At 36.2% G+C, this 288,358-nt stretch overlaps 3 protein-coding genes across 5 annotated transcripts; 1 reads left to right on the top strand and 2 right to left on the bottom strand.

The window, feature by feature from the left end:
* Positions 1-69,957: 69,957 nt before the first annotated feature.
* Positions 69,958-263,570, top strand: LOC149578640 (NOL1/NOP2/sun family protein). 3 transcript variants are annotated; one of them, XM_089830592.1, is made up of 13 exons: positions 69,958-70,156; positions 70,242-70,366; positions 80,719-81,190; positions 105,205-105,352; positions 117,215-117,352; positions 118,167-118,229; positions 125,946-126,067; positions 151,592-151,844; positions 167,809-168,017; positions 168,221-168,321; positions 176,708-176,789; positions 229,931-229,995; positions 263,184-263,570. In XM_089830592.1, the coding sequence occupies exons 2-13, from the start codon at positions 70,242-70,244 to the stop codon at positions 263,299-263,301; spliced, it is 1,896 nt and encodes a 631-aa protein (XP_089686718.1). In that variant the 5' UTR covers positions 69,958-70,156; the 3' UTR covers positions 263,302-263,570. The 3 variants fall into 3 exon arrangements, with proteins under 3 accessions (XP_089686718.1, XP_089686725.1, XP_089686728.1); XM_089830602.1 differs by lacking the exon at positions 263,184-263,570 and adding an exon at positions 231,955-232,406 and having other exon boundaries at positions 70,013-70,156; XM_089830599.1 differs by lacking the exon at positions 118,167-118,229 and having other exon boundaries at positions 69,962-70,156.
* LOC149578642 (uncharacterized) lies at positions 199,188-201,668 on the bottom strand. The gene is made up of 5 exons (XM_089830589.1): positions 201,454-201,668; positions 201,186-201,338; positions 200,637-201,037; positions 200,094-200,499; positions 199,188-199,959 (listed from the first exon to the last, which is right to left on the bottom strand). Exons 1-5 carry the CDS (start codon positions 201,665-201,667, stop codon positions 199,379-199,381), a joined length of 1,755 nt encoding a protein of 584 aa, XP_089686715.1. The 5' UTR covers position 201,668; the 3' UTR covers positions 199,188-199,378.
* LOC149578641 (uncharacterized) lies at positions 213,121-214,817 on the bottom strand. The gene is made up of 4 exons (XM_089802765.1): positions 214,741-214,817; positions 214,473-214,625; positions 213,931-214,331; positions 213,121-213,788 (listed from the first exon to the last, which is right to left on the bottom strand). The coding sequence occupies exons 1-4, from the start codon at positions 214,802-214,804 to the stop codon at positions 213,615-213,617; spliced, it is 792 nt and encodes a 263-aa protein (XP_089658891.1). The 5' UTR covers positions 214,805-214,817; the 3' UTR covers positions 213,121-213,614.
* Positions 263,571-288,358: the final 24,788 nt, after the last annotated feature.

Raw genomic sequence — 288,358 nt, 5'->3', positions numbered from 1 at the left:
GGATAAGACTATTTTCAGCCCTAATAGCAATATCATAAGCTTGAGGCAGCGAAACACCTCTCATAGACTAAATCATTACTGAAATATCGCTATTTAAGCTTCCTAAATAATAAAGAAAAGCATGCTCTGCTGAAGGTCTTACCGCATTGGGTATTCTAGTCCAAGTTCTTTGAAATTGGTTATTAAAATCCATCATTTGTTCTTGTGGTGCACGCTTTATGGTTGTGAGCTGCACCACAATTGACAAAAAGTCTTACTTATCCTCAAAATGTCTTGTTAAAGTGTCACCCAAAGCATCCAATGAGCCTATAGAACCAACAGCTAGGCTTTTGAACCATTGAAGTGTTTTTCCTTTTAATGATGCTGCCAGTAACTTAGTAGCCACATCCTCCTCTATAACATGATGTACATTGCATAAAGTTGCAACATCTCTTATGTACTCATATGCTATAGTTTGATTTTCTCCTATGAAATCAAGCAGACTCTTCAATGCAGCCAGTGGTCTATCATGATGTTGCGCAAAATTCAAGGGACTCCCTTCATTAAAAGGCACAAAATCATATGCCCTCACCATTGGTGAAGGTTGTTGTACAAGCTGTTGTACTGGTTGCTACTATATAGGCTACTATTGAAAACTTGTATTGACTGTACTTGCTAGTATAAAACTAGTACTTGTCAAATTTTTAGTTGAATCAGCAGAAATGTCAAAAGAATCAGCTCTTACTGATGGGCTTGCTGAATGTCTAACTTTTCTTTGACATGTTCTATTGTATACACGAAGACCAGGGACTGAAAGCTGCATCCTTGATGTTGGCTTTGTCCTAGATAAGCTCCTTCCACATCTTTTTGGAGTTTCCAACTATAGATATTCAAAAGAAGTGGAACTTCGTGTTTGAATCTTTCTCATAAATTCATCACCCTTTACTGGCTGGTTGAAAATGACCTTCAGCTATACAAGCACAGTTTAAAAATGCGCTCAGGTCCCACCGGGCGTGCCAAAACTATTAAGTTTCAAGATTTGCACCCTACTAAACTGGCAATGTTTAGTAACCCTTACTTAACATGGGAGTCATTTCATTACGTGAGACTGGATAATGAAATGAAACCTTCGAATTCTAGGCTGGCTCCTATTATATCTTTTTGTGAAACACTCTAAAACTTAATGAAAACTTAGAAGGAAAAGGTAAGAAAGTGCAGAAAATAAACCTAAAACCTAAAGCTTAAACTAAGAAAAGAGGTGATACACCAGAAGTTACTATGAAGACGTAACACACATGTAACGAAGAGGATTATATAGTTCTATGAAATACAGATAAAGCACATTTTCCTGTAAAGGCTTGCACAAGTGATTTATGATAAGGTTTTAATACTGAAACTACAAAAAGAGGATAAATTACTATCTCACTTTGACTAATTTCACCTATAAACACATATCATAACCTGCAAGTAGACTTACTTTTCCACAAAAAGGTGATGGAATGAGACAAAAAACAAGGAATAATGTAAACATTCACAGGTTAACTTATCAAAATCATTCAAAACACACACAGAATTTGTAGAAAAGAAAAGAACTTAACAATTTACTTCATAAGGCATAATCACACTACTGTCACTGGCATTATTTCTTCAAAATGTTGAATTACAGACCCTGTAAGAAAGCTTAGGACTCAAAAGATGTCTCAAAACTTAGTCATAAAATCAGAACTGCCTCCAAATGAGTTAGATAACTCATTAAGTACAATGACCAACTGTTTGGGTTGTATGCAGAAAGATAGCCTAGAAAAGAGGTGCTAGAAACTTCTAAAATAATGGTCTTTTGCTCAAAAAGCTCCACTCAGTCATAAAGAACCCTATGACTCACCTTCCACTGTCCACAAAATGCTCAAATTGGTCATAAAGACCCCCAAACTGACTTAGCAAAGTCAAAATCCGACCTCCTATATTCCATCCATATGTTTCCTAACTATTTTTAGTCTTAAAGACCATGATATGAAGGACTTAAAGACTCATCTTTTGCATTAATAATAGAAAAACTTTTAATGATTATGATATATCATTAAAATATTTTTCTTTAAAATTAGAAGTTTAATGCAAAAGAAAAAGAAACTAAAACTTCCCTTTAATTTTTTTTTGCATTTTTAAATATAAGAAATAATATTTAAATATTACATTAATATTGCTTCTTATATTTAAAATGAACCATGCAAAAAAAATAGTCTTTGCAAAAAAAAAGAAAGGGATAAAATATCCCATTGTGCTGCCCATGGATTCCAAAGATTATGCAAAACTAAAAAGGGCATACATAATGAAAAGCCCTAATCTTCTTTCATTTCTCTCATTTTCAACTTCTAAAGGATTTTGCAAGAAGAGAAACACGGGTTTCATCAATCATTTTGGAGATTTTGATGATTTTTTCCCGCATGGTGTTTGGCTTTGGACTGAATTTTCTTCACAGTGGTCGGCTTTGAAGGTATGGCCGCTGCTATTATATGGTCTTTCTCCTTCTGAATCCATCATGTTGAAGAGTTTTGAACTTTGTTTTTTAACTCCACCTTTGATGTAAAATCTAAATCTCTGTATTTTCTAGCCAATATGTTCTCATCTTGATGAAGCCCTTCCATCATGGATCTCTTATTGCGTGATCTTTCCCCAGTTGCACTGTTTTGGATTTGATGATTTATTCTAAAAGATCTAAGCTCATATTTTCTTTTGACTACTTTGGGAAAACAAATTCTCTATGTGCATAATGATTTGAGAATAAGGTCTTGATCCAAGATTTGCGAGTGCTAATAGCCCCTGCCCTATATCACATCCTCATAGACTCTATTTTGTTTTTGTTTTTTTTTTTAATGTGACTGAATGAGAGGATACCTATTTTGCAACATTCTCCCAGTTATTTCCCTTGAGCTTTGATCGATTCCTAAGTGACTTATAAGCATCTAGAAGAGTACCAACAACTCCTTCACTCCATTCATCTCATTTAATCCTATCAAGCGTCTTTGAGACACCATTTCTCCTACCCTTATATTTTGTTATAACTGTTGATGTTGGGCCTGTTGTAGTGGGATTTGAGCATGAATCTGTTGTTGCTACTAAAGTAGATGGTTTCCATTCTGCTGTTTGAATTACTCTCATACCGAAGCATGCATGTTTCAGTTTGATAAGATTTTTGGAATTACATCATTTATAGTTCCAATATATCTTAAGGAACACAAATAAACCCAAAAGCCAACAAAAAAGATAACGCTGATTCCAGCCCGCAGACAAGGAAAATGTAGCCAAATTGTTTGACACCCAACAATGCTTCCAATACTCTTTTAGTTGTCACCATAATATCTTGGATCAACAACTCTAGTAACAGTATCTATTGCTTAGAATTGTTTGACTCGACCCTTGATCTGTTTGAGTGTCGATGGAGGTTATATCTCATGGCATGAAAATGCATTTACAATATGCTCTGGCACCTTGCCAGAATAGTCTTGCATGTTTCTCGAGATTCAAAAGTTATTTGCTTTGGCTCTCCACTTCTGATAGATAAAACATAGATCTCATCATCTTGTACATAGGCTATCATGCTTCCATCTGGTGACAATTGAGGATCAAGAAGTGGAGAAGATGATGTGCTCTCTAATCTCAAAAGTAGCTCCATACCAGGAAGATCTTGAACATAAACCCACACTATCTCATAAGCATATAGTCTGAATTCATTTAAATGTGTGTCAATAACCCCAGGTTTTGCTGATTTGCTGAACTCTTATATTTTCTGCAATGTTGATGAGGTCCAGTTGATTAGATCTGCACTTCAGGAACCCTGTGCTGTCAAGTGAGCCCAATACTCTATAAATGACACTATTTTCCTAAATTTAGTGAATGATTTTAAATTTAAAGAAAAACCATAACAATAATCTATTTGCTTCATGAAATTTATTTGCATATGATCTTTCAGTTGTTACTTCTTCCTTTTGCTTATACAGTACATCACTTCAATAATATGATGAACACACAGTTTGTTTGCATTATAGCACAATCTTAAAATTTGAATGTGCATTCTTCTTTCAGCTTTTATTTCATGTGTCATAGATCCAAATTTTGTAATCAACATTGTGATGGCAATCATTATTTAGCTAATGTAATCCTGTAGCATCTTGTTCTATGACATTCGAGCACAGGCTCGTGACACTCACAATGACTTTTATTTCTTTCTGCTTTCTTATCTTTTGTAATGAGATGCATCAATAGAGAACATGTGTAGTTGTAGAGATAGGTAGTCATTGCTTAGATCCTTCGGGATCTAACATCAGTTGCTTTCATGTTTTTTGCAGACTAGAGATCATGTGAAGCTTGGAGCTGGGTTCTGCTACGCCGAGGAAAGAGTGCATAACTAGTCAAAGCAACAGGCAATGACTGGTTATCTCTAATCTTTATTTCTTTCATTCATATGTATCTATTCATGTATTTCCTTATGAAAGAAATTTACAGTGAACTATACTCACGGCTTGTGTGAGATCATTTCTTTTCAACATATCATTTCATTTCATTATTTGAAAATGTCAATATATATTTGAAAATAAATAAATACAAGGACATTTCTATTTGTTTAAATAAAATGAAAAAAGCAATTCTACTTTCATTGCATGCATGCTTAAATTTTTACACATGTGCAAAAATTAAGTAACAAACTAGGGGTCTGGGAGACTAAAAATTTACTAGGAGGTTCCCATTTCATGGAGAACTAGGGTGTGCATTGTGAAATGACAACAAATAGACCCAACAAAAGGGAAGAAATGACAAAGAAATTTCTTCATCAAAAAGCATTCTTCTAACATGTTTCAAATGACAATTGAATTATGAACACAACAAGAAACGTTTAAGTTCCTTGATAGTCAAATTTTTAGAATCTCAAATCTTCAAGCTTAGTGTGTGCATAGTGTATTCATTTCCTTTGATGCTTCAAGGTGTAGTCTAACATGATCTTCTAGAAACTTGGAAACAAACTTCCCCTCCATCGATTCTTTCATCAAGAATTATTGCAAATCTTGTGTATCAATCACTATCTGACCAGATAAGAGAATTTGTTCTGAGGGCTCTTAATGGGTTATCATTTTTGTAATTGGGATCTTGAGTAATTTTTTCAATTCTACTTCACAGTTCTTCAATGAAAGTGATTTTTAGATACTGGATAGCCATTTTGGAGGGTATATCCCTATTGGTAGATTACCCTTTTCAAACCTTTTGGAATCTTTCATTCTTAACACCACCTTTGTTTTTTGTGTTTTCTTTTTGTATCCTAACCACGCTTAGATTGTGTGGCCAAGGAATTGGTGCCATTTCTTACATTCTTTCTTTAGTTTGATAACCTCTACATTCCTCTTTATGAACTTTAGGAAACTCTCATGCCAAACAATTATCTTAGCAGTTTTTTGAAAAGATCCTTTAGTCTGAACCGATAGGTTTGAACTGTATACACTAATCTAATATGCTAGAAATACTAATTCAATGAAAGCATTTACACATTAAACTAACATAACATATAAGAGAGACAAAGAGAAGACAAACTCAAATGAGAATGTGAGCCATGGATAGGCTCTCTCAATGAGATTGTTCCCTTGTTTTTGGGATGTGTCTATTTATGGATTGGGGATGTATGCTCAAGTGCTCAAAGTGGCTTCAATGGAGATGGGTAATGGAAAATTGGTAGCTTTGTGAGCTCTCAATTTGGCATTATAAGGGTATGGATATGGATTTTGGCTCTCAAAAACGCATGATAACTTTACTCAAATGGTTTTTGTTGAATGGCTTGGGATGGAATTCAATTTATAGGCTAAGGGCTTGAGGGATGGAGGGCTAAGATGCAAGGAGAGATGAAGGCTTAAGGAGGGCTAGGATGTACTCAAAGGAGAGCACATGGATTGTGCTTGTTTAGCACCAATGGGAAGGTGACACTTGTCACAAGGAGGATGAGTGTGAGAGGGTAGGGTAAAGGGTTGGTTAAAGGAATGATGAGTGGGGTTGAGTATGTAAGAGAGATGTAAGAGGAATGAGTGTGGAAGAGGGAAGAGTGTGGAAGATGGATGTAAGAGTCATGAGTGAGCTTGTAAGAGTCTTTTATGGTTTGTAAGAGCACTCATGACTTGGTGATTGGGATTTTTGAGGGGAGACTTTGGTTTGGTTTAGGAAAGTCTTAAACTTGCTTAGGGAATGTGACAACATTAGGGGGTGGATTAGGCTTGGGTTTTAGGATTAGATTAGGGATGTTAGAGATGTGCAAGTGGATGGCTTTAATGAGGGTGGGTGAGTTAGTGGCTAAGCTTGGTTAGTATAGGTGGATGGGGTGGATTAGGCTAAATGGAGGATTAGGGATAAGTTAAGGGTTTTTGGATTTGAGGATTTTATTTATCAAATAGATTTATTTAATAAATGGGTATTTTTGGAATTAGATAGGAGAAAAGGATTTAATTGATAAATGATAGGTTATTTGATTTATCAATTAGGACTATAGATGATTAATTAAATTAATCAGCTAGGGGATGACAAAGGATTAATTAAATAAGAATTTAATTAATGATGTCTTTAGAGATAACTAAATAGGATTACTAAAGCGGTGTAATCAAATTTAGGTGTCTACATTTTGCCCCTCTTTGACATAGTGTTGAGACAACACTATTTTAAAGAAGTTCGAGTGAAGACGACATGAGGAAGATGTTTTAGCAACAAGGTTGCCCCAGTCTCAGATAAGAAGAGGAGAGACTAGACTTAGATGATGCCCCCTCAAGAAGGCGGCAAAGAGAGAAATGAGGCTTGATGGCTTCTTGAAAAGTACAAGAATTCGAGATGAGCAAGGAGACTCAGATTGGCTTAAGAGAAGAGGTTTAGTTAAATCAAACTCTCACTATGGGAGAATGATAAAGGGAGAATCAGAGGCACAAGAGGAAGCAAGCTTATGACTTTCTAGGATTGGGGGGAGGATGGAGGAGCAGAGCGCTATAAAAGGAATCCATGGTAGGGAGATGGATGATGGAATGATAAAGCTGATGCAACAGGATTTCCAAGAGTCGGATTGGCGAAAGATGGGTTTCGAGATCCCTAGGACTAGGATTGTGGATCTCGAAAGATGAGGCTTGGTGGATTGATTTTATTGGTGGATCCCTAAGACTAGGATTGTGGATCCCTAAAGCTAAGTGTGAGAAGTGATTCAAAGAGATATTGATGCATAAGCTGGGGTAGGAACAATAGATGCAGGATATGGATGGGGGATAATGGAGATGAAGGAAATCCATTGAAGCCTTTTGAGTAGGCGGATACTTCAAAGAGAAGTACCACCATTTAGTTGATTACTAGATTTGCTATAGGACTGTTGGTTAATTTCCAAGGTTACCAAGAACATCAAGGCCTTTTCACCAACCATCTAGAGGACTGAAAAACTGACTCGAAACAAACACGCAAGGGTTGCCCCAGCATCACACATGAATCCCAGAGGAAGTAGTGTGGAAACGACATTGGGTAACCCACAGGCAAAAAAGAAAACAAACAGAAGACCTGATCAAGACCTTACACTCTAATTGCCCCATTCACAGCATACCATGATATGGAAGATCGTGCCAACCTTGAGGAGGGAACAAGGAGATTTCTTGGAAAAGATATTTTCAAGACCCAAGAGGGAAGATCCCAAATCAAAAGAAAGCAAAAATCCAAAATAGAACTGTTTGCCAACGAGATGGGTAGGACGATGTACTAACGAACCAAGATTAGACATGAGGAAAGCTATATCCTGCAAGGACCTATCGGAGAGTACCTAAGCTGGTGGATTTGGATGAGTGATGCATTTGGCAAGCTGAACTAAGAAGGATAACACTTAGATGATAGGAAATCTAGCTAAAGGATGCATTGGAATAGCTAACCAAGATGTGCAAGATGTTGACCAAGGAGGAACTGACACGAAAGCTGGATAGATACAATGGTACTAAGCTAAAGAGGATGTACAAGCTGATAGACCAAGATATGTTACAAATGTACAAGTTTGTTCATGTTTTGGTTTTTGTGAGATGGAAATGTTTGTGAAGGATGGGATGTCTATAATAGTTGATAGGTGGATAGGTAGATGGTTTGCGAAAAGCTTAAGTGAAAATGGGGTTCTTTGTGTGCATGTGATAGGATACAAGATTTGGCACATAATACAAGCTAGAATATGGTACAAGCTTTGGACAAGATTTCGGATATACAGGCTATGATACAAGGGCTGATACAAGATTTACAAGCTGAGGTACAAGATTTACAAGCTGTATAGGAGGTATTTACAGCCTTCATCAGATTTTGCATATTTGGTTGGAACACCAGGGGAACAAGCAGGTGTGTTATGGGACGGTGGGTGGATGGATGAGGGATAGGATAGTGATAGATAATGGATTAGTCTTAGTACACAAGGTGCCTGAATTACCAGGTTTTCACCAAGGTACCTATCCAAGGCACTTGAATTGCCAAGTTTTCACCATTGGACGCTTATTTTTCTTTACTATTTTTTTTTATTTTTTATTTTTTATTTTTTTTATTTTTTGTATTTTTCAAAAGCTGGGTATACCAAGGATCTTCAAGCATAGAACTTCTTGAGATGAATGATGTTAGTAGGATCATTCAAGAGTTCTCCTTTTGGTGTAGATAACTGATAGGCTCCAGAGCCAAAGGAGGCGGTAACCACATAGGGGCCAAGCCATGTGGGTTCAAACTTGCCTTTCTTTTCTCGATCTGCTTGGACTTTCATGTTTTCTTTGAGGACCATGTCACCTGGCTGAAAGTGTCGTAGAAGCACCTTTTTGTTGAAATTTCTTTTGAGATGAGTTTGGTATACTGTGAGATGGTCATAGGCTTTTTGTCACTTCTTGTCTAAGAGATCCAGCTGGGTGAGTCGAGCTACTCTATATTCTTCATCTGATATTTGCCCTCGCAAAGATATGTGCAATGAGGGAAGTTCAACCTCTATGGGTAGTACCACTTCGGCACCATAGACTAGGGAGTATGGAGTTGTGCTAGTGGATGTATGAAAGGAGGTTTGATAGGCCCATAGAGCTGAATTTATTTGTAGGTGCCAATCGTGACAAGAATCATTGACAACTTTCTTTAGGATTTTGAGGAGGGTTTTGTTAGTTGCCTCTGCCTGGCCGTTACCTTGTGGAAAATATGGGCTAGAAAAGTGGTGATGGATGCGGAGGGAGGTGCATAATTCTTCCATGTTGAGATTTTCAAAGTTACCTCAGTGATCAGTGAAGATGGTGGATGGGATGCCGAAGCGACAAACAATGTGGTACAAGATGAACTTGGAGACCTAAACTCCTATAGCTGAGACTAGGGGGACTGCTTCCACCCATTTAGTGAAATAGTCTGTAGCTGTTATTATCCATTTATGTACATCAGATGAGAGAGGTGTGATAGTTCCAACTAGATCAAGGCCCCAACAAGCGAAAGGCCAAGGTGGTGCAATAGGCTGTAGATCTTGTGCTGGAGCATGCACAAGATTTACGTGCTACTGACATGGGAGACACTTTTTGACAAAGTCACAGGAGTCTTCTTCAATGGTAGGCCAATAGTAGCTTGCTCTAAGGATCTGTCACGCTAGGACAATACCACTCGTGTGGGCACCCCAAAGTCCAGAATGTACTTCTTTTAATGCCATCGCGGCCTCATTTTCATCTAAACATCGAGAGAGAGTATCGTGATAACCCCGACGATATAGGGTATTGGCTATGATAACATAGCGAGATGATTTTTGGATGAGGTTTTGGCGTTGGGTACGTGTGAGGTGAGGGGATATGATACCATCGTTAAGGTAAGTGTGAATCTCATGGTACCAAGGGGATTGGGGACCAACCAAGATACAAACACGATTTGAATCCTCATTCGCATAGGCGGGTGTGAGGAGCTGCTCAACTAAAAACTCATACTGTGTAGCTACTTGGGGAATTTCCAAGAGTGAGCCGATAGTAGCCATAGCATCTGCCGCTTTGTTCTGCATTCAAGGCACTTGTGTAAACTAAAGCTTTGTAAAATGCTGAGTTAGCTGATCAACTAGCTCTTTGTAGGGTAATAGCTTTTCATCTTTGGTTTGATATTCATTTAGGACTTGCTTGATGATGAGCTGAGAATCGCCAAAGATTTGTAACTCAGTGATGTTCCATTCTATAGCTATTTTTAATTCTGCTATGAGAGCTTTATATTCTGCTATATTGTTGGTGCTAGGGAATTGTAGCTTGAAGGCTTTTGGAATATAATCTCCTTGAGGTGTGACCAGCAATATTCCTACCCCTAATCCATGAGATGTGTATGAGCCATCAAAATAAAGCTTCCATGGGGGCTATTCTTCAATTAGGCAGATATGTTTGTCTGGAAATTCGATGAGCAAAGGATATGCATCTACTAGAGGTGCATCAGCTAGGTGATCTGCTATAGCTTGCCTTTTGATTGCCTTTTTATCCACATACTAGATGTCAAATTCCCTAAGGAGCATAACCCATTTTGCTAGCTAACCTGTGAGTGTTGTTCTAGAGAGCATATACTTGAGAGGATCAATTTTGGATACTATTTGGATGGTATGATTTAGCATGTAGTCGTGAAGCTTTTGAGTTGAGAAAACAACTGCCAAACAAGCTTTTTCCATAGGAGTGTAATTGAGTTCATAACCAACTAGGGTTCTACTGATATAGTAGATGGCTCTTGCTCTGCCATAGCCATCAAGCTATGCTAGAAGTGCCCCTAGAGCAGTAGGCATTTCTGATATATACAAAATCAGGGGACGACCAGGAACTGGTGGAACCAAGATAGGGGGATTGGTGAGATACTGCTTGAGCTGGTCGAAGCTGTGCTGACATAAAGGATCCCACTTGAAGTTTTCATCTTTCTTCAGTAAATGTGAAAATGGCGTGCACTTATCTGCAAGCTGGGAGATGAAGTGTCGAACGGATTGAAGCTTTCCCTGAAGAGAGCGAAGTTGTCGCAGTGTCTGGGGAGGAGGCATGTCTAAGATAGCCTTGACCTTCTTGGGGTCAATCTCTATACCTTGTTTAGAAACTATAAAGCCTAGAAGCTTGCCAAATGTGACCCCAAAGACACACTTCTTGAAATTTAGCATGAGATGATATTGGGCTAACCTATCAAATACTTTCTCTAGATCAGTGAGATGATCCATGAAGGTGTGAGATTTGACTAGGATATCATCCACATAATCCTCCAAAATGCTATGGATAAGATCATGGAAAATGGCTATCATAGCTCTTTGATAGGTAGCCCCAGCATTCTTTAGGCCAAAAGGCATCATGGTGTAGCAAAAGGTTCCCCAAGGGGTAGTGAATGTTGTCTTATGTTGATCCTCTTCTGCAATCTTGATCTGATTATACCCAAAAAAATCCATCCATAAGGGACAAAATTTCATGTCCAGCTGTAAGATCTACAATCATATCTATGTTGGGCAAGGGAAAATCATCCTTTGGACAAGCTTTGTTTAGATCTCTAAAATCAGTGCAGATTCTGATGTCACTGAAAGGCTTAGTGACAGGGACCATGACGAAGATCCACTCTAAGTAGTCAATAGGTCAGATAACCTTAGCAACTAACATTCTTTCTAATTTAGCTTTGACCAGTAATGCCACCTTGGGGTGCATTTTTCTAAGCTTTTGTCTGACGGGCTTGATCTTTGGATCGACTACAAGATGGTGAACTAAAAGCTTTGGATCCAACCCTGGCATGTCCTAATATGGCCATGCAAATCGGTCAATGTTCTCTCTTAAGACCTCAAAGAGGAGGTCAGCTTGGTCTTGTGATAGGGATGCAGCAATGTGAACAAGTCTAGGGATCTCTAAAGAACCGATGTTGACTTCTCGAGTATCCTCAATTAAAATAGAAGACACCTCTGGTCAATTATCTTGAGGAGGCAATACTAAATCCTCATGTTCTTCTTGTGGCTCTGGATTTTCTTGTTGAGGGGCTCTCTTCATTGCCTTAGCTAGTTCTGGTTTCACCTTAGTTCCAATTTTGGGTGCATCGGAACTAGGTTAGGGATTTTCTCCAAAATACCCCTTGGGATCTAGCTTATAGATATAGGCAGAATCTAGCTTTGTCTGCTTGTGAGGTGTTTCAACTCCCATGAATCTTAGAAGCACTTCCTCTAATGCAAACTCATCAATGTGTATGATGCTTGGTTGGTCCCAATCTATGAGTTGTGGATGAGCGAGTGGTAGGTCAATGAGATGGATGGATAGTTCTTAGAGAACAGAGTCTCCTAGGAAGATTTGGTTTGGGATATCGTCGTAGGCTCTCTTTTCAACTTTCTCAGGAATGTCTTTGATTTTGACAAGGTCACGGTGGATGTTCGAAAAAGCGTGACCGTTCTCGTTGGTGCCCCCAATTGTGGGTATGCTAAAGCCAAGACCTGACTTCATTTCCACCTTATGCACTTCGATGGGACATTGCATGCCCCTTTCTTCTGGTCCTAGACCACCTCCTTGATAGTTCCATTTTTTAGTGATGAGCTTATGTTCTTGGGGATACTTCTGGCTGAAGTGATCAAGGCGTGCTTGATTTCTTTGAGGTGCATCCTTATGTAACCAATTGTTGATATCTGGAGTGAGATCCTCATGAAGAGGGATTTTTGAGGATACAAAGGTTGTGGGGCCAAACTATTTGTATCGAGGAGGTGGAATCTCCTTAGCTTTGTGATATGTTGGTCGTCCATGGGCATGTGGATCAAGTGGGAGTGCCCCGACAGCAAATGCATCTGACAAACTATACTCTCCATAGCCTTTGTTATTGATCTTCACGGTAGATAGGGTGGAGGCGAGGATGGTTTCTGGGTCATTACAAGTGTGGGATGAGTTGGCAATGGATGTGTCGATATCAATTCCAGGGCAATGGTTTGTATATGAAGCTTCAACCACATTACAGTAAGCAAAGGGTTCTGGATCGGCATGGATGGTTACCTCAGTGCCCTGATGCAAAAATTTGATACACTGATGGTAAGTGGATAGAATGGCTTTCATGGAATGAATCCATGGGCGATCAAGGAGGATGCTAAATGGTAGGTTTAGATCAATAACATGGCAAAATGTCTCTTGGATGACTGGCCAAACCTTGATTGGTAGCAAAATAGTTCCTTCTGTGGTTCTTTCCAAGTTGTCATAAGCTTTGATGGTGATAACCTCACTGATCATATTTGCCTCAGTATACCCAGCTTGTTTTATGAATTTTAGGGTGCAAATAATCAAGGCTGATCCATTATCTATCATTACTCTTTTCACGAAAAAATTCGATACCATGATGGCTATGCGAAGCAAAAGGGTATGATCTGGCTTGACCACGGGTATGTCGATGGGTTTGAATGATAGGGCACATGAGGAGGATAGGTGTCTGACAAGATTATGAAAGTCAGTAGCATTGATATCTGAAGGGACATGAGATTCTATGAGAGCACTATCAAGGATGCTTTTGTACATAGGACTGGTGCGGAGAAGGTCTAAAGTGGAGATTTGGGCTGGCATGTTCCCAAGATGTTCCAAGATATTGTACTGGCTTTTTGACGAAGCTGACGGGGCTGGTGAAACTAGTGGGCCTATGATGTTAAATCACGCTCTTCGAGTGGTGACAGCACACTCATTGTCCGGTCCTCAGATATTGATGACATTGACAGAAGGCTCTTTCTTGAATATACAACCTATAAGGCTACCATAGTCTATATAGGATGAAGTGTGGTCATTTTTCTTCCCATGCTGTTGGTTTGGCTGGCGGTTGTTGGTGTTGTTGTTGTTTTGGATAGGTGCTTTTCCAGGATTTTGGTTGTTGTGTGGAGGAAAAGCATTTTGATAAATCTGTAGGCCTGCATTGGGAGAGGTTTGGGCACCAACAGTGATTTCTTTACGATCAATGAGGTCCTACACATAATCTTTCAATTTCATGCATCTGAGGGTGGTGTGACCGTTTACCCTATGGAACTTGCAATACTCATTGTCTTTGTACCATGCAGCTTTGGATTGGCTTGGATCAATTTTCTAGGTAGGAGGAAATTTGATGAGGTTTTCTTTAGCTAATCTCTCAAAAATGACATCCAATGGCTCACCAAGGGGCGTGTAATTTCTGGGTGCGGGTTGGAATCTGGGTTTTTGTCCTATAGCTACATTGATGGCATTAGCTTGATTGTTAGACCCTTGAAAGTTGGGTCTTGTATTGTGGTTTTGATAGCTTTGGTTATTTTGTTGTTGGTAGTTGATAGCTTGTTGATTGTTTGGTTGATATGGTGGGTTGGATTGATTTTGAGAAGGACCAACAATATTCACATGTCTGGTGTCAGTGACGCCATCTGTTGCAACGTGCTTGTTTTTGTTCCAATACCTAGACTTGTCATTGGAATGTGATTGATTTTTGTTGGTTTCCTTGTAAATCTTGATCGCACCATCTTTAAAGAGTCCTTGCTCAAGGATCATTCATTTCTCTTTGATATCTTATAGGTCTGCAAACAGTTCATGGTCATGTGGTGAGCCAAGCTGGGATGGGCATTATCAATAAACATTTTCACCACATGGTGCTCTGGCAAGGTGTAGGATATGCGGGTGGTAAGGGTTTGCCATCTTTGCAGGTATTCAGCAAGGCTTTCTCCACCTTTTTTCTTAGTGTGGACAAGGTCAACTATTGATAACTCTGTTTCAACAAGATGGGCATATTGGGCTACAAATGCCTCAGACAATTTAGTGAAGTTTTTAATTGTTCCATAGGGGATTCTGTAAAACCATTCGAGAGCTGGTCTAGCCAAGCTTTTGGGAAAAAGGCGTAAGAGAAAGATGTCACTGTATGCCACTTCTTGGCAGTGCATGTAAAATTCTTTGATGTGGGTGACTGTGTCCCCTTTTCCTCTGAATTTGTCAAATTTGGGTACCTCAAAGTGTTTGGGAAATGGTATCATGGTAATGGCTCTGTCAAATGGGTAAGGACACACAATCTCAAACTTGAATGTCTTCGGATCATTCCCTTCTTGGATGGCTTTCAGAGTTGTCTTCATTTGTTCCCATTATGAATTGATAGGTGATGGCTGGGGTGCCCCCAATGTAGGAGTGCCTTGAGGTAGGTATGTGCTAGATGGGGCCACTGAATATGGATGGCTATGTGGGATTTGCTGATAGGGATTGTACATTGTTTGGGCAGCTGCATGGTGGATGACGGGTCGCTGAGGTGAAGGTGGCACATATTGCTGCATATGCTGCGAGGCTTGCTGTTGATATGGGATTTGAGGTTGGGATTAAGGAACATAAGCTGGCTGTGGGATAAATGGATTTCTTTGTGCAGGTAAGGTATAAGATGGTTGTGAGGCTTGGGGAAAGGATCGGGGGGCTTGTTGGGTTTGACCAAAGTATGTGGGTTGTGCCCCTACTTGGGATGGTATCTACAAATAATTGGTGGTTGGTTGGGGTGGTGGATTGCCTCCTAGAAGTGGCATTGAAAAGTAGTTGGTAATAGGAGGTAATGGATTAGTTGGTGGTGGAGGTGGCGGGAATTGAAAGCTTGGGAATGGAACTGATGGGGTTTGATAGCTTGGTGGCTGGATTTGAAAGCTTGGTAGAGTGTTGGCAGGAGCTTGGGCCACTTGAGAGCTTGGCAGAACATTGGTGGTAGCTTGTGGGGTTTGATAGCTTTGTGGAGTGAGGGTAGTAGCTTGTGGATTTGTGGCTGATGGCACTGAGCTCCAAGGACCTAATGGAAATTATGGGATTGTGCTTTGGGTTGTGGTGAACAAGCTGGGGGTGATGAAAGGTTGATTACTTGGCCCCATGGGTGGCATCCCTGTTGTATATTGCTAAGGTTGGCCAAAGATGCTAGTACTGATTTGGGAGATGGGTGGATTTGGAAGGCTGGGTTGGAGAGCAGCAGCAGCAATATTGAAGGGAGTGAATGGTGAGGTGTTTTGGGTGAAGGGGGTTTGGGATGGAGTGGTATGAACCAAGGATGGAGTGAAGTGGCTGGATTGGCTTGTGGAATGGAGATTTTGACTTGGGTGGAGGATGGTATGTTTGGGTCTGTTGGATCAAAAGGATTGGCTTGAGGCTCTTCTTTGGGCACATATTGAGGATAATTTGGATCATAAGATCCTATGGGTGGTGGCAGCTGCCCAAACAATGGGTGAGATGGATCTGATAATGGAGGGGGTCTTCCAAAGTCAAAAGTTCTTACATTGTCCCTTCAAAAATTAGTCATGATTGTCTCTTTGTTCTTGTCTATAATGGCATTTACCAGTACTGCATTTCCTGGTTGGTTCATGAAAGCTTCAATGTTAGTAGGTGATGGCATAGCTTTCTTTGGGCTGAAGGATGGCTGAGTGCTCAAGGGGGGTGATGCTCTTCGATCCAAATGATAGGGCTCCATTGTTTCTTTCTTCTTGGCTAAGTGAGTGACGGGTGGCATGAAGATGCAGAATGTTCTTAGGGATGAGATGCAACAATGTTGATGGATGCAAAGGGGGAAAGCTTCTCTATGCAAATGATTTCCTAGGTTGAGGCAAAGTTGTATGACAAAAACCTAAGGAGGATTGGGTTGGGGATTCTAACTTCAAAGACATGGATGCCAAAGCACGAAAGGTCTGTTATCCTATGTGCAAGCTTGGTGGTGATTGTGTCAACTTAAGGATAGACTGATGATCTTTTAGGAAGAACACGAGATTGATCACGTGTGGATCCCAACCTTTAGCTCAAGGTGATGAGGGATAGCAAGTGACAAAGCTAGATTACCCTAGACAAAGCTCTGTCAAAGGGATAACCTTGGTGAGATTGGTGGATATGGAAGATTTTAGGAATGGAAAACTTTTGGCAAGGTGACAACAAATCTGAAGGCTTGGGTGCAGGGTTTTGGATTGTCGGCTAGATGGTTTGGTTCTAAATGAGATGGACAAGCTAAAATGCTTAAGGGGATGACTAAAGATGGTTGGCTTTCCTAGAAAGATGACTCTGAAGTGAAGCTTATGCAAGAAGATATGGAGAAACAAAGGGGTCTAATCATAGAAATCATGCCTAGTTGGTAAGGCATAAGCAGGATTAACTCCTGGATGTTGGCTAAATTTGATGGTGCTCTCTAACTAGGCCTCTTGAAGTGCTTTGTCCTCTGCTTTGTGGAGTTTGGCAATTCGTGGGCTTGGTGTTATTTCTTTTCTCTTGGCTGAAAGTTTTTGGTATGCCAGAGATGGCTTGAGTTTGACTTTGTGAAACTTCTATTTGGGTTAGGGTTGTTTCGACATAAATTCCTGAATCTGCTTGGCTTTGGGAGATTCTAGCTGTTTTGCTTCAACTTGTTCAACTTCTAAAATAGGCAGTGACTACGCTAAGTGTGCCTAAGCTAGGATTGACCAAGTTTGGCAAACATTCATTCAACAAGTAAAATAAAATCAAGCAATAGATAGGAACACACAGATAGAAGTTTGTGGTTCTCAGAATGTGATACTTGCGCTGAGGAGTGTGTATGTTATACAAATGTTTCAATCAGTCACTTCAAACACATTAACATCCTAGATGGTTGTTTGCAAGGCTGACAGTTGGTTTAGCTAGGGATTCCTCGATATACACAAGGTATGTGAGGCCCAAATCCGTAGATGAGACCAAGAAGATATCACACAGCCAAGAGGAGCGGTAACCCACTTCTCCTCTTTCACTTCTCAAGGGTATAAAGTTCCTTGAGGCTTAGCCCGAGTGACAAAATCTTGATCCCAAGAGAGGTGTCTTTCGATTCACCTCTCGATTCTTATACTCTGTCAGAACGCTGGAGTTGAGATCATCCCAAGGGGTGATGAAATCCCCAAGCAGGCCTCCTAAAAATTTAAACAAGATTTTGGATCCTAATCTTATGCACCCAAGATGGCCTCGAAAGAACACAAGGGGAGAGAAGACTTGGATGATCTTGGGCTAAAAGACATAATTCTTTTCCAACTAACGCTTATGTTTTCTGATCTAGACTTTGCAAGCACTTGTGTTTAAGATGTGAATGTTCAATTCCAATTTGAAGCACCAACAAAAGTAAATTGATCGAAGAATGCAAACAAGAAGAAGAGTTAGGGTCAACAAAAGCAAACTCGTGCGCCCAGAGGCCCTCCACGTCAAGTATCGATTGATTTTCTTTAAGGCATTCAAGATTAAGTGAGTTTATTTTAAGCCCAAAACAAAGATATGTGAAACTCAATTTCAAGCGCGCGCCCGGAGGCCCTCCACATCAATAGTTGTTTAATTTTAGTGCCCAAACTTGAAGTGTGTATCGATTTAATCTAGATTTTTGGACATTTACAAATTTTGATAAAGTCAAAGCAAACGTTCAAAGACCAAGTGAGTGAGTTAGATTGTGGAACATTTAACACCTTTTTCAAGTAGACCCATCCCCATAAATGGCACTGAGATTGCAACCAATGGTTGAATTGATGGGTGATTAGAAAAGAGGTGAGTCCAAAGAACTACTCAAATTGATTTTTTGCAAATTTGTGTTTAACTTAACAAAGTTTCTTAATTGTCCAAAAATCAAACTTTGCCTAAATTGCATGTGGAAAAGAGATTTATTTTATTCAATTTTAAAAGCTCCAAATGAAGTGTTTGATTTTTTGTTTTCTTTGTTTTGTGTTTTTAAACATACAGGTTCATTTGTTAGAGTTTTGAAAATATGCAAAGACAATGACTTGGACAAGACAGCCAAAAAGTAAGCAAAAAATCCAGGAAAATAATACGATAGGCGGAGATGCCAATCTACACAGATGTTGATTTGTGCAGACGTCAAAATTCGCAGACGATAGTATGATGAAGAGGGCAGCTGGCGTTGTCGAAGATGACAGTTGGCGGATTGCAGCGGCAGAGATGACAGTTTGACTGTCGACAGTGGCAGAGACGAAAGTTTGAGCTTCGAAGGCGGCAGAGACGACAGTTTGAGCTTCAGAGGCGGCGCAAACGACAGAAACCAGGTGGAGACGTTGAAATTCATAGATGTTGGTTTGCGCAGACACCGAAATATGCAGACGACAGTTTGAGTTTGACAGTGCAGGCTGTCGGGAAATGGGCAGAGACGCTAAAATTCACAGAAGATAGTTTGCGTTGACGGAGATGACGGTTGAGCTTTCGCAAATGACGTTCTGCGGAGATAATAGGAGGAGACAACAGGCGGAGACGGCAATCTACAGAGACGACACTACGTGAAGTGAACCGACGAACGCGAGTTTTTTTCAGAATTTTTTGTTTTCTTGGTTATTTTTGGATTTTAAAGGGTATATCTTTCTCTCTAGTGTGTCCTTCAACCTGTAAAAACAAGAAAAAACACCTTGCACCCACTCAAACAACAATAAACCATTAGATTGTTAGTTTGTAAAAAAAAATTGTAGATTGAAATGGATGAAAAAAATGACCCATAGCGGGCTCCCACCAGGCGTGCCAAAATGTATACACTAATCTAATATGCTAGAAATACTAATTCAATGAAAGCATTTATACATTAAACTAACATAACATATAAGAGAGACAAAGAGAAGACAAACTCAAATGAGAATGTGAGCCATGGATAGGCTCTCTCAATGAGATTGTTCCCTTGTTTTTGGGATGTGTCTATTTATGGATTGGGGATGTATGCTCAAGTGCTCAAAGTGGCTTCAATGGAGATGGGTAATGGTAAATTGGTAGCTTTGTGAGCTCTTAATTTGGCATTATAAGGGTATGGATATGGATTTTGGCTCTCAAAAGAGCATGATAACTTTACTCAAATGGTTGTTGTTGAATGGCTTGGGATGGAATTCAATTTATAGGCTAAGGGCTTGAGGGATGGAGGGCTAAGATGCAAGGAGAGATGAAGGCTTAAGGAGGGCTAGGATGTACTCAAAGGAGAGCACATGGATTGTGCTTGTTTAGCACCAATGGGAAGGTGACACTTGTCACAAGGAGGATGAGTGTGAGAGGGTAGGGTAAAGGGTTGGTTAAAGGCATGATGAGTGGGGTTGAGTATGTAAGAGAGATGTAAGAGGAATGAGTGTGGAAGAGGGAAGAGTGTGGAAGATGGATGTAAGAGTCATGAGTGGGCTTGTAAGAGTCTTTTATGGTTTGTAAGAGCACTCATGACTTGGTGGTTGGGATTTTTGAGGGGAGACTTTGGTTTGGTTTAAGAAAGTCTTAAACTTGCTTAGGGAATGTGACAACATTAGGGGGTGGATTAGGCTTGGGTTTTAGGATTAGATTAGGGATGTTAGAGATGTGCAAGTGGATGGCTTTAATGAGGGTGGGTGAGTTAGTGGCTAAGCTTGGTTAGTATGGGTGGATGGGGTGGATTAGGCTAAATGGAGATTAGGGATAAGTTAAGGGTTTTTGGATTTGAGGATTTAGTTATCAAATAGATTTATTTAATAAATGGAGATTTTTGAAATTAGATAGGAGAAAATGATTTAATTGATAAATGATAGGTTATTTTATTTATCAATTAGGACTATAGATGATTAATTAAATTAATCAGCTAGGGGATGACAAAGGATTAATTAAATAAGAATTTAATTAATGATGCCTTTAGAGATAACTAAATAGGATTACTAAAGCGGTGTAATCAAATTTAAGTGTCTACATGAACTATCCCTTATTGTTGTCAACCTTAATTTGGAAACACCAAGATAGTCAATCTTTAAGTCTATCAAGTGTTGAGAACTATTGATCTATGATTCTAAATTCAAGACTATAAGTCTTTTACAATTGAAAGTAATATCCATTCTCCAGTTGATATAAGGAAAAAAAATATTCTAAATGCTTTGACAAAGAAATACCTCTCCCTAAAAGTCAAAACCACAAGGAGTGACTTATGAAATGCATCAAGAGTGAGTCTTGACTACAACTAATCCCCAGATTGACACGACTTAAAAAGAAAAAGAAATGAAACCCAAACAAAAAGACTCGACTCAAAGAAAACTAACACCTAACTAGAAAGACTAAAAAGACTAAAAAAAAACAAAAACAAAAACTTATATATAGAAAACCTTGAATAATAAGAATGTGGGGTGGTTGTCAGTAGATTCCTCATAATGTGCAATAGTAATGAACCACCCCATATAGTCCTAAAAAATGCTAACTTATCTTTGTACTCAAAAAAATAAAATTTGGACAATCTTGGTTCAAATTTTGAGAACAAATCACACAAAATCAGAAGTTGCGGTAACTCTCCATGACCATGATTAATCCACAAACATGTTCTTTTACTTATAACATCATATTCAAATTGAAAATCTTCAAAATAAGAGGGATAATGGGAAGATATCACCTAATCTAGAGAGTCCCCCACCATAGGGGTACACTCATACATTGTAATTTCTCCTTTTGGTGGTCTATTACTAATGGGGTATGTTGGGGCATAGTTTGGTCAACAATAATATTATTGTTTGCTATTCCACCCAACCATGACAAAGCCTTATTCTTATGTTCTTCAATTCTAAAAAGTTCAGACAGGGGCACTTTTACAGTAATTTGAGATAACATGGATATCATATCAACAGGTTCAACCATAGTAGGTTTTACAATAGTACCTGGAGTTGGAGTCTTTTGAGCAGTAGGCACCACATTTTGCTTTACAACATCCGATTCTGATTTTTTCGGTTGCACAACTAGTATTGTTGCTTCACTTATCTGAAATTGAACCTTCTTCTTTGGTTCCCATTTCTTACCCTTGTTCTCCTTGATTTTAGGCACATCTACATGGACTTTCTTGTCTTGATCATTTATCTTATGAGTGATGTCCTTGATAAAGACACTAGATGGCTTTCCTGCATCATTCTTTATTGCTCTATTTCTCAAATTATAATTGCTATGAACTTGTGAAATCATTTCGGCTATAATTCTGTCAATTTCCTCCTTGGAGGGCATTCTTAGACTTGTGAGACCTACATCAGAAAATGTACTGCATACCTTATCTGCATCATACCCTTCATCATCTGAGAGTACTTGTTGATGATGTAGATGGTAAGCAATTCTTTGGCTAGTAACATCATTTTTAGGCTCTTCTGAATCAGAATCTATCAAATCATCATACATGCTCACCATATTGCAGCTTATATCGTCATGGCTTTTATCTTCAGTTTCTTCTTCAGCTTGCACTCCTTGGGCTTGGGAAAATGACTGAGCAACAACACAATAATCAGCAGAATGAGGTGACTAGCATATAATGCACCATGGTACATCATCATTCATATTTACAATGTTCTTTTGCAGGGGGTCTGGAGTACCCTTGTCCTTCACATTTTGGGTCTGGTTAGGAACTGGTTTACCATCTTTCCACTGAGTGGTATAAGGGTAATTCTGCATCCTAGGCTGTCTATTGAAGTTGTTGTTATTCACAGGGGGTCTTTCAGCAACATTTGGCTTATTGAAACTAGTGGGATTCATCTTCTTGAGCATTTCTAAAACCTGGCCTATAGTAGGTTCTTCGGGCTTTTTTCCTATAGGGGTTCTGTCACCCTCCCTTTTATTATTGTTCTTAGAATTAAAAAGTTTAGGATCATCCCTCCTACCTAATTTGCCAGATGCCTTTCTATTATTTTCTATATTTACTGCAACTCTATAGGCATCTCTCAAGGTTTTAGGATCTTTATCCCTCAATTGATAAGCCATTTTGCTATCAAAAGCATTGAAATAGGTTGTGAGACAAACATCTTCATTTAACCTCATGAATTGAAAAAGTTTGTACATACCCTTTTGGAATCTCACATTGAAATCAAATGCGGACTCATTTGGATTCTTCTTGATATTGTTGAACTCGTTCAACATGAATCCCGCATTGGTATTGTCCCCATACTGCTCTTTAAACAACTTTTCCATATCACTCCATGAGGTAATATTGTCATCAGGCAACCTCCTGAACCAATCCCTTGCATCCTCTATTAATGAATGCACAAACAATTTCATTACCATGTCTTTGTGTTCAACTTCATAATCATTCAACATGTCAATGAAAGTCCTCAAATGTTCTTCACCAGTAACAGCATTATTTCCAGAAAACTTAACCACTTTATCCCTTAAATCAAATGATATGGGATGGGGGGCACCAGGAATACCAACAAATGATATCTTTCTGTACTTTTCCAAGTATATAGGTTTCTTCTGGAAACCAGGAAGATTTGAGGTGCTAGCTATATTAGCTTGACTCAGGGGAGCAGCTTGGGAATGTTGTGGTGGGACAAATGGGACTTGGGTGCCAATATTTGGGGATGAGGTAGGGGCAGATTGGGGTATTCCCTGGGTTGAAATTGTGGGAGCACTAACTGAGGCAGGATTTGCAGGTGGGATAGACAAATTGGGCCATGAAGCCAATGCAGAATTAGACTTTATGAATTGGATTTTCCTTCTAGTTTCTGCAGCTTGAGCTTCATTTTCAACCTTCTCAAGTTCTTTTGCAAGATCTTCCCTCTCTTTTTGAGCCTTCTCAAGATCTAGATCTAACTTCGACATGGAGGGTTGTATAGGTTTGCTTGGTATAGCTTGAGGCTCGTTTATTTGGATTCCTATAGCCTTGCCTTTCCCTTTATCTGGAGCTTTTGCATTGGGCTCTATAGGATCAATTTGAACAGGTTTATAGGCTTGAACTTGAGCAATGACTAGTTCTTGCCTTCGATTTAGGTGTTTCTCCTATTCTTGCACTTTAGCTCTCAGATTATCAATATCTCCAAAAACATCCATATAGAGAGTTGTGGTATTCTCTTCTAATTTTTTATTTTGCTCTTTCAAAGCAGCCATCCTTCTTAACAGAGTATCTCTTTCTATTATGGCATCTAAGGTGGCTTGCTCCTTCTCTTTTTCAAGATGAATGCGTTTAGCTTCTTCCTCAGCAATCCATTTTTCAAAAATTCTATCTCAGAGTGCACTTCTTTAGGATCTACAGAAGTTGCCTCGGAATCAGCAGGGTCATCCAGATCTATAAGGTTTGGTTCTACATATGGGGCTACTTTAGGATTAAAAAGATTATCAGATGAACTCCTAAATCCTAGCCTATAATTTATATCGGCTACAGGATCTAGTCTTAATGAAGCAACTCCCATAGTAGACACGTCCTTATCTTGAAAAACTCTCTCATCTGGTAAAGGGGTACTGAAAATGCCTCCTAAGAGTCTTGTAGTTTCGGATTCTGAGCTAAGCGAAGAAGACTCTCTTCCTATTACTGGTTGATAACAAGAATTGACGGATGCATTACCTCTGGGTTTCCAAGTAGGATTTGGATCTGTCTTTTTCTTATTTTGGTTCTTCCTACCACCTTGGGGTAAATCAGTATACATTGATACATTGGGATTGGCTCTCATGTAAGCTCTTGTATTTTTCCTCTTGTTAGCCATATTTACCTTTTATTTCAATAAGCACTAGCTTCAAAACCTTGACTGAGTCGCCACCCTATTTTGGGACAATATATAATGACACTTTTAGCTGACCAAAAGAAATTGACACACAAGTAGGAACAAAAATATATGGCACAGACAGACCAATCACTGATGTCGTAAGACTGCAACTCTTGCTTGTTTAGATAAGACACTTGGATAGGCTGGGTATGTCAGTGTGTCGCAATGGTACTTGGGCTCTATCTTTTTTAAATTCTCAAGGTTTGATACTAAAAGATTCCCTTATAACCACGGGCAAGACATAGATCACATGACACACATGTACACAGCAAGACCAAAGAAACTGCAGTACTTTTCACAGAGGTGTTGGACAACTCCCCAGCAGAGTCGCCATTTTGTTGGTGTTTTAAATGGTACTAAAACTACTAAGTGACAAAAAGCTTAATACCAAAATGACAGTACATACACAATCTAAAGACTAGCCTATTCTTATCAACAATTGCATATGTAAGGTATTTGGACCCAACTTCAACAAAACCACAAATGGTTTTCTACTCTTTTGGCTCTGCACAACCAAGGTGGGTATACCCAGGGATGGTTCAAATATAGAACTACTGTATGAGGATTATTCTTAGTTTCATTCTGATTCTCATTTCAAAATCCTCAAATATATACATAATTCTTACTAACTTGCCAAAACGCATCCCATAAATAGATATGGCCAAGAAATCTTCTATAGATCTGCAGACATTTTCAACAACAATGGCTAACTGAAGCTAAAAAGATTTCATGCAGACAAGTGCTGGCCAACTTTGAAGATCTATAGGAAATAAAAGTAAAATTTGATTTGATGATGTATTTGAACAACCATTTGTAAGATGCTTCTCTTTTAGCTGAAATAACTTGATCAGTGCCTAATCCATTGGAGTTTCAGAGTCTATAGCAAAATCTAAGATCTAATTTGTTGCCTTACAACAAATTGTATCAGCAATTCTTATCAGAATTTATCATTCAAAATCCTTTTCAATACTTAAGGAATCTTATCACATTCATCAAAGCTTTTACTTAATCCATTGAATTAACATCAATGATAGATGGATATACAACCTAACTAGATTGCATTCAATTGCACAGGCTTTTACTCATACAACATCAAGGTAGCTAAGTATTGAGCAGGAGACAAAATTCAGAAAGAACTGATATGGGGACAGTTCATAGTTTGTATTCATTTCCTTTGAAAATGGTACATCTTTTATAATAAACTCAGAATAGCCTTCAGAAATAAACACAATTCACTCTATCTTCATGTATTTTCAGAAAATTTTGACAGAGAAACACATTACAAACTTGCCTTCAAAATTTGGACCAAAAACTAGACTAAGCACAATACTTAGAAGAAAAAGAATTCGGACCCTTCTTTAGCCTTGGGATCTCACTTAAATAGTGTGAGATGCAACAAGCTTCAGGCTAAACAAATGACAGGTGTCCTTCTAAAGAAAGGAACAAAATAATAGAAAGGTTAATTACAACAAACATTTCTTGGTGGGTCCCTTTCTGTTATGCTTCTTATTTGTTGAGATACAAATAAAAATGATCTGATCTTACAATCAATCTTCATCCTCGGAGTAAGTAGCCATGAGGTTTGAAAGTGATGTGTTGTCTTCAGTTACCTGTAAATTTACTTCAGCCGGGGGAGTTTCTGCATCCTCAATGTTAACTTCGGGGGTGATTGTTACTTTTTCACCTTCTTCCTCATCATCTTCTGATATTTGTTCTAGAAACTAATTCTTCCATTTATTAAAAGCATCATCATCTGGCCAATCAAAGTTCAAAACTTCTCTTTGTATCATTATTAAAGAATTTTCTTTTTCTTCTAAAACATCAAATTCTTTCCCCTTATCAGTATAAAATAACTATACTTTTACAAGTTCCTCATTACTCTTAGCCCAGAACCAGTGGCCAGTCTCGCTCATGATGTTTATCATTCTTTCATTTAGTAATTCATCCATCTCCCTTTTCCACTTTGCTTTTTCTTTTAGCATATCCACAGATTCTAAAGCACAAGGAAAAAGTGTGAAATTTTCAGCGATATATTGGGAAAAGCAGAGTGTTAATCTTCTCTGTAAAGAATCCCTTTCATCATCAAAATTCTCTAGCTTATTTAATAAATCAAAAATTTTCTCAACTTGATGATAGGGCATTTGAACTGCAAATATGCATATGATTGTAATATCATTATTTCTCTCCTTCCATTTTTGTGCAAGAAGAGTCAGCTTATCCTTATCCCTGTTCAATTCATCCATGAGGGCTGCAATTCTGGCCAACTAATCAAAGAATTTTGACCATTGTATTTTATCCCTCAAATATATTATACCCTGTTTCAACTTTTCTTCATATTGATTTCTCAATTCTATCTGCAACTCATGCAATTTTGTTTTTTCTGCTTCAAAGTCCTCTGCAGTATAGAATTGGGGCCTTTCAGGGGTGTCAGGTATTTCAATGATAGGGTTTGATCCAACAAATGACTGTGAAGGGTATGCAATTCTAAGTGTACTGGATTCCCCCACCTTTCTTTTCCCAAGTATCTTCTCCAATTGAGATACCCTGTTTTCCAGCTCAATTCTCTTTTTTACTTCTTGATTGTAGGCATCCACCACTATTTCATACTTATTCTGCAAATCAGTCATTTCCTTTTCTTCTCTCTCTGCAGTGGCCAAGGCAAATTTAGAATAGTCCACATTCATGTAGGCCACCTGTACATTTGAAGTATCAGCGACCCTCCTCACAATGATATTCCCCGTTAGTCCTGAATCATCAGGTTGTAATGGAGTAGTCCTGGATCCTCTTCTTAGTGACCACATAACAAGGGCAGCTTGATCATTACTGAATGTTGTTCCTAAGAATTCCTTTTTATCTAGATCCTGTAATCCTAAATTATTTGACACAGAATTAAAAATTAAGGCATCAGCAATATCCCAATTGGGCAATAATAAAATATTTTCATTTTTCACCATCTGTCTACCCTCGTCAGGGGTTGTATTTTGGAATTCTTGTATCATTTGTTCTTTTATTTGATTCTGAATGGAGGCTTCATCCATTTCTGGATGCTCTGCTTTCATATTCCTACACCTTTGTTCAAAAATGTGCATGTTTGCCCTCCATGTAAACTGATGGAAGGCCCTAGATTTTACAAAACGGTTATCAGACAAAAATTGCTGATTGGCCTGCTCTAAAACAGGGTCTAATTCCCTTCCTCTGAAATATGCTACAGTCAATTCAAAACTTGGCACAGGAGGCTCCTGGGGGTTCCCTTCATCAATTTCTGCTTGAGTAACAAAAACTCCTCCTTGCGACCCCATTTGTTCAATTTGCTCATTGGTGAGCTGCTCTTCCTCAATTCTCATTGGATTTTGGGAAGGTGAGTAACCTTCATCATGGGATTCCTCTTCCCTTATTATTTTTCTTCTTTTGGGAGAAGGTTCAGGGGGTCTTTCTTCAAGGATAGTACTAGTAGATTCAATTATCTATTTTTCTTTATTTACAATGGGCATTTGCTCCCGAATAACAGTATATCCTGTCCTCTTTTGGACAACCAGTGGACCTACTCCTATGTTAGGGGTGAAACCCATTTCCTCATAACTTCTCTGGCTTTATCTGGAAAAGAATCAATAAAATGTTGTTTCTTTTCATTCATTACCTCCATTATTTCTGAAAATGTACTCATGAGCTTATTTATCCTATCTGCATTATTTGCAGCATTACTAAGAGGACTGTAATCTTTGTCAAAACAATTAATGAATTCCAAAACTTTTGAATAGACTCTCCATTTTTCTTTCTTTGTTTCTTGCTCCTGGAGAGAGTATTCATTCCTTATTATATCTTCAGGGAAGTAGAATTCATGCTGACTTGGATGAAGCTTGATCCTATATCTAAGAGTAGAATTAAAAAAGTTTTCTGTGTCACAAAAATGAGCATGAGATACTGCCATCTTATACCGATCCAAAAATTTGTAGAGGAAGATCCACCCTTCTTTAGTGATTACAAACTGGTGAGCTATAGTGCAAGTAGCAAAAATTGATCATGTTCCCCTTTTGTGCAAAAAGGTCTCCTCCACTCCTTCCAACTGCCATAAAAATTCAGCTACCCCTACCTTTAAAGGTACCTGATAGGGTAGTACATGGGGTGTCCCTTTGAAACCATAGACCCTAATGACAGTTGAGACTGGATATGGGATGATATCTCCCCAATTATGTGACACTTTTAAACTGTGGGGTCTGTCCATAGGCCTAACAAGATGCATTAGTGCCTTAGGAATTCTGGGATTGTCACTTAATATGAGGCATCTTAGTTTAGAAGAAAAATGCCTATCAAATCTAACAAAACTAGCATTTTCTGCTTCCCAAGTCATGTCTGCACTCCATAATTGAACTGGTAGTGCCTCCCCCTCTTGTTCCCTATTTAGAACCATTTCTTTAGCGAAATATGTAGCCCCTTTAAAAAGAAACATATGCATCAATAGGGAGTACTGACCCCAAACCTTTTCCACCTTGCCCTTTGCAATCCCCACTAATCCATTGTGAATCTCATTAGCCAGGTAGGATGCAAAATCAAAAAATATTTCTACACCGAAAGAAGAGATTTGGGTGATCATATACATGAAGCTTACTGGAATAAAGTCTTCTTCACCCTCTCCGAAGACTCTGCACAGGGTCCTGTATATTTCTACTGCCCTGGCATTAAAGCATGATTTCTTGAAAGGTTCTTTATAAGATGATGTTATTGTTGGTAGGTTTCCAATCTTGCCTATGTGGGCTTTCAATGCACCTTGTCTAACTATATCCCTTTTGGACATATATTCTTTTTCTAACTCTATCAAATTAATGGGCACATGATACATGGTGAGAGGTCCCAGACTGAAAACCTTCCTAATTTCTTCTGGACTGATGGTAATTAAAACCTCACCATCCATTCTTCTCACTACCTTAGTGGCTGGATCATAACTTTTCACTACAGTTTCAAGCAGGTCACAATCTATAAACACACTGGGAACAACAAGCTTCCCAAGATCAAAATTCCATATATTGGCATGAGGGGCATATAATTTCCTTTCTGTGAACCATTTTTTGAACAAACTCAAACCAGTTTGAGAAGTCTGAGCATCCTGAACCCAATTACCCTTATCATACAATCCATCAGCTATTCTTAGCCTAGGGTTCAATGAGGTTAACCTCTTAACTTGTGTTGTCTCTACAGTAGACTCAGGAAGCAACTCAAGCAAATCATCATGCACATTCCTATCCAAATAATTTACTGCACCTGAAAATCCCTTCTTCGGAGGCATCTTGGACTTATTTTTCACAGAACTAAAAAGCCTACGAGGATTATGGTAGTATTACTTACTTGAATTTTGTCTTTGTTTTCCTCTGTATTTCCGAAAACTTTTCGCGAACAGACAACTTCACAATTTCTACCAGGCTTTGGCACACTTTCCTTCAGTAATTGCTTCTGCACAAGAATGGCTTCAAATCTTTGCTCGCGTAAGATGAAACTGATGAAATCTCTCTGTATTATACTCTATTTTTTCTCACGGACGATGCTTTCATGTCTAATTAATCCAAGGAGTGGCACTACATTTTGTGTTTAAAACTGCGTCGTTGATCTTTAAAGATCCTATGATCATGTGATACGAAGAGAACAACTAGGAGTTGCATTTGACATGTCAGCCACTTTACCCAATGAGAACTTACCACATATATCATTCTTTCCTTGATGGCACTTGTATCTAGACCCATTGACATCTGAGGACACGTGTCAGCATGTCGCTACTTTGTTATGCATAAAAAAAAAGCATCTTGCCATAGCAAAGCAGCGACAATCATCGATCTGATTCAGAATCAATCAAATGATATGCTACTGGGTTTGCTCAGAAAGAAGGCAGTGGGCCCTATTCGCTATGTCGCTATAATTATCTCCCTCGCAACTCTTCATAACGAGAAGGTGACAGTCGTTGATCACATACTCAATCAAGGGTGAGGAAACTACGCGGGGTCTTTTGATTCATACTCGCTATGTCGCATGGCTTAAAAAACATGCAATTTTGCATAGCGAGGTAGAGAGGACCATTGATTCCATTCCAAGCTGACATTTAGGATCTCTTTGCACATTCAGTCAGAAAGGCATTAATGAAAACAAAGATCTCTGCACAGTTGGCGCCTATCAAAAATTTACTGTAGTCCTAATTATCATTCCACGTCACCAAAGGTCACCGCCGATCTTTCTTTTTTACAGGGCCTCACTAGTTCGCTAACGGTGAAGTATCTAATTTTTTCAATAGCGAGGTAGCGAGCTCCGATGTTTTAATGAATTCCGTACCAAAAAATGCAAGGGGCAGAAGATAATAATTTCTGTTACTTAAATTGCTTCTAACAACGACATTTATGACTTGTCACGCCACCTGTTGAAGTCGAGGCACCAGCAAAATGCAACGTCATCGCCCCTTCAGACTTTACGGGACCTCGCTACTTCGCTAATGGCGAAGTGTCTAATTTTTTTGATAACGAGGTGGCGAAGCGTCAGAAAAATCATCATTTTGGCTCTTATTTCAGATATCCTGTTGGGTCCCCTTTCCTGTTTGGATGGTAGTTGCAACGTGTACCTGCACAATAAATCATTCAGAAAATAAAGCTCTGACCATTGTATCTTCACTTTGCGGTCCCGCCTCGTAAAATACTCAGCATTCGCTACCTCGCATGGCTTAAAAAGCATGCAATTCTTCATAGCGAGGTAACGACAGCGGTAGATCTACTTGGATCTAATGGTTGGAAAGATTGAGAAAAAAGGGGATCTCGGGGAAACAGAAAATAAAAGGGACAGAATATTCATCTCACTTGAAAATTCAAAAGTTTCGCGCCCGACAATTTATGAACAGATAGAACATAGGATTTTCATGAGTTTTTTCTTATGGATGGATTATCCAGAAACCCTATGTTTCACTTAGAAATAAAAATTCTGACTTTTCTATAATTTAACAAAAACCTCTGTTGCACAAAAAGTCAGACCAACAGATCCCTCTTAATTGAGATGAGTTATGTATGATAGCTAGATCAATATAGATCTTGAATTGTTCCTTAAACTTGCTCTCAAAAGAGTTCCAATCCCTTATTGATGTTGATGGCAGATTGAGATACCAATTGAATTTCGTTTCCTCTAAAGTGTAAGGGAAAAGGCTACATACCATGTCCATATCCTAAATTTTGTTTTGATTACAAATTTCTTTGAAAATTTTAATATAATCTTATGTTTTTTGTGATTCTCCATAGATGAACTATGGGAAAAACTTTTCAGGATTTTTGGGCAACTCATGTAATGGACCAGTTAGATTCAATGGTGAACTTTGGGCATTGAAGAAAGACATGGTGCATAATGATGGGAACGTGTGACATAGAATGTAGAGTAGACAATGATGATGGAATTTATAATGTGAATGGGTGGAGTTCTTGGTATCCCTTTATCACTATGATGCTTGTGAAAGTGACTGAGTTCTAAGAACTTGTGTTTATTATGGAAAATTGCACCTCTGATGAATCACACTTTCTCAAAACAACACACCTACACACCTTGTGCACCTTCTAACAGTTTCAGCCAAAAAAAATTCTAAACTTCTAAAAACATCAAAATTTCAAAATAACAAGTTGTTTTTCTCTTCTGAATGGTATGAAGCCCTCCATCTAGCACCAAATTTTGTTGAGCTATCATTTTGGATGATGCTTTAATGATAGTAATCCTTTCAAACTCCTCACTTGAAAAGCTAATCTGGGATCAACTCCAAGGTTCTAGGTGATCTTGTGACCTATTGGAATCTGCTTAGTAGAAGATAAATGTGAGTGTTCACAAGGAGGCCTTTACTGGTTCTAACCAATTTCAGATAAGATGTTGAATATGCTTGCTATCTCAAAAAACTAATCACAAAAAGAAATATATTTTTGTATTTTTTATGTTTATGATTAATTTTGTTTAAGAATGCAACTATATGAATTCCCAAATCAACCAAGTGTTTGTAAAAGCAAATAAAAAAGATAAGGTAATGAGAGGTTTAAAGAAAATGACTTGAAAAATAAATCCCTAATAAACATAAGCCACAGAAACAACACGTTTGTGAGTTAAGCCTTTGAAAATATCGGTAGGTAACAAATGAAAATAGAAGCAGTGTTTGCTTAATTCCACTGATGCAATTGTAGATGGGAATTTAGAAACCGTAAGATGTTTCACTTCTAATCAAATCACAAGGCCACAAAAAGTGTGCTCATGTGAGACAAAAAGCTATGTATGAACAATAGGTGATCTCTTCTCCAACTAAGTACATCAACAAAATTTGTAAACACGTGGAAAACACCAAAATTAAAAGATTGTTGTATTAAAATAACAAAAAAAAACCATTGGCTCCATTATACTCCATGAACATAAATCCACAAAATCTAACACAATCTGACAAGAATAACTATACTTAGAATGAGAACACTAATAACATATATTATTGCATAAAAATAACAACACACCTACACACCTTGTGCACCTTCTGACAGTTTCAGCCAAAAAAAATTCTAAACTTCTAAAAACATCAAAATTTCAAAATAGCGAGTTGTTTTTCTCTTCTGAATGGTATGAAGCCCTCCATCTAGTACCAACTTCTATTAAGCTATCATTTTGGACGATGCTTTAATGACAATAATCCTTTCAAACTCCTCTCTTGAAAAGCTAATCTAGGATCAACTCCAAGGTTCTAAGTGATCTTGTGACCTATTGGAATATGCTCAATAGAAGATAAACGTGAGTGTTCACAAGGAGACCTTTACTGGTTCTAACCAATCTCAGATAAGATGTTGAATATGCTTGCTATCTCAAAAAACTAATCACAAAAAGAAATATATTTTTGTATTTTTTCTGTTTATGATGAATGTTGTTTAAGAATGCAACTATATGAATTCCTAAATTAACCAATTGTTTGTAAAAGAAAATAAAAAAGATAAGGTAATGAGAGGTTTAAAGAAAATGACTTGAAAAATAAATCCCTAACAAACATAAGCCACAGAAACAACACATTTGTGAGTTAAGCCTTTGAAAACATCGGTAGGTAACAAATGAAAATAGAAGCAGTGCTTGCTTAATTCCACTGATGCAATCATAGATGGGAATTTAGAAACTATAAGATGTTTCACTTCTAATCAAATCACAAGGCCACGAAAAGTGTGCTCATGTGAGACAAAAAGCTATGTATGAACAATAGGTGATCTCTTCTCCAACTAAGTACATCAACAAAATTTGTATACACGTGGAAAACACAAAAATTAAAAGATTGTTGTATTAAAATAGCAAAAAAAAACCATTACTCCATTACACTCCATGAACATTTATCCACAAAATATAACACAATCCGACAAGAATAACTACACTCATAATGAGAGCACTAATAACATACATTATTGCATCAAAATAACAACTTAGAATACATATTTAATTCCTCAATTTATAAGCAATTGTCTCCTCAATTTGTGTTGAGACTAAGAGATTCCTTTATGTAAATATATGCTTAAAACTAATAAAACAAATCTAATTATATACAAACTAACTCTCTAAATGGTGCTAAGTAGGACTTCACCCTTGTTTATATTAATTAATGGGTGCATGAGTCTTTACATGACTTAGAAACAATGAAAGCATGAGAAGATAAGAAGAAGGAAGTTGTTAGAGGATCTAGGAGTCACTAGAAGCTCTAAAAATGGAAGCTTGGACTTCTCTAAATGTTTCTAGCAGTTAAACTATAACCAGAATGCATTTCTGGTGCATGGAAAGCTCTAAATTAGGAACTGGTAGTTAATTGTCGGCACACCTCTAACTTCTTCAAAAAAATTGGTGCACCTTTTGAGTGGCAAACCTTTGGAGTAGTGCACCTTGCGCACTTGTGCACTTGATGAATTTTGTGAAGGTGCTCAATTCACCAAAAAGTCATAAGTTCTCTATTTTGAAAATGGTTTATGGGTTTTTCTCAAATGAGGTCTGGGAGCACTCTTGTGTACTTATTTTTCCCTTTTTGATGATTTATACCCTCTTTATAGCCCAACATTTTCATAGACTAGAACTCCTTATGTTGCTTCTCTCTAAAATCCCAAGGCACCTATATTCAATCTTGTCATTAGTAGTTGCATAAGATGAGGAACTTGTTCTGGTTCATGTGTCCAACCTTTGTATCTTTGATCTTTAGTGAAAATTCATGAATCAAAACTTACATGTGACTTCTTTGAAGGTGAAGATTACTAGCTTAGGTGAGATCTTTATTGCTACTGATAATGGAGATGTTATGATAATCTGTGCATTTGTGCATTATGCACCACACCTTCATGTTGTGCACATCTTCATGCACTGTAAAGTTTATTCCTTGATTTTTTAATCTCTTTGACTACCTAATCCTTCTCGATCAGAGACCGGGTGATCCAAATTATCCAAAATTATCAAATGTTTTTGAAACTTTTTTCAAATCTTTTTTAACAAGATTTTTTGTCTTTTTAACTGGCTTTTTCAGAGGTCTTCTGCTCAAAATTTCAAGTTGAAACTTTTGTCAGTCTCCAAAACTGGGAAGTCAAAGGCTCCATGTTTTAGAGACTGAAATTAGATTTTTAGTTCTTCTTTCAAACAGTGTAAGTGGTTTTAAATTCTAAGCTCCAGGTCAAAAGTTATGACCCTGACAAGTTAAGGATGCCTTTTTATCTGCACAAAGAGGCAAATATATTAGTTTGCAGAGTTGAAAATCTAACCCAAAACAAACCCCAATTGGCAAAAAACCTAGCCCAAATGTTCCAAAATAGTGAAAAAAAATAGTGAATCCCCCTTTTACCCCTGATATGCAAAATAGTGCACCTTGACAGGTGCGCTAAGTGCACTAAATGGTCATTTTAAGGCCATTTTAGCATAGTTGTGCATGTGCGAACCTAAGTGAGGTGCTTACATGCGCATGTGAGCAACTGTGCACATGCATGTGGCAAGTGTAAACGAGGAGGGGACTTAAGTCTATGCTTTGTTTAACAAGGGTGTGCACATGTGCACCTTGATGGGGTGTGCATGTGCACACCCTTAACATTGCCTTAAGGTTTTTCAAAGGTGCACATGTGCACACCTTGGGAGGTGCACACATGCACACCTTTCCTTAGGTATTTTGGTTTGTGTGTGAACAAAGGTGTGCACCTATGCATGTGTGCAAGCTCACATCTCCAAAGGGAGATAAGTGTGCACTTACACATTCAGTCCACTTGCACACCTTGGATAGGTGTGCATGTGCGTAGTGTGTAGGTGTGAATTTATGCACTAAAACACTTAAAATCTTCCAATTTTTCCTCAGTTCTGACACCTCGTACTTATCTAGTTAGAGACTAGGACTTGATCTAGACTCGAGAAGAGTTCCAAAATGACCCAGGCCCTAGACTAGGGGTCTGGGAGACTAAAAATTTACTAGGGGGTCCCCATTTCTAGGAGAAATGAGGTGTGCATTGTGAAATCACAACAAAATCTCACAATGAGAACAAAGAAGAAGAACCTTTTGAAAATCCATTCATTGTTGCTCAAGAATGAATACCCTCATCCTCTGACAAATCCTTGCATTTCAATCATCTCTTTGTTAAAACTGAGTACCAAGATAATCCACTGTCCCTTGTTATATGTCAACCACCTCTACTAGGTCCTCCTCCCAAAATGACTTAGTCTTAGCCTACATTTCCCTTTCCTATCCCTCATTAGCAAGGTGATCAAAACTTGAAGAACATACCTTATGTTGCACTTCCAAAGTTCTATGGCCTAATTAGTGAAGACCCTAAAACCTTCCTCTTTGAGTTTGATATCCTTTACAGAAGTTATGACTATACAACTGATGATCACAAGCTAAAGTTGTTTCCATCCACCTTAAAGGAAGTTGCTTTAAGATGGTTCGTGGGGTTTGGTGCCAACATTGTAGTAGATTGACCTGTAATGAGCAACTTGTTTCTAACCAAGTACAAAGAATACTATAGGGGTTGAGATTTGAAAGGGGATGACATTTTGAAAATGTCCCAAAAGGATGATGAAACCTTGAAAGACTATGTTTCATGATTCGTGTTCAACTTGCAACATAATACACAACATCAACTAAATGAAGAATCAAAGAAACAACTTTTTCTAAGAGGTGTAAATGATGGGAGTATTAAAGCTCTAGATTCAATTGTAGAAGGAGATATCACTCAGAAAAACTAGACTAATATACAAAGTATATATCTAAATTATTCTAGAGCCACTGTGAAGAAAATATGGGGACTTAGAGATCTACCACATAAGTCTAATGATAGTTCAAGAGTATCAAAGATGGAAGTATCTAATTTACAGTAAAATTTCAAACAAGACATCATTAATGATGTAGCCACTAGGTTGCATACCATACAAGCTAGAAGGAAAAAGGACGAAGCTGATGCTATATTAGCTGAATTCTATCCACACTATAGGGAAAACAAAAGACACTAAAGATATGTTGCTCAATGAAGACCATGAGCTCAAAGACAAGGTATGCCACAAGATCCTCTTCAAAGTTATAATAGTAATAATCAATGGAAAAATAAAATTTTTAGTGGAAATAATAATTGGCAAAAATCTCAACAAGGTTGGCAATAACCTCAGTAGGGTTGGAAGCAAAACCAGAATTGGAATACCCAACCCAGTCAGCAAGCTCTAATGCCACCACCTCAGTAGTAGGCTCTAATGCCTCCTCTTGTAGCCACTAATGCTCCTCCTAAGAAGAGTCAACTACAAATTCAACCTAATCCTAATCCCAACAATACCAAACAACAACAAAGCTATGTTATTTCCTTAAATTATATCCACTTAAGGTCAGGCACTACTCTTCCTTTATGCCAAAAGCCTATAATAACTGAAGTTGAGGATTCCCCTACTGAACAGGTAGATGTGTCGAATCCACAGACCTCTCTTATAGCCAAAGAACCCCCATTTCCTCATAGGTTGTTGGAACAAGGTTAACCTGCAAAAAATTATGTAGTAATTGATTTGCTTAATCAGCTCAACCAAATGATAATGCAAATACCATTACTTGATGCTATCAAGGAAGCATGTATAAAAAAACTAGGAACAAAGAAGAAGGATAAAAAAACTATTCATTTCTTAGGAAAATTATCTGATTTGATGTTGGGAAAATTAATTGTACCTAAATATTCTAACCCTAGGAGTCCTATGGTTACTATCACCATTCGTGGGATGCAAGTCCAAAATGCTTTAATTGACTTAGAAACATCTATAAATATCATCACAAAGGAGGTATTATCTCGATTTCATATCATTGGTCTCAGAGAAACACTAACCATACTTCAACTTACTAATAGTTCTACTATCAAACCAAATGGTATGATAGAAGATGTCATAGTTGCCTTGAATTCCTGGGAGTATCCCATAGACTTTGTCATCCTTTCTCTAAAGGCTAACATGGGAGGGCATCCTTTAATTTTGGGACAACCATGTTTGGTCACTACAGATACCTATACAGCGTGTTGGTCTGGTAAAATGACAATATCCAATGGTATCCATACTAAGAACCTAACCCTATACTCCCCTGCTCAGCTATTGTTGTTAGATGACCAAGTACTCTGGCCAGACTTGGGTGATGAAGACCCAAAGGTAAATTCCATCCATTAGCTAATGATGATAGGTCAAGAGTCATTTGAAGCCTCTCGAGAAGAAGATGCAATCATTTCATCTATTATCATGAATGAATATGGATTAGAAGCTCAAATGTGTCCTCAGGCAGAATGTATCCTAGAAACCATACTACCACCCTTGAACACACCTTAGCATTTAGAAGCATCCTAATTCCTTCACTCCTTATTACCTCATGAGATGGACTCTTCTCTTATTGCCTAGTTATTTATGATAGATAAGGTTATTAAGATAATAGTTGGTCCAGAAAAGGAGCTGAATGTAAACAATGCCTTATCACCTTCCCATCAAAAAATTATGTTGTAGGTACTATAGGAAAATTAAAAAAACATTTGCTTGCAACTACATGGACATGAAAGGACTAGACCCTATGCTTTGTATTCACAAGACGTACATCAGTCCTAATTTTAAACATGTTCGGCAGCCTTAGAGGAGAGTTAGCCCTATTTTAAAGGATATAGTTAAAAATGAACTACATAAATTATTGAGTGTTGGTTTTATCTATCCCATCTCTGATAGCCAATGGGTTTCACCCCTAGTTATTGTACCAAACAAGGGAGGAAAATGGAGAGTTTGTGTAGATTATAGGGAGCTTAATTCAACCACTAAGAAATGCCAGTTTCTATTACCATTTATAGACCAATTTCATGACAACCTAGCTGGCAAGAAATATTTCTCTTTTCTGGATGGTTTTAGTGGTTACAATCAGATACAAATAGCTCCAGAGGATCAAGAAAAAATAATTTTCACATGCTCATGTGGTACCTTTTCCTACTCAGTCTTACCCTTTGGCTTGTGTAATGCCCTAGCCACATTCCAATGAGCCATCATAAGTATCTTTTCATATATATCTATTGATTGCATGGAGATCTACATAGATGATTTCACTATGTATGAGACTAATTTTGAGGAAGTAAAAGTCAATTTAGAGACAATGCTCAAGAGATGCCAAGACTATAACCTTTCCCTAAATAGTGAAAAAATATTTTATGATGATGGAAGGAGTAGTACTAGGTCATTTCATTGCATCCAACGACATCCAAGTCAATCTTGCCAAGTTTGAAGTCATTAGTACCTTCCCTATGCCAGAGAAGCAGAAGGACATCTGAAGTTTCCTAGGACATGCTAGATATTATAGAAGATTCATCAAGAATTTTAGTCAACTTGCAACACCCCTATATAACTTGTTAAAAAAGGATTTCAAATTTTCTTAGGACTCTACATGTACTACATCTTTCCTGCAGCTTAAAGAAGTCCTCACCACAACACTTGTTTTAAGAGGACCTAATTGGGGACTATCTTTCTACATCCATATAGGTGCCTTAGACTATGCTATAGGTGTAGTGTTAGGCCAAAAGGTATACTTAGTTGAACATGCCATTTATTTCATTAGTAAAAATTTGCAAGGTGTAGAATTTAACTACACAGTTCCTGAAAAAGAGTTACTTGTAGTTATTTATGCATTAATAAATTCAGACACTACATTACTAGATATGAAATATTTGTTCATACTGATCACTTTGTTATAAAGTATATGATGAATAAGCCTACAATATCAGGAAGATTAGCTCGTTGGTTGTTACTTATGCAGGGATTTGATATTACCATAATAGATAAACCTGACAAGGCCAATGCAGTAGTTGACTTTCTCTCTCAATTACATGTCCCTGATGATCCTGTAGCCATTGACGATAATTTTCCAAATGAACACCTTTTCTTGTTATTAGCACAAAATGCATGGTATGCAAATATTGCAAATTACCTCACCACAGGAAAGATGTCAACTTACTTCTCTACCAAAGAAAGGAAGTTATTCTCTTAAAATAGTTTTAATTATTCTTGGATTGCTGGATTTATGTTTTATATTGGCCCTGATCAAGTAATGTGTCAGTGCATTAGAGAAGATGAAACATATGATATCTTGAGAGCATGCCATGATGAACCCTGTAGAGGTCATTTTGCAGCCAAAAGGACAACCTTTAAAATATTGACAACTAGGTACTATTAGCCAACTTTACACAAGGATGCAACCATATACACCTAGAAATGTGATAAGTGTCAACATATGGGAAGACCTAGTAAATCCAATGAAATGCTCCTACAACCTCAAGTAGTTGTTACACCTTTTGATAAATGGGGGATTGACTATGTAGGCCCTACTGAACTGATGCAGGAGCATCTTGGGTGTAAGAGCAATCTTGCATCACCCAAAAATATTTTATTTTCAGTCTTTTTTATTTTAATAAGGACTACTAGACAGCGTGGTTACTATTTATAGGAACTTGCTATTTTTAGTAAGTTTGTCATATGAGTTTAGAATGTTCTCATTTTCTACAAGAAGGTTCATTTTAGAGTTATAAGCTTATTTTATAAAAATCTCATTGCTCTAGCTTAAGTAATAGAGAAGTTATTGCAAATTTTCAATGGAAAAAATTGCAGAAAAATCTTCAGGCTCACCATTGGAGGCCTTAGAGTGCCTAGATGATGTCCAAAAACTCAATGGAAGGGCACTTGGGCAATTTCAAGCCTGTAGATCAAAAGTTAGCATTTTTGAAAAGTGGTTATAATAGCCAATCAAAGCAACGATTCAAGATTTATGGCCTTCCAAAGTTGGGCTACTGAAATTTCTAAAATAATTTGTCAAAAATGTATTTAGCCGACTCTTTATGTATTGTTAGGGTCTTTTGGCCCTAGGTATTAATTTTGAGCATCTAGAACCTTCCTGGGTAGCATAAAATTAGCTATTTAAGAAAGGCTCGTACATTATCTAAGGGAGCTCTAGGTGATAGTTCATAGCTTGTCTTGCAGATTATTGTAATGAAGGTGCCCATGTGGGTTACCATATTGTACTTGTAAATTTTGTAATTTTTCATTGACGGTGTAAATAAGAAGTCCATATTTTGTTCTCGCAATTGTTGTTGTTTCTTGTTTCTATTATGGTTTATGGTATTAAGGGGAGCACCCTTCATCATGAACCCTCTTCAAAAGGTAAATCCTATATCTTAGTTTGCACTGATTATGTAACTAAGTGGGCAGAGGCCAAACCCATGAAACACCCAAGGGATAACAATGTTGCAAATTTCTTGTATGAATCCATCTTTACATAGTTTGGAGCCCCCAAAGAGTTGACATTCAACCAAGGAGCTTAGTTTACATCCAATTTGATAGCTACTCTCATGGAAGAATATACTGTTTGGCATGGTAAATCATCACCTTACCACCCACGAGCTAATGGCCAACTAGAAGTTACCAACAAAGAGTTGGAAGCCATTCTCACCAAAATAGTAGCACTTTATAGGAAGGATTGGGCCACACACCTTCCTGAAGCTCTTTGGGCTTATAGAGCCACATGGAAATCTACCAAATGTTTTACTCCTTTTGAGCTCATCTATGGTAGGTCAGATGTAATGCCTATAGAAGTTGAATATAAAACATTGTGGACCACTTTGGAACTCCAGATGGAACTATTGCACAACAAGATTGAAACCTAAGATTAAATGGTCTTGATGAATGGCACAAATTTGCATTAAACAACACTAAACTCATACAACATCAATGGAGACAATGGCATGATAAGTTTATCAAAGATAAAGATTTTTCTGAGGGGGATTGGGCATTCTTTATGATTCCATGTATCAACACAATCCAGGAATGTTTCAGACTCATTAGTTAGGACCATATGAAAGTGTTGTTGTATTTTTAAATGGAGAAGTCCAATTGTCCACTATTGATCTTGTTCAATTCAAGTGACTTGTCAATGGGCATCATCTTAAACTCTACAAAAGCCTAGTAAGTCATGAGGAGTTCCTGTAGTAGTTTTAGCATACCAGAGATATCCTCATTCCTACAACCAAACAGTCTAGTTCTTCTACCCTACTTGCTGCCAAATCTTGAATTCTTTCAAGATTTTCATAATAAACACTTTCTTTGTCTTGCATTTCATCTCACCTTCTCTCTTTTCCATCCCTCCACCCCATTCCATCACTCCATTTATGATGATATTTTTAAGAACTCTTTCCTGCAGTGCCTACCAAGTATGTGCCACATACTCTTGCATATATTTTATTTTACTCACTCTTTATTTAGAAATTTGTGTTGTTTAACTCTATTCCTCTTGCATTTCCTAGCATGGTGGGACCCACACTTGAGCTTAGTTGGGGGAAATATTCTTTTTTTTCAAAAATTTTAAATCGCATGTAAACTTTAAAAGCTATTGTCTTATGTAATGTTTGTTGTCATACATTGATGATTTGTCCTTTTATGGTTGCATCATTAAGGAAGTTAAGGACATTAAAGTTGACTTTAACCTTTAATGATAATTGGCAACATGTTTGGGGTGAAAGACCTATACACAAGTGAAATTTATGAGATTAAATGTAAGGAAGGATATCACATGATTGCATGCACTAAAAACCTTAATGAAGCACAAAGTGACAATATGTCATTTTCTTTGTCCAGTGCCATAATATTGCAAATTTTGTTAACTTGCCATTTTTGAACTCTAGAAAATGCCATGATCTTGTCAAAATTATGTTGTGAGTAACAATGGGTGGATGTCTCCAAAGGTATGAACCAATTGATCACATATTTTTGTTGGGTGACATAGCCAATTGCAAAATGTTCTAGACAAGGGGATGGTTAGATTACTACCTCAATCTTAAGGGATTTGATGGGGAGGTTTCCCTTCAATTTTTGAGCACCCTGTAGGATGGCTTTACAATGGTTAAGGACCTCATAATTGAATTTATAGAAGTGGTAGCCGAAGTCATTGGATTACCTCAGGAAGGAGAAAATTGGGCAAAATATTTTGACCTACAAACAACTAGGGCACAGTTTAGTGTGCATTCTAACCCTCCATTGGATATTAACAAGAAGTAGGATACCTCCAAACTATCATTACCGTTAGATTTTATCCATCTAGCAGCATTCATCATTCAATACTTTACTTGTGAAGGTCATTACAAATACCTGCATGCCCTACATTTCAAGATTTTGGCATGATTATTGATAAGTAAATCTTCCCAATTTCATGTTTAACATTGTCCAAAAGCAAGATTCTTTAGTACAATTAGGAAAGGATCAATCTATTTCCCATTATTTCTTGATAAAAATAGTTGTGGAAAGAGAATTGAACAAATAATCAATTGGGACATGGGAAGAGTTTTTACAATTAAAAGAAGTAGAGCCTAGGTTAGTTGGCCCTAGAGGCCAAGGGGTTGGACGAAGGGAAAAGACATCTAATGGTTTTTGTAATGTCATTCCCAAAACTAAAAATGTTCTTGAAGCCTCTCCATCTAGTTCTAGACCAACTAAGAAGAGAATCTATAGAGTTGATGCCTCTATCTCTAGCAAAAGGAAAAGCAAAAATAGGGAAACTGTTAGTGCCCCCAAGACACCATCGTCAATCAAGACTAGGTCTACTATTAAGGAACGAAAACGTAAAGCCATGGAACTTGAGGAACAAAAATTAGAACAACAACCTGATGATAAAAGTAATGATAATGAAACCCTGCACTTGCAAGAAGAGGAAGTTTCAGAAAAACCTTCTAAAGCACCTATTGTCAGAATGTCTGCAAGCAAGAGGAAATGAAAGAATCCTCCATGCCTGTCTACACCTCCTACGAGGTGAAGTGCAAGGCTTTCTAAGGGAAATAAGGTTACTAAAGCTTCTATTCCAGTGGTTAACTTAGAATCTTCCAAGGTTGAGAAGGAGTCATCTTCGTAGGAAAATTTGCAACAAAACATAGCTCCTGATAATGAGTGTAATAACCAGAGTCCACAACTTGAAGTCGACCTTAGTGTTAACTATGTGATTATTGATAGTGATAAGGAGTTTGATGAGCCTAAAGCATTTGAAGAATTTAAAGAAAGCCCTATTATGCAAGATATTGGTGAGAATCCAGAAGACCTTCCTTTTGAGGACTATCCAAAATTGAGGCAAGAAATTGTTGAGGAAGTAATGGAAAAGCTCAATCAGGCTAGATATACTAGCCATAACAACTGAATCCAATAAGGAAGATAATGTGGTGACAACAATTGTCACAAGAGAAGGAGAATGCTCCACACCACAAAATGTCCATGAAAATCCTCATTTGACATCTGAATGGATAGACATTTTAAGCCAGGAACCACTACCACCACCCAACTTATCCACACCTTTATCCACATGAGTCAATTTGTTTCAATAGTTGTTATGGGAAAGAGCTCAATGGAAGTTGGAAAAATAAAAATTGAAACACGTTACTAATGAATAGACCTATTAGTTGAAATATAACTCAGACTAGAATGAAGTTTTAAAAAGGAAGATTGAACAAGTTATAGGATTGATTCCTGAAATGATGGAATGTAGATCACCATCACTAGTGTATGCATTATTTCTTAAAGAGTAGCTTATAAATTTTAAGTTGACTAGAATTGTGGAAGGGTTTAATCCCTCTATTGCAACTCTCCATGAGTTTTATGATTCATTCCAATCTGTTCCAATGCCTTTATGTGAATTGTATCTCCATAATTTAGTAGTGCCTAATGATACAAAGTGGAACTCACTCTTGTATATAGGAGATGTGAAGTTGAGAGCAGTGATGTCTTGGATGCAGAATGAGATAAGTAGGGAACATTAAGCTGTGCCTTACAAGAATAGTGAAATGACAGTACCTCTACTCATGAGACCGGAAGTTCAACACTCTAGACAAACATTTCTAGATTGGATTTCTATTCCAGGAAACCTTGCTAGAGCTGGTAAAGTATGCTTATCAGAGAACAAGCCTTTGTAGATTGGGAACAACACTCCTCTCAAGATGTTGAGACAACTATTGTTGCTTCAAGACAAAGGTGGACATAGATGCCACATGACTTGAACATAAGAGAACCCCACTTTCCTCAAAATTTAACTCTTGCTACTATTAGGATTCCATGTTATATTAATTTGGGAAGGAATCAATGCAAATATTGGCTTCCATTAAAGTATCAACCCCCTATTCTACTGCAACCACTACTAGTAGTAAACAACAATGCAGAGGATGATGGTATGACAATAGAAGTTCAATGATGGAGAAGGCTCAAGGCAATTTATGGGTACTTTGACTATGTTAAGAATGAGCTAGGAGAGAGGACAACTAGTGACTGGAGAATTCAGGCTAAAATCATAAACTTCATGGTTATTGGGGACCATCAATAGCTTAGTTAGGGGGATTGATGGGCCTCTAAAAGGCCATTGTTTTAAGATTTTTTTATCTTGTTTTTAAGAGGTTATCTTGTAGAAACAATCATGACTTTATGGTTTTAAGCAAATAAACTTATATTTTCAAGTATATGTTATATATATAATGAGACATTAAGTAGAAGTATGAATAGTTCAAATATGCTCTAATTGCTTGAATCTATGGAAAAAAATGGTATAATGAAGTGATGTTGAATGTTGATAAATGTTTCCTCATTTATGCTACATCTTGGGTAGTTTTCCTCCTATAGCCATAGGATTTGCAAGAAAGGTAATTTGAACTTACATCTTATCCAATATTGATGATAAAATAAATATATGTATGTGGAAGTGGTGTGCACATTAAATGATTTTCAAGTACTTGTTGTGGATATTCAAGAGTCAACACCTCAACGTTAAAGTCAGAACCAACTGGATTGTTGAATCATCATGAGTGGAGCAAGTAATTATAAGCTTTCTATTGGAACAACACATGAATGTAGCTTCCACAACTTACTATATTCCTAGGATTTATTCATGGTTAATGACAATTTCTTTTCAAATTTTATGGGTTTGTAATTGATCCTCATTAATGGAGTGATCGTAGAGTTAGGAAGTAGTTGTAGTTTCCTTTAAATAATGACTGTTGTATCTTTGAGTGTAGTATTTGGGGAAGAATAAGACAAGTTTTTTTTCATAAGCAGCAAAGTGTGATTCAATTTTTAGTCAAGTATAATTCCTTCACCATGAATGAATAGAATGAGCAGTTCAAGTTTATTATTCTTATCTTGATTGTCTTTTCTGTCCACTCATCCAAGGGGACCCACTTGGTGAGTGAACTGTTCTATTAGAATAGATTTCATTTCCTTGTTTGTTTCCTTGCAAGATATAATTGTGTTTCTCCTGCAACCATTGATAATAGAATCAATGAATTATTCCTATAGCATAGGTGAATAGATAGGTTTACTGTTGCAGCATTACTTTCAAGCTTTAAGTTGTTTCAGTTGCTAGCATAGAATTCCTTCACATTAGTTGTAATGACTTGAAGGAGAATTAGAGCATAGACTTTGCAGTCATCCTCTCAAGTTTGCGCTCCCAGGTTGACAAATTAAATGAAGTCAATGTACTATTTTAAGTAAACACATGATGTTGTCTGACCATGATATCACTATGAAAGGATGTCCAATCCTTTGTTATTAAAATAATAAGCTAACTGAACAATAGGTATGTTTAGAGATGCCTATAAATGGCTAGCCTAATGTGAAAAGATTAGGATGTTTGCTAGTAAACCTTAGTTAGATGCCTTGCCTTTAAGGCTAGTAGTAATAGAAGGCCTCTTTCAACAATGGGGAATTGATTTTATCCCACTGAAGTTGGTTATGGATAATGCTACATGTTTTTCTTCAACAAAAATTGTTGAATTCTGCTATGATAATGGTATCCACCTCAGTCATTCTTCAGATTGTTTCCCTCAGGGAAATGGTCAGGTAGAATCAAGCATTAAAAATTTGGTCAATATCATGAGAAAGCCTATCCTTGATAACCAAAAGAATTGGCACAAGAAGCTATATGAAGCTCTTTGGGCACATAGAGTAACACATAAAAATGCCATTGGTATTTCCCCATTCGAGCTAGTATACAGAGTTGAGGCTAGTCTTCCCCTCCCCTTGAAGCTATCAGTTTGTAAGTTGCAACAAACAATTGAAGATCACATATTTTAGACTACTTTGGAAAAGTGAATAATGTACCTAACCAAGCTGGAAGAAGAGCGTGAAAAGATGGTTGACCATATCACAGAGCATTATAATTGTGTAAAGAGTTTCTTTGACAAAAATAAAAGGCCAAGAAAGTTCATGGAAAATGATATGGTCCTGCTATGGGATAAGAGACGTGAACCCAAAGGTATGCATCACAAGTTTGATTATCTTTGGAAAGGTCTTTTCAAGATTGTGCGAGTAAATCAGAATGATTACTTCATACTGGCCTATCCCACTAGTGAGGTTCTACCATTTTCCTATAGTGACCAAGACTTGAAGTTGTATTAGTTCAACAATTCAAAGTAGGAAATCCCTATAGATAAATTAGGCTTAGGTATTTTTCCTTCTATCGTGTGTTGTAGTTTAGTTTTCTACTTTCCTAGTGAAGTTTCCTTTCTGTTGTCTACTTTGTTTTGTTGTTACCCCCCTCCCCCCACCCCAAGGCTTGTCATTCTAGCTTTGTGAAACCAAATATGCTAAGTCCCTTCTTAGACATTTGCATGTCTAAGTTCCTAGTTAGAGCCAATTGTTGCCAACTTTCAGTCCATCACTTTTTAAGCTTCTCACTTGGTCAATTTTCATTGCACTTATGTTTGAGTCTTTTTCTAGGTAGCCCCTAGGTGGATCTCTTCTCATCAAGCATCCTCGAGGCTTTCCTTATGGGTATTTTTGGGTTTTCCTTGCTCTGCTCCCTCCTACACCTCTATGTGGGATTCTTTCTTTTACTATGCATCAAGGTCTTAAGTGATCTAGCTTTGGGTGGGTTTCTGTCTAAGAATATTCTCGATGAGAAGGAAACTTCTTTCTACTCTACAATTTATTCCTTTCACCAACAAAGTGCTCATTTCATATTGTGGCCTGAGCTATTGAATTTTTGTTGCTGGCACACTTCATTAGCCAAGATCTCAAAGAACGAAGTAGTCTCAACATCTCTAGGTGTATCTAAAGATTGATTCATAGGGAGAAGATCGGAAGAATAATCTCAAGTCCTATCACTTTGAATTTCTACCTATCCTATCACACATTCATGACACTTTTCTTGTTTCTATTTTGAGATAGTATATTCTTAAAGTGGCCCATGTTCTTGATTGGAGTGATCTACAGGTAGACAATGAGTGAATTTTTCCAAAGCCTTCTGAAATCTTCATCATTAGACATTGATCCTCAATGGTCGAGATGTAGAGAAGGTAAGTGTCCAATAAGACTTGAATGATAAGACTTTAATTGCATGGGAGGATCCTACGTAGTTGAGAGATTTCTACCCATATCTTTCTAAGGCTTCTAGGAGTAAGCTTGTACCTAGTGGGGGAGGATATAGTGCCTTGTATATTTACATTTTATTCCAAGGTTATTTGTACTCGAGAGATACTATGTTTGATATTAGTTTTTTATTTGCATGATGGGATGCTTCAATGACCATACATTATTTTGATTACCATGATTATTAGATGTTAGATTATGTGGTTACTTAGATTGATCATATTTGTATAATGATACTAGTGATGTGACATGATGTTTTATGGTGATTCTTGGATTATTTTATATTTGGACTTGGACTGAGGATTATATTTATATCTAATGGATGTGATTGGACTCATTATGATTGTGCCTCTATGCTGTGGATATTTGTCTTTTACTTTTAGCATATATATGCTCACATGACTACAAATGATTATCTAAATAACTTAATTTAAATGCAATGTCATGTGATGATATGTTGTTATGTTGTATGACACTAGTGCTATGATTTTACCATTCATGCTAGTACAAGTAGAAACAAAGCTATAGTCACTTGTAAAATCTGCATGGTGTCTCATTCTCCTTCAACCATGATTATGTATATTTATGTGCTTTGGATAATTTTATATTGAGCATTTGCACTTTATGTTTGTTTTTTTACTAAAAATGTACCAAGTACATTCATTCCAAGTTGCAATAATTGAGTGTGTACCTATATCCCTGACAATGACACCAAGAGATAGTGACTTTGAGCTCTCATGCTAAGCTAATGGCATCCCTATATGGGTGACTTACCCATGTTACTATAATATTATTATCCATTTGGTACATGGTAGTAAATCTAGATTTCATAATGCATCATGTGACTAGACTGACAAGTGTGTCTATGCATCTAGGGTTCTACAATGGTCATAAAGATTATTATAATAAAATGATGATTTCATCATATTTTGGATTTTTTAATGATTTAATTTATTTACTGGCTAATTTATCATAGTTTGATTTCATATGTTTGGAATTGATTTACTTTATTTTGGAAAAAAGGCCAGTTGTCTATTGAGTGGCTTAATAGTCTAATTTATAAGACACTTTAATAAAAGTGCTTATATTAGGCAAAAACTGAGTTCTTTACACTCACTTCTCATTTTATGTTTGATAAATAGAATGATTGTTGTCCAAAACCCTTTTTATGAATTTAGAGATTTTATCATTAGGTGAGATTGGCTAATCTAATCTTTATGAGGAGTGTTTTGTTAGATTCATGGTGCAATTGTGTATCTTCCCCATGATTCTCAACCTAATTGAAGTTCCCTTCTTTTTCTTCTTCCTAGTTTGAAGCAATTTGGAGTGAGGTAGGGCCTTCTAGATTTATTAATTGACTATTTTTATCTAAATTATTTTTCTTTCTTTAGGATTAGGGGTTGAGAACTAGTGTTCTCCCTCAATTTCATGAGATTACATGACCCGGTTGGACGAGTGTGTGATTTTATTTGTTTAGATGTTTGAAAAATGGGGTTTCTACCTAGTTATGTCGTGGGATTTTTCTTGTGTTCTCGAAAGGTAAATTATATTTAATTTTTGGGAGTTTGGATGGATTTAAGAACTGGGTTTTCAATTTTGTTGAATTATGGGACATTTGATTTTTAGGTGTTTTTCCTTTGCCTCATTTTGTGTGCCACACATATTTGAGACAGAATTTTACTATGAATATTTAGCTATTGGAAATTGATTTTTGCCCATGTTTACAATCATCCTATGGTTTTACTTTGTGGCTTTTAGTTTTGTAGGAAAGTTCACACTCTTGACAAAATGACCAATCAAGTGTAATTGTACTTTTGTTACTTTGTTGCATTCCTTGAATCTAGCCCCTTTCATGTTGTATGTTACATTGATAAACATGGAGTTAGTTGTGCCCACCCACAAGTACGTGAGTGTGTCTTAAAAAAATATCACAATACCTAAACTCTTGGATATAGACCAATAGAGCATTTAAGCATTGGGTTGGGCCAAGAAATGCATGCCTTGTAGAACTCCTTATATAATGAGAAGATTATGTACACGTAGGCATGTGGAGTAAATTCTCATAGTTACCCCAACCCAAAAGTGGTTGACAAATTGATAACCGAATGAACACAAGGGATAAAACTTAATGAAAAATAAGAGATCTACCCATCCAAATGGTAGTTGTGCATATGAAGGGAGTTGATGTGAGGGTGGTGTGTCAAGATGGTAGCTAGTCTTCTATGGAAATTTGTGCGAGGACACGATATGAGGCCTCCTAAGGGAGTTAACATCCCATCCTAATATAATATGTGCACTAGTACAAGCCAAGTGATTACAGTCCACTAAAGTTCTTACACAGTATCCTCTTGTGTGTATTTTGTGACTATGGTTAGGTCATTATCTCTATGAGAATGATGAGGTGGGCTTATAAGTTCCATATTGTTGGAAGACATTGTTAACCTATACCACTATTGGGGATTGGAGAACAAGGATGGTCTTCTTCTAGTTATAGTACTTGGTATTGTTCACCCTTCTCTCTCTTATTATCGTTTGTTGTACATGCCCTTATTTGATGTTAGTTACCTTCTTAGTATTGGTTTCACTTTAAATCTATGATGTTGTTTAAATGAGATTCTTTATTTATTGGTGTAAATAAGTATTTACTATTTACACTTACTTAAGTTTACTTAGGTTAATGCATTATTTTATTATATTGCATTATTTTATTATTTATTTAGGTGAGACACTTAGGAGTTTGTGCACTTAGGAGTTTGTGTACTCTCATAGAAGTACACAACTCTACTTCAACACATGGTGTCTACAACATTGGAGTTTGCATCATTCACTGTGTTTTCATGTAGACAACAAAGTTATTCGCACTCTAATTTAGCACATGTTGTCTACACCACTGATTTGCATGCTACACCATTGTAGGCTTATCCTCACATCATCACACTTACTTATGTGCTTAATGGAGGATAACCCATATCTGGTGGACATGTGCCTAGTTGTATGACTTATCATGTTACTGACTTCTATGCATTCTAGAAGCTCTCAAGAGGCCTTTATATATAGGCACTCCTAGTGTACTTGCATATGGTAGATATGGCATATTGAATGAATATATCATCATTCTGATCATACTCTCTTTCTGGTCTATAGTTGTGCTTGTATTTGAGTTCTTAGTTCTTGGGTGAATTTTGGCCTAAGCCAAATTATTACATGGTATCAGAGCTCTCAGGGAGATTCTCTACACAAAGTCGTTCGAGACCGTTCATGCTTCAGCACCTCGACTTAAATTCGAAGTACTACAAAAATTGGGAGTGTCTAGAGCTAAATTTGACCTCACCGTTGCATCCAAAATGCCGATTCGATGAAGATCGACTATAAATTTGCCTATGTTGGGCTAAAGTTGATTGTGAGGCAATTTTTTTTTGCAAATTGGAACCTGGAGGCCCCGATTTGCAATTTTAGTATAGTCATTTAATCGATCTTATTATTGTTTTTTAGATCTGCATTTTAATTTATCTCTGTAATTATTATTTTCAAATTTTATTTTTTGGAAAATTATTTTGCCCTTTTGGGCTAGTTGTAGAGAATTTTTTTTGCAGAACCGGGCTGTAGGATCCTGGCTCTGCAATTTTTAAGATTATTTATTATTTTTCAAGGGATATTATTAATACTGTGGGCATATTATATCATTTTTCAGCCTCTGCAAATTTTGGCCGTACATTGCATTGAAATCAGGCATTGTAACTAGCCGTACTACACATCAAATCTAGCTAACAGTCACTGACCAACTCTTATTCTACTGGTCGAGAGCCCCACGCCTTTCCAAACATATAGCAGGCTTCTCTATTTTGTTTATGTGCAGTAGGAGTTTATTTTTAACAAGCGCTTATTGTGCTCACCCCACACATGTGGGATTATAAACTTCAAAACCCTGCCACCATTCTTCAAACTTTACGGTGACCGTAGTGTGAATTTCAGTGTCGCTAAACAACAAACTGGTGGACAATGCATACCATATGACAAACCTCTACACAGGACATGTGACAGAACCCACAGTGGCCACACATAGCTTGTTAAGTCACCCATAGTGCATAGCCCCGCCACATAGTAGCTCTCATGCTCCAATCCTAAATAGACACATGATCATATTTAATTAGTTCTCACCAAGTCAACAACACACAGGACACATGTCCAGTCCAATCAGCATCCAACCAGGCAAACATGTCTTTTTTTTTTGTGCCACCTGTCTATACAGTCCATACAGTGCGAACGTACAAATTTGTACTATGACATCACCATTTCGTACACTGACATCATCAGAGGCTTGAAGGTGCGCTGATGTCATCAATTTCATGAGCCTAAATTTGACAGTCATCTGACCAGCATTCCTAGCCAAATTAGAACTGTTGTAATGGTCATATGACCATCAAATTTAACCCCATATTTTGCTGATGCAACCCCTCTCCAAATTGATTTTTGATTTTGCAGTCCGACTTCAAGAGGCCATAACTTAGACACTCGGACTCCAAATTAGGTGTGATTTTTTTTGAAATTGGGTAGAATTTTCTAAAAATTTTAGTGGTGCAACTTTTTTTTTCTCATTTTGGTGCATGGATTTGTTATAATTTGCATTTTTTGGCAACTGTACCTACATAATCTTTCATTTTGCAACTTCAAACGCTTCATACAGGCACATCTGTAGTCGAAAACAAGTTTTTTTTTTTGAAAAGTTTGTTATTTTTTGTCTACTTTCCAGATCCATAGTCAAATTGTAGGGTTGTATGGAAAAAAGTGTCACTTTCAGCAATAAGGCCTTTCTTTGCTTTATATTGCTTCAGAATTGTAGCACATTATAAAGTTCCAGATTTGCAATCCATTAAGAGGTTGTAACAAGCAAAATTAGAAGTTCATGAAGGCCAAAATTGGCAAGTGGCCCATTGTAATTGCACTATTGATAAAGTGCCAAAAGCATCTATTTTGGGACAATTTCTTGATTTAGTGAAAAGAGGGGTGTTCTTGGTGTTGTGTTCTTTCTTTTCTACACTTTTCTTTCATTTTTTGCACTATGGGAAATTTTAAGTTTCCAAAATTAACTCCACATAACTATGCTATATGGTCCATCAAAATGTGGTATCATTTAATGCACAATGGAGTTTCACAATATGTAGATGGTACTCTTCCTAAACCAGTAGGTGATAAGGTTTCAACAAGTGATATTTCAGCTTGGGTAGCAATGGATAGGAAAGCCCTAGGTGATATATGTTTGGGGGTTAATGATAAGATCATGTATCAAATTAAGAAGTGTTCTACATCCAAGGAAGCTTGGGATACCCTCGAAACCCTATATGGTAAAGTGTCTAAAGAGGATGTTTTCAAAATTGAAGATGAGCTTGTCTCCTTAGATCCTAAGTTATATGATTCAATATAGGATTTCATCATCAAGGTGAATGAACTAAGGACAAAGCTTACTGATTGTGGGAGTTCTATCAAAGATGACAGATTGATCTATCTCATACATAACAAGCTGCCATCAGAGTATTCCAAATTTGTATCTTATTTTCACACCTCAAAGACTACATTAGGGCTTGCCTATAAGAAAGTCACTTTTGATGAATATGCTAATCTATTGGATACAAAATAAAAGAAGTTGAAATCCATGAGGATTCCCAATTCACCTCAGTCTAAAGCATTGGTGGCCAACAATGAGGGTTCTCAAAATTCAACTGGATAGTCTTCAAATAAAGGAAAGGGTAAGAAGAAGAAATGGAAGAACAAATCAAAGGATGCAAAAAAGACAAAACCATCATCCAATCAACAAGGCAAGTCTTCCTCGAATTCAAACAAGAAGGGGGACAACAATAAGGAGAAGAAAATGTGTGCCTATTGCAAGAAAATGGGTCATGAAGAACATGAGTGTTATCTTAAGAAGATTGATGAGTTGACCAACATCATGAAGAAACATAGTGTTCCACTGCCTAATTCTTACAAGGATAAAGGGTCTTGTTCAGATTCAAAGAGAAAAGGGCAAGCACTCATGGAAAATTCAAATTCTTCAAAGGAACATATATTTGACTCAGGTGCCTTGTATCACATGGGTTCTTCAAAGGAGGATTTTTCTTCAATGAAGCAATCAAAGGTATCGCACATCTTTGAGCGAAATGATAGCAAAATGGAAGTTGAAGGGAAAGGAAACATGGAGATGTAAAATGGAGAGTTTTAAGATGTTCTCTATGTTCCAAACCTAAGTTAAAATCTCCTATCAATCTACCAAATCACTCACCTCGGAGATGGACATAGAGTTGAGTTCCTTCCAGACTTAGTACAAGTGCACAGTCTTAAAGATGATTCCTTGGTTGCAGTAGGGAAAGTGAATCATAAAAAAAGGTTGTACTCTTTCTCCCATTTTGTGACCAAGTCTCCTTCAAAGGCCTTGTTATCTCAATCAAATTCAACAATGCAATTATGGCATCAACGGTTTGGTCATCTTGACTTTTGCTATCTTCAGCAACTTTGCACAAACAGAATGGTCAAAGGTCTACCTCAAATCAACTTTTTCCATAGTGAATGTTCAATAGATTCAGTGGATATGCATCTAGAGGGGAAGTTACAGAGAGGGAAGTTTCAAGAGCACCAGGTGTTCTACAGATGGTTCACATGGTATTAGTAGGTCCTTTTGCAGTCAGCTAGGGTCGCTATATACTGACTTTCATTGATGACTTTTCAAGATACACTTGGGTCTACTTTCTTCATAGTAAGAATGAAGTGTTGGACAAGTTTCTAGCCTTCAAGACTCATGTAGAATAGAAATCCAAGAAAGCCATCAAAATTCTCTGAATGGACAATGGAAGCATCTATGTGAATAGAAGACTTAAAGGCTTTTACAGACTTGAGGGCATTGATCTTCAGACTTCGTCAACATTCAGTTCGCATAAGATAGATGTTGCAGCATTGAGGATCTAAACTCTTAAGTCTATGGTGAGTTGCATGATACAAGCCAAGTCTCTAGATCCATTATTAGAAGTCAAAGTAATTAATAGTGCCACTCACATTCTTAACATGTCTCCTCATCCAGCCTTAGATGGCAAGACTCCTTTTGAGGCATGGTGCGACAAAAAATCTATTGTGACACACTTCAGAGTCTTTGGTTGTCCTGTATGGGCAAAGATATCTTCTAGGGGATGCAAGGCACAATCACCTTAGCCTTGTACTTACATTGGTTATGAAGACATTGTAAAGGCATACAGACTTCTAGATCTAGAGACCCATTAGATTTTTGTGGAGAAGGATGTATACTTTGAGAAAAGTTCACCAAGCTTATCCTCTACTCCTCTCCACACATCATACCATGTGGAAATTGATAGTGACACCAACAATAGTTCTTCAACATATTTAGACATGTGGGGTTCTACCAATAGTTGCAGCAAGAGGTCACTATATTAGTTCAGTCCACATGCATATATAGCCACAATGATAGGTCCAACACAACAGGGTACATCTAGTCTTTCGGGTCCAGCTTCAGTGATAGATTTGGGGGATAGTATTGATGATTTGCCTCTTCTTCTTGATGTAGCAACACCTTCTTCAGTTGTCACGAGGGCTCCATCCAAGTATCTTGTTAATTCTCTACATGATCAATCATCACAGGTTGAAGTGATTGTGGATACTTATGATCAGCAGTTGCAGCAGGGTTCTTCATCAGTTGCAGAGACAAACAGTTCTTTGAGATAGGTTCTTCAACCAGTTGAGCAAGTTTCAGAGACATCACTTATCCATGGGATTCTTTCCACACATAGCATAAGCATCTCATTTGCACCCTTGGTCTTATTTCTTCCTAAGGGGAGGAACACCATTCTACAATCTTGGATTAGCTTCTTCATCGGAGCAGCCACTGGCAGGCATTCTTCTTTGGAGGGGGAGCCTATCCTATCTCTCTTCCTCTTCTCATCATTCTCTTGTGTATATACTGGATGTATTTTGTAATGAGGGGGGTCTTGATTACTCCATCCATCCATACATCGTATGTGTTTTTCATCTCTCTTTTTGGGGGAGGGTTTTTACCACGAGGTTTTCCCTCTTTCTCCGCTTTATGAGAGATTGCATTTCATTATGTACATGGGCACCTAACATGGCCTAGTAGCTAGGACCCATCATGCACTTCATCCTAGATTTTGTAAGCTTAAGGGCATTCCCCTAAGTTGCACTTAAGGGGGGGTGTTGGTGCAAATAAGTATTTACTATTTACACTTACTTAAGTTTACTTAGGTTAATGCCTTATTTTATTATATTGCATTATTTTATTTTTTATTTAGGTGAGACACTTAGGAGTTTGTGTACTCTCACAGAAGTATGCAACTCTAATTTAGCACATGGTGTCTACAACGCTGGAGTTTGCATCATTCACTAAGTTTTCATGTAGACAACACAGTTATTCACACTCTTAATTTAGCACAAGTTGCCTACACCACTTATTTGCATGCTACACCATTGTAGGCTTATCCTCACATCATCGCACTTACTTATGTGCTTAATGGAGGATAACCCATATTTGGTGGACATGTGTCTGGTTGTATGACTTATCATGTTGCTGACTTTTATCCATTCTAGAAGCTCTCCAAAGGCCTTTATATATAGGCACTCCTAGTCTACTTACATATGGCAGATATGGCATATTGAATGAATATATCATCATTCTGATCATACTCTCTTTATGGTCTATAGTTGTGCTTGTGTTTGAGTTCTTAGTTCTTGGGTGAATTCTAGCCTAAGCCAAATTCTTACAGTATGCTTATACTTGTGTTTGATGTATTTGAGTGTCTACCTCCTTGATTCACACATTTTTGGCTTTCCTCAGTGTGAAGTTTACCTTTCTATTTTACTCTTTCTATCATTTTCCCTAAGGCTATAAATGAAAATGATCATATGATGGATAATTTATCATATGACTAGGTAATTTGTCATATGATAAAACATTCCATCGTACGAGATAGAATTTTCTCGTATGACTCATGAATGATTGTTGTATGAGGCATGGTAGTTTTGTTATACTAGGCCCAATTCTGGCTCATACGATAAATTGTTGGAGTTTATTGTATCACAATGGGCACTTTCACCCTTGTTCAAAAATTCTAAATTAGATTTATAGATACCCTTTTAGGAGATGCATCTTCCCAATTCAAAAATAGATTGATGATTAATAATTGTAGTGATAATTAAATATGACTTCATGTTGCCTATGCAAATTAATTGGTAAATGAACTTGTATGATTAACCATGGTAGGTATTGTGCTTTGGGGTTAAAAAGAACATTGCTTTAGAATTTTAGATCATTATAACTTGGATGAACTCTTACATGTCAATCATATAAATAATCATGAATTAGTGGACACATGTAACCACCTTGTGATCTTAGTAGTAAGATTGGAAATATTTAGCGGCATTGTTAACCTTTTTCTTACATTATGTAAAATATGTAAATGCTTAAGGTTTTAATGTTTAAACCTTTTTTTAACACAAAAAGTACTTATTAGTACTTGATTGATCCTCATGTCCAAGGATTCCCAGGTGAGGCATTACAAGTCACATTCCATTTTTGAATGGAAGTGGAATACACCATCTTTTGAAATTATTTTTGGGATACATATGTATTTAATTTACCATGATGCTACTATGGTTATGATATAAACATTGTCCATGGTGTCTCAATCCCTTATGAGGTCCTCAGACACTATTGCATCAATAGTACATTTGTTTATGGAGGACACAATAGTTGCATGAAATACCTCATATAATTATTTTAGACCAAGACCTAGTGTTCACTTCAACCTTGTAGACTTCCTTAGAATATGCATTGGCTACTCAGCTTAATATTAGTTTTGTATACCACCTTGTGACCAATGACCAAATGAAGTTAGTTAATTAGATAACCAAGGATATACTTAAAATGTATGTAATGGATAAATTATCATAACATGAGGACTACTTGTGCCTAGTATAGTTTTCTTTATAATAATGGGTACCGTAGTTCCCTTGGCATGTCTCTTTTTTTAAGGTTTTGTATCGTGAATTGTGTCATACAACCTTAGATTTGGATTATTTAGAGGACTACGATATTTTGGCTCCTAAGTTTCTTTAGGATATGGAACAATAAGTAGTTTTTTCTAGAAAGCATTTGGCTATAACTCAAGACCGACAAAAGAAGTATGTGGATGCCTATAGGTTGTATCATTATTTCTCAATACATGATCATGTATTCTTGAGAGTTTGGTTGTGGAAAATCCCTATCTATTATGAGAAAGGCTCTAAGTTTCCTCTATGTTTTATTGATTTTAAGATCCTTTATTGTACATGTGAATCTTTTTGTTGTCATTAATACCATATTTTTTTTCTTCAAGGCTTTTCTTGGTACATGTACAATTAAAATTGTGGTGATTATAGCAATTGAGCACGCATACTTTGTCCTAGGTGTTTGGGGATTGACACAATAGTTTGCATGAGGTGTTTCTAGTTGTCTTAGATATTATTTGGTGATATGGGGTTAGCTTTTTGATGTCTTATCACTCAAATTTACTCAATGCAATTATTTTGGTGTATAATTTGACAGTGTGTGTTTTAATATTTTGATTCTTTTGGTCCACCAATGGACCATTTCTTGCTATTAATATACAATGTAGATGGACATAAAAAAGTGGTGTATTTTAGGTTCCATGTCATGGCTTGCTCCACAATTAAAGATATATCATTTTGATTCTTGACTTGTGCATGTCAACAAGATCTACCACATTAGTATCACACCTTCATAATCTAGATAACACTACAAATGATGTATTATCCTCCTCTTTGATGGAAAGTATTACATGTCTTCATCAAATCCTCTATATTCAACGAGTATGTATATAAATAGTCTTATTTCCTCTGTATTCTATATGCTTTCATGATGGAATGTCCTCTAGTTGCACCTCACTTTAGAGTAATCATGTATGATCTTATCTCAACATAAGAATGAAGAAGTATGAACATTTTTTTAAAATATATAGATCTACTGTGTTTTCATCCTTCATTCCACCTTTGGAGTCCCAATAAAAAATATACAACATGAGGGTTATTTCATCTTAAGGGAAGCAATGCTACTTGATACAAGTCAAAATTATTTAACACTTACTACTTTCCTAGCTTCATCCAATCATAATACAACATGACAGAGGTTTAGAAGGATATTCTATGAAAATGTTACTTAGCCCTTCAATTCTATTATCTATCTTCTTTGGGAGATATTTCTCTATTTATAAGGGGTATCTACCATTTTATTTGTGGAATCATTTTGTCTTGGACCCATTATTTTCCCTCCCCAAGTTACTCTAAGCAAGGAAGGGATATTGTATAATATTTAATCATGTCTTTTATTAAATTTGATCATGTAAAAATGTTTCATTCTTAGGTTTCTAAAAGCACTTACGTGCTTACTTGATTCAAGGAAATTATGTACCACCTTTAACTCATTATGTTTCATGACCACTTTTAGTTTTTGAGTTAGCTCATTTTGTTAATAAAATTAGCCCTATTCATCTTGTGCACCTAAAATTATTAATTAATAAGTGCATTTTATTTTTAATTAATAAATGAACTCTAATTTATATTCCCTCATGTTGTTTTTGATTAGATAAACAGGTTTTACAGGGAACCTGAAACCCGATAGTTAGTACAAAAGAAGGCTGATAATAAGCGTGATAGCCCAGCCAAAAAAGTATAAGTTAAAAGGCTGATAATAAGCATTAAGCCCAGCCAAAGGAAAGAGTTCTGAGAAAAGACTAGGAAAAGGAAACAAGCAAAGCCACAGCCAAAAGACAACGATAAACAAAAGAACAGGCGAGAGTTATTCCTCATTCTTTCGCTCCAGATCATGCATCACCTAAGCAGCCTCAAAGGCTAGTTGATTCTCCTTTGTTTCCATCTGTTGTGCCCTTTGATTCCCCTGGTCTTGAGCAAGAATGGAGTTGTCCTTTGCAAGGTCGTCCTCCTTTCTACCCTCATCCCTATCATTTCCATCCTCATCATCGTGCATTTCTCTGTCTTTGATCCAGCCCATGAGAGAGATGATGTTGTTGTTGATGGAGCTTAACAAGGAAAACATCTGATTCACAAGGTTGTGATTGTAGTTTTCCAGGTTGTGTATCCTCTATTCTGCCAGACTAAGCTTGTCAGTTGAATCCGTCCTCCTGTTGGCATCCATTCCTTTCCTTGTTCCCTTAATATGTTTCACCTGATCTTTAACCTCCTCAAGCTCATGGAAAAGCCATTTGATTGATCTGAAATTATCAATCATGCTGTTGCGAGCATTATTTAAAAGGTTCATCCCTATCTCCCTAGCTCTGTCCAAAATAGCCACAATTGCTGGATCAATTAATTCTTCTAGCCGTTGCTCTTCTTGATTATCCATGAGGATTTGGGGATTCATGGCCTCCCTAAAGATTCCCATCTTGGCAGTCTTGACATTGAAGTTGATCCATGCTTTCCTCCTGTCAATGGTCTGCACTTCCCCTTCTGCATACCCAGCTTTCTCCTCTTTCTGCTCCTCAGGGTGGAGATGGATAGGAGAAAGGGGTAGCACAGACGCCTCCTCAAATTGAGAGCACACATCCTCCAGACTCTCCCTCTTGTGCTTCTTCCTTCCACTTTCCTCCTTAGTTTCCTCCTACGTCTCCTTTACCACCTCCTCAGACTTTGGATCCTCCTCGTCATCGCTACCTCCCTCCTCAACCTTCTCAGCCTGCTTTTGCCCGAGATCCCTAGGGATTTTTCTGCTTGGGGTTATGGGGGAGGGGGATTTTTTAGCATGGTAAGTCGGTACTTTCCCTGAAGAAGAGATCTCGCCTTTCTCAGAACTGAGGCTCTGAATTTCATCTGAGTCAGAGGAGTAACTGGAACTTCCAAACTCCACAATCTTTGTCTGAGGGGGGGCATTGCTAATAGTCTGAGCTTTGAAGTGCTCATGGATAAGTAGCAACAACCCCTCATGCAGAGCCGGGTTAGCAATGGGCTTCTTTTTGAAGCTATCCATCGCCTTACTCATAGAGGTTAACAGATAAAAAGGAAAAGAAATTATGGCTTTCTTCCGAAAATGATTTAAAATAACAAAGTGGTGGGTTCGAGCTCTATCAAACCTTGGGTCCAAAGTGATGTACTCGATAACAACTTTCAGAACATACCTCCACCACTTCTTCATGGAGTCGGGGACATAGTAGGTGTCAATCTTTTTCAATGCCTTCAATTCCTTCTCACTCTCCACAAAGTCCCTAACCGCATTGGCTGAGAGCTTCTTATCCCTAAAGAATTTGAAACCCTCGATAGGGATCTCGGTGACAGCCGCTATCACCTCCTCTATTATCCGAAAGTTGATGCCATTCACCTTAACCCTGCCATCCTTCCAGGACCCCACCATACTGTTGGTCACCTCCTGATCAAAACCGTGTAGCTTCATGAAATACTTGGTTACCCCACCCTCTTCAAGCTTTTCCCATACTTTCGGCCTACTTCTCCATTTCTCAAAGTCCCCCACCGGCTCCTTTCTGCATCTCTCGTCCACCATCTCCACACACTACACACCCACTTTATTCATGTGCTCTTCACTCTGTGATTGGAATGGACCACCGAGAGTAAGCAAAAAGTAGAGAAAAATAACTCTATTGTTGCCCCTGAAACGATTGCAATAAACAACCCACAAAGCGTGGCAATTGATCAATAAAGGATATCTGCATTTACGAATTCCCAAGCTTCTATTATGAAAAGTACCCTTATATCTTAACCCTTTCATATTCATAATTACAACTTGATATCCTCCGTACTTCCTTGGATTTTATCCAAGTCGATCAGACCCTTGACGTCCGCCGGCAAACAAGTTTCGAGAAGCCACGTCATTTTTTGTTCTGTGCCGACCCCTATATTTGCCAACCTGTCGGCAATCGAGTTTGCTTCTTGGAAAGTATGGGTGACGTGGAATTTATTGAATTTGGCAAAGGTCTCTCTAGTCTCATTAATGAGATTTGCAATCGTCCAAGATGGATACGAATTGCCATTGATGCACTTAATAATGTTATTCGAGTCTCCTTCAAGCCATAAATTGGTGACTCTGATTTCAAAAGCTAGTTTAACAACATTGCACGCTACATTGGCTTCTGCAAAATGATTTGTTTGGAAGTCCAACGGGAGAGCGAAAGCTGCAATACTGTCTCCATTTTCATTTCTAACCACACCTCCACTACCCGAGGATCCAGGGTTGCCCTTGGAGGCTCCGTCGAAGTTGGCTTTGTGCCAGTCTTCAGGGGGGAGGAGCCACTTGGCTTCCTGTCTTTTCCTCATTTTTTCTTTTACCTTCTCCTTTTTCTTGCGTCCTGTCTCAAAAGCTCCCCCCTTCCTCACAGAAAAATTTTCCTTTATGTTACTGAAGATCTTCCTTCCAACAACCAAAGTCGGCTCCTCCCTATCTCTGAAAATCCGATTGTTTCTCTCCTTCCATATGCTCCAAAAAAAATGGGGCAGGAGCCAGGAGCTGATTTCCTGCAAGGCAGACCCGTTGAACATACCTTGCCATTGGTAGAAAAAGTCCAGAAGGTTGGAAGGAATGCACCAGCTGTGGCCAAGGTCCTGGCTGAGGAAGTCCCATACTGTCCTGGAGTAAGAGCAAAGAACGAACAAATGATTGCCTGTCTTTGACTCTTCTTTGCATAAAACACATCTGTTGGGCATGATATGACCTCTTTTAATGAGATTTTCCTGGATGAGATTTTTGTCCTGAAGTGCCAACCAAAAAAACATATTGACTTTTGGCGTTAGGCCCGGGAGCCAGGCCCTCGACCAAGGGGGGGATACTTCTGTGCTCCATAAAGTAGAGTACCTAGAGGCAACCAAATAGAGCCCATTGGCATTATCCCTCCAAACCAGTTCATCCTTGTTGATGCTGAGGGATAAGGAATTAAGCATGATCATAATTGGTTTAAGGTCCTCTGAGATAATAGAAAGGTCCTTCCATCCCTGTTCAGTCATGTAATTGTTGACTTTGTGCCCAAAAAGGTTGATGCAATCATTAGCCCAAACTCCATAGCTGGGGTTATTAATGAGGGGGCCCTGAGAAAGCCAGCAGTTTGACCAGAATAGAATGTTCTCCCCATTTCCCAGCTTCCAGGAGACTTTAGAATTAGCCAAATCCCTAGCTTTTAAGAAGCCATTCCAAACAACTGAGCCTCTAGGGATATCCTCGCTGAAAAGAGTGAACTAAAAAGAGGGCCTTTTTATATACTTGTTCATCACAGTGTCTCTCCATTCCCCCGTGCTACTAAAGATGCACCAAATTTGCTTTGCTAGGAGGGCCTTGTTGATATTAGTGAGCTTCCTGATTCCTAGACCACCATTCTTTTTAGGGGGACAAACTTTATCCCAAGCAACAAGGGGGTACCTTTTATTCCTTTCAGTTCCCGTCCATAAAAAATCCCTTTGGATTTTCTGCATCCTCTCGATGTATTTCCCGGGTATGGTGAAAAGGCTCAGGGCATATATTGGCAAGTTTTGAAGGATGGATTTAACTAGTTGACATTTTCCAGCTTGGCTAAGAATGGCTCCTTTCCAGCTAGCCAAATTCTTACTGAACCTCTCCAAGATGTCGTTCCAGAAGGAATCAGAGGGGGACATGCCCAAGGGAAGACCAAGGTAGGTAGAAGGAAGCTTCCCCACCTGACATCCCAAGATTCTAGAGATTCTTTGTTGTCTTCCCTCCGGAGTGTTGATAAAGAAAACAGAGCTTTTGTCCCAATTGATGAGTTGCCCCGACCCTCTGGAATAGGTGTCCAAAGTGTCTTTCAAAGCCTTGGCCTCCCTGACCGAGGCCTTTTCACCCATAATGGTATCATCAACAAATTGCTGATGCGTGAAGGGGGTGCATTTGGAAGAAGGTTTAAAGCCTTTGATCTTCCCTTCTTTCTTTTTCTTCTCCATGAGTCTGCCAATACATTCCGCCAAGATGATGAAGAGTATCGGTGATAGAGGGTCCCCCTAACGAAGGCCTCTAGTAGGTTTGAAGAAATCAGAGGGGGATCCATTCACTAAAACAACTAGAGAGGGGGTGGTGACCAGCTGGGAGATTAGCTTGCAAGATTTGACATCAGAGCCAAAAGCCTTCAACACCAACTCCAAAAAAGACCAATCCACCCGATCATAAGCTTTAGACATGTCAAGTTTGAGTAACATCCCTTCTCTCTTACTAGCTTCCATAGAGTGAATCACTTCATGCACCATGATAATCGAATCTAAAATATGTCTGCCCGAGACAAAACCAGATTGTTGTTGAGAAATAATCAGGGGGAGAAGCTTAAGCAGCTTCAAAGTGAGCACCTTCGAGATGATCTTATAAAATGTGTTGCATAAGCTGATGGGTCTGAACTTATCCAGAGTGTCAGCACCTGGCACTTTGGGAATAAGAACTAAGAATGTGGAATTGATTTCCTTCAGAATGCTTCTGGCTCCAAAGAACTCCTGAACCACCTTAACAACATCCTTCATAATGACAGGCCAGTACATTTGGAAAAAGAAGGTAGGAAAACCATCAGGTCTAGGCGATTTATTTGCCGGAAGAGAAAAAAGAGCTTCTCTCACTTTAGAATCAGAAGGAATGGCCCGGAGCAGATTATTATGGTGCGGTTGGAGGATCTGAGGTATATAAGAGACAATGTCGTCCTGGTCCACCTTAGAGAGAAAAGGATCTCAAGATAGAAGGGAGGAGAAGAAAGAGACAACTTCAAATGAAATATCTTCTTCCTTAGTCAGCACACCCTGATCTTTCTTCAGGCCAGAAATCCTGTTGTTAGCTCTATGTTTAAGAGTGGATAAATGGAAGAACTTTGTGTTCTGGTCTCCTTCCTTGAGCCAATTGATTCTAGATCTTTGCCTCCAGAACTTTTCCTCTTTACTAATGATGTCATGTAAATCAGACAGGATGGACAACTCTTCTTCTCTACTCAAGGCATCATACCCATTTTCCTGAATGGAGGCTTGGATGGAAGTGAGATTAGAAGAGAGATCCTCTTTCATAGAGAATAAATGACCAAAATCTGACTTATTCCAAGCTTTTACTATCCTTTTAACATTACTGAGTTTTCTAGCTACCCTGAACATAGCGATGCCTTCCACATCTATGCTCCACCAGCCCTTAATACTCTCTAAAAGGTCAGGGTGGGAGGTCCACATTTTCTCGAAACAGAAGGGAGGAGGTCTACGGGGGTCAAAAGGAACAATCGAGAGGGAGATGGGGGATTGGTCAGACCCAACTCTAGGCAAAAGAGCTAATTTGCAAGAAGAGGACTTCAACCATTCAGGAAAAATGAGGGCTCTATCCAGTCTAACCTGAATACACTCCTTGCCTAAGCGTTTATTGGACCAAGTAAAGTCACCACCCATAAGGTCCAGATCCAGAAAAGCCAAATCATTGATGAAGTTAGAAAGATCATGCTTGCTATCCCAGTCCTAAGGCAAACCACCCTTCTTCTCCTTATCCAGAAGAGGGGTATTGAAATCTCCCATAATGATGCCTTTTTTCAAGTTACTATTCTGTACCATCCCTTCTGCTCTGGACCAGTAGAATTTTCTTTCTCTCTTGTTGTTGGGGGCATAAATGTTGTTAATTTTTATTTGAACAATATGAAAATTATGATACTAATTAATTTAATTGTCAATTTTTTTGATAATGTGAAGATTTGTGTATTCTAAAATTCTACAATCATATACAAATTATAGTAGTAATTATTAATTTACAAAGATTTTGGGTAGAAATTTTAAGGTTGTTTTAAAATATTACTCTAAGATATCTCTAGATCAACTAGTAAATACTTAAAAATATTTAATTAAACTTAGAGATTTAAATTTCAAACTAATACCCCTCTTTATGTTTCTATATTTCTTCTTTTCTCTATTTCTATTGAAAAATAAAAAAAATTATTATTTATATAAAAAAATTATTATTTCGATTCAAAAGCTTTTTAGATCATATTTAAAAGACAAATAATTGATTTGAAACTCACAAAGACTTTTATTACATAAAGAACATCATTAGTTACATAACCTACCAATTAACCTCATAAACTATAAATATTTATAAATATAGTCCAAAATTTTTTGCAAGTGGGCGTGGCTACAAAATGGCAAAGCCCAAATTAGCGACAAAATCACAAACAATAAATAGGAACTCGGGCCCACCCAGGAACATTTAACTATAGTTAGTTGGAACTGTAGAGGTTATCCTTGGAGAAGAGGACCTGGGTTAGGGCCGATAGCTAAAGATAATGACATCATTATGCTTACCGAGACACATGAGCATGATGGATGTAGGGTTCCAGATTTTGAAGGGTATAAGAAGGTATCACTGTGGAATGAGAAGATAGATAATGGTAAGGGGCATGGAGGCATCACCGTTCTAATAAAAGAAACTTGGAGCAGATTTGTAAACTTAGAGAAAGAAGATGTAAACAAGCAGTATATTTGGATTAAAATAACAGAGAATTAGATTACTATGAGGGTGGTTGTTTGTTACTTCGCCCCAAAAGGCTCAAAAATGTATAAAAAGCATAGATTGGATCGAGAAGACCCATTCGCTGCACTCAAAAAAGACATAGCAACCTTTAGCTCTCTAGGGGAAATAATGATAATAGGGGATTTCAATGCTAGAACAACAAACAACCAAACTCTCAATCTTAAGGAGAGCTACAGTGAAAGCAAAAACCCAGTTTGGCTTGAAGAAGAAGGGACACAAAAATGGGAAAGATCTTCGCAGGATAGCATGTGAAAGATTAATCATTTTGGTGCTGAATTACTAAGTTTATGCTACCTATATAACATGGTCATATGTAATGCTTTGAAAAAGTGGCCTAAATCAGGTGGAATCACATGCAAAAGATACAATGGACAAAGTGTTGTTGACTATGTAATATGCTCACAAGAATATGTCGCAAAGATAATTAACTTTGAGATAGAGGACTGCCCCATGGAGCTAAAATCTGATCATAACCCCATTTTGATAAGGGTGGCCACTCACTTTAAAGATCAACATATTGTCCCAAAACCTTTACAAAAGAGGATTCTGATTCTGATTGGCAAAGTTTTAATGACACAAGAAAACCATGCTACTTTCCAAAACTCTCTTTTGCGGCTGTCTAGAGTTTCGAGAAACCATCCCGAGTCTGATAAACAACATTTCATGGACAAGGATAATCTTGTTCTTACTATCATTAAAGCATTGGAGGAGTGTAAAAGATCTAGGGCCACAGGAGAAGCCAAGAACACTTTTCCGGCTAATCCGTGGTTTGATGAAGAATGCAAAACAACAAAAAGAAATTGGAAAAAGAACATAAATAAAGAAAGTAGAAAGGAGTATGATTAGCTGATTAAAAAGAAGAAAGGAGAGTATGTAAATAAGAGAAGAATCGAGTTGATTAATCTTGGTAAAAACAACCCCAGAAAGTTTTGGAAAGAACTTCAGTAGAGAAAAACTTAGATAGAGAACAACATAACAAGAACCAAATGGCTGGAATATGCCAAGACTCCCTACAAGTGTGATCTAGGAGAACGTAGAACCATGGAAACAGAGACTACAGGGGAGTTATTCAGCGAAAAGGATATTTTCCAAGGCATAAGGAGGTTAGCTGCCGGTAAAGCGCAAGATATAGATGAGCTTCAAGATGAATATTTAAAATGGGGTGTTGAAATCCTCACACCACACATCACTAAAATTTTCAACATTGTCAATAGAGAAGGTTTCCCTGTAAAATGGACAACAAGTGTGGTGATCCCACTCCACAAAAGTGGAGATATAAATAATCCTTCTAATTACCGAACCATCATGATCAATCCACTTTTTGGCAAGTTATTTGGCAGCTTGGTAGAACAAAAAATCAGCAACTGGGCTGAAACAGAAGGCAAATGTGCAATAGGGCAAGCAGGCTTTAGACCGAAGCACTCTACTATAGATCATGGCATCACTCTTAGATATTTGATTGAGAAAGTTTGGGACACTCCAGAGAACGAGGCTTTTTGTTGTTTCATGGACTTAAAAAAAGCATTCGACACAGTGCCACGTAATAAATTATGGGACAGAATGGAAGAGTTGGAAGTTCCTAAAGAACTTAGGTCAGCAATTTACAGATTATATGAGCAGGTCAAAGCTAAAATCAAAACGATAGAAGGGCTATCAGAAAATTTTGACAGCAACATCGGGGTTAAGCAAGAGTGTCCACTATCTCCAACATTATTCGGGCTCTATATTGACAAGTTAGAAGAGTGGATAAACAAGACCAATGGTGAGGGGGTGCAGCTAGCCCACTTTGTGATAAGATTGCTCTTATATGCGGATGATCTCATAATTCTTGCTAGAACAGCTAAAGGTTTGAAAGAGCACTTGACAACACTAGAAATTTTTTGTCATGAAGTAGGAATGCAAGTTAACACTAGTAAAACCAAAATTATGATCTTCTCGCTGAAGAAGAATAGGGGCATACAAGACGAGTTTCTATTGGAAAATAACCCACTTGAGATTGTGGAAGAGTACAAATACTTGGGCATCGATTTTCATAACAAACTCAATTGGGATACTTGCAGATCAAAAAGGATCCAAGGGGGTTGGAAGGCGTTATACTCTTTACAAAACAAGTGCAGGAACGCAGAATTATGGGATTGGACGACCATGAAAACTCTTTTTGGTTTGCTGGTCACTCCGGTTATTTTATACGGATGTGAAGTGTGGGGAGGTAGTATGTCTGAACAAAAATGGTAGCAAGTAGAAAGAATTCAAAAACACTTCATCACATGCAATCTTAAAGTCAAAACCACAGTTTCGTATGAGATCCTTTTGGCGGAGGTGGGTTCCTATCCATTAGAAGCCGTTGCTTTGGTCTGAATGATAAGCTACTTAAAAAAAACTCAAGGTTTGGAAACACATCGTTGGCCCAAGTTGATCATAGAGGAAAAACTTGTGAGGCGGACAAGCACATGGATGAAGCAAAATAACAAATGGATGCGAAAATGGGATATCAACATCCAAACTTGCCCGGATAACATTACAGAAATAAAAAAGTTTGTCAATGAAAAATTTCACAATATTCTATGGACAAGACGCATAGGGCGGAAAAAATCTCATTACATTAAAGAATTTAATCCCACTTATAGTCATGATGAAAAGTCCTATATAAGAGCACCTATTAACTGGAAAGCAAAAATGTTGATGGCACAACTTAGAACTAGTTCACATCAGCGGCGATGTGAAACTGGTAGGTGACAAGTTCCAAAGGAAGAGTGGGCAGACAAAACATGTTTATTTTGTAATATGGGAATAGTTGAGACAGAGCAGCACTTTGTCAACGACTGCCTGACTTACAATGACATCAGATCTGGTTATACAAAAATATTGCAGAACAAGGACTTCAACTATTTATTCGAGGAAGATCAAGTGAAGAGAGCAGCGGATTTGATTACCAAACTTCAGAGAAGAAGAGACAAGTTATCCAAAACTTTACAACTGACTAGTTCCGCCCCTGACTCGGGAGGGTGATTGCATGGGTCCCATAGACTACTTTAGTCTCGTGGACGTCATTAAAATCTATCATGTCATCATATCAATCCACACCTCTTTCTATACAGATTTTCTGCATTGTTGTACTCGCTTACTAAATATTGATGAATTTCTTCAACTCACATTCGACACCTTTTTCTATACAGATTTGTATGCATTGGTGTATTCGCTCACTTCAGGTCCCCTCGAGGAGAGTTTAGTTTCTTTGAGAAAAATCCTTCGCTAAGAGGAATTATAACAGAGAACGTTGATGAAAGCGCGTAAGAGCAAGTAATACAGGAAAGGTAATGCAGCTTACAATCCATCTCCTTATACTGGCCTTTGTTTAACTCGAATGAGGACTAATGTTTGCATTTGAATGTATGCCAGATGGAGGTTAAAGAGAACGAACGCTACACCTACGACCCGAAGTTGCAGTGGGATCCTCAAGTTAGAGAGTATTTTAACCAAGTTTACGGCCAATCCCACTTCGATCGCATTTCTCATAGTTTGACGTAAGATTAATCTTCTAGCACTTTAATTCTTCTTCCACTTCTGTATTTCTTTGTTCTATTGATTTATTGTATTGCTTTCATATCACTTGCTATGTGGAGGGCACAGTTCATGTGAGATTAATTTATCTAAAAATCCCTCAGTCCTACTCTGAAAAATATTGTCGAAGTTTCTCTTACCATATATTCTGTTCTTCCTTTTACTCTGCAAAAAGTACTTTTGAATGTCAATTTATCAGTAAGCTTGTAAACAATTTTGTTTGATAAAAGCCGAGTTTATATGCTCTGAAAGTTGCAACATGTTCCAGACTAACACCTTGCTAAGGCTATTTAACCTAACTGAATTTCGCATGTTTGAATGGTTCTGACCCAATGGTAACTCTTAACATGTCCAAAATCTAGATTCATGGGATACTCACAAAAGATAATTTAAATTCCGAGAGTGCAGTCAGCTCAGAGAAAGTAGACCACACTTTTTATCCTGTTCAGTGTTCTAGTAAACTTTTTTGTGTTAGAAGATTGTTTAAGAACCCTTTATTGCTCGGATCCACACCCTGCCATATATTGCTGAAAGCCTGAAACAACAGGCAGCACAAATTGATGCAAGTGCCAGCTAGAAATCTTAAGGAAATTTCTATCACAGAGTGAGGGGGCACCACATCTTGGAGTTATCTTTGCTGATTGATCTCTCTCAAGCTCTATCATCTCAAAATTTTCTGTTAAGCCCTTAGTGTGGTATTCTTAAAAAGGAAGAAGAAAATTTTATGATAAAGTTTGTTTCATATTGCGTCTAGAACCCTGTATTGCTTCTGATTAGTGCCCTTATTTGTTGGGAAAATCTAGTCTAATGTTCTGCAAACACACATGAAATAAGAGACAAATCAGCATTTCTCTAAGTTTTAGGGACGGGGGACAGAGATGTGAGGATAGTGGGAGACAAATAACATCTAAAAATTAGTTTTTGAATTTTTTAAGATTAAAATGTTTTCAACATTAAGAATAACTTTATCAAATTAAGAGAAACTGAAGTTAAAAAAAGTGATTACATCTCGTCGAATTTGCAATGGCCAGCCATTGATCCAAATCCTTTTAATAAATCATAATATGATTTTCTTTCATCAATCGACATTACAAACTTTGAAGTCATAGCCGAGAATCACAATTATGATGAGAAGTACATAGTTGCTCAATCAACCAGCGCAGAAATGAGGGTCGATCATCTAATGGAAATTTCTGGAACTCCTCTACATCATTGGAACTATTGGATTCAACTACACCTACATCTGGACCTCAATTAATCTTAATTCTTATCAAGATACATTGATTCTCTGGTCTATACATCACATAGCGCTATTCATTCTCCCCATATCGAAAGGTCTTGTGATTGATGAGATGCAAAGTATTATCTAGAGGAACAAGCTGCTCTACTCTCTTAGAGGTGAGTCTCTTTCTCTTAACATGGTGGTTTGAACTTTGTCTTTTAACATCAATAGGAACTAGAAATATATGAGAGAAAGCAAATGTTCATAGCAATCTTTTCACCTCTTGAACCCTTCAGGTTGTTGAGCATTCTCATTGCCAAACATTGCAAGGAGTGGGTTAAGACAGTTGACATTATCTTGTCATGTGGCTGGATGCACAGCAGAAACTAACCCATCAATTTTCTTGGGATATTTGAGCTTGGCATAGTTTTCCTGAAAACCATGGTTGCATCAAATTAGGCTGAATCAATGCACACCCTTCCACTCTATTTTATGAGGTTCTCATTGAGGTAGGTCCACAATTTGTGGTCTAATTTATCATGTTTGGTTGTTGGAAGGCTTTTGATGGAGAAGTCTCCCACCTAGTTTTGGAACCACATGCAGTGAATTGCTTCAATTCAATCCTAGAAAACATTGGAACACTTCCATGGGTTATTTTGTGTTGGAGAAATGGGAGACAAAACCAACTGAAAAAGAAATTTAAATACAACTGTGTCAAGTACAAAAGATTGCCTATATGAACTGAAGATACACAGTGACATCAATTGACAGATTGGCATGAACACAACAATTGATTGAAAAATAGTAGGGTTAGTCTTGCAATCAGCCATCCCAAATCTTTGAAGCAAATCAAGAGCATACTTCTACTGAAAAATACATGTAGCAAACTGATGAACTTGAAGACGAAGGAAGTAATGCAATGGACCAAGGTTAATCATATCAAAATGCTTCATCAAAGCTCTTTGAGTATCCTCAATCATGGCAGAAGAACTCCTTGTGAAACCACATGAAGATCAAGAATGAGAAGATCCCTCCCATACCTCTGAACATAGATGTAGGATCAGAGTAACATCTAGCAAATTTAGAAGTAAGCAAAAAACTATCCATATTCTCCTACCAAGCCTAAGGGTTTGTTTGAGACCATACAATAATTACCAAGGCCAACAAAATGATAAGGGTCCTCATGAAGCCTGGTAAGTGCTCCAAATAGATCTCCCAAAGATCACCATGAAGGAAGACACTCTTCACATCTATTTGATACACTGACCAACCCTAAGGTGCAATAATAGAAAGTACAAGACAAATGGAATCCCTCATGGCCATAGGAGCAAAGGTCTTAGAATGGTAAATGCCCTCAACTTGAGAAAACCCTTAGTAACAAGACTAGCCTTATACTTATCAATAGAGTCATCAATTGCAAACTTGGTATGATACACCCACTTTCATCGAGCCAACTTTCTTCCCTTAGGAGGAGGAACAAGATCCCAAGTATGATTCTTCATCAAAGAAGAATACTCTTCAGCAATAGCACTATCCCACTTTGGAACATTTGAAGCGTTTGAAAACTTGTGAGGATTAGTAGAAATTGCATGACTCGAAAGGCTGATGCCTAGAGTCTGGACATGAGTGCGACAAGTAGTTGCAAGATCACTTGAAAGAGAACCTTGATCACTACAAATGTCTTGAAATGATTGATTGACATACTACCCACATTATTTGTGCTAATCTTTTTGAGAGGTCTTGACTGCTTATCCACAAATGCAAGGAAGGTCATGAAAAATTGATGAACCTCATCCTTGTGGCCATACCTTTAGGAAGAGGATCTGTATGATGTTTGCCAAGTACACAACCTTGACAAACACCATTTGAATAAGAGACATGAGAAAGACCAATCATCAAGTTTTGGGCGCTCACCTACTAGAGATATTTGTAACTCAATTGTCCAAATTGCTTGTGCCAAAGCGTTATCACAAAGTTAGCATGAGCAAAAAAGGTTGATCTCGAGGAAGTCTCAAATCAATCAAACCTATACAATCAGGTGGCATGATCAACTATGTCTATAGCAACAACCTTCTTAGGATCTTGTCTTTCTCAAATATTCATATAATTGGGAGAGAACTCAACAATTCTTTCATTACCATGTTGACAATATTGATAATGGAAAGAAGATTTTGAGAAATATTAGGAACATGAAGAACACCATCAATGCAATCATCCTACATATGTGTGACAAACGGATTTTCATATCAAATTCATAGACAGTTTTAGCTAAAAACTCCCAGCAATATATATAGATAACTAAATCCCTTTCTCATGTTATTAACCGCTTTCAACATTTAACTGAAATTAACTGTAATCATATTCAATTGAAATAACTAGATCAACGATTACCTATTCATAATTGTAATCATGTTCAGCTGAAATAGATTGAGTAACGACTAACTATCATAACTGTATTCTGATAATCACATTCAATTGAAATAACTAGATCAACTATAAACATGTTCAGCTGAAATAAATTGAGTAACGACTAACTATCATAACTGTATTCATGATCAACTGATTAACAAGTAAAGTAAATGCTAAACAAGAAAGAAAGGAACATACATGCATCATTGGAGGATCTTTAGCTGGTTGTGCAAGCCTCGACATTGGTGAGAGGAGAAGCATTAGCATAGGCTTAACCTCCCAACCTCGAACCATACTTATCCCCACACATTCTGTTAAATTAGAATGGCCCTCCCTACCTTGGGATTGGGCTTGGGATGTTCTTCAGTCCAACCACTTGAGCATCCAGGTGTTTGAATGTCTGCTTAGTTATGAAACGGGCATGCTTAATAATTGGCGCTATTGACATCAAGTGATCATTAGATGGCAAACATGCCTATAAACTACCTTGGCCAAGGATTTCCGATGGGTTCATCGACCCAATCACCACTGCTCGACTTGACAATAGGTTCCATTACAGGAATAAGCACAAGCTATTAAGTATATTTCTTTTAAGTTAATCATGTCTGATTTCTCCTTGTTTTCTTGCAGATTTATTTCACCTCTTCACCTTTTCATGGCTACCAGCCGGTGAGTCCTAGGTGCATTAAAATGTTTATGAGCTCTCTACTCTTTTTCACCTCTTCACCACTTGTGGTTTCATTGCCGGTGATTCCCAAGTGCATTGGATGATCATTCTGCTCTTAATATATTTATCATGGTTTGAGACAGCATAAATCTTGCTATTGATATCAATATTATTCATGATGGTTCTTACAACATTATGAGACTCCTTTATCAAAGTTACCACTTGACTTCTTTAATGATGGTTCAAGATACAATGAAAATAAAAATAACAATAAAAATGGGAAACTCTATATAACTCGCAGAAGACCATCAACAAAACTACATATGATAATCTTAGTCTTAATAATGGACTTCTATGCCTAGCCGGCTGCAGTAGGTCTTACATTTAGGAAAAAGGAAGAAATAAAATCGTTTGAAAGTATTTCATAACCTGATATATATGGTTGGAGATCTTGACTTGTGATTGGCACCCTCTCATCCTCTAATCCTTGACAATCTAGCCAGAATTCTTGCTCGGCTTAGTTATATTTGCACAAATTCGATCAAGGTTTGGTTCGGCAATTGCAAGGTGCTGGCGGATGTAGATAAATTACTATGATAAAATGGAACTTGGCTTATTGCAAAACAAGGTATTTGGAAATGGTGGTAGAAAAGATGGTAAGAATGGGGATAGTGGTGTCTAACTCCCATCACGGCTTCTATTTAAAAGACTAGCCGTGGCTTCTCGGCTTCCATCTGTTTTTAAAGACTTAAAACCATTCAAATTCCAAGTATTAATTCGATTATGGAGAGAGAGGGAAAATAAATAAAAATAAATAAGTTGGAAAGATTATAATTTTCAATTGTTATTATAATATATATTTATATACGTTCATGTAAGTATATAAATGAGGTGACATCATTAAATTATGTTATTGTAATTTATTGGTGCCATTTCATTTTTATATTTATCTGTGCGTATATAAGTATTTATTATAATAATATGATGAAAATCAATTAAAAATCTCTTGAGGTATGCTTTATATTTTAAATTAGATTATTTTATGTTTTGTTAGATTATTTTTTCTCAATAGCTCATGCGGTCCCAAAAATGTTTCCTGTGATCAAGTCATTGCATCCTTTCCAAGAAGTTTAAGGTCGTACCTGCCGATCATGATAACTGAACTTAAGCAAACATCCCATTCCGGTGATCCCGTTTAGCAATGCTTCTCCTCTCTTCATCTTCTCCTGCATTCACCCATAAAAACACTTCTACCATAATAATAATTTCATAATAATTCATAAAACATATTAATCGTTATTTTAAATCAAAGAACTGCTAATCACCTAATAACAGTTATTGGTTAACGACCATCTTCAACAACAGTTAATGCAACGTATATAAATAACTACCTATTTCACATGATCATGAAAGAATAATTCGTTAAATCCAATGGTTATGAGAAAAAGAAAAAATTAGGTCAGAAAATTTGGGATGTAACAATATGAATTGAGTTTGTCCCTAGAATTGGAATTTGTGAAGAGTTCCCAATAACAGTATGATAAGTACTACTAGATGAAATAGAATCAAAAAGATCCACAACATGTGTCACGTGGTGTGAAGCACTTGAATCAAGCATTTGACTATCGGTAGTATGAGCTTTGCCTTTTCCCAACGAAGAATTCTTGGGCACGACAATATTGTGGAGGATGAATCCCCTAAGTTAGGAGGTGGAGGGTTAGTCTTCTGATCATTCTTTGCCTTAGGCTTCGATGAAGGCTCGCTTACTGTAGGAGAATATATTTTGAGCTTCTTCTTATTCTTACCCATGCCCTTGGAAGATTGAGCCATCCAAGCATGAGTCTAAGGAAGAGCATCCTTTTGAATGGTGTTGTCTGGTTAGACGATCACAAAACACCTCAAAAGTAGGCATCTTATGATCTTCTCTTGTAACATCCATAGTAGAATAAAAAGTAGAGGCAAAAACTTGAAAAGCACCTCTAAGCTTAGGCAAGATTGAGAAGATACTCTTCTTATCATCTTTGGCATGACAATGTCCCTTCAATTGCCAAAAAATCAGCTTGAGCTGTGCGAGGAAATCCTGAATAGTGGGAAAACTAGAAAGAAAAGTGACATGTGCTTAAAGTTGCAAGTTCTTGAATTAAGTGACCTCACCATACAACTCATCAAGCTTTTTACGCTTTGCAATATGGAACAAGTTATCAAAAACATGGAGACCGACGAGACATTTAGCCTCATCCATTTTGTTTCGATGAACAAACTGCTCAAATGCCTCAATAAATTCGGGTTGGTTATCATCCAACATTGGCCAATGGCTCCAAGATTGCCACAATTGAGACATCTTGAGCTTCCATATATGATAATTGTGTGGAGTGAGCAATTCTATCCTTAGTTCCAACATGGTGTTCAAGAGAACACAAAAGGACCAATATGCTTCTTACACCCCCCAGAATGAATACAAACATAATATACAATCCCCAGCACCAATTTTGCCAATACACAAGTAGAAGCAACAAAAGCAGCTTGCAACTTCAAGCTAGTAAAACTGTCAAAAACTGACAATTCTCATACACCTAGCCCACAACAAAATTTGTTTAAGCAACTTTTCGACAATATCTTGGGTGCTAAAAATGGATCCCGTTTGCAAGAGTTGCACAAGTTTGAAAAAAAAGGCCTATTCTAGGCACTTTTGGAATCCATGTATGCTCTTGGTTGCTCCATGTGACCACAAATGACGATGAGGGCAAACAATTAGGTCCCTTAGGGCTAAGAATCTCGATGCCCATGCCACGTCACCACAAGTCACAATGCCAGATCACCACGTGAATCACCAATCACCACGAGTCACCAAGTTAAAAGTTGGATCAAACACTTGTGCACGTGAGAGTGGGCTATAAGTTCCGTGAGCCTCTCCTCACAATACAAGAGTGGATGAGCGGGTTATTTGAATAGTGTAAAAAGCTTTCACATTCTGCATGTGGGACTAAAGTCTCTTAGGGCTCCACCCAAAGCACTGGCTGTACAACCTGCAAGCCTTCACACATATAAGAAACCCTAATGCAAAAATCAACTTATGGCTATTATAAATATTTAATTAATCACCAGATCAAAAGAATTTGTGGTCAATAAGCAGGTGTGAACCAGCAGTTGGCAATGAAAGCCTATTCTTCCAAAATGCTTAGCAGACAAAACTTCAGAACACCATGTGAATATTGATAAAAGTGCAAACAAACTGTCAGTCCAACAAAGTGCTGAGAAAATGACTACAGAGAGTGTGGATTCCACACTGTTAAACTTTTTCGACACTGTCAACAGTGCTGTCCAATTTGTGCAAGAAGTATTTGAGCCCTGCTAATTTTTGCTGGAGATACCACCGATCCCATCAGCAAGGATGCCATAAGAAAGTATTTTCTCAATGCATCTACTGATACCAAGGGCAAGTCACTAAAGCATGCACTTCAAAGTTTAGCTGAAAAAGTGATAAAACTGGTGGTAGACAATACCAATCCCCCTGAGCTAGTTCAAATGGACATATAAAAAGTGACACACGGGTTTGTCAGTATGCTTTCCACTCAGGTTGGGCCAAAAGAAAATGCACTGAAGAGGAGGTATCTTGGCTACAAATAAATGCCCGAAGCAAGGAAAACACAAAGAAAATGCAGATTTTAGAAAATTGACGTGGAAAAAACCACTTTGTGCTGATTGCATCAAACAACAGCCCGGTCAGAACATGGAGAACATAAAGCCTTTGATTTGTCGAAACAGAAAACTGCCTACTAAATGGACCAGTCTTGAAATGAAAATGATAATCTGCAATAATGCAAATGCATCAAATGAAATGAGGCATGTCTCATCAATTGAGCCATCCCTGACCTCAAAAAAAAAAGCTGGTGAAAATCCTCAGTAGGAAAGAATTTGCAGATAGCAAGCTCTGATACCATGTTAGAGCACCCAGAATCCAATCTGTAGACCAAAACAAGCCTTCACAATAACCATAAGAAGCATCACAACAAGATGCTATTTCACCAGCGGTGAATAATGGATTGAGATTATACAGAATGCACAAGCACTCAAATATATAATGGGGTGCAGAGTGAGGTACTGGAGCAACTTTCAACCAATTACCTCAACCAAAAAATCAAAAGAATTTATAAAACATTATACCATAGTTGGAAAACTCTCACTTGGCAACAACTCGCCAAGGCCCAAAAAGTTTATTCGAGAAAAACTTGGCCAGTTTTTCAAAAGAACTCGGGAAAAACTGGGGAACCTAAAAAACCACTTAAATCTAATTAAAAATACATTTTTTTGCAAAATTCGATGAGAAGATGTATCTAATGAGTTAATTAAAGAGAACACAAAAGACAAAAGCAGAGTTTAGATATATATAAATGCATAGGAGGTAAACAATCACATTCTCATGCGGAATGCTGATGGCAGGAAGCAAAATAGTAAATAGTTTGTGTCAAACTAGAAGTAAATACATTATTACAATTACATCTTCCCCTTCCCAGCTCTACTAGCATACTGTAATTCTCTATTTAATATAATATATATAGGCTTTTTGCCTTTTGTTTTTATCAAAAAAAAAATTAAAAAGTTTTAATATATATTTGACTTTTTAAAAAAAAAGAGTTTTTCTGAAAAACTCGCCGAGTTTTTGCAAAAAACTCCACGATTAGTAGGAACTCGCTGGTTACTCGGTGATTATGCCAACTAGAAAATAATAAGTAGTATAATGTAAAATGTTTGTAGTCGCCTGAGCAAACTTAAGCTACACCAATAAAAGTTAGCTAAATAAGCTATTATTCTCACTCAGTTAAAACTTAAATCAATTTAGCTGTAACTTATGACACTCTTAAACACATTTTAAATGATAACCTTGATCAAAATTCATTCATGGAAGTTGTATATAGGTGTCTCCAGAGATTGAAGATGAATCTGAGGTGATCTGGACACCTTAGAATATAAAACAGAAGCATGTTCTGAGAAGAACATAGGTAAGCATGGTTTCATTTTGGCACTGACTGGACGCCTTAATAGTTGCAGCAGGTGATGACAGTTGCATTTGTATCGTAACAGTTACAAAACTAACATGGTAGTTGTGGATTTGTCATGGCAATTGCAGAAACACCATGGTAGTTTTTCCGGAAGTGGTATTTTGCTGAGTTGTATATGGGCTGTTTTCCAAAATGAGATGAACAGTCATTTTTTTGGGTCAAAACATTTTTTTCTTCCAATTCGTGTGTTTTGGACTTTTTATCTGAGCCTAGACTAAAGCTAACAAAAAAAACCTAACCTGAAGGGTCATTGTAAGTGATACTAGTCTCTTTCAAGTTAGATTTTTGAGTAATTGGTGCATAGGGAGTTGAGTACCGTAGAGGTATGCATTTGAACAAGTCAAAAGCTGTGCAAGTGCCAGACTTAGGATATCGTGTAGTGACAGATTGCTTTTTTTTGAGGCCTCAAAAAGTATAACAATTTTTAAATTGCATCAGTAGTAGTGGCAAGAAAAGAAAAAGTGGCTTACTCTTTCAATGTTTCTTCGCTCTTGTGTTCTCTGAAGTAAATCTTCTGTGTTATTCTTTATTTGTGTTGCTTGTCTCATTTGTTGTTCAAGTCTTGTTTACAACTACCCCATTCATCTAAGTTTTGAACATGTGGGCAACTCATTTCAAGCTTTTTAGTGCTGATTTCTTTAGTGTTAAGAACAACAAGGAATTCAACCAACAGATGATTTGAAGCATTAAATCCCATGTTAGGGCATTAGTTATGGAATATGTGTACTAATTATGGATTATCTTGTTGAAAGATAATTCTATAATTTACTAATTACTCAATATCATATCCTTGGTCATTTCCCATACATTTATGAATAATCATATGTTCTCCTTGAAATCAGCAAGCTTGGTAATGTTATGTCCTCACACACAAACAGTTCTGGATTTGTACATGAATATTTGTTTCCTGCCTTATGAGAGTGACATGGTAATCTGCCCTTTTTCTTCTTTTGGCAGGAGACCATCATTATACTCTTGCATTCGGATGAATGTTCTTAAAACAAAACGTGAGGAAATTCTTCATAAGTTGTCATCACTCCTGTGTGAGACTGGATTTAGTGAAGATGGTGAAAGGAAAGCTCTCCATCAAAAAGGAACTGCAGATTCAGGCAAATCTGATGACCCAAGCATGATCCAAAAGCCCCATGGCATCTCTGAATGCTTAAATGCAAAAATTATGCAGCTCAATTTGGAGGCTTCTGGATCAGCCACTGTTAGCTCCTTCAGTGGAGTGTCAATATTGGAATGTCCCCATGACACATTAGATGATGAAGATTTGTTGTGTTGCGAATTACCAGGCATGGAATATGTTGTCATAGTTCGTGGTTCAGGGCCGTTCAAAATAAAGTATGATGATGAATGTGATAAACCAATAAAAGAAGTGATTGTAAGTCGCAAATGTGCTGAAGCTGTGTTGCGCGGTGCTGATGTATGGGGTTTCCTCTAAATCCTAACAATCCTAGCTGCATTCTTCTGTGCGATTGCTGTCTGATTTTTTCTAGTTTTCTGTATCTTGTACCCTGTGTTGCTTTTTATTGATGGCTAAAGATAATATTTGTTATCTGTTGATGTAATGATGTTAAGCTCTAGTGGTTCATATTTGTTCTTAGTTATGTTAATATACAACAAGACTAAATGCAAGCTGCCTTTAGTGAGAACAATATTCTATTTGCCTTCTGCCAATGGAATGTTATATCAACTTCATCAGATTTTTTGAAATTTTAATGAATTTAATGTACTTAAAATAAAATATATACCAGCTGATATGCAATGCATCAGTAACTAGAGACGAGGACAATAACATAATGTAATGGAAAGAATAATAATAGAAATATCTGCGCTTTTGATGTCTAGTCATTCTCTTGGAAGTTAACATTACTAAAATATGGTGAAGATGGTTATAAAATAATATACACTTCTATGTATAATTGATCAATCAACTTGATTCTTGCTTGAAGAGCACACTGAAAATACTGACTGGGGTGGGGGGTTGCAGTGAATCAGTATTTTAGATTTTTGAACTTTTAAAACCATGAAACAAGAACACTGAGTAATCATGAGTAATCAGAGAGACAAGAACAGTGAATTTTCTCTTGGGAAACTGTTTCGGGTAAAAAACCACGACACTTCTAATTTCTAAATCTATAAATAACACTGGGCACCAACCCAGATTACAAAAGAGAGCACAAACCCTCCTTGAAGCACCAACTCCAAACAACTTGTTAATGTTTTTGAACAAGAATAATATGAATGCAATCAAGTGAAATACAAAATCTAAAACAACTGATAACACATGGAGTTATCCTGGGAAAACCCTTCCTTCTCAAAGCAAACTACCCATCCCACAGAAATATAGTTCCTTATTCATATCGTCAAATCGATTATAAAAATGCCCGCTTCTTTTTTATTTTATTTTATTAGATTGTAGGAATCGGGTGCAGCACGGCCCCCCCATAAACTGCAGTGCGCCGGGTAAACTTTTTAACGTGACCGGTAGCGCTGGCGCGACATGCCCACCGGTACCACGGGGATGGGGGAGACTAGAACCCGTGACCAACCTTCTGCAACAGGGAAGATTTAGCCAATCGAGCTAGGGCCCCTGCCCCTAAAAATCCCCGCTTCTTATTAACATCTTTAACATTCAATGATCACTCAATGATCAGATCAAATAACAGTCACCAGAGTATCGTTTTTCAGGAAGTCACCATACACAGATTACTAATCACAGAGTAGACTCAATACATATATGGTTCTGCTCATACACCAAGCATGGCATTAATATCAGAAAATGAAATATATATATATATATATCTGTATATATATACACACACACACACACACACGTATATATATATGTGTGTGTGTGTGTGTGTGTGTACATATGTGTACATATGTATACATATATATATGTATCTATATACATATACATATGTATACATATGTGTGTGTATATATATATATATATATATATATATATATATATATATATATATATATATATATAAACTTCTGACCTTCCAAGATATAGAACACGTAGCTGCCCACTACAATAGAACTCTTGGAACCATGAAACAATATGCAGTACTCTTGATAACATGAACACAATATATAGTTACAGTACTCTCGATAACATGAACACAATATATAGTTATTGCCAATCCGCTTTCCCAATAACATTCACAGCAATACAAAATAAAAAAAGCAGTAAAAACTATGAACCAACACAAGGAAAGAATGGGCAATGCCTTTAGGGATGCCAGGAACCGATGAGAATAAGAAACGACTGTTGTTCATTTTTCACACATGTTCCAATGAAGTAAAATACATGCTTATTGCTTTTGAAGTAATTTTCAGAAAATACATCAAAGAGAAGTATTCTATTCATTTTGAAATAATGTTCAGTATTTGCATAATGAAGCAAACCATAATAGAAATTAAATGCTAAAAGTAAAATTCTCTCACACATCTGACTGTGAGAGTAGTCTCTACATGCTGACATATATCTATACCCTACTGAAATCGATAACTGAATAGAAGAGTAAAAGGAGAAAGGTTCATGGGCACCAGTCATTGCTTGTAATGACTGGTGATATGGCATCCAACTGCGTCCATCCTCTCGCTGCTCCAGACATCGCCCGTTCCGTGCTTCCAATCCCTGTATTCACAAAGAAGAGAATGGGTTAGATCCAATGGATCTAAGCAATACTGATGACTCACTCAATCTTGCGTTTACCATCCTACATGCTATTTATCTCAGTAAGATACAGGCATATATCAGTGACAGAGAGATCAATAACAAAAAAATGAAATATTAAAGGGACAATTCATCTTTGTTTTGAAACCTTTTGCTTATAAAAGAAGAGAGCAGGACAGGCGTAGCAGATGGAATTGGTATGCATACCAGGAATAGTAAAATGAAACATTAAAGGGACAAACTTTTTAAGTTTTGAAACTTTTGTTTCATATATGCAAAAAAGAATGAATGCTACAGCTAATAGAAGGCAGTATGAACATGAGGATGATCCTAGAGAACATGATCCAGCCTCTTGAAATGATGTTGAATGCATACTTCTCAATGATAATGTAGAAGGTAATAAATTTTTTGTCATGGACAAAGGGGGAAGGACAGGCAAGATCACATCAACACTGAAACCTGAGAATGCAATCTGCACTGACAGCAGTTCATAGTCTAGCTACAGAATAAAAGAAAAGGAATATGCTAGAGCAATACAGTATGATGGATGCAGCAATTATAAGGAAAACGTTATATATTTTGAAAACAATGAATAAGGACAACTAAGGACAAGAAATACTCAATCAATATCACAACTTTTTCCCTGATTCAAGAACTTGATCATATAGTGGTTAACCGAGCTGTAAGAGGATAGAGTTCCACATCAATTAAATACTGATGCAGAAGTGTATTCTTGGGGTAGAAAAGAGCATGGAAAATTAGGCTTTGTTGATGGCATAAAATGGCAAAATGGTTCCACAAAAGGTTGACCTTCTTGCTGGTGAAAACATTGCACAGGTTTCTTGTGGAAGAACACATTCAGTTACCCATGCAATTGATGATGGACTGTTTTTCTTATGAAAGAGGTGGATTTTAAGTACATATGAATTATGTGATTTAAATAACAATCAAAATCCAAACTCAAGTAGGCTTCAGGAAATCATGCCCAGAATCAAACAGCATTAGTGATGCCCAAAATCACAGGAAAGCATAGTATCAAACTCCAATAACATCAGTAGAAACTGAGAATCCATATTTGACTTTCAGCAATATATGCAAGAACCAGTAACATAGATGATTTTATGGCAACTTTTAACAAAGCATCCATTATCTACAGGACTTTTTGCAAATATCTTTATGAAAATTTCATATACAGTAAAAAGAATCCATGAGAAGGCGGCATCTAGAGAAACCCTTTAGTTTGCATACCAGGGTATGAAAATACACCAAGGCGTCTTCCAAAACAGCAGGATACACCAAAAATGGCATCTTACAGCAAGAAGACGTAGGGTCTGTGGAAGCTTTACAGCAGCCAAAAAGGACAAGAACATCAGAAATGGTATTCAAAACAACCAGCTGGAAAAGAAATATAAGAGGAATGGAGTCGGCTTCTGAAGAAATAAAAGGAAAAGCACCATATTTCATACCAGCCCATGAATCTCCAGGCGTCTTAACAGTAAAGGCAAGTCCAATGGTGTAAACCCAGCAAGCAATGAGAAACTCACAAGCACCCTTTGAATCTTATTTCTTCCTCTGAATGTAAGTACAATTTGTATAGGTTCTCCCTCTTTAATAAAGTTGTGTGCCATCAACCCAGTCCCATGACTGCAAACAAAAGTCCTCATGTTTGATCATTTCTTCAGCCTGCATGACTTTGCACGAAATCTCTCATCATCCTGCTGCTTCTTGATCTGTCTAATCTGTTGATTGTCTAAATCTCCTCACAATCTAGCAAAGATCTTTTGCCATCACAAAATTATAGTGCAGTTAGAGAGTGAATTTTTTTCCGAACATTAGCACATCCTTCAACGAACTTCAGCTGCATGTTCTCGCATGAATCCTTCATTTCGAACAGCATATTCAACACCCATTAGACATCATGATCTAAATGTTCTATTCTGATTCAGATTGTTTCCTTAAACCTGCTTTGGTACCATGTTAATGTTTTCAAACCAGAATAATATGGATGCAATCAACTGAAATACAAAATCTAAAACAACTGATAACACATGGAGTTATCCTGGAAAAAACCCTCCTCAAAGAAAAAAACCTAGCCCACAGAAATATAATTCCTTTATTCAGATCATCAAATCAATTACAAAAGTCCATACCCTCTGTTAATGTCTTTAACACTCAATGATCACTCAATGATCAGAGCAAATAACAGTCACCAGAGTTTTGTTTTTCAGGAAGTCACCATACACAGATTACAAATCACAAAATAGACTCAATACATATATGGTTCTGCTCATACACCGAGCATGGCATTAATATTGGAAAATGAAATATATCTATATAATCTTCTAATCTTCCAAGATATAGAACACACAACTTCCTACTACAATAGAACTCTTGAAACAATTTTCAGTACTTCGATATCATGAACACAATAAATGGTTATCACCAATCCACTCTCCCGATAACATTCACAGCAGTACAAAGATAAAGATCTCAGTAAAAACTATGAAACTACACAAGGAAAGCATGAAGTGATGCCAGTAACTGATGAGAATAAGAAATGATAAGAAGAAAACTGTCACTGCATGAATGCAACAATAGGAAAACTCCTGCAAACTCAGAATGGGACCAACTGTAAAGATGATTGGCATGTGGCCGATGAGAATAAGAAATGATAAGAAGAAAACTGTCACTGCATGAATGCAACAATATGAAAACTCCTGCGAACTCAGAGTGGGACCAACTGTAAAGATGATTGGCATGTAACCGATGCCATGTCAGCATCTGGAAAGAAGAACATGAGTATAGAGGGGAGAAGGATTTATCTCGCGGCAACAAAAAAATTGAACACAACTGAAGCACCAACTCCAGCCAGACAAGGCACCAACTTCAAATGCAAAAATCAACAATTACTGAAACTGAAGACAACAACACCACAGCAATCTTTTTCTTGTTTAACCCAGTCTCTTCAATCCCAAAGTAATCAAGAAATCACACACAAAATATAAACTTTTGCCTGAAAATCCTTAGATGCCTATCACTCTGAAACCTTCATATCATAACATTCATTCTTTTCTTGTGAATCTGAAATAGAGTATAAATCACATCTCAGATTTTTCAAGAAAGCTTCATCATGAACTGTAATCCCGTCTGTTCTTCATTCACAGCGTGCAATAGCACTTATCACACTCACATGCTCGACCAGTCAAGAATCATGAGGGGCGGTCACATATTTTTAAAGTTGTCAGTTTGGATTTGTGTTCAAAATTCTTTCAATTTTTTTAGGGATGGGTGGGTTTGTCTGTACAAAAACATGTTTTTTAAAAATATATGTGTGCATTTGTGTGTGTGTGTATGTATGCAGCAGCAAATAAGTTCATACACCACTAATGCTAATAGCAAAGCAACATAGCAAAATACACCACCATATATATTAATGTTTCAGTCCAAATGACATGTTTTACTAATTTGGCCTTTTTAGTGATCTATTTTAGGGTTGGAGGGTTGGATTGACTAAAATAAACCCAAAAAAGCTTTAAAAAGGTCAAATTAGTACATTTTTGGCCAAATTCGGCTTGGGTCCTGCCTCAGATTTGCAAATTCGCCATAGGAATGGCAAAATTCGTGCGGGGTTCATCTGATAGTATTTGGGCAGACTTTTAATTTTTGCAAGAATATGATAAGGACCAGACTTTTGCAAGATCCGGACCAGACTTTGGGGTTGCCAGGGAAGAGTTTGGTAACATAGTATATTTTCTTCATAGATCTTTCAAGTATGGGACTAGTTTTTCTTACAACTTTTATGACAAGAGACTAAATCTAATACTTGAAAAGAATTTGGATAGTAACAAAATGCTTATTGCAACTAACAACTCACTTATTATTAATATAATGGTAACAATTGATGGAAATGATCTTTGGTTTGCAATGATTATCATTATATCCAAATGCCTTATACAATTAGGTTGACTATCGTTCTAGTAGTATATATCGTTCCTTATATATTCTCTAAGATTGTGCTATTGCCTTGTATATGTTTGCCTATTAAGGCTTTGCAACTTCTCTATTTTGTCTAATTGAAGTTTTTGTAAGTATGCAATTGGTTATGAAGCTATTCTAGATATATTTATTAGAAATGTATGCTTCCATATTTTGATCTTCATTGTTCAAGTGACCTTTCAAATTCTATGGTAATAATAAAAATAACAATTCTTCACCTATTTGATCCAAACCCTTTTATTTGCTTTTCTTCTTTAAATCTGCACATATTCTACTCATAAGTCTATTTTGAATGATGTTATAAATTTTTAAATCTGTTCTAGATCTTTTCCAAGTCTGCTTTAGATACTATAAATTCATAAATCTGTTGTTACCTTCACTAATTTTCCATATCCTCTTATTCAGGAATCTGTTATATCCTTTTCATGCTTTTCCTTCACATATACATTGAAAGTTATATTATATTTTTGATAAACGCCCACTTACTTCCTCTCTAGATCGTATGTTTCATGTTCCTCTGGATTACTGATCAAATCCTGCTTGTCTCTTTAAAAATGACTTTTGTTAAAGCAAACTTTTCTGTTCCACTCCAGCTTTCTTGACTATGTTATGATTATCAATGCTTGTCTTGACCAGACCTGATCTATTGAAATGGATTTCCCTTTCTTCTGTCATTGTCACTGCCTTCTTTTCTATGATTTGTTTTGGGGCCGAGCACTCCCATTTTTGCTTCCTCCAACTTATCTTTCTTCAACCATGTCATGTCTTGTCAGTTTGAATCCTGAGCTTACCTAGTGTAGTCCAGAAGGGAACTTTTGAATGCTTTCTGTCCTTACAACTCTGAGCTTCATGCGTAGGTGTTCCAAGCCTGATTTTATGGGAAAAAAGTATTCTTTTTGCACTCTGTAAGTTCTGTCTTCCTCTACTAGGGACTGCCAACATATATCCCTTATATATATATATATATAGAGAGAGAGAGAGAGAGAGAGAGAGAGAGAGAGAGAGAGAGAGCATAAGATATATATTGCTTCATTGCTTCAATTACCATGAAGCTAATATACTTAACAATCAAAAGTTAAGACCTAAGGTAGATCTTCCACTATCAATGTGTTGGGATAAATTATGTATTTCTAAAGCTGAAAGCTTTTCTTGGCTTGCTCTTCAAAATGAAATCTTAAGATTTGACAGACTTAAGAGAATAGGTTTTGAAGGGCCCAATATCTGCCCTCTTTGTGAAAAAGATGTAGAATTGATTGACCACATATTGCTTAATTGTGATTATTTCTTTCAAGGTTGGTCATGGCCGTTAGAAAGGTTGGGTTAAAAAATACCCTTTTCTGAATCTATCAAAAGTATGTTTCTAGCTTGGCCTCTTATATCAAACTGTCTCTTTAAATGCTTGTGGATTACTGCTCTGTCCGCCAATAAGCTTTCTAGTGATCAACTAATTATTGAAATAGAAGTTGTGATTATTGAGAATCTCAATAGCAAAATTTCTCATACTGGTGGTGATCTTAAAATGACCTCTTGGGATGAGAAAATGAGACCAAGATGGGTAGGATTAAAAATTTTGCCTTTCAGGGGTCAGGGTAATGTTAAGATAGATCAAAGGAAGAAATGCATTTGGGAACCTCCCAAAATAGGCTGGTATAAATTGAATTTTGATGGGGCTTTGCGAGGAAACCCAAGTATTGCAGGTATTGGCTCCTACATTCATGACTGTCATGGCTATGAAGTGGCCTTCTTAGCTAAACTTAAAGGGACAACGTCTAATAATGAAGTAGAACTATTAGCTTTAATTGAAGGTCTTCTCCTTTGATCTAAGTAAGATAGGTGTTGAATGTGTGGAAATTGAAGCAGATTTCACCATTATAATAAATGCCCTCCGAGAAGGGGCTATGCCTGATTGGAAACTTGACTCTTTTCTAGCAAGAGCTATTTCTATCTTAAAGAAGTTTAAAAAATCTATGATTAACCATATTTATAGGGAAGGTAACCATAGAGCGGATGAATTGTCCAATAAAGGGGCTGATGGGTTTTTCTAAGCTCCCCTAATTAGGTTAAGCACTCCATGTCCATTATTTTGCTTATGGTTTATAATGATGTTGCCAGAACCTCCCTACTTTTCTGACATTAATCATTAAGGATGGATTTATAAAGATTTGCTTTTTATGTTTTGAGATGGGTTTTCTTTGTACTCATTTTATCACTCGTGTTTTCCCTATGATCTACCATTTCTTGAGGCCATCATATGATTATTCCTTGCATTTTTCTCCGTCTTCAAGTTATGGTGACTTTTTACAGCTGGCCCCTTTTCTTAAGCATTTATAGTAGTTGCCAGGGGTTTAGGCTGTCCCATCCCTTTATTTTTGATTTTCCTTATTTTCTCTGAGTCAATTATGGAGACTTCTATAAAGCTTTGTAGCCCAAACCGGCAAATGCCTTTGATAAGGAAATTAATCTGGATAGGATTTGACAAGTTGTTGATGTCCATAATGAGTTTATTTGGAGAGCTGTTCTGAAAAGCTTAGGGGATTAGTTTTTTCGTTGTAAAGATTGGTTCTGAGCTAACCCAGATATTACTGCAATGTTGATTGCAGTAGCTATGCATATTTTCAACAATAGGGTTGATGTTGCTAAGCTATGCCAGGAGCTTTTCATTGAGGAAGTCTTATTAGACTTGGACATCATTTTGCTTAATATTAGGGAAGACCTAACTATTCCTCGAGCCTCTAACTATGGTGTTCTTATGCTTAGAAACCAGATAGTTCCTGCATATCCCATTCTGTTTTCATAAGACCTTGAAGGCTTTTGGGCTCAACAGGTCATCTTGGATCAAAACTTGCGCTTCCAGATGATTATCTTTGATGTATATAACCCTATAAAAGACAAACTGTTGGAAATCTACTTGTAAGCAAAAGGAGTAGACCAGAACGCAACTTATGCTATGGCTGTTGTAGACCTCAACGAATCCGTTAGCCTCTCAGGCTAATTGGAGTGTTTCTTTTTTCATAACATATTATGTAATTAAACTTTGTTTAACTTTTAATACCGTATGTTAATGGTAAGGACTTGGAACTCTTTCTTGACTCGGAAACTTCGACTTAAATTTTTTTGGTATTTTAAGAAATATATATGATTGTATCCTAGGTTATGGGATCTTTTGCTTTGTAAGCATTTGGATAATTTTGGTAACCAGTAGGTAAGGGTTTATCCAAATATGGTTCTTATTGATATTTGGTCTATGATAAAACGAGTTAATTGGTATCACTCTTAATCAAATGAGGATTAATCCTGTTTTGCAAGGCTCAGTCTTTATTAGGAGGAGGCTGTCATGAATACCTACCTACCTTCTATTGGTTTATCTTGCCTCTTTAGTTTTCATTTTGCTTTGAGAAAGTTATTTCCTTTCTTTCCTTGCATGATTTTGAGCTAGTTATTTCTTGATGTCTGTAAGATGCAAGCTTGGAATAATTAGCCTATGGTAATGGATGAATCTTAGTGTTAACTTTAGTAATCTTATTGATTTTTATGGTGAATATTATATTGCCTCAAGCTATGTCACAAGGTTCGCCGAATTTTCGGCTTCAGATTCGGAATTCGGCGAACCTTAAAAAAAATATTCAAAAATTCGTAAAAGTTTGGATTGAATTTGTATTGTAGAAAAAATAAATCTGGTTCTCTTAAATCATGGCCTCAGTTTAGTGGAAGTGGAATAGCTTTAGCCAATCGAAGAGTGTTTCAAAAGATAGTTAGGGGCCAGGGCAAACGAAGTCTGCAACGAAACACATCTGTTACTTGTTTGTTCTGTGCAATTTTTCTCCGCTTTCTTTGGGATTTTCGTCTAGCATTGCAAACAATCTCTTTTGCAACCAAATTTGCAGAAAATGATCCTCGGAAAGGCATTCCTCATCTCCCACCCTATCAAGCTTTTCTATGGCCTGCGACGAACAAACCAACGATGGCGTCCAAATATTTCAATTTAATATATTGTTTGTTTTTAAGGTTTTGGTACATATTTTTAGATGGTTGAGATAGATTTAAATTTATGTCATTTTTATTTACTAATTACTATTAAGAAGATATAAGTTTATTTATGTTTATTAATTTTAATTATAATATTAATTAACGTAATCAGATTTCCACAATCCATTAGTATGTGAGCAATGTTTCTGGATTAGATTGTGTGAGTTTTTTTAGCATCAACGTTTCGGATCATACTACATGATCCATCATCAGGACAAGAGAACATCAGAATATGGAATGTTCTCTTGTCCTGATGATGGATCATGTAGTATGATCCGAAACGTTGATGCTAAAAAAACTCACACAATCTAATCCAGAAACATTGCTCACATATAATATTAATGTTTACTAGGTAATTTATTTATTATTACATTAATATGTTAGTGAATTTTAAATTTGATTACTTTTATTATTTTTCATTTTATTTTGTTAAGTTAAATAAAAAATTAATGTATATCTATTTTACGTTTTAATTAATATAGTTAGAGATTTTATTTTGTTTTAAAGTTTAATGTTTTATAAAGTAAAAATTAGTATTAATTCTTTTTTTAGGAGTCAAAAGAAAATAAAAATTAATTATTGAATATACTATTATACATATTTATATATTTTTTAATATAAGGCGAATTTCATATCGAATTTTTTTTATAAAAATTTCCTTGTCGAATTTCATCTGAATTTCATAGTTGCCGAACTCGAACTCGAATTCGAACCTTGTGACTTAGGCCTCAAGAATTCTTTATCTTTCTAAGATTTGAAAAGTTTATGTCAGCAACAAGCCTTCAAGCTCATTGGTGTAAAGCTTAAATGTCCTGGGCTCTGATTTTTTCAGAAAAAGGCTAGTCGTAATAACTCTATTACATAATGCTCTTCTTCTATTCTTAGAGAAGGGATAGCCGAGAGGATATCTTTGGTCTTTCGGATATTCCTCTATCTTATGGACAAAATTTCTTTAAGATAAGGGTTTGTTCTATTTCAATGATTCTATTAAGATCTACTAATGTCTGTGAGGTTCTGGGCCAAGAGGGTTCTTTATGCTTTTGAAACTAGTTTAGATAAGAAAATTCCTTCCCAAAACTTTTCTAATATAATCCTATAATTTACATGAAGTTATTTTCTATGAAAGCATAATAAGGAAGGAACATTTTCTATGGCGGCCCTGGAAATTGTGGATTTCTAGACTTTAATAGCCAAGATCATTACACTTTGTTTATAAGGTGTCCTATTAAGGGACTCCTTAATGTTCAACGTGTTTCTAAGCTCTCAGAACTCACCCAGATTTGGTTCAGTGGCATTCTTCCTTTGGCCATTCCTTTTTCTTCCTTTTCCTATCTCCGGTATGAAAGCTATTGAAGTTGGTGTAGTTGCTTACCTTGCACATTTCGGTATTATGGTTTGGTTTCCTTTGTCAGTATAGATTGTCCTTCAACTAGATGAATGAATGAATGAATGAAAGATTTTTAATGACGTCCATGCAAGATTTTTAATGATGTCCACGAGGCCATAAGCCTAAGGGACCCACAAAAACTCCTAGTTAGTCTGATGTGATTTCTCCAGCTTGTCTCTTTTGTTGTGAATCTGCATAAGTAAAATAGCCCCCTTGAGGAGTCTTGGTCCTTCGAAAAGGTCTTTTATGTTGTTCACTTTTAATGTTTCTTTGTGTTGGCTGCGAATGTCTTCGTATGCTGTACAATCCTTCAGATAGTGCCACTTTGTTTCCACCACACCCTCATTGCAAAATCTACAAATTCTGTCTTCCCACTTGTCCTTAGGGACCTTCCATCTACCAGTTTCACATCTCAAACAATGGGAACCAGATCTCAATTCAGTGATTAGGATTTTTGCCTTTCATTTGATCTCGGTTCCTAAATATTCTTTGTCGTCATGTTTGCATGTGGGATTAAATTCTTTGACATAATAGGCTTTTTTTCTACCTAATTGGTTTGCCCACACGACAGATCTGATTTTTCCTGCCACCCATTTTTTTAAATTTTAGAATTGTTTTTTGGGCACTCTTGGTAGACAATGTTCCACTTGTTGAACCATTAATCATTTTGTTTCTTCCATGTCTTCTTCCGACAAGCCAGTTTTCCGTCAACCACCCTACCAAGCCAGCTTTGTGCATCCATTTTACTCACCTTTTTTAGATAGCTCAACAATCTAACAATTGCCGAGGCCTCCACTGGGAACATGCCCGCCTCTGCTAAACTAATCTCTTATGGAACTGTGGATTTGATTTTGAAATTAGTTGTGATGTGTTTTTGAATTCTTTCAATTTGTCGCCATTTATGGTTTGATATGCTGCTCCCCCATATCTTGCTGCCGTATAAAATAACTGGTATCACTAGCAACCTAAAGAGGGTTTTCTTAGTCTTCCAATCCCATAACTCTACTGTCCTGCACCTATTTTGAAGAAGATAAGAAGCCTTCCATCCTCCCTGTATCCTTTTTGATTTGTATGTTTCCCAACTGAGCCGGTAATGGAAATCTATCCCCAAATACTTGTATTCTTCTACAATTTCTAATGCTTTGTCATTAAATATGAAAGTGCATTGTTGTTTTCTCTTCCTCAAGGAAAAGACCATAACCTTGGTCTTAGAAGTGTTGACCTCCATCCCTACTTCCGTGCAAAAGATTTCTAAGTTCTTCAAATGTTCCCTGAGCCCTTGTGCTGTTTTAGCAATGAGAGTGAGGTCATCAACATACAAAAGCAATCTGATCATATATTCAGCTAGCTGAATTCCCTCTCCATTGGCTTTGTTTATCCATTCCTCTAACTTGTCAATATAGAGGCCAAACAAGGTAGGAGATAGCAGGCACCCTTGTTTGACCCTTATGTCACTACCAAAACATTCCGACATGCCCACTTTGGTTCTGTTTTTCGCTTTAACCTGTTCGTGAAGTTTATAAACAATAGCTCTATACTCTATTGGGACCTCCAATTCTTCCATCCTATTCCATAACTTATCCCTAGGGACGGTGTTGAAAGCTTTCTTAAAGTCAAAAAGCAGCAAAAAGCCTCTTCCCCCTGTTTATCCCATGCTTTTTCGATGAGGAACCTTAGGGTAATGCAGTGATCAATAGTGGAATGTTTTGGTCTGAAACCCACCTGTCCCATAGCTCTTTTCCCTTCTTTTTCTGCCCATCCGCTGATTCCTTGCTCTACCATACTATTGTAGAGTTTTCTTAATAGGGGGTTCACCATGATGGTGTGGTAGTTGGAAGGGTTGTTGACATTCCCGCTCTTATGGAGAGGAATGACAACATTGGTGGTCCATTCCATGGGAAAGCAGCCTTGCATGACCATATTAAAAATGTCCCTGATGTGTGGAGTCAACAAATCTGTCCTCCACTTTAGAAATTCAGCTTGCAGCCCATCTATATCTTGAACTTTTCCACTCAATAATCTCCTTATCCCTAGAGTAATGTCTTCATTAGAGAATAGTTCATCTGAATTGTTGGTTGTGGGGAGTGAAGCTTCATCCTCCGGTCTCTCATAAAGAGATTTTGCATACTCTAACCATTGAGAATCCGTGATTTTATTTTTAACCTGTTTCCTAGCTTGTTGTAACTTCTTCCAAAAATCTTTAGGATTGTGCTTTCCTAACATGATTAGCTCATTTCTCTGATTAATCACATATTCTTCTTTTTTGGATTTGATCAGCTGTTTGTATTCTCTTATGATTGTTTTGTTTTCCTTTCTCCCTTTGAATTTTCTTTTTGCGGCCTTGCATTCTTCATCATACCATGGGTTAGCTGAAAAGGTGTTTGAGATGCTCTTCTTTGTCTTTGTTCTCTTACAACCCTTTAGTGCTTCTTGAATTAATGGGATTAGCGAGCTGCTGCTGATATGACTTTTTTAATCATTGTTTTCCTTGGTATTCGTGATGTCATAATGCATTTGGATCTGCTTTTCAAGAGCGGTGCAAAATATTTTTTTATTTTCATTGTTTATAAGAATCTTGCCCTCTTTATTGTCTTTTATGCTTTCATCTAGGACCTGATCACTTTTCAATCTTTTGACCTTCATATTGTATTTAATACAAAGAGACATATGGTCTGAATTTAGCTCTATAGGACATTGTTTAATTCTGAAATCAACTACTTTGATGATGATTGATTGTGAATATATCATATAGTCTACCACACTTTGTTCGTTATACGTTTTACAAGTAAATTAGTTTGATTTAGGCCACATCTTCATACCATTACACACAACTAACCCGTGGAGGCTGCATAGCCCGAAGAGTTCAGCCCCAAAGTGAGATACACTACCTTTTTCATCCTGAGAAGTCCGTTTGTTGATATTGTCATCATCTTCTTTTAGCCACAAGGGATTACTATCCTCTATTAGATCGTTGCCCAGCTGAATAGCCTGGTTACTCGCTGTCCTAGCATTAAAATCTCCTATAAGGATTGTGTTACCAATTTGATTAAAGGAAAGCACTTCTTTCTTTAGAGCTACAGAAGGATCTTCATTGTCTAGATGCCTCTTTTTGTAGAATTTAGAGCTTTTTGGTGCGAAATAGCATGCTGTTAGTCATGTGATCTCCTCATCATCCTCAATCTTCAGCCATATATATTGTTTATTTGAGTCCTCTTTCTCCAATTTTATGTTTTTGTTCCATGTATCTTTTATCAAGATAGCAATCCCTCCATGTCCTTTACCTATCTTTGTTTCTTCATTCCACAAGGAGACTTTATTGTACCCTTCGAAATCTGGAATCCTACACCCCTCATGTTCGTGTGTTTCTATGAGACAAATAATGTCTTGCCCCTCGGCTATGGGCCCCAACCCCGGTCCTCTTCTCCATGGATATCCTCTATAATTCCAACTCACCATGCTTAGATACTCTCGTGGGGCCCTAAGTTCCTATTTCTGATTCACTGATTTGTTGGCAAACTGTGCTTTACCGTTTTTCATCCAAGCCCATTTGCCGGCAGCCCTTGCTGATTTTACTTTCTCCTACTCCTTCCTCCTTTCCTCTTGCTGGTTAATGGTTAAATCCTCGTCTAGGTATATTTGGGTGTCTTTGAGTAGCCCCCTGTTCTTCAAGATTGCGCTCTTATCTTCTATGTTGCTGAAAGTAACTCTCACATGCCTATTTTTCTCCATTCCCATACTTCTCCCAATTCTATTTGCTTGCCGGATTTAACCCGTCCATTTTAGTTTGTCTCTAAGAAAGTCATGTGTCAAAATCTCTATTTTCTCACATTTCCTAGTCTTTTAAGCCCTTGATAATGATGTTTACAACTTTTTCTTGTATTTCCTTCTCATCTCTGATTTGTTTCTTGATTTGTTTTTGAATGACTTCCTTTTGTTCCATGGACGGTACATTGACCACTTGTGCCCATGATTTGGCTCCTTTTATTTACTCTTTCTCTTAGTACCATGCTTGTTAATGTTGCTTGAACTTCCTCCATTTTTGTTGTGGTGTCTAATTTATTTATTTTTTCCAAGTTATTTTCTAAAGTTATTTTCTACTGCCACATTCCCTTCGTTCAAAGCTTGTTTGATAGTGATTATTTCTTGCTGCCCTCTCTCAATGTCGTCTTGTAGATTCAAGACCTGTTTTTTCAACCATTTGTTTTCTCTTCAAGTTCCCAACTGGTTATTGTGACCTCTTGTAACCTTTCTCTATCCTACTGTCCTTTCTCCTCCAAGTCCTCTATCCTTCTTTTCATGTCCACAAGGTCATTCACATACATTTTTGAAAACCAAAGCAAAGGAGAGGAGGGGCTGTAAGGTTCTTGTAGAAATCCCCCCTCAAAAGTTCCTTTGTCTGCCCCATCCTTTATTATAGGCATCCCTGTCATAGTTTCTTGAGTTTTCTTTTGTACTGGAGAAACATCGTTTGCTTGTTTCTTTGTATCGGTTACTAAGAGGTTTTTAGCTGTCCTTGGTAAAATCATGATAAGTTTCCTCTTCTGCAGTTGTCTTTTCTTCTTTTAGATTTGTCTCCATTTAAGTATTCCTAGGTATTGCTTTTCATTGACAAAAATGAATTTGGTGTTCACCTTGTGATGCTCTTCTTGTTGTGTTTCTAGCGAGATGTATTGACGATCTGTGATAGCCCTTGGATGTGATCACATTTGAGGACTGCATAGCGACCACTGTGTCATCCTGAGATTGTTCAAACACTAGTTTAGGTTTCCATATTGTTGCCTGTCATGATCCTGAATTTTCAGTGTAGGGCCTCCTATTCTTAGTCTCATCATATTTTGCATTGTTAACCCGAGTGTAGAATCTTCGTGTGTTTGTGTTCCCTGTGTATTTAGCTATGATTCTTGTTTTGTTGTAAGTGAAAAGGTGAATGCAGTTTTTGGGTTCCAAACTATTCATAAACAAATACAATAAGAACAAAAATTGGAGAACAAAGGAGAGTTTATAGAATCCAACCTAGAAATCTCGATGTTGGTAAAATAATAGTGGGCCCGATCTGTCTCCTTTCCTGTGCTCAATCTATATGTGGTCCCAGCTTGTTGTCTTTGCCTTGTTTGTACCTGCAGATCCTATTGCTGCCCTTGTCATTATCACTAACCCATGTTTTGGTAGCTAAGTGTTATGCATGCAGTTCTTAGTGATCTACTTGGCTTACAGGATCAGATGGGAAGTTGAGGGATAGTTCCTTAAGATTTAGAGATAATCATTAGTGGCTCATAGAACCTCTCAATAATGTAATTGCTTAATATATTATGCAAAGATAATCAATAGATTATCAATTAAATGTAATTTTCTCAAGTTATGCATCTGGACATGTACTAATAGTCGAAAGATTATTATTTTTGTCATTGGGTCTAGCACGGGTTAATTTCTTGTAATCTGTTTTCTAGACTGAATAAGTCTTGAGCTAGACCGAATATTTTTGTAATGCCCTGCTCAAAGATCCTTGGAACAAGGATAAAACATGCACTAAATAATTTTTTTTAAAGATAAGTTACTTAACAACAACATGAAGTAACCCAGTGCAAGAGTGAGACATCTAAAACAAGTAATAAGAATAGGGAGCACGTCTAAGATCACATGTTCACCTACACCAGTGGAAGTCTTACAAACACTCCCAAAGATCACCAAGCACCAACAATAACACAAACCATGAGACTACCCAAATGAGCTTTGGATAACATCTATGAATTTAAAGAGGGAATACGAAACTAACAATCCCAAACAAGATATTCTTTTTAAACCCAAAGAACAAGTTCCTAGCATGGTTAAACATACAAGTCCATTTCCAACTAACCATAGCATAATCAAGAAATACAAATAGAGACCAACAACAACCACATACGATTAGGGCTCGAAGTTACAACCAGTCATCAACTAAACACCATGTTGGAAGATAAATGCAGAATCTTGAAATTTGGCTAAGTCTGAAATCCTGAAGCCCTGAAATTTCCTAGATTCTTTATCTTAACTCTGAGAGGTTTGAAACCTATCTCAAACAAATTGTCGCATATATTAAAATATATCTTAAGTACAACTTAAACGATATATTTTAAACCCAATAGAAAGACTGTTTTGAATTGGAAAGGTGTTAAATCCAACAAGGTGTCCAAAACCAACTTGCTAACTTTCCTCAGCCAACCCTAGATGCCTCCTGTTTCTCGTGCGAGGACCATAGCAGACAAAATTCTCGCGTGAGGAAGTACAACACGACACGTGAGAAACTGCCTTTCGTGCGAGGAAATGGACCAAATAGTGCGAGGAAGTACTTGGCTTAGTAGGCAAAACACCTAAAATTGGTGTGAGGTTTTCGCGTGAGGAAGTGCCAAGAGCTGCGCGATAAAACCCAACACACCACGCGAACTTTTGTACTTTCGCGTGAGAAAGTGAAATTTTGCGCGAGGATCCAAAATAGCATGTCAGAAACAAAAAGTTAAAAAGCTAAGAATGAATTTCCTCCACACCAGGGAGTACCAGATCCACCAATCGAGGCATAAACACTTTAACGCTGAACTGTACGACGGATACTACAACAACCATCTAAAACAAAGTAGTAAAAGAACGTACTGAAAGTAACATTGTAGTGTACATAAGCAATATCGCAATGACCTGAAACAACCAAATTAAGTACATGGTTCCTCCCAAGCATAATAGCATCATGAGACCTCGAAGGTCCTAGCCATCCCCTGTGCATAACATCCCAAACTGCCAACTAGATAGTCAGAGCTGTCTTACAAGGATGTTACTACTAAAGCCTAATAACATCATAAGAACAAGAAATCTAACATGCTAAACCAAAAGCAATAGATACTCCAACCAAGCAGATAACATCATCAAATCGTATGCTAAACATCATAATAAGGAAATGCGTCAATACTAACATCAATTAAACATGATATACAAGCATTCCAATGAAAGCATAAATCACAAGAAAGCATACTCCGGAACCTGAAGTACCAAGTGAAAACATCCAACAACGATCGCACTGGGACAATAGACCGTCTCTGTACACTAGTCCCTAGTAGTGGTATGGTTAGCTATGCCTCCCAACCACGTGAAATCCGTAGGTCCACTCTTGCTGTGCTGATGGAGATAATGATCCAACCACAAACACACATAAAACACACGTCCGTGGCTATCACTCACGCTAGACAATAAAGAGGATTGAAACCAAGATCATGAGACAATGCAAATACAACAGGTCCTAGTCAGACACTCTATGGGTCGACTATGCAAGGACTTAGTGGAGTATCACTACTTGCCATCAGGTAGTGCAAGTACTTCAAGCCTTTAATCAACTCCCTCAAGAGGCCAGAGTCGGAATGTATCTTCGTGAACTCCCGCAGGAGGCCAAATATTGTGCCTTCGATCAACTCCCTCAGGAGGCTAGACACACATCTTCGAGCAACTCCCTTGGGAGGCCAGGTGTTCTAAGATCTTGCCTTTCATAAAGTATTAATACCCATTTATTTATTTAGTTATCACTTGTTAGAACCTCTTCACGTTACCTTGTCGACCTCTTCCGGGCTGGGGTACACAAGAGAAGCCACTCCACACGCCTACCCTACATACCCATGCTCATCACACGATGAGTGCCCAAAGGCAATGCAAGTTTCCAACCCAACTCCAATGAACATAACTCCACCGAAATACAATCGAGAGTTTGGGCCTCACAAGTCACCCAACAAATGTACGTGCAAATGCTCGTGTGCGGCGCACCACTATTACGAAGATCATAAAACAAGGGTTGGATGAGAACACAAGCAAAATATCACTCAACCGAAAACAAGCTCCGGAGGACGTATGCAGCATGCATCCCAATGCAACATAAAAGTGCAGCAATGGTCTGATTGACATCCAAATGGATGATTCAGGTCCACGACCAACATCATGCCAAGAAAACCCAAGAAAATAGGGTGGCACACAAAACGATGTAAAAACCCCAAAAACTAGAAAATTTTAAAATAAAAACCCATTTGGCCTTTGGGCACAAAGCCTCAAAAATCCAATAACATTTGGGTTTAGACACCGTGTTGGTTACCAAAACCGCAGATTGGAAATCCAAGAGCCTGCCACTTCTCCGGTAGGATCTCTCAATCAAATTTTGGCCAATGAACGGAAATCGCTTAGATTCCCTTGCACTTCGCTTAGATTCCCCTGCACTTCGGGCTCCGCGACACCTAGGCGGGTAGACCTTCACCTTGAACATTGACTACTCAATTCAAGGGTTTTATATAGCGAATTTAAACTTTGCAAGTTCCTCGGCTGGCAAGGTCCTTGAACTCGATCAGAAAACTGGATGCTGAGTATTTGGATAAAATTTTAATAATAATGAATTTGATTTTTTGTAAGAAGGATATTTTAAATTTTCTAACTTTAATAACAAAAGACCAGTGCTTTGTTAATCCGGGCGATAGAGTCAACTTCGGTGAACTTTCATGTACAACTTCATAATGTTCAATGCACTTATATTGCCAATAATTTTAATAGTCCAGATGTGACAGACCAATTATAATGCAATCTTAAATTAGTCCAAATTGAATTTTAACTCTGCTGAGAAGGAGACAAACCAGACAGAGGTACGGAAACAATTTAATATTTCACAACACCTATGATGATCAAATTTAAAATGCTAACTGACCATGTCCACTTATCTGATACCAAAATCATATACAAAATTCTAAAATATAACTACGAAGGACGATTCGCCTGTAGTTTAAATCTCCATGCCATTAATGATAAACAAAGAACATTTTTATTTTATTATTAAAATAAAATAATTTTATAATAATAAAATAATGAAATTTCATTATAAAGTCATAAGAAACTTCTTCCTTCATACAATTAATATAAAATGCTCTCCTTATAAATGACTTTGTTCAAATGTGTTTTTTTTATATCTCCTTTTTAAAATCCACTGAGGAACTTATATTTATAAGTGACCAAAAAGATAAAAAGTCTATGTCGGAAGACACATCTTTTCAAAACAATTAGTCGGAGTGACTATTGCAAGTTACAAATTTTTTTTTAAAACAATGATTTTAATAAAATAATCGGGCAAGGCTTTGTAATAAAACTTTTGCCCAAATTAATTCCTTCAAACCATCGGACATTTGCAATTATGCAAATACGACCAAGGTTTGACGCTTATATGAGTCATGTTGTCTTTTACACATGCTTCATCTTGCCTTGCGGATTTCTTAGACTTTTCTACACACGTGAATGGATCCTTTAGATTTCTTCTTTGACCTACAACAAATTGTTTACACTTGTAGATGATTGCTATCACATCGGGAGACCAAGTTGGGCATCGTCCTTAGATTTGTGGCTTCACCAATCTGCTCAATCATACTCAGGGACCACTGCCTTTGAAAGATCCAAGCGATTTGTTTGAAAAGTTGGGTGCGGGGGTCACAACTTCTGAATATGTTGCCATGGAGCCGTATCACCACAATGTGCTGCCAATGACCATCTAGGGAAGAATATAAGGCTTTGAACAAAGAGGATGGTTATAATTTGTTTAGGAAGAAATGACTGTTAAGTCTGATCCTATTCTCATCCTCAGCATAGACTGTGAAGACTCATCAATGGGAGTTTGTATTGAGTTGAAGCTGAAGAATACAAGAAAATTCAAATGAAATAATTCTGTGGAAAGGAAACGATGATTATATTGTTCTTGCAGTTTTGTAGTCATTTCAGGCATGCCTGAGAAAGCTACTCTTGGATTTATGTTACTTTCAGGGCTATATTTGTGCTATTGTTCTAGCGCTGGAGTAAATTTGAGACTGTTAGTAATTTGTGTTTGACTTCCCCAATTTAACAAGCTTTATCTTCCACAGCTTAGGAAACATATACTCCATTTAATATGATTCTGTTACTGCAACAAACAGTCTCTACTTCATCATTTCTGAATCTTCTATAGTGTCTCCTTCAGAGTTTTATTCATGGCAGAGATATATGTCTGTCACAGTCTTTGTATTAGTTTGTTTCTTCATCAGACTTCAAAATTAATACTGCCAAGGTAATTTTGCCAAAATATGTGTTGTTGCATATAGATGTTGATGTTCAATATCATCTCTATCACCTGATTATATGATTGTTATTTATTTCTATTAAACACAATCCTTTGACCACCTTCATTATTTTCTTGACATGGTGTTTGGGACTCTAAAATTTGCCAGAATTTTAGAGTTCCATCACACCGTATGCAAAAACGGCTAGCATAACGGTGCAAAACCCCAAACTCTCATCCAAAAAACTGGGAAAATATTCATACCCGACCAACCAAGCAGAACCAACAAACAAAAACGAAGGGGAACACTAGTTCTTAGCCTCCAAACAAATAGCTACCAAAAACAAAAGTAGAAACTGAGCTGAAACAAGAAAACGGGAGAGACCTACTTGATAGCCAAAAGGGCTAAAACAGAAAACAGCCAGGTGAAATAACTAATCCACAGATATAACCGAAAATGACGGCAAAGTAAGGTCTCCTCGAGCTGGATCCAATGAGTCCATCCTCGCGAAGGTCCCACACCCATAGCTTCCACAATGAACAAAAAACCAATCCTTCAGAAAAAGCTCTCAATTTTCCAAATTACAAAAGTGAGAAGTGAGGAATTAAATTCTTGTTTCAATACTTATTCACTTTTCGAGTGAATAATTGATTAGGGCAAATAGCTAGTTGGACTAGCTAGACTCTGAATCGACCCAAATGAAAACAGGCTATTTCTAGTAATAGGAATTCATCTATGGCAAGGCTGCTAGAAATTAAATTCAATAAAATTTAAAGCCCGAAAACCCAAAATCACAGAAATTTCCTTAACAACTATCGCGACAATGCGAAACTCTAAATGCACAGACAAGTTCACTAGTCTAACCACATAATGCAAATGAGTCCGAATTTAACAAATCACCGAAAGGTTTAATTAAACAATTAACATAAGGATACGTCGACCATATAGAGACGACATTGGTAAAATATGAATAGCTAAATCACTAACTCCATGTGCCAATGCCAGGGATATAAATCCTGCACACTAAAACACACGATCAAGTGCAATTGCATATAATAACATAGCTGAAGCAATAAATGCATTTAAATATCCAATTTAACCATTTATTCAATTATACTGATATAATCTATTTACATCACTCACGTTCGCATAAAACATAATGAAGCAAGAATGAAGTAAATATCCATAGCATAAAATCCATCACATAACATAATCAGAGATATGTCCAAAATACCAGATAACCAGATATCATCATAGACCTACTGTCATCTCAAGATGGCATCAACATGCAAATATGATAAACTGAACAGCATAGCAGTATAGCATCTATGATACCAAAATCAAAGTATAACATCCGACCCTCAAGTCATTTCAAATGAAACATAATAAGAGTATCAAGTATCTCTCGAATCAAAATAAAACAAAGTACATAATGCAAACACGGGAGGCACTACAGTTTTCTTTTCCCTATCCTTTCCTACTAGTGCTTGCACTGAACTGGGTTTTATTTGTAAATTTTCATTTATTTAATTAATAAAATTCAGGCCTAGGCTATATATATATATATATATATATATATATATAAAATGCATTGTTGTTTTTTCTAAATATCAATTATTTTATATATATTATACCTTTTTACTTTGTTTTATGTATTTATCTCATTGTATCCTAAAAAAATTAATATATATTGAAATTTGAATGGTACATTGTATTGTGTGTAACCTCTCCCCTCTCCATCTCTCTCCCACCACTTTTAGTCTTCCTCAGTCTGCAACAATCTAATTACCTACTCCTTCATAACTCTTAACATCCTAATGATGGATCATAGAGAGTGATCTGAGACTTTGATGCCAAAAAACACAAACACAATCAAATCCTGAAACAACAGCAAGAAACAGTATGGATTGTGGAAAATTGATATCCTTAATCAGTTTTTATTTTTGTTGTTTGTGATTTATAATTTGTGTTAGCTTTCACTCTCAGTTTCTGCAGTATTATGTTAATCTTTAGCAAACATTACAGTTATTGTAGCTTATTATTTGCAGTTGATATTTGTTGGTTGTATGGCACCTACTTATAAATGAACGAGATCTTCACACTTAGTAACCACATGAACTTGTTTAAACCTCCAAGTAGCATCTTCCAGAGTGGATTGTGCCAATGCAAACTATTTGATATATTTTAAGAAGAATTTTCAGAGAGTCATCCTAAGTTTTTGTTGCTAAAATATGTTCAGTACCATGTTCCTCAAATTTTCACTATTACAGGTGTTTGTTCCTGGTATTCTGGCCTGTAGTGCACATGTTGAGAAGGGTGATACCGTGGCAGTTTCTGTTGCTGTAGAATGTCAAGATCCTATTGTTGGGTGGGCAGTTAATATTACACGTGGGACTATACTTCAAGGAGAAGAGGGAGGTATAACATTTTCTTATGTTATTTCAAAACTGTTCACAAACAAATTCATGAAATAAAGTGCTGGATATTTTTAGTAATTTATTTTTCTGCCTTCTGAGCTTATTTTTTGGGGTGCTTTCTGTTAGGAGAATTCTTTGTTCACCGATCAAGATGTTTTTTGAAGGGTCAAAATAGCCTGCCATTGTCATTGAAGAAGATTGTATCTGCTATCTCAAGAGCCATTTGTGAAAATCTTTTGTATTAACTTTCGATTTCATGTGAAATTATTGAGCTATATATATCAAAGTTAAAGAGATAAGTTATGGTAAGTTTTTGAAGGGCTCGTGAAGTTTCCCTGCCTAGATAGACATATTTAGTTGTTGCAAGTGCAAGCAATTTCAATTCTTCTGTTTATGCAATTGTATGTGTTCTATTTACAAGCCCCTTCTTCCCACATTGAATGGTTGGCATATTTTATGTCACAGTTTCTCATTCTTTGACCACCTGCCTCTGTTTCTGGAATTTGTTCCTATGCTTATCTTAAATGGCATCTGTCTATTTTTTTATTCTATAATGAGAGGAAATTGCTATAATTTTCGTGGCAGTAAATTTTTCATAAAGATGGATAAATATAGGAAGAACCAACCTATATGGGATGGAAATAGGATATGAAATCCCTCAATGCAATGTCTATTTTTGGCATGATTAATATAACTATTTCAGCTATCCTCTATGAAACCTGGGAAAACTTCTCATTTGCACATTTGCCCTATAGGGCAAGGAACGAGAAGTACTTATGATATCACCCACTCTAGGACAATGAAAAATGTTTATCCTCCAAGTTTAATAGAAATCATTGTTCCACTAAATTGGCAAAATGTGGAATCCTAACCATAAGAAGTCAAATTTTCTGTGCATTCCTTTTGACTTGTGTCTTTTGATCCAAAGTAGAATAAAATCACCATTTTTGAAACCCTTTAATGAGCCTGTCTATCAAAAATAACTTTTACTGACTCCCAATGACAAGTGATCCTATCAACCTTTTTTGCTTTATCTTTCTCAAATTTGGTTAAGTCCATTATCCTTTTCATGATAGGAACTTTGAATTCTTTATCCTCAACTGCAATAGCTAGCTGGAATTGTGGTATCTCCTAAGTGATTGGCAATATGTTTTCTACTTCATGCATAATACTAAACAGTGACTTGCCAATGGGTATCTTGGGAGTAATCCTGTCTGGTCACAAAGCATCATATAATTATTAAATCAAGTGCATTCATTGGTGTCTACTACTTTTCAACTTATTGTCAAGTATCTTCTAATTAGAAGATTCAACTCACCTGTTACCTTGAAGGTGATGATCTGATTAGCATGATAGGGTCATTCCATCTTCCAAACAAAATTTTAAGATTTCTTTGGAAGAAAAACTGTAAGCATTATTTGGCACAGTTTTACAAGGCACTGCAAAGTGTGAAAGAATATTATGTTTTAGGAAATCACACAGCACCTTTGAAGTAGTTTGCTTAGTAGGAATAGCCTCAACCCTCTTTGTAAAATATTTTGTAGCAATAAGAATTTATACATGTCCTTTTTCCAAGCTCAGGTTGAAAGACCTTATAAAATCTAACCCCGATTGTTGAAAATAGGTTTCAAGAATAATAATGGGTTGAGTGGAATAGCTGGCACCTTAAGTTTTCCAACTAATTATTGAGAAACCTGAAATTTTTGCACCTACTCATGTGCATTACAAAACATTGTTGGCTAATAATACTGTGCCCTTAATATCTTGAAAGTTTTACTTCGTAACGTAAAAGGGCCAGAACAGGCTTTATCTTTAAAGTTTAAAACCCTCCAATAACTCCAATTATTATTTTTTGCTCACAAACCTCAAGAATGTATTATCAAGACTTTGTTTGTACAACTAATCTTTCCGTAGTACATAATTGAAAGCTCTCAACTTCAACACCCATCTTTATTGCTTATTCGTAAGACTTGGACAATCTTTGAATTTCAAGTAATAGGCTATATCTGAGTATCATTCATTTATAGAATTGATAAATCTTAGTTTTCTTAATCTCCATCTCAGTTATAAGTTGACATAATTCTTTCTTACATATGGACTTTGTAAGCCTGATTTTAAAATCATATTCTTGAATCTTTATAATCAAGTTACCCGGTTTGGAACCAATATCTTGTTGATTAAATAATTTTCACCAACGAATTCGACATTTAAATTGTAATGTGAAATTCAGATAAGATAAGATAAGATAATAATATTAATGTCCAACAAAAAAAACCACGTGGGTTAATGGGACTGAGTATACAAACAAAAGAGCGGACCAAAGCAGGAGCACCAAATGGTGTTTGAGAAGAAACAAATCAAGACACGAAACTAGAAAAAGCAAGGTAAGGACTAAGAATCCTTCCTTGGTACAAAGAAATGAGCCACAAAAGGGTATAACCGTAGACAATCCAAAGTGTTAGATTGTCGTTGAGAACCGCTAGAGGAGTATCACTGCCTAGAAAGACTGGTGCAACGTTTGACCGATCTGGAGTGAGTGATATTGGATGGCCTTTTCGCACCTCGTAGTGGAGACAAGGGGGAGAAAAAGGCGGTGATGAGCTGGTCTAAGATATGACCCTAAGGTATGAGTGATTGTAGGGAATGCTTACACAGCTAGGTGGCCTTCCGTAGGTAAAGTGCAAGACATCGCTGGTCAATATAGTTGAAGAACGCTGAAAGAGAAAAACAATCTCTGAATAAGCAGCAAAATCTCCCTCTGATCTCATAGTAGATAGCGCAGCAAAATATAAAGTGAGTCTTAGTCTCAACCTCCGCCAAAGCACACAGTCTACAAATCCGGTCCTCTCTATTCATATGGTGATCAGTCTGGACCCGAAAACGGTGGGAGCTAACTCTGAAGAAACCTAAAGAGAATTTTAGGGCGTGACTCCATTGCCGATAAAGATAAGTGGGGAACAATAGTACCATTCTAAATCTCAAGAAAATGCTCAGCGTAAAAGGCCATCTTCGGACGTGATCCACTAGGAGGATTATGCCAGGTAGCGATAATGTATTGTCTATAGATATCCTGTTTGACATACCCATTCAACTCCCGTCGTGAGGAAAGGAGGTGAGTAGGAGCATCCAACAAGAACTGGTAAGTAGGAAGACGTTTAATCTCAATCCCGATCGAACTCAACGGAGAGTTGGCCTAGGCATACCAACAACGAGATCTAGTGCTAGTGTTGGATCTCATAACCACAACTGAAGAACAAAATGCCAGATGAGAGTATCTGTGTCGATTGACATTTGAATCCGTATAGCCTTGAAGCCGATGGAGAAACCAGATCAAGTAAAAAATGGCCGCAAGTTTGAAAGGATGAACTCCAAACTCGGCCAAGACAATGCTGCAGGGGGTGAGTTTGTGACATCTAATGATACACTGTAAAAGCAACGTCTGAACACGCTCTATAGAGGCCCAACTTGAAACAAGAAGAGGTCCCCAAACCACTAAGGCATAGAGAACGGTCGGTCGAACCAAGGAGTCCAAGAGGGACAGCTTGGACGAAATGTCCTAAAAATGATGTTTGAAGCACTATCTTTCGGAGCCCATGCCCTTACTAACTCTGGATTGAATAGCTAGTCTCAAGTTGAAGTGGGGTCCCAAAAAATTCACCCCAAGATGCATGTAAGAAGAAGAAATTTCAACCTCCTGCCCCTGAAAGAAGAAATGAAGATGAGAGATCTTTAAACAGTTAAAGATCATAACATGAGTCTTTAGTCAAATTGACCATAAGTGGACGTTGATCACAAGAAGAAGCCAAATGATCAAGGAGTCTCTGTAAACTGTCGAGAGAATAGGCCAAGAGAACAACATCATCTGCAAAAAGGAGAATGGAGATCAAAACTTGATGCAAATAGCACCTGTCACCAAGTTGCGAGGTGTTCACAAGGAAATTTTCGAGCTCGTCAATATACAACCCGAATAGGGTGGGAGAAAGAAGGCAACCTTGCTTCACCCCAATAGTGCTCTGAATTGGAACAAAAAAGCCCTCTAGAGTCCTGAATCTACCAATCACCTTCTCATATAGTCTCATACTAGCAGTCAACAACATATCTAAGATCCCAATCTCGCTAAGTCTTTGAAATAAGGCCATCCTAGGAACAGAATCAAAAGCCTTGCGACAGTCCACAAAACAATAGTAGACTTTCTTAGAGCGGTGCCTAGCCTTCACAATAATAGCTCATAGTGTGAAGATATGATCCATAGTCTAATAGGTCACTCAAAAATCGTCCTGACCTTTTGCTCTACATCCTCTCCTATCAAGCTCTCTAGATAACATAGTGCTCAGAGCACTGGCATAAAGTTTGGCAAATGTATGCCCGATCATGATGGTCCTATAGTTACCTAGGTTGGAAGCAAGCCTAGACTTATGAATAGGGTAAATCACATGTCACGACAAGGACTCAGGAAACTCAGTGTAGACCACTCTATTAAAGAGTGTAGGAAGATAGGATCCAAGGATCGAAGCACCAAGTTTGAAAAGTTTTGCTTGAAAACCTTCCTCGTTCGCCGCTCTACTGCATCTCATGGATCTAATGGCCTCATAAATACCGGAGGGGGTGAACAAATGCAGTAAGGAGGTGGAGTGGAATGAAGAGGTGGCTGCCCTGGAATGGCATAAAGTGTAATGGTGTGGGAGGTTAGAGAGTGAAAGTCGAGGATGGAGGGCGAGGGAGAGGGGACATCGAGGGAAAAGCATACACCAGAAGTTTTGGGGATTTTGAATAAGCGTGGAGCAAAGGGATCTGCACTGAGAAGAGGCAAAAGAATGTTTCCTGTGGCAAAGAAAACGGGGATAAGAGAAATGCATGTGGGTAAAGGCAGGAGAATGAGTCTCAAAAGCAAAGCGAACAGAGCGATGGAAAGCTTTACAATCAACATCAAACCATTGATTCATAGGACATGTATCTCCCTTGGGATAGTGGAAGTGAGTAGGGGTGTAGGCAGTATCAGACGGGATGCGGGAGGGCTGGGGAGAAGGCGACAAATGGGGTGAAATGCGGATAGCAATGCTAAGAAGAGCATGGTCAACAAAAGGGAGACGAGAAATTGTGAAATTGTGAATGGAGGGAATGAAGGAAGAAGAGGTGATGACATAGTCCACAACACTCGCACTGCCACAATGGGGCCAATAAGTGAAGAGGTCAGAACTAGGGAAGAAGGATAGACCGTTCAGAATCAACAAACCAAACCATAAGACTCATAGAGCTGGAGGAGGTGGCAACTGTAGCAAGAGAATGACCCAAGAGCATCATCTGAGGTATGTTGAAGTTCCATACTAGTCGGATCTATCTCAGAAGTGTAGATTGAATCAGAGCCACGGTCATGTATAGGAGTTTGAAGATTCCTGGTTCGTACGTTGAAGTCTCCCAAAATAATGATGTCACCCAAAACTGCAAACTATGAGATGCTCTCCTAAAGGTCACCAAATGGATCCCCATCCTTGGCCTCATGAATGGCATATGGAGAAGAGGTCGGTGGAAAGTAACATAATGCAAGAAATATGTCCCTTTCTCGGTGATTTCGACGACCAATACAGACCCACATGAATCTGGCAAAGGCGTAAGAGTGAACCACTGATGTGGACCTGAAAATATCATCTCTAATCAAACAAGCAACACCTTCGGACCCACGGACCCCACCAGAAGTACAAACCTCCTCTCTACAAAGTGACAACCACTGGTATCCAAGGTACCTTGGAAGAGGGCGCATGGGACTCTCGCGAGTCTCCGTAATAGCCAAAATATCAGCGGACCCCATGGCATCGTGAAAGAGACTAGGCAATGACCATAAAGAGCCATTACCATTCCAACAATTGACAAGAAGAGATGGAGTGGAGGGCTTCCTCTTGTTAGACTACTGTCGAAACTGTTATGCAGTTTTGGAGGTCGGCCTTGCTTCCCAACCACTAGGAAGCGAATCACGATCAACTGCTCTAAGATTTCAAATAACAACCTATTTTCCAGCTGCCTAGTATCTGCCATAATTCCCCTAGCATGTTTTAGCTCTGTAACCTATGCCTTTGTGAGATCTTCATCAAGATAAATTTTAGAGGGGAGAGAAAACAACTTTCTCTTCACTCTAAGAGCACGAAGCCTGTCAGAAAAAGAGAAAAACCTAATGAAAATGGCATCTCTCGAACCAAACCAACACTTATCTAAAGTAATATGGGAGATACCGAGCTGGTCAGAGAGGAAAGAGTGTCCAGCAACAAGGGGGTCGGAAGAGGGTGAGAGACCATGAACACGTAAGTTGAGCTCATGTGCACATCGCACGCACTCATCATCAATCTTGCCTTGGACAATCTTGTCTAAGCTTAGCTAGGGTGCAGTTTTATCTGTGTTGATATAGAGAGAGGCCCATGATTTCACCTTCTGTTTAGTTTCAGCAATCAGAGAAGAGTGTATTGTGGCCATTTCAGTTTGTTGTTCCTTGATTTTTTCCAGCCCATCCAATTGTTCAATAATGGATTCTAAATTGGATTTTAAGCCTGCTCTTTTAGAGATGAAGGTATCGGAAAAGTGTTTGATATGCAAAGTGTTCAGTTTTGTAGGTTGTTTGAGCTTTGAAATTTCTTCTGTCAATGCAACAAACCTGTTCTCTAAGCAAAGTGTTGTTAGTCTCCAGCTTATTCACACGATCACATAACCTCTAGTAGGTTAGAGGTTGATTCTGTGGCAAACAGCTATCACTTGTGGTCATATTACAATAATCGATTGACCCACCACTTGGAGACTATGTGTATGTATTAGACCAAGCACAAACAAATGCTCGTATGCCCTAGATGAAATAGAGAGCCCACACACTAGCAAATTGGAGCAGTAATGAGCAGTCAATGTGACCCGATAACAACATGCAAGCATGACAGAGCTAGGTCGAAGCAAGGTGGAATAAGAGATGATCATGCAAGCAGAGACTTAGGGTTGAGCACGATATTAGAACCCTGCCACCGGAACAAAAGAGAGAGACCCAAGAAAGCACACAAAGGATCGTGAACGAGAAGACAAAAGATAGATAAAGGATGAAACCTGCGAAAATAACATGAGCCAGAACAAACACAGTGATCTTCGGAAATAGAACCAGCTGCAACAATTTTTTGAGACCGATGACGTGCACTAGCAAGAGAGACCTCCATTGTTGTCGAGGAGAAGAGACTGGATGAGCACAGGTGGTGAAAGTCAGGGTTGAGCCGCGGGAGGACATATCACGGGAGAGTAGAGGGAGAGAAGAATGAAAATGGAATTATTGGCACCGTATGGCTTTTGAATAGAAGAAGCAAGGAGGATCTCAACAAAAGGCCAACGTAGCAAAGCACATTGAGGACCAAAACAAAATAGGAATGTCTACCACCTAGGATAAAAAACTTGAAGATCCTGATTACTGTTATGGTTACCACAATGCAGGAATGTTTTTCTAATATATGAATATCAGATTTTATGATCCTTGGAATTGTTACTCTTGGAAAAAATTGGAGATTTCTGTAAAAAATAGTTGATACAGTATGCTTTGAAGCATAAGAACAGGGCATAAAATTCTTGTCAAAATTTAGATGTACCAACATTGTGGCATTACTGATAGCTTTTCAATTTATATAAAATTCTTTTCCTCTCTTCAATCCATTTTAAAACTGTGGTTTTCTTCATCATTGCAAATATGTCGTTTGTTGGTTCTGAATAATTATTTACAAACTTGTGCTTGAAATTGGCTTTGCCAAAAGAAAATTTATATAGGTTTTACTTATTAGTAGAGATAAATTTTGGATGACATCAACCAGATTAGGGTCAATATTCATCCTTTCCTTCATAAATATGTGACCTAGTAATTATCCTCCAGTTATTGCAAAATGGACTTCTTCGGATTCAAGGAAATACCTTGAAAACTGCAACTTTCAAATACACTCACTAGATGCTGAAAATGATCATTATCTCTTTGAGATGATTGTAAGATTACCCAAATACACCACAATTATTTTGTTCTTCAATTCACCAAAAGCTAAATCCATTGCTTGTTGAATGGTAGCACCTATGTTGATAAGTCTAAATATCATTTTTTAGTAAGTAAAAGTATCTCAGGGAGTATGAGTGCTATCTTATATTGATCTTGAGCTGCAATTGCACTTCGATTTTATCCATAATATCCATCAAGAAATGACAAGGGAATTATGATGCACAGGGCATAATCATCCTTAAGTAAAGCTTGATTCTATTCTGGAAATCCATGTGAATCCTGATTTCCCGTCTTTTTGCAACAAGAAGTATGTTAAACATCCATGTAGAATTGTGTATGGGGAGTATACTCCTTGTTAATGGCTTTTGAATTTTTGCATATACTCGTATTTGCGAATAATAATAATATTGCTTTTGTTTGAATGGTTTGACCTCTTGATTGAGACAACTTGTATGAGACAACTCCTTTGGATTTGAAGATTTACAAACCTTCGTAGGAGCAGGTAAACACACCTTTGTATTATTGAAAATGTGTTAAGGAACTTTTTATTTCTTTAGGAGAACAACACTTTGCCAAATTAACCATCTTGGTTTTTTAGTATTACTGATTTTTGATTTGATTGTATTCAACTAATATCTTTAATTCATAACTAATTTGTTCTTTGAGTATTTTCTTACCCCTAGACAATTTATCTTATCTTATCTTACCTTTAATTTGAATCATTCCAGACTTGCACTACCTTCAACTTCACTTTCTTGCTGAATTTCTATCATTCCTTCAAAGAGTAAATTACTTAACCGATCAGAATTGATAGAGAAATTAACAATACAAAGATTGATAAGTAGGAGATATTTTCTGTATACTTGTTATGGAAAATATCTACTACTTATCAATTGATGAGCTTAAGGGGCTTTCTAATGAATGGTTCATAAGGCACAACACTTGGTGAAGGTTTTACAAACAAGGTTGCAAGCAAGTGGGTTTAACCATGGAAGAAACTCCAGGGGCTAAGTGTGCTCATGCTGGAGTAGTACTGGGATGTGTGACCTCCTAGGAAGTCCTGGTGCTTCACCTCTATGAGCATCATCTAGATCCAATGAGTGCTAAGTGTTTCATTCATTCTCATGAGAGATGGGTTTGTACGAACCACTACTCGTGAAACACGGGTCAACGAGTTTGACTCAAAAACTACACTCTTTAATCTTGATAGCAATGTCACAAGTTGCCTTGCTGTGGAAAATATCTCCTACTTATCAATTGATAAGCTTATGGGGCTTTCTAATGAATGGTTCATAAGGCACAACACTTGGTGAAGGTTTTGCAAATGGGGTTGCACATAGAGTGGGTTTAACCATGGAGAAAACACCATAGCTAAGTACGCTCATGCTGGACTACTACTGGGTTGGGTTACCTCCCTAGAAGTCTTGGTCCTTCACCTCTGTAAGCATCATCTAGATCCAATGGGTGCTGAGTGTTCTATTCATTCTCATGAGAGATGGATTTGTGTGAACCACTACTCAAAAAACATGGGTCGATGAGTTTGACTCACTACATTGTTGAATCTAGATAGCAATATCACAATTCGGAAATTATCATTAATAACTTGCGATTTCTCTTAATTGTCTAGTATTGCTGGTTGATAGATTAATTTGATTGTGAATGCACAAACAAAAGAGGTCAACAGAAGAAGAGCGTCTTCTAAAATATTCTTTGTAGGTAGAATGTCTTCAATAACAAAAGCTTCCAACCATGACCCCTCATGGCTTGTTATTGTTTGACAATCAATTTAGCATCTTCTTTGACTTTAAACAATTTAATCTTAACGTCATGAGGATTTCTAAGGCCTAAATAAAGCGCTTCATGCTCTATAGTCTTCTTGGTGCAATCAAATTGCAGATGGTAAGTAACAAGTTACAACTTACTTTTAGGTGATATTAATAGTACTTCTTTAGAACTTATCGTAGAGCAACTACCATCAAATTTAGTGGTCAATAAGCCCTATTTTACTCCTTGATTTGATTCAAAATTAATTATAGCTTCCCCATCAACCACTTCGTCAACCTCACTTCTTCAACCATCATCATATAAGTACCAAATACCAATTCTTGATATAAAATTTTGGCATTATGATCTTGTGACTAGTAACTGTTAAATGATTTTTTTTTGTTTTTCTTCAACTTGATTTTTCCACACTTGATATGAGTGGTTGCTTACGACCAATGCCACTAGATTTTTTGCTTAGATTCTTTAAAAAATTGTGGCTTAGCAACATTCCATAATTTGCTAGAATATCCACTACCAATATACTTATCATAATCCACTTATTTAGTTATGCAATAAGAGCCTCTTGAGCATCTTTCAATTGACCAACCATCATTCTGATTCATAACTGATTTTGATTGAATGACATATTTCCACAAGTATTTGTACAATATAATTCCAAAGCATGCATTAATTGGAGTGGCATGACATTATTGGAAGTTGTTGACTCACTGATACAATTACTTAATTTATAGTTACAAATATATAATGATATATAGAATTGCTTGGATTTTCTTTTGTTAACACTGAAAGTTCGGGAAGAATTGGTTGTGTAGGAGCAATATGTTTTCTTAGATACTTAACCATCATATCAGGTTGATTAGGCTGGTCTCGGAAATATTTAGGCTTTTGTTTTCATTTGTTAGTCCATAATGTCAAAATTAGCTCAAGCCAAATCTAAAGTGATTGATACTGGCTTGACAATCTCCTGTTCAACAACATTGGAATTGGAAGCTGAAGAAGCTTTCGTAACTTTTAGTAACCTTTGATTCTCTCTTGTCAAGTGCTGCACATGAGTTAAAATTATTGGTGTGGACAGCAATATTTCCTATCCAGTTTCTCCCTTTGTAGTTTATACAAGGCACATTATCTAACTAGTTCCTATTCACGCATGTTCACATGTTCACTTAGCAAGTTAGGAATCTTTCTAGAAGTCTCAAGTAGACATGTAAAGTTATCTTCTATTATCTTGTCATATGACACAGGACTAAGACGCTTCTAATCATCCTACTTAATCCTATCTCTCAACCTTGACTATATAAGCAAGACATGAATGAATGAGTGAAAGATATTAATAAATTCTGTGAGGCTGAAGCAGCATATGGGACCCCTAAAATAGCATGCACTCCAGACTAGGGTACCAAAACTTTAGGCCATTTGAAACTTCTTTATGTCTGCTCTTTGACAATTAATTTTCATCACTAAGTTTGCTGTCTTGTCTAGGCCACTATATGTACATTTTCATCTTTGATCAATAGATCATATTCGTTTTGTGTAACAGGAGCGCCTCAAGTGCCACCGTAGGCACTGATGCATTGAGAGTGCAAAAACTAAGATTGTTTTTAAAATGTCAAAAGTAAAACAAAAACCCTAAAACTTCAAGTGTACCTAATTCCATCCCTGTGCAACTTCATTATTCTCCAGTGCACCCTTGCTTAGCCATTTTTGCATTTTGAAAGGTAGCCAGTCTTTTGTAATATGACTTGCAGAAAAGAGATCTAATCGTCTAAGATAGGCATTTGAATGGATTATTTAGATTTTAAACAGAATTTTCAATTTTCTGATAGTTGTTTTCATTTCTTTTTAAATTTCTCTAGAAAAGGAAAAGTTTCAATATAGTTTTTGATGTTCTTTGGTGTTTGTTTTGAAATTTCATTAGTATACATTTTATTGGAGTTCAGTTTCTTAGGAAATAGGAACCGAACTTGGAGTCTGAATTTTGCATCCTTTAGTCAGTACATTGTATTTCACTTGACTTCCATCAGCATTTACTTATTCCTGAATATAGTTTGAGCTCTTTAGCTACTCATTTATTTCATTACTGTGCAGATGCTTATTATAGTGAAAGAAGTGGATATTACATTGGTAAAGGAACAGCACTAATGTCAAGAGCAGGAATTTTTAGAGAGACACAAGGACTCGCAATCAAGATGGTGGATAAGATATATAGGCATCCTCCATTCCATGGTAATTTGTTTCGCAATAGTTTTTGATGTTCTATGACTAGTACTTACATATGTTAGCTTATGTGTGTTTTCTTTGTTTTTGATAAATTTTCCATTATAGTGATTTTATTTTCATTTTAGCTGGTTTTAGCTATGAATGTAACTTTATTATTAATAGAATTTGTTTTTGGACTTTTCTTGTTTCTGTAATTCAAGAACATTCTACAAGCTGAACGAGTGTTCTTGTTTAAATATTTTTACATATTTTGAAGGTCTTTTGGTATTCTGAGAATGGTTTATAATAATATTATCACTTTAAAATGATTTGAACCATTTTCATACTTCATTATATTTTGGTCATGGTTCTTTAACAAAATTAGATGTAGCTATAACATAAGCTGTGGTTTTTTCCCCCTTTATCTCATTATCTTCCAATACCACTTATGAAGGGATTGCACTTCTTTTTCTTTTACAGCATAAGGTGCTTGTAACTTTATTTTCAATATGTTAATGTTTAGTAGATCAAAGATCTGAAACAATTTACAGTTGCCTTCCACTTGGCTTCTATAAACACAATTGAAAAAGACGTTAAAAGGCTAATGGGTGTACTACTAGACAGTTTTCATAATCGTGTCATATTCATACATACATACATGTGTATGCATTTACACCCACCTACATACATACATCCATATACTGATTGTTTGTGTGTTTGGGCCACATAATTTCTTGATTGGTCATTGATCTTTAGTTTTATGTTTTAGGTGTATGCACTGCTTCTATCACTTTCCTTTCCTTTCCTTCAATTTGTCTCTAAAATGTGGTTCAATGTTCAGGAGTGCTCAAGGGAGAAATTTTTCTTCAAAATTTGCCAAGCATAATTGCTGCTCATGTTTTGGGTGAGTATGAAAGCAATGGTTGAAACTTTGTGCAATGTTGTACCTAACTGTTTATCTAGGCAGCCATTGGAATTTGTACATCTAAAATTTATGTATAAGCTTTTGAAAAATTCTCTTGATATTCACCACATTTGTTTGGTGGTTTGATGTTAGTTCGTTTGTATTGAAAGATAAGAAAGAAAATTCCCATCGGTCTATTAAAGATGAACTTTATTCTTATAGTAAAGTTGATTTTATGTTCTCTGTTCACTTGATTGAATGCATATTAGTTTGATTGTTACATTTGACGAGCTCTCAAGAAAACACAAAAAGCTTAGCAAGCTTGTACCAAAAATGGCTATCTTTGAAGTCAAAGTGTGCCTTTCTTGTTGCATGGTAAATGAACATTATAATAATTTCCCTAAATGACAAAAGTAGGTCAAAGGGACTTGAATATGGAATAATTTAGTGATTACAACAAAGTCCACAAGTAAAATTGCAAGTAAACTCTAAAGCCATGACAAAGCTACAATTATAAGTAAAAGGCATGAACCAAAAGTGGGAGATCCTAAAGAAACCTTATAAAACAAAGCTACATGGTATTACAATAATGGATAAACATCTATTATTAGTTAATGGTAATCTATCTATAATCTATTGTAAATATTAGAATGTTTCTAATCTTTAGTTAGCTATAGTTATCTGTTAGCGTTTTTAGCTTTCTTTTAGTTATAATAGATATTTTTATTCTTTATGATCGTTTCCTAAGGAAACATCGCTTTATTCTTTTTTTATACATAAACCTCTTGGTCTTTGTTAATAACAAGCAAGTATTTTACCAATTACTTTGTAACATGGTATCAGAGCTAATACTTCAAATTCTTTCAAAAAAATTATAATTTCTTTGGAAATTATTTGCTAAGATTTTTTGAAATTATTTTTGAGATTTTTCTCTAAAGCCCGTCTAGGGTTTCCGTTTTTTTGAGAAATTCTTCAAAATCCCTAGGTTCGAGCTAGGGTTTTTTTGCAATTGCCATTCATCTTCTAGTGATTTTTTTTGCTGGCATTAGATCTGTGCCCAATCATTGCATTTTTCTACAAATAGGCCATTCTTTATGGGTTTCTTGCAGCCAGGGCTGTTTTTGCTTAAAATCCTAATTTTCTATACTGGATTCAATTTTTTTTACAGATTCTTGGTGGGTTTTCTGGGAGCTCAACTGGGCTGTCCATTTTTTCTGGGTACCTCGATTTTTGTGGCTCAATTTTTGAGCAGCAGATTTAGAAATAGACAACATATTCTTTTTGGGTTTTTTGAGCTCTCTTTTGGGTCATCCTTCAAATTTTTTGGGTCTTCCATTTTTTTTGCCTCGAAGAAAATGCCTTCATAGCTTTTCACATTTTTTGTTGAAAAACTTGCCATGGCATCTTTGACAAACATTCTACTTGAGACCAACTCAAAATTCAATGGTCGAAATTGTGGCACTTGGAAGTAGCAGATCATAGCAATTTTTGAATATCGAAATACCAATCAAATTGTTTTGGATGTTACACAGCGTCCCACTGCCCCTAGTATTGATTAGGATACATGATATCTAAATAATCAAGAGATGCTAATGCTTATCAAATTATCCATATTTGATGATTAGCTCTCTCAGATTCCTTCCAGCAAGACAGTTGTCGAAATATGGACACATCTCAAAGGTCTTCATGAGACTTCTGACAAAAGTAGAGCTTTCTTCTTGAAGAACACTTTTTTTTCTATTATCATGGATGAGTGAACCTCGCTCCAGGCTCACTTGAATAGGATTCAGGAAATCTATGATCAGTTGCTTGCCATCGGTTGCAAGATGGAGGAAGAGGACATTGTGGTTAGTACTCTTCGGAGTTTACCAAAGTCGTACGAGTATTTATATGTCCAATGGCCGTGGGAGAATACAATCAATCACCAAGGCATTGTATCTCTTCCAATAGTCATTGATCTCAAGACGTTCAACTTGTACTTCATCTATCCTCTATAATAGAAAAGAAATTAGATAATCGTCTGATCTACCTTATCAGCAAGAGAGGAAAGGTATTAAGAGAATCACAAGAAGACATTGCTAACTGTTCTTAGAAGGTACAAATTTATTCTCTAGAAAAGATCAACAAATAACATTGTATCAAAGCTTAACTAGAGAAAAATTGGAAATCAGATTTGTTCTTTGCCTTATAGAAATCAAACTCACATACAAATCAAAATGGTAAACGGAATCAAAGTAGAAGATCGATTGGAAGGGGCTGCAAACTTCTCATGGGAAATTGGAATCATAGGCTTACTTGAAGAACTCGAATTAGAGTCTTTTATAGAAAAAAACATTAAGATGCCTGAAGAAGAATTAGAAAAAACTTGGAAAAAACGGAACAATAAAGATAAGAAGATCATAATTGATGTTGTAAGGGATCACATACTTCCTTCCATAGCAAGATTGAAAACAACATATGAAGTGTTTAAAACTATAAAAGATACATTTGAAATAAACAATGCCAGTAGAATACTGACATTAAAACATCAACTCCTAAACATAAAAATAAACAAAGGAGATTCAATGACAAATTATTTCTTAAGAATCTCTGAGATAAGAGATCAACTTGCCACAATTGGAAATAATGCAGATGACGAGGAACTTACTCTAATTGCTCTAAGAGGCCTACCTATATCATGGGAACCTTTCATTCAATGTGTAAGTCGTCCCTCTCTTCCAAAGTTTAATCAACTCAAGAATGGGTGTATTCAAGAAGAATCTTGGTTAATCTCTAGAGGAATTTGCACAAATGAAAAAGGGGAGATTCAGGCCTCACATACCTACAACAAAGGGAAGAAGAGGAAATTCAAATCTAAGAGAGGAAATAATTCTCAATACCACAAAGAAAAGGATCTATCCAAAGTTCAATGCTACCGATGTGATAAATTTGATCACATCCGAAGAGATTGTCTTGAAAGAAAGAAAATTCAAGCGACCATATCAGAATCTCATGAAGTAGAAAATCCTCTATTCTGTGTAGCCTTGTCAAGTGAATCAAATGCACATAATAATATGTGGATAATAGATAGTGGAGCTTCAAGACACGTAACTGGGTTCAAAAATCAGTTTGAAACATTCAAAGAGTATTGCACAGAAGAAGTCACAATTGGAGATAATTTTACTCATCCAGTAAAAGGAATTGGGAACTACTCCTTACAACTAAAATAAGGAGAGACTCTTCTACTAAAATATGTACTATTTGTACCAGGGATAAAAAGAAACCTAATTTTCATTTTTGGCCTAATAGACCAAAGATACCGCATCTCCTTCAATGAATTTAAAGTGTTACTGTGGACTAAACACTCTAACATTAAGAACGCCATCAACATAAGATCAAGAGATGGAAGCTTGTACAAATTAAACATTAAAGCAAAATATCAAGCACTAAATCTTGCAGTCCATAATTCAAATGAACTTTGGCATAGAAGATTAGGACACCTTGGCTTTAGTGCTCTGCCTACCATAGGGAAAATCACTACAGGTATACCTAATCTCAAAACTGATCACGTTAGCATTTGTAAAAGGTGTGCTCTAGGAAAAAATAAGAAAGGATACTTTTCTTTAAGTAAACACAAGTCGAAATTTGCACTAGAACTTGTTCACATTGATTTGTGTGGACCCATGTCAACACCTTCACTCGGGGGGTTATATTATTGTGTAACCTTCATTGATGATTACTCTAAGAAATCTTGGATATACTTCCTAAAACTTAAAGAATTAAATGAATTCTTACAAAAACTCAAAGAATTTAAAGTTCTAGTGGAAAACTACACTGGAAAGAAAATAAAAACATTAAGATCAGATAATGGAGGTGAATACACATCTGACATCTTTAAAGAATTTTGTATTCCTGTTGGGATTAAGAGGGAAATTACAGTACTTTATAATCCTCAACAAAATGGGGTTGCAAAAAGGAAAAATAAAACTATTATAGAAGCAGCAAAATCCACGATTTTAATTTATGATCAAAATCTTCCTATGTCTTTTTGGGCCGAAGCAGGAAGTACAACAATTTACGTTCAAAACAGAAGCCCTCATGTAACATTAGAAAATATAACTCCTAAAGAAGCCTTCACTGGAATCAAACCAAATCTTAGTCATCTAAGAATTTTTCGTTGTCCAGTCTACATTCACATTCCCAAAGAGAAAAGGTCTAAACTTGAACCTTCTGGAAAAAAAGGAATATTTGTCGGCTATAGTGAAACAACTAAGGGATACAAAGTATATATTCTAGGACAAAAATCTGTTGAAATCAGCAGGGATGTTCAGTTTGATGAAGAAATTACTTTCAAAACATCTTTAAACAAAGAAGATGAGGAAATTGAGAATCAGAGGGAGTTCATTATAGAAGATGATTATAATACTGAGAATCAGAGTGAGAACACTATAGAAGATAATCAAACTAGAAATCTGAGGGAGAGCCTTTCCGAAGACAGAGACACACCTACAACTAATGTTGAGAATGATGAAGTTTTAAACCACAAGAAAAGACCACTTCGGGAAAGGAAATGATTGAAGAAAACAATGTGGAACTAGATGAGGTCTCTAAAGAAAATAAGAAAACAAGAAATAAAAAATACTATGTTGCCTTATTGACAGGTCTCACAAAAACAAAACCAACTAATGTAGAGGATGCCTTCAAATGCCAAGCATGGAAAGATGCAATGGTAGAGGAATATCAATCTATTCTAAAGAATGATGTTTGGGATATTGTTCCTAGACCTAAAGACAAATCAGTTGTATCTTCAAAATGGTTGTTTAAAATCAAGCACGCACCTGATGGAAGCATTGAAAAACACAAAGCAAGATTTGTTACAAGGGGTTTTTCTCAAAAGGCCGGAATTGATTATGAAGAAAACCTTCGCTCTAGTTGCATGCTATACTTCTGTAAGAACAATAATTACCATTGCTGCATCCAAAGAATCGAAAATACATCAAATGGGTGTAAAGATAGCCTTCTTGAATGGCGTCATTGAAGAAGTATATATAGAACAACCAGAAGGATTTACTACACATGATCATAAACTTTATGTATTTAAACTAAAGAAAGCTCTCTATGGGTTGAAGCAAGCTCCTAGGGCTTGGTATGAGAGAATAGAAAACTATCTTCTCAAATTGGGGTACTCTAAGAATGAAGCCGATTCAAATATATACTTCAAAATATCTAATAATGATATGTTGATACTGGTTCTTTATGTTGATGACTTATTGATAACAGGTGTAGATCATCTTATAGCCAAATGTAAATAGGATCTCATAGTTGAATTTGTTGACATGTCTAGGTCTTCTACTATATTTTTTAGGTCTAGAAGTATGACAAAAAGGAAATCACATCTTCCTAAATCAAGAAAAATACACTATAGATATATTGACTAGATTTGGGATGATGGATTGTAAGCCACTATTTACTCCAATGGAAACTAATCTTCATAAACTTAAGATTGAAGCAACAGACTCAGAACCAATAGATCCTACTCACTATTGACAAATTGTTGGCTCTCTTATGTCTTTAGTAAACACTCGACCAAATATCTGCTATGCTACAAATGTGTTAAGTCGCTACATGTGTGAACCCAAAAAGATTCATCTAATGGCAGCCAAGCATATTCTAAGGTATCTTCGAGGAACAATTGGACTAGGGCTAATGTATGAGAAAACTGAGCTACAACTTCAAGGGTATACTGATTCAGCCTGGGCAGGTGATTCTACTAATTGCAAGAGTACAACTGGATGTTGTTTTAGTCTTGGTTCAGCTATGATATCTTGGTTCAGCATAAAACAGTCAGCAGTTGCTCAAATCTTTATGGAAGCAGAGTATATGGCAGCCTCCACAGGAGCAAGTGAAGCAATATGGCTAAGGAAACTCTTATATGGACTATTTGGAAAACCACTGGACTCCATTGTGACAATCAAAGTTGCATTAAACTATCAGGTAACCCAGTGTTTCATAACAGGTCCAAGCACATAGAGATTCCTTATCATTATATAAGAAATATGGTGGACAGAAATGTTATTAAGCTGATATACATCAGCATTGAAGAACAAAAGGTTGACATCTTCACTAAACCTCTTGGTAGGCTTGAAATTTGAATACTTCAAGAACAAACTTGGTATGATCAAAATGTAATTCAATATTTTTTGTAAAATTATTATTGAATATTTAATAAAATCAATATTGCAATATTGTGGATATGCTTTGGCAAGAAAGGTGGCGATCTTTCATGCGGTTGAGGTCACTATTGTAAGGTGACGATCTTAACAATAGTTTGACTTGTTGTTATTTGTCTCCTAATGACTGAAACACATAATAATAGATGTATCAAGGGTGGTTACATTGGGGGTCGAAACCCAGGAATGTATTGAATATCTTGATATGGTGATTATCACTGCATTCAAATCCAGAATATACATGAACCATGATAATGGTTGATTCAAGTGCATTACTAGGAAGTATGCATTCAATCCTCCTTCTAAGAGGGAGTGTTAAAAATATAGCTTCATCGGATTGAAGTATTCATAATGATGGACAAACACATGTGAGGTTGTCACACACACACACACACACACACACATATATTAGTATTAGTGTCTTTCATTTATGTTCAAATATCCTTAACTAATCTTAGCCGATAGATTTAGTACATCGGCATTCACATTGATTGTGATTAAGAGGACTCATGATTATGAATGGGTGTGACTCCCCGTGACAATTACCACGGAGGAGTCACAACCATTCATGATCATAACCCCCAACATTATACTTATATCTCCGATGGCTATGGGAGAATACAATCAATCACCAAGGCATTGTATCTCTTCCAGCAGTCATCGATCTCAAGACGTTAAGCCTATACTTCATCGATCCTCTATAATAGCAAAGAAATTAGATAATCGTCTGATCTACCTTATCAGCAAGAGAGGAAAGGTATTAAGAGAATCACAAGAAGACATTGCTAACTATTCTTAGAAGGTACAGATTTATTCTCTAGAAAAGATCAACAAATAACACCTTCCCTTTAAGGTAGGAGAGACTTTGTCTCATACGCTGTGGCTGGTTTACCAATTTTGTGACTAGATTTAACCCAAAACTATCGGTTGCAAAATATCTACCCAACAAATCACAACCCTATAGTACTAAGCTTGTGTTCTCCAAGAAATTGGAAGTTGCCCTTTACTTACAAATTAGCCTATAGTAAACTCCAAAAATAGTCAAATTTTCACCAACTTATTATACCCAAGAAGGGGACATTATTTTCAGTTGATGTATGATAGTATTTCCCAAGAATTTACTCATTGAAAGTGGTATTACAACTCTTAGATCCATTACAATGTACTTTTTGACGTGTCAGAATTTATTAGTCATAAAGTTAGGATTTGTGCTTTATATTTCTAATATCTTTGTTGCAAATTATGTAGCTACATATCGCTATATTATATTCTTAAGGATTATTTTGTGAACTTACAAGCATACCTAAGTTTCATATGTTTCTCCTTGTGAGTGTAGCCTTTCATGTAATATTTTCTTGTGGCAAAATGTAATTCACCTTAAAGCAAATATGATTATTTACAAGCTTGTTGATTACTTAATTTTCAAGACTTTATGCAGAGAAGTTCAAAGTTGATATTGTATGTTTACACATATAATTAATCAACTACTTGTGTCATATTTTCTTAGATGCAAAGCCAGGTGAGAAAATATTGGATATGTGCGCTGCTCCTGGTGGAAAAACAACTGCAATTGCAATGCTTATGGAAGATAAAGGAGAGCTTATTGCAATCGATCGCTCTCACAATAAGGTCAGTAGTTAGTTTCTCGAGTTGGAAATGCTAACTTTTTAGTGGATCTGTTTGCTTACTATCTGCATGAAGTTGGTTCATGGGTCTTTTTAATTTGTAGTGTATTTAGGTAATGATCAAATTAGGATACATAAATAGTTGTTCTTGTGTTGATACATATTTATATTCTGCTTTTAAGAGACTGTTCATGTGCATGTTTAATTTTTGTTGGAGAGAGCTCTTAGGCATGAGAAACTTGGCCCACTTCATCAATTTATGCTAGAGAGCTTGGTATGGAAATTGAATAACATCTTAAGAATTTTCAACTTTTTTCAACATTCTTTGATTCAGTTTTAAGATATTGTACCCAATGGGACAAGGGATTTGTACATATGAATTACTTTTTCTTCATGTATTGTAATCTATTTCCATGTTATATTATGAACTAAAATCAAGGTAGGCATCTGATTTTTTATTTTAATAGGGAACAAAGGCTTTGGACTGTAAACTACCTTATGTCATGGTGAGCCTGATGTTGGAAACTTGGATGAAACTTTTGCCTAGTCTCGGTGTTGGCAGATATTTTTTTCAAAACATGTCGAAACTTTTAGTCATGACAGCATGCAACATGCTGAAACTTGAATTTTTGTTGTAGAAACTTTATGCATGAAATATGACTTCTTTAATTTATTGAATTTGTCTTGGGCTTCCAAGATGAAGCAAAGAAAAATGGGTAGCAAGCCACAATGAATGTGTGTCAGAGGAACTTCTCATAACATTATCATCACTAAAATGTATGTTGTGACATTGATCACACAAAGTGCTCAAAGAGCTTTTCCTAGAGGAACGAAACTGAAAAAATTGCCGAGAGGAACTTTTCATGACATTTGTCACTAAAAAAGTGCTTAAATGAACTTTTCATGATATTCATCACTAGAAAATGCATCAAAGGAACTTTTCATGACATCTGTCACTAAAAAGTGCACTATATGGAAATTTTCATGACATCTGTCATTGAAAAGTGTCAATACTAACACAACTTTTTATGGATATTTAGCAGAATACTTATCTAGTAAAACCACCCACAACTTGTGCATGCCTTAATGCTTTTCAACTTGGTTTTGAAGATGACGTAATGTAATATCCCACATGATTATTCTTTTCCCAATTTCTTTCAAAAACAATTTTCAGAATAAATCAGATAACTTTATGCGAATAAACCAACAATATAAACCAGCAAAGTTCATATAAAACATTCAAAATTTGTTATTGCATTATAATTTCAGCAGTACAGTAACATGATAAAACATCCAATCTTACAAACAGTGCCAACAATTGGATTTGAGAAAACTATGTAATACACCTATAACTCCAGATATGAAATCTGATGTGAATCCACCATGTAGATAAATCGAATTTACATCCAATAGAAGCCTGAAGGATTCTGTCCTCAGGTTCTGAAATTGAAAGCAACAAGCTTCCACCTTCTCAAAGAGAAATCTGAAACCATATCCAATCCCAAACATGCTGAAAATGAACGTGCTGCCTTCTTTCAATGCTCAAAGATGTGACCCATCAACTTCCTTCCTCTGTCCTTTCGTCTCATTCTTCCTTTGTCACCTTTTAACTCACTTTATAATATTAAACTGACCTTTTGATAAACCTTTAGTAAGCTCTCATAAACCAATTTTAATATTACATTAATTTGACCTCAAATTTTCTAATGTCCCTAAAAGGACATTACTGTGCTATCTCCTTGAGATTGCTTACCTCCAAGCAATGATGAACCTATAATTCGATATCATGATTCCATATCAATCTACAAGCCACTCTAGAGCTCATACTGATAACCCTAAGACCAAAACCTGTCATGCTGCATATCATCCGTCAGTGAGATCCTTAGATCCCAAGTGAACCTAAGAGACACTGTTTCTTCTACCTGTTGCGCTATTCTGATCCAAACTGCTCCATACCTCAAACAATTAAGTAACCCAACACAATCCACAAAATTTAAGGTACTTATTTTGTCAACTTCTGGATCCTCAACCAGTCTATCCATCCAATCCTAAGAGTAGAAATAGATGTGTATCATCCTTCCATCTTCATTTACTAACCATCTGAATGAGTGATCCACTCAACAAATGCCAAACACACCTCCAATATGCATGATAATCAACCCAACAGGCCACCTAATGTCGCTGCTATAAAATAACCTAGCATTAGGTATGATGTTGGAGGTGTCATTCTCCTATATATGGAAGAAATCTATCTCACACACATTACCTACCTCATGACGTTGTCTCTACAAAAGCCCATGCAACTCCATATACCCACGATTGACCAAGCCAAGTTTGAAAGTAGAATGGGAGACCAAGCTGGACAACTACTGATAATGAAAATAGGCATAAAGTGTTGGAAGATTGTTGGAGATTGATTAAGCTAGACAAAGTTTTGTCATTGATGCCAAAATTGCTAAGTTAAGGCTACTATCGGAGTATAGAAGAAGTTACTATCAGAGTATGGAGGAAGTCATTATCAGAATGAAGATTGCTTTATTGGAGAAGTATAAGTGAGATTATTAGAGAAGATTAAGAAGGAAGTTTAGAGTTGATCTAACCCTAAGATCTATGGTCAAGATTAAGGTTAGGGTTATCAATCAGGCAATGATCTAAGGAAGAAAAGAAGAGACGAGATATGATAGAGAGAGTGATGTGAGACAAGAGACAAGAGATGAGAGACAATGAACTGGAAACACAGTGAAGGAAAGATTAACTGAGAAGGGAAGAAAAAAATTGATTTGACAAGCTTAAGGAGAAGCACTAGATAGGTCAAGTCATCTTGTATAATACCTAAACAATTTTTCCAAGATTTAAAGGTCTTTTGCAGGACTATCAAGTTCGTCTATGAACTTTTGTTAAAACCTCTGACAAGGTGAATGCTTAGACAAGCAAGATAAAATCTTAGCCGAGTAGTCTTAATTGACTAAAAGATACAACTAACACTGTATCAGTCACTACTGACAAAGTGAGTTTCTCAGAAGGAAACAACATTGTATGCCTAGTTGGCAAACCTTTTTGACTGTAGTGAAAAAGTTGTGGGTTCCATCCCCACCGCAATTTTTCCCTCTGACCAAGGGTTTTATGCGATACCAAATCTTTGTGTTATGTGTATGAATTCTCTTTCATGAGTTATGGTTTAATTTCATGCATATGAGCTGTTATTGGTTAAATGTTTAAGTTATTGGTTAGATCTGAGATATCGGAAAAATGTTATAGGCTATTGACTAAATGAATGAAAATTTAAAATGTTGTCTAAGTACTGATTAAACCACCCCCCACCCCCTTCCCCCCGCCACCCCACTCCACCCCGCCCCCTCTCTTCTCAGTGCTTAACCTTTCCTACCTGTAATTAACAATTGGTATCAGAGCTTAGTTCTCTTGAAAGAAGTTTGACAACTTGAGAGTAGATCTGGAAAATGGATAGGTACAAAAAGTAAAGACAACTTGAAGAATCCTTAAATGAAGCTATAGCCCAAAATGATGAACTGAAGAAGAAAATAAAAGACTCATTTGCAAAAAGGAAAGAGCTATCGGAAATATTACAAACAAGTCTTGAAGAGCTTTCACAAAACAATACAAGTTTAGAAGAAACTGATGCTGCAGTAGCAAATCTATTAGACAGAAACAATATCCTTGAAAAAAACTTACAACAAACAAAAAGGGAACTTGAAAGCCAAGCCTTAAGGATGACTGAACTACTAGATAAAATGAAACTTATTGAAGATGAAAAAGGAAAACTGGAAATTCATAAGAAAAGGTTGGAAAAAGGAATTAAAGACAAGGACAATACCATTCTTCAACTGCAACAAGAAAACAATTTATTGAAAGGACATATAAGCGGTACAAATGAGGAAAACTGACAAACCATAGCTGAATGAAAAATTGAGAAAAGAAGTGGAAGATCTGTCAAACAAACTAAAGGTAGAACAAGAAGTCAATAAGAAACTTACCAAATTTGATGCAAGCATGAAAAAGATTGATGAACAATTGAAATGGCATAGAAAATTAGGAGATACAAATGGACTAGGTTATACCAATAATAGTAAATTTGAGATTGGTGAATCATCCAAAACTGGTGAAGAAAAGAATTTTCAACCAAGAAACAATCAGAATAAGAAACCTACATGCTATCATTGTGGTAAATCAGGACATACAACTAATATGTGTTGAAGCTGACTGTCAAATGTCTCATGGAAAGCGTCCTTTAATGGTCTTTGCTACAATTGCTACAAGTTTGGTCAGAGAGCAAAAGAGTGCACAATGAAATCCTTGAGCTCAGCAACGGAAAGAAGCTTTATAGGTCATTGCTATAACTGCAGCCTATTTGGTCATAAGGCTGAATAATTTTAGGAATAGAACTTTACCGACAAGAAGGTCAAGAAACATACAATGCAACAACTATGGAAAAAGAGGACATATGGCAAAAGAATGCTAGCATAGGAATGTGAACATAAAAACACGAACTTCATGTTATGTCTATTATAAGTATGGTCACAGCACAAACTTGCAAATACCAATAAACTATGGACAAGAGCTATGTGAACACTGGAACGCCAAGAAACAACATCAAACAAGTATGGGTTAAGAAGGAAGTGAAGAGTGTAACCAATGATAGAGCATCAAATTCAAGTCAAGAAAGTACAGCCTCAAACTGAGACAGTAGAAACATTGCTTAGGGACAGCTAACAATGGTAAAACTCCATTGAGTCCCCAACAAGGTAATGAAGTGTAACAATGAGAAGTACAACACTATCGGTAAGAAAAGTTAAAACTCTATTGGGTTGAAGCCCATCGGAGAAAAAGTTACTGTTGCAAATGCATTAATTGCACAATTATCCATTTGCTTAGTTTTAAGATTGTAAGTACATGCAAATTGTAATTCATTTGGCACCTTGCTTTTTAAGAAATTATTGAGTGTAAAAAGTGAAACACTGAAACGACTGACTACGTGCGTTATTGAGAAAAAATGAATTGAGCTATTTGTGCCCTAGAAGTTATACTAGGCAACCACTTTTCTTTCTATACATTGTGTAGAGGAATTCTCTTGAAGAAATAGCAGCCTTGAACAAGAATCTTGTTGTGAGCATAAATGAGAGACCAGAACCGGAAGCCGAAGTCTATCCAGCAGATTTAAGCATACACGATGATACTTGAGCTCTTTCATCATTACCACCGAGGGTAATACTGACCGAGGACATCACTGTTTTTATTCATAACAAGATTGTGATACTAGGAAATTCTAGAATTGAAGAAATGTATAGCAAAGAGATGTGTGGTTGGAAAGTTGAAAGACGAGTACAAGCACCTCAAAACTCAAGGCCTCACACACAGTGCATATGCCGAAGGTTTTTGCTGATGAATGGATAAGATTTGTATTGGGTAGATTACACGATGGAGCACTATGGTTAGACATGGATGGAATAGTAAAGATCACAAGGGAAATCATCAAAAAAGTTACGAGTCTGTTGGCACAAGGAAAAGAATGCCCATTAAGAATCAGCAATATGATGGAGCTAAGATAGATAACTGAGAGTATTTCAGACAAGAGAGCCATGAGGATAGATAAGGTGAAGCATGTAGGAACAAGGTTCGTTGCAATGATAATGGATACAAAATCTAATTATCCAGTCGCCCCAACAATGTGCCAGGAACTGCTATATGGATGACACATGAAATCGCTACACAAGGTAAATCATATGATATTTCAAGTATGATTGTTAGTCAATTAAATGTAAATATGGAAAGGTTGAAGAAGGATAGAGAGCAAGACATAAAATTCGATACTTTAGTTGTATGTATATTTTTCTATGTTAAGAACTTTTTCCCTAGTATAGCAAATGTACAATGGAATGAAAATAGATCTATTATATATCAAATTAACAAGTATGTTGAGCAACTAGGTTATGAATTTAAGAAAATCATGTGGAGATAGTTCAAAGAATTTCAAATGAAAATGCAAGTGCATTTTTGGATCCCAGGCAGAGTAGTCGATAAGTATAAGGATACTTTATGCTTTGTTGCTGACACTGATAATTGCAAGATACAACAAGTGGAGCCAAGAACTTCTTGGGTTCCTTAGCTGGATTATGAGGTATCAAAAGAAGAGTTGGTCAGTTATGTTGACCATATATTAAGTCCACCAAAGAACACTTTAGTGGAACGAGTTGGGACTTATGAGGAAGTTTTTAAAAGTAAAGCTTTAGAGGCTGCAATATCAAAGGAGAAAAAGACAGAGAACATCTGGAGTCACACAGGAGATATCGAACAGCCTATCGTTACAGGAAGTTACACAAGTCACATCTGCACTTCAACTAGGTACACCAATAAAGAAAGACAAAAGTAAAGAAATGTAGTCTACATGTGAAACTGTCACCATCTCAAAGCAAGAGGAAGAAGTTAGCGAAGAAGAATTGGAAGAGAGTACTCAAGAAGAAGCTAAAACCGATAAAGGGAAAAATAATCTAAAAGGAGGAAGAAGCAACATGTTACAACAAAGAGAAGAATAATGTCTAGGAGTCAAGTTCAGACTCCACCACCAAAGAAGAATTCTCAAGCTGAATTAGAAAAGGAATTAAGTTTATGGGGAAGGAAGTTAGGACGAAGAATGCACAAGATTCCTACTGATCCTCGAGAACTTACGAAATATATTACTTAAACAGGATTAGTTGGGAAGATGAATCTCATCTTATTTGCAAAGATGATTGAAGAAGATAAGAGATTGATTGAGGATTTAATCATAAAACATTTCAAGGAAGCATGCAAATATGGTGAAGATGTGAAGGACATGGTGCCACATGAGCTATATACTACTCTATTGGCAAGATGCCACTCAACAAGTATGAGAGTAAAGGAGTTGAGGAAACAAGTACTTCCAAAATTGAGACTTGATCTATCAGTTTATGATGTAGAAGTTTGGATGGATAAGTTTTGATCAACATTTGAAACAAAGATACTGACAGGCTTGGTACTAGTAGATTGAGAACCATTTTTACCACAAAAGATCAAAGAGATTTGGATGGAAGAATTGCGAAAGGATCAAACTAGAACTTATAAACAAGGAGGAACTTCAAACATTAATGATGTATTTACGGTAAGTGAGTTACTTGGAGGCACAAGTACAAAAACCGAGAAGAAAGCTACAGAAGAGAAAGTTACAATCGATGATATCACAAATAGAAAAGAGGAATCAAATTTATAGGAGGATAATTAGGCAAAGAGAATAGAAGCCCGGAAAGAGACAGCAACTGTAGCTAGTGTTGAACACAAAGAAGCGAATACATTAGATAAGGCTATAGTTAGCCAATCTGTGATTATACTAATAAGTAGTGTAGGTCAATTTGATCTAACAACTCAATCCTTGATATCGATAGAAGTATTAAATGCCATGAGCAAACATTGATACCAACACCGACACTAGAAGCATCAACAGTTATAGAGGGTAACATAAGTGAACAGAAAGATAGTGGAGAAATGGGGACTCAGTCAGAGGACTAAGGTACTCAAGTAGAACAAGAAAAGAATAAGAATACTGATAATCAAGGACCAAGCTCATCACGGACTAAGCTCATCACAACCAACAACTATCAGAACGAAAAGCTCAGCCGACAAGGGCAAAGATAAAGATAAAGATAAAGATGAGGACGACGATAAAGATAAGAAGAAAGATCACGACAAGAGTATGCAATCAGCATAAGTCAAAGGCAAAAGGAAAAGTGAAGAGGAAGAAGAAGAAGAAGAAGAAATTGATGATGATCCACTCAACCATGATCCCCAGTTTGATATATTAAAAAAACTAGCATTAACTCTGAATAAGAAAGAAAAAGCACTATTCAAGAAAGTTTTTGATCTAAATATGGAGATTGATGAGAAAAGATCCAAAAGAATTAAAAGACAAATATTGAGGAAGACATTGAGAATGTTTGAGAATCTCATGCCAGAAGTTCAAGCAGATAAGGAGGCACCAATACAAAGACAGTTAAAAGTTTATTTGGATAAAATGGAAGCAGCAGGAAGCAATATGAAAGGAGAATTAGCGAAGGTAGTCACAAGAAAATTGGAAGAACAAACAAAGCAAATCTTGATAGCTAAATTTACCAATTTGAAAGTGAAGCTACAAGAGAATATAAATGGATTACAGGTGATTGTTAACACTACATTAAGCAAGTATGCTGCTTTGTGTAGTTTTGACACATTCACTTCAGATATTGATAACCAACTTATTGGAGTTTAGAATGAAAGACTAAGTCATATCGGTAATCTAGACTCATCGGTCAACATAGTCCAACATGCACTAAAGCTGAAAGATTTAATTGCTAGAGAAGGAGAAATATTATCAGAAAGAGATAAACTATTGTTAAAATTCTGGAGTTGCAAGGAATGACCAGTTTGCATATTGATGTGATATAACAAAGTTTATTGGGAGCACAAAACCATATACGGATGCTAGAAAAAACTACAAAGAGTAGTCTTAATAGACTAAAAGATACAATTAGCACTGTATCAGTCACTCTTGATAGAGTCAGTTTCTCAGAATGAAACACCATTGTATGCCTAATCAGAAAACCTCTTTGACTTTAGTGAAAAAGTTGTGGGTTCCATCCCCAGCCTAGTTTTGCCCTCTGACCAAGGGTTTTTTGCGATACCAAAATCTTTATGTTATGTGTATGAATCTTCTTTGATGAATTGTGGTTTAATTTCATGCGTATGAATTGTTAATGGTTAAATGATTAAGCTATCGGTTAGATCCGAGTTATCAAAACAATGCTGTTACAGACTATCGGCTAAATCAATAAAAAATTAAAATGTTGTCTAAGTACTAATTCACCCCCCCCTCAGTACTTAACCTTTCGTACCTGTAACTAACATAAAGATAAAATTGCTAATCAATAAATAGATAGTTTCCATATCATAAGAACTCGGTGTCAAAACTCTAGCTGGATTGTAGAATTCTTCAGTATGCATTAAGGACAACTCTGAACTTTCTAACTCACCACAAGTGTCAATCAAATGATTTCCCTTAAACAAATTGTTTGAACTAGTTTCACTCAAATCAGCGTTATCCTCATTAGGGAGGACCGGATTTGTCGCCTTTGCACCTTGACAAAGGCAGAGACAGAGACAGAGACTTGCTTCATCTTTTGTCGTCTCATCTACTACGAGATAAGAGGCAAGTTCCATTGCCTTTTCAGAGATTGCAGGTCCTTGTCAGCCTTTTTCAGATACGCAAACCAGCAGTGCCTAGCGCTTTACCTCCTAGGATCCACACAGCTCTATGACCACACTTTACAACTCTTGTTTCCTTAGAGCAGGTCTTAGATTAGCTTATCACCGCCTTTTTCCCACCCATGTCCCCTTTGAAGGGCTTGAAGCCATCGATCAATACTCCCATTTTCGACCACACCAGATCCTGTAGACCCTGGTGGGGCTCACTTGATAGTGGCACTCCACCTCCAGTGGTACTCAGAGACAGACTGAGACTATTGGTAGTCCCAGACCTTAACCTTCCATGCTGGATTTCTTTTCGCTGAGGAAGGACCTCTAGTCCTTTTGTTGTTCCCTTTCCTTGCTTTCTTGTTCGCTTTTTCCTGGACATTATTTGGTGCTCCTATTGGGGTGTGTTTCCTTGTTTGTATGTTTTCAGCCCCTTGGACCCTTTTGTTGGTCTCTTGTTGGACACTAATTAATTTATCTTATCATGATGTAGTGAAGATGTGCAATTACTGATACAAAAATCAGAATTCATGTGGCTGACTTTTTGTTGGTCCTTTAGGTCTTCTTTGGCATAAACTGTCTCATTTGGATAAGGGAAATGGAAATACAATGTGCTCTCTATGGAAATAGAGAGTACTTAACAACTTAAAGAGCACTCGCAAAATTTGCAAACCATAGGTTTGAGACAGTAACACAATTATGTGATAGATTTAATAGTCTTCCTATGTATGGTTGATATTATACACTTTTGCAATTCCTTAGATATGTTATTGTTGTATACCATGGGGACAAATTCTAATTTAATTTGAAGTGTTTGATTCAATGGATACCCCTTTTTGGATGGTAATTAAAAAGATGTTCCTTATTCTAAGAGGTCCCTTATCAAAAGGTTTAAGAGTAGGGTTTTCAAAAGATAAGGAACTAGAGGAGAAGAAGCGCTCTACAATTGGTTGTTTTGATGACGCTTTCTTACATCCTGGAAACTCTAAACCTACCTTGGTGGCGCCTTCTTAGCAGTCTTCACGGCTTTCTTTTTTGCTTGGTGGCCTTTTCATTTATTTCATTCCCATGGGCTTCTTTTTTGCCTTCTTGGTTAGTCTGTTTTTTTTGTGTGCCATTGTTGTTTGCTTCATGTGTGAGTGCCATTATTTTCTATAGTGAATGTCGTCTAGTGTCTGATTCCCTAATGCAAATCAGACCAAGTACAAGTCAATGATTGGTGGATTACTATATTTGACCAGATATTATGAGTGTTGTGATATTACTATCAGCATTTAACTATGTAGTTTTTTAGTCAAACTCATTGATCCATCTTTCATGAGTAGTGATTCACACAAATCCATCTCTCATGAGAATAAATGGAACACTTAGCACTCATTGGATCTAGGTGATGCTCATAGAGGTGAAGCACTAGGACTACTTCTAGTTCGTCCACACGTCTGATCTTTTATGGCAGTTAATGAGGGTACTACGTTGTTAGAGAATGGGGAATATAACGGTGCTAATGCCAATTCGTCTGCCTAAAATCCTACAAAAATTCTTGTGACAAAGAAACTTTACTACAAAGTGGTTGTTGTTGACATTTCTGTCCCTCTGTCCTAGTGTGCCCACCTTTGGCTTCATTCGATGGCAGAATCTACAGAGATACAAATTTGAAACCAAGCTGACAGTTGCGTGTTGGAACTGATGGACATGGAATGGGAGTCAAGTGCAACATCAAAGATGTAGGTTCCAGAGGAGGAGAAGAGGGTAAGGCTCATCCTGCTAGTTTGAAAACTCTCTCCCTTCCCTCTCTCCGAACGATGATATGATATGAGCTATTAAGAATGAGCAATCTAGATTGAAAAGTGTTGCTATTTTTTTTTTGTATGTATAATAAGTTTCTTCTTGCTCGTAAATTTTTTGGTGATTGGATGAACAGTGTGTGAGGGCGTAAACTTGGAGTTCATGTGAGTTTTAGTTGAGTGATTCAAAGGGGTTTGTTTGTTGTCTTTATGAAGAACCATGCTATGCAAGAAAAGACCCTCAAGAAGGGATTTTGGAATGTTGGTCAGACACTATTCAGTGCCTTCCTGTGGAACCCTAAAGGAGATTTTGAACTAGTTCTTGGTAGGTATTCTCCTAATTGGTTGGAAGTCAAGACCCTCCAACCGGAATTCTGACCCTTTCTTCTCTAGACTCTTAAGTCCATTGGTTTGGTTTTGCAAGTTGAAGAACCCAAAGTGACTCTCCCTCACCTTGATGCTAGAGTTTTAATTGCTCTTCAGCCAGAAGTCGATATACCGGACCAAATTCATGTTGAATGGAAAATGAATCTTTGACTTGGGAAATCTCGTTGGAAATCTTGCAATTTTTTTTCATTGCAAACCTAATGGTCACAATAAGAAGGATTTCCTAGCCTTGAAGAACATTCAAAAAGATTTTTTAGTTAACATTGAATCAAAAGATTCTTCTACAGAGTCAGTTGTGCGCTCTCGTGAGGCCAGTGCTAGCCCTGATAATCAAACTATTCCTAAGGAGTCTCCTCCAGAGAACTCTCTTGTTGTTTTGGGATTCATCTCTCTTGCTAACCCTCTCTATGAAGAGGAGTATGATGTTATACAAGCGGGTCCTACCCTTAAGCGGGTCCTACCCTTGTCAGTATTCCTCAGAGCCTCGTCGGTTGCTCCCCTGAGACCCCCCTGGTCTAACAACTCCTCCACCTAGGAAGAATGCTCAACAAATCCCTTGAAACTATTATTGTGAGGGTTGAGAATATTGGGAATGCTAATGCAATATCCTTGGTGCAAATTGAGTTCCTGCCTGAATCTTTCCCTGCTGCTGATCCTTCTGAAGGCACCATCCTTCCTAGTGAGGAGGGTGGTCAGTTCCAAGATGTGGTGAAAAGGAAAAGAAAAACTTCTAATAAGCTCTGTATTTCTAAAGGAGAAACAAATGCAGTTAAACACAAGAGCCTTCAAGTGCCTGAATGTATTGATAGGTTGTATAAGAATAATAAATATGCCTGATGATGATGAACTTCATTATTCATAGTTGAAATGTTAGAGGCATGGAAATGGCTGACAAGAAATATTTGGTGAGAAAATGGTGCAACTCCCTTAAGAATAAGGATTTTATTTGTTTCCAAGAGATCAAAATGGTTGGCAAGCAAGCTGCCTCTAACCTTAGTCTTGTTAGGGATAAGGCCAGGGCCTTTTGGTCTAACCATAATAGGGGTAAAGGAGGTATTGCCACTCTTGTTGGGCCAAAATTCAGTCAATGTATTATTGCTAATGGCTCCTCCCCTTGCCACAGAGCTCTTTGGGTTCTTGTTAAAATTCATGATGATATTGTGGTGTCTCTAATGTTTATGCCTTGAACAATGACAGAGAAAGGGTTGGATTGTGGATTGGCTTTATACCCATCTTCCTAAGGTGCAGTGGATCTTCACTAGAGATTTCAACATGGTGTAACACCCTGCGGATAAATGTGGGGGCAATGCCCATAGTTGGAAAGGGAATGAGTTCATTTTTTGGTCTAGATTTAAAAGAAAGCTTAACCTTATTGATCGTCTCGAAGGTAAAAGAAAGGATTCTCAGAATATCTGGTTCACTTGGTGTAATAACCAGCTAGGGAAAAAAAGGGTGTATTGCAAACTTGATAGGATCTATTTTAATGCATCCTTTTTCTCTGTCAAGGAAGCCTCCCCTATTGTGGTTCTTTGGGTCTGTATTTCTGATCATTCTTCCATGTCTGTTTCTCTGGCATTATATTCAGAACACTCTGCCAAGAGCTTGGCTCGGCCTAATAATTCTTTTAAACTTAATGTCTCTCTCCTTGATGATGATGATGATACTTTAGAAGCCATCAAATGCACCACCTCCTTATCTAAGTTCTGCTAGGCATTGCACCCGTCAAGAGAAATGGAGTGGTCTGATCCAGATAAGGAGAGAAGTATTTCAAATTGTGGGTAAAAAGAAGGCCTTAGATAGAGCCATGAATGAATATTCTCTATAGTTCGAGTTAAAAGATATTGAGTGGCATCTGCAAGAAAAGGGTGCTAATAGTACGTTAGAAAACACATTAATTAGAACCAAGAATGATCTTAGGAAAATCCTGATGTATAAGATTCAAGGTCAGAAATTAAGGGCTAGAATGAATTGGTTGAATGGAGATAAAGGGTCCAAATATTTCTTCATTTTTATTAGGGTCAAGCAGGCTAGGGAGAGGATTGATTGGATCCAAGGTGATAATGGCGTGTGTTGTAATATCCCCTCTAATAATAAAATTTTATTAGAATATAATACTTTAAACATAACTAAATGAATGCCTTCTCAATATATTCATAAATATATCACATATTAGAAATCATAAGAAAATATTTATAACTACCTAATTAATAAAGGATTGTGATATATCCTTTTGAGAGTAATTTAATATTAAATTATATTATAGATCAATAATAGAACCATACATAACAATTATATAATGTTCACATATTTATTATATTAGACAAATATTTAAATATCATTCAAATGCCATTTTGGCCACATTAGAATGATTACATATGCAAAAAGGGTAAGCTCCATTTGTACCATCAAGTAACTAATACAAATACATATTCCATCATTGATAAAGAGAATAATCTGAACTGTGTGTTATCAAAAGACGATTGTTTAGAACCTAATATGCCACATAGGATCAAGAATGGTCACTACCTTCTCAACAATGATGCATTATCAATCATAGAAACCAAAGGACTTATCTTAGCACTTTATAAATATATGATTATCAACTAAAGAATCAACGCTCGCATATAATATATTAACATGGACATGATTCAAAGAAGGTGTCTTTTTTTAAGATATAATAAGACACAAAAGTATACGATTTAGGGATCATGGAAGCAGATTATCAAACACTGAAATTTAGAATTGACTGCCTCTATTGGAGGACATTAACGTTCATACACAGAAGATCGCGGAGGACATGAGAAAGTCAAGACACCTTATATTTGGATCATCGAACAATATAGTAAGACCACCGAAGAATAGAAGATGAAATACACTACATACAATTGTGTTTGGGCCAATCGCTACACCTGGTAATGGGATTCAGTGAGACAATAATAATTGGAGAGCACATTGAACATCTAGACGAACGTAGGGAAGAAACATACAAATTGGAGATTAGTCATCGAACCATGTGGAGATCAAACAAATAAGGATTGAACAAGCTCCTGGCTATGTAGATAAGAAAAGAGCATAGAACATGAGACAAGTGAATGAGAGAGAGGAAGATACAGACATTCCCAGTCATCATACAAAACAATGAAGAGGAAACTTAGACTATCGAGAGGAAACAAATACCTTGTCAATGCCCAAAAATTAAAACACATAAGAAAGACTTATAAAATAATGAATGTTTAGATACATACGATTGACATCCAATCAGTTAGACATGGACAGAGCTAGAAATACGTGAAGTGGAATAGAAGACTGGACATGGTTCAACAACGAATTATCTTATGTCATCATGAAGTTATATGGTGATGGTTTCATCAAGAGAGGGGGAACGTACATATGAACAAGGTTAGTCTAGTACTCAGTAATCATATATACTCAAATGATTTGTGAAGTGGCGGCTGAGAGTAGTCATGTGGAATTGATTGGAAGCCAAGATATGCCATTCCTATTGTTTGCACACAAGGACTCAAACTCCTCTTTGCAACAACAATTCAAGTGGGCACCTATTGTAGATAAGATAAGATAAGATAATAATATTAATGTCCAACAAAAAACCACAATGGTTTATGGGACTGAGCATACAAACAAAAGAGACGGCCAGGATAGGAGCACCAAACGGTGTCTGAGAAGAAACAAAACAAGACACAAAGCTAGAAAAACCAAGGTAAGGACTAAGGATCCTTCCATCGTACAAAGAAATCAGTCACAGAAGGGTATAAATGCGGATGATCCAGAGTCTTAGATCGTCACTGAGAATTGCTGGAGGAGTGTCGCCACTTGGAAAGATTGGTGTAGTGTTTGACCAATCTGGAGTGAGTGATACTAGATGGCCTTTTCAAGCTTCGTGGAGGAGACAAGGGGGAGAAAAAGGCGGTGAGCTGGTCTAAGATATGGCCTTGAGGTATAAGTGACTGCAGAGTATGCTCATGAAGCTGGGTAGCCTCCTGTAGGTAAAGTACAAGACAGTGCTAGTCAATATAGCTGAACAACGCTGGAAGAGAAATACAATCTCTGAAAAGGCAGTAAAATCTCCATCTGATCTCATAGTAGATAGGACTGTGAAATATAAAGTGGGTCTCAATCTCAACCTCCACCAAAGTAAACGGTCGACAAATCTGATCCTCTCTAATCATATGGTGATCGGTTTGGACCCGAAGACGGTGAGAGCCAACTATGAAGGAGCCCAAAGAGAATTGTAGAGCGTGACTCTAAAACCGATAAAGATATGTAGGGCGAACAATAATACCATTCTGAATCTCAAGAAAATGCTCAGCATAAAAGGCCATCTTAGGACGCAATCCACCAAGAGGATTACTCTAGGTAGTGATAATGTATTGTCTATAGATATCCTGTCTGACATACTCATTCAAATCCTGACGTGAGGGAAGGAGGTGAGTAGGAGCATCCAGTGAGAAATGATAAGGAGGAAGACAATATCAATCCCGTTCGAACCCAACAGAGAGGTGGCCTGGGCATACCAACAACAAGATCTAGTGCTAGTATCAGAGCTCATAATCGCAATAGAAGAACAGTATGCCAGATGAGAGTATCTGTGTTGGTCAACATCCGAATTTGAGAAGCCACAAAGCCAATGAAGAAACTGGATCAAGTAAAAAATGGCCGCAAGTTTGAAAGGATGAGCTCCAAACTCGGCTAAGAAAATGCTGTTGGGGGCGAGTCCGTGACATTGAATAATACGTCGTAAAAGCAACGTCTGAACACACTCTAAAGAGGCCCAATTTGAAACAAGAAGAGAAGGTCCTCAAACCATCGAGCCATAGAGAACGGTTGGTCAAACCAAGGAGTCCAAGAGGGACAACTTGGACAAAATGTCGTGAAAATGATGTTTGAAACACCATCTTTCGAGCATGGCTAGGGAACCCATGCCCTTACTAACTCTGGATTGAATAGCCGATCTCAAGCTGAAGTGGGGTCCCAAAAACTTCACCCCGAGATACATGTATGAAGAAGTAATCTCAACCTCCTGCCCCTGAAAGAAGAAATGAAGATGAGAGATCTTTAAACAGTTAAAGATCATAACTCGATTCTTAGTTAGATTGACCACGAGCTGACGCCGATCACAGAAAGAAGCCAAACCATCAAGGGGTCTTTGTGTACTGTTGGGAGAAGAGGCCAAGAGAACAACATCATCTGCAAAAAGGAGAATGGAGATCAAAACCTGATGTAAATAGCACCCGTCACCAGGTTGCGAGGAGTTCACAAGGAAATCCTCAAACTCATTATTATACAACCTGAACAGAGTGGGAGAAAGAGTGCAACCCTACTTCACCCCAATGGTGCTCTGAATCAGAACAGAAAAGCCCTCCGGAGTCCTGAGTCTACCTGTCACCTTCTCATATAGTCTCATAATAGCAGTCAACATCATATTTCAGATCTCAATCTTGCTAAGTCTTTGATATAAGGCCATGTTAGGAACATAATCAAAAGCCTTGTTGAAGTCCACAAAACAATAGTAGACTTTCTCAGAGTGGTGCCTAGTCTCCTCAATGATAGCTTGCAATGTGAAGATATGATCCATAGTTTGATAGTTTGTCCGAAAACCAACTTGACCTTTAGCTCTACATCCTCTCCTATGAAGCTCTCTAGATAGCATGGTGTTTAGAGCAATGGCATGAAGTTTGCCAAATGTATGCCCAATCATGATAGTCCTATAGTTACTTGGGTTAGAAATAGACCCAGACTTATGGATATGGTAAATCACATGTTGCGACCAAGACTCAGGAAACCTAGTACAAACCACTCTATTAAAGAGTGTAGGAAGGTAGGATCCAAGGACCGAAGCACCAAGTTTGAAAAGTTCAGCCTAAAAACCTTCCTCGTTCGCCGCTTTACTGCATCTCATGGATCTAATGGCCTCATAAATATTGGAGGGGGTGAATAGATGATAGTAAGGAGGTGGAGGGGAATGAAGAGGTGCTGCCCTAGAATGTCATAAAGTGTAATGGTGTGGGAGGTCAGACAGTGGAAGTCGAGGATGGAGGGCAGGGGGAACATCGAGGGAAAAGGGTACGTGAAAAGATTTGGGGATTCTGAATAAGCGTGGAGCAAAGGGATTTGCACTGAGAAGAGGCAAAAGAACGTTTGTTGTGGTGAAGAAAACAAAGATAAGATAAGCACAAGTGGGTGAAGGTAGGTAGAAAGAAATTCATATGTCAAAAGGGATCAATTCATTCATACAAAGCCTTTATTTCATAATTTGAGTCGAATGCCATACTCAACAAACAAGTAATAATATTGAGAAGACCATAGAGTTGCAAAATTTACCAGAAGAATGCATCCTTTGATTACTAGATCAGAAGAGAGAAATTATATAGAGAGACTACTAATTAAGGATTAATGGTCAATAAATGAGAGAAGAGCTTTATAAAGTAGATCTTGGTAGAGGGCATTCAATAAGAATGTCGTGATTCTCTCAAATAGAACTCATAAAGAATAGAGGGAATTCTTTGTGAATGTCGGGATTCCAAATTGGAACCCAGAGAGAGATTTGTAGAGAATCTCTTAGAGACAATATATATTGTAGTGGTCAATCATATGCATATGTCAGAGATAAGAGACTTGGTAGAGGTGGGATCTCTACCAAGTAATGTTTCTAGAGATCCCAAAGAGGGCTAAGGAAGATGGTCTTTAAATGATAATCATCTAATCGAGATATAGTTCTCATCAGAGGGTTTGAGAAAGATCTCTTCTTAGGGATTAGGAGGGATAGTTTTGGTAGAATTTTAGATTAATCTTTACTAATTCAAGGTTTCTGATATATTTTACATGCAAATTTTGATATTGTACTAACAATTTGTTGCAGTGTATACCATTCGTTCCTAACCCGGAAGAGGGGACATCACAGTGTTCCTCCCCAGATGATATTGCTAATGCATTCTTCAAATTCTATAGGGATCTTTTCTCTCCTACACTGCACTCCCATAATGAACATGTCCTTAATAAATGCATGTAGTTGATCCCTAGGAATATTGATAAGAAAGATGCTAAATATTTGAAATAGGAATATTTCTATCAATGAGATTGAGGATGCTATCAGAGATATGAGTATTGGTAAGTCACCAGGCCTTGATGGTATCCCTGTGGAATTTTATAAAAAGAATATTGACTGAATTGTTTATGATTTTTTAGGCCTCTATGAAGATGCTTATGAGAAGGGCACCCTAGGAGAGGACATTAACAAAGGTGTTAAATTGTTTCCTAAGCTTGGCGATAAAACTATGGTGCAAAATTGGAGGCTCATCACGTTGTTAAATCTGTCCTATAAAATCATTGCCAAAGTTTTTGCTTGAAGGCTCTCCCCTTTCCTAAACAAGGTAGTGGCTGTGACTTAGACTGGTTTTATTAAAGGCATGAATTGGGCCAAATCTCCTGGGCAACAAATTGGAATGATGTTGCTTGATTTTGAGAAAGCCTATGATTGGGTTGAATGGCCATTTGTCATTGGTGTTTTAAAAGCATTTGGATTCCCTCAGTAGTTCTGCAATTGGGTTTCTATTCTATTCCAAAATTCTTCCACTGTTATTGATGTCAATGGGGAACTTTCTGATCCCATCATGCTTAAGAGGTCTATCAGATAGGGTTGCCCTATTGTCCCTGCTCTCTTTGTCATTGTAGCTGATGCCCTCCATTACATTTTGAGGGATGCCAGTCAGGGTCCTGCTCTGCATATGCTCTCTTTGCCCAATAAGGATTCTCTCCTCAATATGCAGTTTGCAGATGACACCAACTTATTTGTTGAGCTCTCTAAGGCTAATTTTGGCAATGCCATCAATAGGATCCAATTCTTTTCCTGGTTGATATGATGTTAGCCCTGACTGACTTGTGGCAAAAATCTGGCCCTGGGCTAGTCCGAACCATATTGTGAGATACCTGGGCATCCCCTTTTCTATTGACCCCTCTACTAAGGATATGTGGAATTGGGTCCTCTCCAAGATCAATAGCAAGCATCTCAAATGGTAGACACATATGTTATCTCTTGGGGGTAGATTTCACATTGTTCAAAAATTTCTCTCCTCGCATGCTCTGTACTATTCTTCAGCATGACTTTTTTCCAATTATCAGTTTAATCAGCTTGAAAAATTCTTGAGAGACTTCCTTTGATCTGACGGCTTGGGGAAAAAGAAGATGCGTTGTGTTAAATGAGACAGGTGTACTATTCCTAGGCAGGATGGAGGATTTGGCCTCAAGGATCTTAAGCAGCAGGGTATTGCTTTGGCTTCCAAATGGGTCTTCAAAGATTTAGTGATAAATGAGTCTTGGAAAGTGCTGATAAGGAATAATATTCAACTTTCTGCTATTCACAAAGGTAAAAATTGGAAAGACATCCCTGTCATTGATATTGTTTTGGGGATTTCAAAGTTAAGATTTTTGGATCCAAAGTGTTCAGTTCCATTTGAAAAGCTTGGGTTCAGGTAAGGAATCTTATTTGTTCCAAGCATGTTGTAGGTGGCCCTCCTACTTATTCTATTTTGGATCATCCTCTATGGAGGGGGGCTTATCTTAATTTCAAGCCTCTGGCTCTTACACAGTCCTGCTCAGCCAGGAAATGGGCTGGCTTGGGGATTCTCTTCATTAGAGACATTCTTGTCAACAACCGGTTGGGCTCCTTGGAAGAAATCAGAATTAAGTATTATATTCCTGTTACTCACAAGAAAACTTATTCTCTTATTTCTAAAGCTGTGGGGCCTTGGCTTTCTGGCAAGATCGTCAACTGTGATAACTTCATTGTGCAGCTCAAATGGAATGATGGGGAAGTTTTTATTGCTATGACTACTAAGAAGATCTATAACATGCTTAAAAAAGATAATTACATTATTGACAGGATTAATAGTGCGTGGAAAATGGACTGGCTTGGCTCTAGATGGATTTTTTACTTTGATTGTTTTTGGCACTTGCATGTAGAGTCTTAGAAGCTTTGTGTTAGATGGCTCCTTTTGCTGCAAAAGCTTTCTATGGGATCTGTGTTGTCTTCTACTGGTGTCAAAGCTGTTTTTTGTTATATTTGTAATTGCCCTGAATCCTTCCAGCACTTGTTTTTCAATTGCATTTATGTAAGAGAATTTGGTCTCTTTTTTTCATTGTTTCAATGATTGGAAAGATAAGCCAGGTTTGTCTATGATTGATGCCTTGATTGGTCTTTGTGATATTTTTGGTTTACACCTTACCAAGTTCTGGTTTGCTCTTTCTTCTGAGATCTTTGGGTACTTATGGTGGAGGAGAAATGAAGAGATCTTCGAAAACAGCAGGAAAATCCTTACTGAGTTCAATTCTAAACTCACTCATTTTCATATCATGTCTGAGGTTTCCTTGGTGCTAGACAATCCTGAAGACAGATTCATGATTTTGGTTAGAGGAGTAATGCTGATCTAGAAGCAGGAGGTCTAGTCTGCCAGTTATTTTAATGTTTACAAAGACATGCTTAATCAAGAGGAGCTGCAGTCACTCAAGGAGTTCACAAGTAGCAAGTGTATTGATATATAAGCTGAAAATCAGAGAATTGCTGAAGAAAGAGCCAAGAAAGCACCATCTTGGGAAGACCCTATTCCTGCTGGGCCTGCTGTGGAACCTATTCTGGGGACGTTTGAGACTGACAAAGCTGATGTTAGTAATAACATCATTGGATCCTGGGATTAATCCAACTGTTTCTACTAGCAGACATTGGTTTTTGAATCTGAAATTTATGTATATCTTTGTATATGTGATGTAATGATCTTTTCTTTTGGGTAGTTGGATTGGTACCTACAGTGGTGCCTCCTAGTTTTGGTACTTTGATCAGTTTGGCCACTGAACTTGCATATTTTTGCTATGTTGCTTGCACTCTCTCAGTTTAATACTCTATCTCAATAGAGAAAAAAGGTTTAAGAGTAGAGAATGGTTCAAGTTAACTTCTAGTGCTACAGAATAATCATACTATATTGTTGATATCAATAGTTATAGATTATAAATTTGCAAGATGGTTCATGTAGATTAAGATTACGGCTCAAATGTCTCATTATAATATTTAGAATGTATAATTACATTTAAAGGACTTTTTAAAGTGTGGAGAGAAATATTTTATATTAATATGAACAAATGACTAAAGTAGGGCGATTTGAAGTGGATGTACAAAACTAAAGCATATAAACAAAACATGTAAGGGTGAATTGAAATAGTTGAAGCCCCCAAACCTTGAGATACAAAGTACATTCTATTCATGTGAGCAATTACTCCCCAAGGAAGCATGAAGGTGAGGAAGATCCGAACATGTAATTAAGAATGAAAAACAATGTTGTCGCATGCCTACAGCCTAATAATGTCAATCATATAATGGGTGAGGGTAAGGTGCTCTGCTTGACAATTCTAGACGGAAGCAAGATACTTATAGAACTTTTATTGACATATGAGGCTAAGAAGCGCTCAGTGGTAGAGATAAACCTGATAGAGATGAAGCACGTTTGCAAACATTCCTATATGGATGAGTTGTGCCCATTGTTAACATTAGTATCTACTATCAACATTTTAAAACCATGAATATATATTTGTTGTAGTAGTCAAACATTTAGTACAACTAATGTTAGTGTAGTTTTTTATTTTTTCTATTTTGCTAGGTTTTTCCTACACTTTTAATAATCTCGCTTAGGTTAATAAAGCATGTCTTATTAGGTGAATGGTTGTGAGGTGTCACCTTCCTACATGTGAGCATCCATTAGCTATCTTGGGAAGATACTTTGCTATCTTTAGTCCGATAGATGGTTGCTCCTCATTGGTTGGTGTTGCCACCTCCTCCCTCTTCCTAGCCTATATAAGCATGCTACCTGGCTTGTATTTGTATCTCTTGTTTTTGCATCCTCTTAATGCTATTTTGCTTCCAGCATTTGCATTACTCTCTTGGAGACTAACTCTATGATGCTATTTTGATTTTGTATCATTTGCATTCATAGTTTAGATATTTACTCTTTGCACTAGTTTTCTGGGTTATTAATCTTATCAGATTCTAACATGGTATCAGAGCTTTTCTATGTGCAAGAGTAGATTTTAGTTTCCTTATTTGAGAGATTCGGGGGGGCTAATAAACTTTATTGTAGTTTTTTGAAAAATGAAGTATGCTCTTCTCTTGCATCTTTGGATGATCCTGAGAATTAGAAAAGTTCTGACAAAAACGATTTTTTTCTGGGGTTTCAATCTCAAATCTGACAACCAACTTGCATATTTGGAGTTTTCAATCAATATTGCAGGTTCCAGCATCCCATTGATGGACTTAGGAAGTTCATCCAGCATTTGCATGTCACATTCTGGTTGTTGGGGTCGTTTTTTGATTTTTGGAGCCGTTTTTTACTGTTAAAGGCGTCTAATTTACACTACAGCAACATCTTTTGTACATCAGAAAGAAAAACGATTTGTGGGTTTTGTTCGCAGCCCCGAAAAACCATCTGGGTATCTTTTAGATTTTGCATGCAAGCTGTATATTTTGCAGAATCGAGCATGCAAAGCTACAGCCATACTCCTCTCCGTTGGCAGTCGCAGATTTGAACGCAGTTTTCAAATGTCTCATTCTTGCTCATACGGACTCCGATTTTGATGATTCTTGTTATGAACTTGGCTATTTTTTTGTGCTCTATCCATTAGTGGAGTTGTTTTTTTGATTTTCATGCATGAATTCTTCAGAAATTGCAGATTCTCAGCTGTGACTATGCACAGTTTTCGTTTTGGAAACTTCGGAGGATCATAACTTTCTCATACGACCTCGTATCGAGGCGATTCTTTTTTTGAAAGTGCATGATTTTTCGAGTAGATTGCAGTGGTGCTATTTGTTTCCTTGATTATTGTGCCCAAGTTTCACTTTTAGCATATGCTCTTCATGAGGAGGCCCTGTCGGTTTTTCTTCCGTAACTTGAGCATACGGACGTATTTTTTCGATCCAAAAAATGCGTCGGAAAGCTGGTTCTGAGACAGAGATGATGGTACAGGTGTTTTTGATTTTTTCTGTAGTCTGGTTGCCTGTTTTGGCAGTCAAAGCCAGATGTTCTATTTTACCTTTCGGGAGCCATATCTCGCTCATTCGGACTCTCTTCTGGGCTCGCCAGATATCGTTGGAAAGCTGGTTCTGTGAGTTATTCAGTTGCAGAGGTCTTTTATCCAGATTCTACTCCAGGTTCTTTCTCCTTCAAGCTTTGCACTTTCGCACTCTGGCAAATTACTTGGATTCTACAGGTCTTGGAATCTCTTCTTCTGTTCTTTTGGCTCACTCTTCTTTCTGACTTCTGAGCATTGTATGCTTCTATTCTATTGCATTCCTTTTTTTGTAAATGCACTGAGATAAAGTGCCTGCTTTTGCATATCTGAGATCTTGTACACCTTGTGTTTGTTTGTACTCGCACTCAGTTATAAAGTGCCATGGGGGGTCATGATGTTTTGCCATTTTGTGCTCATCCACCTTTGTCAAGTGAATTTTTCTTCCACGACATTAGCCCATGCAGTGTGTCGATGACACCGCCCTTTATCCTGTGCTTGTACTTCTATTGCACTGTTGGTGTTCTTGATTCTTATTCTTGCAGATGTTTTTGGCATTGCATTTCAGTGTTCCTGTCACCCCTCTCCCTATTCAGCATTATGGGGGGGTTCACCTGTTGGCTCTTTTGTTTCCTTGGTTTGGTTGAGTGATCTACGTATTCAGTTTTTGTTCCTATGTACTAGGCGAATGCAGTGGCTAGGCACCTATGCATTTTGGTGAGATGGTTCATCTACTATATAGACACTCATTCATTCCTATTTTTGGAGGTCACCTCTTTGATTGATTAGCTCTTCAGACTTCATCTTCTCTACCTGGTCATGCACTATTTCAGTGGGGGTTCCAGCAGTTTCTTCTGACAGTCTTTGCAACTTCATGCTTCAGAGATGCTTCATGTTCTTTCTTGTTCCTTTCTTTGGGACATTTCCTAGATTGGAGGCTTAGTTTCTTTCATCTAGTTCTTTTTCTTGTATTGGGTACCTGATCAGGCCTTGTTGCCGGGACCCATTTTCCTGCTTTCATAGCTTTGCTAGGTTAGCATCCACCTAAGCTTCGCTTATGGGGGTGTGTTAGTGTAGTTTTTTATTTTTTCTATTTTGCTAGGTTTTTCCTACACTTTTAATAATCTCGCTTAGGTTAATAAAGCATGTCTTATTAGGTGAATGGTTGTGAGGTGTCACCTTCCTACATGTGAGCATCCATTAGCTATCTTGGGAAGATACTTTGCTATCTTTAGTCTGATAGATGGTTGCTCCTCATTGGTTGGTGTTGCCACCTCCTCCCTCTTCCTAGCCTATATAAGCATGCTACCTGGCTTGTATTTGTATCTCTTGTTTTTGCATCCTCTTAATGCTATTTTGCTTCCAGCATTTGCATTACTCTCTTGGAGACTAACTCTATGATGCTATTTTGATTTTGTATCATTTGCATTCATAGTTTAGATATTTACTCTTTGCACTAGTTTTCTGGGTTATTAATCTTATCAGATTCTAACAACTAATACATTATGCTGAATAAGATTGAAGTAAACCTCTATCAGAGAGGTGTATTTGTAATTAAGTTAAGACTTAAGTTTACAATTATTCGTATAAATATTAATGTTTCCAAGTTCCTAATTTTTTTTTTCAAATTAAGTTTAATAAGTTAGGCTCATAGGTTTACCTCCTAATTGTTTGTGTATGATTTAGCATTTTACAAATTGAAGGCTAAGATTTTCATGAGTGAAACATTTTCTTGTACTCTTATTCCTAATAAAGAAACAATAAATAGCATGCAAAGTGGATTAATTTCTGTTGAATGGGATGACTGATTCACACTAACAAGATTTTATTCATTCATTTATGACAATGCCATGGTATCTTCTGTATTTGATAAGGAAAATTTATGTCAATAAAGCATGGGGATATGTGCATTATATTTGAGGTTCATATAATTTAGTAGCCCCCTATAAGATTAATAAAGCAGAAAATAATCCTGCAGAGTGATAAATAGGAAGAAAATGTGTCATTGGCTAATTTTTTTTTTTTGTGTCATGCAATTTCAGGTGGTAAATATTCAAAATTTAGCAGAAGAGATGGGTTTAATGTGTGTGCATGCATATAAACTCGATGCCTTAAAATCTGTCAAAACAGTTGATTCATCTGATGCAGTAAGCTCCTTATCTTCATTGTTGGCATGCAAGCAAATTGAAGACAAAAATTTGGAAGAGCAGTCCACCTGTACTAGTGGCGGAGAATATGACAAAATATTAAATCATTTGCAAGTTGTTTCAAAGGATTCAGAAGACAAAACAAATGGTAAGCAATTAGTTTTGTAAAGATAAATTGTCTTTTTCAAAAACTGATTAAAAATAAAGTTGAATGGCGAAGTAGATCAAATAGTTTCTAAACGCACAATGGCGAAGAATGGACAATTGAAATTATAAAACTTTATACACGGAGGTACATTTAGTAAAGAATCCTTCTATGAAGTTTCTTTTTTGGGTTAATAAATAAAGCCAGGTATTGTATTTTATAACTATATGAAAATTTCCAGAATTTAAAATTTTATGGTTATATATGACCTTGTATGATTTAAAAACTTGCTCATAATTATAACTTGCTTGATTCTGTAAATTTTTGTTTGTGGGTACCTTCAAAAGAGAGGCAGTAGCTTCAATACAAAGCTGAAAATAATATTATCAGTTCTGAAAGGAATACCCCCATGACATTTGGATTCAATCCATTTTTGCTAGCAGTGATGAAGGGCTTAGGCACCATTGCGTCTTGTTTTTCTCTTCTCCAATATGGAAGTTTTTTATGAGTGGCATAGTTTTTTACTTTGTGCCTAGCAGCGTTTTGATACTTGTGGGCTAGAGGAGTTTAGGAAGATGTACTAAATTTGGATGATGCTTCTGGAAGGCATGGTTATATGTCTGTTTTCCAAATTGTCATTCTGTAGAATCTGGGCCTTTTTGGGTTCATATTGGTTTCCCCTGTTTTGGACATGCGAAGTTTAGAAACAAGAAAGTTTGTTGACATGGCTTCTTGTTTTAAATCTTTCAAATGCTGAATTCAGATGATATATTGTAGGATGCAAATTGTGTAGCTAGTGATCTTAAACGTGCATGTGTAAAACAGTAAAGAGGTGGGAGGATCGCTGGATCTCAATGGAATTCTTGAGAATTTTTTTGAAGACATCTCACAGAAAAGGATGCAGAGATGAAGCAGTCTGTTGATGCTCTGTAATATTAGCCCCTCATATGATGTGCTAACTATATTCCTTGGGTTTCTGCAATTAATGATCAGTCTGCCATTTGTAGAGATGCCTTGACTGAAACTATATTGCTATAGCATTTGGGTAGATGTCTAGATCATTGCTGCAAAGCCTTGTGATGTCTCCATCCTAATGTTACATAAATTATAATTACAACAGTCCGGGGCTAGGGTTGTCTTACCGAATCAATATTTCCTCATAATATGATCCAGGATTTCATTGCTATAATCACAACGTGAAAGACATGCAATACACAAACACATGCTCACGTACACACATATATATAGTTTATCATCGGAGTTAGTCAAACCACATTATATTTAGAAACACATTTGAGAAGAGACATGATGGGTCCGCCCTAAGCCATATCTACATCAAGTGTAAGAGTGGATCTCTACTATAGCCCTCCTACTTGGTGGCTTGTACCAACTTTCCTATCCATGTCTCATCTCCCCACAAATAGCTGCCATCTTGTGGAGTCGGGAAAAGGCAATGAAGGGTTAGTTTACTTTGTAAGTGCCCTCTTTGTCTTTGGCCACAATGCCCCTTCTGGGATAGTGTACTTACAAGCCTGCTAGCCATGGAGTTTTGTAGCGAAGGATGTGGGCATAGGTTTTGGAGATAGGGGGACTAGGGGCCAAAATATGGGGACAACAAGGGGATGGTGGGAAATAGTGCTTGAGGAGGTCAATTCTCTATCATAGAGGCGTATGCTCAAGTATTAACTTCACACAAAAGGGAAATCATATACATTAGTAAGTGGCAAATCTAATCTATATGTGCATCTCAATCATATAAGATATGGAACAAGGAGGCATGTCAACGTGCCTTAAGACAACAATTCTCCCTCCATGCAATTCTCCTAAATCCCGTCGTGTGATTTTCACACCATCACCCCATTGCACATGGAGAGCCCTTCTTTTTCCTTTAGCAGGTAGGAGTCGTTGTCTTAGGCAACTTGAGTGGGTAACATTTTCAAGTCTCCAAGTCCAAGGGAGAGTTTGGGCAATTTTGGCTCGTTGGAAGTAATGTGTGTCCCGGGTTTGTGTGAAGGTATTGATGTCCTTTCTAGGTATTTTCATAGCCTAAGTCCAAGTGGGAGGATAGAATTTTAGTCTGAGTGGTAAAGGATTACATGCTTGGGAGAATGTCCTTAAAGTTTAGGAGGAAATCCTTAGTGCTAAGGATTCCCACCAGCAATCATTCCTCCTCAAAATTTTAAGGTTTCCCCTTTGGACAAAGTGATGTGCAACTGTTGGGAGGGATTTCTTGGACTTAAGTAGTCACAATGGCATGTTGGACCTACAAATGGTGATGACTAATTTGTAGCATCATGAAAACTTAAGCATTGTGTAAGTACTCTAGTGTTGTTATTAATTGACAACCAATTAACAAGAGTAAAAAGAATTGCAAGGTAGCGTAATCACTAGTAGATTGGCATGCCGGTCACAAGAAGAGGAATTGTGTTGTCAAGGCTACGACCAACAGATAGGGTATTTGAACATGGGTCATCTAAGCTGAGTCACCAATGATGTGGCAGGACTATAGGTTAGTTTGATAAGGAAGTGACATGCACACAATAAGAAGCGACTGATGTGGCTGAAGAAAGCAGGGACACAAGTCTAGATGTAGACTTATAGGAGGACAGGAAGGTATACGTGAATAGGCACCTATGTATAGGCAGTCATGGGTATTTTGTGATTAGCTCGCTTTTGGATTTCAAATTTTGAATTCATGTTTTGAGCGGGATAAATTTAGGGTTTTGAAACCTAGACAATGCAAGTGTATTTAAGGACAGTTGAACTTCATTGTTGTTATTGCTAAAGAAATTGTTGCTTAGAAATTTGTAGGTGAGCATGAAAGTTCACAGAGGAAAACTAGAGAGTAGAATAACAAACTGGTGCATTAGCATGAAAAGAGATAAGTGAACAAAGAACGTTTACAAAATTAAGTCAGAATAAAGGAAGGAGATCACAGAATCTTTGAAGGTAATCACAAAGGATCTACAAGGCAAGGTGTGCCATATTCTTAGATCTAAACCATTAGTTTTCTTTCTTACCATTGCAACTATTGTAAGCCTTTAATAATACAGACTTGTATTAAGCCTTTAAAATCCTCTAACAAGGTATCTCTTAGAAAGAGATCTAAATCTTCTCACATGGTAGCCTTAGCAAGCTTTTGTAATCCTAACAGATTATAATTATTTCTAATAGGATGAGTTCTGACATAGTGCAAGGTAGGAGAATCCCCAAAGGAGATGTCCTAGCCCCTAACAATTAATTACACAACAAAATATAAATAGTAACATAGAGATTTAGATCCAAACAATGCCATCTCTTATAATAGAATTATAAGATTTTTATTCAACATGCCCAGCTGTAAGGCCTTCTATGTTATGACCAAATATAAAAGTAATTACAATAAAAGTTTGCAAGATCCCGCAAGATCCAAACCCTAGCTAGCCCAAATCCACAATCTAGTAGAAAACTCCAAAACGAATCTGAACTTATGCTCACAAGCCACCAAGCACTCTTCTTGTTTTCCCAAGCCCACACTTAGCTATTAGCTCCGCTCAACTTCACTCCTCTCAACTACTCCATGTTTAATTGAAATAATGATTCTAGACCCCACAAGACCCTCTACTTATAGTAAACCAAGCCACAACTCGGCCTAGCATAATAAATATTAAATAAATATTCACATTAAATACACCCTCAAGCTACAAGTTGGCTTGGCAACAGACATTAGGAAATAACTAAATACTTATGACAAGCCCCACGTTTACAATGGATGACAACATAAGAGTATGCGGCCTTAGGCAGAGGTCCACATGCCATCCAACGATCCAAATCTAAGAACGCACACACCAACTCCCTCAAATCGAATCTTGCAAATACAATCTCCAAAGTCTGCCAGTAAATTAGGAACACACGACCAATAGTCACCAAAATGGCTCTAACTCCAAGACTATAACTCCAAACTCTATGCGCACTTAGGACAAAGTTACCCAATATGTCTTGAACACATCCCCAACTGCACAAACCACAACTGCACAAATCTGAGCTCAAAGCTCCTTCATACAAGATTGTTGGCTTCCCTAGGATGCTCCTGCATCAATTTCTCAAAAGGAGCAGATGTAAGGCTTTATTAGAGCACTCTCTTACTTATGAGGAAAGGCTAGTGGCTTTTTATTACTCCCACTGTGGTTTTCACCCTCACATCGAGGGTTTCTATGCATAAATACCTATGTCATTGATGTATGCCTTTTGTGATCTTATATGGTTTTATTGTATTGCATTTGTTACCGTCTTACTAGTTAAGTGATTGGTAACTAGTTTTGTGAGTAAGATTGCTATTATAACAGGTAGAAAAGTTCGTACTAATTCATCCTTCCCCCTCCGCCCCCTAGTACCGGTTGGGACCAACAGGATTTTTATTACAGTGGCAAACTAGTCAATGCAATACTTAAACAATGAAGAGAAGGAAACGATAATTTTTTCTCAAGGATAATTGTCGCACCATATTTGGTGGAAATCCTTAGTGCTAAGGATTACCCTATTGCACAGTTTGTCATTGATGTCACAGATGATACTAGTAAAAGTATGAAGATAAAGGAAAAAATTGTTATACTTACCAGTGATCGTTTTCTGTAATGAACTTCAGTCATGATAGAAATGGAAATAATCATTATAGATTTTGGAAGAACAACACATCTAAAATATTGGATAGTATATCAGTTTTCTTTTTAGCCAAAACTTGTTTGTTTGAGAACTTGCTTTGTCTCTGTTCACAGGAAATACAGAAGTTATGTGCGTACAGGACAAGAATGTATATCCAAAGAATTTCTGAATTTTGTGGAAAATAATTTGTTTAAATGATTTTGTCCTTTCTGTGAATCGACACTGTCTAGTTGCTAACCCAATAGGTGATTTTCAAGCAAACTAATATATCTGAGAATCTTCAGCGGTGGTTTGTTTTTATGATTAATCTTCCTGCTTGCAGCCCAATAAATGCTTAATGTATAAAAGAGAGTTTGAATCAAAAAGAGAGTTTGAATCAAACTTGTATGAACAGGACGTGTATATAGAGACAAATTGAAGCCACAACCAAAGATATGCTCACCTGAAATATTGTGTGGAGAAAGTATTGACTAAAAGACAAAATTAGGAAAACACAAATGGGAACTTTTCTTGGTACCGGGTGCTGTCTGTGTGGCAGCTCGATAATAATGATACAATCTTATTAAAGTTTTGGATGACTTTATTAGTGGGTACAAATTACATAATATTTCATCAGATTCAATGAAATATCGAAATAATGCATCAGTTTATTATTGGTGATGTGTTTCATATTAAGTTATTTAAATTTTGTCAGACAGTTTTATTACCGAGTGATGGAAGTTGGAATGAATCTCAACAAAATCAACCTCTATATATTTCGTATTACTGTGTCCATTTTGTATCGAACTTGAATAGAATACTTTTGAAAAAGTCGATTACATGAGCAGAAAAAGTATCGAGAGTACATATTATTATTAGAAGAGCATACAGATGTAAACAAGTTTTTGAGATTATATAAAATCAGAGAAGCAGATTGATAAAACATTCAGAGAAAAGGATACATCAGGGACAGAGAGCAATGTAGAAGTTCAGAAGAAGATTTGTGACAATATACAGAGCAGGTATATTTAATTTAATTGTATGTTGAGTTTTGATATGTCACAGGATTTGAAAATATTATGTTGAGATTTTGAAGAAAATGTCTGTGAGACAATTGTCCCTGATTTGATAATTATCAGAAGTTCAATTTAAGTCTGAATTTTAAAAAAAAGATGTTTCGATGTTCAGTACAGTGATATCAGACTTAGCCAGACTTTCAGAAATTCAATTCAATCTTTATATAGAGATAACAGAATGTTCTAAAGCAAACTAGATTGTGGTCTGAATCCTAATTTGTCAATCAGTTGATGCTTATACAGATTAAGTGGGTGCTCAGTTTAAGAGAGTTGTAGCTCTGAGAAAAGGGGTTGTTGCTTCTAGCAGTCTGGGTGTTGGTGGTTTTTCTCGAGTTGGGTTTCCATGTTATATCTTGTGTACTCTTCTTGTGGATTGTGTTTATTTGATTATTGTTGTTGATATTATGGTACATTGATGAAATATTTAACACAGATTTAACAACAAATTAAATTAGCAAAAGGTTTCAGTATAATCCTAATTCACCCCCACTCTTAGGATTATTATTGTGTTCTACATACCCCCAGTGGAAATCCTTAACGTTAAGGATTTCCCCCTTCTCCTTGTCAACCCCAAAGAAATGCAAGATCATGCTAAGGCATAGCAAATAAAAAATTAGTGAAAGAATTGGCATTAGGGGCGAAAAGACAAGTTTTGGGAGTCTAAGTGGCAAAAGTGAATTCAATGGAAATCCTTAGCACTAAGGATTTCCACCACATTAAACCTCTCAAATTCCACCACCATCTAAGGCATTTAAATCCAATTTATGGGATGAAGGCAACATCATGAGTGAAAATAGAACAAGGAATCACCAAGGAATGTTAAAATGAGGTAAATTTTGAGAAAATCATACCCGGAGGAAATCCTTAGCGCTAAGGATTTCCACCACATTTTTTCCCCTATTGTTTTTGCATCAAAATGCATTTCAAACAGGTGTTGGAGGTAAAGGATGTTGAGTTAGGATGAAATTGAGCGACAATGATGAAGTTTGGAAGGTTTTAAGACAAAGGAGGGCTACACCATATTTGGTGGAAATCCTTATCGCTAAGGATTCCCACCAGTCAACTCTTATCCTCTATAATCGCAAAAACTGCCTGCCATGAATTATTTTTGCAGCCCAAGGATGGAAGTAAATGAAGCACCAAGTGAACTTGGTGGAAATCCTTAATGCTAAGGATTTCCACTGGTGAAAATCCTTAGCACTAAGGATTTCCACTACATCAATCCTCCAAACTTGGAATTTCCCCCTTTCCTTGTGTAAATTGAAAGACAAATTGAATGGGCAGATTGGAGAGTTGTGAGAAATGAATTTTAATGCTAAACGAGAAATCTATTTTGTTCATTTGTTTTTCAGATATTTTTTCGCAAACTTAATGCTTTTCTCCATTGTCTTGCAAGGTAAATTCAAGGAGGGCTGAATTGAAATTTATTCTTGGAAAATCTTGGAAAATCGTAGCGTTGTTGGTGCACATACCCTCCATCGTCATGTCTAATGATACTAATCAGAATGATTTGATTAGTTAGTAATCATAACAATGTATCTCATGGTTAAATCGATCCGACAAATACTACAACATTAACACAGGTGACTTTTTAATTGAGGCTGTGGTGAATATTTGCAGAAGAATGTGTCCCATCTTAAGGCACCATCAATCACTCTTCATTTGCACAAGAGAGTGAGATACATTTGCTGGATATTGGCAGAAATTGGGTGGCTAAGTCACAACATATCAATTTGTTTAGAAGAAGTATTTAGTCATCCCTATCATGGAGGCATTGGAAGTTTAACAAGGTTGCAGCTGGTTGTGGAGAGACATTTTGTCCTTTAGTTATTGGCAATGTTGCTTTGCACACACAGCTGGGTATGAACATCAACAAAGGCTGGACAGTAATAGCAAACTCAAAATACAACAACTTTACTCAGTGTTGGAGTTTGATTGAGGGAGATCAGAGCATAAAGATGAACTTGTACAGGTGCATTGTTTTTACCAGCAGTCTATGCATCCATCATTACATTTACCTGGTCTGGAGTGAATCATTTATCTGGTTAAGCATTTAGTAATCTTATTGGGCAGTGGTATTGAAGTCTAGAAACACAGACATCTGTTATATATTTGTAGTTGATAACAGGTCTTCTCTTATATAGAAGTCTGAATATTCTTGTTACCTAAGCTTTTAGTCAGAAAGAAAGTTCGCAATATGTTTGACAAAATGACTCAATAAGTCGCAATGTTCTGAAATTAGTTTTCATGCCAAATGTTTCTTAAAAGCTGTTGTAAAAAGATTGCTAATTGGTGAAGCTTGCTTTGATGCTAAGTGTTAGGATTTTTGTCTTTGCAATACAAGTAATTATGTTTGCTTTCTATTATCATGCAATTATTTGACAGAATCCCTATGCAAGGAATTCGTATTTTTTAATGTGTACTTTTAGCTCAAAAACTTAAAATTTTTAGTCCAGATACTGCAAACCAACTATTTGCCAAAATGTCTGAGACAAAACTGAAAAATTTGAGGAAAGAATAGAAAGGGGTTCTTACAGTGGTATCAGAGCCAAGGTCCTACCATCCTTTGGGTCTATTATAGTTCGAGGCAGCCGAGTGACAGGGAGTTAATGTAACATGCTATTTGTCTGTAGCCAATTAAGAACTATATTATATAGTAATCTATATTCGTTACAGGTTGAAAAAGTGACAGTTATAACAGTTAATTCACATGAAAGAGAAATACAGTAACAAAGTAATTTAGTTCACATGAAATACAGTTATAACTTCCATACCTATTAACTTTCAACTTCTATATAAAACATTTCAGAGATAACATAATGAAATTTCAAATTAAATAATGTGGTATATAATTATGACAATGATAAATGAAATGTACGAAAGACTCAAGTACCATACATGTAGAAGATAACCAAGCCTCGACATTTGGCAGAGGAGAAGCATTGCCATGGGCTTAACCTCCCAATCACGGATCTTTACTTATCCCCACACAATCTCTTTTGAGAAAGGCCCTCCCTACCTCAGGGTTAGGCTTGGGGCACCATGGTCCTGCCACCCGAGCATCGCGGTGTTAGAGTGTTGGCTAGGCAGCAGATAAGGCTGTGGGTATCCTCCATCAAGCTCTCCTCTCTCAGCTAGCACTCTAGCCTCTAGTGGTCACTGCGACAAGAATGCCACTAACCTGCCTTGGCCAAGGATTTCAGTGGGCTACTAATTATGCCTGATTACCCCACCACTTGACTTGACAACAATAGTTATATTATTGGACAACCATGAGCTGACTCAGTTTTCTTTATGCAGTTTTATAATTAGATACTTTCATTTCTTATCTCATTTGTTCTTGCAGGGATGTTAGCTCCTCCCACCCTTTTCGCTTGACCATTCCGGTCTTTATGGGTGCTTCCTAGGAGATCTTGAAATTATATTCAATTCTGGTATCAGTTTGTGTATTCTATATTCAATGTCATTTGTACAAAAAAAATTTCATGGCACCAATTGCTGATCTTATCTCAGAGGCATATTGCCACCACCTCTATATAAGCCAGCATGAATAATAATATGCACAATAAGCATTTTGGTGCTTGCATAAAACATATCATACACATAATCGGAAATTGGAATACAAATACAAATTACTTGCAGTGATTACAATGACAACTTATGGTTTTCACAACAATATTATCAGCATACAATCCTTATGCTTGCAACATAACAAGGAAGAATGAATACATAACCTGCTATAAGGGATGCATTGCATTGTGCGGATTCGAGATCATTGTTCTCGTCTGGCAGGGGGCAATGATAACACTATAAAAATGATGGAAAAGAAGTATTGGCAGATCTTAGACTATACTCTAGGCTCTTGAGAAAATACATAGCTTTCTCTCAATGAAATATGTTGTTACCATAGTCCTTGGCTTATTGGCATGAGATATAATGAAATTGTAGAGCATAAAGGGGTGCTTGGTAAAAAAAGGCTCGCATAGTCTTGGCTAGAACATAAATAAACAATCCTGCAAACACATGCTCAGTTATAAGAAAAGGCCGAGGTGGCGGACATAAGGGCAGATATCGGTTCCAAAAGGAAATTACATATCAAATTGATTCAAATGACTACCTCCATAGATTGAAATATTTGAAAAAAAAAAAAGACCGATAAAAGATGGGCAATCACATAAAACAATAAGGAGCAATATTTAAATTATAAAGGTTCTCCCTTCAAAAAATTGTTTAAAAATATATTGGCACATGGTACCTGTGAAACCTCTATTTGTATGTACATATATACATATATGTGCATAAATTTAATCATATATATCTTTTGTATTATTATATTAATTTACGTACACACATATATACATATGTAAGTGCAAGTATAGATGTCATGATAACATGGTGTCAATACATGGAGATATACTTAGGAGACTCCACAATGATCTCAAATAGAAAAGGTAACAATTTTTATTATTATTTAAATGCTTGATATTTTTCTTGATAAGATGAACTGACTGGTTAGCTCATGGTTGTCCAAGGTATACTCTTTCTTACCTAGTCACCAAATCCTTAACCAAGATGGTTAGAATCCATACTTGATGGTCTGTCAATGAACTTTTGGTGCCCCCAATCCCTAGCTCTCGTTTAGTAGTACTTCTCCCCTTGGTCGTGTTTTGTAACCAAGAAGAATTTCCACGATAATAACATACTCCTCAATTTAAATCAAGATAACTATAATCAATAATCATTTTTATAATCATCATAACAGCTAACCACCAATTCAAATAAACAACTAACTTTTCAAAAATAATAAATATTCATTTTTTGTTAGAAAATTGTGACGAACAACTAATATGTCATCTCTACATGAATTAAAACGAACAACTATATTTCCATTTCACATTATCATAATATTCAACTATTTATTTAGCCAATTGAAATTCACATGAATTACATAATGACTAAATGATTATTTGAATTGGCAAGATTTGGGATGTAACATACCCACCCCCTTGTGTTTCATCATCCCCAATGAACTTTACAATACAAATGGAACAACATTCTAATTAAATAAAAAATACGATGTTCTAGGTGGCATTCCAATAGAGTTTATTTATAGCTCAAGTCCTTGAGAAAAGATGAGAAAATTTCTGGAAGATCTCATCATAGTATTCCCAAGTAGCATTTTCCTCAATATATTGGTCCCACGAGACCTTGCACTGGGTTATGTCCCGATTCTATAAGCGAAGCTGATGCACCTTGAGTATTCTAAGCGACTCTATTTCCACCACCCTTAGGTCTCGTACCTGCAACTGCAAGAGGTTCCAATCAATTATATGCTCATGATGGGTGATATATTTCTTAAGATATGATACATGGAATACATTATGCATTCTGGCAAGGACAAGAGGTAGTGCAATTTTGTAGGCTTTCGGGGTTATGAGTTCTAACACCTCAAATGGTCCCACATATCTCGGGGCTAATTTGGCATTCCTCCCAACTTTATTTTTGTTTTTCTGTTGTTTTACCTTAAAGAGAACCTTTTCTCCTACTGAGAATACTCCAGGTATCCTTTTTGCATCTATATAACTTTTTTGTCGGTTGTTTGCCTCTTTCAATATCTTACAGATCTGAATTACCTATTCTTCCATCTCTAATAGCATCTCAGCCCGACGATGATTTTGTCTTCAATTCAGTTCCAACTTACAGGGGTTCAACACTTATGCTGTATAGGGCCTCACGAGGTGCCATCTTGATAGCAGATTGGTAAGAGTTGTTATAGGAAAACTCTACTAGGGGAACTTCATACATTTCCCATTGATATTGTCGATCCATGCAATATACTTTTAAGAGATATTTAATCCCTGATTTACCCTTTCTATTTGGCCATCAGTCTCAAGGTGATAGGCGGAGTTGATATTTAGCTTGGTTTACAAAGCCGAGAACAAGGTTTGTCAAAACCTAGATGTTATTCTATCATCTCTATTGGATATAATTTTCTTTGGTACTCCGTGGAGTCTGAAAATTTCTCTAACAAACTTGTGAGCAATCTTTGGTGCTCCATCTGTTAAATTACCTGGTATAAAATGAGCCACCTTGGTTAATTGATCCACAACCACTAAGATGGTATTATGTCGGTTCCGGGTCATGGGTAACCCTTGAATAAAATCCATGGTAATTGTTTGCCACTTCCACTTTGGAACCTCATTTGGATGCAATAGCCCATCTGGATAACGGTGCTATGCCTTGACCCTCCGACATTCAAGGCATCCTGCCATGTACTCCGCTATTTCTCTTTACATCCCTTTCCAAAAGTACAAAGGTTTCACATCCGCCAACATCTTGGTCACCTCAGGGTGTACGGAATACAAAGTAGTATGAATTTCTCCTAAAATCATTCTTTGAATTTCAGGATTCTTGGGTATATACATCCTACCCTTGTATCTCAAGAGTCCATCCTCTTCTAATTGTCTTGGGGATCCCTTTGAAGTGATTGACTAAACTCGTTATAGATGTAGTCACTAGGTAGACACTGTAGTACCTACTCCTTGAGTCCAGAGTTAATTGCCACTATAGCTGATATATGCCTTTGTTGTCTCAAGGCGTCTACTACCTTGTTTTCTTTTCCTTTAATATAATTGATCTCAAAGTCATAGTCTGCTAGAAACTCTAACCATCTTCCTTGACGAGTATTGAGGTTAGGCTAAGAATATATATTTCAATCCATGATGGTCTAACCGGAGTTCAAATGACTTCCCTATTAGATAGTGCCTCCCCATCTGAATAGCATGAACAATGGCTGCTAATTCCAAGTCATGCGAGGGATAATTTTGTTCATAATTTTTCAATTTTCTAGATTCATAGGCAATAACTTGATCTTCTTGCATTAATACACCTCCTAACCCCTCCCCAGATGCATTTGTTATATCTATGAATTGACCTTTTGGATCAGGTACTCTAAGTATTAGAGTGGTAGTTAACTTTTGCTTTAGATATTTGGAGGTTGCTTGGCATTTTTCAATCCTAGGAAACTTCTTCCCCTTCCTTTGGAGTGAGGTGATGGGGTACGAAATTCTAGAGAAGTCTCTAACAAACTTTCTGTAGAATCTAGCTAAGCCCATGAAGCTCTTGATCTCTAACACATTCTTATGCACCAACCAATCTTTGGTTGGCTTGAATTTGGCGAGATCTACAACTATTCATTGAGATGATATAATGTGCCCTAGGTATTGAATTTCCTTTTGATAAAAGGAACACTTGGATAGTTTCTCATATAGTTTATGTTCTCGTAGCCTCTGTAAGAATATCTCTAGATGCTTCTATTGTTCCTCCTCATTTTGGGAAATAAATGAGAATATCATCAATAAAAACTAACACAAATTTATCCAAGTAATCTTGGAAGATGATGTTCATAAGGTTCATGAAGGCTATCGGAGCGTTGGTTAGCTTGAAGGGTAGTATTGTGAATTCATAGTGATCGTACCGGGTTTTGAAGGCAGTTTTGTGAATGTCCTCTTCCTTGATCCACAACTGGTGATATCCAGACCTTAAATCGGTCTTGGAAAATATGACTACTCCTCTCATCTGATCGAATAGATCGTCAATTCTAGGAAGTGGATACCTATTCTTAATGGTGACCTTGTTAAGTATCCTATAATCTATCCACAACCTCATAGTTCCATCCTTCTTCCTGACAAACAACACTGGAGCTCCCTCAGGTGAAACACTGGGTCAAATAAGTTTCTTATCTATCAAGTCCTGTAGCCGCACTTGTAGTTCCATTAATTTGGTAGTGGTCATTCGATTGGGCTCTCTTGATATGGGCTCTTCCCCGACTACCAAATCTACAATGAAATCAAATACTCTAGACGAAGGTAAACCGAGGAGTTCTTTTGGAACACATCCTAAAGTTTCTTAAGATATGGATACTTGTTCTTGAAGGATTCTTTCAATTTTTCTCTAACTTCCCCATCTTCAAAGATGTAGTCATCTCGATAAGTGGTTTCTAAGGGTTCCCTCAAGTCTTCTATCTTTATAGCGAAGATTTCACACCCCTTTCTTCTACATCTTTTAAGTTGTATAGTTGAGATCTAACAAGGTTTTACCTCATGTATAATTCCTTGACTGTTCACGGGGTTTCCTCGATCATCTAGACACTCTACTGTCTTGGCAAGATATACCTTTTTTTCCTTATGCTCATTGAGCCAATTTATCCTCATAATGATGTCATAGGACCCTAGAGGTGAACAAACTACTTTTGCGTTATGCTCACTGAGCCAATTTATCCCCATAATGATGTCATAGGACCCTAGAGGTGCTACGTACAGATTTACCTCTATAGAGAAGTTCGGAAAATCTCCACGGGCCTCAAACATACACTGCTCTATCTTAGCCCTTGTCTGGTTTGTGTACTCAACAATCCACGGTTTTGCCATAAATCCAATTCTCTTAGGAAATTTACTTAACAATTTCAGGGAGATAAAACATTCAGTTCCTCCTGTATCAATTAGTATAGAAATAGGGTTTCCATAGATCTTACCCGGAGATTCTATTGGGCCCAATTGCTGCTCGGCTTGCCAATTGTCTAGTTTTGCATGTATCCTTTGCTGATAGATGACCTGTTGTGGAGGTAGTGGGGGTCGTGGCAGCTGGCTGGTATTTGTCTTGTTAGGACACTTGTTGGCATAGTGATCCCCACCACAAGTAAAACATCCTAATAGTGGTCCTTTCTTTTCATTCCCTTTATTACCTCCGTTAAAACTGGAGTTACCCTTAAAATCCTTACCACTATTTCCTTTGAAGTTCTTAAAACTCTTTTTATGAGGTCCTGAATCTGAGCTATCTGTATTCCAGCTACTTTTCCTCTTATTATCTCAGATAGAATCATCCGTTTTGATTTTGTGCTCTTGTTGGATGGCTCTCTTCAAAGCTTCCTTCATGGTTTGCAAAGCAAGGACATCCATCGCTTGCCCGGTCCTATTATTTAAGCCCATAACAAACTTTCTAACCTTTATGTTTTTGTCTTGTTGATATGGGGGAACATACTTTAGTAATCAGATGAAATTTTCCCAGTACTTGTGCACAATCAAATCCTCTTGCTTAAGGTTTTGGTAGTCTAATAGCTTTTGATCGTAGAAGGTTTGGTGCAACCATCAGTTTTTGAAAATGGAGACAAACCTGTCCCACGTGATTTTTCGAAATCCCAGCCCTTCCTAAAGGCAAATATACACTTTAGCACTTCGACATTGTGACTTTTATATGAATCTTGAACTCTTAAGACTTCGAAAATGCATGATGATGAGACAACTGATGTGAAAGGCATGAAATTTGGTAAATAGATTTTAAAAAGTTCCAGTTTCAAAGCTCAATATGATTAAATGACATAACTAGAGCACTCTGCAGAACGTTAACTACTTGCAGCTTTCAAATAATGCTAGGCTTCAGATGATTGAGATAACTCAAGGACAATTGGACCTTTCAGCTCCCACCAATGCCAAACTTTCACGATCACATTGAAAACAACACTAACACAAGATACACTAATTGAACTGGTGCTTCTAGTCATCCATAAATGACAATGAACACATGGAAAACTCGTCAACACTTTTCAATATACTTGGGGAAATTTAAGTGATGCACGAGCTTTCCCTTGTCTTGAAGTTCCTCTGAGATATTTACCTTGGTTATGTGGAATGGTTGCATAAGCTTGTAATTCTTTTGGGTAATTTGTGAGCAGTAATTTTTACCACATATCTTTGTCATAGCATTAGTCAGCTAGTGCAATACATCTTTACTCCCCTAGCAACAATTTTTTAAACACTAAAGGTTGCCAGAATTATACAACTTGTTCTCTTATTTGAATACACTTTTTCCATGAACATATATTTTTGTTTATCAAGCAGAAAAATAAGTTATTAATAATGCTATAGCATAGCTCCTATTATTGATATGGATATAAAATGCATTATTGTTTATTTAAGCTATCTGTTTATAAGATGGCACGTGCAACTTATCATTTTTTAAACATTTTTTGTTGTTTCTATTGTGAACTAAGTAATATGATCAAACACAGTTTATATCTTTAAGCATGGGAATTTATATATTTTGAATATTTTCGATATGATTCATCATAGTTTCTCTTGTTTGCACTCCAGATCACAACATGGTTCTGTTATCTTTACATATTCTATAAGCTATGCTTGTTACTTGTCATCTTCTAGGTATTTGTAATAGTAAACTCTTGTGAATTTGATTTGGGGTACAATTGCTTGCACCAGGCTTCAAGACCTCTAGTCTAGAACGATATATAAGCAAAGCAAAGGAAAGAAAAGCTGCAAGGAAAATGAAGAATGGACCAGGTAGGGGCCAAGATTTGGGTGGTAGGGCTCAACAATCTAGAGGTTTTGAGATCAATAGTTTTGATCGAATTCTTCTTGATGCTCCTTGCTCTGCTTTAGGTTTAAGACCACGTCTGTTTGCTGGAGAGGTAACACTGGTGTATATGAAAATAATATTTCAGAAGCCTTTTAGCTTTTTAAGATGAACTTATATTTTATACCATGTGTTCCTTTCAAACAAATCGTACTAGTGCAGATACTATTCTACATGTACATGCAAATCAAATAGTTCATGTGGTTGCACACTTGGCTTCCAAAGCTTGATATTTATATCAGTTATTTTCATTGTCAGGAAACACTAGAAACCTTGAGAATGCATAGCAGATATCAGAAAAGGATGTTTGACCAAGCAGTTCAACTTGTTCGACCTGGAGGAATAATTGTTTATTCAACGTAAGTTTGTAATGTGGACGTGGGAATCTTTATTCTAAACAGTAATATTTTCACTACAATGGTAGTGGTAAGAATGACTTACAGTGCATCAGTATTGACAGTTAAATTTGATTACTTCTCTGTTTAGAATCTAGGAGAGTTATGTGGTTGTGTATTAAACAATAGTTCAATTTGCTGCTTTTCTCACATTCTTCTACATTAGACAAGCTTAGCATAAGATGTCTTCCATAGCATTTTGTTATAACATGTACTTTTTGTACCTTGAGAAGCATTTCTTCTTGTGAAGAGGTTTATATTTATCTGTCTATATATATGAAGAGCTCATCCTAGGAACATATCATTTATAAGAAAAATGTACTTATGGTAAGAGTAATATTTTTAGAGCAAGGTGATAAAACAAGATATCTAGGAGGTGTAATGCAAGCCTAGTGTCATAACCTTATATTTCATATGATAAATATAAATATAAATATATTCAAATATATTATCCTAAACAGTAGCAACCATATTTAATAAATCATAAAAGGATTCAGATTCATTTATACATGTCTCTCAAGTCATTCCATGAAACAAACATCTACACATGTCCAACTGTTCATGATTTAGTAAGACATGGAAGGAAGCTACATATCAACCATGTTATCATACAATTTGACAACTTCTAATAAGGAACATCAAGTGTACAAGAAAGCAGCATATAACATAGCATAACATATCACTACAACAACTTGTCTACATTCATGTTCAATATTCATCACCCCATCTAGTGGAATTGTCGAGATAATCATTGTGAGAATAACTTCAATATCAGAATAACAAACCATGGAATCCTTTGAGTTATGGATTCCTAAAATAAAGATATTAACAAATGAAAAATCATACATCTAAAAATGATTAGGAACAACTAAATATATTTTCTATTCATCTACTGATTAAAAGACTAATCATTAAAATTATCCTACCACTTACAAATGGATAAGACTGTATTTAGAAATGGATAAAGATATTACAAGTTTTATAATCGATAAATTACCCCTTTAGAAATGGTAAGATTCAAACCATTATAAATGATGGTATTAAATGTGATCATCCTAGGGGGAATCAAAGGAGATAGGAGGAAGGTATTTTATCTTTAAGTTGAGGAATAAGACGGGGATAATAAACACACATTAATCAAACACAAACTCCCCATCTTATTGGGTTTTCAACCAGTCATGAATGATACTAATCACGGTTCACATAGACCAGTTTTAAAATGATTAATGCAGACCACAATGATAATCGTGCCAAACAAGCAGACAGATCCACACTGAAGGTGCTGACGGTTTAAGTAGGAGATATAAATAAGAATGGTAGCCATGGGGAGAAAAACAGTTGCTTATGAGAAAATACATTCCACATGTCAGAAAGTGCACACTCAAGAAGACTCAGCGGCAGAATTGCATTCATGTGGCAATAACATATAAGGGAAGTACACAGAATAAACGACGACCACTGAGAAAGCAGCGATCAATAACAAGGAATGTCAACAGTGTTAGGAATAAATTCATTTCAGTCAGTACTATATACGATGCCAAACATTCCTTCAAACATTGTTGAAATTTTATTATATCTTGCAAGTCGATGGTAATTAGTAATTACAATAAGAGAGACAAAGATATATAAGATAGAGTCAACAACATAGACAACAAAACAAGCAATCAACAACATGCCGGCAAGAGCATTGTCAAAAATATTAAAATTTCATTCATATTAATAAATTGAGAGGAAGCGACCACAAAATCTGTCATGGAACAATTTGTAGTTATAGTGGTGATTAGAGGAATGATCAAATTGCAGAAGACAAGAAATATAATCAAATCAACATTTAGTACAGTTTGCATATATAAGTTCGAAGGAAGAAATTTTTAGCAATAAGAGGAAAACACATGGCGATGGCTAAGGAGGTAAGATTGATAACATCTACATCCATTACAGAGGCAAAGCAGTGATAAGAAGAAAGTAGTGTGAATGTAACAACAACCCTTTTAATAACATATATTATAAAGTGATCAGGCCAAGAAGTACATTACCAATACTTTATTACTTCTGTAACAATAAACTACTAAACTAATCAGAGGTTTAGGAGTAAACATAGAGAATATTTGGAAGAAATGAGGACTAAATAGCTAGAGGGTAAAAGAGCCACTAAAAGGTATATAGAGGAATATGAATAATGATGGATAAGAATATTATAGTTCTTATAAAGACCAAGTTAATCTTGGTAGAGGGCATCCATTATAAATGTTGACTCAGAAATTAGAGGACATTTGTTTTGAATGTCAAATTTCTTTAAAGGAGAACTCAGAGAGTAAAGGGCGTTCTATATGAATGTCGAGATTCGGAATTGGAATCCAAGGAGGGATTCATTGTGATTGTGAATTTCTAGAAACTATATATATATATATATATATATATTGTAGTTGTTAATCATATGCATATGTTAGAGACTGAAGACTTAGCTAGAGGTGGGATATCTACCAAGTAATGGTTGTTAATGAGTATACTCATTATTAGAGATTCCAGAGGCCTTAGGGAGACGTTCTTCATATGATGGTTGCCTAATCGAGAATTATTCTTACTAGAGGGTTAGGTAAATCCAAGAAGAATTCCTTCAAAGGATTATGTGGGTTAGTAAGGGGTAGTATATGATTAATAGTTGATTATATTGACATTTACAACATGTGTTAGGTTTTCGATCCCATTATTCCATATATATTTATCATGTACTAACAGTTTGTTGCATGGTTGTCCCAAACATTTGTTAAGAACCACTCCTATGATTGATGCGAAATATGTTATTTAAAATTTATACCTTATTGTAGCTTAAGTGATGCAAGATGGTTCCACTCACTCTTCATAATTCTATAAATACGTCATTGTTCTTTGTAAACTCGTGTCATACAAAATCTATGAAAAGTTCAATATTCTCATAGGCATGACAGGTTAGTGTCAAAGAAGGCACATACATTTTCCCCTATCTCCATCTAATTCCACTTAGGCTTCCTAGATATACATACATACAGGTGCAGATACATTTATAGATATAGATGTGTAATGTGTGTGATATACATTTATATGTGTATGTAATATGTGTGTGATATACATGCACATGTATACATATATACATGCATATGTATACATGTGTTTGATATGTATACACAATGTAAAATGATGACCTCTAGACAACAAGATATGAGAGTAGGAAATGTTTACAAATCTATTAATCCAATTTGATTTCAAAGAGATTTCTCCAAATTGGGATTGATAGAAGACTAGGGAGGATATCTCACCTTCAAAACTACAATTTCCCAATGAATTTCAATGAGGAATTATGAAAAAAAATTAATTCAAAAGCTTATCGATGATTTGGTTGCTCACTCAATGCCAATATATGTATGATGTCCAAGGAAAATCAGAATAAGTTAGTCAGCTACCTAAGAATGATGGTACAATATGAAACTGAGATAGGCCCGCACCAAGGAAGAGTAGCACATAAATGCACCACCCAAATTGCCTCTGCTCCCCTCCCCTTGCAACACCTAATAGCTCATGGGGAACAATATGAGCTATAAGGGTGAATTAAGAATTGGTCCCATTTAAGCAAGGTACATAACAATCTCTCTTTTTTGGAATTGATTGCCCACATGCAATTTCAGATTAGGATGCTCCAAACTCTGCTCAATCTCCTATGTGGTGTCATTAATCAGCAAGTCCTTCTACATGACAAGATACTCCTTGATTATATGAGCCTCCTATCTTTGAAGTTTATAACCTCAACAGGATGACTATTCAAAGTTTTGGAAGAGACCAAGCACTATGTACCCCATACCATGTCATCATGCTAACATTTAGCCAAAAGTACTCTAGGCCCTCCACTAGAATTCCTTGCAAACCATCTTTTTCATCCACCTCATATGCGAATTTCAAACACTTAAAGATGTGGGTGTACTTGTCAAGAGTCTGCATCCATTGGATACCCAAAATGATGTTTGTATCACCCAAGTCCCCCACAAGGAAATCGTCTGTGACTATGTAGTTGCAATTGGTGATGCTCATCTAGGGCACCATGTGCAAGGTAGAAGGTGACCTCCTACAACCTTTGCACCAAATCCCTCATGTTCTACTATTTGCAATCATCTCTAGGCCACTAAGAAGGCCTTGATGAAATTGAAAATGGCACCCTATCAAGCATGACCATGATTTGTTGCCCTTTTAGTATGCTACATACTTGAAATGTGTTACATTGTGGGAAATTGAATAAGGAAGGAAACGTACCTCCCATCCGTATGATTATGGCTATCTTCTCCACATGGGGTGACTTCTTACTATGCTCCTCTAATTCCTCAACTATGTGGTCTTTCTTCTCACTGCTTGATAGAATCTTGATGTAATGAATCTTCCCTATGCCAAGGTGTTTGCAGTCGGGCTCTCATGGTTCCTTGGTGTCTAAAACAAATCTTCCTTCTTAGGTCTTGTCGGGTTGCACCATCCATTGCAGTCCTCTTAGGCCAATCCTCAGGAAATAGTTTCTTGCTTTTTTTCCTTCTATGGAATTGGTGCCCTAGAAAGAGTTTGATTCTTGGAGGTAGATGTGCCCATATCATGAGTCTTCTTGATTTGTTGTGGTAGTGTTATGGCTAAGGGCCTTGACCCAACCACTCAAAGGATCCATCAAATCATCCACTTAAAGAGATATCAACCTTCTCTTTGATATGTCAATCAGCAAGACTGAAAGCCTCTAGAACTCAGTGATATAGCTATCCACTGAGCCTCCTTTCCTCAGTTGTGCTTAATCCTTGAACTTGAGCTCAGGATCCTTCCTCAAATCTGTTAGTGAGTCTTTTTGTGAAATTGACATAGGATGTTGTTTGATCATATCCCAATGCTACCATTATGTGGTGCCACCACTTGTGAGCAATCCCATCGAGGTGTAATGTTGTGTACTTGATTGCTTCGTTTTTGGGCATTGGATTGAGTTGAAAACACGTGTTTGCCTTCTTCACCCAAGGGTGTCCTATTGATCTTCCAGATCCATCGAAGGTGAGGCTCCATCGAAGGTGAGGCTTAGCTTGCCTTTCTTCCACCTCAAATCATTATTATATTCCCCATTATCCTTGGTGGCAACTGTCTCATCCTTAGATCCATGTAGTCCTTGAGGGACACGTCTGGTTTCAATCCTCCATCGAGAAAATCCTACTTGAATTGTTATTGTACTCTACGAATGAAGGGTATGATGCTCTTGTTTCTCAATTCTTGGTGGAATGGTGGGCATAAGGGGTTTGGCATTGGTGGTGAGGTATTGATGAATGTGGGTCCTCCAGTTGACTGAATTATCACCATGGTGGTTGTTCTCCCATTGTTGGCACCATTATTTCTTGTCTCCATCCTTCAAACGAGTGATGTCATCAGCTGTCCTTTGTTGTTCTCTTGCCAGTTTGCCCAAAATGACTAGAATATTTGGCTAAGAATCTCCCATTCTATCTAGTGAGCCCTTTGATAGACTATATATTCTTCTCTCTTTCCACTCATCAACATTAACTTAACATGCTGATGTGTTCATGGCTCTGATTCCACTGTAAATCTCAAGTATGAAATAATAAGAAAAACATGCTTGGAAGGAAATAACCACCAATCTTATATTAAAATAAACATGTATACAATTGAGAACAATAATGTACCTTGGCCTTCAAACGATGATCTGTGTTGACAAGTGCAAAAGGATCCATGATATTCGGATTGAAGAGAGCATTCAAGATGTATGTCTGATCCTCTGATCACCATTGTCCTCTGATTGCTGATGGAATGTGGAATGTCTCTTGATCCCAACCAATGATCGACACTAATGTGTGCTAAATTAGATGATGTTGTTACTACATGTGTATTTTGGTGAAGATGTGCTGAAGTAAATGATGCTCTAAATGAAGGTCAAGGACGTGCGCTGCATAAGGAGACCAAAAAAGTGTCCTATATTTTTCTTAGAGGATCCTACCCGCTGTCACATATGCCACTGTATTGTTGGTTATGATTTGCACGACATTCTTTGTCCTCACCTCCACCACAACTTGATCTAACATTAGAGCTAAAGTTTCAGATGTCTTTACCTTGTCAGAGGCATCCAAGAATTTCAAAAAGACCACTTGATCCTTACAAGAAACTAAAAAATTGATGATGGTTCGACTTTCCATTTGTCCATTCATTTGAAAGAATGGTGCAGTCAAATTGTTTTCATTATAATTTTTGTTCCTCTACCACATCTTTGGCCCTAGTAGCTGCATTTTTTGGCAAACGTTAAGTACACAATTTCAAATAAAAAAAAAATTATATGCAACAAAAATGAGTAAACCTGTAAAACATTTAAAAATTAAAACACGTGAACTAACCTCCCACTCAAGTCTGTAGGGGAAGGTGCCTCATAGCCCTTTCCTGCCACAACAATTCTCTTCAAAAAATTCAGCCTATAGGGACTTGTTGCAACATTGAAGGGTATATTGTTGAAATACTAGAAATTGGCACATTGAATGTTAACTTGCCGATGCACATCATGGCTCCACCCAATAGTCTCCAATGATGATTGTGTTCCAAGCGTGTTTTGTGCACAAAAAACCATCTAAGATGATCGTGGAATATGTGGTGATGGTTTACTAGCAGAAGTGATGCCCAAGGGGATGGTAGATTAGCAGATATGTGGGCCATGAAGAGAGCCCACTACTCCCTTAAGTGTTGTTGCTTCTTCAAGGTTGACTAGGATACACAACCACAACCCACTTTGTTTCATTATGGTCATGTTTTTTTAGCAAAATCTAGACTAAATGAGATATAGTAGGATACCTTGAGATTCAAAAATGGTTGCCTTCATGGTTGATTTTGCCCTTTCCCTTTGCAGTTTTTCCTCTTCTTGGGGAGCGAGTGAGACATTCATCTCTCTTTATTTCTTTTGTGTTGTTTTCACAAGCCCTTGTGTCATGTTTTGTGATCCCTCCAAGGTGGTATTTCAAACGAGATATACCTCTAATTATTTTTTTCACATTTTATGTATATCATTGTATTATATTCGAGTCCTTCAAAGCAATATTTCCAAGCCTTATCTCTAGCCCCTTTAGGACATGTGCCTACATATTCAGATGGACATGCGTCTACTAGGGCACTGGCAAACCCTACAACTGATCCATTTGTGGAGCTATCACTATTTGTCATTTTCATGAAATATCAACTTGCACATACAAATTGAAGGCACAAATATATACTATATTTTAATAAATAAATTAGCAAACAAACTAAATTAGTTTGAATCTTTAAATAATATTAAATAGTTGAAACATGAAAGGAAAAGACAAAAAAGGTGTTAGGGTTTGAAATTTTTAAGAAAATATGAATAATTGAGAAATTATGAAAAAAATTGCAAAAATTGCTAAAAAAGTTGGCATTAGATCTTTATCATTATGCTCTAAAGAAATTTAGAGTACATTGGAAATGCTATTATAGAGTTTGTATAAAATAGATGCATCAAAAAACAAAATGATTTTGAAAACTTGTGAATCTGAATTCACTGGAAAAATTTCTTTGAATCCGCTTGACATCCACAACAAATAGCTTTAAAATGCTGCAAATCATGCTCTTTCTCCTTGAAAGCCCTTTTTTCCTCTATAAACACCAATTTGGAAACACAAAAATGTGAAATGCCTCTTTTTGGGTCATTAGTCCCTATAAGCGGACAATGGCCGATATGTTTTTTAAATATCGCCAATATTTCGGTGATAACTTCATGTTGTCTCAGTGATAAGTTTGGAACTTTGTAGAAATAAGTGACGTATTTTCGTGCGGTGTTGAACTTATCATGATAAGTTTACTTATCAGCACTGTTTTAATTGATGCTAAGAATATTATCCGCAGCAATGAAAAGGTTTACAGCAAACAACTTCAAAACAATATGGATTGATATCATGAATATGATAATTACAAATTCTTTTATTTTCTGACAATTTTTGTTTTCTGTTTCCCTTTCATAAGGTCTTGTTCATCTTGCACTAGTACAATACTCCTTTATGATCCTAAATTAGCATATTGACAACACATACATTATTGATGAAACCAGTATTAGATAAAGTTTAAACATTCTATTTTGCTACCTTGCACTTAATATTTTGCTTTTATTTTTCAATATCTCTCGTTTGGAAGAAGATTTCTTATTTCAATTTACAAAGGTTTTAGTGATGCTTGTGTGCTTTGCAAGCTACTGATTTTGTAGGATATGAAATGTTTAGAATTCGTTTTGCAAGCTTTAGGCATTTTGATTGGAAAGATTTACAATTCAGTTGACATCATTTTGTCTACTATATTATTCCAGATGCACAATTAATCCAGGAGAAAATGAAGCACTAGTTCGATATGCCCTAGATAAATACAGATTCCTTGCGTTAGAACCACAGGTATGGTTAGGGATGAGAAATTTCTTTAAGCTCATTTTTTTCTTGTATTCTTATCTATTAATTAAAATCTAATTATGTTCCAAGCAGTATCAGTTGCTTTGTATGTATAGTATATAGCTATGGAGAGGTATATACCTTCTTTTAATGAATTCGACTCACACTTAGTTGTTTAGGAAAATAATTTGTTTTGTCAAATTGAGTTAAAAATAGTAAAATCATTTTTAAATACATTCCACCTCTCCACAGCTAGGACAAGAAATTGTTTGATTACAAGTTTCTTCACCTAATATGAGTTGGAAAAGAAAAGTAACCTAGTAAATAGTAGAAAAATTCAAAAATGAAAATAACTATTTGATGAGCTGCATAGCTTGCCTTTAACATTTCAATCTAGTATGCATTTTAATTTTTTTATAATGAGAGAATGATGATACCAAACAATTTATCCAAGCAGTCAAAAGAATGACATTTGCAGTGTTCCTCATCATGCAAAATCTCATTTGTGCATGCTCTATGTAAAGAATCTGCCCTTTTTGTACACTTTTTTCCCCTTTTCCCACTCACTGTATTTGGTCAAATAGTTTGTTGACAATCTGATTTCTGAGTTTTCTAAGTTGATTGAGATGACAGTTGCTTGGGGTTTATAACAAGTTTGACATGTCATTGAATAGAGCATACACTGTATGTAGCAAGTAAGTTTCAATGCATACTAATTAAATAACACAATGATATAACACTGCAGTTTCAATACATATATAAACTGTGTTCTTTCCATTGGTAAATTGAAGTTTCAGCAGTAACAGATAGCTCAGATTTAAATTTGTATTGCAATAACGATGTCAATGCTCAGATCTACATTCCAAAATGGATCACCCAGAATGATTTTCTGATGGAATACAGCAATATTAATCTGCAGACCTTAAACATTACTTACAGGCTATGTACGGCACTTCTCTTGTTGATAACCAGCAGTGGCAGCTATGTACATTGTAAACCATCTCAGACTTGTGTGACATTAATTCCTAAGCATAATAAGACTGCACAGCATGATCCAAGGAGTGTACTTGCTGTGTCTAGCTCTTACTTGAACAGTATGGCTCAGACTGACTTAGAATGGCTTTCTACAGCAGCGTGGCTGCTTGAATCTCACTATGTATTTAAGAGGTTGATCTCCTAGCAGCTCATAAACAGACCCAATAACTCACACTCCAATTCAAATTCCAACCTCGAATTTGAACCCTTTTGTGACAACTATATCATTTGAAAATGAAAGAAATAGGTATCTCTGTCAAATTATTTCACCTTGAAGCTCTTCTCCTGATTGTATCTTGCAACAACGAAAAGAATGGCATAGAGGGATTTTGTCCTCCAAGCCCTTGAGAGAAAATCTCCACAATTTCACCAAATTCATATCATATCCAAGCATGCTGAAAGAGAGCTCTTCAATCTCTTTTATAACACTTTCTAAGATCTCATTACTCACCTTGTCAATGTGGGATAAATGAAATCACCCTTTTTGTCGTTTCCTATTTCTTTTGGATTTTTGCTTTTATCACTCCTATTTAATTGCAATTGCTTTTTTCCTTAATATTTCCCATACCATTTAACATGATCTTCCTTTTTAACATGATTTTCGTTCAAGTCCCTTAACATTTTTTATGTCTCTAATGTATGATAAATTAAAAGAGACCATTTAATTTAATTATTTCCCACAAACTATGGACGATGCATTAATAAAGTTAAATAATTAAAGTTATCTCTATAAAATAACTTTGTTGATGCACAATAAATCATATCAATGACAAATAAAACTTCTCGATTTTAAACAATTATCATCGACATGTCATTGCCACAGGATGTCCAGTCATGCCCAGGAAAATAGTGAGTATGCCCAAAACTACCTCAAAACCCCTCAGAGTGATCTGTAACTAAAACTGCCTAGGTCAAATGGCCTCAAAGTTCCTTAAGTGTTTTGGTTAGCCTACGAGACCATGGGGAAATCAGCTAACAACCATATCATACAATTAATGCTAGAAAGGGGACATTACACTCTAAACCAAAACTACAAATGCATTCTATAGATTGAGATGCTCATGACAAAATGGTGTTGAAGCATGGCTATTCACTGCCTTGCACAATATATTACCTAATCTCCAGATTGAAAGATCGCAAAGATACATGTTAATTTGCTATGATCAGGTCCTAATCTAGCTAGAGATGCTGGAATAATGTGCAAGTAGTACATTCGTTCAATTTCACTTTTGTCAGTGCCTAACAACATTCATATGTTGGATAGAAGATGTATTGTGATAATTTGTATATAAGCCTGAAGTAATCTAATCAGCACCATCACTTAGACTTAGATGATATATTATAGACTTGATTAAAGAAATTAACTATTGTGTACAACTTCTTCACACATGCCCCTCTAATGTCTATGCATGTGATTATATTGAAAGGAGGGGAGTTTAGGGTGTGGGGTGGGTTAGTGTAACACTATCTTTTACCTTTTCAACTTAGTAATCACAATAACATCAATTGCATAATAACCTTAGATACCAATTCTCTCCCAAAACATCTGGATGCTTATGTAGATGCATTCTGGTGCTCTGGTGCTTTTGGATGCTCGGATGTGCCTAGGAGATGCATGCTGAGCCTATGAATGCTTGCAGAGGTGTTGTGAGCACCTCCACAAGCATCCATAGACCCAAGATGCGCTTCCTGTGCATTTCTAGGGAGCATCTGGACCCTTAAGGTAATAAGAATTTAGTCTAAGCCACTAACTCATCAGACAAAATTCTGCAATGAACAAAAAATGAAAGAAAGCATGATAAACCATTTCACAGTTATCAACCACCGAATAGACAAATAAAGACAAATCAAATCGGTAAACTTAATGACTTTAACCTAAAATTAATTGATTCTCTAGGCAAAACTTAAAACCCACATTGAATACTTTATCTATTAGATTGGATGGTTATTGAATATAGACATTTTTTTTATCATGAGACACTTACCCACGTGCTCATATATAAACAAGTTCTTTAGGTCCAATATCAAGTTGGCCCACCTAAATTAGGGAAACATTGCATCACACAAATTAAATGTATCAAATAGTTTTGTTCAATTTGTATATTTAGGTTAGTGAAGTTTAAAGTTGAACTATCAACGGTGAAGAGTCATACTATGTAGTGGTTTATTTTTATATATTTCTTTCATCTTTTCATATATATATTAAAAATGTAAATGCATAGATTCATCCAAAATCCAAAAAAAAAACAAAATTCACACATCTACATCCGCATCAACATCGATAACTTAAATAATAACCATAATAAGAAAAACAAATGATTTGCGGAAACCCGTAGGACAGAAGACCATGAAGAAATATTGCTCATATCAAACTCTTGTAAAACTTTGTATACACCAACCCCATCAATTTGTAGGCACCAGTGTACTAAAGAAAGCAATCCCCACAATTTATAGGCTTCAAAACTACATCTTCCTCTTCATCTTTAGACCAGTCTCTTCAATAGCGTTGGCTTCTGATTTGACATACTTTAAACTATCTAGTAAAATGAACAAATATGTCTAGGGCTTAGCTAACTCCCATAATCAACACACCGAATCAAAAACTAGGACCAACTAAAGAGACAATTTTGTCCTCTTCTCTTTGAACGCTGCAGAATTCAGGTGAGTAAACCTAGGAGTAGCATCTTCACTTTATAACATCATGTCAACTCTAATCCTAACAAAGAAGATAAGGATCTCATATCTTTTGTACTTGTGCAAAATAATAGAAATGTAACAGCTAATCACATGCTCTATTAACCCACAAGCTAAGTGAAGGTTTACTTTCAAGCTCTAATACATAAAGTAAAAATGATTTTGATTATTTTGATTTAACTGTGAAAGCATGAAAATCTTGCTTGACCACAACAAACTAACCAATGTCTTATCCCAATTATGTCAACAGAGTCAAATCACATGCTACGAATCTTTAGATCCATTCATTTACCTTGTAAATGATATATTTGTCAATTACTTTGAACCTTATATAATCCACTCTTGAATCCCTATGATCCCATCAATTTAAATCAAGCATTTACTCAATCCATTGAACTGAAAGCAATATGTAAAATGACATACAATTTTAATGAAATTGCAACTAAAATTGTGAGTACTTTGCTCAAAATAATTAGAAAACCGCACAGTACTTGAGATAGAGACAAGATTCAAAACAAAGTATTCCTATGAAAATCTTTGTATTAATTCCTTTGAAATTCATACATCCAAATATGTAATCAAATCTTTATGACACAAAATAGAGAACGACATTACCACATTCTTTTGTTTTCTCCTGATTATCAAAGTACAAGCAAAAACTATCAGACTCGAACATAGAAAGGACTGAAAAAATATGACATGTATTCATCAATTGAAAATTCGGACCCTCTTTCCAAGTCTTGGAAATCCTTTTATAGAGAAGGATTGCAACAAGCTTCAGACATTGCAAAGGGACAGATGTCAAACTTTTATTTGACACAACTTGAACCACAAAAAAATACAATTAGCTGGAAGGAAAAACATGCATGCAATTAGTCACTTTTGAGGAGCTGATGTTGACACTTTTATACCCATGACTAGATCAGATCTTTACTCAATCTATTGCTGTGGTGGGTCCTCAGAAGATGACTCATCTATGACTCTGTATTTTTGGACCCACTCCTCATACTTTACCGATACAATCTTCTAGATATTCTTAACTAAAATTCTGACATATGTGGTTAACTGCTTCAATAATCTTTTCTAATGCCTTGGTTTGCCAGCTTTGAAATTGTTTTACATTTTTATTTTCATCCAATATAGGTGGTAACATTGTATCTTTTTGTTGAGTAACATGGATCGTTTTCTGCAAATGTACTAACATTGCCATTGTAATTGATATGTTCCAAATGCAAATTTGAATCTCATATAAATATGAGATGAATCATCATTTAATTAATAATAGTATATTAACAAAAATAATAATATGTATAACAATATATATTATATACAATAATATATATCATTTAACATGGATACGTATTTATAGGAAATGATGATTTACCAATAACAATAATGTGTCTTAGATCGAATAAGTCTAACTGAAGCTACAACCTTAACACTCCCTCTTAGCTAGGGAGGATTTTTAGAACACATTATGCTCTCAAGTATATGACAAGATATCATTTCAGTAAGATATTCTTGGAATGGCATATTTAAGGATATCAACATAAATCCATCAACTTAGATGTTATCTTTCAATATAATCCGAAGTATGATTCAACAAGAAATATCAATCATATGATATTCATCATACGTATATTCTTTTGGTATGTGCACTAGCATCAAATTCTTGATGCCTACCAAAAGAATATGTTATATCCTAGAAGGTTATGAGTTATCTAGTTTTCGACACTCTGGGACAACAACTTAACAAGAAATCAAAATGTCATGGTCTCTATCATGACAAGTATCATGATCTCTGGCACTCGAGGACAACAACTTAATGAAGTCTGATCATGATACGTTTGTTATCATGACTTCCAACACTCTGGGACAACTTAATGAAGTTTGTCATGATAACAGGTCTGCCATTTATAAGATCATCACCTTACAATGGTTACCTTCTATTTATATATGTCAATGAAAGATCGTCACCTTTCATTACATATCATATGCGAAATAGTGACCACCATGAACCAAGTTAGAGGGTGGTACAAGGGCTTTGACCTCAATTCTCTATCACAAAGAAGAATGCATTACAAGGAATTTCACTTCAAACTTTTCCTCATAGAGAAGAGATCACACTTCAAATTTCTCCCTCTTAACAACAATCCTAGAAAGTTGAGTCCTCTAGTTACTCCCTTAGAGCTCTTTTTGCCTAAGGATGCCTGTCGAACTCCCTCTAAATCTGATATCGATCTTCTCGACTTTCTAGTGATAAGTCATTACTTCCTCATTATGTACATAGAGGTAGGCCCATCAAAATCATGCAGTCATACACGTATTTTTTAGACTCTCTCTGAGTATCAATCTTTTAAGCTTCTACATTGCCTTTGAAGAAGTGTCAAACTCCCTCTTAATATAGAAGGATACTCATAATCTGAGTCATCGCGGATATTTTCTTCAAGAGTCTCACTTTATCCAGCCCAATCATCAGATGACTAATGAATTCTAGATCACAACTTCTTCAGAGCTATTGTCATAAGATTGAGTTTGCATAATATTTGGTAGTATGTGTAAGGTAAAAACCTGCTCTTCCTGCGAAAAACACCTTAGACATAAAGGAAAAGATCAAGGCAAATAACTCTTATAGCGTGTATAGAACTACAAATAGAAAGATCATAGTGAGGAGATAAATGTAATACTCAAAAATACTTATTTGCACATCATTGATACAAGTTGCTTCAGTGAGGTCCAAATGCAACAAATCAGAAAATCGTCTCCATATAAGCATTTTTTAAAACAATGGGAATGAAAAATTGGTTAACTCCCCCCACAATGTAAAATTCCCACTTACTCCATTTTATAGGGTTTTCAGTCACTCTTTAGTCCCATGACTACACATCAAATTCTTTCTTCCTTGAATTCAATCTCTTATACTTCTTGGTTTGTCATTTTATATTCTGCACAAAGGACTTGTGATTGATATTTTATTTTCATCAGCCAATAGGAAGTTGAGTCTCTAGTTGTCAACACTTGTATTAGCATTTGGGCATGAACAGTGGTGACTTTGCAACTCACAAAATTTATATCATTTCATTACAATATATGCAAAGTATAAGCTCGCTCAATGGGTCCATTCACCAACTTCACTCCTCCATTTCCAACATATGAAGTAATACAATCTCTCTCTTAAAACATCTTATCTCCACAATGTTATAATGAAACTTCTTATAATGTTCATCTAAATATTCCTAGTATTATGTTTATGTTGCACTTCCATACAAATGGTTGGATTCCAGGCTTGCTGTAAGTCACATCACCTAATGCTCAATTTGTCACTTCATCATGTTCTGATTCATCACTACTATCATATGCAATGTTGGTTTTTAATTTTAATTTTGTTTTTTCCCCTTTTTTTAAAATATTTCTCATTCTCTCAATTGTCACTATAGCTCTACATTTAATCATTTCAGCATCCGTTGGAAAATAATCTTACATCCATACTTTGATGGGTTTCTTCATCTAGCTCGAAGCTTCCATATCCAAATCAACTTGCTAGTTTTATTTCTCTCAAGATTTTAAACTTCTTATCATTAAGGATACTCCACATTCGATGCATCATTTGTTGCGTAGATTTATTAACCGATCACCCTTTTTTTTATATACTTCCCTTTTGTGTTTCATATGTGGGGGGTATTTATTTTTACTATGATCTTCGACTTATATATTTTTAGTTTCTATATTCTCTTTACTTTTCCTTATTAGCTTTGTTTTATACACACCAGGTCCATTTTGTATGGTGGTATCATTTCTACCTTTCTCACCCTTTGCATTTACATTCACAACAGCCTTCACATAAATCTTGAATTATATATTCTTCCCTAACAATTATCTCAACAAAATCGTATCTCTTGATGAAGTAATCTGCTACAGATTTGGGTTCGACACCATTGAATTTGATAAACATTTTGTGGTAGGTCCACTTTCTCCCAAGAGGCATGTAAACTAGTCAAAAGGGGGGTCTTTGATAATTTTCTAACTTTTGTACATGACAGATGAACCCATCTGTCTTATATTAAATTTCAAACCTTGCTTGTTATCCTGCTGACATCATCAGTTGGATGAGTTTTTTCTTTTAATGATAATCCTTCTATCCTATTCGATAGTTAAGTAGCATATTGGATTCAACTCTCATGATTTGGGTTGCTTCTTTGTATCTTACATGGCTCTTTCATGTGTGGCCAATGTCATTGTCTTTGGAGGTTTCATTCTTGTCGTTTAGCACTGTTGCTCTATAAGTTTTCCATTTTCATTCAATCCATATATGATTCACATCACTACAATGATTCCACAAGGCCAACTATATCTTAATACTCTTGACATTTTTATGCTGATTGTTTATGTGGCTTTAGTCAATACTATCATTTACTGTAGATATCATCTATTGTATGGTTGTGACATTTGATTGACCTTAATTGCAGCATCCATAATACATCTAATCACAGTACCCAAATATTGAATATACCATTTTGTATATAGCCATTTATCGAGATGCTTACCATTTAATAGTATTTCATATTTGTTGTTTAAGAGGATAGATTTCTATATTCATTGGATGTTGTCTCTGTTGTATGATTGACGTCTACAATGGACTACTTTCCTTCCACTTATCATCATTGCGTACAGTATAGTTGCTTGTTAATAATAATATTCTGGCCTTTTGTCTCTGAATTGCTTCAAGTATTTTGAAAGTCAGCCAACATATCATTTGATTCTGTATTATATTATTGCTGACTTGCTGCAATATATTAATCTTCAATTTGATTCCCTTTTTGAATTCTTCAACTTCTCGATATTTATGGGTAAAACATTAATGTCTTTCATATGCCAGAAATAGCACCCAGGCCTTGCGAATATTATAATCACTTAGTATTAAATCTGGTTTGCAATGTTCAAGCTAGATTTGAAGAAGAGACATTACATATTATTTCAACACTAAATAAATTTCCTCTGGCAATATTCTGAAAAAAGAAGTCTTTATGCCATCAATAAGGTAATTGCACCATTCATAGCCATCCATTTTTCTGCATACTATGCTCATCACCATAGTTGGCATAATCGCTGAGAAATCGGTGAGTTTCTACTAATCGCCGAGTTTTTGGGACCGGCGAGTTTTTCCCAGATTTAATCGTGACTTGGCTAGAGGAAAAATTGCGGAGTTTTTGTGAAAATATCACCGATTAATCGCCGAGTTTTTGCAAAAAATTGGCAAGTTTTTCAGAAAAGTTTTTTTTTTTTTTAAACAAAAAATTTAAATTTAAATTTTTTTTTTTGGTTAAAAACAAGAGGCAAAAAGCCTATATATATTATGTAAAATAGAGAATTACAGTATGCTAGTAGAGCTAGGAAGAGGAAGATGTGATTGCAATGATGTTTTTACTTCTAGTTTGACACAAACTATTTACTATTATGCTTCCCACCATCAACATTCCGCATGAGAATGCGATTTTGTACCCACTATGCATTTATATATATATCTAAACTCCTGCTTGTTTCTTTTGTGTTCTTGTTAATTAACTCATTAGATGCATCTTCGCATTACATTTTGCAAAAAAAATGTATTTTTAATCAAATTTCAGCGGTTTTTTAAGGTTCCCGAGTTTTCCCAAGTTTTTTTAAATCGCCGAGTTTTTCCTGATTAAACTTTTGGGGTTTTGGTGAGTTTTCCAACTATGCTCATCACAACATTAGTATTAAGGTAGGATCAAACAGCTGGATTCTTTCTTTATCTTTTTCATTTGCAGCTTGGGTTCTGATACCATGTTGAGTAACATGGATCGTTTTCTGCAAATGTACTAACATTGCCATTGTGATTGACATGTTCCAAATATAGATTTGAATCTCATGTAAATATGAGAGGAGACTTGTCTCATGAAGAGACATGTCTCAATGGTTTAATCATCATTTAACTAATAATAATATATTAACAAAAATAATAATATGTATAACAATATATATATATTATACAATAATATATATTATTTAACATGGATAAGTATATATAGGAAATGATGATTTACCAATAACAATAATGTATCTTAGATCGAATCAATCTGACTAAAGCTACAACCTTAACACTTTCAACCCATCAAAGTTGTTTTGCAATTCAACCATTTTAGCCTCAATATGCTCTAGCAATACGTGAAGTTAGTTAAAGGTTTTACTAACTTTGAAGTGGTCATGACTATAATGTCCCCATTGGTTGTCAGCATCAATATTTCAGGGATTAGCCTAATATTGGATCCTCGTAGGCTAATGAGGATGGTTAGAGGGTCTTCTGAGGATTGGTTCATCTCCAACATTCAGCGATATATGGATTTGGCCTTCGTTCGATGTCATCTGGACTCCATTTGCCATACTTACTATGTATAGTAAGTCAAGGGTAATTGAGGTGGACCCTTTCTATTTTTAGAAAGTGTATTTGGTCACATGGGGAATTATGAGGAGAGATTCCTATTCCAGACAACATGGCAATCAAACAAGTATTTCAAGAGATATTAAAGTTTAAGTGACTTAAATGATTTATTTAAATATTTTAATGTTATAAAGTTATAAAGTCATTTAAGTGACTAAAAGACGACTTTTAATCCCACATTGCCTAGTTGTTTGTGTCTTCCCATATATCGAGGTTATAAAAGCGTGGAGCTACATTGGGATTAAGACAACGAATATATATGATATCTCTACAAAATCCTAATGGTTGCTTAAATGTGACTGGATATTTTCTAAAGACGAAATCCCTTAAGGAAAAAAGTGAGACTGGACGCAAACCTGGTTCTCACAGTACACTGTCAGAACTAAGGGCTGGAATGATGTTTTGAATCTCAGAATATTACAACTTCAAGACGTTAACTGGCAGAGTTGGAGTTGGACGGCAAGAAGAGTTGAGGAATCCAACTACAGCAGAGGAGTAAGTACCATGTATGTACCTTCTTCAAGTTCAGTTCAGTTGTATTGAAACAGCATGGGTTAATATCGTAATGCCAAGATGAGAACATAGCAGATATGGGGATTGAACAGCAGTCCGGTTGACTTCAGATTAATGCCCACACATGAGAGACCATGTACAGAAGTTACAGGCCGGGGGTAATAACAGGAAGACGCGTTTGCAAGGGTAGTTGCACGTTTGGAGGTAACATGGAATAGCAGTTCGGCTTTGTGTGAAGTGTCATCATCTTCAGACCAGTCCTATCTCAGTACTCCAGTCGCAGGGACAATGGAAGAAAGGTTTGATCAATTATTGCAGTTGGGTCCAGTATGCTTCAGATTGCTGGCGGCATTTAAGACTAGGACATGGACGTTAGGAGTGCATTCTGGGTTGAATCAGTTCTCCAGTTGATATTTGCTCCAGTAATGGGACTGTATGTTAATCATCGCACACTCTCAATCACTGTATGTTCACAAAATCTGTCATTAGAACATTGTATCACAGCTGATTGATTTGTTAACATTTCTACATTTCTCTTATTGCAGTATTGAGTTAATGAACACCATCTAGAAATTTGATTGAAAGAGTTCAATTTTCTCCTTAGTTTAGAAATCTTTTGCATATCATTCCTGTTAGTATTCACCACCGTGACATGTCAGTAACATGGTTGTTCAAAGACTTGATTTCATGACAATCGTTTGATGATATTACCATTAGTCCAAATTCTGTATTTTCTGTTCCAAATCCATCAGAGGTTATTACAATGACTTTGACTGATCTTTTTTCATGAAATCTTGCAACTAGCTCAGTTGCCTTCATCTTTTCAATTCTTTGAACCCATTTTTCAAATGTAGGTTTAATAACTAATTTATCCTTGTCAAATTTACTTATAGCTTGATGCAATAAAAAATAACCCTCATAGATTGCAAATAACCTAGCATTCACTTTTTCATGCAGATAAAATAATATTGTTTGAACAATACTAGCTTTATCATTTTCAAAATTTACCTTCTGCTCAGTTTCCCTCTTTAGCTCAGAAATCAGTTCATCCAATGATTCCAAGGATCCATTATCACTGGTAACTTGTTGCACTGGCAAGGTAACCATGCTTTGTATTTCATGTACTATCATCAACTGTTCAGGGGCAACCTCCACATCTCTACCTGTGGGCTTGTCAGTTTCCAATGCTGCAGCCTTCTCTCTTAGCATTTTTACTTGTGTATCCAAGCTGGCATAGAGTTTAGACTTTTTCTCATATTCATTGTAAATATGGCTATACCTTAAAGCTAAATCATTCTAATCCTTTTTCTTGTTATCAATAGAGCCCTTTATAAACAATGGATTCTCCACAAATTCTCCTGCCACTTGATTGATATCCTTTTCCCCAATGCTTTGAAAAAGAACATAGCCCCTTATACCTATATCATTAAAAACTTCGTTTCTTCCTTGGGAGGCAGACACAGACCAAATAGCAACGGTGGCATAATCTTTTCTATAATGCATTCCTTTTATTACCTTACCAACTTGATTAGATTCAGGGCTGTGCAATTTTACGCTCCTTTTTTCATTAAAGGCTATGGCATCAGCTAAGTCAAGGCTTGGTTAAATTAAAACTCCTACCTCTTGAACCAATTTTCTTCCCTCCTCGGCAGTGAGGGCCTGGAACCTCTGATATAATTCATTTATTACTTCATTTACAATAGTTCCTCCTAGTTCATCAGGCCTTTGTGCTTTTCTTTCTTCAATTATTTGTTGGTACTCTTGGATGTGTTGCTTCCACAGGAATTGTTGAAAAGGAATAGTCTTCACTAAATCATCATCATCCAAGAATTCTTTGCAAGCTTCCACCCTCAGATCCCTAGGCAACATCTCTTGATTAGTTAAATCTGATATTTAAGCAATTGGCATAGGAAGCATTCCCTCCATCATCATGTTGTTAGGGACAACAATCATATCTTCATCTTCATACTCAGGGACTAGATGCATCTCTGTGGTATTCTTATTCTTCTCATCTTGCTTTGCTTTCTTCTCAGCATGTACCACATCCATATCCTTTGGAGCAGTTTTATCTTCTAGCATCATCTTATGATGTTCCTTTGTGGAAGATGAAATAGGTGGAGGAGGAAGGAGGGGAAAGAGCTCTTCTGGGTGGATCAACTGCTTCCTGTCTTTAATATGCCGCATTAACCAAAGGCTTTCGTGTAGAGGTCCTTCTCTAATATACCCTTAGTTCTTCCCATTTCTTCTTTTCTTAGCCTCCTCATTCTCCCCTAGTTTATCATCCTCCGCTTGCCTTTTATTCCAACCTCACCCCAAGGACCTACCCTGTCATCAACTTGTTCAGGAACATCAAGACCTTCTACAGAGTTAGCAAACACCCATCTAGCACTTTTGGATCTTTGAAGCCTCTCCTTCAATACAAGAGATATCTCAACAAAAATTTCAAAAAGTATCCTCATATTTAGTGCCATAGGTTGTATAGAACTAAGTGAATCATATTTTGGGTCAAATTCATGAATTTCAGCCATCATATCCCTGAAGGTGAACCATTTCCTCCCTTTTTCTGCTTATATCCAGAGATTGAATTCATTTCTGATCACATCTTTAGGGAAATGAAACATTTGTGATCCTCTTGGCAACAACTTAACCCTGATCATCAATGTCAAAAAACCTTCTACATCATTCAACCTAGATACATTTACCCCCATCTTGTAGTGTTTCCATGCTTCACCAATCCCTCTCCATCCTCTAATCATATGAAAATGGTTAAAGGCATATTACAATAATAGATAATTTCTATCATCTCTGTTTAGTATCTAATGGTTATCTATTGTAATCTTTTGTTAATATTAGAATGTTTCTAATATTTAGTTTTCTATTTCTAGAATAGAATGATTCTATTCTTTACGATTGTTTCTTAAGGAAACATCGTTCAACCTCTTGTATAAATTGATCTCTTAATCATTATTAATAACAAGCAAATATTTTCCAAATACTTCGTCATATAGTATCAGAGCCAATATTCTAAATTTTTTCGAAAATAATTATAATTTCTTTGTGGAAAGTATCTCCCTTTTATTTGCAAAATTATTTACATGCATATTTGCTTCCAACTCTCTATAATCTGACTAGGATTTTTGTTCTGGGAGATCTGAATCGGCTGACTTCTGATTCTTTGTGGGTTTTTGGAGATCTCAATTGGGTTGTTTTTTTTTGGGTGCCTCGATTTTTGAGCCAGCTAATCCATAAACTAACAACATATTCTTTTTGGGGTTTTCAAGCTTTCTTTTAGGTCTCTACTTTTTGAAGGTTTCATGTACTCGCATGTTGTTTACATGTGTTTCTTTACCATGCAAAGTCTCGTGTTTTGCCTCCCTTAAAAATTTTGGTGGGTTTTCATTAATTTTTCCCTCAAAAAACAGTTTCTGATGGGTTTTCATTTTTTTTTCCCAAAAAAAATTCTTATGGCTTTCTATAAATTTTCTCCTAAAAATTTATGATTCTGTAATTTGCAAAGTTGTGTGAGATTCTTTTGTGAATTTGTAATTTTTTCTTCAAAAATTATCTGTTGGGTTTTACTAGTTTTCCTAAAAAACGAAGCTTCGTATTGTTGGGTTTTGATTGATTTTTCACCTCAAAAATCATGTTAGGTTTTGATTGATTTTTCACCTCAAAAATCATGTTGAGCTTTGATTGATTTTTCACCTAAAAAATCATGTTAGGTTTTGTGCAATGTCCTTGGTTTTTGGTAGGTCTACGCAGTTGATGGAGTTAGCTCATCATAGCGACTCTCGTGAACTGATAGGGTGTTTTGGGGGGTCTTAGTTGTGAACTTACTATTTTTAGTAAGTCTATTTTTGGCAAGTGCTATTTTTGGTAGTGTAGTGGGTGGCTTCAGCAGTTGGTTGTCACCTGCATTAATAAAGTAATAATTGCATGAGCTCTTATTTATTAATCATTGAGTTGCATTATTATAATAATATTTATATTATTATAATAATGACATTAAGAGATATTTCTAAAAAGTGTGTTGGAAAGTTTCTAGTGTTGAGTTCTTTTAGGAAACTTCCACAATTTCTAAGGTGAAGTTATTTAGGAAACTTGGGCCAACGGAAGATTATAAATGAGACCTCATTGCATTGGGAAAAACACACTTGAAAATATATTTGCTTTTTGTGCCTTTGTGGCTTTTCCTGATTTTCTGATTTGTGAGCCCTTGTTGAAGTATAAGGGTCTCGTCTGAGAAGTTTTTGGCAATTGTGCTGAAGTATACAATTGGCCAACATTCTCCTACTATATTCCTATAGCTAAGGAGAACAATCTTGAATACATATTTTCTCTCTTAATTATCTGGTGAGGGTTTCTTGAAGTTCTAAGAATTATTCTAAAGGTTGGCATTTCAAATTGCTGCTGTTGTATAGCAATTCAATAATTTCTCCTACTGTTGTCAACTATGGCTAAGGAGAGGACTCAATTTGGTTGGTTAACTGCATTGAGTTGGGATTCAATGAATTTTCCTAAGGGCACAAATTGCGATTTCATTAGCTGTCATCTCCAATCTATCAACAAATCATCTCAGAATTGGAAACATGTCTACATATTGGAGGCCACATATGTAGAAAGGGGAAGGCAATTAGTGTGGGAGAGTTATGGTTGAACAAGGCCAGTAAAATTACTACTGTTAGGAATATCGAGCACTTCATAGGGACTACGACTGAATTACTGGGGCAAGCCGTTAGCATCATATAGGCCGGCAATCTGATATGTGATTGCGGGAGCCTTCTTAGAGTTTGGACACTCATTTGCCGGTGGTCTTCACATCTTGTAGGAGTCGTTAATTAGCTTGGACGCGGCAACAACAATTCAAGGATATCATGGATGCAAGCAAACACCACTCATACCACCAGGTTCAAATGTTAAGAATCTAACCTAGATAACCTACAGGTCTGATGGTATAGACCGTACCTGCCTTTCTATTCATATATTCCTAATGAATGGCATTCAACATAATTTATATTTTCTCTAAAGGTGTCGGCGATTTATAGGCAAATACCTTAGTTTGTTCTTGGCTAAACTTAGTTAGTCATAACTAACTTATCTACTAAGATCGCTGGCATAGGGATGACAAATTTGTTAGTTAGATGCCAAGGGTTATGTCCCTTGAGGGACATACCCTCTAGAAGGATATATATGCGGGTTGAGAATGTAGTTTGGAGGACACAGAATACAAAGTAGTCTGATCTTCCAAGCATTCTCCTTCCCTTGAATACATAGCAGAGATTTTACAATCACACAAGTTCGAGCATAGAGGACTGGACCTGCAGTAAACATAAAAGATATCTGCCTCAAGAAATCTGAATATACATATTGTTGAAAAGATCATTCTCAGCACTCTAAGTCTGATTCAAGGCTCACGAATTTGCAGAACTTTAGATGGTATCGGAGCTTAGTTATCAGATTTAGGGCTCTGCAAATTTCAGTAATCAGACCTCATATATATTCAAGTAGTTTTTCTCCCATTTTCAATGCCATATACAATCAAACCTGAGGACATATTCGACGGGAAGGAACACTTTGAAGCCTGGAAATTTAGAATCTTGATGATTCTTGAAGAGAACAACGTTAAACAATTTGTTGATGGAGCATCCAAACAGCCACCAGTTGAACCTCACAAATCCATATGGACCAATGGAAATAGAAAAACCATTCAAATAATCTTGGATGGAGTTAAAAATGATATTGTACCTATGCTTACGAGACACCAAATTGCCTACGATATGATGAATGCATTACGGAATGCATATGAAGTAAACAATGCAACTAGGGTTCTTGCATTGAAAAGGCAACTGAATGACATCCAAATAAAGAAAGGAGAATTGATAAATTCTTATTTCTTAAGAGTTGCCGGCATTAGAGATGAATTATCAAGCATAGGAACCATCATTAATGACACCGAACTAACGCTCATGGCCATAGATGGATTGCCAGAATCATGGGAAACTTTCACACAAGGAATAAATGCTAGAGATCAGCTTCCGGACTTTAATAGACTCAAAAATGATTGTCTTCAGGAAGAGTCAAGAAAATTAAAGAAAGGAGGAAAACCAAAAGTAGAAGATGAAGAACTTCACATTCTTAATGCGAACTCTTATAAAGGCAAAATAAAACACTTCAAGAAGAAAAGGGGAAATCAGAAGAATGGAAAGCCCAAGAAAGATCTATCTAAAATAAAGTGTTTCAAATGTGAAAAATTTGGATACTGTAGATCTAATTGTCTAGAAAATCCAAACAACAAGCAAATTGTACAAATGTTATTAGAGAAGAAGAGATTTATGATCCTAAGAACCGTGTTTTGTATTCCTCTCTATCAAATGAAATCTCAAATAAGGTATGGGTAATTGATAGTGGATCTTCTAGACATATAACGGGATACAAAGAAACTCTAGACTCCTTATCAGAGAAAGTTAACGGTGAAGTCACCATTGGTGATAACTCTGCACACTCAGTTAAAGGAATTGGTAGCTGCACTTTGAAATTAAAAATAGGAAATACTCTTCTTCTTAAAGATGTACTCTATGTACTAGGGATTAAAAGAAACCTAATCTCAATTACAACATTAGAAGATAATGGACACAATGTTGCATTCGTGGATGGCAAAGAATTAACTTGGTCTAAGAACTCTTCCATCAAGAAAGCTAAATTAATCGGTCAAAGAAAGGGATATTTGTATGAATTGACTATAGAACCTTGTCAATCCATTCAAGCCCTAGTTCACAAAGCTGAAGATTCAAACAAAATATGGCACAGAAGATTAGGGCATCTAAACTTTAAAACCTTATCAACTATGGAAAAGATGGTTACAGGATTACCAAAATTAAATAAAGATCACCCTAGTATTTGCAAAGGGTGTGCTCTGGGTAAAAGTACTAGAAGTCCCTTTCATGATAGTACTAGGAAAACAAATAATGTACTAGAGTTAATTCATTCAGATTTATGTGGACCTATGTTCGTTTCCTCTCTTGGAGGATTTTTGTATTATATCTTGTTCATAGATGACTTCTCTAGGAAAACATGGATTTATTTTTTTAAATGCAAGGAATCAAAAGAAATCCTACAAAGATTTAAAGAATTCAAAGCATTAACTGAAAATTTTTCAGGACATAACATTAAAACCCTTAGAACAGATAATGGAGGAGAATATACCTTTGACTTGTTTAAAAGGTTTTGTAAAGAATCAGGGATCAAGAGGGAGTACATTATAACCCAGAACAAAACGGGGTAGCTGAAAGAAAGAATAGGACAATTATAGAAGCTGCTAGGGCTGTGATTTTTGACCAAAATCTAGAATACTATCTTTGGGCAGAAGCCTCTTGTACTACTATATATATTCAAAATAGAAGCCCTCATCGTATCTTAAAGATAAAACCCCTGAAGAAGTATTTACTAAAGTAAAACCCAATATAAGTCATCTCAGGATTTTTGGATGTCCTATATACATTCATGATCCAAGAAAAAAGAGAACCAAATTAGAAACATCTGGGAGGAAAGTTATCTTTGTAGGGTATAGTGAAACTTCTAAAGCATATAAAGTTTTCATACCTGGACAAAAAACTGTTGAACTTAGTAGAGATGTAATCTTTGAGGAAGATCTTGCATTCAAAAGAGCCATAAGTTCCAATGAACCTTCTCCTTTATCAAGTTCTGAAAGAGTTAGTGAATCTGAATCCCAGAGGGAGAACTTAGAAGAGGTCGAAGATGAAAATATAAGCCTTGAGGAAAGTTCAAAGAAAAGACCACTTTGGGCCATAAAAACAGTTGAAGCAGCTCAAGACTTTGCTGCACCTTCAGGATCAGTCAGAGAAAGTAAAAGACCTAAAAGATTCTCAAGTCATACAACAAATATGATTGATTTATCCAAAACAAAGCCCACCAATCCTTCTGATGCTATTAAACATCTAGCTTGGAAGGAAGCTATGACAGAAGAATACCAATCAATTATGAAAAATGATGTTTGGGAAATAGTTCCAAGACCAAAAGGAAAATCTGTTGTTTCTTCCAAATGGATATTCAAAATAAAACATGTTGCTGATGGGAGTATTGAGAAATATAAAGCCAGATTTGTAGCTAGAGGTTTTTCTCAGAAAGAAGGGATTGATTTTGAAGAAACCTTTGCTCCTGTTGCTAGATATACTTTCGTACGAGCAGTCTTAGCAATTGCCGCATCTAAGGGATGGAAGGTACATTAGATGGATGTAAAGACAACATTTCTAAATGGAAAGATTTCAGAAGAAGTCTATCTGGAGCAACCAGAAGGATTTGAAACCCATGATCCTAACACTTTTGTTTGCAGGCTCAAGAGAGCTCTCTATGGGCTTAAACAGGCTCCCAGGGCTTGGTATGAAAGGATTGATAAATATCTCATCGGCTTAGGATTCTCCAAGAATGAAGCTGATCCAAACTTATATTATAAAAGAGATAAAGATGATATGGTAATACTGATATTGTATGTTGATGATTTATTAATCACAGGTGATGATCATCTTATAGATCAGTGCAAAAAAGATCTAACTAGAGAATTCGAGATGAAAGACTTGGGGCTTCTTCATTACTTCCTAGGATTGGAAGTACGACAAAATTCTAATAGTATCATATTGAATCAACGAAAGTACACTTCAGATATCTTGAAGAGATTTGGGATGTGGAATTACAAGTCTATGTCTTCTCCAATGGAAACCAATTTGCATAAACTTAGAGATGCAGTTGCAGAATCACCTCCAATAGATTCTACTCTCTACAGACAAATGATTGGGTCCCTTATATACCTAGTAAATACAAGACCTGATATTTGCTATGCTGTTCATGCATTAAGTCAATTTATGTGTGAACCTAAGGAGATTCACCTAGTTGCGGTTAAACACATTATGAGATACTTACAGGGTACTCTTAATTATGGACTCAAATATGAGAAAGTTGCTTTAGATTTGCATGGATTCAACGATTTAGATTGGGGTGGAAGTGTTGAAGATAGGAAAAGCACTTCAGGATGTTGTTCTAGTTTAGGATCAGCTATGATTTCATCGATATGCAGAAAGCAATCTTCATTAGCTCAGAGCTCCACAGAAGTAGAATACATTGCAGCAGCGATGGCCTCTTGAGAAGCAGTATGGCTGAGGAAGTTACTTGTGGGATTATTTGGGTAAGCCATGAATCCTACGATTATTCATTGTGATAATTAGAGTTCCATCAAGCTCTCGGTGAATCCAGTGTTCCATGACAGATCCAAGCATATTGAAATTCCTTACCATTATGTGAGAGATATGGTAGATAGGAATTCTGTAAAATTGGAATACATTTGTACTGCAGATTAGACAACAGACATACTCACCAAACCTCTGTCTAGAGTAAAGATAGAACATTTTAGGAGGAGACTTGGTATGGTTGAGCTGTAATCCATTTGTACTCTTTTGATTATTAATAAAATAATTTTAGTTTTGTTAGGCTATTGACTGTTATGGGCTCCACCATATGTAATCATTATTTACAAAGGTGGCAATCTTTGAAATAATGAATAATTGTGTAAAAGGCATTATGAGAGATGACGATCTCTTAGATAATGTACTAAACAATAGGTTTTACTATAAGATCCAGATGAGTTTTAGATCGTCTTGTGACATTGACATTGCTATTTTCGTGGGTCACAAATTGGATAAAGGAAGAATTTTAGAATTCTCCGGGTTTATCCTGTATTCTGGTAGATCTTAAACTCAAGATCTTGCTGTGATATAGAAATACTAGTTTCTATGTGTCACAACATGTGTCTTATCACTAGTAGCAGTGATTTGTCATATCACAGGTTTTGTAATATGACTTTGTATCATGTGTTCTATGATACCACATACTAAGAAGAGACAAACAGATATAGAGTATTAATTCTTGCTTAAACATCTATATTGATGTTGCTAGATATAATATCTCTCTGTAGGATTATCAGGTTAAGAGGGAGTGTTAAGAATCTAACCTAGATAACCTACAGGTCTGATGGTATAGACCGTACCTGCTCTTCTATTCATATATTCCTAATGAATGGCATTCAACATAATTTATATTTTCTCTAAAGGTGCCGGCGATTTATAGGCAAATACCTTAGTTTGTTCTTGGCTAAACTTAGTTAGTCATAACTAACTTATCTATTAAGATCACCGGCTTAGGGATGACAAATTTGTTAGATGCCAAGGGTTATGTCCCTTGAGGGACATACCCTCTAGAAGGATATATATATGGGTTGAGAATGTAGTTTGGAGGACACACAATATAAAGCAGTCTGATCTTCCAAGCATTCTCCTTCCCACGAATACATATCAAAGATTTTACAATCACACAAGTTCGAGCATAGAGGACTGGACCTATAGTAAACATAAAAGATATCTGCCACAAGAAATCTGAATATACATATTGTTGAAAAGATCATTCTTAGCACTCTAAGTCTGATTCATGGCTCACGAATTTGTAGAACTTTACATCAAAAGCATATGTAATGATTTTGGAATTCACTAAAATGCAATCTTGATTCAAGTCTGGTGAATATTCGTTATTTCTTTTAGTAGGGAATTTAAAGATGTTGTTTATGTTTGAAAAGTTGAAGTGTATATATATATATATATATCCATTGAATATTGAAAAAGTACATTCCAAATATGCATATATACAATAATGAACAGCTATGTGTCAAATGTTTAACAAAATGCCAAACATCTAATTTTTGAGGAAGAATTGGTGAAAATTTAGAAAAGGTTGGAATCGCTCAAGTTATAGCCAATTTGGGGTTTTTACATTTTGATTGATTTTTCACCTTAAAAATCATGTCAGGTTTTGATTGATTTTTCACCTCAAAAATCATGTTGGGTTTTGATTGATTTTTCACTTAAAAAACCATGTCAGGTTTTGATTGATTTTTCACCTTAAAAATCTTGTTGGATTTTGATTGATTTTTCACCTCATAAATCATGTTGGGTTTTGATTGATTTTTCACCCCAAAAATCATGTTCGGTTTTTTTGTTTTTCTCTCAAAAATCATGGTTTTTTGCAATTTGTTCGGAGCATTATGCTCATCTGCAAAGTTTTGGAGCACTATCCAAAGTGCAATTAGCAAACATCCTTTGCTCCAGATTCAAAAGGCTTCTGGAAGAAAAACATTTAATGCAACTATTGCCACAAGTTTGGGCACATGAATGTCATGTCCCCTCTTTAGTTCGACATGATACTTTTCGTGGATTTGCCTATTACAGACTTTCGTAAGCAGATGGTTTTGATGAGAGAGTCATTTTGGCGTTTATTTGAGGATTGGATGGCTTATTATGCTCTTGGAGATATTATTTTTATTATATTTTATCATTACTTTTTATCAAAGAAACGTGAATCGGAATCGGATCGGAATCAGCAAGGTCGAATCGAATCGTGAATCGGCAATGAATCGGCAATGAATCGGCGATGAATCGGCAAATTTGAAAAAACCCTTTAAATTTAAAGATTTTAACAATTTAAAACTTATTTCATGCACCCTTTATTGAATATAACTTAAGCACACTATAACATCATCAAATAGAAGTTAAAACTTAACATACATAAACATGAAACATAAAATCCATCACATACGTAACTATGTTATCTAAGATTCTAAAATGTAAATTGTAGGCTAGCTGGAGTAAATAGAAATCAAATGATCATAATGATTTAAATCATAGAATGTATGTAAGATGATCCATAAGACATCAAATCATAAATTTATGTAAGAATCTAAGATGAAGATCCATGAAAGTTTGAAACTTTGAAACATATGTCTATCAATGATTCAGTATCAATATCTGTAAACAAAATATAAAAACAAGGCTCCAGCTCAAGCCTCAGGCTCATAGTCATCATCATCCTCAACATCATCCTCAAGCTCGGCTACAGCCTCAGCCTCAGCCTCTGAGTATCCAGTCTGCCTAGTAGCAAGGCGTCTAATGTAGGTCCTAGAGGACTGTCGAGCCATATCTCCCGCATATAAGATGGGCTCACGAATGTCACTAGGGCCTGTGTCTGTGCGTGCACGTGTGCGTCTACCAATGCCTGAAGAACGTGCTCTAGCTGCCTCAGCCTCTATATCCACCTGGTCAATCCACGCACGGTCTTCCTCAGTGAAGACTGGATCTACAACCTCTGTGAGCCACTCTGATTCTGGATCAATCTCCTCCAGAATGATCGGAGAGGAGTCAGTGCCCAAAATCTGTCTGATCCTAAGACGGAGGTTGTAATGAACGAAGACAAGATCATTCAACCTCTGCACTGTCAACCTGTTTCTCCTCTTCAAGTGGATGTGCTCGAACATGGACCAACTGCGCTCACATCCAGAAGCGCTGCTTGGCTGACTCAGAATACGAATGGCAATTTTTTGAAGTTTTGGGGTTGTGGCCCCAAACATTTGCCACCATCTATCTGAAATAAGGGAAAATAAAAATAATTAGTCTCATTTACAAATTACAAATTACAAGTTAACTCTAAAATTACATAATCAACTTTAAGTTTAGAATCTAGATTCATGAACATTGAATATATTATTTAATTTTTACCTGGCTGTATTGTTTCCCGAGCATCTATGGCTACCCTGCTAGAGAAAAGTGGCCCTTCTTTATTATTGAACTTATCAAGCTCAATAATTGCAGCACTGCTATCCTCATCAGTACTCAACCTCTGGATCACTGTATATAATCCGGTGAGAACCTCCTCATCCGCCTTGAAGTCAGGACGGAAACGAAATGCCGAATTCAAAAAGTAAGCTGCTGCATGGATGGGTCTGTGGAGCTGATTCTGCCATCTCCTATCAATGATGTCCCAAATAGGGGCATACTTCTCCTGCACTCCTGCATACTGAGCTCTAATGGCCTCCTTGGCCCTATCCATGCCCTCATATATGTAGCCCATAGAGGGCTTCTCCCCATCAGCAGTTCGTAGGAGAGATACAAGAGGCTCAGTGGCCTACATATAAAGTAAAACAAAAATTTGAGTCAAAACTTAAACATAGAATAATTCAATAATATAAGGTAAAACTAAATCATTAAACAATTAGCATAGTAAACTGTAAAATATTAAATGTTAAATTGCAATAAAATTACCTTAAGTATTTCTCTAGCAGGTTTCCAAAAACCATCATCATCAAATATGCAATCCACCACATCTATCCCTGCAGTGGTCGTAGCATAGGAAGATGAAATCCACTCCCGCCCAACAAACATGCTCCTCAAATCATCCCTTGATGTCAACAAGGACTGCAAGGTGATGAAATTCGAGGCAAACCTCGTGATCCCTGGACGAGCTAACTCTTTGTCTCCTGTGTACTTCCTCATTGTGCTAAGGACAAATGAATGATTATAAATAAACTTACATATGTTTTTTGCCCTTTCCACACATGACTTGACCCACTCAAGTTTGCCAATTTCCTCCAACATGAGGTCAAGGCAGTGTGCTGCACAAGGGGACCAAAATATGGTGGGGTGCCTCTCCATCAAAAGTTTGCCTACAACAATTTTAAGATAATTAGAAATTCAAATTTCAAACATGTTAGAACTTAGAACTTAGGAAACTTAGAAATTCTAAGTTAGAATTAGAAAAAGTTCAAAATTCAAATAAATTTATTTTCAAAACTTAAAAAGTTAAAAGTTTACCTGCAGCAACATAACTTGCTGCATTATCCGTCACCACTTGCACCACATGTTGTTCCCCCACCTCTGCTATAACTTCCTCAATAACCTCACATAAGTATGTGGCGTTTTTTACATGAGCAGAAGCATCAATGGATTTGAGGAACATGGTATATCCTACAAGTAACAAAACAATGAATTATAATTACTATTAGCAATCAACAAATCAAAATTTGAAATAGTCAATCATGATTCAAAATTATGTATGTAGGAAAGTAGAATGATCAATCACCTCCACAGGATACAAGAAAATTGAGGAGTGTTCTTCCCCTCCTATCTGTCCAACCATCAGTCATGATGGTGCAACCCTTTTCGATCCACTCCTTTCGGTTGTCCTCAAGCTCATGCCTCATATCCTCAACCATTTCCTCCAGGAGGTATCCACTCAACTCAGCCTCAGTTGGGGCTTTAAACCCCGGACTACAAATGGCAACTGCATCTATCATGTTCTGCCAATAAGGAGTCCTGTCACAAATAGATAATGATATTGATTAGAAATTTAGATGTCAAAAACTAAAATCATAAAACAAGTAGATATAATTAAAGTTTTACTTTTACTTTTAACTTTAACTTTGAAGATAACAAAGAAAAAAGAATCAATTACCTGGCTGCAATAAATGGAATGTTGCAAAAGTACCAGAATTTGCAAATCTCTTTTCTGGCAGCATCATAAATCTCCTTGTTCAAACCCATGCCCTCAAGCGTGGGTTGGGAGCCAGGAGTAGTGCGGGGCACAAAGTAACTATCCATTCTGCTTTTCCGCACTCTAGGCCGCAATAGGTTGGTGTTGGACTCTGTCTCAGTATGAGACCGACTACCACTAACACTCACATGAGCACTAGCACTAGGATGAAAAGGAGGCCTAGAAGAACCCTCCCCAACACAACCTACGGATGCGGAAGCTGATGCAGATGCACTTGCAGATGTAGATGCGGTTGCGGATGTGGGAGCACGGGAGCCAATACCTCTTAACCCTTCAAGTTGCATTTTCTTAGTCAACTTGTCTTGTTCAATTTTTTCTAATGCCACTAAACAAGAGCGTTTTGCCTCAGCGGTTTGTTGAGTGCAAACTGTGACATCATGGCCAGGTATGCCAGCAATGTGGTATTTCAATCTATAGATACCTCCCGAATTTATTTTTTCTTTGCAAAATATACATTTTGTTTGATATTTGGTTCTCCCAGGAAACTCTTCATTATATTTCCAGCATTCATCTTTTTTACCCATTGTGGAAATTGGAAAATGAAAGCAAAGGGCTGCTGCAATAAAAAAATTCATGTAAAAAATCAAAGTTTGCAACTAATAAACAAAAACTACAAAACAACAAACCCTAGTTTGCAATTTAGTAAAACTAAAAATAAAAAACATTCAAGATTTGCAAATGAACACTAAAAAAATTTAACAAAAAATGCATACTACACTAACATGCAAAAAAAAAACCAACACTTACCTCTTGCAAATGAGTTGAGGAGTGTTGATATTGACTCCTTAATGCTCCCAATGCAATTTATGGCCTCCCCAAATGGACTTCTGATCTCTTTGGTGCTCTTCCTTCTTGCCGGTTGGAAACCTATGGATTCTCTTTTCTCTTCTTCTCTCTCACTCTTCCTCTCTTCTACTCATACTAAGCAAATAGAAGGCTCTTTAGGGTTATAACAAAGAGGAAAGTCAACTTAGAAAGCAAATAAAACATGTGTTTTTTTTTAAAAATTGAACTTTCTATCCTTGCTGCCGCGGCCGATTTCTGGCGATACCCGATGGCGATTTTGGCGATTTTTGCCATGAATCGCCGATTTTGGCGATTCAGGTGATTCATGCGAAAAAATCGCCACCAGCGATTTCCGATTCCAAAAAAATCGGGAGCCATGAATCTTATCGCGATTTCGGCGATTTCGTGGCGATTTTTGGAACTATGCTTTTTATATGGGGCCAAAATGTTATATTTTTCAGTTGAGTTGCACTTTTATTTTTATAAAGTTACCTTTTCTCTAAAAAAAAGTGCCAATGGACTTCATAATAATATTTTGGATGTCTCCAGAAAGTTAAGCAGCTTCTAGAGGAAGTTTCTAAAAAGTGAATAAATAGACCCTATGGGTCTTTCATTTGATCATCCAATTTTGATAATGATATTCGCTTGTGCACTTGTGGAGCCAAAGGTTTCTGCAGACTTTGTCTTTGGGAATGAAAACTCCCATTGATAGCATAATTGAGGAGGTGAAAGATCCCCCCGAAGGGTTGCAGCTATTGGAGGAGATAACTCAGTCTTCTCATTGTGCCAAATTTTGTGGCCTAGGGCCAAAATTGTGCGAAAACGACTTGAGGAATAATTCTGATACAAATTTCAATCATATTGCAACAGTGTTGGCGTCCCATGGCTTTTTTTTGTAAGACTGAAGGTGACATGAATAGTGGTCGTGAACAGTGATGCTACAGTACCGCTACAGTGACGCTACAGTAATTTGATTTATTTTCCAGCTTTGAGAGGGCAGTTTGGGCTAAGAAGAAGCTCCTTTCAGTAGTTATTGATTGCATCTTCGTCTTCAGCATCGAGCGCTTCCATATAATCAGGTCCCTCTTATAATTTTTAGATGTTTGCATTGGTATATCAAGTGTATTTAGGTGCTGCTGTAGATGATCTTTCATATCAGATTTAGCATTATACTTGAGTATCTATTGTAAGCCAAGAAGACTTGGTATTCCACTGTATTTAGAGATTTTGGAGCTGAAGTTTGAATTGATTACATTGTTCCTAATTTTTATGTTTGCATGCCAATTGTATGACGAAATGCCACTTGGCTGTAAGTGTTAATTTGCATTGAATAGATGTCATATTTTGCATCAAATAAATACAAAAGAATTGCATTTCATGTTAGGTGTAGACTAAGTGGAAGAGAAGTTCATTTTTCAGTCATCCTATAATCACAAACTAAAATAAAAATTTAGTCATATATCCCTCTGTTGCACAAGTGTTTAGCGAAATTTCTAAAAGCAACTATAGCGAGTTTCAATCAGATTTGGAAAGGGATACTACAATGAAGGTTGAATGTCGAAAGTGCTTAGCTGCCCTATCTAAGAAATCTGGTTCACAGCCCACAACGAATATGTAATGTCCCGGTCATAAAATAAATGTATTTGATTAAATCTTGTTAATGGGCCGATTGATTTAATTTATCTGAAACCCATTTTTAATTTAATTGTTTCCGTAGATAAGTATGGCTGTCGGCTATCTTTGTACACCCACAGAAAGTTTTCCCGACGAGTATTTAAGTACGGCATGTAGGTAGTCATAGGTATGCAATTTTGGATTATTTTCTCTATACTGTGAATTCCTATCAGAGTTCTCTATTGTTCGCCATTTTGGAAGTGAAAGACCTTCCCTATTTGGCTTTCTAGTTTCGATGGGCTTCAACTTTCACCCATTTCTGTTCTGCATTACTTGCTCGGATCTGGCAAATCCGTGCACCATCTTTGTTATAGATTCATTTATATATATAGTTATATATCTTTGGGTTCCATTGCTTTGGCATTAATTGTTTGGCAAATACATGTTCTGGCATCTTTCGTAACTCATTCTGCATTCACCATGTGGCTCCTATATACCCCATGGCGTAACATAACATACCGTACGACCTCCAAGAAGCAAACATATAACCTCCAAAAGTAACTGTATGGCTTCCAAGTAGAAATCGTACAGCCTCCAGAAGCAACCGTACGACTACTAGTAGCTACCGTTATTCTGGCGTACACCTAGAATGAAACATTACAATGGTATCAGAGCTTTTGATTCTGCTAGCCTGTGGAAGTAAGTGCAAGTTCATACTCGAAGGAGAAGACAAAATAACCCTATTGATAGAGTGACAAATCATTAGGATCCTATGGCAGAACTCATGAATCTTTTAAGAGAGCTCAACAGAAACCAAATACAAATCAATAAAATCTAAAGGCTGATGCAGGAAACATTAGAGAAATTATTTGAGGGAAAGACAACATGAGAACAAAATGGGCATAGCAACGATTCGGTTTCTAGAAGAGAAAACTTTCAACCCTCTTGCTCTCAACCCTTGATACCCATCTTCCTTCCAAGGACAGAAGCACCACGCAAAGAAAGAGAGCCCACTTTTCAAGAAATGCAAGAAAAACTTTGGGAAGATTGGTGGAACACAAATATGGAAGGTGATATATCTTACAGAGACTATGTTGATCTAAGAATGAGATATTCTAGCAAGGGAAATCGTGGTTATTTTAATGATGATCTCAGGAGAAAGATCGAAAAGTTAAACTTATCACCGTTTGATGGATCTGGAGCCATTACCGCACAGTAATGGGTTCTGAAGGCAGATACATATTTCCAACTCAATCCAATGCCCGAAGAGGAAGCAATCAAATTTGCAGCACTTCATCTCGAAGGAGTGGCGCATGAGTGGTGGCATCATGGTTTGGTCATTCTCGGACATGACCAAATAACCTCTTATGCCAAGTTTACTGAGAGACTCATTGACCATTTTGATGGGAAGGATCCTGAGCTAAACTTCAAAAATCTAGCTCAGCTAAAACAAATGGGCATGGTAGACAACTACATCACTAAGTTCCAAAGGTTGTTAGTATTAGTCACAAACATCTCTGAAAGACATCGAATTGTTTTATTCATGGATGGGCTAAGAGAGCCTTTGAGAGGCTAGATCAAAGTGTTTAACCCATGTGCACTCAACGAAGCTATTAAGAAGGTGTGTGACATGGCCACATCTTCCAAAACTCACACAGCTTCACCAATACCATCCCCACAAGAAGACAAGGACAAGGAACCAGTTCATAAGAAACCTCAGTTTGATGAAGATTCTCAGCAAGAGCTCCAAAGGAAAAGCTCTGTTTCATGTGCAAAGAAGCATGGGGACTTGGTTATTACTGCCTTGGAAAGGGAAAGATTCATTACATTGAGGTGATGCTTGATGACAACAAAGGACAAATACCTGCAGCAACTGATGAAGAAATTACCCAGCAGGAGAGAATAAATGCCCTAATACAAAAAGGGGGTTCCATTGCTACCCTCACTACAGCGACTGAAAGTGGTATCTTCAGGGTTTGTGGCACACTTCACGGAAAACGAGTCCCAATCATGATTGATAGTGGCGCTACACTCAATTTCATCAATTCATCTTTGATCACTAGTAAAGGCTTGCGTGCAGTGGAGCATGGAGGATTTGAGGTTAAGGTTGTAGGAGGAACCTTGTTACCTTGCACTCATGTGATCCCACGGCTACAAATTTTCATGGGAAACTTTACCATGATAGATGATTTCTTTGTCATAGATTTGGTTGATATCGATATCATTTTGGGCATCCAGTGGTTGGAAACTCTTGACCAGTACACCCGAAGTTTTAAAAGGATGGACTTTTCATTCGAGACGGATGGCAAGAAGGTGCTGCTACGAGGAATGTCAAATAAAGGATTGAGGGAAGTCACAATTAAGAAGATGGAGGCCATTTTTAAACAGGATTTAGTCCCAGATGCTGCAAGTAAAAACAAGATAGTCAACACCTTACTCCATTCCTTGGATAATTGGCGGGCCCTTCTATTGGTCAAGTACTCCAAGAACACCTTTGCATGTGAGTTGATGGATGACTATGTACACAATGAAAGATACGAAGTTATTGATGACATCATTTACTTCGGCGGGAAGATCTACTTGGTACCTGACTCGGAACTAAAGAAGCTGATTACAGAAGGTTACTTACAATCGGATTTGCATTTGCTTGAGGACAAGCAAATTTTGGGATGGGAGGATTGTAATGTCTCGGTCATAAAATAAATGTATTTAATTAAACCTTGTTAATGTGCCGATTGATTTAATATATCTTTGACCATTTTTTAATTTAATTATTTTCATAGGTAAGTATGGCCGTTGGCTATCTTTGTACAACTTCAGAAGGTTTTCCCAATGGGTATTTAAGCACGACATATAGGTAGTTGTAGGTATGCAATTTTGGATTATTTTCTCTGTACTGCGAATTCCAATTGGAGTTCTCTGTTGTTCACCAATTTGGAGGTGAAAAATTTCCCTATTTGGCTTTCCAGTTTCAGTGGGCTTCAACCCTCACCCTATTCCATTCTACATTACTTGCTCGGATCTAGCAAATCCGCGCACCATCTTTGTTATAGATTCATTTATATATATAGTTATATATCTTTGGGTTCCATTGCTCTGGCATTAATTGTTTGGCAAATACATGTTCTGGCATCTTGTTGTAACTCATTCTACATTCATTGTGTGGCTCCTGCATACCCCGTAGCATAACAAAACATACCGTACGACATCCGAGAAGCAAATGTATGGCCTTCAGAAGAAACCGTACAACTGCCAAGTAGAAACCATACGGCCTCCAGAAGCAACCATACGGCCTCCAAGTAGAAATCGTATGGCCTCCAAGAAGAAACCGTACAACCTTTAGAAACAACCGTACGACTACTAGTAGCTATCGTTATTTTGGCATACATCTAGAACGAAACATTACAGAATAGTGCAAAGCCCCTTGAGCAAACAGAATCTGCCTTTTATGCTTTTTGATAGCTTCGTGCTCTAGATAGATTAACCATTAAGGGAGGGTATTATGATAATAGATAGTTTCTATTATCTATGTTTAGTATCTAATGGTTATCTATTGTAATATTTTGTAAATATTAGAATGTTTCTAATATTTAGTTTTTTGTTTCTAAAATAGAATGTTTCTATTCTTTACGATTGTTTCTTAAAAAAACATTGTTCAGTCTCTTGTATAAATTGATCTCTTGATCACTGTTAATAATAAACAAATATTCCAATTACTTAGTAATATGGTATCAGAGCCAATATTTTAATTTTTCTCAAAAATAATTATAATTTCTTGGTTGAAATTATTTGCCTTTTATTTTTTGAAATTATTTACATGCATATTTGCTTCCAACTCTCTCTATAATCCGACTAGGGTTTCTATTTTGAGATATCTAAATCGACCGACTTCTTATTCTTTGTGGGTTTTTGGAGATCTCAATTGAGTTGTCATTTGTTTTTTTGGGTGCTTCGATTTTTGAGCCAGTCAAACCAAAAAACTGACAACATATTCTTTTTGAGTTTTTTAAGCTCTCTTCTCGGTCTACTTTTTGAAGGTTGCATGTACTTGCATGTTTGTTGCATGTACTTGCGTGTTATCTGCATGTGTTTCTTTACCATGCAAAGTCTCGTATTTTGCCTCCCTTAAAAATTCTAGTGGGTTTTCATAAATTTTTCCCTCAAAAAACAATTTTTGATGGGTTTTCATATTTTTTTCCCTAAAAAAAAATTCTGATGGGTTTCTATAAATTTTCCCTCAAATTTTTTTGATTCTATAATCTGCAAAGTTGTGTGGGATTGCTTTGTGGGTTTGTAATTTTTTTCTCAAAAATTATCTATTGTGTTTTACCATTTTTCCTAAAAAATAAAGTTTTGTATTGTTGGGTTTTGATTGATTTTTCACCTAAAAAATCATGTTGGGTTTTGATTGATTCTCACCTCAAAAATCATATCAAGTTTTGATTGTTTTTTCACCTCAAAAATCATGTTGGGTTTTGATTGATTTTTCACCTCAAAAATCATGTCAAGTTTTGATTCATTTTTCACCTCAAATATTATGTCAAGTTTTGATTGATTTTTCACCTCAAAAATCATGTTGAGTTTTGATTGATTTTTCACCTAAAAATCATATCAAGTTTTGATTGATTTTTCACCTCAAAAATCATGTTGGGTTTTGATTGATTTTTCACTTCAAAAATCATGTTGCGTTTTGATTGATTTTTCACCCCAAAATTTGTGTTCGGTTCTTTCGAATTTCTCCTAAAATTCATGGCTTTTTGCGGTTTATTTTGAAGCATTATGCTCATCTGCAAGGTTTTGGAGCATTATCGAAAGTACCATTAGCAATCTTATCAGCAGACATCCTCTACTCTAGATTCAAAAGACTCGTGGAAGAAAAACATTCAATGTAACTATTGCCACAAGTTTGGGCACATGAAGGTTGAATGTCGGAAGCTCTTAGCTGCCCTATTTAAGTAATCTGGTTCGCAGCCCATAGTGAACAATACAGAGCCCCTTGAGCAGACAAAATCTGCCTTTTACACTTTTTTACAGCTTCGTGCTCTGGATGGATTAACCATTAAGGGAGGGTATTACGATAATAGATAGTTTCTATTATTTCTGTTTAGTATCTAATGGTTATCTATTGTAATCTTTTGTAAATATTAGAATATTTCTAATATTTAGTTTTTGTTTCTCGAATAGAATATTTCTATTCTTTACAATTGTTTCTTAAGGAAACATCGTTCAACCTCTAGTATAAATTGATCACTGTTAATAACAAGCAAATATTTTCCAATTGCTTTGTAATATGTTATCATAGCCAATATTCTAAATTTTTTCAAAAATAATTATAATTTCTTGGTTGAAAGTGTTTGCCTTTTATTTTCAAAATTATTTACATGCATATTTGCTTCCAACTCTCTCTATAATCCAACTAAGGTTTCTGTTCTAAGATATCTGAATCGGTCGACTTCTGATTCTTGATGGGTCTTTAGAGATCTCTATTGGGTTGTCATCTATATTTTCTGGGTGCCTCGATTTTTGAGGTAGTCAATCTAGAAACTGACAACATATTCTTTTTGGGTTTTTCGAGCTCTCTTTTGGGTCTCTACTTTTTGAAGGTTGCATGTTTGTTGCATGTAGTTGCATGTGCTTTTTTATCATACAAAATCTTGTGTTTTGCCTCCCTTAAAAATTTTGGTGGGTTTTTATAATTTTTAACCTCAAAAAACAATTTCTAATGGGTTTTTTATTTTTTTTTCCCTAAAAGAAAATTCTTATGGGTTTCTATAAATTTCGCTTAAAAATTTATGATTCTGTAATTCTCAAAGTTGTGTGGGATTCTTTTGTGGGTTTGTAATTTTTTCCTAAAATTATCTGTTAGGTTTTACTGTTTTTCCTAAAAATCAAAGCTTTGTATTGTTGGATTTAGATTGATTTTTCACCTCAAAAATCATGTTGGGTTTTGATTGATTTTTCACCTAAAAAATTATGTCAGGTTTTGATTGATTTTTCACCTCAAAAATTATGTTGAGTTTTGATTGATTTTTCACCTTAAAAATCATCTCAGGTTTTGATTAATTTGTCACCTCAAAAATCATGTTGGGTTTTGATTAATTTTTCACCTAAAAATTCATGTCGAGTTTTGATTGGTTTTTCACCTCAAAAATCATGTTGGGTTTTGATTGATTTTTCATCTCAAAAATCATGTCAGGTTTTGATTGATTTTTCATCTTAAAAGTCATGTTGGGTTTTGATTGATTTTTCACCTAAAAAATCATGTCAAGTTTTGATTGATTTTTCCCTTCAAAAATCTTGTTGGGTTTTGATTGATTTTTCACCTTAAAAATCATGTTGGGTTTTGATTGATTTTTCACGTCAAAAATCATGTTGCATTTTGATTGATTTTTCACCCCAAAAATTGTGTTCAGTTCTTTCAATTTTCTTCTAAAAATCATGACTTTTTGCAGTTTGTTTTAGAGCATTATGCTCATCTGCAAAGAAGTTTTGGAGCATTATACAAAGTACCATCAGTAGACATCCTTTGTTCCAGATTCAAAAGGCTCCTCGAAGAAAAACATTCAATGCAACTATTGCCACAAGTTTGGGCACATGAAGGTTGAATGTTGGAAGTGCTTAGCTGCCCTATCTAAGCAATCTGGTTCACAGTCCACAACAAACAGTGCGAAGCCCCTTGAGCAGACAGAATCTGCTTTTTATGCTTTTTGACAGCTTTGTCCTCTGGATAGATTAACCATTAAGGGAGGGTATTACAATAGTAGATAGCTCCTATTATCTCTATTTAGTATCTAATGTGTATCTATTGTAATCTTCTATAAATATTAGAATGTTTATAATATTTAGTTTTATGTTTCTAAAATAGAATGTTTCTATTCATTAGGATTGTTTCTTAAGGAAACCTTGTTCAGCCTTTTGCATAAATTGATCTCTTGATCACTGTTAATAACAAGTAAATATTTTCCAATTACTTCGTAATATGGTATCAAAGTCAATATTCTAAAATTTGTTGAAAATCATTACAATTTCTTGGTTGAAATTATGTCTTTTATTTTCGAAATTATTTACATGCATATTTGCTTCCAATTCTCTCTATAATCTGACTAGGGTTTTTGTTCTGAGAGATTGAAATCTACTGACTTTTGATTCCTTGTGTGTTTTTGGAGATCTCAACTGGGTTGTCGTCTATTTTTTTTGGGTGCCCCGATTTTGTGCCTCGATTTTTGAGGCAGCTAATTTAGAAACCGACAAGATATTCTTTTTGGGTTTTTTGAGCTCTATTATGGGTCTCTAATTTTTAAAGGTTGCATGTACTTGCATGTTTGTTGCATGTACTTGCGTGTTGTTTACATGTGTTGCTTTACCATGCAAAGTCTCGTGTTTTACCTTCCTTAAAAATTTTGGAGGGTTTTAAGAATTGTTTTCTCTCAAAAAAAATGTTTTGATGGGTTTTCATATTTTTTTCTCTAAAAAATAATTCTTATGGGTTATTATAAATTTTCCCTTAAAAATTTCTGATTCTGTAATTCGCAAAGTTGTGCGGGATTCTTTTGTTGGTTCGTAATTTTTTCCTCAAAAATTATCTGTTGAGTTTTACTATATTTCCTAAAATATGGAACTTTGTATTGTTAGATTTTGATTGATTTTTCACCTAAGAAGTCATGTTGATTTTTGATTATTTTTCACCTTAAAAATCATGTTAGGTTTTGATTGGTTTTTCACCTAAAAAATCATGTTAGGTTATGATTGATTTTTCACCTAAAAAATCATATAAGGTTTTGATTGATTTTTCACCTCAAAAATCATGTTGGGTTTTGATTGATTTTTGACCTAAAAAATCATGTTAGGTTTGATTGATTTTTCACCTCAAAAATCTTGTTGGGTTTTGATCAAAGAAACGTGAATCGGAATCGGATCGGAATCAGCAAGGCCAAATCGAATCGTGAATCGGCGATGAATCGGCAAATTTGAAAAAACCCTTTAAATTTAAAGATTTTAACAATTTAAAACTTATTTCATGCACCCTTTATTGAATATAACTTAAGCACACTATAACATCATCAAATAGAAGTTAAAACTTAACATACATAAACATGGAACATAAAATCCATCACATACGTAACTATGTTATCTAAAATGTAAATTGTAGGCTAGCTGAAGTAAATAGAAATCAAATGATCATAATGATTTAAATCATAGAATGTATGTAAGATGATCCATAAGACATCAAATCATAAATGTATGTAAGAATCTAAGATGAAGATCCATGAAAGTTTGAAACATATGTCTATCAATGATTCAATATCAATATCTGTAAACAAAATATAAAAACAAGGCTCCAGCTCAAGCCTCAGGCTCATAGTCATCATCATCCTCAACATCATCCTCAAGCTCGGCTACAGCCTCAACCTCAGCCTCTGAGTATCCAGTCTGCCTAGTAGCAAGGTGTCTAATGTAGGTCCTAGAGGACTGTCGAGCCATATCTCCCGCATATAAGATGGGCTCACGAACGTCGCTAGGGCCTGTGTTTGTGCGTGCACGTGTGCGTCTACCAATGCCTGAAGAACATGCTCTAGCTACCTCAGCCTCTATATCCACCTGGTCAATCCACGCACAGTCTTCCTCAGTGAAGACTGGATCTACAACCTCTGTGAGCCACTCTGATTCTGGATCAATCTCCTCCAGAATGATCGGAGAGGAGTCAGTGCCCAAAATCTGTCTAATCCTAAGACGGAGGTTGTAATGAACGAAGACAAGATCATTCAACCTCTGCACTGTCAACTTGTTTCTCCTCTTCAAGTGGATGTGCTCGAACATGGACCAACTGCGCTCACATCCAGAAGCGCTGCTTGGCTGACTCAGAATACGAATGGCAATTTTTTGAAGTTTTGGGGTTGTGGCCCCAAACATTTGCCACCATCTATCTGAAATAAGGGAAAATAAAAATAATTAGTCTCATTTACAAATTACAAATTACAAGTTAACTCTAAAATTACATAATCAACTTTAAGTTTAGAATCTAGATTCATGAACATTGAATATATTATTTAATTTTTACCTGGCTGTATTGTTTCCCGAGCATCTATGGCTACCCTGCTAGAGAAAAGTGGCCCTTCTTTATTATTGAACTTATCAAGCTCAATAATTGCAACACTGCTATTCTCATCAGTACTCAACCTCTGGATCACTGTATATAATCCGGTGAGAACCTCCTCATCCGCCTTGAAGTTAGGACGGAAACAAAATGCCGAATTCAAAAAGTAAGCTGTTGCATGGATGGGTCTGTGGAGCTAATTCTGCCATCTCCTATTAATGATGTCCCAAATAGGGGCATACTTCTCCTGCACTCCTGCATACTGAGCTCTAATGGCCTCCTTGGCCCTATCCATGCCCTCATATATGTAGCCCATAGAGGGCTTCTCCCCATCAGCAGTTCGTAGGAGAGATACAAGGGGCTCAGTGGCCTACATATAAAGTAAAACAAAAATTTGAGTCAAAACTTAAACATAGAATAATTCAATAATATAACTTAAGGTAAAACTAAATCATTAAACAATTAGCATAGTAAACTGTAAAATATTAAATGTTAAATTGCAATAAAATTACCTTAAGGATTTCTCTAGCAGGTTTCCAAAAACCATCATCATCAAATATGCAATCCACCACATCTATCCCTGCAATGGTCGTAGCATAGGAAGATGAAATCCACTCCCGCCCAACAAACATGCTCCTCAAATCATCCCTTGATGTCAACAAGGACTGCAAGGTGATGAAATTCGAGGCAAACCTCGTGATCCCTGGATGAGCTAACTCTTTGTCTCCTGTGTACTTCCTCATTGTGCTAAGGACAAATGAATGATTATAAATAAACTTGCATATGTTTTTTGCCCTTTCCACACATGACTTGACCCACTCAAGTTTGTCAATTTCCTTCAACATGAGGTCAAGGCAGTGTGCTGCATAAGGGGACCAAAATATGGTGGGGTGCCTCTCCATCAAAAGTTTGCCTACAACAATTTTAAGATAATTAGAAATTCAAATTTCAAATATGTTAGAACTTAGGAAACTTAGAAATTCTAAGTTAGAATTAGAAAAAGTTCAAAATTCAAATAAATTTAGTTTCAAAACTTAAAAAGTTAAAAGTTTACCTGCAGCAACATAACTTGCTGCATTATCCGTCACCACTTGCACCACATGTTGTTCCCCCACCTCTGCTATAACTTCCTCAATAACCTCACATAAGTATGTGGCATTTTTTACATGAGCAGAAGCATCAATGGATTTGAGGAACATGGTATATCCTACAAGTAACAAAACAACGAATTATAATTACTATTAGCAATCAACAAATCAAAATTTGAAATAGTCAATCACGATTCAAAATTATGTATGTAGGAAAGTAGAATGATCAATCACCTCCACAGGATACAAGAAAATTGAGGAGTGTTCTTCCCCTCCTATCTGTCCAACCATTAGTCATGATGGTGCAACCCTTTTCGATCCACTCCTTTCGGTTGTCCTCAAGCTCATGCCTCATATCCTCAACCATTTTCTCCAGGAGGTATCCACTCAACTCAGCCTCAGTTGGGGCTTTAAACCCCAGACCACAAATGGTAACTGCATCTATCATGTTCTGCCAATAAGGAGTCTTGTCACAAATAGATAATGATATTGATTAGAAATTTAGATGTCAAAAACTAAAATCATAAAACAAGTAGATATAATTAAAGTTTTACTTTTACTTTTAACTTTAACTTTGAAGATAACAAAGAAAAATAAATCAATTACCTGGCTGCAATAAATGGAATGTTGCAAAAGTACCAGAATTTGCAAATCTCTTTTCTGGCAGCATCATGAATCTCCTTGTTCAAACCCATGCCCTCAAGCGTGGGTTGGGAGCCAGGAGTAGTGCGGGGCACAAAGTAACTATCCATTCTGTTTTTTCGCACTCTAGGCCGCAATAGGTTGGTGTTGGACTCTGTCTCAATATGAGACCGACTACCACTAACACTCACATGAGCACTAGCCCTAAGATGAAAAGGAGGCCTAAAAGAACTCTCTCCAACACAACCTACGGATGCGGAAGCTGATGCAGATGCACTTGCAGAAGTAGATGCGGTTGCGGATGTGGGAGCACGGGAGCCAATACCTCTTAACCCTTCAAGTTGCATTTTCTTAGTCAACTTGTCTTGTTCAATTTTTTCTAATGCCACTAAACAAGTACGTTTTGCCTCAGCAGTTTGATGAGTGCAAACTGTGACATCATGGCCAGGTATGCCAGCAATGTGGTATTTCAATCTATAGATAGCTCCTGAATTTATTTTTTCTTTGCAAAATATACATTTTGTTTGATATTTGGTTCTCCCAGGAAACTCTTCATTATATTTCCAACATTCATCTTTTTTACCCATTGTGGAAATTGGAAAATGAAAGCAAAGGGCTGCTGCAATAAAAAAATTCATGTAAAAAATCAAAGTTTGCAACTAATAAACAAAAACTACAAAACAGCAAACCCTAGTTTGCAATTTAGTAAAAATAAAAAACATTCAAGATTTGCAAATGAACACTAAAAAAATTTAACAAAAAATGCATACTACACTAACATGCAAAAAAAAAACCAACACTTACCTCTTGCAAATGAGTTGAGGAGTGTTGATATTGACTCCTTAATGCTCCCAATGCAATTTATGGCCTCCCCAGATGGACTTCTGATCTCTTTGGTGCTCTTCCTTCTTGCCGGTTGGAAACCTATGGATTCTCTTTTCTCTTCTTCTCTCTCACTCTTCCTCTCGTCTACTCATACTAAGCAAATAGAAGGCTCTTTAGGGTTATAACAAAGAGAAAAGTCAACTTAGAAAGCAAATAAAACATGTGTTTTTTTTTTTAAAATTGAACTTTCTATCCTTGCTGTCGCGGCCGATTTATGGAGATTCACGATGGCGATTTTGGCGATTTTTGCCATGAATTGCCGATTTTGGCGATTCAGGCGATTCACAAGAAAAAAATCGGCACCAGCGATTTCCGATTCCAAAAAAATCGGGAGCCATGAATCTTATCGCGATTACGGCGATTTCATGGCGATTTTTGGAACTATGGTTTTGATTGATTTTTCACCCCAAAAATCGTGTTTGGTTCTTTCAATTTTTTCCTAAAAATCATGGCTTTTTGTGGTTTGTTTTGGAGCATTATGCTCATTTGCAAAGTTATGGAGCATTATCCAAAGTACCATCAATAGACATTCTTTGCTCCAGATTCAGAAGATTTCCGGAAGAAAAACATTCAATGCAACTATTGCCACAAGTTTGGGCACATGAATGTTGAATGTTGAAAGCACTTAGCTGCCCTATCTAAACAATCTGGTTCACAGCCCATAGCGTACAGTGTGGAGCCCCTTGAGCGGACTTAATTTGCCTTTTACGCTTTTTGACAGCTTCCTGCTTTGGATAGATTAACCATTAAGGGAGGGTATTACGATAATAGATAGTTTCTATTATCTTTGTTTAGTATTTAATGGGTATCTATTGTAATCTTCTGTAAATATTAGAATGTTTCTAATATTTAGTTTTATGTTTGTAGAATAGAATGTTTCTAATATTTAGTTTTATGTTTGTAGAATAGAATGTTTCTATTCTTTACGATTGTTTCTTAAGGAAACATTGTTCAACCTCTTGTATAGATTGATCTCTTAATCATTGTTAATAACAAACAAATATTTTCCAGTTACTTTGTAATATGGTATCAAAGCCAATATTCTAAATTTTTTCGAAAATAATTATAATTTCTTGGTTGAAATTATCTATCTTTTATTTTCGAAATTATTTACATGCATATTTGCTTCTAACCCTCTCTATAATCTAACTAGGTTTTCTGTTCTAAGAGATTTGAATCGGCCGACTTCTAATTCTTGGTGGGTTTTTGGATTTTCTTTTTGGGTTTTTGAGCTTTCATCTGGGTCTCTACTTTTTGAGGGTTGCATGTAATTGCATGTTTGTTGCATGTACTTGCTTGTTGTTTGTCTGTTGTGCTTTACCATACAAAGTCTTGTGTTTTGCCTCCCTTAAAAATTCTGGTGTGTTTTCATAATTTTTTCTCTCAAAAACCAAGTTCTGATGGGTTTTCGTATTTTTTTCTCAAAAAAAAAAAATCTTATGGGTTTTTATAAATTCTCTTAAAAAATTTTGATTCTGTAATTCGCAAAGTTGTGTGGGATTCCTTTGTGGGTTCGTAATTTTTTCCTCAAAAATTATTTGTTCGGTTTTACTATTTTTCCTAAAAAATGAAACTTTGTATTGTTGGGTGTTGATTGATTTTTCAACTCAAAAATCATGTCAGGTTTTGATTTATTTTTCACCTAAAAAATCATGTTAGGTTTTGATTGATTTTTCAGCTCAAAATTCATGTTGGGTTTTGATTGATTTTTCTCTTAAAAAATCATGTTGGGTTTTGATTGATTTTCCACTTCAAAAATTGTGTTTGTGTCATGCCCAAATTTTACAAGACAAAACACAACTACAAATTTTTCTTTTTTTGAAAAGCGAACTTATGAAAATCACATACATATCTATGTATGTTACAAATAACCTATCGAACTATAAGATGTTTGAAATATATCTACTCATGATTCTTGAGTTACAGCTAAGTACATTAGGGTAATACATACTTCGATCATTAAGTTGAAGGTGATCCTTTAAGTTGATTGATAGCATAGAGAAAAATAGTTAACAAACTTCTAGGGAGCATTAACATTTCAACCAGATCTTAGTTATCATGGGTATATAATTTTAGTCGGTGTCTATGCAATAGGATTTGTTTCATTCGGAACTCTAGAATCCAAGGTCAAGGTAGAATTGTTTTTCATAAGATCCCATGATGCTTTCTTTCATTAAAATTTAAGCTATAACATAAGAACTAGATGGTGTTATCCTTTTGATTCCTCATCCTAACCTTGTACGTAAATGTTGCGTATATGAACGTGAAGCACCAATGCTTTATCCATATAGTTTCAAGAACTTAATAATGGAGAATGGGTAAACATTGCCTATTTGTTCTAAGTATTCTGATTACACCTCATTTGCGATATATATATTTCTTAGCATTTATAAAATAACCTTAATTCATTACGTTATCATGCCAACTCTATTTTCTTTTAGTTTATTTTTATATAGGTATTCGTATTTTAATGAACTCTTACATTTCATTATTTAATTAAACTCTAACTCTATTAGTGTCCTACTAACTATGTTATTGAATAAATTACCAATTATTTAAATTCCCAAAACGACTACAATATATTATCATCTACTAACCATTTAACATTAATTAATATTTAAATTTAATAACCTCTAAAACTAACTAAACTTATATACTAACTATTAATCGTTACCTACTAATATGTAACACCACTTAACAACTAATTTAACTACTAACTAATCTATACTTACCCCACTAACCAACTACTCACTCATTACTTTTTAACAACCTTCAACCATATTCCCCACCGCCCCTTCGATTTGACTATTTACTATAGGATAAAACCTTATTACTAACTAAGCATATTTAAAATTCCTAACTACTAATCTTATTACTAACTATCCTAATTCCTCTCACTACTCTTTTCCTAAGTCCACCAACGTGGACTGTACTCTGACCTGAGCGCTCACCTACTGACCCATTCTCCTATGCACATTTTCACGCACTAATACCTAGACTAAGCTCTATACTCACGCCCCATTTGTCCTCCTCTGCTTTTCCACGTAACTCAAGGTGGGGACCGGGTGTGAAGTGGAGGAGAACGCTGACAAAGTCAGAATGTGCAGCGCTTTTCCTGCAGGGCATTGTTTGGCATGGAGGGGAATGGGAGTGGTTGGGATCACCTCCCTCCTCCCAAGTATGCACTTTGAAACAAGGCACCTCATCCTATGTAAACCTTCCATAAGCGCTTACCTCCAAGTCATGGGCGCAATCTCCTGGGGCTGGTACTTTTCGAATCTGTCAGCCCAAAAAGGTGTGCATGGGGGTTGGGGTCAACATGGGATGTTGGAAATGAAAAGGCGATAGGAATTATGTGGGCAATCTAACCCTTTGTCACAATTGTTATCCCGAAATCAACCTTTCCCTACCTAACCGACCCTCCCTTCTCTTTCTTGCTCTAGCGCTCACATGATTGAATCAAGGTCATGCGGAATAATTGGAGGTTAACTGATCGAGGTTGCCTTGGGAAGAAGGAAGCCGCTGACCCAAAGGGAAAGGGGCCCTTTTTCCATGTCTACTAAATTTTATTATTATACTTTTATAAATAAAGACTCCCCTTTCACTTGTGTGGTTGATTTCTTGTATGGGGTCATTAATATTATATAATTATTATATTTAATGAGATTTATTTTCACCAATTTGAGTCCCTTATTTTCTTTTGAACTTGGTAATGTTTTGTTTGTTCCCATAACTATATTGCTATACCATTTAGAAGATTCTTAGGGATATTCTTCTTATTATTTTATTGGTCTGTAATAGGGGATGGGATATTTTTCCACTTCCCATACAAATTCCAGAGAGATAAAATGCATCTTCAGCAAGGTGTCCTCAAGAGTTTTAATGCATTTTCCTCCCTTTTCACTTAGGAGACTATGACTATGGATTTGGTGCTAGATTGATTTAAATCCTCTAACCTCTTAATTACATTTTTTTTTTAATTCTTTACATCTGTCTATCTAAGAATTTATTGGTACTGGAACACTCAAAGTTTAACATACTGTTTACATTACACAAGGTCAAATATAAATGTACTAAAGGATGAATAAACTTATATATGGAATTGCTTATTATTGGAACATATTGAATCATTTTCCATGCATACCTATGAACTATTGCAATACATAAACTTTTATTTCCATAGCATCAAGATACATAACAGAGAACCTTACAATGAAATCACTTAAGTCTACATTGAATAACTCACAATAATTCTCTCACATGAGATATCTATAAGATTTAACTATTGATTGAAATATGAAACTACAAAAGGAAGAGTAACTAGTTTACATAACTTCTACATGGATTCACAACAATGGTTATTCCTCTACATGAACTATTTCTTTCTTTTCTATACAACTATGAAAATGGTACAAACTTTCTCCTACAATGACAACTATATGTATAGCATCCAATCTCAATTTACACATTCACATTAATATACAATAGGATGTAAATCCTTCTCACATTACATAAAACCACAATGGAGATTTTGTCATCTCAACACATTGTGAAATGACATGGGAAGGATTGATTCCTTCAACTACATGATACATCAACACAACACTTGATTCTTCGACAATGCCAAGGGGATAACCATAGCTTCTTCTTGGATCCCAAGTGCACAAAACCTGCAATAACATTTATACAAGAAAACAACAAAGACCATGGGTACTCTCTTCCCAACCATAGGCTTTCAAAGAGACCAGCCCCAAGCTAGGGGGAAACAAGGCTCAATAAGGGTATCACATACAATCCTACAAATGAATATACATCACATTACAACACTTGAACAATTCCATCCCAAGGATATTTCACAATGGTTCACCAATGGAACTATGAACGTAGGGTGAAGGTGTGCTTTTTAAATAGGAGACTTGCATATTAAACAATATCTGCAATAAACAATTTCCATGTCCTTTCGGGGCTTTCATAAATCAGCAAATTCTATGCCCTTTCGGGGCTTTCACAATCATCCTCCAAACACACTACCTTCAGCTATATCTTCTTTGGAGCCCATACTCCATAAACTTCCTCTCTCCACCATACTTCCCTTATCACCCCCAAGCAAGATATGAATGATTATGGCATACAATGGAGCCCATGCTCCAAGGTTCTCAACTACATTGTCAAGCCCAACTAACCCCTTCACCCTGGACTTCTCTTCCCTTCCCAAAGGGTGAGTGAAGTTCTCACATCCATAAATAACATACATAACAAAATGGAGAAACAAAGAGAAAATCATATGCAACAACACATTTTGTCTCAACACAACAATATCACAATCTTCCCACAACATGAAGCAACATTCAAACATTTGCATGAACATTTCATCACAATACAACACCATGAAATCTACTTACAATATGAACTCACCCTCCTTCATGATCATGAATGCAATGTCATTATACAAGATTGAAGAAAAATACTATATGGGCAAGAAAACTAACCTTGAATCCTTTTGCAAAATGGTTAAAGGTTGCAGAAGAGCTCCCTTCAAGCTTCCAAACCCTAAGAGTCTCTAAAATTAGAAAGTGGGTAGACAACTCACTAATTTTTCCGCAAGCCTTCTAAAAAGCCTCTAACTTCTCACTTGGCTAAAAATGGCCCAAACAAGAAGCCTCCCTTTTCTTACATCCTTGCCCCTTTCTAAAATTGTAATCTTGACCAAGAGGGAGAAACATATGAACTCTTAAATTTTGAAATTCTAAGAAAGTGACTTATTTGGAGGGTTCCCAAGGTCATCTACTAAAGGTTAAATTTAGACCCCCAACCTGTAGAAACCCACGACAACTCTAATACACCTTGTGAAAGGTAGATGGACAAAATAAACTAAAATGGAAAAATACTCAATGTGCTATGGCACTAATATATTTCATTAACCATTTTGTCCATATCAATTACATTTTGTCCATATCAATAACATTACAAGATGCCTCTCTATTTATAGGTCTTTGATTATTTCCGAAAACATCTAAACTAACCGACATAGAACAAATAGACTTTTCTAGAACCATCTAAACATAAATGTTTACAAACCTGAATATTAATTTGACCTAACCCTATTTGGTTACACATTCCAACACTCCCCCCTAATTTCAACCTCAAATGTTGTTGCATACAAATCCAAATCCTTTCTTTTTCTTGATGCCAAAATCCATCAATGCCGTCATGAATATTCAAGGCTGCGGCCTTTAATTTCTACAAACATTTTGTCAGCAATTGGCTGCCAACGATTTCCTTTTTTACGGTGTCCAGTAATAATCTTGCCTCATCTGTCACAAATGCCAGTGATAGGATTCACTAATAACCTTGATCAAATTCATGTATTCTTTCAGCTACCCCTTGATAGCTTCATCTGTCACAAATGGTGACAAGGTTCTCCAAATAACCTTGCTGCAAAATAAAAATCTCTTTGCTGTCACAAATGGTGACAAACAAATTCCTTCCTTCTTCAACTATCCCTTGATTAGTTGCTTCTATCAAAACAGGTGAATATTTCTTTGATTGTCTATCACAAATGGTGACAAGATTTTCTTAACCTTACTCTAATACCACTTGTAGAAGGTGGACTAAGATCTTAAATTATCTCTGATACCAATTGTAGAAACCCAGGACATCGCTAATACACCTTGTGAAAGGTGGATGGATAAAATAAACTAAAATGGAAAAATACTCAATGTGCTACGACACTAATATATTTCATCAACCATTTTGTCCATATCAATAACATTACAAGATGCCTCTCTATTTATAGGTCTTTGATTATTTCTGGAAACATCTAAACTAACCGACATAGAACAAATAGACTTTTCTAGAACCATCTAAACATAAATATTTACAAACCTAAATATTAATTTGACCTAACCCTATCTGGTTACACATTCCAACACAACCATATTACCATCATGAGAGCACTTATTTTTCACCAAAATAGCCCCCTAGGACCACTTTTTGATCCTTAAAAGTTAATAGGAAGTTGGAATTCGAATTTCTCCTGATGGATACTTCTCCTAACACTCTACCATAAGGGGTTAACTTGGGTACTGCATTGGGTTATGTTTAGGTTCGGTGACTTTTGCCCAACACACTAAATGACAAGTCATCAACACATGGATAGCAAAAGTGTCAAGTGACACAAAATAACACATTACATTTTAAGTAGTCAAAACCCCAGTGCACGTAAGCACCCGGTGCAAGTGCGTCACGCACCCGAGTACCCCCACCGGGAGTTTTCCCGCCGCCGCACCGGTCAAGCACCCGAGGGGGATGCAATGCTTGGGTGCTTCTTGGGTGCTCACGGGGTGTTTCCTGGGTGCTTCTCAAGTGCTCGCAGGGTGCTTCCTAGGTGCTCACGAGGTGCTTCCTAGGTGCTTGTGGGGTGCTTCTTGGGTACTCACTTTGATATGGCTATGATACATTATTATTATTTCACTGTTTCATGCTATTTGGCTCATTTTCGTCATGAGCATCTTTATGATATATGATATTCATAGAATCATATTTGAAGAATGAATTTTGAATCTTGCAACTTGAACTAAGTTAATTTGTTAAATGGTCATTAGTAATGGTTATGAGGTTTCAAGTTTCAAGTTTGAACTTATGGTTTGTGAATCACATTTCAATTTTCTCTATTCATTGTATTCAACTATATTTGGTATGTTAATGTTATATAATATATTGAAGTATCATTTCATGATTAGCATTTTCACTCATATATATTATATTTATACTATGCAACCCCCTCCCTCCACACCCCCTCCTCCCCTACCCCCCCACCCCCCCTCCGCTCCCCCACCGCTGCACCCCCGCCGTCCCCCTGCCATCCCCAAATTGAGGCTATTTTTTTCCCGCACCCGAAACTCATCCCGACATCCCCTCGCACCGCTACACGCCCGCGCCAGGGTAACACTGATTTTAAGTGACTTGTCTCCAATAATACATGAATTCAACTTTTCCACACATATCATTCACATTACGAAATAAAACACATTACAATGAGGTCCGAATCTTTCCATAGATTCAACTTTGGCTATGTCATGTTTATAGTGGTTTGAACCTTGGTTCCCCGTTAAATCCCATGGTTAAATTCCTACACACTAAACTCAAGCATCAGTAGTCCAAGAAAATCATGTAAGCAATATGTAAATATGTGCAATAAATCATTATCACATTCAACATTTGGGTTTCATACTTCATCATTTTTAATTAACTTACTTTTTCTAATCATTTTCACATAAAACGTTCAAACATTAAAATATCAAATTCTGCCTATCAACATTTAACTTTACTTAACATGATCAAATTAATATTCTAAATAACTTCATAATCTATTTTCTATCATAGTGATGAAATATTGAATCCATGACTATTGAGTCTCTAGGCATGTGAACTAGGTCCTAGTGCATAACACAATCTATCCTTTAACTCTGATTTCCACTTAAACATTACAATTTCACTTTACAAGCATTTCTACTTAGCTTCTATCAAAGCAATTGCAACAGATTAGAACATGAATGAAATCATTTAATATATCGTTTAGGTCCTAATGTGCAGACATAAGTGCAGAACATCAAAATGCAGATATTATTATGACATAACCCTATAGTCTCAAAAGTGTATCCAAACATTGAATTAGAAGTATTATACTGCAAATATCTCATCTATGCTAGGGCAGATCGGGTGAGGCCTCACAGTTCAATTCTTTTGATTTTCTACTATGGCTTCTTGCGGTTTGTTTTGGAGCATTATGCTCATCTACAAAGTTTTGGAGCATTATCCAAAGTACCATCAATTTTCTTCTTAGTAGACATCTTCTGCTCCATATTCAAAAGGCTCTCGAAAGAAAAACATTCAATGCAACTATTGCCACAAGTTTGGGCACATGAAGGTTGAATATCTGAAGCGCTTAGCTTCCCTATCTAAACAATCTAGTTCCTAGCCCACAGCGAACAATGCAGAGCCCCTTGAGCAGACAAAATCCGTCTTTTACGCTTTTTGACAGCTTTGTACTTTGGATAGATTAACCATTAAGGAAGGGTATTACGATAATAGATAGTTTCTATTATCTCTATTTAGTAACTAATGGTTATCTATTGTAATTTTTTGTAAATATTAGAATGTTTCTAATATTTAGTTTTCTATTTCTAGAATAGAATGTTTCTATTCTTTACAATTTTTTCTTAAGGAAACATCGTTTAGCCTCTTGTATAAGTTGATCTCTTGATCACTATTAATAAGAAGCATATATTTTTCAATTACTTTGTAATATAGCAATCACTTTTGGAAATAGTGTACTCTTATTCTTCTACATGGAAGATCTTTATCTTGCAGTTCTCCTATTTGTCTCATTATCTCTTGAAATCCTAATCTTAATGGAACATGAAAGGGCATAACAAAATGCACACCTAGGAAACCATAAATGAACTAAAGGGGATGGAATTCTCTCCATAGTTGTTACCATCATCCTTAATTGCATGGCAAATTGATCATCAAATAAAACTTGACTTTAGCCAATCAGGAGAGATGATAGTAGACCATAACTATATTGGCAGTGCTTCACCTTCCTCCTTAAGATTCAAAGGCATGTATTCTCTTAAATGTCTCATGTTTTTATAGAGAATCATATGAATCAGCAAGGAATACCATTTACACTTTGGTGCATGTCCATCATGTAACAAAGTTAATCCTTCATTTATTTTCTCCTCCATATATGTTGCATAATTGTAAATTGTAACATATCCGGGGTTTGAATCTGAAGACACATCCATAAAGTTGCCATAGTGAAAAAACCATTGTTAGATAATCCAAGGACTTGACAAAATGAAGTGTGTGTATCTCTAATTGATTTTTCATAATTCTTCACTTCATAGATCCCTTCCCCTAAACCCTTCACATTGAGGTTTATACCATTCACAATTTTTAAATGTGCATCAATAACCCTTTCTAAAACCTTTGAAGTAGCATATTTAAAAGAATTCTCAAACCTTTGAAAATCATTGTCCTCCGCGATGGGAGATTTCATTCAACCCAAAAGCATTCTTAATCTTTGTTGGAATGATCTTTACTAGGGTTTCACCCTCTAAATCCTTGATCTCCTTGGTGATTGGATCATATCTTTCAGCTACCATAAGCAGAAGGTCGTCATCCAAGAATACTATTGGGACCATCAGTTTACCCAAGTCGTATTGCTGAGTATTCCAAAGAGGGTTTCCCATGTTCCACTGACCATACTATTGTTTGAAAATTTCCAACCCTAGAGTAGGCATATAGGAATCCCTTACCAATCCATATTTATCTGTTAGGGCAGGGAAAATCTTCGTTCCTAATTTTTTCCATTATGTTGGAGACTTCTCCATTGTTGGGAGACTGATCTAGAAAATCATCTAATAGGTGCCTATCTTCATAATTAAGTTTTCCAAAATGGATTTTTGGAGGCATGGTAGCAATTCTTATAGTTTTGACTTACTAGGGTTTACAACCTATCACAATATAGTGTAACAACCAAGGCTTTGACCACTTCACAATTCCAAATTCATAGCAAGTTCTTAGGAAATGAAAACCCTATTAGTAATTAACAAAACCCTTGCTACAATTTCTTCAAACTAGGGCACGATACTTGTGAATTTAGCCTAAAATCCTTCTCAATTTTGCAATTGCGCCACAATTTCACTTTTGCAGAGCTCCAAGAAGCTGATGCAAAATCTTTGATGAATTGAACACCAAAACAAATTGCTATAAATCACATCAAAATCCTTAGGAGCCGCCAAGCATGCAAAATAAATTCATATTCATGTAGGAATGACTACTTTCTATAGGCTTCATCAATATCTCAAATCTCAACCGCTGATCTCCATCGACCTCATGATCAACGATCCACAATCACCTTGACTATAGTTGAAAATCTTCATTGCCCCTTTGGACCACCAGCTTTGACCAATAAGGTAAGAGGTTGGCGATGAATAAGCTTCGAATCATCACGTTGACCCTTCAGAGCTCACAAGACAGGAATGTCCACGTGACGAAATCTCATGATATCACTACCTTTATGTGTCGATCATTTTCGAAACTAATATCATAATGGTCATTAAATCTTTCCTATAGTGCACCTTTAGTTGTTCGTTCTTTAACTGCATTGGAGTCCGCCCTACTGATGGGAATCTAACAAAGAAATACATGGACCAATGTGAGAGAAGGAGACTTCCACCGCAACTAGGCCCACAACACATCTCATACTAACGAGCAAGTCCACGTGGCGAAATCTTGCAATATCGCTATTATTAAAATTGAGCACTTCTCCATGCAATTTAGCGACTACCGTTAGATCTTGATCTCTCTTTAACCACCTTTAGAAACATGGCCCCACTGACAAAACAACCCAGCCCCATCAATGTTCCCACATGTCAACACCCTATTGATCTTGTCAGATCCACAACCAATCATATGCAAGGGAAGAAGAAACAGGGCCTAGTTGGCCCATCTACAGGCCTAGGACACATGGATGAATCTCGTGTTATCGCCAATCTTAATGATCGAGCACATTTTCAAACAATAGCATGATCACTGTAGGATTTCGAAGATCTTTAAAACAAGCAGAGGCAAATGGGCTTGATGGGTGAGAGAGATGGCAGTATATCGTGATATCGTTAAGAAAAGCTTACGTTGTCAAAATATAATGGTATCACAATATGACGATGTGTGGATTGACAAGAAGGGTCCCACATATTATAAAGACTAAAGTGTTTCTCATGGGCAATACAAGGTTTAAACTTAGGGAAATGAAAGGTGCTCACGAGGAACAAAATAAGTCAATGACTTAGGAAAATAAAAGTGGCTTCACCTAATGTATGTCGTACCCTTCCTTAAGTGATCAATAAAGTAACATCAAAACATAAGGTGTATGGGTCTACAAGGCTATTTCAAAGGTTTTAAACACTTCTGATTTTTTTTCAAAACCTAAGCTTTATTCAAAAACCCTAGATCAAAGAATTTATAAGGATACTTCACAGAACTTCAAAAATATTAAGCTCCGTCAAAAACAGTTCTACCAGATAGGAAGCACCAATTCTCACAACAAATATCCACCCTCAAAATGTCGCTACTTCAACAGATGACAGATATCTGATTTCCTTTCCCAAGCTCTAGTTCTAAATGATATATTCTACACAGATTGATGCACTTGATTTAATATACTTTCCTTTACACATCTGCATATATTCCCTTTCAAAACTGCATATTCTTTTCTCAATTCTGCATACATATACTTCTTTTAGATCTAGGGTTGAAAGATTTTCATAGTGTCTGCTCTTAATCAAACTTACATAATATTGTAATTCTGGTTATAGATTTTCACTAATATGCCTACATAAGTCTGCTTTAACTTCTTAAATAAATCTGCATTAAGTTCCTTTACAAATCTGTTTTAATTCAAATGATTTATTATTGCATTCTCACTCACACTCTTCATTAGAAATCTGCTTTTACTATAGTAATTCCTCTATTATAAATCTGCTCTACTGCTACATCTTCTGTAACTCTAATTTTCTATCTTCTCTGCCATTATGAAATGCTTGACCTCCCCTTCCTATCAGAATTTATTTCCTTTCATATCATACCAAAAAGGTGTGACTTATTGAAGGAGGTCGCCCTCTAAATAAAACTAATATATTCTAATTTAATCTTCAAATTGTCTAATAGAGGGAGGTCTGCCCATACATTGATAAAGCATAATTAATCTTTGACTTTGGGGCCATTCATGACATTTTCCCATAATAAATGAAACTTGTCTTCGCTAATAAGAAAAGGGACCGGCCCCCTTAATAATAGACTTATTTTATATGCGTTTTCAACTTATGTCAAACTATGGATGGCCAGCAAGAAGGTGATGATATAAATATTAACTTTATGTCTAATTTCCTTTGACAGCAGCAAATTGATTTCTTCTTTGACATCAATGACAACACAAAATTCTCAACATGAAGTCTACGGTAAGAGTCCCTTCCCATCGAAAATGTGAAGGGAAAGGTTATGAGAACTTTAGGATTTTTTAATTCATGATTGCGATACCATACTGATATAATTTGTCACCTTTCCCTCACAACAAAATAGTTCCATACTTATTTAGATATTTTGTAGCTCAACATTACCAATTCTATACAATAGCAGTTTTCTAATCTAACAAACATAAAATAAGTGAAATCCTCTTGACTATGCCTCTATATAGGCTGCAAACTTTTATTTCTAACGGAGTGATCATTTACACATAATGGAATGCAGTTAAACGCAGCTGAATTAGGTATCCATCTAAGTTATGTTTTGTAAAAGGTGGACTGGAATGTAAGTCTTGTTAGAATTGCTTCGACTCTTATTTCATTTATTAATTGAATGTTTCTAGTAGTGGAATATCTTTTGAGATGCTGAGCATAATATAACTGGTATTTACTCAAGATGTTTAGGTTTTAAACGATGACATGTGCTTTTGGGAAAAAAAATAGGCATGAGGGTTGTAAATGACATATAAATAACATCAAGATTGAAAGGTTTCTTAGTATCATTAGTTCAATATTTGTCATGGATTTATGACGAGCCTTATATTTAGTTTTTGAAATGTTAGATGATTTATGATTTTATAGTATTTTCTAATAGATCATAAAATTAACTTTTGTCAAAAAAAATCTTAATATATAGTTGAAGAAGTGATATGGTAGCATTGGTGATGATAGATTCTCTTCTAATATAATCAGTTTATGTGAGACATCTGGACTTAAATGTATGTTGTACATTAAATTTTGCATGTTTTTTAAAAATATTTTTTACTTTCATATCATTGTAATTTATAATTTGTTGGAACTTGTCTTAGTACCCTAAAATTGGAGGTCCAGGACTTGTTGGAGGGCTTGATGTATTCAATGGTCGTTCTTATGAGTAAGTATCCTAGCAAGATTAATGTTTCAATATTTTTTCAGTAGTGTATTATTTGTTTTTATGAAATCATGGTTTAGAAATTTATTGCCTTATGACCCTATTTTGACATGGTTTGGAATAGCCTAAAATACAATGATATTTTAAACAAATATGCAACAAGGATAATGATTTCTTAGTGTATCAATATGAAGATGTAAATTCTACTATAATGGTAAGGAAATATATGCTACTATACCAGTGGTCAATGATTTGAAGGATTAAATTATTCTTAAGCACGTGAATTTTGATTTCCTAAAAGAAGATAATGGTTGATTACTAATGTATTTAGTGTTCTTTATATACCAACTAGAGATGTGAGTTCTTCTGTAATGCCCCCTTATTAAAAAAGGGAATTACTTCTAATTGCAATTATGTGCCCTCTTTGGGTCGATTCCAGTGGCATTATCAGGCTACCTAATTCATCCTATTATCTCAATTGGGGAAGTTAGTATATAAGGGATGCCAAGTGAGCATAGGATTATTGTTGATTTGCTATTTTTTTGTATCTCCAAGTTTGGAGCGGCATCATTTGCAGTTTCAGTGGTTGGCAGCCACCCTATTGTGTTCAATTGTGCAATTTGTGAAGTCTTCAGAAACAAAATTGTAGTTTTGAGCTAGTGTTGATTTGATGAAGAGCTAGGTTGTATGGGTATGCATACCCACACCCCTGGGACGCGTACCCAAGTACTGGGTACTCAATGGAGAGCATCATAGCTGAGGATCTTGATTAAGATTTCTAATTTTGTCTCGGTTTTTCATTTGCATATCAGCTCGTTGTTTATCAAGCCTAATTCAATATGTAATCAGTTTGAAACTTCGATACAATACTGATTACTGTTGAATTTTATCACTGTTCAAGTCAGAAGTTTATCATTTGCAATATGTCTTTGTTATAAGTTTTATGATCTTCTTGTTCATGTTTAAAGTCTGCCTCCTCTGTTATGCATCTTAACATTTATCATATATTATTATTACAAACATATCACAAATCTGAAACTGAAAATAATGCATTACACTTGCAAACTTTGTCACTCTTCTTGTTTTGAAAAACCATTGTGATGACTCATAATTTCAGATTTTCTATAAATATTAAATTATATTAAAAAAAAAGGTTTCCTGTGCCCAAGTACCCCTGGTCCCCTATTTTGAAAAATAGCCATACCCGTACCTGTACCGGTACCCTAAGTACCCAAGTAGCTGTTCAACCTTGATGAAGTGTTACTATGTTCGAAATGTTATTGCTTTTGGAAGTTTGACATCTCGTATTGCATTATAAATATCTATGACTTGTAATTCTAAAGGGCACTATTCTGATACGAAATAATAATAAGCAGTGAATAATTGCTGAGGTTATTGGTGCGACTAAAGAATAATAGTTGGTGAAAGATCATTGTTTGAGGCAGTCCATAATGGGTGAGCGGCTTGAGACTGTTGACTTTTAAATAAGGCTTTGAAACCAGTAACATTGAAGCAAATTATTAATTGGTGAAGCAATATAGTTGTATTTCTGATATTATTCGATATCTCATTTTATAATCGTCAGATGCTTTCATTTCTGCCGTGGTTATATTCTGCCAAAGCTAATGTAATTCTTTTGTGCCCAAATATTTTCGTCTCAAATTACTGTTGGGCAACTTATTCTAAGTCCATGGAATATTGTGATGTTTCATAATATGCTCAATCAGATGATGTCTAATTCGAATATCTGAAGAAATATAATTGGCCTTAATGTAATTGCTCACAGTTGGCGGTTGCTAGTCTTGTTGGGGGCTGGATGTTAACATATGAATAGTCTGGCAGTAGACATCGATATATTAATTATTTTAGAGGTTATCAATATTGCCATGAACAATAAATAGTAATCACTCATGATAAAATCCTCATTGGGCAATTCTGAGGTTGAAGTGAATATATTTGCAGGGGTCAATATTTAGGCTGTCCTGTCTAGTGAGACATCTGTAGAGTGAGTTGCTAGAAATGAACCGTTCCACGGAAGTTAGACACAGCCTCACACGTGACACTTACAGAAGCAGTCCTCTTTATCATCACACCAGTTTGAGAATCTAGATCAAGTTGACTGGGAGTATTTAAGATAATTTAAAGCAATGTTGTGTATTCATCAACTTGGTGCCAGACTGCTCAAACTCTTTATAAAAAGGTGAAAGATCTCTATCAATTGTTCATTTGCAAGTCTAAATTACACAAGTCAGGTTTGAAGTTGATATCTTTATTTGAGAACCTTGTAAACTGGTATTCGAGTAGATATCAATGTTCCACTTCAATTGGATTAATGTCTCTATGTGCCCTTCCATTATTGTGATGATATTTTGCATTTAGAGTTCGTATCAGTAAAATCTCAAACAAATTGTCAATCTGAAACTTTTAATCAGTCTTCATATAAACTGTTTGATCAAATAACTCAGAGGTGGTGGAAAAGAGGTGTCAAATCTGTCAAGGATACTTCATCTACTATTATGGTAAGGAAAAACAATAGTATGCTAGTTGATGAGGAATTTGATTATCCAGGCACACGAATTGGTATTTCCTTAGCAAGACATTTTTAGCAGAGACATATGACTAGATCTAGTAGAGTTTTACACGATTCATCCAAGAGTTGATTAAACTCACTTAGCGCAGTCAAATGATATTTTGACTACATAAGGATTACTTAAAGGTTGTTATCAATTCTATTTTTAGTTCCCTTTCTTTTTAAATTATTTGGTTTTCTTTAACATTATCTAGAACTGTTGAATACTGAACACTGGTAAATGTCCTTTAACCAATAATAGTAAGCTTACAATGATGAGGAAAGTTGGATCCCAGAAAAAGATAGCCTTATATGTGAGGTTTCATGTATAATATAATGATGGCATTCTTCTCTATGCTTTTTTGACATGTGTGCATTCTTGGGAAAATATTCTACAAGGTTAGGCAATATATGATATCAACCACTAAACTAAGATTTTTAGGAGCTAATCAACCACCAATAGTTATAAAATGATATCTTTCGAGAAGACATCAAAGTAATCATCAAAGGTGGGTGAAACGTACAGAGGGCTAAAAACAACACTAAAAGTGATCGAGTTTTATTTGAAAAGCTAAATTAGTTGTACTTTGGGTAATGATTCAACGCACTTTTAGATACAATATGGACATTATTGTGGTATTGCTATTAGAATTCAATTGTGTAGTTTTCGAGTCAGACTCATTACCATGTTTGATGAGTAGTTGTGAACACCTCTTATGAAAATGAGTGGAATACTTAACACTCATTGCATTTAGGAGATGTTCACAAAGGTGAAGCATTGGGGCTTCCCAAGAGGTCAACCATTTGAATACAACTCCAACTCAAGTGTGCTTATCCATGGAGGTTCCTCCAAAGTTAACTCACTTAGCTTGCTACCCCACTTGCAAAACCTTCAACAAGTGTTGTGATTTGTGACTCATTCATTATAGAGCCCCTTTAGCTTATCAATTGATAATTAGGAGATATTTTCCACAAGTCAAAGTGTGGCATTTCTATTAGGATTCATTTTTGTAATTTTAGAGTCAAAAGTCATTGACTCGTGTTTCATGAGTAGTGGTTCACAAGAGCCCATTTCTCATGAGAATGAAAGGAACACTTAGCACTCATTGCATCTAGGTGATGCTCAGAGAGGTAAAACATTGGGCATTTCTAGGAGGTCACCCATCTCAGTATTGCAACTCAAATACGCTCAACCATGGAGTTTCCTCTAAGGTTGAGCCACTTAGCTTGTGTAATGTCTATCATGTCCCCTTTTTAGAGTGGACATCAGAGACGATAGAGTTAGCCTATCAGGGAGTCTTGTAGGCTGGCAGTGGTGTTTAGAGACTCAATTAGGGTAGATAGTGTTCGGATTTGGAGTTTCAGATAGTAGGAGGGCAGTTGAGATCGATTCCTTAATTGTAGGAGGAGTTTCCTACATTTTAGAAGGTGGAGATGGGTTATAGTCTTGAGTCTCTATGAGATCATTCTATGGTTTCAGTTTCGGGAGATTTGAAGACATTCCTATTTTTTAGGAGTATCCCTAGTTTTGAAGGATGAGACTGTCAGTTATTTCAGATTATTCGGCATCAGTCACAGGAGGTGAGAAGTTCAATTTCACCTTGTAGAGGAGTTTTCGCCATTAGTTCGCTATTTGGGAAATATTTTAATATATTTAAATATTCTCCTAAGTTAGCATTTTAATAATTTAAATAAGGCAAAATTATGGCCATTTTGGAGTAATAAGGGGTTTTTTGGCCTCATCTGAGTGAATATCCTTTGGTGTTATAGCTCGTTGGAAAGGTCTTGAACTTTTCTAAATATTTCTCTTTTGAATCAGAGCATTTCGATGAACAGATTTCTTTCTATTGGGAAAAAGGTAATTTTTTGGATACTTGACCACTTTAAAAATGAGAAATATATTATTTTATAACTCAGCGCCACATGGGGACACTTTTAGGATTTGAGCTAAGTTTGGTGGGTTATAAGGAGGTAAAGACAAAGTTCGAAGGTATTATTGACATATTACATCTTGGATTTGTGTTTTGGGCTCTGATTGAGCTTTCAGCATTTGGGATGCCAACCCTACTTGCTTTGCCTGTTTGGGACGTAGCCCCCAAAACAGTGGTTTGGATTCTTGTAGTTAGAAGTGTCTTGGAGATTGTGCATTGTTCTTCTGCAGAACGCAGTACTGAGTCAGAGTTTTAGTTGGGGTTTAGTCATTTTACCCATGTGTGGGCACTTTGTAGTTGTACGGTCGCGCCTGGCAGCCATATTCTTTCCCACGTGCAGCATTTGGGAGTTGGATTCTGGCTGTAGCTTCCTTCTAGGCTCATATTTCACCTTCACACCTTCAGGTTGACTTTATTCTTGGTTGTAATCATCTGGATATTATTATAAACCTTCATCTAGTTACATTTTAGGCATATATTCAAAAAAACTGCTTGAAACGACTTTGCTTTAAATGTATTTGGACATTTTCAGAACTGGTTCTTCTATTATTACTTATTGAAAAATCATCAAAAATATAAACAATCAAACCCTTCTGCAACTTCTGTCTAGTGCTACAAGAAAATTTTAATAAACAGGGAAAACAAATTTAAAAATATAAAATTACAGCAGATCAGCAAAAGAGATCCATCAGGGATCTTTCAATGGTATCAGAGCCTAGAACCTGCTAAGCCTGTTGGAAAAAAATCAGTTCAGTTACCGGCCAATACCATGGCTAGAAATAAAAATGGGTGCTCCAAGGTTTCATCTTCGTTAACAAGCACAAGTAAGATGCCTCTTGCCAAGACATTCAATATTGCAGTTATGAGCAGCTACCATCAGTATTGTTCTCTTCCTAAGGAGATACGCAACCTTGTTTCCTTTACAGGATTTATGGGTGTACCTGAAGCAAATGATAACTGGGTATCTACAAGCTCCTTTCAGCAGCAAAAAGAGAAATGATATGATATGATATGATAGATTTTAATGACGTCCACGAGACTAAAGTAGTCTATGGGACCCATGCAATCGCCCTCCCGAGTCAGGAGCCAAACTAGTCAGTTGCATTGTTTTGGTTAACTTGTCTCTTCTTCTCTGAATTTTGATAATCAACTCCGCTGTTCTCTTCACTTGATCTTCCTCAAATAAATAGTTGAAGTCCTTGTTCTGCAGAATTTTTGTATAATCAGATCTGATGTCGTTGTAAGCCAAGCATTCCATGACAAAGTGTTGCTCTGTCTCCACTGTTCCCATATTGCAGAATAAACATGTTCTGTCTGCCCACTCTTCCTTTGGAACTTGCCATCTACCAGTTTCACATCGCAGCTGATGTGAACTAGTTCTAATTTGTGCCATCAACATTTTTGCTTTCCAGTTAATAGGTGCCCTTATATAGGCCTTTTCATCATGACTAGAAGTGGGATTAAATTCTTTAATGTAATAAGATTTTTTCCTCCCTATGTGTCTTGTCCACAGAATATCGCGAAATTTTTCATTGACAAACTTTTTTATTTCTTTAATGTTATCCGGGCAAGCTTGGATGTTGATATCCCATTTTTGCATCCATTTGTCATTTTGTTTCATCCATGTGCTTTTCCGCCTCACAAGTTTTTCCTCTATTACCAACTTGGGCCAACGATGTGTTTCTAGACCTTGGGTTTTCTTTAAATAGCTTAGCATTCGGATCAATGCGACGGCTTCTAATGGAAAGGAAGCCACCTCCGCCAAAAGAATTTCATACGGAACTGTGGTCTTGACTTTAAGATTGCATGTGATAAAGTGTTTTTGAATTCTTTATACTTGCCGCCATTTCTGTTTGGACATACTACCGCCCCACACTTCACATCCGTATAGAATAACCGGAGTGACCAGCAAACCAAACAAAGTTTTCTTGGTCGTCCAATCCCATAATTCTACGTTCCTGCACTTGTTTTGTAAAGAGTATAACGCCTTCGAGCCCCCTTGGATCCTTTTCGATCTACAAGTATCCCAGTTGAGTTTGTTATGAAAATCGATGCCCAAGTATTTGTACTCTTCCACAATCTCAAGGGGGCTATTTTCAAACAGAAACTTGTCTTGTATGCCCCTATTCTTCTTTAGTGAGAAGATCATAATTTTGGTTTTGCTAGTGTTAACTTGCATTCCTACATCATGGCAAAAAAATTCTAGTGCTTTCAAGTGCTCTTTCAAACCTTTAGCTGTTCTAGCAAGAATTATGAGATCATCTGCATATAAGAGCAATCTTATCACGAAGTGGGCCAGCTGCACCCCCTCACCATTGGTCTTGTTTATCCACTCTTCTAACTTGTCAATATAAAGCCCGAATAGTGTTGGAGAAAGCGGACACCCTTGCTTAACCCCGATGTTGCTGTCAAAATCTTCTGATATCCCTTCTGTCGTTCTGATTTTAGCTTTGACCTGCTCATATAATCTGTAAACCGCTGACCTAAGTTCTTTAGGGACATCCAGCTCTACCATTCTATCTCATAGTTTATTACGTGGCACTGTGTCGAAAGCTTTTTTAAAGTCCACGAAACAACAAAAAGCCTCGTTCCCCGGAGTGTCCCAAACTTTCTCTATCAAATGCCTGAGAGTGATGCCATGATCTATAGTAGAGTGTTTCGGTCTAAAGCCTGCTTGCCCTTTTGCACGTTTGCCTTCTGTTTCAGCCCAGTTGCTGATTTTTTGTTCTACCAAACTACCAAATAATTTGCCAAATAGTGGATTGATCATGATGGTTCGATAATTAGAAGGATTGTTTATATCTCCACTTTTGTGGAGTGGGATCACCACACTTGTAGTCCATTTTACAGGGAAACCTTCTCTATTGACACTGTTGAAAATCTTAGTGATGTGTGGTGTGAGGATTTCAGCACCCCATTTTAAGTATTCCGCTTGTAGCCCATCTATATCTTGCGCTTTACCAACAACTAACCTCCTGATGCCTTGAATAATATCATTTTCACTGAATAACTCCCCTGTAGTCTCTGTTTCCATGGTACTATGCTCTCTTAGATCACATTCGTAGAGAGTCTTGGCATATTCCAGCCATTTGGTTCCTGTTATGTTATTCACTATCTGAGTTTTTCTCTGCTGAAGCTCTTTCCAAAATTTTTTGGGGTTGTGTTTACCAAGATTAATCAACTCTATTCTTCTCTTGTTCACATACTCTTCTTTCTTCTTTTTAATCAGTTGATTATACTCTTTTCTACTTTCTTTGTTCATGTTCTTTTTCCAATTCCTTTTTGCCATTTTTGCACTCCTCATCAAACCAAGGATTGGCCGGAAAAGTGTTCTTGGCTTCTTTTGTGGCCCTGGATCTTTTACACTCCTCCAATGCTTTAATGATAGTAAGAACAAGATTATCCTTGTCCATGAAATGTTGTTTTTCAGACTCTAGATGGTTTCTCGGAACCCTAGACAGCCGCAAAAGAGAGTCTTGAAAAGTATCATGGTTTTCTTGTGTCATTAAAACTTTGCCAGTCGGAATCATCTTCCTCTTCTGTAAAAGTTTTGGAACAATATGTTGATCTTTAAAGTGAGTAGTCACCCTTATCAAGATGGGGTTATGATCAGATTTTAACTCCATGGGGCAATCTTCTATCTCAAAGTTAATTATCTTTGCGACATAGTCTTGCGAGCATATAACATAATCAACAACACTTTGTCCATTGTGTCTTTTGCATGTGATGCCTCCTGATTTAGGCCACTTTTCCATACCATTGCATATAACCATGTTGTATAGGCAGCATAAGCCTAGTAATTCAGCACCAAAATGATTAATCTTTCCCATGCTATCCTGTGAAGATCTTTCCCATTTTTGTGTCCCTTCTTCTTCGAGCCAAACTGGATCTCTGCTTTCATTGTAACTCTCCTTAAGATTGAGAGTTTGGTTGTTTGCTGTTCTAGCATTGAAATCCCCTATTAACATTATTTCCCCTAAAGAGCTAAAGGCTGTTATGTCTTTTTTTAGCGCAACGAACGAATCTTCTCGATCCAATCTATGTTTTTTATATATTTTTGAGCCTTTTGGAGCGAAGTAACATATAGCCACCCTTGTAGAAATCTGATTCTCTGCTATTTTTATCCAAATATACTGCTTGTTTACATCTTCTTTCTCTAAGTTTACAAATCTGCTCCAAGTTTCTTTTATTAGAACGGTGATGCCTCCATGCCCCTTACCATTATCTATCTTTTCATTCCACAGTGATACCTTCTTATACCCTTCAAAATCTGGAACTCTACATCCATCATGTTCATGAGTCTCGGTAAGCATAATGATGTCATTATCTTTAGCTGTCGGCTCTAACCCAGGTCCTCTTCTCCAAGGATAACCTCTACAGTTCCAGCTAACTATAGTTAAATGTTCCTGAGTGGGCCCGAGTTCCTATTTATTGCGTGTGATTTTGTCGCTGATTTGGGCTTTGCCATCTTGTAGCCACGCCCACTTGCCTTTTCCTCTTGTTGTTTTCACTTTTTCCCATTCCTTCCTCCTTTCTTCTTGCTGAGTTACGGTGAGGTCATCATCAAGATATATGTGTGTGCCTCTAAGAAACTTCCTCTTGCTGAAAATGTTCTTTTTATCTCCTATATTCTTCATTGTCACTCTAACATGTCTATCTTTGCCTCCTCTAATCCATTTTCCGATTCTTTGAGCTTGTATGGTTGTTCCATGCCAGTCTAATTGGTCTTTAAAGAAGTCTTTAACTAAATCCGTTGTTTTCTCCTGTTCTCCATAGTCTCGTAGCCCTTTGACAACGATATTTGTTTCTTTCTCATTTCTTTCTTTTTCCTCTCTAATCTGTCTCCGAACTTGTTTTTCTATGTTGTCAATAGGAGTGTTTGTTGGCCCCTTTACTATGTTGGCCCATGATCTAACTTCTTCAATCTGTTCTCTGAGTTGATTCTCTTTTATTTCCATATTGGCCATGGCATCTTGTATATTTTTCATTTGCGAGTTTTTGTCTGCTTCTATAGCCTCTCCTTCTCCCATAGTACTTGCTGCTGTCCTCTTTTCCCCTACTTCTTTCTTTAACAATATTAATTCATACTCTCCTTTTTCCATATTAAATTGCAATTTTTGAATTTGTTCTCTAAGTGACTTGACCTCCGCTGCCAGCTTCCAGTTATCTTCAGTAACTCTTTTCATTGTGATACTTTCTATTTGGTTCCTCTCCTCAAGTGCCCACACCCTTTCCTTCATAGCTACTAAATCATTCACAAAAATGTCTGGATACCACGTCATAGGTGTCCTTGTGGGGCTGTAATTATTCGGTAGCCCATCATCCACTGTGTCTATCACCTGAGAATTATCTGGCTTCCCTTTACCGTTAATATCTCTGATATTATCAAACTGCTTAATTGTTTTAGAGATTTCAGTCGGCCTCAGACTTTGTTCTCCCTCCCTTGTGCTGTCTGGGGTTTGTGGAATCGGTTTCGGAAGTAAAGCTGCTAACTTCCCTCTTTTTGCATTTTTAAACTTTCGTATCTTTCTCTGCCTAATTATTCTTTCATATTGTTTGGCATTCACATAGATGTAGTTGCCTCCTGTGAGTGGTCCGCTGGCTTGTGATAAGCTCAAAGTGTTTGTGGATAAATTACCATTTGTCCCTCCAAGATTGAATGAACTCGTGTGTCCGGCTGAGGGTTCTGGAATAATGAGGAAGCTCCCTTGATTCCACTTGATGATGTTGCTGTGCATTAAACTATCTCCGTATGTCAGGACCAAGCCACTATTGCCAGAGATGTCGTGTTTCGTAGCTTCTTCCAAACTAGTTTGCTGTTCTGCTGTTATGGGCGCCTTGACTATCTGATTCTCTGCCACCCTGTTACTATCAGATCCTGTGTTATGTAAGGTGGACCCATCAAGTTTTGACTGTTCCTCTCTTATCTTAGGTTGATCAGTCAATGATACTTTTACAAGTATCCTATCTGCAGATGTATCTGTGATTTCCCCGTTTGTTCCGTCCATGAGGACCATATCATTCCCACTGGTGCCTTGTTTATATGTTTTTAATGGTGTTTTACTGTTGTAAACTTACCAATGCCAGGAGAAGAAACAAAGGGAGCCTGAACAGGTGCAAAATCATATGCAAGAGAAAAGGAAAAGGCGTACCTAGGATCTGCCTGTCCGCCTATTGGAGGCACATAATGTTGTCTTCAAATGGAACCGAGCTGGAGCCCACTGAAAGAGAGGGACACCATATCAAGCAAAATCATCGTCTGGAAGCCTGCCAATATCAAAGCCTTTAGTACTGGATGGTCCCACCGGTTGCTAAGACTACCGACCAAACCCTTAAATCTGCCTCTGCACTGATCCCGTGTCTTGTGGACCCCTCAATCAGAATGCTGGACCCCTCAAATTTGTATGTAGACCTTGTTACGTGACAATTCCAATCCCCACAAAAATAATAATAAAGAAGCCATTGGTCACAAATTGGAAGAGATTACAATCAGGGGACAAACCATTAGAGATGTTGGAAATGTGACACCAAGGTGTGAGGCCTATTCTAAAATTTGCAACAACAGTTTAAATCATGAGGCAACATTTATTTCAAATGGAGGTAGTGATGTTGATGATGTTATTCAACTTAGGAATGGGATGACAAGTTTAGTATGCAGGCAGTCTGATTTTGTATCTCATAGAAGCCAAGTTGAAGACTTCTTTGAGCCACTTCTGTCTAAGCATGTGAAGAATCAAGATGGGGTGTTGTTTGATAATTGGAATGGAAGCATGGAGGAGGCTCCCACAACTCTGATTTGGGGCAGCGATAGCTTACACCCTCCTCCTTGTAATATGGTAACTCTTTCACTTGAGAATAGTCATGAAGGCCTATATGCAAGTGGTGGCCATGAAGTTTTCTATGATAATACACTTAAAGGGGTCAAAAATATAACTAGAACACATCATAGTAATTCTGAAGTTCATAACAGCAGTGACACAACTTTGTTACCTCAAGATGTGGCATCCTTTGGTCAAGAAGAGAACAGTGATTTGTATTCTATCTTTCAGGGTACACATGGTGCAAGCATGGGATGCGATGATGGGAATGGTACAAGTCATCATAAGCCTGATTTTGTGTACTTTGGTGTAGATGATATAAAACATTGCTAAAAGTTGAATAAATATTGGTTAGATAGACCTATGCAAGCAGAGATACTTGCTGCCCAAGCAAGACAACATCTCCAAAGAGTCAAAGAATGCCATAATCAGATAGATGATGCAAGGAAACAAAGGGAATCATCCATTAGAACTTTATTTTTTCCAACAGAAGAAGAGGCCAGCGTTGATTTGGATGGAACAAGTAATATAGAGGGTCAGGATTATTTTGGTGAGTTTGCACAAGAGAGTAATCCAGAGATAGGTATTTCAGAGGCATTGGGTTATGAGACTTCATGTCATGATGAGTCTGATTTCTTAGACCATACCCTAGAAATCAGAGTAGTGTGTACTCATAGTGACACTGAATCCCAAGATTGTGATTCGGTTGTATGTGCAAACACATGGGGAGTTGATGAGAGTGAGCATAGTGTGGTGACAACAATTTCATCATTGATAGAGGAGGTGGTCTCAGAGGTACAAAGTTGCAGTACTATAAAGGAGGATACATGCATTAGTGAATGCATACTAGATACTCCTTACAACGATGTATATGACTTTGACACAATACTCTACCATAGCGCAGATTCAGAGGTAGTACACATGCCTGAGAACTATCATTTTCAGACTCCTCATCGCTTGATTAGACAACTCAGGGTTGATGACAGGAGGGTAGACATAGTGGTTGAGCACTTTGATGTCACTCAACAGATGTTATCTACACTCAGTTGGAGTGCTCTTATGACTGATGAGCAGGATAGTGAAGGATTTTCCATGGCAGATTTCCATGCTCTTCATAAGGCTATGGGGATATTGAAGCAGGACTTATACTATCCGTGTTGCGTTTGTGCGCTCCCATCTTCAGAGGATAGAGTTATTGACTATAGGCATCTGACTCGGCAATTTGGGAGGATTGGTTGGTGGGACCAGCAAACGATCCAACATTATGTCAAGCAGTTTCCCACATGGACTATCACATCTATATCACAGAGACTTCATTCGAGATCATGGTTACAAGATGATGTGGGTATTAGCAGACATGATGCTTTGGATGATTATTACTTTCGAGGTGGTATCACAGTGGTTGCGGAGAGATATGTCATGATAGAGGTTTTCAGTTATCCCTGTTTATACTTGATGGATGGGTGTTGGTTCAGATGGTGTTGGAATCCGAGTGTTGTTTTGTTTGACGCCTTGTCTCACAGGGATTCTAGTATGTTACCACCTTGGTTGTGGGAACACTCTCATCCAGTGTGGGATCTTGGTATTATCCTATGCAGTGCATTTGATTGGGTGATCCTTGATGTGTTGCTTCATTTCACACACCTAGGAGTGTATATCAGAGTGGTGCAATAGGAGTTTGTTCATTGCTTGTGGACAAGCAATCTACGGGAAGGGAGGATTGTCATGTCCCCTTCCTAGAGTGGACATCAGAGATGATAGAGTTAGCCTATCAGGGAATCTCGTAGGGTGGCAGTGGTGTTTAGAGACTTCGTCAAGGTATACAATGTTCGGATCTGGAGTTTCAGACAGTAGGAGGGCAATTGAGAGCAATGCCTTAATTGTAGGAGGAGTTTCCTACATTTTAGGAGGTGGAGATGGGTTATAGTCTTGAGTCTCTACAAGATCATTCTATGGTTTCAGTTTCGGGAGATTCTAAGACGTTCCTATTTTTTAGGAGTATCCCTAATTTTGAGGGATGAGACTGTTAGTTATTTCAGAGTATTCAGCATCAATCACAAGAGGTGACGAGTTCAATTTCACCTTGTAGAGGTGTTTTGGCTATCAGTTCGCTATTTGGAAAATATTTTAATATATTTAAATATTCTCCTAAGCATTTTAATAATTTAAATAAGGCAAAGTTATAGCCATTTTGGAGTAATAAAGGGTTTTTTGGCCTCATCTGGGTGAATATCCCTTGGTGTAATAGCTCATTGGAAAGGTCTTGAACTTTTCTAAATATTTCTCTTTTGACTGAGAGCATTTCGGTGAACAAATTTCTTTCTATTGGGAAAAAGGTCATTTTTTGGATACTTGACCACTTTAAAAATGAGAAATATATTATTTTATAACCCAATGCCACATGGGGACACTTTTAGGGTTCGAGCTAAGTTTGGTGGGTTATAAGGACGTAAAGACAAAGTTCGAAGGTATTATTGACATATTACATCTTGGATTTGTGTTTTGGGCTCTGATTGAGCTTTCAACATTTGGGACGCCAACCCCACTTGCTTTGCCTGTTTGGGACGTAGCCCCCAAAACAGTGGTTTGGATTCTTGTAGTCAGAAGCATCTTGGAGATTGTGCATTGTTCTTCTAGAGAACGAAGTACTAAGTCAGAGTTTTAGCTGGGGTTTGGGCATTTTACCCACGTCTGGGCACTTTGCAGCTATACGGCTGCGCCTGGCAGCCATATTCTTTCCCACATGCAGCATTTGACAGCTGGATTTCGGCCGTGGCTTCCTTCTGGTCTCATATTTCACCTTCACGCCTTCAGGCTAGCTTTATTCTTTGTTGTAATCATCTGGATATTATTGTAAATCTTAATATGGTTACATATTAGGCATATATTCAAAAAATCTGCTTGAAATGACTTTGCTTTAAATGTATTTGGAATACATTTTCAGAACTGGTTCATGTTATTGTACTTTTGTTATTACTTATTGAAAAATCATCAAAAATATAAAACAATCAACCCCTTCTGCAACTTCTGTCTAGTTCTGCAAGAAAATTTTAATAAACAGGGAAAACAAATTTAAAAATATAAAATTACAGCAGATCAGCAAAAGAGATCCATCAGGGATCTTTCAATGTCCCCTTTTGGGATCACCTTATACTTTTCTCTTTATTCACAAATTCACAATGAAACAAGAGAAAAAATTAAGTTAGAGATGTAACTCTTCCTCGAATAAGTTGAAACAAGTCAGATAAATATTTGAAGCTTGATTTCTTATATCAAGTTTATCTCTTATGAAATTGAATTCTTCTGAGTATGGTCTATCTCAAAATCTAATTAATACTCTTTTATTGTTGTTCCTTACTTGTTGGGAATGAGATCTTTATATTTTATTGGTGAAAGGGTACGACCTTTCATTAAAATTGAGTCATAACTTTTCATTGTTGCCTTTGAGAAAAATATATTATTCTCCGAACTGCTCTCCTTTGGATGTCCTCCTCGAATTATAATTATTTTTATTATGTTAAAATTGGGTTAGATTTATAAATTTAATTCTCTATAATATATTATCTTAGTATAATATATAATTCTTATAGTTAGAGCCCCCACTTTGTAATAACATTTAATATGATATATGTTTTCCAAGAGAGGGTTCTAATTCTCTTTGATATCTTATAAAATAAAGGGGTGTGACTTTACACCTTTACCATTTCATGTCAAATTGCACAACCCGTCATGCAACCCATCCATTTGGCAGATAACCAAGGGTTTTGATAAAACATGCTGATATATCCCATGCACCCGATTTGGTTCACCACCTCCACATGACATGTTATGGGATCGGTGAAATATGTTCTATTTGATCACTCATGTTACTTTCCAATGCCTGATATGTTAGATTAATATTAAGGACTATAAAACCATTTAACGGAGGCCCGATAATATAATTGCCATAGTTACATCATACAATGTCCAACACAATGATTGACCTACATTATCAAGGAGTGCGAGCACTAGAGGAGATTATGCTAGTACAACAGAAGTAGACAGAAAGATTGAAAAAAGAATTGCCCTACTTCTAAGAAGAGAACCTAAAGGTAAGAAAATCTTTAAATTTTGGACTTGCAATGAATGTGGTCATTATGCTTCTAAGTGTCCTAAGAGAGTAAAGAAGTATAAGAGAATTTTCAAGCCTAGAAAGACTAGAGAATGTCTTTATGCAAATGATGAAGATTTGGAAGCTAGTGTGGAAAGATTCTTGAGTGTAAGTGATAATGAGAGTGATGAACTAGGATTTGTTGCAATTAAGGAAGAAAGTCTTGAAAAAGAATAAATTAGAGAAGAAAAGGCATTAGTTTCTTAAGTTGAAAAGATGAAATCTGATTGGATCATAGATAGTGGTTGTTCACATCATATGATTGGTGATATGAATAAATTTGTTGAGTTCAACAGTTGTGATGGAGGAATTGTCAGAGTTGGAAACAATGCAACTTGTCATATAAAGGGAATATGATCTATAACTATTGATGGTAAAACTAACACTGATGATGTCTATTTTGTTGATGGTCTGACACATAATCTTTTGAGCATTGGATAGTTAGTTGACAAGAGATATTAGTTGTAATTCACAGAGAAGACATGTATTATCAAGGATAAAAAAAATGGTAAGATGATTGATACTAGCACAAGATCAAGAGGTAATGTTTTTTAGTTAAATCCTACAGAGATGACATGCTCGGTTGCTAAAGTTGATGATTGTTGGTTATGGCACAAGAGGTTTTGTCATATAAATTTTGATAACATTGTGAAAGTGAGCACTACACTTGCTGTTAGAAATTTGCCTAAAGTAGTGAAGCCTATCAACATGGTATGCAAGGAATGTGCTATGGCAAAGTAGAAGAAAAGTTCTTTTCCAAGCAAGAAGTTTTCTACATTAGTGAAGTTGGAGATAGTACACACAAACTTGAGTGGTCCTACAAAGACAAGAATGTTCTATGGTGAAAGGTACTTCATGATTCTTGTTGATGATTTTACTAGGATGATGTGGGTAGCATTTCTTAGAGAGAAATCTGAAGAATTTGAGAAGTTTAAGGTGTTTAAGAACAGAGTTGAAAATGAATCTAGATTAAAGATTAAGTGTTTAAGATCTGATAGAGGTGGGGAGTTTACTTCGAATGAGTTATAGATCAATAACAGAGGCCACAAGAGCTATGATGTTTGAGAACAATGTCTCAAAGACATTTTGAAGAGAAGCAGTTAGAATGTTTTTGGCATATGTGGCTAACAAGAAATTCAAAGTGTATCACATGGATGTGAAGTCAGCATTTCTGAATGGAGAACTTGAAGAAGTTTACATTGAGCAACCTGAAGGTTTTCCTTTGACAAAAGGAGATATGGTCTGTAAATTGAAGAAAGCATTGTATAGATTGAAACAAGCACCTAGAGCCTAGTATGCGAGGTTGGATAAATATTTGGCAAAATTGGGATTTACTAAAGGTACTGCAGATAGTATAACCTGTATCTAAAGGAAATTGAGAATGGCTTACTGATCGTTGAAGTATTTGTGGACAACATAATCTTTGGAGGTGATGATGAAGCTAGTGAGGAATTTGCTAGTGAAATGAAAAAGGAATTTGAGATGAGCATGATTGGTGACATGAAGTATTTTAGGGTTTGCAGATTGTGTAGAATAGTGATGGTATTTTCTTAACATAGGCTAAGAATTTGAAAGACTTGTTGAAAAGATTTGGTTTGGAAAGTTGTAAACCTGTTGGTACACCTATGATAATTAGTCATAAGTTATCTAGCAAAGATGAGACACCTACTATTGAGCAGAAGAAGTACAAATCTATGATTGGAGGTTTGCAATATTTGACTCATACAAGATCGGATATAGCTAATATAGTTGGCATTATTCTGAGATTTCAAATTGATCCTAACAAATCACATTATGCAACAGTAAAGAGGAATTTCATATATTTGAAGGGCACATCTGATTTTGGGTTATGGTAGGACAGATCAAATGAGTTTACCTTATGTGCATGTACTGATGTGGATTGGGAAGGCAGTATGGATGACAAAAAGAGTACAAGTGGTGGAGCATTTTTCTTAGGAGGAAGATTGGTTTCTTGGCCAAGCAAGAAAGAAGATTGTATTTCACAAAGTACAACAGAAGTAGATTATGTAGCAGCAACGAATAATTGCAATCAAATCATGTGGATGAAGCAGATGTTGAAGGACATTGGAGTTGAATTTATAGAGCCTGTTATCATACATTGTGATAACACAAGTACAATGATTATGTCTAAGAATCCCGTGTTACATTTTAAGACAAAGAACATATCTATTAAGTATCATGTTTTGAGAGAGAAAGTTGTAGAAAAAAGAGATTAGACTAGAGTATATCAGTACAAAGGAGCAAATAGCAGATATATTTACAAATCCTTTGTTGAAGGATACATTTGAGTACTTGAGAGGTATGCTTGGCATCGTGCCCTATGTACTTCTAATTAAATGATGCAGAGATTGCATCAATCCAGTGGTACAGAGCACTATTATATATTTGGACTGGATGCTTGATGGTTCCTCTATGGGGGAGTATCTATGATTGAGCTAAGTCATAATGGACTCTTGGTAGCTGGTATTTAACAATGTCTTTGGACACTTGCGCTTGTTGAAGACATTTTTGCAGCAAAATTGACATAATGATGCCTTTGTCATTGATGTCAATGGGGGAGAAAATATACATGAAAAACATCTCATGGTACATTGAAATGGGGGAGAAGATGTGTACATGAAAAACATTCAATAGAGAGAATATTGATGTCAATGGGGGAAGTATCTCTATGGGGGAGTAGCACTGATGGATAGTTATTCCTAAGATTCAGATTTGATTGATGAAGAGGATTTGAAAAGAAATTGTACAGCAATAGAGTTATATGTTTGGTATTCATGGAAATTAGATGTTTTTCACCTATGTTGCCAGCAATGCCAAAGAGGGAGATTGTTAGCATGAATGTTGATGATTTTCCTATGGGAGGGTATCCTAGCACTGTTGGAGCATTTGGTAGATTGTTAATATGATTATATGTTGCATTCTTGGCAATGTTTGTTATTGATGTCAACATACCAGTTATTCTGTGAAGAATGGCAAAGTAGCAGACAGAGTTTGAGATCGTGTGGTTCGAAGATTGAAGATGAGTTCAAGCACAGTTGAGGACATATTCTACAGAGTGTCATGATGATGTAGTTAAGTGCACATGCAAAAAGTCAAAGACTAGTGACATTTATTCAAGATTTATTGAATACTGAGTTCTGGCAGAGTTCCTGAGAAGTGGTTTCTGGTAATTAGATTATATCTCCTAACAGGGATAGAATCTGGTCAAGTGCAGTTAGATAGAGGAAGAAGACATGACAATGATGGCATGGTTGATCGCGCAAAGTTCTTGGTTCACTTTACTTTCTAACAAAAATGTGTTCCTTGGCAATAACCAATTCATAATAGCTCTTACATTTTTAAGGTCCTCCAAACCTTCACAAACAAAAGTACACAACTCCATGAAACTTCACTTTTTCAACTAACTACTACTATTCTTTAAATCATTCTAAAACCAAAACCATAGGTGCACTGGGTGTTCATTAATTTTATAAAATATTAAGATATCGTCAAAATAAACAATCATGAACTTAACAAGAAATGGTTTCAGCACTCGTTCATTAGTCCCATAAATGTGCTTGATCCATTTGTCAATCCATTCTACATAAAAGTCCACTTGTATAACCCATGATGTCTTCAATGTCATTTTCCTCTTATCCCTACCTCTAATATTGTTTTGGTAGTATCTACTTTTCAAATCAACTTTCACAAAATACTTGGCTCCACTAAAGCAATCCTTAAATTGGTCATTTGTGATAATATAGTTCTTATATATTATTATCTTATTGATGGTTTGTGAATCCATGGATGTATACATCATTCTCTATCCTTCTTGGTGCTAGTATGGTTGGTATTGCAAATGGATTCAATCTCCAACAGCTCTCGGACTTGTACCTTCACCTCCTCATTTTTCACAAGTGTCATCCTTAATATTACCTTGCTTGGCAAGCTTGATCAAGGAATTAAATCCATGTGGTGATTGTTGCTTCTCATTGGTGAAAACAAATAAATCCCTATAGAGTATATTTTCCTCTAATGAATCCTTTAATTTATGTGGATTTTTTTCCATTTTACCCATCGTCCCAACTTTTGTAGGTTTGAGAATAAAAGCAAAACAAGCTTTTTCTTTCATGTCTATAACTTGAGATAAAGAGCCGTTAGGATTACTACCCACTTCTTCCTCTTTGCCCTTCGATGGACTCAAATGGATATTCCTTTCCACTCATTGTAATAGAGTAGATATTCACCCTACCATCATGTACAACCTTTCTATCAAATGGCCAATGCCTTCCCAACAAAATGTGAGAAGCATCCATAGGCTTAATGTTACATAAAATCTCACATTTATATCAATTCCAATCTGCGAAAACTACTAAATAAGACTCCTTTCCAAGATTTGATTCCTCTATATAGCTACCGAATTTTGTATGGATTTGGCGCTTAATATCATGACCATGTTCCAAATAGAATTCTAATAATAATTAAATACTAATAAATAATGATAATAAAATTAAAGTATTAAAATTAATAATATTAAATTAATTAATTAAATATAATTTATAATGATATATTATTAGATTAAGTATAATATTAATATAATATCAATCAATTTAATATTATATATTAGTGAATATAGTTAAAGAATAATTAATAACAAAATAACTAAAACTTGCACCTAAAAGAGGTGTAGTGGTTACACTTATCGCAATGTAATGTCCCCATTTTTGTCAATATCAGAGTTTCAAGGATTAGCCTATTATTGTGTTCCTCGTAGGCTAATTATTGTGGATAGAGGGTCTTTTGAAGCAGTAACTTGGCTTGGGAGGGTTTTATCTTCTCCACAATTCAGTAAGTTACAGGTCGGTCTTCGTTTGGCTCAGATTGGACTTCGTTTGGGCTTAGTTTTGTGTACTTACTATTTGTGGTAAGTTGGTGTTGATCAAGATGGACCCTTTCTATTTTTGGAAAGTGAATTTGGTCACATGGAGCAATAATAGGTATGACTCTTATTTCAGACGACATATTTAAATGATGAGTATTTTGGGAGTTATTATATTTTTAGTGGTCAAATTATTGTTAAATAATTAAATGACCTATTATAAAGTTATAATTTAACTTTATAATTTCACTTAAGTTGAAGGTTGAGTTATCTTTGGAAAGAGTCATTTATTAATTAGTTAAGCCAAGTCAAGTGAGAGAATTTAATGGATGCTTCTAATTAATGTTGTGTGGTGAAGCTTCTTGAGTGAAGTTACATTTTGACAACAAAAAAGAATCTGGACATTATAAATACAAGTCCATCTATTGAGGAAAGTATGCTTGGATATTTTATTTGCTTTTGATGCCTTTGTGGCTTTTTCTGAAGTTCTAAATTTTGTTGCCCTTGCTGAAGTATAAGAGTTTCGAAGTTAGGTTGTGCATTTAATCCATAGCTGAGGTATTGTGGATTAAAGTTCTGAAATTATTATTAATCTCTCTTGTTGTTTATACTGTGGTTGGGAGATACTATTTATTGCTTGATATTTCCTAGGAGGGTTTTGAATTTCTGAGTTGTGCATCTCGTCTGCTGCTGAGGTATAGTAGATTTGAATCTGAGTATGATAGTATCGAATTGAACATTCTTCCTATTGTAATAACTATGGCTCGGAGGTTATTGCATGCTGAGAATTTATGGTGGATTTATTTGTCACAAGGAGGTTTGAAATTCTGCATATAGACATCTATATTTCAGTGTTGTGGTAAAGCCATTTTTCTACATCCGTTGGGCATGAGTTTCCTTTGTTGATGAGTGGTTTTTGGATCTACAAATTGGTGTTTGTAATCTGCATTCTAGATGTCTGAATTTCCCAGTAGATTGGCATTTGAAATATATTTGCGTCATGTATGTCACTGATATGTAAGTGGGAATTAATAATAAATTTATGATTTGAATTATTTCCTAGAAACTCTTATCTGTGATTTCTACATTTGCTATTCATTGGCATTGTTGCAAACTACAAACTATAAATTATATTATATTCTGAAGGAATTGCAAAATTGCAAGATTAATTTCAAGTGAGTAGGATGGTCTTCATTTAATCTGTAGTGTGAGCCTACCAGGGTTATGACAGTGGTATCAGAGCTTGCTTGCAAAGTGTTTGACGAAATGTCAAACAATTGAATTATAAAAGAATTTGGTGTTTGATGAAGTTATAACCAGTTGGGGTTATTACACACAATATATCTTATTTTTTTGTGTTTTGTCTTTTTTTCTTCTCATTCGTTTTCTTCTGCTCACTTAAGAAAAATATATAGCCTGTATAAACTAAAGAAGTCTCTAAGATGGTCCTTACCTCAAGCCATCAAAAGCATACAATTGCCTGGTAGAAGCTCCAAATATTTGTGGCATAAAAAAAAGAAATAGTTCAAAACCTACGCCAGATCTCAAAAGCAAGTCCAGATATTCTTGATCATTCATTGCAGAACTGATTAAAATTGATTCCATTGATAGTGAGAGTTTTAGAAGAAACTGTTAACAGATGCAAACTGTCTGGGAGCTTCAGAATCCACCTCTCTATGTTTTAGCTGAAAGTCTGCAGCTCTGTTTTCCATCATTCACCTTTGCACTGGTAAAATCATTTTTCGTTCTCCTCCTTGCTTGTAGAAGGCAATCAAATATTAGACCGACTGTTTTCTAATTCTTCATTATGCTAAGAATTAGCTACCACTTTTTATACGCCATTTGTTAATATTATCATACAAAATTATTTATTCTGAACAAATGTTGGATCAACTCCCACCAAGGAAGGAGATGTATATTCATATTGTATTTAGTTCAATAAATGAACAATATACTTGTTCACTGGATAAGAGCTGCAGTACATCAGAGTTATTAGTAGATTGTTAGGAGATGAAATAACAGGAGATTAAGAAAATCTATATTTGCGGACATCTTAAACCATAGATCTACCTAGTAATGCAAAATGAGAGAAATAGATTTGTGAAATAATATATTGGAGAGTACAGATTAGAAAAGACTGGTATTGTCTGTAATTGTTTTGTTATGTTTGTGGATATTCAAATGCCCTATTACTAAGTTGCCTAATCAGTGTCAGAATCAGAATTTGGTATTTAGGTATTGTACACTAGTATATCAACAAAAAAAGAGGGGGTTGGGTGTAAATTAACTTGGATCGTGTCTACAAATGTAATTATATTGTTGAACAATTTTGTCTCAAATATGACAACTCCTTTCTAAGTTCCAACTTGCTCTTTTCATCCATTGAAAGCCCAAACATTCATTTTTAGCTTAATAGTATAAGTGAACACAAACTTGTCCACAATACACCAATATCTTGATTGAGTATGATTGTGCCACTTGAATCACTCTACAAGTCATACGTCAAGTTTCATTTATCATTTATCGTAGATGATTCAATTAAAGTCACAACTTTCTTATGATGTACACAAAGGGTAGGCCCATTAAAATCACATAGTTGCATGAACTACAGTCCTCTTGACTGTTACAATTTATCGATCAGTGATGATTCCATCACAACATGGTTTACCTCCTCTGAATCAATATGATCAAGATCACTGAAGTTTGATGAAACCATATCCTCTATCTGCTCCCTCTCTTTCAAGGTTGCAACTAATTAAATGTCAAATGTCTGGCTCCCTCTTAATCTTAATCTTCCTCTTTCTGTAATAACATTCTTGGTGGAAAAGATCAAGGCAAATAATTCTTATAGTACATATAGAAATACAAATAAGAATGTTAGTATTTTAACTTATGCCATAACAAAAATACTTAGTGATGTATAAAAGTCAGAATATAACTATACTTCATCTTTACTTTGTATATTTTTACAATGAACCTCTTTTATGAATACTTATTTGGACATCAACATCCTTGATTGTCTTTGTCATTGCTAATGTGGTAATTTACATATAACACTAAATTTCTTTCACTCTTCTTCTAAGATATTATATTGATCTCATAAAATATCAATTATTTCTTAAATAAATATTATTTATATAACTGATCTTTATTTAAGAAATTACAATGTTTTATAGGTGTATTCATCTATATATATAATTTATTACCACCAAATACTTGTAATTATAATGTCTCACATAATATTTTATTAAGCATATGGAGGACCATAGAATGAGCATCACCAATAAATCTTTCTTTATTACTTACCTAATATCAGGTTTGTAGTTGATGCCTCTACTTCCTTAAGAACCTCATCCATGTTCTTGTATTAACGATGGTCTTAATCTGGGTTGGGACCCGATGCCTCTATTTCCTTATAAAGATGTGCCTGCATCCATCAAAAACATTGGTCAGTGCGCTAATTAATGGAATCTTCAACTTTGCACCAGAATCATATTGGATCCTTCCCGATTGGTGACTATTGTCTCTTTTATATCAGATGCTGACAAGGAATCAGTTTGTACTTTCTTCTTTTCCTCTCTATTATGTGATTGTTTTATAATGTGCGAATGTCACATCTTCATTGATAGTAGGTCCCTCCTCCATGTATGATTCTTCCTTTGTCTTCTCATTAATGCTTTAATGTATATTTCTTTTCTCTGTTCTCCTACATTCTCATTCGAAGAGCATGCCTATTAATAACTGTAATGATGCTCTTGATAATCTCAAGATAAGTTATTGTTTCAAAACATTTGTTTTATGTCTTCACATTTGCCTAGCTACTCACGGTGAGAGTAATATTTGCATGTATAGTTCTTTTGACTATTGCTGACTTCTACAAAGCCTATTCTGTGTAATACCACAGATTATTGCAAAGCACTTATACTGCATCTGTCTTTTCTATTTCTTTCGATGCTTATGTTATCATTCACCAATGGTGGGTCTCATCCATACGTGGTATAGGATACAATAGTTTATCATTCCCCTTTGGTGTGTTAAGTAATATCTTTCAGGGGTCTTTTATTATGTTTCGTCTGCTCAAACTTATTTATGTCACTTTCAACACGTGTTGAGGTTGGTCTTGGGTTTGCGTACTTTTGTTGAATCTTTTGGGGCTTGAAAAATGCTTCTACCCATTCCAAACAAATTGCTTATCATTCAAGCATTGTTTTATCATGAAACTCCAAAGGCTCGGGCTTCCAAAGTGGCAATCCCATTCCAGTTTAATTGTACACAAGACCTTCAAATTTGCAATTTTTGGTCTCCTTGTCACACAAACAAGTCCACCTAATATAGTAAAAAATGCCCTCTATGAGTCTCAGTGTAAACATGAATTCAACCTTTGTTTTACGTTTCCAAACCCCTTTTTATCAGGACATTGCTTGACGGTATCTACTTTGGATTAATAATGTTATGTACATTATAAATATTCTCAGACATTCTTATTGCTTATAGTCTATTTGAACCAATGCCTTTCAGCCCATCTAAATGCCATTCATCACCTCTCCTTTTCATATGTATTCTTACATTTGCAATTGGCTCTGATGCCATGTAAATTAACTTGGACTGTGTCTACAAATGTAATTATAATGTTGAACAATTTTGTCTCAAATATGACAACTCCTTTCTAAGTTCCAACTTGCTCTTTTCGTCCATTGAAGGCCCAAACATTTATTTTTAGCATAATAGTATAAGTGAACACAAACTTGTCCACAATACGCCAATATCTTGATTGAGTATGATTGTGCCACTTGAATGACTCTACAACTCATACGTCAAGTTTCATTTATCATTTATCGTAGATGGTTCAATTAAAGTCACCACTTTCTTATGATGTACACAAGGGGTAGGCCCATTAAAATCACATAGTTGCATGAATTACAGTCCTCTTGATTGTTACAATTTATCGATCACTGAAGATTCCATCACAACATGTTTTAGTCCATATACATCAACCAAGAAAATGCCTCCAATGGGGTATGAAACATTGGTTAAGGTAATCATTCACCCCTCACAATGTAGAATTCCCACATACTTCATTATTATTAATTTGGACCATAAAATAGTCTAGTCCACTTCCACTTATAGATGAATTATATTCATATTAGGTAGCATATGTAAAGTACCAACCTTCTTTTCCTATAAGAATATCATCAAACATAAAGGAAAAGATCAAGGCAAATAACCCTTATAGTATATGTAGATTTGTAAATAATAAGCAAGTAAATATAATAATCAAAGATAATGAATACTTATCTACACATTAACATTCTTGATACAAGTTGCTCCAATGAAGGTCCATATACATCAACCAAGAAAATGCCTCCAATGGGGTATGAAACATTGGTTAAGTTAATCATTCACCCCAAACAATGTAGATTCCCACATACTTAATTATTATTACTTGAATACACATATATATAGAAACCGCTGATTTACCAATAATAACAATGTATCTCAGATCGAATTTATCCAACTAAAGCTACAACTTTAACACTCCCTCTTAGCTAGGGAGGATTTGTAGAACACCTTGTGCTCTCAAGTATATGAAGAGATATTGACTCAGTATGATATTCCTGGAATGACATATATAAGATATCAACACAAATATATATATTACATATGGAATTTGCTTCAATTCACTATGAGGCTAAATTTCTCAACACTCCCTCTTTAGCAAGGAGAGAATTTTAGCAATACAAGATTTGAATACCACCTTAAGTGTGGTCTATGATAGATTTGAGTTATGGTGTCCGACAAAATCCAGCCTGAAGAACCATAACAAATTGATTTTCATGGTATTTGGCAAAATCCGGCTTAAAGAACCATGATGAGTTGATTATCAAGGTGTCTGGCAAAATCTAGCCCGAAGAACCATGATAAGTTGGTTATCAAGGTATCCGGTAAAATCCAGCCCGAAGAACCATGATAAGTTGGTTATCAAGGTGTTCGGCAAAATTCGGCTCGAAGAACCAAGATAACACTTGCTCCAACGCATTTTGGTGTTAGGAGAGGTCAACTATTGATAAAATCGTCACCTTTTAATAGTTACCTTCTATTCATTATCATAACTTCCGGCACTCCGGGATAGCAACTTAATGTAGTCTGTTATGATAACAGGTCCAGCTATTGATAAGATCGTCACCTTTCATGACATAATTACAACAACATCATGTATTAACTTGCATGATATCCACCATGAACCAAGTCAGAGAGTGGATCCACCATAGCTACTACAAGAGGGTGAACAAGGGTTTTCACCTCAGACTTCTCTCTCATAGAGGAGAGCACATTACAAAGAATTTCACTTAGAATTTCTCCTCATAGAAAAGATATCATCCACAAAGGATTACATCTCAAACTTTCTCCCTCTAAACAATGATCCTGGAAGTCAGGTCCTGTAGTTACTCCCTTTGAGACTCTTCGCCCAAGGATGCCTCTCAAACTCTCTCTGAATTTGATATTAATCTTTCAACCTTCAGTGATAAGTCGTTATTTCCTCATGATGAATATAGGGGTATGCCCATCAAAATCATGGAGTCACATACATGTACTTTTAGACTCCCTCTAAGTATCAATCTTTGAAGCTCATGCATTGCATTTGAAGAAATGTCATACTCCCTCTTAATGTAGAAGGATACTCATAATCTCAATCATCAAAGATATTTGCTTCAAGAGCCTCACAACTTCTTTCAAGCTACTATCATAAGATTGAGTCTACACAATATTAGGTAACATATGTAAAATACAAACCTTCATTTCCTGTAAGAATATCCTAAAACATAAAGGAAAAGATCAAGGCAAATAACCCTTATAGTATGTGTAGAATTATAAATGATAAGCAAGTAAATATAATAATGAAACATAATGAATACTTATCTGCACATCAACGTTCTTGACACAAGTTGCTTTAATGAAGGTCCATATACATCAACCAAGAAAATGCTTCCAATGGGGTATGAAACATTGGTTAGGGTAATCATTCACCCCTCACAATATAGAATTCCCAAATACTTCATTATTATTAATTTGAACCATAAAATAGTCTAGTTCACTTCCACTTGTAGATGAATTATATTCATATTCAATCCTCTTGGGATGATCCTTGTTTGTGTGTGTCAGTCTCCCTCTCAATCTCCCTCTTCTTCTTACTTGGCTCTATAATATGAATTGAAAAGGATTATATTTAGTACAAGTTGATGTTTCTATTCTTCATATGTTTATCTATTTGAGATCTGATCCGAGTAATACCATAAGTGATAGTTAATCTGAATTCTTATATTATAGTCCCTGAGATATGTTCCTTATGCTTATTAAAGGTTCTCATGGTGTCATTTCTCCTATAAGAAATCTTTTTAAATTCATGTATCAATAACTACATAATCTATCTCAAGTCGAGCACTTGATTTTTTTTAAAGTCAGGATAGAGTCTCTCTTTCGATCAGTTCCATCATGATTGTAATTCTCTAACCATCTTGTAACTAGAATATGTCTATTCAATTTTTTTTTTTCCTTTGATCTACATATTCTTTGAGTTGATCTACAAAATTTACTTCTGAATTATTATACCCTATTAGGTGAATCCGCACTTTACAACCTTTGCCTGCCCCAAAACCTCTTTCTATGGTTATATCTCATTCAAATATGAGATGTCACTTTTCAATCTCTTTCTATATTTATATCTGATGCACATTCCTGTCTGAAATCAATGTTTGACAGCAGCAAGGATACAAACAGTTTGTCCAAATATTATTCATAAAACCTTTAGATCTTCCCCTTTGCATTCATCCACAATCTTTCTTTGAATACTGCTGTAGTGGAATTAAATACTCAGATTAAATGCCTAACTTTGGAGCTTTTGTAAGTTCACTATAGCAAAACACTGAAATTCGGAGTCCTTGACCATCTGAAGACACTCATGCTACTCAACAATCACCCCTATACCTTGATAAACCCCTTAGCAAACATAGTTACCCCTCACTACATACAACTATAGTAACGTGTGCTCATTAAAGTTCAATGTGACTTGTGTGACAACATTGTGAAGAAATACAATATAAGAATGAGTGGAAATTTTACATTGTGGGGGAAATAATAGTCAATGTTCCATTTCTACTTGAACCTTATTTAGAGGGGATATGTTCCATTCTCAAATAATCTAAAAAGACAATTTTTGTATCTTCATGTGCAGATAAGTAGTCTTATTTTTGACATTTATCTCTCTTATTTATAATTTCTATACATACTATAAAGGTTATTTACGTTGTTCTTTTCCTTTATGTTTGGAAATGTTCTTACAAGAAAAGAAAGTTGGTATGCTACCAAATATTGTAAAGACTCAACCTAATGATAGTAACTCCAAAGACCCTAAAGATCAAGATGGATAAAATAATGCTCTCATCTTTGATTATTGAAATTATGAGATTCTTCTACATTAAGAGGGAGTATGACACTTCTTCAAAGGCAACACAAGAGCTTAGAAGATTCATACTCAGAGGTAGTCTAGAAATACATGTAGGTAACTACATGATGTTGATGGGCCTACTCCTACATATATCATGAGGAAGTGATGAATTATCACCAAAAAATTGATATCAAATTCAGAGTGAGTTCAATAGGCATCCTTGGGTGAAGAGAGTTTCTAAGGAAGTAACTAGAGGACCTGACTTCCCAAGATCGATGTTCAGAGAGAAATTTGTTGAGATGCAATCCTTTGTGGCTGATATCTTCTCTATAAGGAGAATTTCTACAAGAAATTCTTTATAATGCACTTTCCTCTATGAGAGAGAAGTATGAGGTGAAAACCCTTTGTTCCACCTTCTAGTAGCAGCTATGGTGGGTCCACCCTATGACTTGGTTCATGGTGGATATCATGTGAGTTACTACATGATGTTGTTGTGATTATGTCATGAAAGGTGACAATCTTTTATTGATGTATATATTTAGAGGGGAGCTATTGAAAGGTGACAATCTTATCAATAGCTAGACCTGTTATCATAATGGACTACATTAAGTTGTTATCCCGGTGTGCCGAAAGTTATGATAATGAACATAATGTAATTATTGTAAGGTGACGATCTTATCAATAGTAGACCTATCTCCCAATACCAAAATGTATTGGAGTGAGTGATATCATGGTTCTTCGAGCCAAATTTTGCCAGACTATGAAATTAATTGTTATGGTTCTTCAGGCTAGATCTTGCCAAACACCATAACATAAATTTATTATAGGCCACACTTAAGGTGATGTTTAAACTTATACTAAAGTTATAGAATTTGCTTCAATTCCCTCTTTGCTAAAGAAGAAGTGTTGAGAAATTTAGCCTCATTGTAAATCGAAGCCAATTCCATATGTAATATATGTTATTACATATATGTGTGTGTGTTGATAGATTTATGTTGATATCCTTAAATATGTCATTCTAGGAATATCATACTGAGACGATATCTCTTCATATTCTCAAGAACATAATATGTTCTATATCAATCCTGCCTAACTAAGAGGGAGTGTTAAGTTTGTAGTTATAGTCAATTTGATATGATCATGAGTTTCATTGTTGATGGTAAATCAGTGTTAGACAATATATATATATATATATATATATATATATATATATATATATATATATATATATATATATATATATATATATATATATATATATATATATATATATATTATTACACTAACTGATGATGTTTAAACCTTGAAGACATGTCTCTTCAAGAGACATGTCTCCTCTCATACTTATATGAGATCCAATTCTGCATTTGAAAAATATTGATAAAAATGGCAATATAATTGCATTTGCAGACACGATCCAAGTTAATTTACATTGGGTACTTCAATGGAAAAATAATAATAAATATCTATATCAGAAATTAAATATGTACATTATAAATAAAAGATATATTTTTTTTAAATTAAAGACTGTTGTTATGTTCTTTAATTTAAATAATTTTTTATTTTCTCTCTAGTTATGTGCAATTCATTACAAGGAATAAAAAATATAATCTACCTTTTGACATTGCTAAGTTGCAAAGATTTTTGAGTGGATCCTATAATGATACATTACCCTTTTGGTTGGTAAGAATTTTAGGATGGATGGTTGCTGAAATGTTGAGAGTATGGAGATGATGCTTGTACTTGGACCTTTTACACAATAGCTTCATGTCTTAACCTCTTGACAAATGCTTAATGGCCACATTAAACTCAGTTTTACTTCACAATATTCATTGGTATAGGTACAAGTTAACCATCTATGAAATACCTCTTCACCTACAAAAGGAATTAGTGGATTTCAAATCAAAATTACACAATCATACATTAACACAAAGATGTTGATAGAACTAGAAGAGGAAATGGAAAGGGACTCCATAGAAGGAGCTACCTCTTAATTGTTCCATGAAAGGTAAATCCCAATTTTGGAATCTTCCCACAAAAGAGGAGCAACTAAGGACAGCTTATGTGGATGGGGCCCCATGTAAAATTTGATTTACTTGGGGAGAGACCTATATATATATATATATGAAAAAGCAAAGTGATAATGTTTACACAGTTTCTAGTGCCCGTTCGAGAAGATGACTAGAATTCTGCTGAATGGAAGCCTGCATGTGGTGTAAAGTCAATGTAGGTATTATCTCAAACTTCAAACTATTATGTGACGATTGTAAGTGCAGGTTTCAAAAGCTAAAACCCATCTCACATAAGACTATTTTACAGGAAAAGAGGACCAGTATGTAATAGCTAACAACTGAAAAAAAAACATTTATAGTGGCTACTGGAGAGGTTGAAAGCATAGTTCCTGGACTCTCCGAGTCTTGACAAGTACCAAGTCGAGTCACCCTGGCCAAGTTTCAATGACCCGTGATTCTCCAAAAACTCCACCCAGGAAAAACTCCCCAAAAATCTCTTTTTTTGCCAACTGCTGAGTTTTGGCAAATCTTGCAGATTTTTTGCTAAGTCTTGAGTTTAGTCAACCCTACCGAATGCACACCGAGTCGGAATCTGTGAACTATGGCTGAAAATATGCAGAAGTTGTTTACAATTTTTATTGTCATGGCACTGCTTAAAACAGACAATTGAAAATATGACTGCTTAAATGCAATATATTGCAATGTTCATAGAGATGCATTCCCCCCCGCCTAAGTGTTGCCACCAATGTCCCAAGGACTTGGAGGCGTCAAGGGGTACATCCACATAAGACTGAATAGCCAGCTCCAATTGGTACATAAATATATAGGATATTTTTGAAAAAATAAGAATGCTAAACACCTCTGAAAAGTTGAAAGGGGCGATTGCCCTAGAAAGTTGAGTACACTATATTTAGGTTTAAAATATTTTTTGCTTATAGTTTGTTCAATTTTATTAAAGGTTGTCTTGGAAAATGTTTGTCTTCCCCAAAATTATAAAGTGCACAAACCATTGTAAAACATTGATGCCCAAAAGCCCTTAAAAGCACCAAACATTTCACTTAGAATTATCTTTGGCATGGGCAAAGTCATTCATTTTGGCATCTTAATAGGAAAATCTTTATTTGAGGGGACAATTAATTTAATTGGAAGTAATTAATTATTTGTTAATGAATTCTTTTGTTTGTTATGAATTTGTTTACAAACTATAGACATCTAGAGACATCTTAATAAGGATATCGTAACAAATTTAATGCAAATTTACAACATTCTCTTACTAGATATTAGACATAATCATAAATATAATAGTAGGAACACAAAATAATTTAGTACAAGAAACAAGACCTATGGCTTCTTATGACAAGTAGTTTTTTTGGTACTTGATGGGTTGGTAAGATAATCTACAATACTCTCAAGCCCTCTTTGTATTGCTCTCTCTATTGTAAACATAACATGGGGATTTTGGTAACCCTAATTATCTTCCTACTTGAGAGGTATTCCTTAAATCATGTTTGGATACTTCATTTGAAGCTATCACTTTTGTATTGAGACATTTGTTACACAAACAACATCATTTGATAAATGGTGTACCAATGTGCTATACAAATATATCCAAAAAATAGACTAAAATTTTCAACGATTGATTTTCTACACCTCTACAATGTACCCATTGCACACTAAGATGTGATTGTTAGTTTATTCATTTATGAGAAAATGTGACATGAAGAAGATAAGCATGTGTTCATAGTTTTTCATATTAATTAAAACTAATTCTTTTAGTATTCTACTCATTGAGTTGATATAATTAACATTTATTAAACTTTTTTTTAATAAGAAGGATAATATATACTTGAAAATATATTACAAGATTTTTAATTTTAAAAATATTTGTGTTTAAAAAGAAAAGAAATTTGAAATTTGTTAAAAAACCAATAAAATGATCAATTTAGGACATAAAGTTATATGCCTTAAGTAATTTGTCTTTATATGTTTTGCACACTGAAAATGTATTTTGTTAAATCTGAAATATGTGTAGCACAAGAATGCCTTTTGGGAGAAATTGAAATTTGATTTATTAGTATTGTATTGTGAATTAGAACAATGTTTAAAATAATCAAATTTTCACTCATATAACTCAATAGAAAAAGTGATTAGACTACTAGAATTTAGAAAAAGCAACATAAAATTATCATTTCTAAATTATGTCACGGTTCTATATTTTTGCATTTGAAAAGTCCCTCAATTTTTAAATATAAACCAATAATTATTACATTTTAGTATTTGGACATAGAATTAGTTTTAAGGCGTAGCATTATTCATTGTTTTTATATTTTATTTCTCTTGAGATTTTAACGTTGTAAATTGAACTTATTTGTATGCATGCACATTCTAGGGAGTGGCTTAGAGATGGAGAGCAAGATTTAGTACAAAGATTCGACCCTTCTGGTAGTTTGGATACAATTGGCTTCTTTATTGCAAAATTCAAGGTCAAGGAGAAGAATAGCAATTAATGACGTCGTTTCTTTCTCACTATAATCATTTTTTGTCGAGGAAAATCTATTTCACTTGAATATCATTTTGAGCAAGTCACTATTGTTCAAATGACTACTAAAGATACTTTTTGTACACATTATAAATTGGGAATATTTATAATGTTCACTTTTTCTCTCTTTTCAACATTTTAAAGTCATAAATATTCACAATAAATGGGAAAATGTGTAAGGTAATCTTAGTATGTTATAAAGCACATACACATGCATATAGCAAGAGCTTTGATTGAGCTAGTCCTTGCCTTGTGTGAGTGTTAGAAAGAGGATGAAGTAGGTGCAAGTTTGTGTTTATAATTGTTTAGGTTTAGGATGTAATTTGTGAGTGTAATTTAATTGTGGATGTTAGATATTTTTGAGTTTCTCACCACCTAATTTAAGTTGTACTATATTTATTCTTAATGTAGAATAAAAGCTAAAAATTAAATCTAAATTGTAATATAAAACGTAGAACAAATACTTTAAAAATCCAAAAAGAAAAAAGAAAATTCAACGCTTTAAATATAATTTTTTGCCTTGGGGTATTCTTCTTCAACGATGCTACTAATTTTTTTAATACATTTCATGTTACATTCTCATAACCCAACTATTGATTAATTGCGCGACAAATTCACAGAAAGAAACTCTCTAATTTATAGCAATCAATAATGGCTATATTAGATCTCAAATACCTTCTTTGAAACTCTTTAGTGTATGTGTTAACATCAAGATCCTTTTGTCTCAAATTTTGCCTCTTTCTATGAAATTAGATCTCATAATCTTCAGGTATGTAAGTTTCTTTGATCTTGGCAACCATCCATTTCCAAGTAGCACTAAGATTCTTGCCTTCCTTCTCTTTATCTATTTGAATACACTTCCACCATGTTAAGGAAGACCCTCTCAATCTTGACTTGGCCACCTTCACCTTCTATGCCTTACTCACACCTACACATTCAAAGTAGTTTTCTAGACCCTCTATCCACTCCATGACCATAGCAAGTTCCATCTTGCCACTAAATAAGGGTACTCCTAGTGTTTTTCTTCCCAAATCCTTTATTTCCTTAAAGAAGTGTTCCTGCAATACAAGGTCTGGTTCAGGCACCTCATCCTTTGTTGCTATTTTTGTCTTCATTTTTCCTCTTTCTTAGTGACTTAACTATCACTCACTTTGTCTCATTTTCCATGTCATCAAGCTTAGTTTCTAACTCACTAATATTTTCCTTTAGGAATCTATTCTCCTCTTCCAAGTCCTCTACCTTCTTGGCCAACTCCACATTAGTCATCATGATGGATTCACCTACTGACTCAATTATTGACATGCACTAAAGCACTAGCCCAAATTTTGTTAAGCTCTTATGCCAATTTGATAGGGAAGAAGCTACAAAGAAAGGGGGTCTAGCAGAAGTAATGGAAGTAGCTCTAGAGGATCAGGGGGAGGGTCCTATTTCTCCATAATGAAGTGTTATCATTGCCATCAACTTGGGCACCTTGCTGATAGATTCCCTGGAAAGACTTCATCCCAAGGAGGGGATAGGACAATAAATTATATCTAGGACACTATAAGTGTGAAGTCACCAGAGGTGGATTTGGATTTAGAGCTAGAAGAGAACCTCATTATTAGAAGTATTCTAGTAAAAGAACATGTGAAGGAAGATTCAATGCAAAGAAAGGCCTTATCCAAGGTTAAGTACAAGATCATGAGTAAAGTATGTAAGTTGGTTATAGACTCAGGGTCTACAGATAACATAATCTCAGAAGAGGTAGTGAGCAAGTTGCCTACATACTAACCCATATAGGGTTACTTGGCTTTACAAAGGGCAATGAGTTTTAGTAAATGAACAAGCTTGGGTGGAGTTCACCATAGGAGGCTATAAGGATAAGATAGTGTGATGTTTTTCTAATGGATGCATGTTACCTATTGTTGGGTAGGCCATGGAAGTACAATAGAAAATCAATCTATAATGGGGAAAAGAAGCCATACTCCTTTCAAAGGATGATGTCACCTACAATATATAGTCTATAATAGATGGAGAAGAGGGTAAGTTTGTTGTCCCTAATGTGTTGTTGGTTGGATAAAAAGAATTCTTAGACACTCTCAAAGAGGGAGGAGGAGTTGGGTTTAATATAGTTGTAAAAGCTGAGGAAGATAAGAAAGATAAGAAGGTAAACATTCCTATAGAGGTACAAACCTTGTTGGATAAATTCAAAGACATCATTGGTGATGGGACACCTGCTACTTTACCACCACCGAGAGCCATCAGTCATTAAATTTACTTACTTTTAGCCATCAGTATTAAAATTTACTTACTTTTAGGGGCTTACTTTCCTAACAAATCTTCTTATAAAATGACACCACAAGAAAATGAAGAGGTGGCCAAACGAGTCCAAGAACTCCTTGACAATGGGCTTATTAGGAAGAGCATTAGTCGATGTGCACTTACATGGTCTTGGCACGAATAAGGGGGGAAATGTATATTATGCACCAATTCAAGGGTTATAAATATAATCACAATTAAATATAGGTTTCCAATTCCTAGGATTGAGGACCTAATGGACCGTATAGGAAAATAATGGTATTTCACCAAGATAGACCTTAAAAGTGGCTATCATCAAATTAGGATTAAGGAGAGGGGTGAGCGGAAGATGGCATTCAAAACCATTGAAGGGCTCTATGAATGTCTTGTTATGTCATTTGGACTCACCAACACCACTAACACATTCATGAAACTCATGAATGAAGTGTTAAAGGATTACATTGGTAAATTTGTAGTTGCTTATCTAGATGACATCTTGATTTTTAGTAAAACTAAAGAAGAGCATCTTAAGCATTTAGAGATTGTGTTAAGGAAGTTACATGATGAACAACCAATTATCAATTTGGAGAAATGTGAGTTTATGAAGTAGGGGCTTGTCTACCTTGGCTTTGTGATTTCAAAAGGTGATTTGAAGATGGACCCCTCAAAGGTTAAATCAGTGCTCAGTTGCTCTACTCCAAAGACATCTAGTGAGGTGAGAATTTTTAATGGATTAGCTCAGTTCTATAGGAAGTTTGTAAGAAACTTCAATGAGATTTGTGCTCATATACTTGATACCATGAAAGGTGGTGTAAAACCCAGGTTCCAATAGATTGAGATGGAAGATAGGGGTTTTGAACTTTTGAAGAAGGTGACCACACAACCTATGTTAGTGCTACTAAGTTTTGATAAAATCTTCACCATAGAGTGTAATGCAAGTAATATCATAGTTGGGGTAGTCTTGAGCCAAACCAACAAACCAGTGGCATTTTTTCAGTGAAAATATTAATGAAGCTAAGAAGAGGTACTCATCCTATGACCTAGAGTTATATGCTCTTGTCCAAGCCTTAAGAAAGTGGAGGCATTGCCTATTGCATAAGGAATTTTTTGTTTATGCTAATAATCAAGCCCTCAGTTTCCTTAATTCCCAGGACAAGTTGACTCATAGGCATATTAAAGGGGTAGAGTACTTGCAGTCCTATGCATTCACCACTAAGCACAAGAAAGGAAAATGCAATAAAGTTGTTAGTGCTTTAAGTAGAAGGTTGTTTACAGTCCAAGAAGTGAAATTGAAAAGCCGAGAAATTGAAAACTTTAAGGAGGGTGAAAACTTTATTGAAGCCTAGAAGGTATGTCAAGATTTCAATAATCATTTCCACAATGAATATACAGACATTACATTGCACAGACTCTTTTTTAGGTGTGTATAGTTATATGTGCCAAGAGGGTCAATAAAAGAGAACTTGATCCAAGAAAAGCATAATGATAGTTTGAGTGGACACTTTGGATTGAACAAGACCTTAGAGTTGGTACAAAGGTTCTATTATTGGCCTAAGATGCATAAGGACATAAGGAGGTACATTGACCGGTGCACTATATGTCAAAAAGCCAAACTAAATTCTTTAAATATTGGGCTCTATCAACCCTTTCCAATTCCCAATAGGCTATGGAAATGTGTAAGTGTGGATTTTATTATTGGATTACCTAGTACAAATAATTATTTTGATAACATCTATGTTGTAGTTGATAGGTTTAGCAAAATGAGCCATTTTATTTCTTGAACGATGACTCGTGATGCTAGTCAAATAGCTAATCTATTTTTCAAAGAGGTGATTAAGATTCATGGTCTACTAGTCAATATAGTATCAGATAGGGACACAATGTTCATGGGACACTTTTGGAAGACTTTGTGGATAAGGTTAGGCAACAACTCATCAGTTGGGTCTACTTACCATCCCCAAACATATGGGTAGACAAAAGTTGTCAATAGGACATTGGGTAACCTCCTGAGATGTTTGACCAAGGAGTATGGGCAAGCATGGGATTAAGTCATTCACCTAGCATAATTTTCCTACAATGATACAATAAACAAGACAACATGGAAGAGTCCCTTTGAAGTAGTGTATGGCCTGCATCCCATAGGTGTACTAAATCTTAGAGACCTTGGAGGCATGGAAAGGATGAGTGGACATGCAGAGGATTTTGTACAATCCATGAAGGAGTTTCATGAGAAAGTTAAGTAAAATTTGACAAAAATACCAAGAAGATCAAGGACAAGGTGGATGAAAAGGAGGATGTGCAATATGTAGTAGGATACCTAGTAATGGTGCATTTGAATAAAGTGAGACTTCAAAAAGGAGTGCCTAGCAAGTTACAGATGAGAAGAATTTTTTCATGTAAAATATTGGCCAAATATGGAAGCAATGCTTACAAAATTGATCTACTAGAAGATGTTGGTCAATCCCATGTTATCAATCCAAGTTAGAGGGAAATAAAGGAGTTCTTGATGTTATAGAGGTGATCTCTAATTTTACCTTTCCTTCTCAACTTAAGCAGTTCTTGATGTTATAAAGGTGATCTCCAATTTTACCTTTCCTTCTCAACTTAAGCCACAAGCAGAGAAGATATTGGATTCAAGAATTGCAAAGAAGAGGAGGCATGGGACTTACATGGAGCACCTAATCAAGTGGAAGAATATGCCTAAAGCTAAGGCCACTTGGGTCTCTGAAAGTGATTTCAAAAACTTTGGTATTAATCTTAAACTCTTGTTTCCTTATGTAACTCGAATTCTTTTCTATTGGGGGAGAATGGTATAGTAGCCTAAGGGTTATGTGTTTTAACCCTCAACTTTTGTTGTCTAAGATCCAATGTGGATCATGATGAGAATAAGGACTATCTTTCAGTCCAATAGGTTATTTGATGATGATTTTAATGTGTTTGTACGTCATTTCCAAAGTTGGACAAAACTTGTCAATGTATTGGCCAGAAAGATGCCATGCAAGAAAAACTTGGGCATAGTAAGGGAAATTGTTCAAAAGTGCATAGAAGGTCATTGTGTGGTTATAGATATGTTTCAGAAGTGGTAAGATAACATTCTACATCAATACAGTGCAATTTTGTAAGAGAAACACAAAATTTGCATAGTGAGCAGAAAGTTGTCATGACAACTTTTGCATTTTGAAATGTTGTAATGACAACATTTGGGCAAAATGAGCATCTCACTCAAAATCAATTATGGGTCTGCAAAGATAGTTTTAACATGGTCCAAGGACATATTTAAGGCCTTGCATGGCATTGTAAAGGGGTTGGATGAATTTTATAAGCTTGGACAATATCAATGGAATGACAGTTTTCTAGTAAGTTGATCATAATCTCATTGTAACTGCTACATTTCATTCCAAATGGATTGAACTTTCAAATTTTCCACTATGTATAGCTAGGGAAGATTATTTCCTTGAATTCTATGTTTGGTATTGAATCTTGTTAAGTTTTTCTTGTGTAAATAAAATCCCAATCTCTTGTTCGTGTCAATTGGACTCGACAGAGTTGGGTCTAATAAAATGACTCTACTTCGAAACCCACCATGGGAATTTCAAAGCCCTTAAAAGTATGAAAGTAGAGCTTGTGTATACATTATTTTCTCTTTTTGGGAAGCTAGTACATGATGTTTGTTATTTTTTAACTCTTTCCCTAGGCAAGTTATACCATAGCCCAGCTAGGAGCAAAGAGTTATCAAATACTTAAACTTGCATGAATAGATTGGATTAGCCAATCCAATGACATGGTGATATGAAGAGAGTTCACACAGAGCTTTGGTAAATAATTTAGGAGTGGTTAAATTCATTTGAGTGTATTTCCACTTGAAAGATTGGATACAAGCTTATTTCCTTGTAAAGAAACTCAATTAGGGTATGGGCATTGTATAGACAGTCGAAGTCTTGAAACATCCAAATCTCAATGATTGGTAACTTTGGAATCTAGATCCCAAAACCCCAAATTGGATGCCTAATTGTGACCTACTTGGGCTAGTAGGCCTAAAAGATAGGAATCTTGGAATTGGTAGAAAGAAGGCTATCAAATCAAACAAAATTGGGGTTTTGATGATTGAATCGGTTGGTTTGGAAGTGTTAGGCTCCTATAAGGTGATTGTGGAAGGGCTAGGAAATTGGTAGTGAGCTTACACTTGTGAGTTTAGCATAGACAAGTTTTCTCGTCAACTTGATAGAGAAGCTCTAGGAGAGTAGGGGAAAGCATGTTGAATATTCTTAGGGTGGTAGGATTTTTTGATAGAAAGAATCTCTAAGAGGTCCTAGAAGATATCTAGGGAAGAGCTTAGAGTATTTATCTGGAGAGTCTCCCTATCACTTTATAAATGAATCTATATACAAATTAATTGTCTTTTATTTTTTGCAAAAATATCAAAAAATTCATCCAAACAAAAACTCATCTTCTTCTAACAAATCTACGTACATTTTTTGGTATACTAACCCTCAATTTTTGTAACTACTTTTGTCTCCCACTTCTAGAAATGATAAGTTCTAAATCATCCAAGTTGAGTGAATCTTTCTAAAACTTGGGTCAATGGCAGTGTTTTTGTTGGATTATCATGGAAAGGTAGGATGCTAAGAGGAGGGGGTGAATAAGTATCCCTTAAAACTTTATCCTTTAAACAAGATCTTTGATGCCCTTGTTCTTTTCACAACTCAGTAAACATATATCATTAACCACAATGCTTGAAAGTAAAAGTAATCTCATCTATGCTAACTTTCATGAATTGTGAAATCATAACAAACACACAAGTATTTGGTCATGCAGAAACCCTTGATGAGAGGGAAAACTGTGGTGGGGATGATACCCACAAATCCATCACTACTGTAGTAAGAGGGTGCCTTATTAGGGATACAATGGGTGTCACTTCTAGTGACTTACTCTATTAGGAGTAATACAATCAGATCTGTAAGGATCTACATTGGGAAAGGATTTTACAACACTATATCAAGTGTGTGCCCGGTTAGGAGATTAACATACAGACTATGAAGTCTACCTTGTGAAAGGATTTAAATCTTCTACAATGATTAGAGAATAGTAGTAAATTTATCTATACATTTCAACTCACTTTTCTAATCAAATCCCTCTACTTACTACTTTATCACCTCTAGTGACTGATATCGAATCCTTCCTTGTTTTTCTTGAATCTCAACTTGTGCTTCTACCTTATCCCCTTCTCAACATGATATTAATGGTAGTATCAAATCTCTTCTCAATAACAACTTTGAATTGTCCCTTGTAGTTCTTGTACCTAATGAGAACATGAATGTATAATTGGCATAACATTCTCTCACTTTGGCATTAGTGACAAAAACATTATGCTTTGTAGCTCAAAAAGTGTATCTCTGTGATAATTTGTAGAACTCCACCTATATATGTGCTTTCATCTGAAACTCGATAGAACTTATTTTTTTCAAAACCTTTTTCAAAACTCTTTTGTATATACAATCCTTACGACTACTTAATCATATCCATACTATCTACATATTCCCCCTTTCAGTATACATGAATATTCACATAATATCCCCCTTTTTGACACTTGTGCCAAAAAAAACTTCAAAGATAAATGTAATTACCTTAGTCTTAATTCCAAGTTGATCCAAAAATTCTTGATTACTCTTCATCATCACAGTCATCGTGGTGTTCCTATTTGTCTTCAAAATTTGTAAAATGTAGTGCTCAACCGTCAAGTTGGTTGCTAGATCAATCATATGATTTGGAATTGATAAGCTCAAGGAAGCAATAAGATCTTTGACCTTTTGAATATGCCTCTATGTTACTTCAAGATGAGGTGGCAATAATGCTTGAATCTCATTGATTTCTACAATAATTTGTTCTTCATGCAATAGGCCATGTTGAACTCCAGTATATAATTTGACTTTTGCATAGTGAATATAATAAGAATGTGGGTTAGCCACAAGTACATCTGAACTTATCTTCAAATCTTCATCCACTTTGTTTAACTTGCCTTTGATGTCTTGGGTAAGACTGGGGGTATCACTTAACTTTTGAAATAAATTGATAACATTTTGGACAATTGTGTCTAACTCGGTAACCGTGGTAGATAATTTAACTTTTTGCAAAGGAATGTCTTTAGAAGCTTTGTCCAGAATTTATTTCTCTAACTTCTTCTCTTATCTTTCTAACAACTTTTCTTGAACAACATTCATATCAAGTTCATTCACTCTTTCAACAATTTGAACAAGATGCTCCAAGATAGGAGTCTTCTCACTAAGAGTGATATCACGAACCACCTCCAATAGAATATTTTTAAGATCATACAGTACTTTTCTTTTCTTATGCTTCGTCTTCAACCTTTCTTGCTCAATCTTTCTACTACATAATGTAGTGTATACAACTAAAGAATTTGCATCTAAAGGGTTGGGATTCTAGTATGGAATGATAATTTATTCATTTAATTTAGCTAGATTGGACTTAGTTGTCGTAGTAGTTGGCTTCTTCTTTTTTAGTTTCTTGTCCTTGGGGCTGGCTATGCTAGCACTTGGTGATTGGTTTAGTGGCACTGAAGCCTTTTCTCCTTTTTTTTTTTTTTTAGTTCAACATCTTTCTTTGTCTCATCTTTATTTACCCCTTGATCAATAGTAGGAATTATCACAGTTTGCTATGGTGGAACATGAGGCATAGCCTCTAATTGTTTCAATGTAGCAATAATCACTTCATCTTTCTTCACTTCTTTCTTTTTCTTGTGTCTTGTAGTAGCTGGAACAACCGATGCATACCGAAATATGGTTTGGGGTTTGACCCCTGATTTTGTCAAGTCTTCCTTGTTTGGTTCACTCGGCGAACTCAATTTCTCTTGCCCTTTATTGCCTTCAATAGGAGGTCCATGCACTAGTGGCCTTTTTCCTGTAGAAGAATCATTTTTTGTAGTCTTTTTTGTTGTTCCATCCCCTCTAGTGTTTCCAACATCATTATTATTATCTCCAAAATTTTCAATTTTTTGTCCAATATTTCTGTCCTCTTGTTGATTATTTTCTTGTACTCCATCTTGAGTAGATTGGTCTTGTTGTTCAATTCTCTTGTTGGGATTTTTATCCATAAGAGTAACATAGATAAAGAATGAAAAGAATTAATAGTAGAAACATTTAAATTTAATTAACCATTTTGTACATTTGGCTTTGGATAATCCTTTATTTGTTCAATGATAGGAATGAATCCCAGGACTGTAGTTAGGATTGGCTCGGTGTTTGTTTGTCATTTTGTGCCTTCCAGTATATGCTCTCATCTTTTTGCACTTCTCATGTATCTTTGTCAGTGATATCTTCAATAGATATGGTGTCCTCTTGACCTATTATATCTTTGGCCATATCATGCGGTTCACTTGCTATATTGTGACCATAATCATCCTCTTGATTATCAAGTTCAACATTTTGCTCGATCTCAGTATTATCAACATGAATTACTTCGTTGGGATCTTTAATATTTTATATTTTCTTCCAAATCGTTTGGTCATCCTCATCAACATCTTGCATCTATCCTGATAGAACATATAGTGCTCTTATTTTCTAAACAAATCTTTTCTTGTGTTTTACCATATCCTTACTTATTTCATCAACACCAAATTTAAGCATATTGTTGCCAATGACCTCTCTCTCATTTCTTTCTTAGTTTTCAAGGCATATTTCCATCTGTCATCAAGTCTATTGTATAGTCCATCTGGAATTATAGTACCTATCTCAATTGGTGCATATTTAAACTGAGCCATCATATCAATCATAGAATTTTCTATCTTTTTCATTGTCCTTGTCACTCAGTATATTGTATTTGATATACCTAAATGTAGACAAACCTTTATATTCTCTGAGAGAATCTACAATTTCATCAATAGTATTAGGTTTCTTATGAACAACCACTCTAAATTGATTAATATCATCATACTATGTTCTCTCACTATCCTCCTTATCATTAATAGTCAATTTTCTTCTCCTCTTTATTGGTTTACTGCAGATGCAGACACTTCTTTTCTTTTTCGGTAGGTCTTTACCTATGATTGTGCAATCTTGGTTAATTTAATAGTTCTTTTCTACAATGGTGAAGTAACCTCTAAAACATCTCAAGTCCTTGACCTTCTTGGGGATAGAAAGTGTAACAGGTGCTTTTCTATCCCTTTATTTTTCTTTGGTTTAGCAACAACTATAGCTTTTCCTCTATCTTCTTCTTCCTCGAAATCTTTACCCTTACCTTTGATAATCATTGGGGTTGATTGTGTCTTAGAACCAAATGTTTATTCAAGATTTCAAATCATCCTTTGGGTTTTCTTTTCTATCCTGGTGGTTGTGACATTCATCTTAATTATATTCTTGGCTACTTCATATGTTTTAAAAGGTGTAATAGTTCTATCAATGGGTTGTTTTGACAATTCTTCAATTGCCTCAATATCTTGATCTATGTTGATCTCATATCGCATGGGTTCCAACCAGGCAACCCTAGGTTATGTAGCTTGTATCAATGTGTCATCAATATCAACAAGGAAATAGATATCATTATTATACTTCTTAACCAATTAGGGTGGAATTATGTATCTCTAATGCATTTTTTGTTTTGAATTCCTTGAAATATGCATTCATGACATTCTCAAAATTGTCTCCTAATCTTTTAATGTAGTCATTTATTTGATAGATAACTAGCCTATTGGTATCCCAATTCATATTGCCAATTGTAGGAGAGTAATTTTGCAAATAGAAAAATGTACATACCAACAGTGATCCAATTTTGCAAGTGTTTGATTTTTCCACATGAATTGTCTTCATATCTTCTGACAATTGTTTCAACTATAACTCATCAAGGTCGAGATTCAATTCTTTCTTTATAATTTTAAATGCCAGATCTACAACTCCACAAGGCACACTATTAGATCTACTTAATTGATAGATCTTGTAGGTAACTACATAAGTAGAAAATCTAGTTTTAGGATCTTCAATTGATGCTACTTTCAGACCTCTACCATCCCACTTGGCTCCTGTATTATTTTCAATTTCCTTCTTTGATGATTGTCTAATAGCTTTGGCTTTATCTGTGATGGATTAACCTGTAACCATGTGAATTACATCTCTTGATATCTTCACTGGCTCATCCAGCCACATAGTAAAATTGTGAACACGAATAAAGACAATATGAATCCACTCAGTCTTGAATACCCTAGGAAAATGGAAAACATGAGTGAGCACCTTTGTTTCTAGATGCTTGTGTCCCTCCATCTTTCCATCCACACATAATTTCTCGTAGGTCTCTCATTGGTCATGATCTCCAACTTTTCAATTTTTACAGAGATAAAATGCATAGATATAACATACCAATAAAACCCTTGGTGGTATCACGGATAGGCACCAGATTCATCAATTTTTATTTCTACTTCTAGGCGTGTTTTTAATTTGGGTTGCTCACAATCTTTATTCTTGATCAATCTAACCCTGTAGACATTGGTAACCTTTGATGGTGCTGAGCTTGAAGCCATTTTACAAAGTAGGGTTTCAGTAAGTTCTTTGAATTACTACCTCATTTTGTTCTCCTTTCACTCTAAATCCACCTTCTCTCCAAAATTCTTGATCAAATTCACAATCTCAAGTTTCAATTAACAACAGTGCACACTAATCACTCAAATTACCTCGAAATGCTCTTTGCTCTTGTAAATACAAGGTGAGAAATGAATCATTTAATCCCTCTTTTATGTGAAAATTTTGTATTTATTTATTGTCAAGGCATAATAAATATTTCGTACAACATACTCAGGTTCATATAGATATTCACTATTCTTCGCTTAGTAGCTACACAATGCTCAGTTGCTATGCTCTTCCACTAATAGTTTGGTTTACACATTAGCTTCTCATGCTCGGTTATCCTTAAAATAAATGCTCAACTTGGTGAGACTCATCAACACTTGTTGACATTCAAAGCTTCATGATTTGTCCTCGTGCATCTAACAATATGCAGACATGGACTTCATTCCCTCGTATATTAGGAATTGATGTAAGATTCAACAATTCAAGTGCAGTACTAGAACTCTGGGGTAGAATGGGGAGCGGAGTGGATGTAGTGAGTGGGAAAGACGAATTCAAAAATTCAAGAGGGAATGGGGAAGAATCATCTAGATTTGGAGATTAGGCAGGGATGATTGTGGACTCTGAAAAGGGGAAGGATCTCAATGAAGGTGGGACAGCAGAGGATTCGGGGGGGTCCCATGCTGCTTGTTTTTCTGACAAAAAAATGGTCCACTTTGTTTGGTATCAAGCCGACAAGTAAGTCCTCCTTTCCACGAGTTAAGAATATTTCCTCGGATGAGCAAGGTACATTAACATTGAGTCAAATCATAGATAGAAATATTTCTAGAATAGATTCGACTTTGGTGGGGAGGTTTTTAGGAGCCAAGCCCAATATTGAGGTTGTTTGTGCCTTTGTTCAAAGGAAATGGGTTTTGAAAGGCCAGGTAGACATCATTGTTATGGCTAAAGGATGTCTTTCCTTTAGTTTTTCTTGTGAAGAAGATAAACAAGAGATTCTTTGCAACGGTCCCTGGGTTGTGGGTAAACATACCTTGATTTCGCATAAATGGTCACCAAATATGAATTCTCATGATGAATCAAGGATTCAAGCACCAATATGGATTAGATTGATAGGGTTATGGAGTTTTAGGTGGAGGATGTGTTTCAAGGTATTGCTAATGCTTTTGGTGAACTTCTTTCTATTGACCCAGTTATAGTGTCTAGAAGAAGATTGACTTATGCCATTATTTGCGTGGGAGTTTTTCAAGGAATGGATATGCAAGAGGTTATTTCTCTCGAACATAAACAAGGAACATGGAAGCAGAAAATATAGTATGAATCAATCCCCATTGCTAGTTTTCATTACAAAAAATCTAGGCATTGGACAAAAAAATGTCCATCTTTGATTGGAGCTCCAAAAAAGTTTTGAAAAATTTGGGTTTGCAAAGGATTGAATGATTCGGTAGAAGCTGTGAAAAGCTATTTTAAGGAAGGGAATATTCAAGAGGGTAGTGGCATTGAAAAGGGGACTTTGGTGGCTAAAGATTCTGAATAGGTTAAATCAACCCGACAAAAGGAAAATGTTGGAGTGGAGAACCAGGAACGTGTACCTTTAGATTACAACAGGGAAGACAAAAATACTATAATGGCATAGGAAAGAGGTGTGGAAAGTCTCAAAATAGGGGATGAAGGAGTGGATGGTGAGATTCACATTGAAGATATTAACAAAGACAATTATGATTCCCATGAGAAAAATGATTGTACCATTACTAGAAAGGAAACTCAAAGTCTGGTTAGACCTCTTTCAGATGTTATAGCCATAGAGAGTAATCAAAAGTGGGGGGATGTTGAGGACATCTCTAAAGCTTTTCTAGGGGAGGATGACTCTAGTGTAGATAGGATGAAAATGTGGGCTAAAGAACCACTAAATCAAAAATGAAAAATGAGGTTTTGTCTTCTAAAAAGAATAAAGAGAATGCTCTGTTAAAAACTAGGAGTAATAAGATAGGGGATTTCCCTAGCACAACATCTGGAAAGAGCATTAAAAAAGGTTATCTTAAGAGCAACAAGGCTAGGGACTGCTATTTCCTCCAACACCATTTGGGAAAGGTATCAAAGCTGGAGATGTTGGTCTATCTCCTACTTCTGTAAGAAGACCCTCTAATATGCAGAGAAGAATAGGTATAGCAAATGGTAGTCAAAGGACTATCTTAGATTCACCATAAGAAATGAAGTTTATATCATGGAATATCAGAGGATTAAATAATCCTCACAAGAAAGATATAGTAAAAAATATGATTAGAGATAACTAGCCTGATATTGTTCTTATTCAAGAAACAAAAATGTTAAAGGATAAAGTTGAAGGTCTTTTGGTTTTTTGGGGAGATAAGATTATTGGGAGTGATTTTGATGGGGCCTCAGGTGGTATGGTAGTTTATTGGAATGACAAATGTATTAATGGGGAATTTATCTCTCAGAATAGAAATATGATGAACATTAGATTCACCAATTATAAGGATGGCTTTGCTTGGGTGCCCACTAATGTTTACACCCCCAATTCCAAATGGGGTAGAAAGGAACTTTGGGAAGCCCTTACCAATTAGAGAAAAAAAATTGTGAATGAAAACTAGATCATTATGGGGGATTTTAATACTTCTTTGAAAGAGAATGAGAAGATGGGAGGAAGTCAGACTAACTTGGATAATAGATTGGAGTTGATGGATTTTATTGATAGTCATCTCTTGCATGATATGGATTTGCATGGGGTTGATTATACTTGGACCAATAGAAGATCTGGGAAGGACCTCATCCAAGTCAGATTGGATAGAGCCCTTATTAGTAGTGACTGGTTTTTGAAATATAAATGTTCTCTTTGTACTCAAGTTCAAGTTGGGTCAAATCACTATCCCATTTTCCTTATGGTTGATCCCTTAACTTTTAAGAAGAACTATCCCTTTAGGTTTGAAAAAATGTGGACTCTTCATCCTAGTTTGGAAAACCTTGTAAAGAAATGGAGTATTCAAGTGGATGGTATAGTCATGTTCAAAATTTCTAATAAGTTGAAAAATGTTAAAAGGAATATCAAAAGATGGAATAAGGATACCTTTGGGAAGATCTTTGACAATAAAAGGAAGGTTATTGAGGAAGTTAAAGAGATTCAAGATAGTATTCAAGTTGAAGGGTATTGGATAGTTTCCAGGGAAGAGGAGAGCTTGAAATTGACTAAGTTGCATGATATTGCCACGAAGGAGGAGATGTATTGGAGACAACGGTTTAGAAAAAAAAAATTGAAGGAAGGAGATCAGAATACTAAGTATTTTCGCATGACTACCTTGAAACATAGAATGGCTAATAGAATTTCCAGGCTTATTGCTAATGGGGTTCCTACTGAGGATGAGGAGATTATAAAAAGGGAAGCCATGGATTTTTTTAGTAATTTACTGAAAGGTGGTCCCAATTTGGATAAGGATAAGTAGAAAATGTTTCTTGATTGTATCTCAAAATGTATTTCAGAGGATCAGAATAAATTCCTCACTGTTATTCCATCTAATGATGAAATCACCAAGGTTGTCTTCTTCTTTTATGGAGACAAGGCTCCAAGTCCAGATGGGTTCACTTTCCTTTTTTTCCACAAGTATTGGTGTACCATCCAAGAAGATATTTGTAATGGGGTTAAGGAATTCTTTGGATCAAGGAAATTTCTCAAGGATTTGAATGGTACTTTCCTCGCTTTGATTTCTAAAAAGCATGGTGTTGATTGCATGGATCAGTTTAGACCAATCAGTCTTTGTAACTCTTTTTATAAAGTGCTTCCTAATTTAATTTCCAAACAGCATAATGGGTTTGTTCCTGGCAGGAAAATTTTAGATTCTACCATCTCGGTGCATGAGAATATTCATTCCCTTACTATGTCCAAGAGAGAGGGGTTCCTTCTTAAACTTGATTTATCTAAAGCTTATGATAGGGTGGATTGGGTTTTTTTTACAAAGAGGGATGGAAGCTTTTGATTTTAATAAGAGATTCTTGGAGTTGGTCCTTATGCTAGTTTCCTCTACCACCTTCTCTATTCTTGTTAATGGTTCTCCAACTTCTTTTTTCTGGGCTTCTCATGGTTTGAGGCAAGGGGATCCGCTTTCTCCTATCCTCTTCATTCTTATGGTTGAATGCTTAGGTAGATTTGTGGATAAAATGGTGTTTGTGGGGGATTTTTTTGGGCTCAAACCTTTGTCTAAAGACTTGACTTATTCTCATCGGCAATTTGTGGATGACTCTACTATGATGAGAGAAGCTTTTGTTAGGAATGCAAGGAATGTCAAGAAATCTCTTGAGGATTATGGGCAAGCATGTGGACAAATTATCAATTGGAACAAAAGTGTCATATATTTCATCAATGTTAATGATAATAGGTAGAATAAAATTAAAATAATTATTAGTTGTGAGATTGGTACCTAACTGGGCTCTTATCTTGGTTTACCCCTTTGTCTGGACCCACCTGAGATTTTTTGGAGTTCGCTAATTGATAAAATCCATTCGAAGTTAGCTGGGTGGAAAGGGTCCCTCCTTAGCCAGGCTAGTAAGGTTATTTTTCTCAAATCCACCTTATAGAATGTTTTGTTGTATGCTTTGAGTGTTTTTAAGATCCCTAGAAAGTTTGCTTTGGAAATTTGGAAAATTCAAAAACTTTTCTTATGGGTGGGTATGGAATAGAAGATAAGATTGGCTTTGCATGGGAGAAAGTTTGCATGTCGTTCAATAAAGGTTGCCTTGGTCTTAGAAGAGTTGCTTCTATGAATGATTATTTTCTTGCCAAGCTTATATGGAGATGGCATAAAGAGGAAGTAGAATGGGGAGACATTTGGAATGATAAATATAATAAGAAAAATCAAGATCTTAATCTCTTCCTTAACAATGACACTTTACAAGGGGGTTCAGTGATTTGGAAACATACATAGAAAAATAAGTAGATTATCAATAAAGGGGTCAAATGGAATGTGGGAAATGGGAGGACCATTCTTTTTTGGGATGATATTTGGATTCCTGATCACTCCCTTAGTTATGATCAAAGATGGAATGGCTTTATGGAACAATGTAAGAATCTCTTTGGGATTTTTGTTGAGGACTATTGGGAGGAGAATAATTGGGTTAACCTCAATAGAGTTGATAAAAAACTTAATGATCTCAACAAGATTCTGAATGTTGTCTTTTTAAGCCACAAGGAGGATTCTCTGATATGGAAACATAATCCTAATGGATTATTTTATGTGTCTTCAATGTATGTTAAGGCTTTTGAAGAGCATTAAGAGCCTTGTTGGGCCAAAGCTTGGTTTAAAGGTATGACTCCCAAAGTTAACATATTTTTTTGGATTCTTTTGCAAGATAAAATTTTGACAATGGACAACTTGTTGAAGAGAGGGTTTAACATTGTCAATAGATGCTATCTTTTAAGGAAGCTGATGAATCAGTTAACCATTTAACTATTCATTGTTCTTATACTAGAAGATTATGGGGAAAAGTTTGTGGTTCGTTGAATATCACTTGGGTTTTCCTCGTTACTATTCAAGATTTTTTCAATGGTTGGAAGTCTCCCTCTATTAATACTTCAGTTATGAGGTTGTGGGATTTCATCCTCTCATTCCTTTGCTGGGGCATTTGGAAGGAACGAAATGATAGGGTGTTTAGGGGATAGGAAACTAATTCAGGCCAGCTATTCTGCAAGATTAAGAATATGGTGTCTAAGAATATCATATCTTGTGGAGAAGGGCACCAACCTCAAAATGCTTAGGAAGAATCAGTGTTTCGGAATTGGAATTTGGATGATCTTATTTTGGTACAAAATGCTCCTAACCTCAAGGATTTGGCAAGATGGGATTGTCCTCTGAAGGATTGGTATAAGATTAACTTTAATAGGGCTTCGAAGGGCAACCCAAGAACAGCAAGTTGTGGTGTCATCATTAGGAATATGAATGGGGATAGATTGGGTGGAATGGCCATTCCTATTGGGTTTCAAACTAACCATGTGGTCAAAGTAAGTGTGTCCCTCTATGGTCTTAGCTATGCTAAAAGTTTGAATTTGAATAAGATCTGGCTTGAGGGGGACTCCCTTAATATAATAAATTACCTTAATAAAGTTACTAATCCTTCTTGGACTATTAATAATATTATAGGCAAGGCCATTAATCTTATCAATTCCTTTGAAAATTGTGTTGTCACTCACAAATATAGAGAAACTAATCAAGTTACTGACTGAGCCGCTAATGTGGCATACAAGAGTGATGAAAAGCTAATTTGGAATCAAAATAATATTATTCCTATCAAGGGGCTTTTATTGATTGAGCATGACAAAGCTAGAAGTAAACAAAAATGTTTCATTAATGATGAATATGCCATCAAAGCATTAATAATGATATGGGCAGGATTGAGAAGCGGTGGGTTATTATGAGAAGGACAATGTATTGTCATTCATTACCATACAAATTGTGTTTCTTTTTTCCCACTAAAATCCTTGGCTATGATTTTGAATCTGGTCTTTTATTGCAGTGAGTGTTTTTGAGAAGTGAGAGCCATTGTTTTAGTGTGAAGAAAATGGGAGGAGAAAGAGAATTGAACTACTGAGCTGCAAAGAGTGGAAGTAGAAGAGTGAGATTTGGGGCATTCTGGAGCAAGAGAATTTTATAAGAATATATGGAGAAATTGAAAGGCAGTAACCCTGCCATTACTTGACAATTTGTCAAAACTTGGAAAGAGGAGAGTATATTGGTGGGTAATCAAAGGATGGAGGTTTTTGAAGATATTATTGCCGAAGCAACGGGACTTGACACAGAGGGTATTAACTTCTACCAGGACAGGAAGCTTTTAGATCTGGCAGTTGAAGAGTTTGTGGAAATGGCTAAGGAGTGCAACAGGCTAGTGAAAATTGGTAATTCATACTTTAGCCCTGGCTCCATCTCTCACCCTTGGAGATTTTTTATGTTTGTGGTGATAGAGTATCTTACTTTAGATGGCCGCTTTACTAAGATATATGGTCACCATTTCATGTTGGTTAACCATTTTAGGCATAGGGTCAGGCTAAATTTACCCTTCTACCTCAAACAATCTTTGGGTAATACTATTTTAGCCATTCAAAATGATCCTAAGGGTGATCATGCTTGTCATGAGGTGTTAATGGTTTTAGTAATGAACCTTCTGAAATCCAAAAAAGTGGATAGGCCCCGACAGAGCAAGAAATCCTTAGATTGTGAGATGGAGGGAAGTGAACTAGAGGAGGAATTTGATGAGGATACGGAGGATGAAATTGTTGAGGTTGAAATGAAGAAGAGGAAGAAATGTGATCTAGGGAGCTCATTTAGGAAGAAAAGGAAGGAAAATGAGATTGATTATGAACAAGATAGTGATTCGGGAGAGGAGAACGAAGAGGGTATTCAGAAGAGAGGAACATCGGGCAAGGTTTCAAGAAACAAGGGGAAGAATGTTGAAATGGATTATGTCCCTCTAATGATGAACTCCTAATTAAGAGGGTGGAAAGAAAAAGAAAAAAAGTGCTTGCTCAGGATGTGGATTTTGAGAAAGATCTTAAGGAGACGGAATTGGATAGGAAGAAATTGGGGGGGGGGGCATGAGGACTACCTTGAGCATAATAAGGATGAGGAAGACCAAGGTTTTTTGAAGGGAATCTTTAGTAACCTAGGGATACCGATGAAGGATATTGGCATTCTAAAGAAGCAAATGTAGGACATCTCAAGGAATTCTGATCAGCTCAGCAAGACAGCAAGGGGGGAGAGAACACTCGGTCAGCACATTGACAAACTTTCTGAGGTTATAGGCAATGCTAAAGAGGTAAAGAATTTGATGAGATGTGTGCCACCACTTGAAGCCAAGAATGGAAATTTAGATCAACTAGGAAAAGATCCTCATAAAAGAATGGATGGTTTGGATACTAGAGTGGGTAACTTGGAGAAAATGGTTAAGAAATTGGTCGATCAGAACTACTCTATCTTGAAGATTGTGGCTGACAACTTTAAAACCCTACTAAACAAGCTTGAATAGTGTAAAGACCAAGCCTCTAAAGTTATGAAAGAGGATCAGGGTCTGAGCAAGTGCACAAGGGCTAACTCCAAGAAGAATGAGGGTGCAGAGGCAAAATAATTGGATGATATGAAAGCATCTGCAGAAAATATGAACATCCTGGCAAACCAAGCAGCGAATCTTTTGAAGACTCTGTAGCTATCTTGGGGCTATCTTTTTGCTTTCCTTTTGTTTTCTTTTCATGCATAGTTGTCTTCTAGCCTCTTATTTTTGGTTTGTCTTGTCTGTTCCTTTTTGGCTATGAGGCCTTCTATTTTTTGAGCTTCTCTACTCTTGTTTCTATCAAACTTTGTACAAGTTTTTGGGTCCTTTGAAACCTATTTTTATGTAATCAAAAACATTCATGTGCAGTTCCATACATCTTCTTATATCTTAGTTTGAAGTGGAGGGTTCACCTAATCCATTGGATGAGGTGTCACCAAAAGTTATAATTGAAGTTTCATTTCATTATGTCTTCTTTCTTCGTGTCTTATTCATCAAATCATGAACTTCATCAACATTAACTTTACCGTTACATTTTGTATCTTCTTCCTTAGATGTTGATACTCGATACCTAAAGTTTTTTCTTAAGTGATCAACCTTGTGACAATGATAACATGTTATTCCAAGATTTCTCTAGTTTCCAGGTCTTCCTCCAATGTGTAATCTCATGCAATTGGTAACAATATGACTATATTTGTCTCATGAAATACAATTATACCATGTATTATAGTCCAAATTAATTGTATCAAGCCTTTCTTATTTGGTGTCCAGTTGGAATTCTTCTATGATTTGTAGTCTCGTGAGTTGTGTCCAAACTTGTTACAAGTATAGTGATAACCATTGAATGCATATTTTTTGTGAACTGATTGAACTTCGATCTATATTCATATGCTCAGTGGCCATACTTATTGCAATTGTAACAATAGCCATCAAATTTAGAAGTAACATTGGACTCATCAAATTTCCTCTTGCAGACATTTGTTGTGTGTCTAGGTTTTCCACATTGATAGCATGTAGGCTTCTTTGGCTTGGGATTGGTATAGGCATTCATTTATTTGGCTTGTTTAGATGATTCTCCTTGCTTAGTAGTTAAATGCTCGGTATAGCCTAGTCCTAAAGTATCTCTTGGTCACATATGTCCTCTTAGTTTTTCATCTAGTATTCTTATACTCTCTTCTTATTTCTTTAGCCTTTAATTGGTTTCTCTATAATATCATTTCACTTTTTAGTTTCTCATTATTAGTTCTTAGTTCAAAATTTTCTTCCATCTTTCTCCCAATTGCCTGATTTGCACCAAGTAGCTAGTTTACCATATCACAGTGATTTTGGGTTAACCTCATGATTTCTTTGTCCTTAGCATCTAGTCTTGCAGTGATATGTCTCTTATCTTCTTCAATAATTATTTTCTCATCCTCATCTTGTCTCTTTTGTTCAAGAACTTCACACATCATAGTAGATTGTAACTCTTGTTCTTTTTTCATCGGTTTCATCTACTCAGTAAGGTTATGGTTTTCCTCTAGTAGATTAGCTATAGAAGCATCAGATTCATCAAACATGTATCTATCAAATAGGGTCTTCAATCACTTCATCCTGATATGTTGTGTCATTCATTTGTTGGGTGATTTCCTTCCTTTTATTCAATGACTGCTTCAACTTCTCCTTCATCTCATTGATTTGGTTTAGGGTCATCCTAAGTTCTAGCTTTTAATTATCAATGGTCCTATCAAGCCTATACCTTTCTATGATTCAGATCTTTTCTCTGAGTGATGAAACCCCTTGTTAAGATAACTCACTTTGATACCATTTTTTGGATTATTATGGAAAGGTAGGATGTTGGGGGTGAATTAGTATCCCTTAAAACTTTATCCTTTAAGCAAAAGTTGTGATGCCCTTGTTCCTTTCACAACTCAGTAAACATATATCATCAACCATAATGCTTGAAATTAAAAGTGATCTCATCTATGCTAACTTGCATGAATCATGAAAACATAAACCATGAAATCATAACATATAACACAAATATTTGGTCATGCACAAACCCTTGATTATAGGGAAAATTGTGGTGGGGAGGATACCCAAAAATCCATCAAAACTACAATAAGAGGGTACCTTGTTAGGGCTATAATGTGTGTCACTTCTAGTGACTTGTTCTGCTAGGAGTAATACAGTCAGATTTGTAAGGATCTACCTTGTGAAAGGATTTTACAACACTAGATAAAGTGTGTACTCAGTTAGGAGATTAACATACAAATTGTTAAGTCTACCTTCTGAAAGGATTTAAATCTTCTACAATGATGAGAATAGCAATAAACTGATATGTATAATACAACTTACTTTTCTAATCATGTCCCTCTTCTACTTACTAATTCATCACCTCCAATGACTGATATTGAATCCTTCCTTATGTTGCTTGAATCCCAATTTTTGCTTCTTCCTTATCCCCTTCTCAACAAAACATTAACAACAACATCAAATCTCTTCTCAACAACAACTTTGAATTGTCCCTTGTAGATCTTTAAATAGTTTTATTTTTGCCTCTTTATTATCCTTAATCTAGTTAGGGTTAAGGAAACATCTAGATCATATCATAGATTGAAATCAAGCATCTGAAGTAATTTGTATCTCTTCCTTTTCCTTCCTCTTTTTTAACTAGTCTATTTCTTCCTTGGAATCATGTATAGTCAAATCATATTTACCAATAAATCTTACCAAATCCTTTCCTCAATTTTTGTAAACATACTTTCCTGCTCAATAAGATTGTTAGGCATAAGATTTTGTGTCAATTTTGATGTGTATGTGCTTCTTGTATAGCTCAATGAATGCTTTATTTGTGCTTGGAAGAATTATTGTAACTCGATGACTTTCTTCTCAGTAAAGCTTAATCTTCTTGGTGATGTCTCCACTTGGTGAATACTGAGTTCCTCAGTAATGCCTATGCTTGGTTTTAACTATTCTTCCATGTACTTAAACTTTTCTTCCTTATTTTCTCAGGAACTATAGTGTGGCTTGGTGACTATGTCTACTAACCAATAGTCTTTGTCTTATGTTCTATCTTCTTGTAACTAATGACAACATGAATGTGTAATGGGAGTAACAGTTTGATCTAGATCAACAAAGTTAAAAGATGAAAGGTCTAATAGGAGATCCTTATAATCTCCACTATGAGGGGAATTTACAAGTTATTAGGATTCATCCAATAAAGAATATGACTTAGAAGACTTCGTGTGAATCAATACAATAGTGGTGTGTGTGTGTGTGTGTGTGTGTGTGTGTGTGTGTGTGTGTGTGTGTGTGTGTGTGTGTGTGTGTGTGTGTGTGTTGTGTGTGTGTGTGTGTGTGTGTGTGTGTGTGTGTGTGTGTGTGTGTGTGTGTGTGTGTGTGTGTGTGTGTGTGTGTGTGTGTGTGTGTGTAAAGCACTATAAGAATGAGAAAAAACAAATTATATTGTGCAGAGCATTGGAAGTGATCTATTGCATTGCATCTCTGCTCACCCTATCTAGCAATTCATCATTGCATGTTTCCCACCAATTATTATCTAGTCTTTTTTATATCTTCGCTGTCAATATTTTCCTCCTTAACAATGAACCTCCACAATTTTGAACCCTGCACACATTCACTAGATTTTAATTTTAATTCATTTTTTGGAGAGAATGTGAGCATGTTTCATATTTGCAATGTTATTGTAGTCTATGTAGGAATAAGAGATGGAGAGGATTGAGTAAATAAAGGGATGGAGATTATTGGGAAAATCATAGATAATTTAGGAGAGATCGTAGGAGATAGTTTTGGAGTTATAGTAAATAATTAGAACTAATTTTCTATATTATTATGTAACTTGTTACGGTCACCTTATATTATGTTAAGGGACTACTTATGCAATATAGAAGACATGGGAAGATGATTGAAATAGATATCTCAGAATTTTGAGTAGATATTTTTAAAGTTTTTTTTTTCTTTAGTTTTTATAGTTACAGTCCAAGTTATACTTTCATCATTTCGTATTAGAGAAAGAATATTCTTGCCTATTGCAAGAGGTAAATTATCATTAGTTTTTTGTACCAGAGATTCTTGTGGTTTTTTGAAGGGAGATGACTTCTCAAGTTATTCACTATGTTTCATGGTAAGAAAGAGATGATACTCGAAGAAGTAAAATAATTCTTGGGGAGACTTGAAGAGTCAAGGAAATTGTAAAAGTGGTGGACTGTGGCAATTATGTCACTTCTTAGAGTAGTCAAAAAGGAGAATGGGAAGTAAGGATATTACAAATGTTAGGGTGTGCAATAAAAAAATAACAAATATTTTAAGGTCACTATGTGAACAATTTTTCACCACATGTATATCATGAAGTTTGTAATTTTTACCATCCAATCATAAAGAAAGTAAGATGAAAATATTGTTGCTAATAGTTGGATTTTTTTAAGATTTGAAATGATTGAAGTCTTAGAACATCACTATTTATTTTCTCATTTAGAATTTGTAAATTTTAAATAAATAAATAAATAAAAATTATTACACTATGGGAGGGGTGATTAATTGATTTGTTGAAAAAGGTGTCACTGGGAAGGTTGTTAAAAAGGAAACAGTCCTAGTAAAATTTCCATAATTTTTTTTGTTTTTCAATAAAATTGAGAAATTGAAAATGTTTTGGAAAGCTAAAAGCGAGGAGCATCAAAATCCAAAAATAATTTTGAAGAATTCATTACAATAAATGAGTATTTTTTAGTTAGAGGGTGATGACTTTTCATTGAAATATGTGTGAGTTTGATGAATATTATGTTTCCACCTAATTGTTGGTAAAAGTATTTGTAAAATATAGAAATGAAAAGATATTTTCAAGGATATAGGTAGCAATAGTAAATGATAATTGTGGAAAGCTTACAACTCACACAACTACAAAGGAAAGCTAGGAATATTGGTGGGAAAAATAGTACTATTGTAATGCTAAAAAAATAACTCAAAAGCTCTTGAGGAAGAAACCATATGGAGATTTGGCAGGTAATTTGATCTTTATGGTTCGTAGTTAACCATTTAATGTGGGTAACAACAAAAATAGAAATAATTTTTTGGTAACCCTTATAATAGAGGTTGCATCATTGTGAGAGGAACAACTTCCAGTTGAGGTTGGGTAGAAGTTAT

Source organism: Cupressus sempervirens, chromosome 1 (assembly GCF_028749045.1).
Source record: "Cupressus sempervirens isolate cs-2001-9-10 chromosome 1, ASM2874904v1, whole genome shotgun sequence".
NCBI lineage: Eukaryota > Viridiplantae > Streptophyta > Pinopsida > Cupressales > Cupressaceae > Cupressus > Cupressus sempervirens.
Note: the sequence above shows the minus strand (reverse complement) of the source record. Positions and strands in the feature narration are given on the sequence as shown.

Bases quoted from the DNA above. Each gene is read 5' to 3' on its own strand.
- LOC149578640 (XM_089830592.1), top strand. From the start codon at position 70,242: ATGGAGGTTAAAGAGAACGAACGCTACACCTACGACCCGAAGTTGCAG. The intron at 70,367-80,718 runs GTAAGATTAATC...TTCTTTTGGCAG, and splicing joins CGCATTTCTCATAGTTTGAC to GAGACCATCATTATACTCTT. The intron at 168,018-168,220 runs GTAACACTGGTG...TTTCATTGTCAG, and splicing joins CACGTCTGTTTGCTGGAGAG to GAAACACTAGAAACCTTGAG.
- LOC149578642 (XM_089830589.1), bottom strand. From the start codon at position 201,667: ATGATAGATGCAGTTGCCATTTGTAGTCCGGGGTTTAAAGCCCCAACT. The intron at 201,339-201,453 runs GTGATTGATCAT...TGTTACTTGTAG, and splicing joins TTTTCTTGTATCCTGTGGAG to GATATACCATGTTCCTCAAA. The intron at 200,500-200,636 runs GTAATTTTATTG...CTTTATATGTAG, and splicing joins CTGCTAGAGAAATACTTAAG to GCCACTGAGCCTCTTGTATC.
- LOC149578641 (XM_089802765.1), bottom strand. From the start codon at position 214,804: ATGACTAATGGTTGGACAGATAGGAGGGGAAGAACACTCCTCAATTTT. The intron at 214,626-214,740 runs GTGATTGATCAT...TGTTACTTGTAG, and splicing joins TTTTCTTGTATCCTGTGGAG to GATATACCATGTTCCTCAAA. The intron at 214,332-214,472 runs GTAAACTTTTAA...AAATTGTTGTAG, and splicing joins AGCAAGTTATGTTGCTGCAG to GCAAACTTTTGATGGAGAGG.